At 37.8% G+C, this 288358-nt stretch overlaps 8 protein-coding genes across 11 annotated transcripts; 3 read left to right on the forward strand and 5 right to left on the reverse strand.

The window, feature by feature from the left end:
* Positions 1 to 8603: 8603 nt before the first annotated feature.
* On the reverse strand, positions 8604 to 42928 carry LOC139138935 (receptor-type tyrosine-protein phosphatase S-like). Its single transcript, XM_070707558.1, has 29 exons — positions 42752 to 42928; positions 39743 to 40054; positions 38344 to 38595; positions 36213 to 36347; positions 30649 to 30795; positions 30185 to 30319; positions 27175 to 27330; positions 23095 to 23373; positions 22392 to 22721; positions 21852 to 21922; positions 21212 to 21464; positions 20457 to 20686; positions 20056 to 20125; positions 19569 to 19675; positions 19058 to 19250; positions 17993 to 18122; positions 17151 to 17400; positions 16663 to 16708; positions 15902 to 16016; positions 15342 to 15445; positions 14882 to 15060; positions 14343 to 14489; positions 14067 to 14166; positions 11999 to 12078; positions 11483 to 11617; positions 11073 to 11180; positions 10649 to 10797; positions 10416 to 10551; positions 8604 to 10195 (listed from the first exon to the last, which is right to left on the reverse strand). Exons 1-29 carry the CDS (start codon positions 42801 to 42803, stop codon positions 10115 to 10117), a joined length of 4482 nt encoding a protein of 1493 aa, XP_070563659.1. The 5' UTR covers positions 42804 to 42928; the 3' UTR covers positions 8604 to 10114.
* A 19665-nt stretch (positions 42929 to 62593) lies between these two features.
* LOC139138929 (short transient receptor potential channel 4-like) lies at positions 62594 to 78152 on the forward strand. The gene is made up of 15 exons (XM_070707549.1): positions 62594 to 62698; positions 66697 to 66944; positions 67416 to 67531; positions 67969 to 68100; positions 68415 to 68738; positions 69298 to 69531; positions 70253 to 70446; positions 70986 to 71176; positions 71582 to 71721; positions 72357 to 73684; positions 74023 to 74218; positions 74741 to 74920; positions 75880 to 75921; positions 76439 to 76554; positions 77029 to 78152. Exons 2-15 carry the CDS (start codon positions 66740 to 66742, stop codon positions 77939 to 77941), a joined length of 4311 nt encoding a protein of 1436 aa, XP_070563650.1. The 5' UTR covers positions 62594 to 62698; positions 66697 to 66739; the 3' UTR covers positions 77942 to 78152.
* A 9288-nt stretch (positions 78153 to 87440) lies between these two features.
* On the reverse strand, positions 87441 to 116826 carry LOC139138936 (structural maintenance of chromosomes protein 2-like). The gene is made up of 24 exons (XM_070707559.1): positions 116545 to 116826; positions 115033 to 115182; positions 114405 to 114527; positions 114070 to 114108; positions 113067 to 113177; positions 112341 to 112556; positions 111535 to 111747; positions 110535 to 110724; positions 107950 to 108125; positions 107326 to 107444; positions 106759 to 106897; positions 105754 to 105900; positions 104933 to 105055; positions 104032 to 104113; positions 103477 to 103612; positions 102831 to 102955; positions 99528 to 99721; positions 96964 to 97107; positions 96480 to 96674; positions 95761 to 95961; positions 95050 to 95175; positions 94535 to 94686; positions 93358 to 93505; positions 87441 to 89113 (listed from the first exon to the last, which is right to left on the reverse strand). Exons 1-24 carry the CDS (start codon positions 116710 to 116712, stop codon positions 88874 to 88876), a joined length of 3657 nt encoding a protein of 1218 aa, XP_070563660.1. The 5' UTR covers positions 116713 to 116826; the 3' UTR covers positions 87441 to 88873.
* LOC139138938 (zinc finger protein 862-like) lies at positions 90429 to 92858 on the reverse strand. The gene has a single exon (XM_070707561.1). It carries the CDS (start codon positions 92747 to 92749, stop codon positions 90578 to 90580), a length of 2172 nt encoding a protein of 723 aa, XP_070563662.1. The 5' UTR covers positions 92750 to 92858; the 3' UTR covers positions 90429 to 90577.
* A 44-nt stretch (positions 116827 to 116870) lies between the features above and the next one.
* On the forward strand, positions 116871 to 125254 carry LOC139138939 (2-(3-amino-3-carboxypropyl)histidine synthase subunit 2-like). 3 transcript variants are annotated; one of them, XM_070707562.1, is made up of 7 exons: positions 116871 to 117002; positions 117732 to 117934; positions 118512 to 118624; positions 119019 to 119239; positions 119885 to 120574; positions 121118 to 121306; positions 122782 to 125254. In XM_070707562.1, the coding sequence occupies exons 2-7, from the start codon at positions 117773 to 117775 to the stop codon at positions 122916 to 122918; spliced, it is 1512 nt and encodes a 503-aa protein (XP_070563663.1). In that variant the 5' UTR covers positions 116871 to 117002; positions 117732 to 117772; the 3' UTR covers positions 122919 to 125254. The 3 variants fall into 3 exon arrangements, with proteins under 3 accessions (XP_070563663.1, XP_070563664.1, XP_070563665.1); XM_070707563.1 differs by having other exon boundaries at positions 116874 to 117002; positions 119885 to 120571; positions 121115 to 121306; positions 122782 to 123092; XM_070707564.1 differs by lacking the exons at positions 116871 to 117002; positions 117732 to 117934 and adding an exon at positions 117986 to 118011.
* Positions 125255 to 125700: 446 nt separating this feature from the next.
* On the reverse strand, positions 125701 to 158561 carry LOC139138937 (uncharacterized). The gene is made up of 14 exons (XM_070707560.1): positions 158431 to 158561; positions 152962 to 153111; positions 151115 to 151208; positions 148858 to 149007; positions 145837 to 146013; positions 144290 to 144418; positions 143732 to 143894; positions 138512 to 138630; positions 136741 to 137061; positions 134941 to 135261; positions 134120 to 134380; positions 131328 to 131474; positions 130507 to 130665; positions 125701 to 130048 (listed from the first exon to the last, which is right to left on the reverse strand). Exons 2-14 carry the CDS (start codon positions 153100 to 153102, stop codon positions 129657 to 129659), a joined length of 2574 nt encoding a protein of 857 aa, XP_070563661.1. The 5' UTR covers positions 153103 to 153111; positions 158431 to 158561; the 3' UTR covers positions 125701 to 129656.
* A 5283-nt stretch (positions 158562 to 163844) lies between these two features.
* On the reverse strand, positions 163845 to 201503 carry LOC139138940 (uncharacterized). 2 transcript variants are annotated; one of them, XM_070707565.1, is made up of 14 exons: positions 201430 to 201503; positions 189679 to 189828; positions 183306 to 183399; positions 182568 to 182717; positions 180307 to 180483; positions 176981 to 177109; positions 176430 to 176592; positions 175627 to 175745; positions 173937 to 174257; positions 172335 to 172655; positions 171525 to 171785; positions 169440 to 169586; positions 168589 to 168747; positions 163845 to 168118 (listed from the first exon to the last, which is right to left on the reverse strand). In XM_070707565.1, the coding sequence occupies exons 1-14, from the start codon at positions 201439 to 201441 to the stop codon at positions 167727 to 167729; spliced, it is 2595 nt and encodes an 864-aa protein (XP_070563666.1). In that variant the 5' UTR covers positions 201442 to 201503; the 3' UTR covers positions 163845 to 167726. The 2 variants fall into 2 exon arrangements, with proteins under 2 accessions (XP_070563666.1, XP_070563667.1); XM_070707566.1 differs by lacking the exon at positions 201430 to 201503 and adding an exon at positions 196181 to 196367.
* LOC139138942 (uncharacterized) lies at positions 197793 to 216876 on the forward strand. Its single transcript, XM_070707567.1, has 14 exons — positions 197793 to 197944; positions 202856 to 202986; positions 204426 to 204534; positions 204924 to 205115; positions 205914 to 206111; positions 206848 to 206976; positions 207304 to 207469; positions 208473 to 208591; positions 210383 to 210715; positions 211666 to 211989; positions 212631 to 212897; positions 213270 to 213422; positions 214675 to 214833; positions 215409 to 216876. The coding sequence occupies exons 2-14, from the start codon at positions 202861 to 202863 to the stop codon at positions 215765 to 215767; spliced, it is 2634 nt and encodes an 877-aa protein (XP_070563668.1). The 5' UTR covers positions 197793 to 197944; positions 202856 to 202860; the 3' UTR covers positions 215768 to 216876.
* The last annotated feature ends 71482 nt before the right edge of the window (positions 216877 to 288358 follow it).

Genomic DNA, 288358 nt, shown 5'->3' on the forward strand with positions numbered 1-288358 from the left:
GCACATACTGATCCGACAGAGATCTAATTTTGGTGTAGAGAGCATTTAGTTGTGCGAAGTAAGGGTTCATTTGCATATTTAATGAACGTTGTAATTAGTGATATTACTCCAAAATTACAGCATTAAATTTGATCTTATAAATATCCAATTGTACTGAGAAGCATTTAGCAGTGTCAAGTTAATAATTAGCTCATTTGCATATTTCATGAAGTCTTATAATTAGTCATATAACTCCGAAATAACTGCATCAAATGTGATGAAAACTGCTGCACATACTGTTACGACAGATATCTAACTGTGTTGTAAAGCATTTAGTAGTGTAAAGTTAATTAAGGGTTCATTTGCATATTTAATAAACTTTGTAATTAGGTATATAACTCTGAAATTTCAGCACCAAAATTTTGTGAAACGTGCTACAGATATTGATTTGATAAATATTTAATTGTGCTATGAATCATTGAACAGTGTCAAGTTAATTTAGGGTTTATTTGCATATTTAATGAACTTTGTAATTAGTGACATTACTCTAAAATTACAGCATTAAATTAAATAAAACGTGCTACAAATGTTGATCTGATGGATATCTAATTGTCCCATAAAGCATTGAGCAGTGCCAAGTTAATTAACAGCTCATTTGCATATTAAATAAAGTTTTATAATTAGTGATTAAACTCTGAGAGTACTGTGCGAAGTTGAAAAAAAAATCTGCTACATATAGTGATAACATATATCTCATTGTTCTGTGAAGCGTACTACTAATAATGAATCTGTTGTAAAACACGTGAGCATATTCAGTTCATATCTTTTTTGATATGCAGTCCCGAGTGATACTGACTCAGAAAGGGGACCAAGACTGTGTTAGCGTTAACGGAAGCAAATGGCTCTCGATACACAATTGTTAATTTGTCCTTTTAGTACAGTTTCTCTTTTGAGCAATGGCTGCCATCCTGAAAGGCGGTGAAGTAAAGGGAAATGACCAAACGAGTCGACACTTCATCAGTATATTTGATGTTTGAATGCGACGGTGAACATATCGCAATAAACAGCCGGCTCCTCACTATGAAAAGTCTGCGGCCGTCAATAATATGTAGTTTTATTGCTCATAAAACTGGAAGATTAAGATCGATTGACATATTATTGTTTTCATATTTCTGAGAAGAAACTGTCGTTTGAAGGTGCAACCTTTGAAAGCTAGTGAAACAATCCTGACACAGACATAAGGATGCCATGTACTACATAATGATATTTGATAACATCAACCATTTCTTGCCCATAAAAACTATACAATAGTGAGGTGAAACGATAGAGTCGTACCTGGCTGTCTGGATACCGTAATTATCGTCACAATGTGCGAAGGGGGTTGTGTAACTTTCGTCAGATAGATTTAAAATGTCACCATAGAGAACGCTATTTTCACTAAGATAAAATTTACACCTCATTGAAAGTTACTGTCAATTTTCTCATGGAAACTTCAAACAATATTTGAAAATACCTCTCAGGGAAACATAATTATGAATTTCCAATTTGCGCAAAAGATGGCTCACTGTGGGAGATCATATCCACATAAGTTCAGTCGGGAGATTTCTTACAGAGCTGCGGGCTGTCTTGCCACATTTATGACATCAGCAATATCAACGCATACTATACTTGAAAATACGCGCTCACACATAGCACAAAGGCAGAGAAGTTTGAGAATGGGTAGTGTAATGGCGTGTCGGATATATTTTAATTTTCTCTTTATATCATTTATGTAGCCATGCATCACCATCGTGAATATTTAACCTTTGTTTGGATTTTATAGAGCTGATTCCCTCTGTGTTTCTTCATCTTTGATCTTGAAAAAATTAAAAATAGAATGTTTAAATATGATGATAATAAATTTCTATACTCTAGGATAGGAATATTATAAGTTTAAGCAGTTCCAACATCGAGGTTCGCCTGAATGTTGTATTTCAGAAGAACATTTCCGTTTCCGGTTGTTTTTCATATAACGATCATAGCACTTTTCTTCAGGTTCATGTTTTGTTACTTTAGGAATTTGAATGTACAGTTATATGTGAATTAAATCAGGAATTGTTTAAATGTGATACTTAAAGCCTTTCTGTACGACTGTAAGTGATACAATGAAATATGAATATTGAAGTCTGTCAAAAGGAGGTCCCAGTATTGTAACATTTAGTTGTTAGGGGAAAGTAACTGCAGTATTATGTAACATCCCTAAAGAATCTACAACATTTACTTTATTGTCAGAAGATGGGTATTTCGCTGGAATGAGGAGTTCAGAGTAAATAAAACCCGATTGGAATTTATTTGGGATAATTGGATGTTCCTTTTTTCAAATTTTTCAAAAGTGTTAGGTGCTCTGTAGCTGAATGTTGCAATACTACAAATTATTCATAAAAACAAGTGTATAACTTAAAAAGAAAAGCTGATTAGCTTACTTTTGCAGATTAAACCGACATTATTTCACCGTCCAATTATCACAAATTAGTTCCAATCGTGTCGTAATTTTATCTGACTGCAAACATGCAAACAAGACTCACTCTGCTTCTCAGCCTTAGGCTCCAAGCAAGACTACCATTTCTGCCGCTCTACGTCGCATGCACTTTAACAACACCCACCTCCTCCCCTTACCACTGCAGTTGACCATGGCTTTTTTGCGTGTTTGGGCCACCCCACCACAAGATTGGAACAAGATTAAATGAGTTACCTATGTAGGTCAATTCTTTAACAGACTGTTAATTGGCTCGGTTTGCACATGTGTGTTTCACAGTCATGAGCATGTTAATCATTGAACGAAAAATATTTTGTGAGACACTGTTTCAACCAATTTTGTAACCTACTTGATGTAGTTCACCAGTGCAACTGTATCGCAAGTATCAGCAGATTATCTATTGTAAGGGCACACGTTTTGTGCTATACTTTGTTCGTCACCAATTTGGTGGCCTGCATAATGTATTTCACAGTTACAGTTTTTCATCAAACGGTCACCCTTTTTATGGCACCTTTTTGACCCACGAAGACATGAGTTGGATATTCTTTATTTTCATCAGTGTTTTCAGCTGGCCAGGACATTGCATTGCAACCAGTGATGTAGGTCTTGGCCAGGGGTTTCACACTATTTTATCATACCTTTACCAATAAATAGTTGCACTGCACGTTTCCGAAATTTTTTCTCAAACAAAAAATCGCTCAGTGAACTATAGCCAGAAACATAACATTTGCTGTAATACACGTATAATGGGTCTGTTTATTAAAAGAGGTAACTAAACCACTAAAGTATTATCCTTGGATTTTTTTGATAATGAAACTTGGTCGCCACGTTTTACGAACCATGCTTTGATCACAAAGAATCCTTGTGTGGGAAAATCCTTGCGCTGATCCTTGTTGTCGGTGGCGCTGTTTGAAGAATGTGTATCATCAAATCATCTAGTTTGCTAGCAGGGTTTCTTATGAACAAGCAGTCATGGCAAATTCCTTTCCAGCTGCAAATATTACATGAAACATCACAACAAGCCGAATCAGCAGTTTGACACGGTCACTATTACTAACAACACTACATAATCACCATCACCACATCTTTATCATCATCATCATCATCATCATCGTCATCATCATCATCATCATCATCATCATCATCATCATCATCATCATCGTCATCAGCATCATAACCACCACTACCACTGTCATCATCATCATCATCATCATCATCATCATCATCATCATCATCATCATAATCATCATCATCATCATCATCATCATCATCATCATCATCATCATCTTCATGGATCACAAACATCCAAGAAGCACCATATTTCTGTATTTGTATTTGAAGGTGAGATTTTTCAAACCTTGCATTAAGATAGACCCTACTTAAGTTGATGGATATCTGACAGAATCAGATTTTGATGCAAACAGGATGTTAAATATGACTCAAACGTTAAGATAGACATAATTGTATAAGAAAATCTTTACTGCGTAGTTTAAGCAGCGATACAAACAGACTGGTATTTAACCCACTCCATGGCATTAGAGTTTATATTTAGCCCTCCTTGCATCACAATATGCGGTTGACCCTCCGTACGAATAAATCGTCAGATGTGTATCTGTTACACCTGTTATTAACCTTCTCCTGAGAGGGGATATAGTAAAATCCTTTTATTTGTAATTTCGGCCTCGTGCTACATCATTTTGTAACCACTTTAATTAAAAAGCGGATCCTCGAGAGTATAATGCGCAGAGGGTGACTTGGTAATGATAAAATGTCTGGGTGTAAGACCTGATTATCCCGTCTACATAAAATTTCCTGCACGCAATGCAGTTGCTCGATAATTATTGGCATCAATCAAATTTATTCCTATGTAAAACAGACAAACACAAAAAATCAAACGAAGGCATGAGAATGTTTCTGTTTATTTGTCAAATATATCGAAGCTAAAGGTAAGTTGGTTAAATTTGCATACAGTCACTTGTAGCAAATATTTTGCGATTTATTGTATACCGTCGATGCTTTCGACATCTGACCATCTAAGGACGTAAAGAATAATTCCAGAAATTGCATATACCTTAGTTTGATGGAAATCATGACGACACTGGTGAATGAAAACGTTTAAGACCGAGTTTCTAACCGAGACCATATTTCATACAATTAGACATATATTTCCCTGAAAGTGTTCGGTGCTTTTGCTATGGATCAACATGTCATTTGGATAGACCTTTCACTACATATATTTACCTTTACCCGCAAAACCAGTTAAAGAGAACGATAAATGACCAAGTCAATATATATGCATTTAGTTCCTCTGATTGTATAATAAGCTATTTATTTTATTTATAAGTACGTAATGTTTATTTCCCGTCAGAAGGATAGCATTGACGATAAAACCGAATATTAATTTCTTTAGGAATGAATGTTAAAATCATAATTATATTATATCATGCTACCATGCGCCATTCTGATTGGACGAGAGCTCATTCCACCGATGCTAAATACTGTTTTAGCACTGATAGCAGTGGTTAAAACGGGCCCCTAAACCAGAATTTTCGAAAATTTCCCACTCGCTGCATTTGAACGTACCCATCTAAACCATAGACCCTCGCAAAAAACCGAAACAGTCCGCTTTGTTTCAAAGAAAGAATACAGAATTTGATACACAGATAGAGTGTGGGTCTGTATTCACCTCTTGGTGAAAATAAGTTGGGATTGATGATAAACTACATCTCTGAACCAGCACACTTGAGTGTGATGTAGACGAATTATTGCATTGAGGCGACAGCGCACCGTGCACTTTTCTTGATATTGCGGGAATCGAGACGTACGGTGGCCCAAAACTACCTGTTCTCCGCATTCAAAGTCTGCGTCGCATTCAATTGTTTTTCTCTCACATATGTCTCCGCATTCAAAGTCTGCGTCGCATTCAATTGTTTTTCTCTCACATATGTCTCCGCATTCAAAGTCTGCGTCGCAATCAAATGTTTTTCTCTCACATAAGCTTATGTCTCCGCGTTCAAAGTCTGCGTCGCAATCAAATGTTTTTCTCTCACATAGTCTCCGCATTCAAAGTCTGCGTCGCATTCAATGTTTTTTCTCTCACATATGTCTCCGCATTCAAAGTCTGCGTCGCAATCAAATGTTTTTCTCTCACATAAGCTTATGTCTCCGCATTCAAAGTCTGCGTCGCAATCAAATGTTTTTCTCTCACATATGTCTCCGCATTCAAAGTCTGCGTCGCAATCAAATGTTTTTCTCTCACATATGTCTCCGCATTCAAAGTCTGCGTCGCAATCAAATGTTTTTCTCTCACATATGTCTCCGCATTCCAAGTCTGCGTCGCATTCAATTGTTTTTCTCTCACATATGTCTCCGAGGTATGCCTCAGTGTACGTTATTCCGCGAAGCATAATTTCTATCGAACAGCGCTCTCAGACGGTCGCTATTGACAACGACGAACATTGTATCAAGTTATTTTCAATAGATTATCGATCGAAAATTGTTTGGACGCCGCTTGTGCCGGGCGCTCGTGTGTTGAGGTCACGTCATAAACATTTCCACAATAACCCATATATTGACTTATGCACTTAAATATCAACATTGAAGGTATCCGTTGGTTTCCTGTACTGAAATTAAATCGACGACAATTTTTTTAGTTTTGGTGATACTTTTACGTACGTTTCGGCACATTTTGGCGCACCTCGGCGTAGTTTGGCGCCATTGTGAACGGGGGGGGACTACACGCGAGTGAGCGAGACAACAATGTATCAATTTCGGACAAAAGGATATCGATCGATAACGTTCACTGCACGATTACAGTGGAGACTCTACGCCCGTTCGCCTCTGTTCTGTGTTATTCTTGCAGTTTACTGGGATTTTCATAGTTAATATTCGCCAAAATTTGGTATAAATTACAACAACCTGACTGGTATTTGGTCTGTATAATTTAAGAGACGCTAACCGATTAAATTTTACGATGTGTCTACTCTGCTCGATTTCCCATAGAAAACAATTGCGTTTAATGTACTGAACAGACCGTACAACTATCGCTCGTTCAAATTTCTCAATTCTGAACCAATTATAGTGAAAAGTGGCACGGTGTTTCCTTGATATATATACAAAATTGCTGTCGTTTTAGTTTTTTGAATTTCTCGACGAAACTTGTTTTAGTTGCATTTTATTTTTCCGATCGCTGAATTTTTGCTCTTGCCCTCAATAAAATGGCGATCTTACAGCGTTTGCATATGCAGAATCAGGGTCTAATATTGACCCATTTTAATCGGTTAGCGTCTCTTAAATTATACAGACCAAATACCAGTCAGGTTGTTGTAATTTATACCAAATTTTGGCGAATATTAACTATGAAAATCCCAGTAAACTGCAAGAATAACACAGAACAGAGGCGAACGGGCGTAGAGTCTCCACTGTAATCGTGCAGTGAACGTTATCGATCGATATCCTTTTGTCCGAAATTGATACATTGTTGTCTCGCTCACTCGCGTGTAGTCCCCCGTTCACAATGGCGCCAAACTACGCCGAGGTGCGCCAAAATGTGCCGAAAACGTACGTAAAAGTATCACCAAAACTAAAAAAATTGTCGTCGATTTAATTTCAGTACAGGAAACCAACGGATACCTTCAATGTTGATATTTAAGTGTATAAGTCAATATATGGGTTATTGTGGAAATGTTTATGACGTGACCTCAACACACGAGCGCCCGGCACAAGCGGCGTCCAAACAAATTTTCGATCGATAATCTATTGAAAATAACTTGATACAATGTTCGTCGTTGTCAATAGCGACCGTCTGAGAGCGCTGTTCGATAGAAATTATGCTTCGCGGAATAACGTACACTGAGGCATACCTCGGAGACATATGTGAGAGAAAAACAATTGAATGCGACGCAGACTTGGAATGCGGAGACATATGTGAGAGAAAAACATTTGATTGCGACGCAGACTTTGAATGCGGAGACATATGTGAGAGAAAAACATTTGATTGCGACGCAGACTTTGAATGCGGAGACATATGTGAGAGAAAAACATTTGATTGCGACGCAGACTTTGAATGCGGAGACATAGTATGTGAGAGAAAAACATTTGATTGCGACGCAGACTTTGAATGCGGAGACATATGTGAGAGAAAAACATTTGAATGCGACGCAGACTTTGAATGCGGAGACATATGTGAGAGAAAAACATTTGATTGCGACGCAGACTTTGAATGCGGAGACATATGTGAGAGAAAAACATTTGATTGCGACGCAGACTTTGAATGCGGAGACAATATGTGAGAGAAAAACATTTGATTGCGACGCAGACTTTGAATGCGGAGACATATGTGAGAGAAAAACAATTGAATGCGACGCAGACTTTGAATGCGGAGACATATGTGAGAGAAAAACATTTGATTGCGACGCAGACTTTGAATGCGGAGACATAAGTTATGTGAGAGAAAAACATTTGATTGCGACGCAGACTTTGAATGCGGAGACATATGTGTGAGAAAAACAATTGAATGCGACGCAGACTTTGAATGCGGAGACATATGTGGAGAAAAACAATGAATGCGACGCAGACTTTGAATGCGGAGAATATGGAGAAACAATTGAATGCGACGCACCGTTGAATGCGGAGAACAGGTAGTTTTGGGCCACCGTAGAGACGTTATATATCCTACCGCTCTTTAAAATGAAGCTAGTATTCGTTCACACACTGATAAATTGACACTTCCTCACAGTAACGGTATGTCAGATATTCTTTACCAAAGTTTGGGCTGCAACAGACCAGGGTGTCCTAACGATGTAGACCAAGAAGTTCAAAATAACAATGGGACGACTCCTGGCGACTGCGACAAAATTTGACATCAAATGCTACGAACAATATCAGCGTCCAGCTCTCGCTGCATCGGGCAACACACACTGTACAACTGTTCATCACAATTGCAGTCATCGTACATCTGGATTATTTCAAAACTGCATGTTTTCTGGTACGTCCGAATTATCCATCAAATACATCCTGTAACTTCACTGTACCACCTCTGAATGTCGCGACGGTCGAGGTATACCGTATACGCGTAAGCGGTACAGAATGAGACAAATCTATTTTTAGTAGGCCTATGCCAAAAAAAAACCAGGACTATTGTTCATATGTAAATTTACGAAAAAATTGTTACTTTTTCTTTTGATTTGAACTCTTGACCTGTTTTCTGTGTCTGCAGCAGGTATTTTTATGATAGTCTTCGCGTTGCATGCGAATAAAATGCAATGTTGATGAACGTATGCGTATTTATCGTACGATACTGTGTGCGTGTACGTATCCCAATATAAAAATGCTCGGTCTCGGGCGCAGAATTTCCGATGATCGATCTCTCACACGTCCATTTTCTGTATTTGGGGCTTAATGTGACGAAAATAGTCAAACAAGACAACAAGACACATAAGTTGATATAATATAATAGCAATAACCCCCTTCGCAGGAGGGTATACACTCGATTTTGGTACAATATGCTCCATATAGCACTCGCCTATCGGCTCGTACTATATGTCGCGCATTGTACCAAAATCTCGTGTATACCCTCCTGCGGCGTGGGTTATTGCTTAATTATCTCAATGTCAAGGTTAATGCACTACTACTAAATCGAAATTGAAGTTACTTCGAATATATCGTGGCGTTGGAAATATCAAACGAATAGCTATGCCAGAGAGGGCGCTGTCGAACAAACAATATATGGTATGCCTTGCATACCTCTAACTGTCGCATGTACTTTATACGTCCAGTGAGCGTTCAAAGACTCAATGATGTTTGACAAATTCTAATCTTTGATGGTGAACTGATTTCTCTGACACTGCATTACAATGTCTATTCTACGTGTTTTACTAATCTGTTTATAGCAGGAGCTCTGAATTGAAATAAAAATCTGAAACTATAGCACATTTTCGTATTACGACTCCTTTGTTAATCATAATTACATTTTCGTTTTCATATTCAAAATCGCTTATTGCTATACTTCGTATAATAGTGAGTAAGCACGGCACTGTAATATAGGGACACTTCTTTGATACTCTCGACAAATGTCTTTATCAAATTGTCCTTCTGTGAGATAAATACAATACCAGATTATAGAGCAGGAAGATTGACTTTTCGATTCAGTCATTGTAGTCCTCAAGCAAGTTTAATTCAAAGTACCGTATTACAATCTCAAGATTAAAATATCAATATACGTATTTTGAATATGCAAGATTTAATTAACTCCTATGATTCAAAGCTAATTTATGAAAATATCTTCGTTTATTATAAAATTCAACAAGATTGTGAACCAAAACTGTTCATGTTCAACCAATTAATCCTTGAGCATAAATTTAATGGTTAAAGTCTTGTTCGAAATTGTAAACTAACATATATTGTATGCATCTAAAATAACGTTGCATTTATAGAGAGTTTCAATCCACGGAAAACAGTCGTAATGACTTAATTCAGTCAAGAGACCCCAACTTAGCCTACATGAGCATCAAATTGGCAAAATTATAATATGGTAATTTTTTCTGTGCCTAAACTATCCATGGTAAAAAACCGAAATGACACAGTAATCAAAATAGAATGAAGAAGTATATCTTCAAACCATCAGGTCTTGAGATTATAGTAGGACGGAATGTTGGTCTCACAATACAGTTTCATCACCTCATAACAAAGTCGATATTGCTCCTGTAAAAATAAAGACATGAAGGTATAAAAAAGTCGCTTTTAATAAGGTTGCACAACATTACACTAGAAAATATATGCAACGAAGACATCACGCTGTATCATTTATGTATATAGTTTATTGCGGTCTCTTTTCTTTTCAGTAACATTCTTTTCGTTTTTCAGGTATATTGACACATAACGTAAATGACAGTTTTATAGTTAATTATACCGTCTTACTTACCAAAGTTTCAACCATACGGGGTCGGTTATTTCTCAGAGACCTCACAGCGTTGAAAATATCCACCACTTGATCTGCTTTGACTTGTTCACAGGCGTAGAGAGTGGCACAGAAGACACCACTTTGGTCGATGCCATTACTGAGAAGAGAGTTGCGGAAGTCTCTTTAATTCGTATCACTTTTCGAAAAATGCAATTACACAAACGAACTCAAACTATAGTTATTTTACTACTCACAGGCAATGCACGGTGATTGGCTCCGTTTCGATCTTTATTTCTTCGATCTTTGTTATCAGCTCTATGATTTTCTTCGGAAGATTTCCACTGGCACTATCACGTCGCCATCCATGAATTTGGAAGTGATGTATCACAAATGATTCCTTTCCCTATTCACATTGAGAATGAAAAACGGGAAAATGTCAAAAATACTTTAAATATTCTTTACTAAGTTTCAACCTCTAAGAAATTAACGTCAATGAACGAGATTTATCGTATAATTACCTTTACTGCGTAACATTGTATATACAATGCACTTTGAGAGTGTACCCAAACGTGTTGTATAAATGACGTACATATTTGAAAGTAGGGTTATTGGAATTTCAAAACCACAAAGAATTATGTCATACAACGAAGAATTACCTTACATAATATTCAAACTTACCATGGATAGGGTCAATTTTCTTTCAGTGATGCTTCCTTCTACTTCGATGCTCACTAATTTCAAGTCAATTGATCCGAATCGTCTTACGTCATGCGTTGGCGGCAAATACTAGTGAGGATCAACAGGAAACAAAACAAAAAAAATTTCCATTGCAAGGTGCTCATGATGAAAGTCTGTACAACACGGTATGATACCAACATAGTCTCCTCTGCCATGCTCGCTTTGGACTCGAAAAACTCCCGACGAAAAGAACTTAGAAAATACTTTCAATTTTCTCGACAGTTACCGAACTTAGCTTAACAATCAGCAAGTCGTGAAATTTCGTCTATGTTATTCATGTTCTGTTGCTACAAGAAGTCCCCTTTTCGTGCATGTTAGAATTGACTAAATCCAATAAAGGCACCACTCACAGAGTCATTTCCACCCTCGTCGTTGAGCATGACAATAACACGTGATTTGTGGTCGTAGATCATTCTCCAGAAATCAACCTCAGTGTGATGCAAGGGCATCTGGGTTATTATGAACGCATGTTTCGTTTTGAAAGACTGCAAATGAAAATAAATAAATAAATGAACGAATAAAATTTAATCTTTAAATAAATTAGTGCATGCATGCATGCATGAATAAATAATGTATTTATTTATTCATTCAATAATAATAAGAAGAACAACAACAACAACAAAAAACAACAACAACAACAACTATAGTAATAATAATAATAATAATAATATACATGGTTGATACTATTTTGTATTTTCATTTCTGTTAAAAAAATATTATCTGTTTTACTAATCGTATTGCTTAATTAATGCTTATAAGAGTGTAAGAAACGATGATTGTTGATGGTACCTGCAAAAGAAAAAGTTTGAAAATTCCTGCAGTGGTTGTTAGGTAATCACTGTAAGGTTTTGCTGTATAATACTCACATCTACGAAACTTGCGTTAATGTAGCCTGTTGCATCACCATCTTGCATTACACTTGATAGCTTGGGACGATATTTATCGACTGCAATATTTATCAAAATCATTCATATAAGTATGATAATTATCGTACTTGTCCCGTTTTTTTTCGGTCGCTCTCCGGACACAAATATGATATTTACAAAGTAACAGACAAAGTTATTTTATAACCTTGTATTATTTAGAGTTTCGGGTTTGTTTAGACGTCATAGTAAGAAATGCGTAAAATGTAAATTCATTTGTATCATATAATACGCCTTAACACATTTATACGTTAATCGGATTGCTTTCCAGTAATAAAATGTGTTAAATAACCAAATTTACTTGGAATGACTAACTAACAGTAAATAGATATCTTGAGCCACAATTCATGTAATTTCGTTATTGGAAAGGTGACATATTTTTGCGCCATAACTATTTTCCATCGCAGATGACAATGCTTTATTCGTTCACAATGCGAGAACGCGTGGACAGTACATATCAAGTTAACTTATCAAGTTAACAGTTATCGAAACTGTTACGTGGCTCAGTAAAAATTAAAAACTGTTAATCGGTAATTTGCGCCTTTGATTATATTAGCATGAAAATATGATGCACATGACCGTAAGTTGACAAATCGCGACTGGGATTTTATGAGGTGTACTACAAAATGAAAGGAAGAACAAAGTTGCATGACATGAGGGAGTTGCACCTAACACAGCGTATTTTGCTCAATAATCATTTTTTTGCAAATGTTTATAGTTTTTAATGAATTTGTTTGCCCAAGAGTAAAGTATTGGTTTGGTTCACCTTTTAGCTTGTCAAGCAGGCGTAAATGACGTTATAAAGAAGAGTTAATTTATGATAATGTATGAAATCACCCGATTTCCTGGCTTCTTTCTTCTCCAAATTTCAAGTTTTCAAAAGAATTTACCTCCACTCTGGCTGGGTCAAATTTTCCGAATTTTTCACATTATGTTTTTCAAATGCTATATGAAAAACGACTATTTTTGGCAATAAAATTCTTATATTTTGAATAAGAGGCATTTTAATGTTGCCAATCCTGATTTTCATCGCTTTTATTTGAGTGTCAGTCTTTTAACCCATGCCATTTTAGAATGAGGATACATAATGCATATTAGAATAGTCGTTTTTTTTTCTACATATACTCTTCTTTCAAGTGAAGTATTACATTTCAGAAAACTGCATCAAGTTTTTGACTTAACATAATTTTCATCATTAATACCAAAATTGAGTTTTTTTCCCCCAAATATACACCCACTTCATCCTTCGAGTAAACAACTGCTACCATACTAAACTTTAGGCTCTCTGATTTTTGAAAATATATAGTATGAGGGGGTTGCCTTGTCATCTTTGATGAGAAATATTTCTTTGAAAAAAGCTGTGGTGGCAACATGCAGCTCCACCATAAGTATACAAGATACACTAGTGCAATTGTACAGCATAGTCCGTGATCAAGACCAGGTGTGTGCGGGCTAAACAAAAAAATTCAACATCCTCCAGCCATGCACACATCTTTGCATGGTGTCAACTATCGTTCGCCCAGTTAAAGCGATGAAATTTGTTTCTTCGCTTCGATAAAGTGTGTATGTGCGATGTATGATAGTGAGCATGCGTGCGTGAGTGCTTCACGAACTCTACAACGTGTTGAGCGGTCTCAGTCAGAAAAATGTAACAACTTAGCCGGCTATTGAACCACTCTTTTTTGGGAGTGGAGATTCAGCCGAGCGGTTCTCTCTGTGGCCTTTCAGCTAGGCGACTGATGCCGTATGTTGTGGGTTCGAACCCAATTGAAAACTAGCCGTATTGAAACTACTTTTTGCAAAGCATTAAAATTTAGATCATATATCCACATCCTAAATACACGTGTGAAAGTTTCGCAACATACAACACTCTAATTTTACGGACATATCCCATTTTCACTAGGGATAACAACCTCTTATACAACGTGGCCTTTGGCAATTTGTATTCATTTTATCCATTTTTGTAAAAAGCTCTGGCATAAAGATGTAAATATTAATTTGTGTAACATACAAGGTAGAACGTCCCTTGATCTATTTTTCTCCCTATTTTCAGGGAGTCGCCCGTCTTGACATTCTTCTGGTCTGGGTTTGTAGCTGCTTTCATTCAGTTTCTGTAAATAGGAACACAATCGAATTTTTATTTGTATTGCCAAAGGTAAATGATATCTGGAAGCACACCTTTTAGGATTAATTTCCTGAAGCACATCACAATCACAACAACTGTACAGAGAAATCGAAGCATGGAAATTTCGCAGTAATTTGAAACATTATTAATGAGTGAACTTACCTGCCATTCCAATTCAAGGCGTGATTTATTGTGATCTACATCTTTCTTCATAAGGTCATTTAAGACCCCAGAAATATCTAAAACCGGAATAGTCGTATCGGGATTCACTGCTTCGAGATCCAAAGACGAATAAATACTGTCACTTTGCTGTGAAAAGATAAGGTGGTTGTCACTTAGTCTGTTGTGTACTGTCTATTTAGTCTACTGCATAACGTGAGCAGGTGAGTAATACAACAATTCAAATTAATTCAGAAATAATTTAAAACTTTGTGGTCATGTAATCGACCATGATTCTTGACCAAGAGCTGACTACCCAGTGCTCCTTAAGGCTTTATCAGTGTTTGCTAGTTAGTGGCAGATTATGAACGTTATCAATATACCAGCACAGCGATAATATTAAAATGCTTGCTTTACAAGTTGAAGCAAATCGATGAATGGGCAAAGATTTAAAGGATGACGAAATCATTTTTAAAAACTTTAATCTGACAACAATCAGAGGCAGAGAAAGGAATAGATGTATCGTAGATATGTACGCTTACTGTTTCTAGCACATCACAGTACACGTTGTTTCCCCCTGACTTCTTAACATGTCCTGGTTTTGGTTTTACAGCCGGTTTTGTCACTGAGGTTGCAGACTGAATGACTGCGTACTCATCGCCTTTACCGTGCATTTTTCGTTTTGCTTGATGCTCCGTGTCTGTGAACTTTGATGGAGGAGCTTGTATAAAATAAACAAGCAAAAAATAAAAAGACATTGATATTGAACATAAGGCATTCATTACGAAAAACATTTAGCTTTTGTATATGAACATCCAGACCAGATAAAATCAACTACTTAACCTCGTGACAGTAGGCACTGTTCATATTTGATAGGGACATTTCTTCTTTAGCATGAAAAAAGATTGTAGATTCGAAGATGCGTTATATGGGATATAACATAACTGTTTTACGGTATAAAGCCATGTTCACAAAGGACGCACAAGTTAAAAATATAATAACCTTGTTCTATCCCAAAAGTCCTATTTCCCGTTTTGATTTGGCCGTCTTCAGTAAGTTCAAATTCGTCGTGATCTTTGTTCTTCTTTCTTCGTCTTGATTGAATCCTACATCAGAAATTAATGTCGGTTAATTTGTTCGGAACATGGCTGGGCGACAACATGTACGGTTGCTTGTCTCTGTCAATTTAAAGAAATGAGCGATGTAGTTCGACAAAGAGAGATTTCTGGACAGTATGTGTGAAGAAGTGATCGACCTTTTTTATGAATGGTCTTCAATATCAAAGGTACAACTAAAACAACAAAGTCAGCATGTCAGACCACATCTTTACATATCTATCAGTAGACTTGTTAACTAAAATCATCGACGCAGGAGACGAAATAGTTTGGCTTTTGAAAACATACATACATACAAGATTGACGCGGGAGCACAAAAGGAAAAGATTGTTATCACTTATAGTTTGATAAGAAAGTTACACGGTTTCTCTTTCTCGTGTCAAACTTAAATTTCTTCTTCCCATCTTAAGTTTTCGATTTCAAAAGCCAAACTATCTTGCTACTTACCATTTAAAAGCGACCACTAAACAACCAATTATCAATATGAACAAGACCACAGCCAGAAAACCACCCAAAATGTATGAAGCACTTTTAAAGTTGTCAGAAGATGTTGTTGTCTCGGCTACAAATGAAGACAAATTTTACTAAGAAGTTAATATTTATTTACACATAGTGTGGACGTACATACGTACGTACGTGTATATATAATCATAAATGCATACAGAGGTACATGGATGTACATACGTAAATCTACAAAATCTACCTATACCTACCTACGTACATACATTTATAGATACATGCAGAGATACATAGATACATAGATATATATAATCATACATACAGAGATACATAGATGTACATAAGTAAATCTACATATGCCTACCTACCTATACCTACCTACCTACCTACGTTCATGCGTTCATAGATAGATACATACTAGATAAATAGACAGATACATAGATACATACATAGATACATAGATACATACATAGATAGATATATAGAAACACAGATACATAGATACATAGATACATACATCCATCCATCCATACATACATACATACATACATACATACATACATACATACATACATACATACATACATACATACATACATACAATGGTAAAGCAAGACAGGCAGACAGAGAGACAAATAATGAACCTACTTTATCTAAATAGCCATTTAAATGAGAACTTTTTGGTGTCCTTAAACTATTTTTTTCGATTTATTAGTAACGATTAACAAATTTTTCTTGCAATACATTACCTAAAAATGACAATGAAGGCTGTTCATCTAGGTAACACACAATCTCCTGTAATAAGGACAAATAAGATTTAGCAATCAACTCTTGGTTTTTGTCTTGCCACTTTCTAATATCTTTCTTCCATAAATTTGACCTTGTTGTATTTGTTGTATGTGAACTGTTTATTGTATGCATCGCGGTATTTTAGTTGTCATCGGCTTTGTTAATCTAACTTAGGCAAATTGATTTTAAATGCTTGGTTTCTATGAAAGTTATTATATTATTGTATGAAGGATAGTATTAATTTGATGGGATTAACCTTCATTCCCTAGTAACTTAGTCTTTTCCTATCCACTGTTGCCAATTTCATGGCTTTTCACTATTCAACAAAAGGAGCCTTTGCATTAAATTTCAAAACAACTTCCAAATTTAATTCTTAAACTAATACGATAATACTGATAATTAGTATGTTCTCATGGGAACAGAACGAAGATTACGTTAAATATCTTACCCCTGTATAGGAAGTCGCTAGACCATAATATATGTTGTATCGTCTTCCACGTTCTAAAGGAGCGTTGAAGTAATCACCATAGAGACCGCCACTTCCGATGCCGAAAATTCTGGGCATATTACCAATAGCGAACAAGGCGGTTATATAGGTTTCAGCACTATTGTTGTAGCTCTTTAATATACTGGTGTCAATTTCTCTTCGTCTCCTTGTACTTACACTTTCATCATACTCTACCACAACAATGAAATCTCTGAAAACATATAATTGTCCCACAAAATCGATAAAAACAGTTTGATTATTAAGTATTGTGAAGCTCATGTATGTATGTATGTATGTATGTATGTATGTATGTATGTATGTATGTATGTATGTATGTATGATTATATATATCTATGTATCTATGTATCTATGTATCTATGTATCTATGTATGTAGGTAGGTAGGTAGGTAGGTAGGTAGGTAGGTAGGTAGGTAGGTGGGTAGGTAGGTAGATAGGTTTACACATGCATTTACAAATGCAGACATATAATCAACCTGCACAAAACCGTGATACAATTGTATAGACATGTGAATGTATGTATTTATTGATGTATTAATATGTTTGTAATTTCAGAGCAGTTTTACAAAGGAACTATGTGTTTCTAAATGTGTTTATTGGATTATGAATGTATGGTAAAATGATGCTTTGTTTTTTGTCATTAAAGTGTTAGCCCTCATAATTTCATTCCACTTCGAACCTGTCACGGTCACACGACCGTGATTCTGTCAACTGATGTTCCCCTTAATTCACTCCTCAATAATCTACGCAAAAGTATTTGTAAACCTTTATACTTAAATACTCACAAAAGTTCACTGTCCTTTGATATTCTGGCATCCGGTGCAAATGCAGGCAACCTTACCAATACAAGTGTGTCTGACTGAGCGATGGGTTTACTCAAGTCTTCGTTCATGGGGAGTGTTTTCGAGATGTCAACTAGAAAGACAAATCGAAGCCTGTTTGTAAGCGCACAGCAAACCAATGTGAACGCACTCCTATACAAGTTTTGAACACGCACGACGTCAGTGAAGATGCAACATGCATCATAAAGTATTATCTTCTCGGAATCATAATAAGGCAAAATGCGTAAGATTTTGATTATTATTGTGCGACCTAATTAATGTGATGCATATCCAAGAATGAACCATCTATTTCCATGCAGACCACTTTTCTATTTACAATTTTTCTTTAGATCTAAAGCCAATAACTTTGGCTGCTCACTAAATTTTTTGTTCACTAAATGCAGAAAGTAAATATTCGATGTTTCCCACCCATATGAAAGCTGTGTTCTCTTTACACAGTTTACCGGACGGGACATGTAAAGAAAGGTTTTATGGTGATATTGTTATCTGATAGTTTGACACTTAGGTCCCGTTTATTTAAAACCTATAATAGATGACTCCTGGTTAAGTTAGAGTGAAAATGTGATGCAGATGAATAAGACTTGCATCGCTTGTCTGTTTTTAAGTACAAACTCTCCTACAGTTAGGAGACCTTGGTTGTTCAACTTTTTTCCACAATCAGCAAGTAATGCATATTCAACTACGTTGAAAACAAAAATATGACATTATACTAACTTTAATTGGAAACCATGTATAGCTTAAGGGTAAATTAAAAAAAAAATATGATTTATTGGCACCTGCGCATTGAATTATGCGCTGTAAACACCACAAACACACTAAACCTCGTTGATTATCAGATATTACGAAAAATAATCTGAATGGTAAAAAACTTCCAAGTAAATAAGTTCTGAGAAACCTCTTTGTGTGTCAGTGCATCTAATCCATGGTAAAAATAAACTTTTTTTATTATTTTGCAGTTCGCGAAAAGTACTCTTAATGCAATTGGCATATTATAGTCATATACGATACCTTCGAATGTTGTGCCTGTGAGAAGTGTTCTTGGCTCTCCAAACCCAACCAATGTACTTGCATTAACCAATATTTCATATTTAGTTCCTGGCTGTAAATTTACAAGCTCGTGGGTCTTAACTGTTCCAACATGTATTGCACCAGAGTCCATCTTCATTTCCATGAATACTGACCCTAATGCTCCGTATGATATCTAAATTAATAAATAAATGATACGCACATGAACGGAAACGCCCTGTTGTTAAAATGCGAAACGAAAATTTGAAACAGTGTCGGTAAATATGAATCTAAACTTGGCGACAGTAATAATGGTATTATTTTTTACATCGGCTGAACCCTTCTAAGACTGCTGTTGTATTTCGTCGAAGAGAAATTGCATGACAAATGATGGCAAATACGAGATACAATAAATTAAGCTATTCCAAAATGCATTTGTTGTAAAACCGAAGACATTAGTGACTGTCTAAAGGTACATATAACAAGGGAAAATGAATTTATCAAATAAACATACTCCATATCCTATAATATCACCACTGAATATCACAGGGTCTGTCCACATCAATTTGATACTTCTTGTTGTCACTTCCTTGACGTTGAGAGATCCTAGCATTCCCGGAACTGCAAGACAACAAGCAATGAGTACAGTCCTTTGTTTGTTTTTGCAGATGACTTGTTGGAAAGACTTCATTCATAAAGCAATTTTTCAGACAAAGCTTATTATACGTTTCGAGATACACATTATACTTAAGAAGTGGTGCCAGTAATCAAAAGTTTCCCCACGCTTCCCACGTTCTTACCTCTATTGTTTGATCACTTATGCACGCACGCTAACTGCAGACTTAAACTTGCTATGTTATGTTCGTCGAGTAGTCAAGTATTTTACAACTGACTCTGAATTTCTCGACTTTATGAAGTTTATCCAGGTTCAGAGCATTGCAATATCCATTAGGAAAATGTAAGAAATCTTTTGCAGAAATGATAAACATGTAGTTTCTTACTTGTCACCATTGTTTGCGCGCTTGCGGCATCGCTTGGGGGTCCCAATCCCGCCCTTGTCGCGGCTTTTACCTACAGATGACATTGTGACGGTAAAATTAGCAACACTCCATTTTGTCCACAAAAACCCTGTTCAGTTCACAAAAGGTGTTTTCACTTTGTTGTTCTCCCAAAAGACAAACTTTTACAATATAGTTCGTCATCGAGGTATCTTTTAAAGTTGTGTGACATTTGCTTGCTGGAAAATAACAGAAGTTGAATAAATGAGATCCTGCTCTTACACGAAACAGGGTTCTAGTAAGTACTGGTAGTCTTCGAAATGAACAATAGTTGTTGATCTACCTGCAACGTTCTACTTAAGTTTTTAAGTCAGTATAGTGAGTGTCAAATTTGTACGATATACCTCCACTGAGTACATGACATCATATTTCAGTTCGCTGATTAGGAATGTGTTAACATCCTTTAGGTTTGCTGCGAAGATATCCACTTTTCTTGTTCTTAAAGGTTCGTCTGCTTCCCAGTGACTTATTTCATATCTATTGACGACTCCATTCGTTGGATGAGGTATGGCCCACTCTACTTCCATCGTAAAATACTTTGGCTTTAATATCACATACCTTGGTTTCGATGGTACTTTGAAAGAGCAGAATTTTATGTGATTGCTTTTATTACACTTCATGTACTACCCAGTATTTTTATAACATGTGGCGACTTTGTCCAGTAGGATTAGGGAGAAAGGAAGAAAACATGATATTTCATGTCTTGTAATTCTTGAAGATTTACATTATTGTCTTGCAGGAAGAGTTTTCAATGTCCAAACTGATATATGACAAGTTTTTAACCAACTGATAGGATTTCATAAACGCAAACGATGTTAATTATTACATCTATAACAAAATGATAGTAGCTCACTATTTCAACAGATATGGTGGACATGGATTTGTAAAGAAGAGTTTGCACGCAGATGGCTTGTTCGTGTTTGATAACATGCATCGCGGGCGTCGGTATGTCTGCATTGATTCCATAGCAGAACTACGTGGGGAATTACATTTTGGACACGCGTATGTACTCATACATATCAACGGAGGGTCTGAACAAGTTTCACCACGCTGAGGTGTCTACATGGTCAAGAAAGTCAGTGATAATTGCATATCTTACCGCCTTCAGCTGTTCTGGTGATGAGTGGTATACTCCAGGGACTTTGCTCATCTTTATTATGGAACGAAATAATAATTTCATACTCTGTGTAAGACTCTAAACCATCGATGACAAGAAAACTCGTAGATCCCCCTGGTCCAGATTTTTCCATAAAACTGTCTTCAGAATATGATCTCCTGTATTTCGCTGAAACGTTCTCTATGTAGCCATTAGTGTTATCATGGTTACATTTTATGCTTGACGGTGACGGTACCTATGTGAACATAGAAGGTAAAAATGACACTTCAGACTTATCGAGTTAGATTAAGGTGAAGGTCAAAGTGACGTTCAAGTAGAAATGGTACCTGATATCCTTTTTGTTACAATTGCCATGGTTCTGTCGTGCTTTGTTTGCAAATATAACAACATTAGGACAATCTTGAGGTCTGCATATCTTCCTGTTACTGAATTGCCTTTGTTTTTTCTATACTGTGTAACATTGTCCACTGTCTTCTTTGAAACCATTTTGTAAGGGAAAATAATATTCTACAAGTTTCCCCACAATGTTATCTTTGATCTTCCTAAATTCCAAGTCCGTGGATTTTGGAGACATTCTTAATCAGAATAAATGCTTTGCATTTGCTTGTATAATTTCACTAACCTCAATTTCAATCTCAATTTCGTTTGGATGTGTCGATGATGAAGATTTGATTCCAGGTGCTTCGGTGGGTACTGTAAATTAAAGCATTTATAGTCGAGATTATAAAGCATTTATAGTAGAGATTTTAGGAATCCCTATGGTGTCAGCAAAATCACTTTAACTTTTTTAGCATAGATTTCATTTCAACCTTGTTAAGTTTGGTATATAGTTCACCAACCGAATACCATTAAGAAAATTCAAAATTTAACAATAAGCCTCTTCAACACACGTTCAATGTAAGAACCTCCAAAAAGTCAGTTCAGAGGGAAAGCCTCTAATATTATTTTTTACGAAATGAATTTTGCACCGATGAATAGAAAGACAAGTGGTGTAAACAACTTCTGCTCAGCGTTTAATGTTTCTTCCCATCCATTTCCATCATTCTAGTGACACGCAACAAACAAGAACAGTATCATTGTAAAGGTGTGACTACATCATTCTGCATATTCACTTTAAAACTGGCATAGCTGATCGGATAAGACTATTCTATCCACCACATACCGTCACATAATGTAGTAGCTGAGGTAAAGATCTCTTTGCTACCCTCTCCTCTTGGTCCTGGTCTCTTGACAGTCACTGTGAAATCATAACTAGTTGACCAGTCTAAACCAGCAATAACTGAGTTGTAAGTCACCCGATCTTGGTCTTTAACAACAATGCTACGATGGAAATCCCAGTTATCAGAATCGGATTGTTTGTAATAAACTTTGTAAGCTTCCACGGGTCCATCTCCAATGTCATCTTCAACAGTCCATCGTCGCCATGTTACAGTGGCCTGAGTTGCTTCAACTTCGATTTGTGGGGCTTTAAGTTGGTCTAATCTAGGCAAGGCTGCAGAATTATGCTTATAATTATGGTCAGTAAAAGTCAGTAAGGTGAGACGCGTATTGTCACCTTATTCTAAATTGAACAAAATATTGGAGATTTCTCCTCACACTATATTACAACAAGCAGTAAATATCAGTATATGTTATGATACAAAACAAATTATTCTCCCGGACATAGACAAATATCATTTTGACAGCACATTGACTGTCACTGTGGCTACAGAAACAATGCATTACCCTTCCGGCCTGTGTATAAATGCACCAGTTTGCTATTTCCCGAGGCCATAGGCTAAATTTCCTTCTCCATTTTCTTAAAGCATCGTCAAACGGGCAACAATGAACAAGTCAATTGGAGATACACGAATACCGTTACGTACCATAAAAACTAAAATTGTTAAATTGTAATGACACTCCACTAGAGACATCACATGTGAACGACATCCCACCAGCGACAATTATACTGCTGAAGTTACCCACAAAGAGATATTTTCGATCGATCAGATATGACGTCAAAGAAAACTGCAATCCACTCTGGTCCAATAGAGCTACATCAGATGAGTCTATGACTGGATTCCCACTGACTACACAGATTATAGATGATGGTTCACCAGGATTGACTTTTGTGTTGTACATCAATCTAATCTTGGCATTTCCATCTATGTAATAAATAGAAAACAATAATGGTAAGGACCTACACATTAAAATATGTTGGTAAAATGCTTAATATCACAGCGTGCACTCAATGGTCATGAGAGGTGTGGCAATGATTAAGACTGTGTATGACCAGAACTTTATTGCTGCAATGATGAAAGGCAGTATGTTTCTATTGATACAAAGTCTCGAGGGATAATAAACATGAGCACCTTATTCCATTTGGAGGCCTGATTGATGACGAAATCTCTTCGAAAACAAAGATTCACATATTCGAGTGAGCGCTCGCCCGGTGAAAAGTCACAATGTATTGCTATGATGTGTAGATTATAGGACATTTACAGCAGTCAACGTCAACGTCAAGGTTAATGCACCGGGTTGTCATCGGCAACAGTAAAATAGTGGTCTTCGGCAACAGTAAATTAATTAATTCAATCATGAAACTCTTAGTCTCCCACTAGAATCTACAAAAGCACAGGCATTCCGTAGTAAAACATTATGTTTGTTGCATTGAGCCTTGTTACTTTCTATCTCATCGAGGTTCAATTGACTTTGACTGGTTTTGACTGTGATACCTTCGCCAGGTGACCAGGTGCCGTACGTTATGAGTTTGAATCCGATCGAAAATCTAATGAATTTTCTACCCCGGGTTGATAGCTCTGCTGATGGACAGAATTGTCCCCAGGGCTGTCTTGCGCCCTCTTAGGCGATGTCTTGAATTGCTCTGATAAAGTTTGTGTGCGCTGTGTGATAGCGAGTATATGAGTGCGATTGCTTCATGCACTCTAGAGCGTTTTGGAGGGGTCGAAGTCAGAATAATTGTAACAAGTTTAGCTCGATTATTTAATTATTGTTTTTAAGGGTTAAGATTTGGTAAAGCGGTTTTGACTGTGATGTCTTCGCTACGTGACTAGGTCCACATCCGACCGAAAATCTATTGAATTGATTCAGTAAGTGAATCCGTTCAGATTGTGTCAGGCTGGAATCAGCTAAGTGGGTTAAGATAACGGCTAGAATACTCTAACGAAACGATTTTTCTTGATTTTATCTTCAGTGTCCTATGTGTTTACAATTGTCATGGTAACCGATTTCTTGCTTGATATGCCAAAACCATTCGCCATTAAAACGCCAGGCGTTAATCGGGTTCGTTTATCACAAAAATACTGTAACATTCTATTGGAATATTTATGCGCATGCAAAACCCTAACAGGAATTATCATTTCTCTCCCTGGGGGAATTATCACATCGACAGATGTTCGTACATCAGATTGTAACTTAACGCTATTTCCAGTAAAATCAATCACAGTTCTATAAAGCTTTAGAAAATCTTAGCCCGATATAAACTCATAGGTAAGAGTATCAACTAAGTTAACTTTCAACTCTACATGCTTCCCTCTGACGAAAGCAGGTACATTCCTAAATCCGACAACATTCAATTTTCATTTCCCTGCCGTTTATACTAAACTATATCTTGATTTCTAAATCGGATATCTCTGTAAAGCAGGAATTAAATCTAACGATCGCAAAGCAGTCACGGTAATATGAGCCCCTGAATCAATCAGAGAATGTGTGTCTGGGGGACTTCCGACAAATGTAACATATTCTACGAGTCAAACGATCTCAACAATTTCTAAGACAATTGGTAGCTTTGTTATAAATATATGGACAACGATCACACCGTATTTGTTTGTCGTAATGTTATTCTTTTTTCTTCCATAATTCGGTACTTTCTTCAGCTGTTTCATGTTCCTCAGTCGTAAGGTTATTTCGACACGATTGTTATTTAAAGCTAGATCTGATGTCATACATTTCTTTCTCTTGTCCGCTTAACTGTCTGCAGATTTCTTTAATCTTCTCGGTCGACTCTTTTGGTTCCCCATGGAGTCCGTTGACTAATTTGGCTTTGTGAGCATGTTCATCAGCGACTGCAAAGGTGGTTGGTTTCTTTCCTGCGACGAGTGCTTGTAACGGAGGTCTATGTCCATTCACAAAGACGGTCAATGTTTCTTTGTTGGTCTTCGGGCTTTCTCTGCCTTTACATGTAACAGTAATGTGTACTGCTCTACTGTCTTACAAGGTAGTTGCTTCAGTTTCTATAGCACAAAGTCGTAGAGTCACATGGGACCACACTTATCAAAGCGCTTCAGGAAAGTCTCTTTCAAAATTTCCATGTCACCCCGTTGATAATCAGGTAAATTCAGGAACCGTCTCTCAGCTTCATCAGATAAGTAGAGGCTAAAAGCCCTCGAGTGCTTTTTTCATCCGACCATCTTCAAAAGTCAGCAAGGTCTGTGTAGCGCTGCAACCAGCGTCGGGCATTGTCACTTTCCCGACCTGGTCCCAAACTGTCATTGTTTTCCGAGACTGTTTCTTTGATTTCTGCCAACTTGTCCTATACATACTGTTGCCATTGAACCAGATTTTAACTTCCTCTCAGAGATGGATTCATCGTTTGGTAAGTACTACCGCCTGATGTTGCATTTTCCAACAGAGACCTTGCTGTGTATGTTCGGACTCTCCACCATGTATTACAGTTCACAATGTTTTCCGTCAGAACATTGTTTTGTGAGAGGTCGTTTGGACACATGAACAGAGTAGAGGCTCTAAGTCTTCAAAGTTATCAACCGTTTATTTCATACATGTTGAAGTTACATGTCGCCAGGGATAGAGGTAGCTAGCCCTCCCTCTCCCATGCCCATGCTCCTCCTGATAGTATTGAACTATTGTTTTTATACAACACGTAAAAGGAGGGGTTTCGATCACACACTAGATATGAACTCAAGATACATTAATACACCAAATCAAAAGAACTGACAGAGCTCTTGATCTTCAATTTACATGACAGAAATAAACTTTAAATTCACTGTTACTTGTTGCAAACCCATCACGTAAAACTCTCATGTTCCTTCATTAGGTGTTATTTCTTTTCATAATCTAACATCATTCAAACATATTGCGTCCAGACTCCAAAAACATCCACGTAAATAGTATGTAACGTCTTTGTGCATTTGCCGCCAATATGGTGTGTATCTGGCTTGTCTGTAAATTAATTCATTATTAATTATAATATTTTCATTATTTAATAAATATTTTACTGTTGGCGATGACCACCTGGTACATTAACCTTTATGTGAAATAAACTACCTTTGTCATAATCAAGTTATGATATTGATCAATTAAGAAACAGTGAAGAAACAGACAAAATGACACAGTAACTGTCTGTAAATTATCGACAAATCTTATTTTCAGCTACCTCACAACAAGGTGCAAATACAGCACTACCAACTGTGTTACCAAAATAGCCTAGACACAGTAGGACTAGGTTGAAATCGGACGTAATGTTAATAAGCTTTCAATGAATATCATCGTCCGTATTCATAGAATTTCGAGTATTAAAGCTCTCGCGAGCATTATCAGCTAAGTGTTGAATAGGCATGTTGTCCTTCATGTAAATATTTTATCGAGACATACACTGGGCGAAATACTTGATATACAACAATATATACACATAATACATGTGTCAAATACAGTAAGTAGATACGTATGCTAATAAAATGCATTAGTAAAGAGTACACTTGGTGTGCAAAGATCTACATTACGTATACTCTTAATCTGCATAGATATAAGCTACACATATCAACGTATTGAAATGTTGCATATACAAAAATATACGTAACATATACAATTAATATTGTGTTTAATATACGTAAATATGCGTAAATATACGGAACGTATATCAAGCACTTTGTCCAGTGTTACCTTTTCATTGATTACAAAAGTCAAAGTGAACTATATCAGCGCCTCACCTTGTTGACAGTCAGGTATGTCTATGTCAATCCATCCTGGGGCACATTCTCCATTGGAACACAGACCAGTTGCTTTATTGCACGCAGCATTATTTTTGCAGTGACAATCATAGTTGCACAGCTCACCGTAAAAACCATCGGGACACGAATTAGGGACTGAAATAAACACAACAGTGACATATTGACAAACCATTAACGAAACATGGTCAGAGCTCTGACTTTCTGATTGACTCGACTATCGTACTGTACATATAATCGATGATAAAAATAAACTTCTTAATATTTACAACAGTATCTATCAAAGACTATATTCTAAGCGGCCAGTAACTCGATGAAAGTAGGGCGAAATAGTATTTTGCCTTAATGGTAATAAAAACACACTTCGGTCCACATCAATTTCACAGGCTATCTGATAAAACATGGCACATGTGTTTTAAAATGTAGGTGAAAATGAATGTCTTTTTTATGCAAAGCAAATATATGCGAAACCTCTTGATTGGTGTCCAACACGTTTGATACATTGACCCGAATTAAATATATTATATATCCATTGCTTAATACACATTTTAAGCTAATGTTTCGCTTGTAAACGATCGAAGTAGCATGCTGAATCTTTAAAATCCATGTGCCCTACGATGAATGCCATCAGCTAATATCCGTTATGACACATCAAGAAATTTTTATGTTGTATATATCTACATGAAGACAAAATCAAGAGAGTAGCTGAATGCCCACCTGTTAAACTTATACTAAGATTTGTTTCATCCTAGTTATGGTTTTTAAACTTTCTATTTTTTAACGCGACACAGCACAATAAACTGGGCGGGTATGAATCATGTCTTCCAACACGATGGGAACTAATTTGGAAGAATAGAATCTTTTATTGTTTGAATTTGTTATGTAGGTCATTTTACTCCACTTATGACCCGAGTTTAATTAGTCATGTTTTGAACCTTCTTGAATTTCAATTAGTCATGAGTGAAGATATTTTTTGGAACATTAATTAGCATATCAATAGAAATTCTAGATTGTCCTCTTATTCTCTTATATAACCATTTAAGTATAGGATAAATACTGGGGCGGCGCAGTTTTCAGTCAGACATTTGGGATCGTGTCACCTGCGTGTTACTTCAAGACTTTGGAAACTCCAGCAGTATTATTTCAAGATTTTCAAGACCTTCACAGCCTCGCTGGATTTATTCTGTGAACTTTGTGCAACCTCAAGCCTGCAAGCAAGCCAAAGGACTGTTCGCTTGTCTCAGTGTCTGACTCAACTCTTGAGCTTTGTGCCGTCCCAGATGAGATAAGTAACCTGTAAACTTTTACAATTTGTTCTTTATCCCTTGACTTAGTGATTAGTTTTATTTTTTGTATTAAATTTTATTTCAAAGAAATTCGCTGACTTCACCGTGTTTTTCCTCATGTAACGGGTCGAACATCATGAGTCGTTTGACAACATTTCGCTAGCTTTTACCAAACTACCGTATATTGTGAACTCAGTAAATTTTCGTCATGGCAGAATTCAAGCGAGACAAATTCATGGAGGACCCTGATCGGGACACATTTGATTCCCTAAGAAAAGACGACCTCATTGCCCTGGTCATTTCCTTAAAGAAGAAGTTAAAAGATCCATGTGCAAGAAGGAAATGCAGTACAATATTGTAAAACATTTAGTTAGGCAAATTTGAGGAATCCACCTTGAATGATTATATGCGTGAATTCACCATACACTGAGAAAGTTTGTCAAGATCATGCGAAGTTTACGGCAACTTATTCTGATTGAGGAGTTTAAAAGGTGTATTCGAGGTGACATTATCAATGAACAAAAGGCAGGTACATTGGAGGTTGCTGCTCGTTTGGCCGATGATTATTCATTTACCCATAAAACTTCATTGGTCAGCAAACCATCCCAGTCATTTCAATACCAAAACAGTGCAGGGAAATTTAAGTCGTCCTTTTCATCCAAGAATTTTTAAAAGAGAGTAGAAAATCAAATGACAAGAGTTCATAGAGTTCAAGTTACGTTCCTACATCATCAGATCGCAAGTCTTAATCCCCTTCTGGCAAACGATTTGGTGCACTTTCTTGTCACTATGTAAGAAAGACGGCCATTTAATGTCAGATTGTCTCAAATTGAAAAGAAAACGTGAAGGTCAGAGTGGTCAAAGTGGATCGAAGATCTCTGGCTTTATTTCTTTATCATCTCAATTAAAGTCTAATAATGTGTTTAACACAGTTTCTTAGGTTGGTAAAGCCAACCATTACAATACCTGTAAAAGTGGAGTAGTGTGAGCATGACGATTTGAAAGGGTAACAATCCTGGCAGCAATGTTTTGTATGTATTTGATACGCCGAATTGAATAATGGGGTATACCTTACAGCAAAGAATTACACATGTCCATACGGGAGGTTCAGAAGTAGTCCTGTACACATATTTACGGATGAGGGCAATGCAACGAGCGTGAAACATAGTGGACTGACAGATCAAGGCGACGAGGGTTCTCATAGCAAGATATGAATCAAGAAAAACACCCAGGGACGTTGCATTAACTTAGCTGGAATCAATGCATGACCTTCATGACCTCGCTGGATTTTATTCCGTGGACTTTGTGCAACCTCAAGCCTGCAAGCAAGCCAAAGGACTGTTCACTATATCTCAGTGTCTGACTCAACTTTGGAACTTTATGCCGTCCCAGCTGTGATAAGTAACCTGTAAACTTTTACAGTTTGTACTTTATCCCTTGACTTAGTGATTAGTTTTATTTTTTGTATTAAATTTTTTTTAAAGAAATTCACTGACTTCACCGTGTTTTTTCTCACATAACAAATTTTTAAAACGATTAAGGTGCCCCATAGCTGAAAATTTCAATATTAAAAATGACCAATTAAAAGAAGTAAATTGCAAATAAAAAGAAAAAAGTGATAAAGCATAAATTTGCCGATTAAACCAACATAACTACATCATCCTTTTCTCCCAAATTAGTTTCAAACGTGTTATGTCAAAACTTACTGTTACACTTCGATCCACTCCATCCTGAATCACACTCTGGATCCCCATAATTACATTCGCCTGTTTCTCCATTACATCCATTTGTACAATGGCATGTCTGTGAGCATCCAGGACCATACCTTCGGTCAGAACAGTCTGTAACAAAGGATAACTAATCATACAATCTGCTTAGACGAAACTTCATTTTAATCAAGTTACATTATCACATAACTTCAGCCTTAACGTTGAAACTAAGCTCATTCTACAATGATTTTCTATATTTTATTGGTAAAGAAATAAAAAACTATGTCTTTGTTTCATTTTATTGCTTGAGTTGGTTTTACGCACAAGATGTTACAAGATTGTACAAGATGTTAGTACATGCCCTTTCCCGGAATCTGCAAATTGTATGATAATTATTATTGACGTTCTTACTGTGCTAATTATTCTGTAAAGTTGAGCAAAGCGTAGCAATCATAGCTCACCATCTGTGCAGTCCAGGCCTCCATACGATGTACTGCAAGAACAACCGTAGGGGTCAGCTAGGCAATACATTGTACTACGACATGCATCCGGATTGGCAGACGAACAAACCCGGTCACATTCCATTCCGTAGGTGTTCCTTCCACAACCTTAAAGGCACAAGTATTACGGTGACTGGCGTAACAATACCAGTATGAATCCCTGTCGTTTACTTAAGTAAAACCTGAAGCAGAATACGGCTATTAGTCCCCACGGACGAAGTCCGGGGGGACTTATAGCCATTCCGGAAGTACCTATCACAGCTTTCAGACAACCTCCAAATCTTAGAAAAATTCTCGTAAGAGCAGACCTCAAAAAACTACCTCATCAGCCCACAACAGGTGAAACTAAACGCTGCGGCAAGTGCAATCAATGCCAATTCATTACAGAAACAAACACAATCACCAGCTCCACAACAGGTAAAACCCACAACATCATCGGTAAAATCTCATGCAACACCCGTAATCTCATTTACATTATTACCTGCCAAAAATGTTCAAAACAATACATTGGGGAGACGAAAAGGGAACTCAAAAGACGAATATACGAACACATATACACAATCCGCAGTCGTAAACCCACCCCAGTCTCAGAACATTTCAATCAACTCGACCACAGTCCATCACACTTCCAAGCTACTGGTTTACACAAAGTTCACACCACACAACACCCGAAAAAGAAGAATATGTGAACAAAATACATTGTAGAAATTGACACACTCACACCCAAGGGCATTAACCAAAGAGAAGGATAAAGCTACTTTCCCGCGTTTCAACTTCCCCTTTTCCAACCACTTAGGGGAACCCTTAGTTCAGACCTTTTTTTCCGTCTTAGGAGTCCCTTCACCATGAACTTGCTCATTCCGACCCTCCACTTCAGCTGGTACAGTTCCACTCTCCGCACCCAGGTCAGTTTCATTCCATTGTACCTTTGTTTCAACCACCATTCTTGTTTCAAAAGGCTTATTGATCTTTAATTTTTAGTCATAGCGCTTTTCACTGTTTTTTATCACTACTGATTTTTAATTTCGTTCCTTACAACTGTAGTTGTGCTGTTTCACTCACTGTAATTCCAGTTTTTCACAAGTATTGTAATTCTCAATTTATTTCGTTTTTACTCTCAGTTTACTTTTTATCAGCCCGATTTTTACTTCTGTTTGTGCTCATTTTTATTTGTCAGCTTTTGCCCTGAAGAAGGCAACTTGTGTGTTGCCGAAACGTCGGTATTTTAAATAAAGATCATTAGAAGACAAGGAGTACTGGTTGAACGCCTTCTTTATTAATTTATCTATGCCATGATCCTGGTGTGTTCCCGCACTCTACGTGTTGCTTCTATGGTTGTAGTTGGACTGACTCTTTTTAGAACACTGGACTTATAGATTGGGTCATGTCCGTGCGTGCGTCCGTCCGTCCGTCCGTTCATGCAGATATCTCAGACATGCTCTGGTCAATTTCTTTCAAACTTTGCACAAAAATAGTACCCTACCTCATACAGATGCACGTCGATTTGTTTCACAATGCGATCAAATTTGGCCGTGTTAGAGGACTTTTTAGTTTACACCTCCATAGACTCCCATGTATGAGGCAGTCTCCATAGACTCCCATGTATAAGGCAGTCTCCATAGACTCCCATGTATAAGGCAATCTCCATAGACTCCCATGCATAAGGCAGTCTCTATAGACTCCCATGTATAAGGCCAAGAAAAATAAAAATTTAGTTTCTCGTCCTATTCATATTGAAAAAATATGCAGTGACACAGTTTTTAGTCCCCACAAATAAAGTCCAGGGGGCTTATAGATTGGGTCATGTCCGTCCGTGAGTCCATCTGTTCACACAGATATCTCAGACACTTTGACAAAATGTCATGTGACCTTGGTGACCTTTGACCCCAAATATACATATTTGTCCATAACTCAGTAACCACAAGTGCTAAACCTTTCATATATGGTATGATGGGACACCTTATGACGCCACATATTGTACCTCATTAATTATGTGCATATCTAATTTTGAGCGACCCAATAGAGCTAGAGGTCTGATGTGTGGTATATAGGGATAACTTAGCAATACAATTTTTTTGGCTAAATGTCACATGACCTTGGTGACCTTTGACCTCAAATATACACAGGGTTCGTACGCTCCTGGAAAGTCCTGGAAAGTCCTGGAATTTAAAACCACTCCTGGAAAGTCCTGGAAACTCCTGGAAAATCAAAATTTACTCCTGGAAACTCCTGGAAAATCGCTAGTTACGATCGCACACCGTCGAGAACGGCCAGATCGTAAAGGCGAATGTCAAACAGTATAATTGTCGAACGTCAAAATCGTAAAATGCGAAAAGTTGTTTTGCGACAGGTGGGGAGCCCTCCTGAGACAAAATTTGGAAAGCATAGTAGTGTGTCTTATAATGTCGTAAAGGGGTACTCTTGCACTAGTGTGGGCGAGACCATGTTGTGTATGCTATTATCCATGGTTTTGCACGCACGTACAGTGACATCGAAGTAGGCATGAGTTGGACCGTGTTGAAATTTTAAGTTTGTTCGGGTCATCAGTCACAGTAATGCCTCCTGGAAAGTGTTTATTCAGCGATCATTGTTGAAACAGCCCGAGTACAAAGGATGGCTGGAGCGGGCACAAGATAAATTCGCAGCAAGATGCAAACTCAATGAAAAGACTTTTGTTGTATCGAAAAGCTCTGCGTATGATGCTCCGTGTTCCCTTGGCTCGCCATTCGGTACATTGATGCGAGATATCGCCGGCCTTTGGGCCCTTGACCGTGCATCGCCAGCAAACTAATGGTTTTGGACGTCATGCGAACAATTCTTTTTTGCAGTCTGTGAGTGGTTGAGTTATTCGGGTAGGCATACGGTAGATTGGATCGAGTTGATTTCAGCCGAAAGTAGTTAGAAAAATAGTTTTTCGTGTGCGGTCCAAATTGGGACCGCATGTCTATGGACCTTAGTAGGGCTGTAGTGGGAGGCTTCATAACGCCAGGAACACACAGCATTGTACGCGGGGCTATGAAAAGCCATGCTAAAGGAGCAAACATCGAGCTCTGGTAGGAAAAAAACAGGTGCAAGTAAATCACAAATTAATGATTTCTTTGCCCGATCTTCATCAAATGTAAAGTCATCGACTAATTCTAAGCCTTCCCCGAGTTTATCTTTCCTGACACCACACTCACAACTCACAACTCTCAGTCGTCAGTGAAGTTATTCAAGATGTCGTCACCATCAAAACCTGTCAACTCGTCATTGACTGCATTTGTCAGCAAAATGATGTCTTATGGGCTGAAGTTTTGTGAACAATGAAAACTTTAGAAAAAACTAGTGTATGATGCTTATTAAATTGCAAGCTTTATCGTGCAAACACTCCTGGAAAACGGCATTTATCAACCACAATACTCCTGGAATATGGCAAAAATCTCCTGGAAAGTCCTGGAATTTTGATTTACTTGAAGTGTATGAACCCCGATACATATTTGTCCGTAACTAAGTTCCAACAATTGCTACACCCTTCATATTTGGTATGATTTGAAACCTTATGACGCCTCATATTGTACCTTATTAATTATGTGCATATCTAATTTTGAGGAAGCCAATAGAGCTGGATGTCTGATTTTTGGTATATAGGGATAACTTAACAATTCAATTTTTTTGACAACATGTCACGTGACCTTGGTGACCTTTGACCTCAAATATACATATTTGTCCATAACTCAGTAACCACAAGTGCTACACCCTTCATATTTGGTATGATGGGACACCTTATGACGCCACATATTGTGCCTCATTACTTATACGCATATCTAATTTTGAGCGAGCCAATAGAACTAGTGGTCTGATTTTTGGTTTATAGGGATAACTTAGCAATACAATTATTTTGACAACATGTCACGTGACCTCAATGACCTTTGACCTCAAATATACATATTTGTCCATAACTCAGTAACCACAAGTGCTACACCCTTCATATTTGGTATGATGGGACACCTTATGACACCACATATTGTACCTCATTACTTATACGCATATCTAATTTTGAGCGAGCCAATAGAACTAGTGGTCTGATTTTTGGTTTATAGGGATAACTTAGCAATACAATTATTTTGACATGTCACGTGACCTCAATGATCTTTGACCTCAAATATACATATTTGTCCGTAACTCAGTAACCACAAGTGCTACACCCTTCATATTTGGTATGATGGGATACCTTATGACGCCACATATTGTACCTCATTAATTATGCACATATCTAATTCTGATCAAGCCAATAGAGCTGGATGTCTTATTTTTGGTATATAGGGATAACTATAGGATAAAATCTTTTTGACAAAATGTCATGTGACTCGATAACCTTTTACCTAAAGTATACGTTATGTCAATAAATAAGTAACCACAAGTGCTACGTCCTTTATATTTAGTAGGATGGGAGACCTTTAGACAACACACGCTTTACCTTATTAATTACGCACATATCTAATTCTGGGCAAGCCAATAGAGCTAGAGGTCTGAATTTTGGCATAAAGGGATTAATTAGCGATACATTTTTTTTTTTTAAATGTCATGTGACCTTGATGACCTTTGACCTTTATTATAGATATATATGCATAACCTTTGCTGAAACTGATAAAGAAACAACTTCCAAACAAAGACATTACACTTTGTTAAGCTGTCTGCAACCCCCTTCTGTATCACAGTGATTTTAATCTAGACCCACTTTTTCAACAGGACTCTCCTCTCAAAGTATCAAAGTACCCTTGAACAAGTGGGGACTATGTCATTGACAATGGCTTGTTGTAGGTATTTCATAACGTACTGTTCTGCTTTGACAAGGTTATTAAACAATGAAAATAAAACCAATTTAACTAACTGGAACGATTAGGTCTGGGTGTAAACTTTATGAGCACTTCAGGCAGAATTGATTGAATACCAACACTTTCACGACTTTTCAGCCACTGAAATATATATGCCATTTTACTTGACGGTTTATATCAATGCACACGCCGTTTCGAACGATATTGTGCTAAAGACCCGTCAAATAATCAGCGAACGACGTCGAACCGTAATGCAAGGTTAATCAAAAGATCGCCGAAAAATGAGGTACAAGAAGTCTTTCCGATATCTATTTTATCTAAACTGAAGGAAAGCGATATTAACTTGACAATGTCGATAAAGAATTGTAAAGCCTCTGAATGAATGATTATAAAGCACACGTTCTTCTGGCGATAAGCAGACGTATGGTAGACGAGCAGCATTTAAGCACGACATTTTGACACGTGCGGGATTAAGTAGATTACTATGGACATTTCGGTGCATATACAAGTATCCTAAAATGGTGAAACCTAGAATGAGAATCCTCGAGCAGAGCTGAGGACATAACGCTGAACCAATTTTATTACACTGAAAAATTTCAGTTTCTCAATTGCTATTAGAACTGTCGGTCATTCTTTACAAACAGAACATATCAAGTGCTAACTTGCTTTGATGATAGTACATGTATCTTTGACAGATGTTAAACCACTCACCAGTTTGACATTGTGATCCCATAAATCCAGGTGGACAGATACACTCACCAGTGTCTGAGCTGCATATTCCTCCATTGTAACACGTTTGACAGGCAGACAGACATTCTGGGAAATGCCATTTTCCGTTTGGACAATCTGGATCAACGGAAAATTCCTTAAACTTTTAACAGTTTTCCTTGCGGAAGCAAATGCAGCATGATATATTTTTTTTTCTATAGCAATAAGAGTCAGCTTAAGGAAAACCATTTATGGTGAAATTACAAGTTTTTGACTGATTTTGAAAACAATCACGTGGAGAAAACTTATATAAATGTGCGCTCCCTCTACCACTGGTCTAGAAACGCCAATGATTTAAGGTTTGAATCACCCGTACCACAAGGACAAGACTTAATATTGAATGGTCTCTGATTTTTTCATTTTCTTTATTCATCATCGATAAGTGAACTCCCTAAAATTGGATAATTTGTGATTTCTTATTTTTAAAATGTTATTTAAATGTTCTTAGTCCGAATAGGGAGAAACTATTAAACTCTCTCATTTCCCGTGTGATTTCACATTCTTTGTATAGATGAGTGCAACAAAATAACTTTGTTACCCTTACGTAAGTGTGGTAGACAAAAAGTTTGAACCATTCAAAGTTTGAAATCTATTGACGTAAAAAGATTTCCAGTTTTACGAAATATTATGCTAACAACATGGAAAACGGGGAAATGTTGTGATTCGACAATTAAAAATGACATGTAAATAACATGCCTTGCATTCTCTAGGTTTGTTATTGTTGTTTATAAATATCAAGCCTTTCTGCAAAGAAACAAGCCGTGTCTCAAGACCGGTGATGGAGGGACCCCAATAAAGGGCTTTGAACACTACAGATGGGCGAAATTTAATTCATAATTCACCTGCTTGAACGTGTATGGTAAAAGGAAAGTAATAATGTAAACATCAAAATATTTCCATACAACTGTATTTGTAATTGATATTATAGTACCAAATGGCGAGAGAGTGCAAGCACGCCGTACTCGGGGTCACTGCACAAAGACTTGCAGTGTATTCTACTATCCATCGCACACTCTAGGCGCTCACGCGGGGACAGCAGATGTACACCACAAGCGCTCGCACTCACTCTAGCAGCACATTATTACATATGTGACTTAATAAAATGGGAAGGAATTACAAGAAACATGTATTGCGATCTGAAGATATACAGACTTTCAGAACTGTAATGTTCTTCTCGTTACTATAATCGATTATCTTCGTCTATCTGTCAAATCTTCAATGCAAATTTCTCTCGCGTCTTGCTTACAGACGACAGTTTTGTTTCTTTACAATTGCCACTTGTTTACAGACAAAACAGTTCCAGTCACAAAGTATATTCATTACCATAGAGTTATCGCATATTATATTACCGTTCCATGTCCGTCGCATTTTAATTGGTCAAGCTAAACCATGTGACCGACCACAAATACGCAATAATGGTTTGTTTATGTACCCGTGAAGATGAATAATATCGTAAACATCATAACTTTTGAGCTAAAACGTAAATTGTAATTTGTATAAAGATCATAATCAATCACAAAATAAAATGGAACACTTGTTGGCCAATTTTAGACACTTTTTGAAAAACTATCCGGATTTGCAAAAGTTTTGCAGCGCGCACTACTCGCTGACATGTTCTGAGGCCCATTTGTCGTTCGCGTGGGAAATTTTTCGTAAATTTTGTCGGTTTTTGGAGTTCGTTGATAATAAAATGGAAATAACAGACTCCGCGCTGACCATTAACGTTTATTTATGGGCGCGGGCTCGAGGAAAGCCAAATATAACGGGCTCGGCAAGCCTCGCCGGTTAATTTTTGGCTTTCCCCTCGCCCTGGCCCATAAATACATGTTAATGATCAGCGCGTCGCCCGTTATTTCTATAATATTTTCGGTATTTGTACTAGTGTTACGCGTGCTCGGATGTAAATAAAGTGTGATAAAGACGTAATAATTTAGAGAATATCCCTAATATTTTCTTAAAGATATGATGTGCTCCTGTACTATTATATTCATGACTTACAGCGATGCTCGTAACTGGCCTGTGACCGTAAGGTTTTCATACTGCCTGTACTTCGAATTCTATGTAACTATTTTACCTCTCACGATGAGTCTCATAAATCCATGCTTTCCTTGACTTCGTTGTGTTTCACTGCTGTAACATTCATAAATTCCTGCGTCACTGGTCTTTGCAAATGATATCGTAATACTTCTCTGACCATTCCATTGCGGTTTCTCAACCCCGTTATGTCTCCATTTTAATAAGGCTTCTGATATTGATGTCGTCATTGTCAGTGTTACATCATGTCCCCAACTCACTGTCTTGGTTGGACTCTCTGGTTTTACATCGGCTGAGAAAAGAAAAAAAACCCATTTATTTGCAATGGAAAGACAGATGTCTAAATGTCCTCTGTTTCTTATTGCTCTCTTCAACTGGCTGTTATAGACACAGATATCATATCTTGTAGTTATAGCGACCATTCTGCAATTATACTTTCCATAGGAGATAGTCGTAAAAACCTTGGGCGTTCTTATTGGAAGTTACCGTTTTTAATCTAACAATTCCCCGATGGTTAATAAGGTCAGAATCCCCGTAAATTATACATTTTCTGAAAGAAGATATAGGGGAAAATTTTGGTAAACACAGGGTCACCATTGTTTACATAACTATCACGTGACAGGTGATTTGCATAACCTTTCAAAAATCTGTTTCCCTAAGTTTTGTCTCAATACTTCAAAATATCTGACTCAAACTTGCTGGAATGTAAGCTGTCACAACACTCTTTCAAATTATGTCTCAGATTTTTATATCTTGCTTAGTGTTTTTGGAGCACAATTTTAAAGAAATCAGCTGGGGTTAAATTCACCGCTCTGGAAGTTTTTCTAGCATAAAAATTGTTTAAGAAGGTTTAAAAAATTCTGAGACACACTTTGGAAGATCATTAGGACAGCTTGCAATCACGCAAATTTTAGTCACATATCTCAAAGCATTGAAACAAAACATGGGGAAAACCGATTTTTGAAATTTTATGCAAATTACCTGTCACGTGATAGTTATGTAAACAATGGTGACACTATGGTAATCAAAATATTCCCCCATATCTAGGCTTTTCGAAAATATACAATTTACGGGGGTATGAGCTCATTAACCGCTAGAGATTGTTGGCTTAAAAAGGTCAATTTCTTGTCTTGGAACCTTAATATATTTGAATATCTTGCTCCACAGAAGGAAGACGAGGAGTTCGATCAAAAGGTGCATACGTGACAACGGCATGGGAAGCCTTTTCTGTTGATTGATGACGAAGGACAGAGATACAAATATTGAATGATTTATAGTGGCTTTAAACAGTACAATTCAAACACATGACTGTTCAACCTCAAACGGGAAATAACGTTGACAGAGGAACATTATGATGAAGTTCATTAGTGAAAATATTTTTCAGGATAATTTTGAAGAGTGAGGTTAAAACGAAATATGTTTTTCAAATGCGATCTTACCCTCATCAACCACCAACACAGTTTGTAGTCTCTCAGTTTCACCCGTGTTAGCATTGGCATCACAGTAGTATACGCCTGGTCTGCCAGCACCGTTAGGTAAAAAAAGTCTTCTTGCGTAGACATCGTAGCTTTCATACCGATACCCTGAAGGGAGTTCCGATCCTGTACCTGTGTCAAGGATCCTGCCAAAGGAGAAACTTGTACCCACAGTTGATATGGAGTCACCAGCTGAGTATCCACCGATGAAATAATCAGCAGAATTCAAACTAGGTACTGCCTTTCCATTGTAAAATGTGATATCTAATCGAGATTCTGTGGAAAGAAACCGCAATCATCAATATAATCATGTTACTCTTAAGATTATACGCACTGCCATAATCTGCTATGAGTACCGTCATTATGATACGCATTTTTGATAAGTGATGTACATCTCAATTGTCATATTAACTGAGTGTTCTCATCATTTCAAAACGTTTTATTATTTGTTCCTTTGAGGAATAGTAGTAGGCTAACATTTTGTTGTCGTCGTGTCATTTTTCAATTTTTTGTCTATTAAATCATAAATTGTTACCGTAGCAACCAGCCTTTCACATGAAATTTGCTGTGAAAATGAATGAAAACGTCAGATAAACCAGGATCATAACTATTTATGTGGTTTGTACTCTGTCATTTATGCTGAATGACTTACAACATCAAAAAGCGAAGAAATATGGAAGAATGTGAAATTCGCTTTATCGAGATTACTAAATATTTGACTTAAGGGTATAAGTTTGCTTTACTGGAGCGCAGGACTTCTTTGTCTAGATTTGTCCTCGTCATTGTGGTAGCACCATTGCACAAATGCAAGATCAAGAATTTGTTGTCATCGTGTAGTTACTTTTCAGTGTCATGTAATTTAAATCACAGGTCGTTACCATAGCAACCAATCGTAAATGAAATTTGCTGTAAAATAAAAAATATAAGTAAATCAAGTCTTACGCTGACTATTAAGTTCAGATCACGTGTTTCTAGATCACCAGAATGAGTATAGACGAAGATGCTTAAATACGTTCAATCTTCCAGTAATGCCGCCGGGAAAAATGATGGTATCCATCTAGCTCACTACTGGCCTCAATTATTGCGCTGTTCTATTCAAATATGTGTCACTTCCACCTACTGACATGCTCCTAGATACTTGCATTACAGCCGCTTGACATTTCACCCTCGTCTTTTGTTTGGCTTTGTTGGCTAGCATTTTTACACAAAGAAACATGTCTGAACTGCTCTATGTACGTGTTTCGAATTTGGCCCCAGGACAATGCACCTTTAACCTAATGTCTTGTGTGGATGTGCAACGACCATCTACAATTCTGCGAATGTCTCCAGGTCATGCAAAGTATTGTAGATGTCAGTATACAAAGACATCAGGGTACAATTCAAATATAACAAGGTCTAAGTCAGTATCTTCTTTCCCAACCAGATAAGGAAAGCAGGTATCGCTATCACTCTGACGCGACACCGCGACACAGTTGAGTAATTACAAGAATAAGGGCTTGAAATGGTTTCAAGTTTTAAAATTTGGTAACCCTATGTACTAGAAAATAATCATCCATCTGCATTATTCCTTTGGTAGATGCTTTTCATTTATTTCCTGGTGCCAACCTTAAGGGTAGGAATCGAAAATGTTTTGCAGTCGCGCTTAAGAGCTCTCAAACATTTGCAGAAGTGAATATACGAGTACCAGGCGGTACGGGTTCTCATCTCTTTGCATAACATCTGCGCATGAGCAACAGATTTACTTAGCAGCCCTTGGGCCATAAGGCTCAATGGAGAACGTTTTGTATAACGAATGCAGTTCCGTGATGTCGTTGTTCACGTTATTAGGAATACATTGTTAGAAGTTTACTGGGCGAGTTTTAATCATAGTGATGTCTATTTCCCCATAAAAGGACGAAAAGATGTATTTTCACCAAGTGTCATCCTCGGTTTCACTCTGATCTTAATCTTGAAATAGTCTTTCAAAAATACCATTGACTTACTTTTACCTTGAACACGATTGGAACTTATTTGGGATAATTGGATCTTTACATTTAACAAATTTCTCAAAAGCGTTAGGTGCCCTATAGCTGAATGTTGCAATATTATAAAGTACTCATAAAAACAAGTGTGTAACTTAAAAGAAAAGTAGATGAGCTTACGTTTGCAGAATTAATCGACATTACTTCACTATCCAATTATCTCAAACTAGTTCCAATCGTGTTCTTGTCACATGAGGGATGACAGATATACAAGTTTACTATAAAGAGCTATTAAGTCATTTCAATAAGCCTCTTTTGTATTTGTAAATGAAACAAAACTCTTTCGAGAATTCCCCATATGTAACTAAAGGAGGCGCCGTCCTCTTCGATTTCACTAGGTATAGGAACGCCATGTAAATTGAAAACACTATGATTTGTCAAGGGTCATTTGCAAAAAAAATCGAGTAGACAAGGTCTACACAGATTGAGTCGTACAAACAAAATAAATCTTCAGAAATCAGCCTTGGTACAACACGGAATCAACGAAATTAGGTCGAATGGAACTTGGAGGTTACAGAAACCCACTAATGTTACAAATTCGTTGAAATCGATTTCCGTGCAAAAAGAATGCAAATGCAATTGAGTTCGTTATGCATGTATAACTGTTGAGGCGTGAACATTGGAGTAATAGTATGACTGAAAATATCAATGCACAACGATTCCCCCTTCTTTATGTTTAATACCAATGACTATTTGTACTCAAACAGTTACTGGTACCAGCAGTGTTAAGTATCCGCCAAAGACTGGTCATCTGCTACTTGTCAAATATAAATGCGTCCATTGTAGTCACCATTTAGCCTTAGAGTGTTAGTGCGGGTTGGAGAGAAAACCGTATTCCAATATGGCTGCTCAATGTACAATCGTTCAGGTCTCTTAAGCGCTGATCAAATGTTCTTAGGAAAAAACAACTAGTGCAGAAGAGTAAGCTTATACGTAAATATATACAACTTACCCGTAATACTGAAAGGTAAAAGAAAGGTGACCAAAGTCAGTAGGACAAACATTTCTGTTCGTGAAGGCTAACCCGACGTCAATCTGCCAATTGAGTTCGCTAGTGTCTGCAATTGTTGCGCAGTTCCAGTGAAGAATGTTGCGCAGTTCCAGTGAAGAATGTGTCCCTTCCAGAAATAAATAGAAACACTGACCCTATTGACATGACCATACCTATTTGCATCACAACAGTCTTATATTTCATGCTCGTCTTTGTTGGACTTTGTTGGCTGGAACACAGGGTCCTCGAGCTCCGATGGTGATGATGATTAAACATTTAAAAATGAAGAAAAATGTCAATATATTTGGACTCAGTAAAGTTGTTGTTGTCGTTATTGTTGTTGTTGTTGTTGTTGTTGTAGTTGATAGTATTTGCAGAAAAGGACAGATTATGCGCTGCAAAATTCAATACAGCCTCACTGTACACATGGAGGTAAGCTATCTCCATGCTATACACATGCGCTGCAAAATTCAATACAGCGATATTGATGATGATGATGATTAAATATTTAAAGCGGAGAAAAATAAAATATATTAGACTCTGTAAATTTCTTGTTGTTGTTGTTTTATTATTGTTTTTGTTGTTGATAGTATTTGCAGAAAAGAACAAAGTATGCGCTGCGAAATTCAATACAGCCTTTACTATACTGTGCGCTGCAAAATTCAATACAGCCTAACTATACATGGCGTTGCAGCCTAACTATACTATGCGTTGCAAATTCAATACAGCCTAACATTACCCAAGGGTTGTCACTTCATTGCCACACACTTTTTTCAATCGCCAAATAAGCACCTAGCAAGCATCGAAATCGGTAAAATTCGACGTAGGTCAAAGCACATTATAGTCTATTAGTCCTTCTGAATCATACTCAGACATTTTTACCTCTTACCGATGAAAAGTCGACAAATCGGCAGGTTTTTCAATGCATCTCGTCGTCTCTTGATTCCAGATTTAAAATACCCCGCGAAAGATTTAGTCACGTGGGCGCATTTCAAATCGAACCAATAGCAGAGCCCGTACTGAACGAATGGGCCCGACGTGAAAACCCGGCAGTAACGTAAGTTTCTCACGTCTTTGGAAAGAACGTTCTCTTGCTATGGGTGAACTGGAACTGTTAAAGTTACCAGAATTTCATACGCAGACGCACGCAGACAGTGTCACCCACAGGGACGCGTTATTTTCCCAGCTGTGTCATGCACACGCTGGAACCTCTTGCGAATTTGGGTACTATGAATAGTTGTACACACACTCGTACTCATAAGAAATCCAAGGGTGGACACTGAACTAGACCGTTTGGGAAAATCTACATTGTAACGGGTTATATGCCAACAAAACCAATAGTTATGGCTATTTCTTATGTCAAATAAATCATTTTCCTGGTAACATTACCAAATAGTGCGTTTGTCATTTGAAACGGAGTGTAATTTCGCTGCTTGAACGAAGGGAAAACTGCTTTGTATGCAAATTACATGTCGCGATGTCACAATAGATTTCTCGAGAGCTAATTGGCTATAAAGTGCCGGCTTTCCTATGACGTAAGTATGTGCAAATACAAACATTGCAAACGACGTCCCAGTGTTTCAACCCGGAAGTATGGATCTCGCACAGTTTTCGACTGTTTCGTGGCATTAAAGTAAGACATATGCGTACAACTAATTAAACCTAGTGCCTGTCTAACAATATGTGAAGTGTGGAATATCTTTTGGGTCATTTTTTTCATATTTCAGTGATTTTTACTAAGGTTCGAGCGCGAGTCGTACATGGTAACGTACAGACCGTACGCGTTCCGATGAACCACGCGCCACCTGTCCAATGACAGTTTCCGTTTGAAATGATTGACGTACAGAGCAGTTTTCTTTCAGGTGTCCGGTTTGTGTCCACCCTTGGTGTTTTACTACCCTTTTCAGTAATAGAGCGCGAAGCCACTGCAGTCAACTGCAATAAAACTGCTCACACTAATTAGTTTCAGCTGTAGCCAGCTGGCAAAGTCGACAACATTGTATGTCCTATGCAGACAGTTTGTCTGGGGAAGTTGAAATGAAAAAGATTTGTACATGGACGAGTGCATGGTAATGTTACATTGTATCTTAATCTTGAACAGAGGGTGCCAATCGTTATCTCTTATTTACAACTCGAGCCTCAGACAGAGCTAGTTTTGCCTTTGTACAAGCAGACTTTTTGGTCTTCATCAAGTAGCCTTGTTCAACACCAAAGTGGCCACGGCTACAGCTGAAACTAATTAGTGTGAGCAGTTTTATTGCAGTTCACTGCAGAGGCTTTGCGCTCTATTACTGCAAATGGTTGTATATAGGAACAGTGGCAAAGCACTTAATCTTGAAAATACTATTTTTATAATCAGACGGAATATAAATTTCATTAATAATTGATATGTTATTGTGAACAAGCAAACACGGAAAACAAATGTTGTAAAAGATCGAGTCAAAATGTTCGAAAATGGGTACTCATAGTACCAACATTCGTTATTCGAAAGATAACGCGTCCCTGTGGTGTCACCGACGTGACTAAATCTTCCGCGGGGTATTTTAAATCTGGAATCAAGAGACGACGAGATGCATTGAAAAACCTGCCGATTTGTCGACTTTTCATCGGTAAGAGGTAAAAATGTCTGAGTATGATTGAGAAGGACAGTGCTTTGACCCTACGTCGAATTTTACCGATTTCGATGCTTGCTAGGTGCATTTTGGCGATTGAAAAAAAGTGTGTGGCAATGAAGTGACAACCCCGGGTAATGTTAGGTTGTATTGAATTTGCAACGCACATGTATAGTTAGGCTGTATTGAATTTGCAACGCACAGTATAGTTAGGCTGCAACGCACATGTATAGTTAGGCTGTATTGAATTTGCAACGCATAGTATAGTTAGGCTGCAACGCACATGTATAGTTAGGCTGTATTGAATTTGCAACGCTCATGTATAGTTAGGCTGCAACGCACATGTATAGTTAGGCTGTATTGAATTTGCAACGCTCATGTATAGTTAGGCTGCAACGCACATGTATAGTTAGGCTGTATTGAATTGGCAACGCATAGTATAGTTAGGCTGCAACGCACATGTATAGTTAGGCTGTATTGAATTTTGCAGCGCATGTGTATAGCATGGAGGTAGCTTACCTCCATGTGTACAGTGAGGCTGTATTGAATTTTGCAGCGCATAATTTGTCCTTTTCTGCGAATACTATCAACTACAACAACAACAACAATAATAACAACAACAACAACAACAACAACAACAACAATAACTTTACTGAGTCCAAATATATTTTTATTTTTCTTCATTTTTAAATGTTTAATCATCATCATCATCGGAGCTCGAGGACCCTTTGGCTAGAATTCATTTAAATGAGTTGCGCTATGTGCTGCACTCGAATTGCGCTCCTGAGTTTTATTGCTATTAGTGTCTTTTTTGCATTTCGCTGGACTTTGTCTGGTGTTGAGCCGTTTTATGAAGATCTCAACACCACTCCCCTGCATCTACAAAGATCTCCATCTCTCCCGTTTTTGAGCTCCTTTGGATTTAGGTTTTCTTGTTTCGTCAACACTGAAGCCTTCACCAGTACCAGAGTCATGCCTGCAACAGTGTACAACGCTACCGCCTTGATGAACATTGGGAGGAATGTTATTAACAATGCTGCATCATTAAGACTGAATGCTAATTTATGGAACAAGCTGAAGGATTTGAATATCTGCAAGATTGCAAATGCCAAGAGAGGTTGCACTGCAGGAAGACAAAAGCAACGTTACATAAAAGCTATAATAACACCGCTTCACCTGTTGAAGCCTTCTACATCAACCAATCACAGTGCCCTAAACAATTATCACAACCTAGTTACTATTCCCAGACTCGCAACCAATAAACCACCCTTTGTCAACACCTGTCCGTCAGCTACTACAACTACCTTGAAGGGAAAACTTCACAAAAGTGTGAGCAACTCATCTTCCATCGAACGACCGTCTTTGAAAAAAGTTACCATCTACACAAAAGCCGATTCGTTGTTCGTTTAGGAACTGCCGCTCGATGTCCGATAAATCAACTGCTTTTAGCGAATACTGGCTAGAGTGTCATCTTGATGTTCTTTTGTTGGCGGAAACTTGGCTTCGCGGTGATGCCAGTGATACCATAGGGCATTCAGTAGTCATTAATTTAATGATAATAAAGAAATATGAAAATTATTATTATTATTATTATTATTATTATTATTATTATTATTATTATTACAAGTTTTGGGGCTATAGGTATTATATAGAAATCTAATAACAGTTCATTGAAGCTGTGGGAATTCTGAAAAAGAGGTGTCCAAATGAAGGCCCATCGTGGCAGTCGTGGGCGCGCACAAAGCAAGGCACAGCGACTTTAAGGTAGCAGTAAAGGCCATTTTTGCACCAATTCTTTTCTCAGAGTTAATGTCAAGTTTCAAGTGTTAGAATCAAGATATTTAGTTCAAATTTTCAGGATACCTCCCTTAGTTAATACTTTCTCCAAAGAATATAAAAATTGTATATTTTGTAGACATGATTTTGAAATATGACACCAATCAAAATTAAAATTTAATTTTTCATAGTTTTTTTACATATTTTTTAATTTAATAATAATTGGATAGTATTAATATTACCAAATTAGTTATAAATATGTTGACACTATTAATTGTAAGATTTGTACGGCAGGATTTGTAAATAAAATTTGTTTTTATGATTTTACATGGGTTTACATATCAAAAAATTATTAAAAATTCTTTCAAATTTCAAAATGTGATTTTTCAAAAAGGACTTCAAATATAGAAAAATTGTGCCATACAAATCTTATCTGTAACCTTGTTAATAGGCTGTAAAAATTCCATGTCCATATCTCATTTTAAAGGTTGGATTAAATTGGTATAAAATTATGTAGGAAAACTGTTATTCTGTCAAAAATGTTGAAAACAAGCCATATTTGCACCCCTCTTTTGAAGTCACAGAGCAGTCTTTTTGGTTAATCTCACTTTTGACACCTCTTTGACACTCAAAGAATCTAAAAATGCATTTACAATAGCAGTCACGCATTCTGAATGCAAGCACTGCCTTGTCAAACTTTCCTGAAAAACAGTAAAAATGACTTTCCCTTTTCAAACATTTTTTTAAAAGCTAGGGGACCTCTACCATAGTTAATACACTAAGGACTCCCCAACTTCCTCTTATTTGGTCAGTTTTTCAGAAGTTTCAACGGGCTATAACTCTGCAATGCCTATGACCCCAAATGTCTAGTTTTTTTTATTCCACAGAGAATGTTGACTACTTTTATGTTTTAATAGTTTTATTGAAGTTTATAACTGACGCTCTAGCCTTTACCGCCACCTTAATGCCTGTGTATTTGCTGCAAATATACCTTCACGCATGCGCACTCGTTTGCCAGTGTAGTCTGCCAATATGAGCATGCGCAATGAGTTTACCTGCGCGTGAATGTGTAGTCAGTACACTACCTCTCATGCTATAATCTTATCGTCGAGCTTTGCATGTTGACAGAAACTGGAATTACTGCAGAGAATACTTTTCAGGACATCACAAGTGAGTCCCTAAGGTCACAAGTTGGACGTTTAGGAAATCCTTTCAGATAGTTCACGCCGCCTGTGGCCATTTTGTGGAGTATAAGCTTATACGTACCTGGAGTGATGGTATGCGATGGAATTTTGCGTTTCACGTCATTCAATCATTCAGATGGAAATCCTGGCCTTCTCCTTACTTTGAAAAAATCAGAGTGACAGACTTTGGAATGCTAACTCTTGTATAACAATGACGTAATTTAATGAGAAGACATTTGTATTCGAGCTCGGCAACATTTTTTGATTTGAGAACTCTCATCATGGCGGATTCACTGAAACAGTGAGTATTCAACAACTTTTTCCTATGTCCATGTAGCACTTGTGCAAAAATAAGCGAGTCCACAGGCCTTTGGCGAATCAATAAATGCGTTTTTCACCAAGCTGAAAGGTTGAAAGATGCGTCCGTCACTTTGGGACGAGCTAGATAAATGCAGTCAAACCCAGCTGGGCATAGAAATTTGCCATAGTATGACTTTGTTCTGGAGATGACCGGCCGTGCGGTGGAACTTTGCAACAAAGTTTCCATATCTGAACTGACGTACTTGAATGACAGGCACAGGAAACGATGGCCAATAAAAACGCATTCTCGTTGCATTTTGATAATAATGTATCAATCACAATGACACGGAAATTATGCCTCAAGGGCCATGGTCTATTTTTAGCCCTGCTACAGTATGTCTCAGTGCTGAAAAGGCCATATTGTTGTCATGTTGTCATGGCGACTTTTAAAATTTGCATACAACTGTGAGAGTGAAACAGGTTGTTTATAGGTCACAAAACTTTTGAGTCCCACTGTCGTCCACGTCCGTTACACCTGTTTCCTTGGGCATTAAAGGTGTGCAAGTATACACATCAAAAGACTAGAAAATTCACTTCATGGGCAGAACCTTGTAAAATAGCCCTTTCTTGTCTGGTTAACGAAAAAAGATACCCCTGATCTAAAATATGCATGGGCTACCAGCCAGTGTCACCGGCTACCAACTTCAGAATATGGTTGCCCAAGTAGACTACCAGGGAAAAAAGTTAACTTCGAGCCCTGGGCAATATTAAACATGAAACATTTAACATGTAATATTTCCCCTTGTCTTGGCTTGCTTGGTTTAAAAAAATGTTTAAAGGTATACAGGGACCATGTTCAAACTTAGCCATCGCTACCATGGAAAGGGGAGATCAAGCTAATCATCAGAATCATACAGTTTATGGGGTCACGCCAGGTCACACAAAAAATAATGCACCATTTCATGGCCATAATGTTACTTTAGTTAAACAATCAGAAATAATTTGTGTTCATTATTCTTCCTGGAATGAGGCAAAGAAATCAAAATAAATTATTATAAAATGTACATTATTATACTTCGTTAATTATAACTCCATGAAATAAATAAGTACCGGTGAACTATGTTTTAAATAAAACAAAAAAATGTGTGCTGCTGTTACTGCTTGTGATAAATGGTACATTGGGTGATAAGGAGGATTGGGTTCGGATACTAGTAGAATTAATTTCAGCACATAAAATTAATTTGAAGGAATAAACTTAATTCAATAAATACATAATAAGTTAGTAATATACAATATAACACTTATTTGGGATGAGTGCATGAAACACAATTAAAAATGCTTGAAAAATTATTTCTGGTCTATGTAAAATGAATTCTAACACACTAAAATTAACGGAAAACATAATTTTGACCAAAATGGCGCCAATATACGTTATCTTTATTATTCTTTCTAGAATGAAGGCAAAGAAATTACAATTATTATTATTATTACTATTATTATTATTATAGAACAAATGTTAAAAGTTGTTACTTTGCAATCCATAAAATAAATAAATACTAGTGAATTATCTTTTAACATAGACCCTCTCGAGGGTCTATGGTTTCAAATAAAACAACTGTGGTAACCGAAATGGTTACTATGGCAACATAAAATAAAAATGAACATGGAGTTCATGCTGTTATAAATACACTTTGGAGAGCATTTGCATAGTAACTGAGATTACTTTTAAAGGACTTAGAAAAAACATTGAAATTTAAAAACGCAAATAGGTTACTATGGGACACGGGACAGTAAAAATGGATATCATATTTTGTCTTTTTAACCCGAAATAACCCTTTGGTATAATATTTCTTTTGATTACTGGCTTTTACACTGGATATTTGGTCTTACTAACCCAAAATATCCCTTTGATATAACACATTCTGTTGATTCCTGGATTTTAGGTGGAATCTTTGAAAAACTGGTTAATTTTTACTCCTGAATGGTTGCCATGGAAACATCTCACATTAAAATGAGTTTGAATTTGTTTTGGTGTGCTAACCAGAAAAACCCTTATTATCAATTTTTACATCAATCAATAGTTCTTTAATAGGAATTAGATAAAAAGTAACATTTTCAATCCCAGAATAGTTACCAAGGCAACTCAAAACATTAAAATAAGTATGGTGTTTGTGTTCTCTGACCCGAACTCCCCCCGCTAGATTATTTTCATATCAATCAAAGTAACTTTTCATTGGATATTAGAAAAACTGAAATTTTAAACCTCTAAAAGATTACCATGGAAACATGGGACAGTGAAATCGATATCATATTTGGTCTTTTCGACCCAAAATACCCTTAAAAGGAAATTTTCACGGAAATTGAACCTATTATTATTCGCGTTATTATTTCTATATAATACTTATATTAATTATTATTATTATTATTATTATTGTACTTGGGCCTCAGCCCAAGTACATTTGTTTTCATTCCGTGGGAAAAAACTCTGTAAGGTATAACCATTTCTGGCTGAGACCAGGAAGGGCAAAATGTCTTGGCTTCATCTTTCTTAGCATAATAAATGGCGTAATGATGTTAACTGAATGGAAGTGCTGCTCTCAGCCAGTCTTGAATAAGTGAGATGTGAATATTAATGCTTCTCTATCTGAGTTTTTGCCACAAAATCTTCTGAATATAATCAAAATGTGCATCGAAATGCAACAATTAATGCACCCTCCGTTTCCTAGGCGATGGCACGACCCTTGCTACACCCACTGGACGAGCCAAAGTGGGAGGAGTAATTTCAGTTTGGTCGAACAAGAGGGCTCGAGACCAGAATTTAACATTGAAACTTGAAACATGTTTAATCGCTGACAAGATGTGGACTAGTGTTAATCAAAGTAAAAATGTGAAAAGGAAAGGTTTTATATCCCGGACACAATGAAAAACATTACGACTGGAAACTGTACCCCCGGTTGAGAATAGTAATGCCCAAAGCGATGGAGAACACTTATCCTTGAGCTGAGAAAACCAGACCATCATTTCGATTCGAGAAGCTCGTTCAAATAGCTAGGTACACCCATAAAGGGGTGGTTTCGAGTTTTGAGGGCAAATTTCGCCTCCTTCATATAGAAATCGTACGTTTGTTTTTCCAGGAGAACACACCATTTGACACAAAATTTGCATGTAAAGGGGTCGCCAGTAAGCACGTGGTCAAATCTGGCATAAGAAACAATATGAAATGTTGCGTAAAGCCAGTCCAAAATAAACTGATTTGAACTTTTGTGTTTTGTAATTTATACCACTGCAGTAACATTACCTTTTTTTGACAACACAACACAATGTAATACGTTTTGAAACTGAATACTCCAACGTATTCTGTGTCTCCTTTGCTAAAAAATACGGTATGCCGATTACCATGTAAGGAGATAATGACGTCAAGACAGATTTGTAATGCGTTTGGTCATGGATGGTGCACGAAGTTTTGTCAAGGTAGCTTGTGTATTTATTTCCTAAATGGGAGAGATTAGGGTCGATCTAAACGAAGGCTGAAGAATTTTATGATACTCTAAGCGAGCTGAACTCTAACGCAAATGTGTTGGATAATTTGGAGGATGTCTAGAATGATTTCGTCTCATTAAGATTATTTGGCGGTCAGTATTGAATTTCAACTGCGTCACAAGTTTGCGAAATGAGTATTCCGTCGAACGGTCAACGAACGATATTTTAGAAATCTTGAGACATGGCACATCGCATTTTTATTTTAGTATTTTATATTTTACAAAAGATTAAGAAGCAATGATTTTGTCGAAAATTCTGAAAAAAATATAGGAAGATTTGATCGCGAATACATTTTCACTTGGGGTCAACTAGCCCTGCGTACGATGCTGTGTGTTCCGCTACAGCTAATCGCCCTGCTCACCACATCCCTGCAAAGACCCGCACGTAGGGTTGGTGACTTCAAATCCATTTTGGGACTTGACGTAAAAAGCCAAATTACTGCCGAAATTCAGCGTTCTTGGGCCCAAGTCGTATCCCAGCCTACCTCAGCTACTCGATCGCTTCCAAAAATGACAGTCTTTTATTCACTTCTCGTAAATAACCGTCGATGTCGGCAACTCTCTCGCTAGCCCTGCGTACGATGCTGTGTGTTAGCTGTAGCACATAGCATCGTATGCAGGGCTAGGGGTCAACATGGGGTCGCAGCCATGTTGCCTCAAAACTTATTTCTGTCTGCACTCAAAACTCAAAAATGTCGGATATGAACCTGAAAAATCGATGCAATTTTGTCAAACTTCGGCGAAATTTCAGCCTATAGACAAAATTTCATCTAGGTAAGGTAAATTTACTGAAATTTGATCGACAAATAATCCTGAGCTTGAACGTGACAGCTCGCCTTCTCCGGGAAGTCAAGTATGCAGCTGCCCATACACAGTTGCCCATATGGCCAGGTTTATGAGATTGTTTTCAAGCGACGGCGGCAGACCGTACGGGGCTCTGGATATGAACCTACCGCCGGTGTAGCTGTAATAACTGTTGCGTTGTTTTTAGTGCCCACGGACGAAGTCCTGGGGGAGTTATAGGTTTGGTCATGTCAGTCCGTCCGTCCATCCGTTCACGCAGATATCTCAGACATGCCCTGGTCAATTTCTTTCAAACTTTGCACAAGAATAGTACCCAACCCCATACAGATGCACGTCGATTTGTTTCACAATGCGATCGAATTTGGTCGTGTTAGAGGACTTTTTAGTTTACACCTCCATAGACTCCCATGTATAAGGCAGTTCTCCATAGACTCCCATGTATAAGGCCAAGAAATATAAAATTTAGTTTCTCATCGTATTCATATTGCCTAAAGGATGCAGTGACACAGTTTTTTGTCCCCACGGATAAAGTCCAGGGGGCTTATAGATTTGGTCATATCCGTCCGTGAGTCCATCAGTGAGTCCATCGGTTCATGCAGATATCTCAGACATTTTGACAAAATATCATGTGACCTTTGTGACCTTTGACCTCAAATATACATTATTGTCCATAACTCAGTAACCATAAGTGCTAACCTTTCATATTTGGTATGATGGGACACCTTATGACGCAACATATTGTACGCCATTAATTATGCCCATATCTAATTTTGAGCGAGCCAATAGAGCTAGAGGTCTGATTTTTGGTATATAGGGATAAGTTATCAATATAATTTGTTTGAAAAAAACGTCACGTGACCTCAATGACCTTTGACCTCAAATATACATATTTGTCCACAACTCAGTAACCACAAGTGCTACACCCTTCATATTTGGTATGATAGGACACCTTATGACACCATATATTGTACCTCATTAATTATGCGCATATCTTATTTTGAGCGAGCCAATAGAGCTAGAGGTCTGATTTTTGGTATATAGGAATAACTTAGCAATACAATTATTATGACAAAATGTGACGTGACCTCAATGACCTTTGACCTCAAATATATATATTTGTCCACAACTCAGTAACCACAAGTGCTACATCCTTCATATTTGGTATGATGAGACACCTTATGACACCACATATTGTACCTCATTAATTATGCGCATATCTAATTCTGAGCAAGCCAATAGAGCTGGATGTCTGATTTTTGGTATATAGGGATAACTTAGCAGTACAATTATTATGACAAAATGTGACGTGACCTCAATGACCTTTGACCTTAAATATATATATTTGTCCACAACTCAGTAACCACAAGTGCTACACCCTTCATATTTGGTATGATGGGACACCTTATGACACCACATATTGTACCTCATTAATTATGCGCATATCTAATTCTGAGCAAGCCAATAGAGCTGGATGTCCGATTTTTGGTATATAGGGATAACTATAGGGTAGAAATCTAAATATGCCCATCTAAATATTAGACATCTACCATCGAGAACAAAAGAAATTTGCTGTAATTTGAATATTTAAGGAGTTTAAGCAATTTCCACTATAAATAAAGAACCCCTGCCTCAAACTCCACAAAAGTTGCTAGACATATTTTGCCATTGTCATGCCATTGCTTCGTTTAATAACCAGTTAATCAAATGCCTAATTGACAGGAGGAAATTCAAGACCATATTTGAATAGTAGTATATATTGTCCTCAAAATTACTCTATCACGGCCCAAGTACTCATTGCCTTCAGCAATACTGCCTTGTTATTATTGTACTTGGGCCTCAGCCCAAGTACATTTGTTTTCATTCCGTGGGAAAAAACACTGTAAGGTATAACCATTTCTGGCTGAGACCAGGGAGGGCAAAATGTCTTGGCTTCATCTTTCTTGGCATAATAAATGGCGTAATGATGTTAACTGAATGGAAGTGCTGCTCTCAGCCAGTCTTGAATAAGTGAGATGTGAATATAAATGCTTCTCTATCTGAGTTTTTGCCACAAAATCTTCTGAATATAATCAAAATGTGCATCGAAATGCAACAATTAATGCACCCTCCGTTTCCTAGGCGATGGCACGACCCTTGCTACACCCACTGGACGAGCCAAAGTGGGAGGGGTAATTTCGGTTTGGTCGAACAGGAGGGCTCGAGACCAGAATTTAACATTTAAACTTGAAACATGTTTAATCACTGACAAGATGTGGATTAGTGTTAATCAAAGAGAAAGTTTGAAAAGGAAAGGTTTTATATCCCGGACACAATGAAAAACATGACGACTGGAAAACTGTACCCCCGGTTGAGAATAGTAATGCCCACCTGCGATGGAGAACACTTATCCTTGAGCTGAGAAAACCAGACCATCATTTCGAAATAGAGCTGCAGATTCGAGAAGCTCGTTAAAAATAGCTAGGTACACCCCGTAAAGGGGTGGTTTCGAGTTTTGAGGGCAAATTTCGCCTCCTTCATTTAGAAATCGTACGTTTGTTTTTCCAGGGGAACACATCATTTGACACAAAATTTGCATGAAAAGGGGTCGCCAGTAAGCACGTGGTCAAATCTGGCATAAGAAACAATATGAAATGTTGGGTAAAGCTAGTCCAAAATAAACTGATTTGAACTTTTGTGTTTTGTAATTTATACCACTGCAGTAACATGACTTTTTTTTGACAACATCACACAATGTAATACGTTTTGAAACTGAATACTCCGACGTATTCTGTGTCCCCTTTGCTAAAAAATACGGTATGCCGATTACCATGTAAGGAGATGATGACGTCAAGACAGATTTGTAGTGCGTTTGGTCTTGGATGGTGCACGAAGTTTTGTCGAGGTAGCTTGTGTATTTATTTCCTAAATGGGAGATATTAGGGTCGATCTAAAAGAAGGCCGAAAAATGTTATGATACTCTAAGCGAGCTGAACTCCAATGCGAATGGTTGGATAATTTGGAGGATGTCTAGACTGATCTCGTCTCATTAAGATACTTGGCGGTCAGTATTGAATTTCAACTGCGTCACAAGTTTACGTCGAACGGTCAACGAACGATATTTTAGAAATCTGGAGACATGGCACATCGCAGTTTTATTTTAGTATTTTATATTTTACAAAAGATGTAAGAAGCAATGATTTTGTTGAAAATTCTGAAAAAAATATAGGAAGATTTGATCGCGAACACATTTTCACTTGGGGGTCAACTAGCCCTGCGTACGATGCTGTGTGTTCCGCTACAGCTAACCGCCCCGCTCACCACAGCCCTGCAAAGACCCGTACGTTGGGTCGGTGACTTCAAATCCATTTTGGGACTTGACGTAAAAAGCCAAATTACTGCCGAAATTCAGCGTTCTTGGCCCAAGTCGTATCCCAGCCTACCTCAGCTACTCGATTGCTTCCAAAAATGACAGTCTTTTATTCACTTCTCGTAAATAACCGTCGATGTCGGCAACTCTCTCGCTGGCCCTGCGTACGATGCTGTGTGTTACTTGTAGCACATAGCATCGTACGCAGGGCTAGGGGTCAACATGGGGTCGCAGCCATGTTGCCTCAAAACTTATTTCTGTCTGCACTCAAAACTCAAAATGTCGCATATGAACCTGAAAAATCGATGTAATTTTGTCAAACTTCGGCGAAATTTCAGCCTATAGACAAAATTTCATCTAGGTAAGGTAAATTTATTGAAATTTGATCGACAAATAATCCTGAGCTTGAACGTGACAGCTCGCCTTCTCCAGGAAGTCATGCATCCGGCCAGCTGCCCATATGGCCGGGTGCATGAGATTGTTTTCAAGCGACGGCGGCAGACCGTACGGGGCTCTGGATATGAACCTACCGCCGGTGTAGCTGTAATAACTGTTGCGTTGTTTTTAATCACCACGGACGAAGTCCGAGGGGACTTATAGGTTTGGTCATGTCCGTCCGTCCGTCCGTCCGTTCACGCCTAGTACCCAACCCCATACAGATGCACGTCGATTTGTTTCACAATGCTATCAAATTTGGCCGTGTTAGAGGACTTTTTAGTTTACACCTCCATAGACTCCAATGTATAAGGCAGTTCTCCATAGACTCGCATGTATGATGCCAAGAAAAATAAAAATTTAGTTTCTCATTGTATTCATATTGCCTAAAGGATGCAGTGACACAGTTTTTTTTTGTCCCCACGGATAAAGTCCAGGGGGCTTATAGATTGGCTCATATCCGTCCGTGAGTCCATCAGTGAGTCCATCGGTTCACGCAGATATCTCAGACATTTTGACAAAATATCATGTGACCTTGGTGACCTTTGACCTGAAATATACATTATTGTCCATAACTCAGTAACCACAAGTGCTAAACCTTTCATATTTGGTATGAAAGGACACCTTATGACGCCAATATTGTACCCCATTAATTATGTGCATATCTAATTATGAGCGAGCCAATAGAGCAAGAGGTCTGATTTCTGGTACTAGTATATAGGGATAAGTTAACAATATAATTTGTTTGACAAAACTTCACGTGACCTCAATGACCTTTGACCTCAAATATACATATTTGTCCACAACTCAGTAACCACAAGTGCTACACCCTTCATATTTGGTATGAAAGGACACCTTATGACACCATATATTGTACCTCATTAATTATGTGCATATCTAATTCTGAGCAAGCCAATAGAGCTGGATGTCCGATTTTTGGTATATAGGGATAACTATAGGGTAGAAATCTAAATATGCCCATCTAAATATTAGACATCTACCATCGAGAACAAAAGAAATTTGCTGTAATTTGAATATTTAAGGAGTTTAAGCAATTCCCGCTATAAATAAAGAACCCCTGCCTCAAACTCCACAAAAGTTGCTAGACATATTTTGCCGTTGTCATGCCATTGCTTCGTTAATAACCAGTTAATCAAATGCCTCATTGACAGGAGGAAATTCAAGACCATATTTGAATAGTAGTATATATTGTCCTCAAAATTACTCTATCACGGCCCAAGTACTCATTGCCTTCAGCAATACTGCGTTGTTATTGTTATTATTATTATTATTACTGTTGTTGTTGTTGTTGTTGTTGTTATAGAGAAATATGGATATATGAAAATTATCAAAGAAATATGAAAATTATTATTATTGTTGTTGTTGTTTTTGTTGTTGTTGTTGTTGTTGTTGTTGTTATTATTTTCATCATTATCATCATCATCATCATAATCATCATCATTATGAAGCACCATTGGCAATGTTTAACTCCTACCAAAGTTCTCCACCCTGGCGAAAAGTTCTCTATCTACATACACTCAAGGGTTGCAACTTGCTCCATTCTCTAATCCGTATAAGTCAACTTTACTTGCCAAAAATATTACCAAATCAATATTTAAGTTTAAGTTAGCCTTTAGTTAATCTTTTTATGTATTTTTTGGACGATGTAAGTTTATCAGATAAGTTGATGTGCGAAGTGTCGTTTTTGTTGATTTTTGAATTTTTCCCCTTGTAAGCTTATATTTTTCTTTAAGCTGTGAACTTTTCTCATTTTACTTGTGTCTTTTACATTTTAAATAGCAGTGTAATTTTTATAGCGTCTTTGGTTACTTTTTATCACAGTGGATATAGACGCTTTATAAATAGATTATTTATTATTATTATTATTATTATTAGTTTTTTTCTTTCAAACGAATAATATGTAAACTTCTCAATCGACTTGATTCAAAGTTGCATCAAATACTGTATGAATCCTTCATGTTAGGAGGTACCCTTTTGAAATAGATTATTCGATACAATTGTTCTAACCTAATAAAACTCCACTAAATTACCTAATTCCCTTGTTTTATATTAAGTTGTGGATGGCTAGCATATGCTAGGTTCACACCCACACCCATTGCCGGCTCTGGACCTATGGAGTGAAAATTACCTTGATCTCTGCATTTTGATCTTTTCTGAATCTCCCGCTCCTCAGCCACTTATCGATCTTTGAACTCAAAACAGTCAAAAAGGTTGACATCGGTAACAGAAATTGTTCATTATGTTCTTGTTCTCCATCATTGTTTATGCTCGAGACGAACGACGATAGGGTCGCAGCTAGGCTTACATGAGGCAGATACCGGGGCAGAGAGTATAAATATTGCGCCATCAAGCTAGTACGCCGCTCTGTCCTCAAGAAGATATTTCATGACTTAAGTGGTTCCAAATTAAAATTAACGCTCTGATTTCGTCGTTTGACTGATTCGTGTCATGGATTGGCATGGTCATGACACATGACAAAGTGAGACTCACAGCAAAATCTCACTCTAGGCCAAATGTTAGGGCCCAAAATAATCGTATAAACACCACAAATTTGACCCGGTCGCTAATTTGTCTTGACTTCGAACCTACACCTTATACCTGACATAATTAGGCCGACCTAGCGCCGACACAGTGCGTTCACATTGTATTTTTAAACCAGGGCTAACTCAGAGGCGACCTTAACTCTATAGTGTGAACGTAACATTTATGACACTCCACGAGATTTTGACAGGAAGAGACATTGTATTCTGAAAATCGAATCAAAATTTGAGTGCATGATGTTGCCTTTCATGAAATGGCGGACTAGCACAAAGTTCAAGTGACGTCAAAAGTATATATTATCTCCTAATCAGTTAAATACCCCTTACATCCTGAAAATTAGGCATTAAATACCAGTTGAAAAGTTCAAATGACGCAAAAATACCTTGCTAATCTCTTGATCGTATATACTTTACATCCTGAAAATCAGCGTTGGTCAACAGTTGACCTACATTGATACTGGCTCATACAGGGGACAAGGCTGTGTTAGTGTCAACGGAAGCGAATGGATCTCGACTCAACAATTCTAGTTTGTCTTTTGAGCAAACACTGCCATTCTGAAAGACGGTGAAGCAAAGGCAAAATAGCAAACAAGTCGACACTTCGTCAGTATATTTGCTGTTCGAATACTACAGCGGTCAAATATATTGCAATGAAAAGCAGGTTCCTAACTTTATGAAACGTCTGCGGCCGTCAATGCAGTTTTCAGAACTCCAAGATTAAGAGCGATTGCCGAAAGTTATTTTCATATGTCTGTAAAGAAAGGATGCAGAGTTTGAAAGCGAGTGACACATACCCGACACAGACATGACGATACCATGTACTGCATAGTATTATCTGATAACGTCAATCGTTTCTTGCCCATAGAATAATACAATTGTGAGCTGAAACGGCGGAATCGTACATTGATTTCTGGATACCATAATTATTGTCAACAAGTGTGAAAGGGATTGTGTAACTTTCATCAAGTAGTTTTAAAATTTCACCATAAAGAACGTTATTTTCAGCGACACAACGCATTGAAAATTCCATCTGATTTGCTCATGGAAAGTTTAACTGATTTATGTTATTCATTTAGTAAGATTTATCCAACGTAAACTGCAAAAAAGGGTCTATATAGGATTGGGTGAGCAAACAGGTGTAAAACACCTATACAAAGTCAGTCCCCCATAACACACTCCTCAACGAGTAAAAGGAAAAGCTGACATAAAATATACAACAATTATAGAAACAAAGTCGCTGCTTTCTGGATTCTTTCTAATTTAACTATATTTCGTTTAGAATGCGCCACCCAAACAACACTCCCATACTCCAGGTGGCCACGAATTAGTGAACAATAAAGAGCTCTAATAGTTTTTGCGTCACGCTTATAACCACAAGTACGCTTTACCATACCAAGAAGACTTCACGCAAATGCTATCGATATGGCTGTTCCAGTATAGGTCGGATGTAAGATCAACATCTAGATCACAGTATTACTTGACAGACTCTAAACGTTTGCCATTCATAACATACTCAAAGTTGAAAGGGTTTCTGGATCTTGTAAACCTGAGAACATTACACTTTGTTGTATTGAAAGACATGCCCCATTTGACACTCCAATGGTATAGAGCATGACTGTCACCTCGGAGTTCAACACAATGTTGCTGAGATTTGATAGCACGAATACATTTGGAAACATCAGCAATGAGAGATAAAGTAGTCTGACTAGATACACAGATTGACATGTCATTGACATATGACAAAAATAAAAACAGTCCCAAAATAGATCCCTGTGGAATTGCTTAAGGAACAGGCAACTAGTCTTAGTATTCTCCCTCAACCATACCAGTACTTTTTTTCTATGTGACGAGTATTCTGATATCCAGTTTAATAGCATGCCATTGAAATCAATCAATTGAAATTTATGCAACAATTTATCGTGAGGTATTTTGTCGAAAGCCTTGGAGAAGTCAAGATAGAGCATGTCCAGTTGCCCCCCACCCCCACCCCCCCGTCTAACACTTCACCTATATCATGACCATCCTGCGCACATTACAAGCTGTGTACAACATGATTTTCTTAACAGACATGCGCGAGTGTGCACCCAAATTTGCAACCCACCCCAAAAACACCGGCCTTCCCCTGTAATTTCTGTCCAGTCCCTGCACAATGGCAGTGATTCAGACTGTAGTGATATATACAAAAAGTGACAGTGATAGTCTTACAGACACGTTCTGGTAGAGTGTGCACAACTTAGAATTCAGGATATCATATTAATGAAAGTAAGTTTGAATTGTATGATTTCCGAATTTTCACATCCACTGAGCATCCCAAAAATGTATGACTGCCTTAGTAATCAGTCTAAAGCTCCATTAGCTGTGACTTTGGGCTATTTTATAGTATTTTTTGTTCTGTGTATCAACTGCAGTGTCTTGTTCAAATCCTTGAGGTATGATGAAATGCAATATTAATACATCATGTATTTTTACAGTCAGCATTGTTATTGTTGAAAATTGAATTCAAGTCCGGACTAGAATTCATTTTTCGACGAAAACAATAGTCATTGTTGACAAGCAGAATACTTGGCATACTAACATGCTATAGGGAGTTGGACAGGAAACAGCATTTGATACACAGAACAAGAAAACTAAAGTACGACCAAACGTTACGGCAAATGTGCCTTAGTATCTTTACTTGTAATATAACAAAGTCAGCATTTCAAGAAGGTTATACACACATTTCAAACTTTTGAGTTTTGAGGGAGGAGGGTCACATTTTAATAAGGGCATCAGGGGGAGGGTAACATTTTACAGTTTCCTCCGGCCTGCCCCAATAATAATTGAAGGCTTCCTAATCTCACGATTTCACGTCACGCATCCGTGACATCGCAAAGTTTTATCTTGAACCGATAAGAAGGAAACGTAGGAACGCATAGATGACCAAATTAATGAGTCCTGAATGGTTGAACTGCAAATAGTGTATGGTTTGAAAACGATAAATTAGCTGTCAAATGACAGTTTACTTAGTTCTGGTATCTGTGGGGCATCTCTCTGTAGTTAGTAATGTCGGTGTGTACCAGCGTTCATCATGGAACTGACAGTAACACAGATTCTAACTTACATGACCCCCTCCTGATAAACATTGACCCATCCCCCATCATCAAGCTAGAGCCGGCACAGGATCACACCCTATCGACTCTTGTATCAAGAATCTGCCACCCCCAGCATTAAACAAGTTTAAAAGTCGGCTCTTTACAAGACCATGCCATTCCACCAGCGGGGTCATCGAATAACGGAGATCTCAGAGGTATAGGCTATGGTAGAGAGCGGTATGAATCAATTGCCTTGCCTTTTAAAGGAACTTCATCACCTGTAAGTAGACCACCATATGTATCCCTTAATTCTTGATTTATTCTCTCTAGTGTAGATCAGTGTATCTCTTGCAACATACTACATGTGTACACATTATGCTTTTTAAGACATGATATTTTTGTTCTGAGAGTATCCATAGTCTGGCTACTCAAAGAAATGAGTCAATTCGAGGTGGATAATATTTGACCACGGCGACCTCGACGTCTTCTTTCGATGGAATGAAGACATACGACTAGTTTGTTTGGTACATCTTGTTCAAAACGCCCCACCGTTTTACAGAACACTTATTCTATTTTTTATATTACTTTATTTCGGCCTTCATACCTTTCCATATTATATGTCATAATAGAAAAAGTACATATATATACTGATCACATGGGAAAAATCGACAGTTGCTCATAATTACAATCCATATAAGTTGACTGACAATAAGAAATATGCCTTTATCAACGTTTTTTTCAAGTCAAACAGTACATAGTATCATGCACCTTTCGTATAATTATGTTTTCACTTGTTGAAATTCGTGTTTTTAAATCATAGATTTGATTTCTGAGCACAGCATCAAAACAACCGATCCTATTACCCACAACCTGTCATAATCCAACAGTATGCAGGCTGTTTTCTTGTAGCCAACTTTAAGATTTTCAGGGTGCTGCGTAACGATTATTTTGAGCAGCATGACAATCAAAATATGAACATAAAATATTACTTTGATCTCTTCACAAAACTTGTTAACTTTGAAGTGCGTCGTCAGCCTTCGTTGTAGATCCTATTTGATACTGCACAACATTTTATTCGCCACCTTATACGCACGCCGAAGCCGTTGGAACAGGAAATGGCCAATGGTAATTCGCTACTACACAAAATATATTTCGCTCGCATAATATATGGAGTGTGAGAACAGATCGCTTCAACACTGGCGTTCTCACACTACCGGCATACAGGGGACGTTAGAAACATCAGCGACAGACACAACTAACAGAACACATTCAACGGCTGGGAAATCATAGATCTACGGACACTTATGACTCACGAAAGTTGCACAACAATATACCATCAGGTCCATCGATAGACTACGTCAAAAATTATCATTTGTGAGTGAGAACCAAATAAACATGAAGAAAAGACTATGTCGTGGGTATCCTGAAATTTCTTTTGAGTTATTTTCAGAAATATTTTTTAATCGAATGATAACCATGGTAACAGGATGAGACATTCACGCTGAAGGGGCAATGTTGGTTTGTCTTTGATACTCGGTCCACATATGACTCGAAACATTTCATCGACAACAGACATGTTCCTTTTCTCGATACTTGCTCATTGACAGAATAACTGTTGATGCACGAGAATAATTGAATATTCAGAAGTCATCTTGGCCGCTTATCCATATACAATGACGATAATTATTATAAACGTAGAAAATACGTGGGTCAAAGTATTATATGCAATCCTTTTGCTTAAAACCTAATACTATATACGGCATTGATAAGTCTTGCTAAATGAAGTTGACACAAGACGTTCAACAATTTGATGGAGTTAATTGGAAACAAATTGTTTCGAAATAATGACATATCTAATACAATGCGAAACCAGATGTGAACTGAATGTGCTCACGTGTTTAACAACAGGTTCATTAATAGTAGTACACAGAACAATCAGATATCTGTTATATCATTATTCTCACAGTACTGTCAGAGTTAAATCAATAATTAAAAAACTTTATTTAATATGCAAATGAGCTGTTTATTAACTTGACACTGCTCAATGTTTCATAGCACAATTAGATATCTATCAGATCAACATATGTAGCACGTTTCATCAAATTTAATGCTGTAATTTTTGAGTAATATCACTAATTACAAAGTTCATTAAATATGCAAATGAACCCTTAATTAACTTGACACTGCTCAATGTTTCATAGCACAATTAGATATTTATCAGATCAATATCTGTAGCAGGTTTCATCAAATTTGGTGCCGTACTTTCAGAGTTATATACCTAATTACAAAGTTCATTAAATATGTAAATGAACCCTTCATTAACTTCACACTACTAAATGATTTACAACACAGTCAGATATCTGTCGGATCAGTATCTGCAGCAGATTTCATTAAATTTGGCTAATTTACTTCGGAGTTATATGACTAATTACAACACTTCATAAAATATGCAAATGAGCTATTTATTAACTTGACATTGCCCAATGCTGCTTAGCACAATCAGATATTTATCAGATCAATATCTGTAGCAGGTTTCCCCAAATTTGATGCCGTAATTTCAGAATTATGTCACTAATTACAAAAGTTCATTTAATATGCAAAGGAGTAGATAATTGACATGACACTTACAGTGTCATCATAATGTTCTGAGATTGTCATCTGTGAAAAGTTTCATGAAATTTTGTGCAGTATTTCTTGGTATATGTCGACACTGTCATTATTGTCTCCATTGGGAAACCATTATATGAAAAAAAAGATATGTCATAACTTCATTAATATGCAAGCCACACTAACCAAAATCTAACCAGTTCTTGCAATTCAGCATATGGTACCTGTCTACCAAATCTGACTTGAATCTGTTCAGGCGTTTTTGAGTTGTCGTGTAAACAGACAGACAGACAGACAGACAGACAGACAGACACAGACACACTCACACACACGAACAAACAGATAGACATTGCTATGACATTATCTCACGTGTGTGAAAACCTCATGGACATTTTTGAATTATTTGGAATGAACCTTGATTTGTACAAACTATTTCCGACAGAGCTGATGGTCAATTATTTCATAGACATCGTTCAGCGGGGCTGTAGACGTCTACCCCTCCCGGCCGTGCTGCTACGATGAACTACCAGCTAAAAGGTGATGCTTAAAACTGCGGGTCTGTGTGGTTTTCTCCAAAACTTACCGTTGCTCGCTAGTAAAGGCGACTGCGACTTGCGGGCCCAGACTCTTTTCTCCCTCAGGTACCGGTAAATTTGAACCTGGCACACTTGACCAACACCCTACAACCAGAAAGAGCGTTAGCTCTGGATCAGATCTCCATAAGTACTTTGACTCGTCGATGCACTTTGTAGGTCATTTCGGCTGATAATTTCTAGCCTGAATCGTATGTATTGAAAAGGTCAGCACTGTGTGCAACCTGAGCTTCAATGGCGAAACGCCATCTCTGTCGATGACGCAGCAAATTCTCAGAGATCTACCAATGTTAGATATTTTTGCGACCGCGTGTTCTTCACCTGTTTCTTTGTCTGTGTAGATTATTACTAACACCACACACTCCGGTATTGGAAAGTTTACATGTAAAGGTTTTTGAAACTTTCTTAAACCTCTATACGTCACTGTGCATTTATTTTATTGGGCGTGGAGATTTTTGGGGGCAATCGTAACGGGGTTAAAGGCCGCTTTAGAGCATTTCTGAAGACGTAGAACACACATCCTCTTAAATGTACACTATCACCTGCTCCAATTTTGCCACAGTTACCATGGAAAGAGAAAATCTAACCAATCACAGATTTTAAGCGGGTGGCCGCTTTTTAAAAACAGCGCCCTCACATGGGCATTTTGAATACCAATGAACGCCTCTTTGACCATATATGGGCAAATTTAGATTACAGGTGACTGTATACCTTTAATCTCGAAAGTGACCTCAAATGACAGTGAGGCGGATACGACGCAAACTCAACGCGCTTGTACCCCAGGTTCACTGATTAGCAGAACCAGCTATGGTTTATTCCATATAATGTAGTAAATACAAATTATGACACCGATGTCGTTCTTTCCTATCTTAAAACAGGGTGGACAGGATATATTTTTGACTATCGTTTCAGTGCATTTCAAGTTCCCGATTCAAGTGACTTATGAAGTAAAAGAAATTGAAAAAAATTCATCATGAGAGGGTTATATTGTCCATATATCTTTTAACCATAGAGATTCGTGTCTAAGTATGTAATACAATCGTTGCTTGAAGATAAATAATCGGCAGTTTCTCTCCAGGTAAGCTTGACGTCCTCATCCGTGTGAGATTAAATGAGAGAAGATGTCGTCCAAAGGCGGAAGTCGCAAACGCAAAGCGGAAACAACGCTAGAGAAATACTTCCTGATGGCAGCAGAGAAGGGGGATGTTCAATTGATGGAAGAGACTATAGAACTTCAGATGCAAGTCGATGGAGACATTAATTTGAATTTTACAAACAAGAACGGTAAATGTGCTTTACAGCTTGCCATAGAACATGGCCACAAAGGTAATGCAGTTTTGAATATACTAGTATGTCTTCGTTAACTTCAGATGTCACTTTTCACGTCGTGTCCTCTGATATAATGTTATCTTCTTGTCTATGCTAGCAAATGATGAATTTGTCTTGCCTTGAGGTTTCTCTGTGTATCCAATTTTATGTCTACTGGGTGTGCTGTAGCCAAAACGCGAATTTGAAAGCAAGTGGACTAATGACAAGCTCAATTTATGAATGCACTGTCCCCAAATAAACTATGGACTTTAGGGACTATGACATTTTCGCGTGACAAGGAAACTCAAAGTTAACAGCTTTAGGTAGAGTCACTATCAACATTTTTTCCTTCTTATTATTAAGCACAGAGTTTAGTGAAGATCTTTTGAATAGGTTAACTATCAAATTGCTCTTTTTTAGCGAGGTTTCAAGAACTTCAATGCTATGTACAAGTAAGTCGTGTATAAAAGTTTTACATCTTGTCTTCAGCAATAATTGATCTGCTGTTAGAACACGATGTGGATATGGATGATTGCCTACTGTACGCAATTGACAACGATTTCCTTGAGGCCGTGGAGACGATACTTAAGGACGCAATGAAAAAGGTATGAGTACTATAACCGATCGAGAAGGCTCATGAAGTCATTCTGGCGTTATATTTACGGTTTGAAAGGGATTTTACTGTTTTACGTTTAGACCACTCTAGGCTTAAACGTGAATCACAACGTAAAGTATATGACACTGTAAATGTTGATGGAGCCAGATTTTATAACATACATGTCAATGGTCCATAAACACAGAATTCCTAGGATGGGTGAAGATATCGTACAAGAATACTTCCTTTATATCCTCTCATTAAGCAGAGAGAGAGAGAGAGAGAGAGAGAGAGAGAGAGAGAGAGAGAGAGAGAGAGAGTATAGACGGTTCCTCAGCAGCAAGTCTGTAGTACCATTTTCATCATGTTATTATTATGTGGCATTGTCTCAACATGCTGTATCAGAAAAGTCATGATAAGGTTTCCCGGTCTTCTGTAACATTTCAGGAACGTGACTTAGATGATCGTGGTTACCCAAAAATTGTCAACAAATCCGTCGACCGTGAAAATGAAGATTTCCAAAATGACATGTGTCCACTGGTACTGGCAGCTCACCGTAATCACTATGAAATTATACAGGTCAGACTTTTCTCTAACTGGATATTATAATATATATATATATATATATATATATATATATATATATATATATATATATATATATATATATATATATATATATATATATAAACTATAAGTTGACGATTAATTATCGTCTCAAAGTAATAAATCAATCATTAATTGATATTTCAAATTATTTATAAACACTGACACGTTGGTGATAATCTTCACCTCGTATGAAGCTTTCGAATTCTCATTTTAGAAATGAAAGTTATATGTGCTTCTATACCAATATTTTAAAATGATTATTTTTATTTCCATATCGTGTGAAGACGCTTTTAAATTACGGAGCATGTGACATCACTCTGAATGAGAGGGAATTCGAGTCTGACGACATGGAATGGCAAACTGAAAAACACACGGTGGAACGGTCACTTGGTCTGCTAAACTTCTACGAAGCAATCAGCAGTCCTGCCTACATCTCTATCACTGAACTTAACAAATCTAGTAAGGCGAAGAGGCCCGATGAAAGCATAAAGATCAGAGAAGATAATAATCTAATTCGTGAAAGCCTGGAAGAAACGGAAACTTCTTTTTCGGAAAACGTAACGGTTAACTTAGAGGGTGTCTGTGATCCGTTTGGAAGAGCCTTTGAGGTATGTGCAACGTGCAAAATATTGATACGCAAGAGCTGAAGTTTAACCACCTGACAAGTTAGGCAGCTAGATAACTAGCTACACAGACAGAACATGGCCGGTCAAATCGATAATTAAGCGTATACTGATTTCTCTAATTGATGCGGAAGAGCTGGCAGCCAAAAACAAAATAAAGGGTCCACACGCAAGAGACTAGAAGACAGAAAATTTAAAGGAGGCGGCACACAGAGAGACTCGATGAATAAACAGACAGACTTGATAGAAAGATAAATAGAAAGCTAGATCATTAACAGGTAGACATGCACAGATAGACTCTAGATAGACTATAGATAGATAGATAGATAGATAGATAGATAGATAGATAGATAGATAGATAGATAGATAGATAGATAGATAGATCGATCGATAGATCGACCGATCGATAGACAGACAGACAGACAGACAGACAGACAGATCGATAGACAGACAGACAGACAGACGGATGGATGGATGGATGGATGGATGGATGGATGGCAGGGTATTTTCATGACTTATGCACGTTTCTTGAATGTTTTACCAGCTTTCATCCACTTTGAAAGACATGAGCGAGAAAGAATATGAATTCAGCAAAGAATACTTACAGCTGTCGGAACAGTGTGAACAATTTGCCGCGGATCTCCTTGGACAGACACGAGATACCAAGAAAGAGTTGCGTACAATTCTGGCACATGATTCTAAATGGAAGACAGAAGACGTTGTCAGTGGAGATCGTCCTTCAAAAATCATATACGCTGTTGAAAAGGAACAGAAAAGGGTATGTATTGGAGTCACCTGACAGATTATTCCTGTAATGATGATTGTTATGTGCTAGAGTACTCTTTTAATATCTGCTTGTTGGAGACCTACCTGAAAATAAAAATTAAAACATGTCACAGCTATGGGTTTGTCCACCTATCATGCTTAAATGATGAAGGTTTTAACTTGTTCTATGATACAATAAGTGCCGAGAGCCGTGAAAAGGACGGCGGGACTTCATTCAGTGACTTTTAGTTTCAAAACATCAAGTCAGAAACTTACACTTACCAATTCTCAAAACTTGATGTGCATACTAGAGAAAATGAAACTTTAGTGCTAAAACATGACGTCTCCCTCTATGTATCTGTTTTTCCAAACAAGACGACAAATCTACGAACCCATAAGATCCCGAGCTGGAAGACTGATATTTGAGGGTTGTCACCAAATTACGTACCCCAAAGTTCCTAGTTGTGGTGTATACGAGCATTCTGCAAACCTTCAACACTCGAACAAAACTCAATAACGTCATTCAAATGTGATTTGTGTTTATCTATATCGATTAATTCAAAATGGCCGCCAGGTAAATTTCAGCTGAAAGATTATTCAGCTCTGATACTGCTTTCCTCACTTTCTAGTAAATTGTCTCATTCACTCTCGTTAGCCCGATCTTCCTTCTTTCGTTCAGTGTAGCTTCTTTGTTTATCTCATACTCCCATTACAGTTTTTTTTTCTCTTCGCAGTTCGTCGCCCATCCTCACTGCCAGCAAGAGTTGATCACTCGTTGGTATGGAAACGGTTCTCTGAAACACTGGCGAGACAAGTCTACGTCTCGTAACATCTTGATATCCCTGGCCATCATGCTCTGCTTCCCGGTACTCAGCCTTGTGTATTTTTTGGCGCCTTATGGAAAAGTGAAGAAGTTCATGCGAACCCCGTGAGTTCCTTGTATTAATTACAGTTGTACTTCTAAGAGATGTTAAACTTGTCATGGTAGTCGCCTTCAGTACGGATGGTAGGAAAGAGTATGCGGGCTGATTCAATCGAATTGGTCACCAACGGTTAAAGGGAGGGGGGTCATCGGAACTGCGCTCAAATGTCGTATGGCACCCGTACGACTAATGCAAACACTATATCCAAAATACTTTGTGATTGATGACAGACAGAATATGTTTGTTGTAATTTACATCATCAAATTTAAATGTTGCAACTCTGCTGACTTGATGCATCCCGATATCGTGCATGGAATACATTGTTTGTAAACAAGAAAGTCACATAAGCGCAGTTCTGATGACCGCTTCCCTTTAATTTACTCGTGGGGAATGCAAATTTATATTATTGCCTGAATACAGGGGTTTATGTGCCCGAGAGTAGGTGACAATTTGCCCGACGGCAGGAGAGCAAATTGTCACCAGCTCTCCTGCACCTTACACTGCTTTCACCAAAGGCTCCTTTTATTCTAATGCTTTTTTCCAGATACGTCAAGTTTTTGATGCACACATCATCATACCTGTTTTTCCTGATGTTCCTGTTCATGTCGACCGTAGACTTCAGTACGCTTGGCATCGGTAACTACATCCAGCGTTTAGTCACCCAGCAAATGGAAAATCAACAGCGTGGGCCGCCATTCTCCGCGCTTGAGAAGTTGATTTTTGTGTGGATTGTTGGTAAGCATGGTATTATAAATATTTCCCTCAGTCGCCATCATCTGGTGTCAGCCTAAATTATCTTACACTGGCAACCAACAAAACTGTTCGGCCAAAAAGGTCTTCGCTAAAGACTGCCTTGATTATATCGATATCCGCCTTGAGAAAAGAGACTGTACATGTGATGATACCGAAAGGTAAAATGTACACAAAGTGTGCAAATTAGGTACCTATTCACAGGATGTAACACGCTATAGGAATTTCTTTGATTTAAGTATGTTAGTATGTAATTACATGACGAGAACAGAGTCGTATATGTGTAATTACTTTAGGAACTCTGGGTAGGGTCACAGATTTCCAGGTTTCTACATCGCGACAAGGCTTGTTTCCAACACCATTTCTGCATGTCTTTCTTTGTCATGTTAGCAATGACTTGGAGGGAGATCAAGGAAGTCTGGAATGAAGGAATGACTACTTACATAAACGACCCTTGGAACTGGATTGATTGGGTGCAGTTGTGTCTGTATTGGTTCTGGGTAGGACTGAGAGTATGGGCTTACATAGAGGTAACCTTTTACTCTTACTTTTGGTAGAAATGGCTAAAATTATAAAAAAAAAACTTGCGACATGTAATAACGTCCTCTGTTACTTTCTTTCGAAATATACAATATTATTCATCAGGTGAATTAACCGATACGTCATGTACGTATTAACAAACGCAGCTATTGTAAAATGTTTTAAAAACCGCTTGATTTATATAACGTTCTGGTATAATTATCTTAGGCCTACTCTCACTTACATAATGCATTACATAGCAAGATATGTATCAAATGTGCTGATTATTTTTAACAGTGGACATTTTTCGATGATTTTTTTACAACTGACCATAACATTGCAGTTTAGTTTTGTTGTTTCCACTATTCCCGATAACGCTTTTTAAATCATTTGATATTTTGTTACCTTGACCATGTGCTAAAGTTTATTGGCGTGTTTTGTTTTTCATGGGCATCCTGTTATCATTCTTTGCCATTTGGATAGCATTTAGAAAGACATACAATACAAAGCATATCACGGTCATACGTGTATTAAATCATTTACAATCGCAGTCTTTTATGAAATTAAATGAGATAAGGGAGTGTTATCACTGTGTGGTAGATCATAAGAAAAAGCAACGAATGTAGACAAGTATATTATTTTTCAGGTCGCGTTAGAGCGGAACGAACACGTCGTCAACGATACCATACCGGCAACTACTCATTCCAGTTACACGAATAGTTACATACTGACCGATACTCGGCGATTCAACGAAGACGGCGATATTATTTCAGTAAACGATGACCTAAATATGCCGATTAAAGACAATTTTACAATACCAGAATATGAAGAGAGAAGTTCACAGAATTCTACTGCCTTGCTGTCGACTGGCAAGGACCAAAATGTTACAAGCAGCGGTAATTCCATGACATTATCAGGCAAAACTGAAACACATAGACATCCTCCAAGTCATGCATCTCAACGCTCTACGATAATTCCGCAGGAAATTGTTAATCGTACACCTTCACATGAATCTCTGCCACTTCAGGTAACCCCTCTGGAACCACTACCACCACGACGGGTGAATCGACCCATACAACCAAAGATGACCCCTCCATCGCCACCCGGGCGTAATCCCCCAACGCCACCGGGAGGTAATCCTCCCACACCACCGGTGGGTGGTCCACCAACAGGGCCTGGGGGTGGTCCGCCAACAGGCCCTCCATGGGGAAATCCCCCGCATACAACCACCGAAAGGCCAACAACACCTCATACAAACCCCACTACGAAAGTAACGACAGAACACATAGAAACACCTCACCCTACGACGAAATTTACGACAGAACAAGTCCCCACAGAAGTAACGATGCCAGGGTATACTCCGCTTAATAATGCCTCTCTTGTAGTCAAGGGAATTCTAGATCACGTGTCTGACGAACACGATGACACCCGCACACATGCCGAAGAATTAGCATATAATGTGACAGGCTTTGTACTGAGAAACATTTCCCAGATCTTACAAGAAATCGAGTTTCCATCAGAGTGCGAAGAATCGCTTGCAAACGTCTCCCAGACAATCGATGCCCTCGCCAGCGAAATATATTACTGGCTTCCAACGCCTCGGCCAACCCTCCCTGATGACTTGGAACCTACCGACCCCGCCTACGATGACGTATCGTACTCGTCTCCAAGGAGTGAGTGGGACTCATCGGAGCCAACGCTGCTGGCGGACTGTGTCCTGGCATGTGCGACGGTCATCAGTGTCATCAGATTTCTACGTGTGATGGTGATAAACGAACACGTTGGTCCGATGCAGATATCTTTCAGCAAGATGATTGCTGACGTAATCCTCTTTCTCATGATGTTCAGTGTGCTGTGGGTTGCATTTGCACTCGGCATGACTCAAATCTACTGGTCTTACGCCGCTGACGAGGAGATCACGTGTTTAAAGGAAGGTGGTTCACAGAGTGACTGTAGCAAGCAGCCATATGGAACGTAAGAAACCGTTTTTGAAATATTGGGATTGAGAGGAATGGGAAATTTGAGTACATGTATGTATGTATGTATGTATGTATGTATGTATGTATGTATGTATGTATGTATGTATGTATCTATCTATCTAAGCTTATCTATCTATCTATCTATCTATCTATCTATCTATCTTATCTATCTATCTATCTATCTATCTATCTATCTATCTATCTATCTATCTATCTATCTATCTATCTTATCTATCTATCTATCTATCTATCTATCTATCAATCTGTGCAACACCATAATGTTTCTTGCTGCGTCTACGATCAATTAACTAGTATCTTATTTTCTACTTTCAGCCTACTCAATTCCATGGCGACGTTATTCTGGTCACTGTTCAGTCTTGTCGATCTCGATACTCTGGAAGTGGAGCCCGACCACTCGTCAACCGAATTCTTCGGGGAATTGCTCTTTGCGCTCTTCCAGCTGACCGCGGTCATAATATTACTGAACCTGCTTATTGCTTTCATGGGTTCCACATACGAGGCTGTTTCGGTATGTAAGAGTTTTATTCAGGAATCTATTTGAAACTCCATACCCATCGGTTGCCAGCAAGACTCTTGTCAAAACTACGGACCGATTTTATTAATTCGAATATTTAGTTCATGAAACTACATCTGTCATTGTCATTGTCCCTTGAAGCGTCATTAGCCACAAAATATGGCAAAATTGGGCAATGCAGTTATCAATATATGAATAAGAGTTCCTAAGATATCGATGATTACACAATATTCAAGAGACTACGAGACGACGTTTACGAAAAATGTTTGACTTCAATTATACTTAAACCTTTGTAAAGCAGGGTGGAGAACAGTTCCGTAAAGGTTTTGGGAGCAGGCCATTTTGCCCTGGCAGTTGTTTGCCCCTCGCGTTACACCGAAACGAATGCATGTTTATTTCTTCATAATTTGAATATTTGATACGAGCATTTTCTGTTTTGTTTTTGATTTTTTTTTCTAATTGGAAGTCGTTCTGATCATGGCCTTTTTGAACCTCGCTTTAAATTAACTGTAACAGGATAATGCTGACGTGGAATGGAAGTTTTATCGCTCTCAGATGTGGATGGCGTATTTCAGACGAGGGGCGACTCTACCGGCGCCGTTCAATGTTATCCCAAGTCCCAAGACCATCGCCAAGTTTTTCCGCTCTGTATACTACAACATCATCTGTCGTAAGCAAGGCGCAGAGCGGAAAAACGTAAGTCAGTATGCTATCAACCATGGTTCCAATTTCCACCCTCAGTAAATCATTGTGGAGTATAGTGATAGATTTACAACCATTTGCAGTAATAGAGCGCAAAGCCTCTGCAGTGAACTGCAATAAAACTGCTCACACTAATTAGTTTCAGCTGTAGCCGTGGCCACTTTGGTGTTGAACAAGGCTACTTGATGAAGACCAAAAAGTCTGCTTGTACAAAGGCAAAACTAGCTCTGTCTGAGGCTCGAGTTGTAAATAAGAGATAACGATTGGCACCCTCTGTTCAAGATTAAGATACAATGTAACATTACCATGCACTCGTCCATGTACAAATCTTTTTCATTTCAACTTCCCCAGACAAACTGTCTGCATAGGACATACAATGTTGTCGACTTGCCAGCTGGCTACAGCTGAAACTAATTAGTGTGAGCAGTTTTATTGCAGTTGACTGCAGTGGCTTCGCGCTCTATTACTGAAAAGGGTAGTAGTTTGCTGTCAAGAGGAAGGCATCAGATATGTCTTCAGATGAAACTCATTGACATGAATGGGATAAGTGTGGCACTATGGCACAAAACAAAACGTCTGATTAATGAATGCCATTGAATGGTCGATTATTATGTCTATACTTCTTATAGTTTGTGGCTTTTGATATATTTCCCATTATATTTGTTCTATTTGTAATGTACACCTTTTTCGATACTCCTGAAATCATGTTGATATGCCCTATGTTCAATCGACTCACACTGTGTGTACTGTCCATTCCAGTCCTGACTAGAATTCATTTGACAATAACACTGCAAATCGTGCATAATGTATGACTGTAGCAGGGCTATTAAATCCTATAAATTTCACAACCTTTTAGGTAGGAGAACAATAGAGTGTATCTGTTATGGAGAACATAAATGTGATGATAAAATCAACATATATTGAAATATCTACTTTTTATACTTTGTTCGCAGAAACACAAAGCAATAATAAATGCGAAACATGAAGATTACATGGCGAGTATTCCTTGTATTTTTGAATCATTATCTATGTCATGACAGCATACACAATAAACCAGCACGTAACACAAATGCGTACGTATCTATCTATCTATCTATGTAAATCTCTCTCTCTCTCTCTCTCTCTCTCTCTCTCTCTCTCTCTCTCCTCTCTCTCTCTCTCTCTTACTTTGGATTAAAAATGGCAAACACCTTCATTGATTCAAAGCACTAGTCATATAAAAAATCGTGTTAACGTGTATGCTCAGTGAAAGCTCACCATCTTCGCGCACACCAGGACATATCTAACTACAGTACCGATTCCTGGTTCTCGTATAAGCTTTTGCAGACACTGTTGACTTTTCACATGTGCCATTCCTTTTTTTGTGCTTATGAGTTTGTTCCGAGAAAAGAAAAGTCACAGAGAGACCTATGCCTTTAACTTACGAAAGCACATCATCGTTCCTGTATGGCTGAGTAAGGTATACTGTGTATATGTCTGTCTGTAATGCTGATGCATACTCTTTCTTCACAGAGGGTATGCCGTGCTCTAGTGCAACGCTATTTCACAGCATCCAGAACAACCCGTGAGGATCAATCCGTTTCCCCTGGTGATTTGATGGTCGTCAAACAAGATATCTCAACATTTAGGTGAGGATACACCACTGACTGCTTTCGCTACCGATGACAGTGTATTGAAATGGGGCGGGAGCAAATGAATAAGATGACATAGCACAATTTTATTATCGTCCAAACACAACGACTGAAGATGACTCGCACAAATTGACTCTCGCACGTTTGATTCATTTCCTCTCTCGAAGATTGGCAATGGTGAATTGCGCAATGTATTGATCGTTCAGATGGTGTGTCCACCCACAGTATAATCAAACAAAATGTAAAATTTACTACAAAAAGAAGGTGATTCACAAAATCATCGGTTTAGATGTTTTTTTATCTTGCATTGTGTGTGGCCAACAATTCCAGCATTTACATAGGTAATAAGAGGCAGGCATGTGGACAGGCGGATACGGGTCTCGACGATATAAACATAAATATTCATTTTATGGCATCGAAACTTTACACTTATTCATGAATATTAAAATAATTACGATTTCATCGTTCTAGATTTGAAACGTATGGGATGATGCAGAAGCTCGAGGGCGCTATACGCCGGAGCTACGAAGAAACCGAAAGAGTGTATGAGCATGTCCAGATGCTGGAACGCGCTGTCATGGCCAGCAAGCTTGAGGACAACGAACTAATGAAGGCACTCCAACAACAGTTGTTACAATCCACCGATCAAAGCAAGGAAAAGTTCCTGGGCCTCGAAAGACAGTTCTCCGAGACCCAGGGGCGTCTCCTCCGGAGCCAAGCAGGGGCTACAAGAAGCAGCATGGGCAGCAATTTGTTCAGACAACTTGGCAAGGAGTTAGGAGAGAGGGTGATGAAAAATAAGCATGAAAATTCCATACCTATCCAACAATCTCTGCCTCAAATTAAAGAAGACGGTACTTCCAAAAAGATGGTCGAAATCGCGGTTCAGACTGACGAGCGTGGAATCGCGCAACCGTCGCCCGTGACCTCGGAAAATGAAAAAATAAAGGATGGTTACCAAGGCAATGGAGAAGTCGGTGTCATCAATCACGGGTTCGAGCATGACCATGGTGACGAAGTGGAGATTAAATCACAAGCAGAAATGATTACCCACGCCATCGAAGTTAATGTAGACACAAAGAGACCACAGAATGAAGAAGATGTCGGGGACTCTAGCCAATCAGAACGGGATGCTGGTGCCGATGCCACTATGCACCAACAAGGTACACTTCCGAGACAACCGAGCCTCGAAACTCGCCTACTTTCTCCGACGTACGCTCGCTCGGAAAGACCCGAAAGTCGTCGAGTGAAAAAGATAATAGAGGCGATTGATCTCGTGAAAGATCCGGCCGCCATAGTTCAGGGCGAAGATAAGGACAGGGATACTAGAGAAAGCATATTCGACGCGAAAGGAGGTCTGCGCATCAGTGGTGGTGAATATTAGTGCGGTATTTCACAGAGCAAATTACTATGTAAATCATGCGATATTATCCTGTTGAACAAATTAATCTCATTTCGGTAAATCCAAGCAAGCCAACCAGATTCATTCACCGATGACAGAGTTGAATTGCAATCGAGATATCCGGAATTTTCTAAAATTGAGTACATGTACAAGAATTTTGAACTTTTTGATGATATGAAAATACCAAAATCGACTTCGTACACTCGCCGTGCACAGTTCTTTATAGCCAATGTCGCATATGTTATTATGGGTTCATCACTTGTCTACGCGTGTCCTATAGTCGATGTACAGAAGTTTTAAAGAATCGTGTTCTAGCTCACACTCTTCGGACGATTGTTGTAAAGCTGTGCAAGGTGGAATTTTGTTTGACGTCAGCTCGCTCCTATAGGTTTATCTGGAAACTCTCGAAAACAAGCACTGCCAGTTGTGTAAATGACGTCAAACCGGGTCATATGACTTGATATGTCTGTTCGTCTCCTCGTCTGCTATGCTCACGTGGTAAACAAACCAATACGTATTGTCGATAGATTTATTAAATTATTTAAAAGATGGTAGCAGAGGTTTACCAACAATCAGTGATAATGCAGTGGCAATACCAAGAGCATGCAAAAATGATGGGTAATTTAAATCTGAACAAAAACATCTGCGGAATGAACCGCTTGAGTGAAATCTGTGATTAAAATTTGAGGATCAGGACTTTCAAGGATGGATATTAGGCCTAACTGCTTTCAAATTAATTACATTTTACCCTATTTGCATATATAATTAGTTTGTTTAGTAAACCGCCCCTGCTCGTAGGTTATGACGTCAAACAAAACTCAAACTTTGTGCAGCCTAATCGCGATTGTTCATGACGAGTTTTCGTTATCGACTGGTGCTGTGTTTTGTAGTTCTTTCTAAGCGTAAGCTTTCGTGACAAACAGCTGTCAAGAGGAGAGTTGACTGATTTATTGCCTTGAATCTTCGCATGTATTAGGTGCATCATTCACTGTTTATAAAACCCGGCTGTTCAGGATGCTCTTCGAACTTGTGCAAATGTCAAATGGTATCAACGACTTAAGCTGCGTTCACAAATAACGATTAGGGGGGGGGGGGGGCTGGAGGAATCTCGATTGAAATCTTATTTTTTTCAGATCCCCCCCTAAGTACCCTAAAAACTTTTCAAATGCCCCCCTCTATATGGTCAAAATTTTTCAAGTCCCCCCCCCCATCATAGGCCCGCATATTTGTAAAGGATTTTTTGCGCAGAAAAAATAAACATCTATTGCGCCGTTCTGCTCACAGGTGTTCAACACTACCTGTATAAACACAGTATAGTCATATTCCCAAGGCAAGTTCTTTAAATGCATCAGTGAATTTTTTTAGATTTATTGGTCTAAAAGCCAACTTGAGTTAATCCAACTCTGGCCAGGTCAATTGCTCCTGTTGAAGAGCACACAAAATGCAATCATGAGAGAGTAGGAAAATTGTGAATTCTGGCTAATTGCGGTATTGCAAGTGACCTACCAAAAATTGTTTCAAAACTACAAGACATATGAATTGGATGCTACTCAAAATTGACAGTACCCGAAGGTTAAAATATTCCATCAAATAAATGTTTTAATCTCTGAAATTTTGGGTGTGATAATTGCAAATTTGGTTAAAAAATAAATAGTTCCATTTGGTCACATATTTTTTCTTTTAGTCTTTACTATTCAAAGTTTTACTTCTGTATCATTATATAATAAGAGTGTGAAAATTTAGAAAATCAAGCATGGTGACCCCATCTTTTTTCTTTAATATTTGATTATTCTCATATGCCAGAATTCAAACATTTTTATGTTTTCTTCCATGTTGTTTGCTCTCTGGTCTGATCTTGTGTACAAGTGAGTTTCACTGTCATGAGTGTCATTTGACCAAAACTCTTCTTCAACTACCATGTACATCAGAGTCAGAGCTGTCTCTGTCACTGTTCAGGTATGCAGTGACAGTGACACTGCAGTAGCAGAGTAGTATCTGATAGTGACACTACCCGTAGGCAGTGGCTGTATTAACTTTGATAATTTTGGCAATATTTTTGTTCAGTTTTACAACTGCGCTCTTGTTCTACTCCCTACAGCATGTTCAAGTGAATTGTCCAGTATTCAGCTTGCTATCATAGCCTATGTATGTGTACCATGCACTTGTATCACTGACAACTGACTGTCAGTCTGGACTCCAATTAAATTATGACCAAATACATATTTTATATTTATATATACAGGCTTTATCAACAAACTAAATATTGTGTGTTTGAGCATGCTGTAGGGAGATAGCAAGAAACTGTAGTTGTTATATTGCATAGAAATATTGCAGAAATCATTAACAGTTGCAGCTTCTGCCCTGTAACGAGGCTCAAGTTTGTTTTTTATGACAAATCACACGTTTAGATTTTTTGAGATAGTCATGAAATGTGACAAAATGGTTATAGATTTTGTTAAATTATAACTAACATTACAACATTTTGATGACAATAAAAAATGGTATTCATTTTTCATTGAATTACCTACAAAAACTTGGAATTGGAAAATGTAAAACTCAAAAGGGACCCAAAAATTTTCAAGTCCCCCCCTACAGGTAGAGCAAAATGTTCATGTCCCCCCCCTCCACTACCCCCAAAATTTTCGAATCCCCCTCCCCCCTGAATTCCTCCAGCCCCCCCCCCCCAACCGTTTTTTGTGAACGCAGCCTTATTTACCAAAGAAACATGATAAGACAAGCTTTACAAGTATTTTAATTAACATGCTTGGCCTTTTGCTCAAATGTCAGCTCCAACAAACTCCCGAGAGACTGTTTTCGGAAAAAACACTGTGTCATTCGAATATTATTCAGAAAATATCTTCTGTACAGTCAGTAGTTTGTCAATATTTTCGACTTCATCGCCGGTTTCAGCCATTTTCTTTAGTGCAAGCTTCGCTGTGCGTCCTTAAATCAGAACACAAAGATGTTCAAGTGCAAGTGTTACCGACTCGAAAAAGATACAATCTCAAATGCTTAAAATGGTAGATTTTGCCGCATTAGTGAAGGAATTGAAAAAAAGCAAACGCGAACATAGTACTTGCACCCTTTTGTCAAGTAACATACGTGCACGAAAGTGCATCAATTTAGGCCTTTTAAAAAACTCAACTAGTTCTCTTGTCTATTTTGTGCCAATATTTCAGAATACTGTAAGACCAAGCCTCTACCTTTATTAACGGTCGATGCACGAAATCGTCAAATCTAAATACAAAATGCATGTTGGACCAGTTTAATGGTTTCATTTCAACGCGTTCTGAACAATAAGATGAAAACTGACAAAGAAAATGTCACATGCAATCCAAAGTATTTAGTCTAGATAAACCACGTCCAACTTTATCGCTGTTTAAACCTGCTGTCGGAACCTGGCAGTCAGTGTTGATTGTATCTGTTATCAATAACGATCATCCATGGTTACGCACACTTTGTACTTATTTTTCAAATTAAACCAGTTTTCAGGACATGTCAGAAAAAGGTCATACGAAGTTTGTGAGTTTTGATAACTCTTATCGTATTAAAATTCCAATGACACAATTAAGTGATAATTTACTTCAATTAGTTTTTGATAAGGGATGGTCTCTGGTTGACCTCAGATGCTTCATCGGGTCATTTGACATCCGAATCTGATAAGTTAAAAAGTTTTAAATGTAATGTTTTTGGTGAAATTATGGTGGATTCTTACAGAGTAGTTTTGATCTGAAGAATTTAATTGATAATGATTCAATATCATACTGTACTTCAAAGCGTGAGTGTATTGGGTGCGTTACATGCGAAGCAAAGAATTGTATAGCAAATTTCATGAACATGTGACGGTGAGTGCTGCCTCAGGTGACAGCTATTGCTCGTGATTGGTCGCACGTGGGTAAAGATTAGCTGTAATATATGATAAGATTTCGACAGCCGGCCTAGTGAGAGACCAGCATGTAAAAAAATTATCCACAGAGTGAAAAATACAGCTCCTTTCCTTTTTCAAAAGATGACTGGATAGTAGTGAAGGCTGAAAGTCAAGAAAACGTAACACGCACTGCCTTGCCTTGCCCGAACGAAAATGACACAGTCCCGCTCAGACCACATGACGCATCACTGCATAGTAGTCACACGATTTTCAGCGAATCGTGACACGTTCTTGATACAGACAACACAGACGACCATCTTCCAGATATTTCGTTGATTCGGTTCTCTTGTAAACCGGTTTTCGGACACAGGGCTGTTTAACTCAAACTCTGTCGCCAGACCAGAAATGACAGCTGATCATTATCTGTCTGCGATCAACTTTAGACAGCAATGGTGACGTCAATTGCCAATAACCGGTGACTTGTACTATCTTCTTTCATTCATAATGACAAATTATAAGAGTATCCTAACGAGGAGAGAATTGAAACACACATGTGACCCCCATTAATGTTAAAGTATATTGGTTTGTCTCAAATGAAGTTAGTATTGTTGAATTTGTTATCAGAACCGATCATTTTCTGACTACACTTTGCACCTGTTATCATTCAAATTAAGTCGTTTGTCAGGAAATGTCATCACGTAGGAAGTCTCCATAACACGTGACTTTGCAAAAGCGCCATGATTCAATAATCATTCATTTTAATTGGTGACAAAGCTCAAGATTTTCTTATCATGTTGATTAGACGTGAATGTAACTGTTGCTTATGGCAAGGTTTGCACCCAAACTGCTCTGCAAATGTTACTTTGACGGGATATTTCTGATTGAGTGGACCTCTTATTGTATAGAGCTGGCATGAAAGAGTCATCAGCCACTTTTTCACATTCAGAATTCAAAACGACCCATGCACATGTACACCCCACGGTGATTACATATGAAATAGCGAATGTGAACCAGATTCTGTTAATTCATTTTGCAAGAAACTTTGGAAAGTCTTGATTTATGACGAGCCATTTCAATAATAATTTCGCACGTACAAAAGACCAAGCTGTTAGACTCTACAGCTTGCAATGAAGTTGTTACCCTTCAACACATCGTGCCAGGGTATACTTACATCTTCATGGTAAAGTTGTTGGTGTCTGGTACAAAATACTACAAAAATCACTTGTTAAACCACTTTTCTCCTCCATTTTCAAATTTTACCTTGTATTATTTTACTATTGTATCATTTTACTGAAAATCGAAGGCAATACCAATTTGGAGCGGAAGGAGTTTGTTCGTGTCGCTTTATAAGGATGCTAATAATAATAATAATAATAATATATATATATATATATATATATATATATATATATATATATATATATATATATATATATATATATTGAGTCCTTCCGATATTTGTCTACTTATTGATTTGTCGGTATGAATATCCCATTCGCCTGGACTCTCGATCATCATCCGTCAGGCCACCATCCTATATCATGTGATGTAAGTCGTAGAATCAAAGTGGTCCACAGGGTCAGATTGGAGCAAGTTTACGGTAGAACGTAGAGGTCATGTGGTTGTGGACAATCTATTGTCAAATATCTTCCTGTGCATGATGATACCATATCCAAGTGGGGGGGGGGGGTAGAATGCTCCTCGGGGACTGAAATCGGACTCTTAAATTTTTACAATTCTTTTCTGATCTACCACTTGTGGGGGTTCATTTTAAAGTTTTTTGAGTAAGAAAAAATTTTCACTGTCTTAGTTTTTCGAAAATCGAAAATTTTATTTTTCCCATAGAATTAACACTGGGATGGCGGCCATTTTGAACTTCAAATATCGGAAATTTGTTTCTCAGGTGCCAAAATTTGCACGTTGACCCCTGATATGTATTATTGATTTTGTGTGAGAAGGGTTAAAAGTTTCATAGAGGACAGATTGAGCAAAAGTTTAAATATTTCTCTTTAGAGCCGCATACTACCTTAATAAGTTTGATATGCATTTATAGCCTGCATGGTCAATGAATGCGACTCACCTCCAGTGTTTAAACAGATTATGAGCCTATAAAAGACTTCAGATCATAATCATTGGGCACCTCTCACAATTTTTTCCGAGGAATAATTAATTGGGGTCATTTCGGGCAAATGAAAATGGTCAAACCAGAGTCGGTACTGTTGCCCGTTTAATGTATAGCACGGTATGTTGCTATCGATCATCATCGGTATGAGAAACTGTCGTGCGCCTCGAATGCAAATCTTGATCCGATGACTTGTTTTGCCGTGGATTAGTATGTATAAACCGACAGATATAGTGATGTCAGTAATACCTAATACTTTTGGGGGGGGGGTGTTCCCACTCTAGCAATAATACATAACACAATTGTCGCCTTTCAATTAAAATTTTTGCCAGGGGGTCAATGACAGGAAGTAGACGATACTGTTTGTGCGCTCAATCTGTTATTACATTACAAAAGGTATGGACGTTACCTTGAAATATTCTGTCAACGTGATCGATTAAACATAATGCTTGTGATCAACTTTATTCAGACACTGAGAAAGCGAAACAAACATTTCGATGAAAACAAGAATATCATTCAATGACGTTATTACATCTCTCACATGCCATACAACACTAAGGTACAGTGCTGTGATATCCATTTAACACACATCGTACACTATCAAGCTTATTCGACTCAATAGTTTTAAGACTTAAATTCATGATATGGAGAAACACTGACAAACACTATTTGTCGCTACAGTTGTCTTGTAATCTGTTTCTCAGCTGAGGCTAGGCTTTTATACTCCAACTGAGTGACCAGATTGGAGAATGAGCGCTGCATCAGGATCAACGCCATCATGATCACTAATTTTCCGATATACCTTTGGACAATACTGGAGATATCAGGTACGATCTGTTAGCTCACCTGACTTTACTATTTACAGTACATGCGCAAGCCTTTGAATTTGGAATTCTATCCATGGCAGCAGGTAAAACGTGACGCCTGTGGGTGGTACGATGTAACACATGAAAGCATAATTACATGGTGTGCAGATATATTTTGTATGGCAAGTCAGAGTAACATGTTCCTGTAGTATTCAATGACACCCTCTGACACTCTGATCAACATTAGCATCGCAATTCTGTCAATCATGGATAAAAACGTAAGCAGCCGTGAGGCTTTGTAGCTAAACAAGTCATTGAAAATGACATAGTCCCCACTTGTAATAGGAGTATTAGTCTTGATGGGGCAGGGAAATGTGGTCATTAAGAAGTATCACTGGAGTGTATATGTTGAGATCTATGGGCACATAGGTCTATGTCGTTGTTCCCAATTTGAAACACATGAGGCATGTCTAAGTTATGGTTCTAAATCGGGGAAAAAAGATCAGACCTCTAGCTGTATTGGCCAGCTAAGAAATACATATGCGCATAATAATGAGGTACAAGTGTGACATCTTAAGGTCTAATATCCTATCAGAATTGGAGGGTATAGAACTTTTGGTTACTGAGTTATGCAGATATATATGTATAATCAAGGTCAAAGGTCATAAGGTCACATGACATTTTGAAAAAAAATTGTATTGTTAATTAATCCCTACCAGCCAAAAATCACACCTCTAGCTCTATTCGCTTGCCCAGAATTAGATGTGTGCATAATTAAGAGGTAAAGCGTGTGTTGTCATAAGGTCTCCCACCCTACTGAATATAAAGGGCATAGCACTTGTGGTTACGTATTTATCGACATAAACGTATTTTTCAGGTCAAAGGTCATCGAGGTCACATGACATTTTGTCAAAAACTTTCTATCCTATAGTTATCCTTATATACCAAAAATCAGACATCCAGCTCTATGGGCTTGTTCAGAATTAGATATACGCATAATTAATGCGGTACAGCATGAAGCATCATAAGGTCTCCCATCATACCATATATGAAGGGTGTAGCACTAGTGGTTACTGAGTTATGGACAAATATATATATTTGAGGTCAAAGGTCACCAAGGTCACGTGACATTTTGTCAAAAAAATTGTATTGCTAAGTTATCCCTATATACCAAAAATCAGACATCCAGCTCTATGGGCTTGTTCAGAATTAGATATACGCATAATTAATGCGGTACAGCATGAAGCATCATAAGGTCTCCCATCATACCATATATGAAGGGTGTAGCACTAGTGGTTACTGAGTTATGGACAAATATATATATTTGAGGTCAAAGGTCACCGAGGTCACGTGACATTTTGTCAAAAAAATTGTATTGCTAAGTTATCCCTATATACCAAAAATCAGACCTCTAGCTCTATTGACTCGCTCAAAATTAGATATGCACATAATTAATGAGGTACAATATGTGGCGTCATAAGCTGTCCCATCATACCATATATGAAGGGTGTAGCACTTGTGGTTACTGAGTTATGGACAAATATGTATATTTGAGGTCAAAGGTCACCGAGGTCACGTGACTTTTTGTCAAAAAATTGTATTGCTAAGTTATCCCTATATACCAAAAATCAGACCTCTAGCTTTATTGGCTCGCTCAAAATTAGATATGCGCATAATTAATGAGGTACAATATGTGGCGTCATAAGCTGTCCCATCATACTATATATGAAGGGTGTAGCACTTGTGGTTACTGAGTTATGGACAAATATATATATTTGAGGTCAAAGGTCACCGAGGTCACGTGACATTTTGTCAAAAAAATTGTATTGCTAAGTTATCCCTATATACCAAAAATCAGACCTCTAGCTCTATTGGCTCGCTCAAAATTAGATATGCGCATAATTAATGAGGTACAATATGTGGCGTCATAAGCTGTCCCATCATACCATATATGAAGGGTGTAGCACTTGTGGTTACTGAGTTATGGACAAATATATATATTTGAGGTCAAAGGTCACCAAGGTCACGTTACATTTTGTCAAAATATCTGAGATATCTGCGTGAACGGATGGACTCATGGACGGACATGACCCAATCTATAAGCCCCCTGGACTTCATCCGTGGGGACTAAAAACTGTGTCACTGCATCCTTTTTGCAATATGAATACGATGAGAAACTAAATTTTTATTTTTCTTGGCCTTATACATGGGAGTCTATGGACTGCCTTATACATGGGAGTCTATGGACTGCCTTATACATGGGAGTCTATGGACTGCCTTATACATGGGAGTCTATGGACTGCCTTATACATGGGAGTCTATGGAGACTGCCTTATACATGGGAGTCTATGGAGGTGAAAACTAAAAAGTCCTCTAACACGGCCAAATTTGATCGCATTGTGAAACAAATCGACGTGCATCTGTATGGGGTAGGGTACTATCCTTGTGCAAAGTTTGAAAGAAATTGACCTGGGCATGTCTGAGATATCTGCGTGAACGGACGGACGGACGCACGGACATGACCAAACCTATAAGTCCCCCCGGACGGTGTCCGTGGGGACTAAAAAACAAAGTTACGTATACAACAGTGCAGAAACTGTGAGGGCGCTACTCTACGTGACGGAACACTCATTTCTGCACATCCACTCAATATGCACTGACAGCACAAGTGGACTAGACAAAACCTCATTTTTATCATACAGTTTTGTTTTATTCTGTACAAAAAAAACAACGAACACAACAAAGGAAGAATACAGACTGGAAGATGATAGATTATAAAAGAGGATAAATATTACGTGCAAGCTCAGACTATTTTACAGCAAGTTAACCGGACTACTATACAATGTCCAATTTCCATGACCCCAACATGACCTTGTACACTGTACTGATGTAATGGCCGTGTGTCAGAATTCAAAACGTACCGGCAAATGTAAACTTTGCTAGACTGTGAGTGACAGCTGAAACTGAGTGCAGAGTTCAGTGAATATGATCGGTTCTTGCAGTCTTCAATCAAACTGGTGGATTCATTCAACATGCCAGGATGTGAGATCAAGTGAAGGTCATAACAATGACAGTGCAAGCAAAATCGTAAGAGGGACACAGATATTCTACAGGAAAAGAGTATTCTCATATCTGTAGAAAACTGATATTCTCAAGAAATATAACAAAAATATCATGAAGATCACAAGGTCGTAGAAACACAGATCAGGCAAGTGTTAACCACATGGTTGATAACTTTCCACGCAAATTTGATGTAGCATACATATTGCAGGGGATCCTATATACTGTGTTTTCCATCATGGTCTGCACTTTTCCATGGATTTTGTTGGTACCACCAAATAACGGACACCCGACTGTATCGAGAACTAAATGTCATACAATTTTCCTTTGGATATGCGGCCCATTGTTCAAGAATTCCAATTTTTAATTTGCAAAAAACATGATTGACAGCTTTGTGTACTACTTCATTATAAATAATGGAGATCAAATTAAAAGATTTGAAACAACAAATTACTCTTATGGCTTTGTGAAATTGAGCTGGACCCACAACTGTTCCATTATTGAGCATGATACGTAGACTTCCTGTATTTCATTAATGTAAAAGCAGGAAGGGAATTCCATAAAAACTATGAAACAGTACTTCCAAACTTTTTAACGCGTTTTGGAAAACAATGTACAGGCTTATCAAATTTCATATCAAAATACCGTCAAAAATTGTAAGAGACTGATATATATATATAGGGAAAGTTGAATCAACAATTTATAATCATTATGTTAATACAGTAACTTCCTTGAAAATACAAAAAAATATTAAAAATAGAAAGTTTACAATATCTCTTCTGTAGGTAACAACACTCTGGAAATTGTTTTTGGTTTTTGCTCGATGTCTGGTACCATTCCTTACATCACGTTAGCAGTGCATACCTTTTTCCAATTCATGTAGCATTCTATGTATAAATTTTGGCAGTGATTTATAAAACACTTAAAACTTTCCGACAATTGAGGACCATCCTCCCCTACTTAACACGTCCGGCGCCCTGATGAACAATGGAGAAACGCAGTGTCTTTTCAAATGCTTTGAGAAAAAGGGGAGAACAAGGTGTTGTGCTGGCTTGGTTCTATTGACTCTTCACAGTTAGAGGAGCGCTGTCTATCCTCGCCTTCTTGTTTGTTTTCTTTCCTTTTTCTTTGCTTCCCTTGCCGGTGGATGAACTGGACGTGCTGCTGCCACTACCAGCTGGCCCTCTGGATGATGACTGGACGTAGCGCGTCACCGTGGAGACTCCGTCAACAAACTTTGTCTTGAAGAGTACGTTGGCGTTGTTGAACATACCGTCTTTCAGGGACACCACAATAAACTGTAGAGGTGTAAATAAGCAATAGATTTAGCAAAGCGTCGATTGTATGTACACAGTGCATGTCATAGAAATTCTTATGAAATTGAACTACTATGTACAGGCTTATCAAATTTCATATCAAAATACAGTCATAAATTGTAAGATTCTGATATATATATATATATATATGTATGTGTGTGTGTGTGTGTGTGTGTGTGTGTGTGTGTGTGTAGTCAAATCAACAACTGATTGATTGTCAATTCAAATAGTTTAGTGAGCACATAACATCCATAAAGGCTGAAAAGTGATTAAAGAATGCAGAAAAATAATTTACTGATAAAAGGAGGAGAAGAAGTGGTTTGGTAAAGAATTCTGGTGACACAATTAGAATTTTGTACTATCCATCTATACATATGCAAAAAAGTTACCTGTATACTGAACAGGTACAAAAGCTTTTTACTGTCATTACTTTTCTGCCAACTTCTCAGACACCATAGAGTACACATAGATGTACAAGTTTGACATTCTTACTCACTAAGTTTGAGTTGTAACTAAATACAAAGATCTAGGTTCAAGCATTGCTTCCTATGTTAAAGGGACAAAGTCGGCCATTTTTAATGAATTTTGTTTGATACGAGATACGTACTACTTATATTGTTTGACATGTTGAAAGATACTTATTCGGTGAACATACATATATTCGACCCCAGTTTTAGAAAAATTACCTGACACCATCGCGAAAATGAATCAATGGTCATGACCATTAATTCATTTTTGCAATGGTTTCATGTATCTTATCTAAAACCAGAGTCAAATATATGCATGGTCACCCATTCATTCAGTACCTTTCAACATGTCCAGGGCTCGAAATTCGTTTTTTTTCTTGGTAGCCCGCATGGGCTACTAGTATCAAAATTTGGTAGCCCCAGGGGAAAGACTGGTAGCCCAAATGTGTACATTGCTAATTAATAACATGTTTTAGTGTGGACATATCAGTGCTTGAATAAAATATTACCAATAAATATTATTTATGTAATGAGTATTGACTCTTCACTCTTTTACATGATTTTGTTTATTGGAAAACGAAGATTGTTAGAACAAAGTCTGTCATTCAGATAGCATGTGTTACACTATGGGAGGTAGAAAAAATTACTCCAGAAAGATTTTACACAATATGAATTTGGCCCAGTTTATCCATTGTCATATCAGAAATTGCAGAAGTAACAAAGTTTGATGAATGCAGAGTTTGAAAGTTTTAGAACATCTGGTTCAATACAACAATAAAGCTCAACGTCAACGAGTCAAAGATAGCTGCATGTAGTCCGGTTCCCTGCCCCATTTCTGCCGATGGCTGTGCTGTCGTGGAGACGAGACGGAGGCAGGGTCATGACCTTTCAATGTGTTTACACACTCGTGATATACCGTGCCTGTCGATGTCCGATACGCGACTGCTGAAAGGATTTCAGTTCGGGGACGTAAACAGTACTAATGATCGTCATGACCGGCGTCTTCATTCACATTTCTAGGCCCGTATGGCTCTATGTAAGGACGACGTGTGTATTGTCCTCCTTCATACCACATTTCAATCGGCCGCCTTGCGTCAAACTCGCCCATACGAGGCCCATCGAGGACGACCCTCATCAGATGACTCATGGTTTCCGTATTTAGAGCGGCCCTCCAATCAGATTTTATGCGACCCATCAACGAAAAGCCTCGCTCGCATTCTGACGTATGGATCGGTATCAACAGGGTGATTTTCACAAGCCATAAAATACTGCGATACTCATGCAGATTTTGGCGGAGAATTCTCTGCCATACGTCAAGATACCGAAGTTGGGGATTTTCAGCCGTGATATCCCTGACCACCGATTTCAACCCGGTCCACTCAAGCAGGACATCGTGTTCGTCAAAATGCTCCTGTCGCTGTAGTAAGACCAGGAAATGACGCGTGAGGATGGTGATCTGTTCTCGCCCGTAATTTTGTAAATCATCGCGTGGCCAATTTGATGGGTCAAAAACTCGCATGGCAGAAAGTATGGGGTCGTCGTCAAACGATCTAAACCTATCATTTATCTGTCTAATGCAAGCACTGATCAAATCCGCTTTCGAGGTCTCGTCGGCATTGCGACCATGATCATCAGTTAATTGAATATCACCTCGGAAAATGCCATCGACAGTACTTTCATGAAAATGACGCTCACTCTGACCCGGTTCGCGGGCAAGTAACTGCAAGTTGTCGACTGCCTGAGAAAGTCCATATTTAACTGATTCGATCGAAGTATCATTTCTCTGGAACAGTAATGAAAGGCGGCTCAAAACTCGGTATATGTCTAATAAGACAAATACACGTTCCATGAATTTAAACTGCGTCAATTTCTGCAAAAATCCTCGAGCTTTACTTTTAGAGTCATTGGTGTGATCGCTTCCTGGCGTCACGATATCCTGCATATGCATCGTCATCGGCAACCAATCACGATCTAGGGCTTCAAGGGCGCGCTTATGGTGTTCAATCCACCGCGTACCGAGAACGTTGCCCGGTTTTAACACAGTTACTCCCGTAGCATTTCCTGACTCCCGGAGTGCTGCATAATTGCGAGGGGAGTTCGTATAAAATTTGAAAATGTTGATTAGAAAATCTTCTATGTTTCGATACATGGCAAACTCCTTTAAAGCCGATTTCAAACACAACTCCAATCGGTGAGCTGTACAATGGACATTTACTAGATGTTGAACGTCTTGACGAACGCGTGTTGTTACACCTCCTCGTGCCCCGATCATTACAGAAGCGCCATCTGATGCCATCCCGACGAGGTTTTGTTTCCATTGATTAGGTTCGATGGTCAGTTCAGCACAAAAAGCTCTGTCTATGGCATTGATTATTGACTCCGCATTACCCCGTGGCATCGGCTGCAAGCTTAGAAACTTGGTGACTGGGCGACCATCGCGAAGTATGCGTACATACACTATCTCCTCCTCGACAGTCGATCTGTCCGTAGATGAATCGTTGAGCACAGAGTAAAGCTTACTTTCGGTTATTTCCTTCACTAAATCCTCGCGAAGTGCTTCGGCCATGAAAGAGATGAAATAAGCTGCTTGCTTGTCATTTCTATATGAATTGCCAACTTTGACACGGTTCTGTTCTTGTAATGCCAACAAACCGGCGAAATCACTGAATGGCTTTTCATTTTTCGCTATGTAGTATGCAGTATTGAAGAGCACAGTCAATCGTTCGTACTGCAGTTTGTCCATATTCATTACCGATGTAACAATGGGACGTGGGACGGCGCTACTTTCGATTATTTTTCTGTCTACTGATGCTCTGTGGGGCTTACTCGACTCGTGTTTTCTCAATGAATCGATCCGAAAATTAATGCATCCAGTTCCGGTAAAGGCCGACGTTCCAGATGGACATATTTTACAAAACATAGCTCGTTTACTTTTGTCATATCGAAGCCACGATTCCCTGCCTTGAAGCCATGAAGTTTGAAAGGTTCGCTCACGTCCAGTTTTTACCTTCTTAGACGGCGATGGCTGATCATCCTGTGATGTCGACGGCACTGCAGCTTGTTTGTTTTCCTCATCTTGTGCATCAAATTTCGAATGAGTACTGCCACTGGTATCATTTTGATTTTTTCGGAAATAATTCAGAAGGCTCATGGTTTCAAGTTGAACTGAATCGTTCTTGAGTTGACCAGCAAGTCAGTGCGTACGTGTGTAAAATGAATAAAGCTCAAAATAATCAGTCGCACTATATCGGTACATTTGAAAAAATGTTACAATGTTTGTTACACAAAAAACTATACAAATTCCAGAAATGACAGTCAACACCTGCAATTCGGATGATTTTACAATCCAGTGCACCTTGACTGGCAGCTTCGTGTGACTATCACGTGCATGGACAATAACATGAACGTAAAATGTAGCTACATGTTAGGTAAAAGGCTGTCATAGTTTCATTCAAAACTTGGTAGCCCGGTCGGGCTACCACTCACGTCACCTTGGTAGCCTGGGGGCAAAGTTGGTAGTCTGTGGACGCGGGCTACCGGGATTTCGAGCCCTGATGTCAAACAATTAAGTAGTATCTCGTACATTGTATCAAACAAAATTCATGAAAAATGGCCAACTTCGTCCCTTTAATGCTAAACTTTGCCAGATATAATTTCATCGTGTATGCAAAGTAGGAGTTCTACCATAAGACCAAAATGTGCTTGATTGATATTACCTATGGAAAATGCTTGGTGTGAAGACAGATGTAATTTTCATACCTGTGAATGTTTGAAGTGAGTGCGCAGCATCTGTCCTATGTTTTGGGTGTGTGAGAGATCCAAGGCGGCGTCCACTTCATCCAGGATGTATAATGGTGCAGGTTTGAAGAGTAACAGAGACAGAATCAATGACAGTGCGACAAGTGACCTGAAAGAGAAAACATAGTAAGGATAGGTTTAATAGCAGGACTTTCTGTTTTGGTTTTTTTTTAAGTGAGATACTGTACAAACTGACAAGCTATTTACAAGTTTTGGCTGGCTGTTCTTTCTGAAATGAATTTACTGATCCATGGGAGGAAGTGCAACTTTTGTGCACCGGAATTCCCTAAATTTCCTGGCACATAAGTCTATAACAATTTCACTATCATTGTCAATGCTTAGCCATTCTGGTCAATGAGGAAAAACACAGTTAATTCACCAAAAAGTTTCAAGTATTGTTTAAACTTGCCAATATGGTTTCAGATACACCTTCAAGTTCTATTTGGTACCCTCTAGCGATTGTATGGACAGTACACCACATGCTGAAACAACGTTTTCTCTCGACTGTGCAATTGTGCAAATTGCGCATTTCACGCCACTTTATGCCCTTTAAAAGTTACTGACAGCGCAAAAATCGCGCACAAAACACAGCAAGAAAATACTCCCATATGATGGTGACCTAAACGCATAGTAAAGTGTTTCTGCCCCTAAATGTAAAGTCTCCCTCCTAATTTTGATGAATGGGGCAGAAATTGCCCCTTCAGTGAACATGCAGAGAAAACACTGCTGAAAATAACAGCCTTGTATGAACTTTAGACTGCTACTACACATTGTGCAGGGTCTAGGAACAAATTCTTTACTGTGGCGGAACATTGGAAGTCAAGCCACTATGCCACTACCACTGTACAATAATGCAAGCAGGAATTAAGTGGCCCGTTTGATTTGTGACAGGGCTATGGTTGTCACCATAACACTTGTGCATGTACAATTGTCTTATATCTAAAATACGAAAACTACCTTTGATTGCAGTGTCGTTAACAGTACATGTACGTGTATGGTAATATGAGCTTTGGTAGGAGATTGCACACAATTACTACGATAACTTTGAAATGTGCCTTGAATGGATTTTCATCAATGTCTACAAGAATGAGTTGACAGGTAGAAAACATGAAAACTACATATTGTTTGAGTTACTTACCGTTGTCCACCGCTAAGTTCAGTCAGCGATTCCTTCCATACATCACCAAAGGCAACTTTAACTTCAAGGCCATCTAGGACACTCTGACCTTCAGGTGGTGCTAGTTTGGCGTTAGTGCCAGGCAACAGGGTGGAAAAGATGGAGCCAAAATCCTATAGACACACAAAACATAGCAGTCTTGCTTTTAATATGCAAAACCCAAAATCCAAATGATATTAGGTAACGACAATATTATACCCATTAAACAGCATGGAAATTCAAGTATTTTTGTCTGCATGCAACTTATGGCCTTTTTTCATTTGTATTAGCATCACATTTCTGTTCATTGTTTTACTCTGGACCGAGTGCCCCTACTAACCCTTCCACCATCACACTTTGGTAACATCCTATTCTTTTCACAGAGATGGGTGGATCCACATGATGGAAATAGGGGCCAGAGGATGAAACTGGACGGGACAGGATTTTACTACTTAGATTTGAATTGATTTACACGGGTAGTTGTGCCCCACACAGACCTTGTTGACTTGCTCCCATGCTTTACGTAGAGCCTGACTTTTCTTCTCGTCTAACTCTATGATCGTTGCCAGGATCTTCTTCTTGTCATTCTCCACAATCTGTTTCTTCTTCATCAGGTCATTGTACTGCAATGAAAAAAAGATGTGTTTGATATCAACAGATCATTGTTTACAAGGAGTTCACAGAATGGGTTAGCTGTCTGCAAACATTCAAAGCAATGCCAACTATGAAGGCCAGGGTCCTCATTCTGACATCTACATCTGTATAATTCATGAGCAATTACTTTGTCTGGCTGCATATTCCTACATGGCAAAAAGTCCATGAGCAGAAAGGAAAGAAACCCATACTGCAATGTCTGACTTCATCTGCATGGACTCGGTGTACTCTTGTCAGCAGTCTTGGTGATATAAATGAGACAAATGTATTCACTGAGCATTAGTATTGTCAACAAAGTGACTGTCAACTTACGATGAAATGAATTTTTTTGATGCGGGCAAGCAATGTCACCTATCACATCATACATTATGATTTGATTCACATGTGGTTGATGTATCAATCCTTTGCCAGCATGCCAAATACATACAAGAAGAGAGAGACGATGATTTTTCAGACAGGAAATAATTACTAACATATATAAATTCACATATGAAACAACCCTTCTTGTTCTTGGTTATACAGAGTTCAAGATTATCATCAGCATCACCACTCACCTTTTCCTCAGCTTTACTCAGCATGTTCATGGCCCTCTGGTTGACATTCTTGGCCAGCTTGTCTCTGGTTTCCTGCAGTTTCTGAAGTCGACGTCCGGCTTCCTTGGGGTCATTGGCCTTGAAGTCATAGGCCGTGTTGGGCTGACCAAAGAACTGCCTTTCAACTGCTATCCATTCGTACTTCTCAAGCATGTGTTCAACCTGTTGAGTTATAAGACAAGGCCATAAATTCATTTAAATAACAAGTTTTCATTCCAGCTTTGTGAAGGGTCTTTGATAAAATACAACTGTTTGTTCCAAATATTTCTTTACTATAAATGCTAAAAGTTCCGGAAGATAACCCAGTGAAACTCATCCTAGGATGGTTAAATATCACAATTATACTGTAATGTGCATGCAGGAAGAATCAACAATGCTAATTACAGGTTATTATAGGTTTTGTTGTGATGTCCAAAATGCATGACAGACACGTACTTCAAATGTACTGTATGCTACCTCAGAATTGTAAGTTTTTGAGTCAATTTTCACAGACGGAAATGTACCACTATACAAAACCATTTCTCACTGGCAGTTCTACTGCATGGCTCAAGTCAGTCAGTCAATACAGTAGTTACACTACTCTACAGTTCTCTGCCCCAGCATTGGCCATAGGTAACCCGTGACGTGAGTAACGGACCCGTGACGTGAGTAACGGAAAATGAGATTTGTTCAAAACTCGCCATTCTTGCAGCATCCTTGCTGTCTTTGTTGTGCTTGGCAATCTTGTGTTCAGTTTCTTTCATCTGAAGTTGCGTCTCATTGTCCTCATCTTTCAGGGTCTGCAGCTCAGTCGCCTTGTCATTGATTGCTTTATCACATTCCTTCAGTTTCTCTCTCTGTTTGTTAAGTTCTGCCTGGGCTGCTTTCACTGCTTGCTGTTGATAAAATGTTGGGGGAGGGAGAGAGAGAGAGAGAGAGAGAGAGAAGGAGAGAGAGAGAGAGAGAGAGAGAGAGAGAGAGAGAGAGAGAGAGAGCATTTCAGTATGATTCTGTCAGGCGATAGGAAAGTCAAATGAATCATCCAATGCAGGAAATATTCCTTTGGGCCACACTCTCTACATGAGCATGTACATGATACTGTAAGGCACCTGACACGCTTTGGCTGGGAATGAGAGAATCATCTACCGGTAGTCTAAATTGTGTGTTGCAATACATGCAACTCACCTGATTTTCTGCAGCAGCCTCTGACAGCTGTTGGACTTGTTGCTCATAGCCAGCAATGGCCTCATCCACGGCTTTCATCTGGTCTTCATAGTTTGTCAGTTCCCGTGTTAGCTCTTCAGCTTCCAACTTCAGGGCATCTACTTCCTGTGCAAACAAAAAAAAATTCACTTACAAATAAGAGCCCTACAGAAGTTTTATGTTGTACATAGTGTAACAAAGGTAATAGTTAAAGGGACATTATTTGTATCTTTTGACCTTATATTGTTGCAAACGAGAAGTTGATAATGTAGTTCGACTTATTGAAAGATGTCTATAGAACGGTTGACCATAGACAACTTCTATCCCGTTTGCGTACACTGTATAGAAAAACCTTGGGTCAGAGGTTAATGGTGGGCTACCGTTGACCTGCGATCAGACCACACTGCTAACTGCTATCTGGGCCGCTGTAAGCATCCGCGTGTAAAAAAATAAACCATACGAAGTGAAAGTCGAGAGCGCAGTGTAACAGTTTCGGGATTCCCATGCCGTTTGCTTAGTTACATTTTGACGGTCAGTTTTTCATGGAGATCTTGACGGCCAATCCTGCTCTTAGATACACCATTCTTTGCTGCTACAGAGCACATTTTTGTAATGGGCATTTCAAATGCCTACAAGCTGCAAGAAGCCGAAGACTCGGACAAGGCCTATTTTTCATCTCGTTTGTACCTTCATATGTAGACTTGCCCATAGCCTGTGGGCATAGAAATGTCAAAACAGAGTACAATGAAGGGATAAACTTCAGTAGACAGTCACGTCATTGTCGAGGTAATCGCGAAATTGAAGTATATACAACAGAGGGGCCTCTACTGTCTATGATTGAAGCTGCTTTGGCGACTGACACGTATACACTATGTACATTGTTGGGTGAAAGCTAGCTCTGCAAGGCAGGGTTGTGCCAAATCGCTGGCAGCACCTCAGTTGCGGCGTGCAGTTTCTCCACCAAAAACAACCCATTTTTAATCCCAAACTCGCACTGAGTTTCGTTTTCGAGCACACCCGCCTCGCCTGGGTACACGATTAGCCCTGCGTACAGGTCTTTGTGTTCCCGGCGTTATACGGCGAGGAGGCCGTATGACGCCGGGAACACACAGACCTGTATGCAGGGCTAGGTACACAATGTGCTCAGCTGCACTTCTAAACTTACGCAAAACCCACTTTTGGGGGTAGTGGGTCGGAGGCACGGCACGGAGGCCGTAAGCGACGTATAGGGTCTAGGCAACTGTCATTGTGATGTACTCACTTTTGGTTCGTAATGCGATTCAACTGATACAAATAATTACACGATGCACAGAGAATTACAACAGTCAAAGAGATCTTGTGTATCAAGAGGTGACTCCAATCGCGAGCAGTATCGATCGACTGTACAGTGCCTGCTTGGCGTGGTGTCACGATGTCACAAATGCTACACCGTGCACTGTTCAGTCCGAGTGCGATGTTTCCAAGTTCAACAAGTGATCATGTCGTGTTTGTAAAAAGATCCAACGTAATGGCAAGAAAATGCCCTAAAAATCTTAAAAGTTGACGAAGATTTGCTAACGATCAAATGCACAGAAAATGCACTACTCTGTACCTGTTTCACTTTCACCACAGCAATCTGACATCGTTTTAGTTTTACCATTGACCCAGTTCATGCAGTTGCGTTTATGGTTTTATTTGTTTCACAGTCCGTGTCATCGATACTAAAATCAAACTCACAAGCAAATGCCCTGTTTATTTCACTATTTGACAGTAGTTTGTGAGACGTGCATTTGTTTATGCGCCGTGAGCTCATCGATATGCCTTGTGCTAAAGTTACTGTGTAGGTGACGGCCGCTAAGCGTTCTAGCTGTACTTTGATAGTTGACGTATGGGTAGTAATATTGGTCATGTGCTGCACTGGGGTTCAATAATGGCGGCTGATTCAAATCGCGCGGACGCCCTTACAAACATTGAACCTTGCCGTAAAGAGCAAAAAGGTGGTTTTACATATCCTTGAAGCCGTCCATAGTCACAATTTAGGTCTCCTATTGATTTGACCGGGGATTTCAGTCATCGAAAAAATGGAAAAAAAAAATGAAAAGATACAAATAATGTCCCTTTAATTGTGAGATTCCATGAAACTCTCATTGCGTCATAAAATTAAGAAACATGTCTGGTCTGTGCCTTGTTTAATCTACTGTACGATAATATGGAAATACATCTGAAATTGAGATTAATGGTTTATGAAAGCCTGGCTTTTCACATTCTTTGCTACATAATAAATACATGTATAAACATCCTGAAAATGCACAGTTAAAAAAAGTATATAAGTTATGGGGACTCTGCTTTTTCCACAGCAACAGATTGTCCTGATACCCAAGAACACAATCCCTTCAGGCTGGTCACCACACAATCTTCATTTACCTTGTTCTAGATGTTCACAATGATTAAATCACCTTTTCAATGATTGCACATCTCACTATAACATCACAGAATTTTCAGTGGAGTCCAAGGACATCCAGCATGCACAGTCAAACACATTGTATAATGCAAGGTCGGGTACAAACCTGTTGTTTCTCTTTCATCCGTTTGGTGGATTCCTCAGCTTTCTTCTTCGCTTTCTTCAGCTGATCTTCCGCCGCCTTCAGCTCCTTCTCTCTCACTGACTTGGCATCTTTGATCTTTGCTTCAAGGTTCTTCACCTTCTCTGCCATCTTCTTCTCCGTGTCTTTGGCTTCCTTCATGATCGTCTCTTGTTCATCTGAAATTTCAGTCATGTGGAGAAGTTTGTGAGGAGATCAGAAACAGTATGCAGAAATTCAGTCTGATGTGAACTTTTAGAAATATAAAATAACTTCAAATGTCCATACAGCTTGGCTATAACTACCATTTTAATTGTAGGGTATATTGGCTTGATAGAGGGAGGACTGTTCCCACTCTCTCTTTACAAGATGTCACTCATAATGATTAAAGTTAGGATTGCCAGGCAGTCGCACTTCAGTTAATTTTGTTTATCGATAATTCATCTTCCTAAATATTTGATTTTTTACAATCATGCAAGTTTAAAACTCATTAACTGTAACTTTCCAGTTATTTTCACATATTTTCTGTATGTAAAGTATTGTTTATAATCCAAAGACTAATGTTGAAATGTCCAGTGTCAACATTGTATCACAGCCTAAGTATGTGTACAACGTGTTCATTTTTAGCCGGATGCCGGCCAAATTGACCGGCTACTTTCGTATTTTGGCCGGCTACTTTTCAGCACTGTTTCGCTCTCTGGCCCGGAAATTCTGGTTTTGATAACAATAATTAGATTTTTTTGGTGGTCTTGCAAGCCGCAGATAATATTTCAGAAGTGCCGATGTGGCTATATGTAGTCTAGCAATTTACGCGGTGAACTTGTTGCTATCACTGTAGTACCGCGATCAGCGAACGTGTTGTACTGTACACCGTGACTGGGAATCGCTCTCGAGGTCAACCTCGCTCGCCCGATCACAGCCCGAATTATTCCGACGTTCACATCGGGTATAGCCGAAAATTGGACTAACATACAATTACGTTATGCCCGCGAATAGCCGACCATTTCCGAATGAAGCCGACTTTTGTTTCGCTCAACGCGGAAGAGAAAGTCGACGCTTGAGAGCTTTGGTTTTCTGCGTAAGAGTAGGGCCTAGCCTGATGGGTTTGGTAGGTTTTTGATCAAATCTAAAGCGACCACAAGTTACTGAGTCTCATTTTTCATACTTTCGAAACGCCACGTCAATCTATCCATGGTCGATCACGATGTCAAGTCAAGTCGATCGACATCGCGTTTTGTGGAGGGGCCGTGTGGTTGTGTGCATCGCGGAAGAGAAAGTCGACGCTTGAAAACTTTGATTTTCTGACTTTGTCTGTTGGTTTTGGGAGGTTTAGATCAAATCTTAAAAACAAAATATTACTTGGTCTCACTTTTCGTACTTTTGAAACGCTAGTCGATCACAGTGTCAAATTTCAGGTCGACCGATATCGCGTCGTGTGTACTGTGTTACAATTGACTACCGGTGCTTTGTACACACACGGAGTACAGGCTGGCGTTCAGTGTCGTTAGTTTGAGGTTTTATCAAACATGAACACTGAAATTTAGCTCTCTTTTTCAATTATATTCAACATCAGCAAAAAAATCAATAATCAGCTCGCGGATTCGTTTTATTGTGAAATTAGTACAGTGAATTAAAATCACTGAAAATTGTGTTCCTATAATTCATTGAATTGAATAAACTCTTTGATTTTACTGTATCTTCAATCAAGTTTATTTAAATCAGTAAAACACTCTGTACAGCCAGGCTGGTCAGGATTCTAGCGGATCGTTATCTGGGTTATGAAAACCCTAGGCCCCATTCTATGATGTATTTCAAAATGTTTGTTCAAGTCATGAGCTAAACATAATTCTACACAACAGTCTGGTGAAATTTTGCTATTATCCTTGTTAACTGAATGCAGTTGACAGGCCCGAGTGATATCAAATTAATTTTTCTGACTTTTTAAAACTTTATCCCTTGAAAACATGTTGTAATTGGCAATGATAATGATTATTCTGTATTCTGAAATGGTCTTTAATACTGTACAAGAATGCATAAAATTACTCCAAAATGTCTTCAAAATTTAAAAATTTCTTGCCATTGCTCAGAAATGTCTTCAAATTTAAAAATAATCCTTAACACTCTCATGCTGAAATGGTCTTTCATACAGTACAATAATGCATGAAATTACTCCAAAATGTCTTCAAATTTTAAAAATTTCTTGCACACAGGGAGGGGACCCCTCCCTTATACCCTCCCCCCTGTGTGTATGTTGGAATAGCCTTTTATACACTGTATAAGAATGCATGAAATTGCTCAGAACTGTCTCTCCCCCCCCCCCCCCCCCCCCCCCCCCCCGCCCAGGGAACCTGGTTGCACACAGAAGCTAACCGCCTACTTTTCTGAATTTTCCGCCTACTTCAAAAATTTTGAGAACCCTGTGTGTATAACATCTGTCGTGCTGGCAATGCTAACAATTTGAATATCAACATACATGTACTTATAGAAGCAACATGGGAAATCATACCTGTTTAAACTACAGTAAATATTCTCAAAAGTTAAAGCTACATGTATTTTCCCTTTAACCCTTTCAGACCTAAACCCCTATATATAGGGGTAGCTCTGGTAAGTTACCAGAAAGTCAGGCCTGAAAAGGTTGTGTTTCTATAACTTATACATGTAGTTATCAGTCACTCAGTGCTGCATTGAATTCTGTCAATGATGCTTGAATAGCTATGAATCATTGTATTAAAGCTGGTAAAGGTTCCTCATAAAAATAGATACATCTAATAGTTGAGCAATTGGTTACAACATGTTGTGTTACAAATTTTTGCTGAGATTTAGGAACCCCTGTAAAACTGGCGAGTGACTGCATTGATACGTGTAGCAAAGGGAACCCTGGTATGATTTCATGGCTTTATTTGGTCAACTGAAACAATACAAAAGCAATTTAGTACACTTTTTTTAGATTAAATATATACCGGTACAAGTATATTTCAAGATATCCAGGGCATCCAAGCAATTGATATGTGCAAGTACAGAACAATGTATAAAACAGCTACTTTTCAAAGGTAAAAGAAACCTACCATTTCTATCTTGGTAAATGGTTTGGAAACCCTGGTAACATTTTTGTGATTTCTGAAAGACTGTCTACATTTAATGGGGAACCACAGTAAAATTACAAAGAGATTTGGGGAAAATTTCATATCTTTCACAACAACACTGCAGTGTATGCATATATGTGCCATGTGAACTTGTACATCATCCCTGTTTAAAATATTTTGTACAACCACATAAAGAGTGACTTGCCAATTCCTTGTTGAAGTGTGTTGATTTCTTCTAACTGCTGATGATGTGTACTCTGTTTGAGACGGGCTTCCAACAGACTGACCTCATGGGCTTTCAAATCATACTGAGTCTTCACTTGCTGGTACCTGAAAGGTGAGTGTGAATTTTGTGATTTTCGGGATGAAAAATGTTAAAATAATATGTCTACTGGTACATGAAGGGTTGGTTTTTGTGAGATAATGCCAGTCATCCTGGATAAGTCTTTTTTGTGACACAGATGAATGTCTTAATGAAATCACAACAGAAATACCATGTGCTGAAAAAAATACGCAAAAGATAGTGGCTGCTGAACGTCATTTAGCAATCCATTATAAACCAAACTACATGTATATAGCACAACTTTATTGTTTCACATTCATTGGTTAAAGTGGACGTTTCCATGAGGAAGAGTGGCAGGGAATGTTTGCGTGTATTTGAGATGGCTTATGACACTGACCCTGAAGTTACTGTACCTGTCAGTTTCACCAGAACATTGACTTTTGTACATTTCAAGGACATTCAAGAGATTTGAGTAAACTGTACTTCACATCTCTATGTACAATTTTTTGTGGCAAGTGTGCGTATATCCAGAACAGTGTGAAATGTAACTTTTCTGATGCTGACTTACTTCTCAGCATCTTTCTTTATAGAGTCCAGTTCTTTAATGATGGCTGCTAATTCCTGCTCCTTCTGGTTCAGCTGGTCTTTGGCTTCTTTCAGTTTGTTGAGCGTTGCTAGGACTGGTGCTGATTTTGTACTGGCACCTTGACAAACAAACCAAAACAACACAGGATCGTGATTTTCTCCACTATTCTCAATCCTGTTCAAGGGTATTTGGACTCATAAATTTTGGTGACCCCCTCCCCAAGCAGTCATACACAAAAACACCAATTTCATAGTGAATAATACAATGCAAACTTTAGCACTTTTCTAACTCTGAACAAAACATAAACTATGCACTATCTATGCATGCCAATTTTTGGTGTTCACTTTTCAGAAGCAGTTCTACAGGGAATCTGAGATGAGTAATAAAGCCTTACTTGTGTACAACACCCTACATGTATTTCCTATTACATTTTCACAGCTTTCCCAAAGTACAGTATAGCAAAGAATAGTTAGAGTTTAAGAATTTATTTTTCCAAACATTTATCCAAAAGTGCATCTTGAGTAAAAGTGTACTGACCTCCAGAGAGTACACCAGATGGATCATACTGATCTCCTCCAAGGGTCACAGTCCGGGTCATGACCTTTGGGTCAAAGCACACCTGCAAGTCAAATGAAACGGGAAAATACAGTTTTTCAATACAGTCTTGGCAGAAGCAAAGATTTGTTCTTTAATAGGCCAAACGCGGAATTCAAATCGACCACGGTACAAACAAAGCCATGTGCGCAAACGCGCACAGACGTACGTGTATTTCCATACGCGTTCAGTACACATGTGGGTTTGTTTGTACAGGCATCACATGATTATTTGGGCGTACTGAGTATGTAGAAGGGCATACGCATCGCGTCCTTTTTATTCCGGAGTAGAACCATTAATGATTCACATGCCTGGTGTTTCAGCCGATAGACGGAGAAAATATATAATGTACACAATATATGGGAAGGAATCAATGCAGCGTGATGGAGACAAAACCTTCAATTCAAATCAATGTGCCTAGGCTTGCTGGGAAAGTCTCTAAGATAAGTAGGCCTGGGAGATTACATGATACAGTAGCTGTACAAAACCAACCTATCAGTACAAGCACATACAAACACATACGGAAATGCACATACATGTATGGAAATACACATATTTCTATGCATGTTTGTACAGGTGATTTTGTTTGTACCGTGTTCCATTTGAATTCCAGGTTTAACCCACTGAGCACACAGTCCAAACATACTTCTTATGGGTGGCATTGACGAGTTCTGTCAGACACAAATGAATGTAGGCTGATTTTGGCAAAATTAACTCAAAGACTTTACAAATGTTAGTACCTGGGCATAACGTTTGAAAAAGTGTTGCCACACTCAACATACAAATTAACTAACATGGCAGAGTAGACACATACTGGTATATCGGTACATTGTACAGCACATACCTTCTTTGCATTCTGCAGACCATCACACACCAGTGTTGTACCAAATGAATATTCCATAGCCGCCTTTACTTCCTTGTCATAGTCAATCAAAGACAGAGCAGTGTTCACATTTTCTTTACCAACCTGTGGCAAAAGGACAAAAACATATCAATCCTCTGAGTGCTAGCTCTAATAACAGCAGTCCTATACAGCAAAAACTATTACAGCTAACTCGAGTTTCTCAGATATTAGTTCAACAAAACTATTGAGAGGGCATAAGGTTTTCACCTGATCATATTGCAATAGTTGAGCAGCAACCAATCCTACATCTTCCAGGATGACAAAATATACCTGTAACCCGTTGCACATTCACATGTAAACTTTGAATCATGAGAAATTAAAATTCTCTGAAGTTCTTATTATTACTCTAGAAACACAACACAATAAACATTTCTTAGTTTTCTTTGAATGTTACTTTTATCAATATCCTACATATCATTCCAAAATATTGAAGTGGTTCTTTTGACAGCCCTTCCATTTATAACTTGGTTACAAAGGTAGCATCAATTAGATTTGACCACTGCAATTAATTGTAATTCTTCTGGGATTTTGATTTGATGATAACCAAGACTTTTTTTTTCCAACCTTCCCTTCAAACTTCTAAAAACCCCTTTCCCTCATAGACAAAAACATTTCTGGAAATGGAAATGTTAACCCTGACAATGATACCAACAGAATAATTTGGTAAATATAATATTGCTCCATAAGCTGGCTCTGTGATTGCCAAAATATTGGAACCAAGTGATTGCTGCTGTACTGACTTGCTTGACAATCCAACTTACCAACGATTCAGCTCTCTTCACAACATCTGGCGAAATGGTCTTGGAAGTGATCTTATTGAGGGGTATGAATGTGTAACGTCTCTTCAACTGTCCCTTCTGTAGCAGTTTCTTGACGGTTACCTCATTATCAACCACAACATTGTACAACTGAAAGTACAAGTGTATGTAAGAGATGTCAGTCAATTAAGTCACAACACACAATCTGGAGGTGACTGATGTATGTCACTCAATACACGTTTCAAGGAATAACAGACTCAACTATATGCTTCAAGTCTTGACAAGTTGACCTGTATGCATGAGTACTGTAAGTTAACCCTTTGAGTGCCAAAGTTGATTTTTGTTGCCTTTATACAATATAACACCAACAATTTCTTTCAGATCTAGATTTTCTGATTTATCATAAAATTTTGGTCAAAAAGTGTAGCCCATGAAAAGTTATGTTCATTTAATCCAAAATCATGAAAAACTTTCAGAAAAATTCTTAGCAATTGGTAAAATGTTGGCCTGATATTTTTGGAGAAAAATTACAGTGCTCAAAGGGTTAATATTAGCCTTGTCAGACCATTAATGATTTTTAATAGTTGTGATATGGAAACGAAACATTATTTAATTGAATGATCTCACCAAATTTAACAAAACAAACTTTGCATAACCAAGATCAGACCAGCAGTCCCATGATACCATTTTTTTTAACTAGCAAAACAATTTTCCAATAGTTTACTCTTTATCTGCCAAAGAAAAAAATTCTTGGGAGTCAAACAAGTGTTTTGTGATAAAAAAGCAAAAGATTTATCCAAGAGATATTCATGATTGAAAATCACCTCTTTTTGTGTGAAGCAGTGGCAGCAGAAAAGTTTGAAGAGTACCTGATATGGTTACTATACTCTCTAGTCAGAATACATCAATGTTTACCGGTACGCATGAAGTATGTATGCACATACAATTATGATAGAAGTTAAGAATTTGAAATGCTCGTTCAACAATGCTGTAATGTTGTATTCTTACTTTGCCACCAGCAGCGGCTTCCAAGGCAGCTGCCGTGTTGATGTCCTTGACATTGATCAGCTGGGCAACCAGACCTTTCACTTTACTGCGGTCAAAGTTCTTCTCAGGATCCTTGTACTCAAACTGCAGGTTGGGGTATCTTAGACGGAGCAAATGAAAGGAAAATTAAATTGACAGTGTACAGTGTAACCAAATTCCTACATGCACACAAGTACTGTAAAGTAGACTAGCTTTGCTCAGAACACTCAGAACTGGCAAACATTCAACACTATATTGTGTGAGAAAGTTGGTTGCATTGAAATTGGACAATTATTTATATAAAGAAATGAGAATGGATAAAGATTAGAAATGCCTATAAAAATATCATATTTTGACATTCATAGTTTCAGTACCAAATTTTGATAATATGCTATACACTTTGGCAAGAAATAAAGAATTTTCGTAATAAAGGACACATTTTGGTAATGAAATGAAGAATTTGGCAAACAATATTTTTATGCAAGAGTTGGATTTGGACCGTGGTTTGTGTATATAGAGGGGGTATGAAAGGCTTTGCAGACAACTCACTTTGCTTCCAGCGTATCCACTTGGTTTCTGAGCTTTGACACTTCTTCTGTCAGTTGTTTCCTTCTGTTTGCCAGTTCCTTGTCTTTTCCTTCTTCAAAATTCAGCTTCTTCATTTCAGCCTGGCAGTCAAACAACATCAAATGGAGTTCAAACAACAGACAAGAATTTTCTGTTGATACTTATTGCATTTTCTGCATATTCTGTTGAGATGTTCACCATTTGGAGTTTGGAGTTGACAAAAATAATTCAGACAACAACTTTGCCATGAAAGTTAAGTTTTTAAGATAGGGACAATGTTTACTCTGACATAATATATTTTGATATAGTGATGCCAGTCCATCATGCATGATTTAATCTCAATACACTGACATTTATGGTCTCTGCTCATTTTGTTGCCTGTTAAATTCATAGAGTGACAAACTTGGGTTACGGCTCTGGTACCTTGTATATAAACCACATAAGAGAATTCAATGAAATATTGCTTTCCCTAGAAAAGTAATTACTCAACACTTTTTCATCTGAGGTTCATAAATGTGACAAGGGCAAAGACAAAGGTAAAGTAAATTGTAGAATAGACACCAGTTTCAGTTGACTAAGCACAGAAACAGATAAGATTGTTATCACCTCTAGTTTTTCTTTATTCTTCTGCACTGCTTGAAATGCACTCTGGTCTTTTTGATATTCTTTTTCAGTTTTCTTCAGCTCAGCCTGTTTCTTCTTGATGTCCGTCTGAGACACCTTCAGTTTCATCTGGGCTTGTTTCGTTTGTGTCTCGGCTTCACAGATCAGATTCTTGGCATCTGAAATTCAACATAACAGCAGTTCCAGGAATTGAAAAAAACATCATGGCACTACTAAATTGGCAATGAATGACGTTCGTTTAAAGTAACTTTTCATGCCTGCTGTCTTGAGAAGATTTATTTTAAGTGGGGATGGAAGGGGTGTGGAGCAACTTCTGAAACGCAGTAAGCCATCATGTCATGCAGTGTTGCACTATGATAAATAGAGGAGAGCAGAGCAGTGCAGAGGGATGTTTGAAAAGAGCTGTGACTGAAACAGAGACCTAACTCTAATTGTATGAGGAGAACACAAATCTAAACAACCATTTGTTTTTCTACTTTTGGTAAATTTTGTTGGATTTTCATGTAGTAACCCATACATTTGTTTACACTTTGTGCACTCTCCACATATACTCCATGGTCACTTCAGTGCATTTACAGGTACAGGCACTGAAGTGAATGCATATGAACAGGATATGCAAAATCCGCAGTTCTTTGAAGGTGCTTGATTGCTTTCAGAGCCACACTGAAATCAAGTGAAATATTGGCATTACTATGATTGTCTGTCCTCACTGCAGCTGTCAACGTAGAATGCATTGAGATTGCAATGAAAGTACAGTAGAGGTAGGTCCTTTTTTGCATGTTGACCTCATGGGGCATAATACAAAGCCACTTTTGCAGCAGTGTTCTCCCTAGGCCCTTCAAGCATCACGTCTCCGTGACGCTTGCCTTGATTGCCATGACGCTTGCTACAATGCCATGACGCTTCAGATTTTTCCCGACACCCTTGATTGACAGCCCCACTTGACAGCTCAGTGTATTCATTGGCATGGGACATCTGCCGAAACTAGCCTTATCAACATCGTTTTCAGTCCTGAATAGACTTTTTCATGTCGATTGACGGGTTTACATTAATCAATTGACACGTACATAGGTGTTGAAAAACACCGGACGAGCAGCACATCGGTGTGGCCGTGACTTTGATCTTGTTGGTTGAGCGCCGTGTTAATGGCCGTTTATCGTGGGAGAATTACAGTGACGTCGACGCCGTGAAAATGCTGGTGGTCAAGCTATCGGTCAAAATAGCGACCCTCAAAAAAGGTTTATAAGGCGTCTATACTGATTACGGTTTGTCTACATGAAATCTCCATGGCAGCATTGCGAATGTAAATTTGTATTTTAATTATTTTTCTGTTCTTGTTGTTGAGACAAACGGTGAAAGTATCAGAGCAAGCAAACGGTAGAGTTCGTGGGCTGCAACGTTCCGTTTACGTCATATTACGCTACGCTGACTTGACCTAGTTTCGCGATGTTGGGGTCACTGTCATTTTACAAGTTTTTTTTTGGCTAATTCCGCAATCGTTCTTTTGCATTATTGTCATCTTTTTTTTTATTTCGCACAAAGTTTTTAAAAAACATGAGTTTGGATTAACTTTTTGGTCGCGAAATGATGTCTACTGTGCCATGTGACGTAAACAGGTCGGGCGATTTCCAAGATGGCGGTCGATGTGTGGGCTTTGAGCGTTTCGCGCTGTTTTCAAGTTCAGGTCTCGTTTCAGGTTCGCTAAGGAGGCAAGTTATTAAAACGACAGGCGTTTCATGATTTTGGTGACGATCATCCGTACGTATGAATTTTCTGTTATGGTAAACCGTAACAGTTCCTCTATTCATTGGGACCGTGACTGTAACGTGTTATATGTGCTCAAAAACTCGCTGGGGTACACAGCCCTGATTGTGTGGCTTCGTTGCTCTGTATAATTTCGTAAACAAGTGACGCAATGTTTTATCGCAAATGTTTCTCCATGCAAGGAGAGTACGAGTTGAATTTTTACAACTGAAGTTGGACTGTTGTATGAATTTATTTCAGTTCATGGTGCCCCTGATATGTATGTTCATGCAGCAGTGTGTAAGTGAAATAAAAGGCATACTAAATGACTACAATTTGCAGTGACTGTTTTTATGTGTGTATGTATTTAAATATATTTTAACCCTTTTCCTGCCAGACAGTAATAACTGTATCACATCCCCATCAGCCAAGTCAGTAAAAAGCGGTATTGAGCCAAAACATGACGTATTTTCACCCACTTGGCTTGGTATGTTATAGCATCTTTTGTCCAAAAAAAATCAACTTTACAGTATTATGTTTTCAACAGCCTTCAAATGTACAGTATTATGTTAAAATACATCATATTGAATATGTTGTGTTTCATTAATTGTAACCATCTTGACCTGGTGGTAAAATATGGACTTGGCAGGAAAAGGGTTAATGTATGCATATTAATTATGTAAATGTTATGCACATTTCCGACATGCTTGCCCTTGATCCTAGGGAGAACACTTTTGCAGGAATGTGGGGGCCTTTTTTTCAGTGTCAAACATAGGCAGAATAGATAAGCATATAACTGCACTACCAGATCTGTCATCACTCACCCATCAGCTGATCTGCTAGAGTTTTATCTTCACCATCATCATTACTTGAGAGACCAGCTGACACTGCGTGGAAGTGTTTCTGGGCTGCGGTCACTGCCTCTGCATCCTCTTTGCTGTTATCTTGCAACTTGGTGAAACTACTGTTGATTTTCTCGACTTCCTTTTCCTTGGATTTGAGAGCAGCTTGGTCCTACAATGAATGTGTATATTTAAAATGTCTTTGTCATCATTATTTTTTTATTTTCAACAAAGAGAATCCAATGCTGAACATGCCAAATTTTTCTATATCCACTCTTTTTTCCTTAAAAGAGACTACAGGTGTCTGCTTCAATTGTACAGTTGAGAGAGAGACATATGAACTGGCAATTACATTAAAATACATGTATATAGTATTCAAACAAGGTCTGTATGAAAATATTTCAAAAGTTCAAGATGATTTGATATATGCAATGCCAGTTGGTAGTAACACCATGTGAAATTTTTAATTTTACGCTAAATATTGTGAGCTTTTGAAACTCGATTTTTTTTTCAAGTACATCTGGAGGTATCTTTGAAAGAAAGAAAGAGGAGTTTCAGAAAACTGGACTTTGTTAGAAACAGCTTTAATTAATGATTCTTTTACTTAAAGGGTATTACAGACTAAATCACGTATATTAGACTGAAGTCAGTTGAAAGTATAAATCACATGAGTTAGACTGAACTGAGTTGAAAGTATGGTAAATCTTCCACAGACGGTAAATCTTCAAAATGTTTCAGCTGGTTTGATGTGTCATACATTCAATGCAAATCAGTGCAAATTTATTTTTTCAAAATATCAACAATGAAAATGGTAGCTGTTCTGAGCCGGAATTTCTTGTAGTTTTTTGAGACGTCATGAACATAAATGAGACATTCAACAGAATACAACTCGTTGCAAATGATTGGAAGTTTACATGTCTCAATTGCCCAGTGCAACCGAAGTAAAGTTTCACAAATCAGAACTTGAAAATAGATGACCTACCTCCTTGTAGTTCTTCTCAAGATCTTTCTTCTTTTTCTTCTCGGTTTTCAGAGACTCTTTCTTGTGGTCCAGTGCAGCCTGTGCCTTGGCGTCTTTCTTCTGCACCTCTGTTAGCTCTGCTTCCAGCTTGTCCATGGCACCCCCTGCTTCAGCATCCCTCTTCTTTTCCAGCTCCCGGATGGCTGTTGTCAACTCGACAATTTTATCATCAATCTGGCCAAAATTTAAATTCATAAATGTCCGTACATAAGATTGGCAATCTAAAAGTTTATAGTTCACCATCTATGTATAGTCTATAGGAACCAGCTTTTATGAACACAACAACAATAGAGAAATTTATTTGGTAAACTCAAAAGTCATAAAAATTTTTGGGAACTTCCCATTTGTCCTCTTTCTCTGAGTACTTGAGGTTCAATTTTCCTCTTTTGTAGCAGTGACTGCATGGTTGAAAAGGCCGCTCACTGTTATCAATATGCTAAAAATATTTTGGGTCAACTGAGTTATATTTAGCAAATCAAGACTTGTGAATTCATTTAGCAAAAGTTTCAAGGGGTCACTTTGATACTTCCAGGACTTCCTCCATTTATGTGTCCTGTAAAATTCTAGAACTTTCCAGGAGTGTATTGCCCACTGGGCTTTGTTGATTAATTTAAACACCACCAGAGCCGGTGGAAATTTTCACGCTCCTTATTGACAGAACATTGTCAACCACCTATCTTTTACTGGCAACCCTTTGAAGATCATTACTACTATGGTGGCAGTGAGTGCTACATGTATCACAGAAGGTACAGCAAAAATTACGTTACCTCTTTCAGTTTATCTCTGAGTTTGTTCATGGCCTGGGCCATATGTTCCATCTCTTCTGCAGACTGCTTGCTGGTCTCGTCTGCACACAGGAACTGGTAAGCAATGTGCAGCTTGCTCAGGTGATCCAGTTCTCGCTGCACTTTCTGGAATTCCAAGTATGAGGAGCGCTCGTCCTTCAGTTTCTTCAGAGTAGGAGTGATCTCTTCTGCCAGAATCTGAGCAATGAATCAGAACAAAAGAAATAGAAGTGATAAGATACGCGGGATGTTAAAGTTGTGAGTTTGAAAGATAAAAGTCCATTATTTTGGATGACATATTTCTGATATTATGAAGCTCTAGCTATATTGCGTAAATAACGAGGAAATTTTTTGTGTTTTCTAATTTTTCAGAAAAACTCTGACAAATTTGCCTTTGATCCTCAAAGTTGTTCAATTTCATGCATAAATCTACATCACGCTGGTACATTTAAATGTACTGCGTGAGACGAGTACTACAGTAGTACTGTGATGATTGAAATTTACATACATGTAGTATATGCTCTGCACTGACATGTCACTGACTTTATATTTACACTATCAGCTAACATAAAGGTCCATGCTCATTCACTTATCCACCCATCCATCCTTATTTTTCTGCATACCAAGTATGGATTGGCCCATCCCATTTTCAAAGGATGGCAATATACCAAAGTCTGGTAGTATATTGGTTAAACCTGTTGGACTCACATTGTTTATTTCTTTCAATTTGAAGTCTTTCTTCTCTATTGTCTTTTGCGCCGATGCTTTCTTCTGTTCATACATACTTGTACCGGCAGCTTCCTCAATCATGGCTAGAATCTGAAATGAACAGGCAGACGATAATGACTTTACATGATATGTTCCTCTTGATTCTAACACGCCTGTGTGGTAGGTGTATACATGTATGTCAGTATATATCTCTCTGTGTATGTGTCCCTTATCCTGCAAAGTTCATACATGTATGTCATCACCAGCTCAAGTTGGTTAAAAGCAGTGAGGCGTAACGTGTCCCATATGAGATATTTTAAGAAAGACTTAACATTTGAAGGCCCCTAAATACAGAGATACTGTAAACATGATTTCTACTGGCTAAATCTGCTATAAAATATCATGCCAAGTACATGCAGGTGATACTGCCCGATAGGATAAGGGATATACCTGAAATTCATTTACATGTGCTATCTTAGATATCTCTTTTGTGTTGACTGCGTCTAGCATGCATCAGCTTGCCTTAGTGGAGTGATCGAAATACTCATTTGTTTCATTAACATGTAGATGATGTTCCACTTTTTCTTACAAAACCACATGTACTGTATACCATTATGGTAAGTTTGTCAAGCTGAACTCACACACACTCTACATGTCAGACAGTTTGTATAGTCCCATTTCGCAAATAAACTTTTTGAGACTGTTTTCATACGGACATAAAGTCTGCATGTACTCTTGTTTGACTGATTTTCACAATGCACAAAGAACGTTAACGTATCTTTTCAGCATTCTTTCAAGTGACATCATGATAATAAAGCATACATTTTGTACACAAGTACATGTACTAGACAATACATGTAGGTCTTGTCCACTCCAGTACTGATTATTACTGATTATTATTACTGAAAATACCATACAAGAAAAATTGGTGTAACAAAACAGGCAAAGAGATGAGCTAGTACTCTATAGTATGGATTCAGAAGAAGAACGCATTGGCACTCACCTCAGGAGGTTTCATATTTAACACTTTTGTAATCCGACCCTGTGGAACAGAAAAGTATGAATGAGGGCCCATTATGAGGAGACAATGCCATGTAAGGCTTGCATCTGAGTCGAAGCAGTCCAATCTATTATTTTGCTGATTTTTGCAAGTTCTATCAATGGCAATCCGCATTTCTCTTTTCAACAACAGAAACGCATACAATGGATGTATTCTGTGCAGAACTGTGGCAGAATGCAGTATTAAAATTTCATCGCTTGGGAAATACTCAAAATGTCTATATATGATAATGAAAGTACTGTACATGTCGTCGGATTAAAAACGGTACGATGGCTTACCTGCATTATGAGGAAATGTGGATTGTTGATGTTGAGCTGAACAGATCTGAATAGATCCTGTACTCTTGCATTCTGTGCATTGCTACCATTGATAAGGTACTTGTTACGTCCACCAATGACAACCTGAAAGAAGATGCCAAGTTGAGGATAAGTTCATGGTTGTATGGAGCTTATGTTATGATATCATTTTTCATCTCTTTTCAAAGAAGACACTGAAAAGAACCCTAATCCTGAAACCATGTGTTGATAAATAAGAGAAAATAAAAGAACATAAGTCTTCAATTACGAGTGATGTGTGAGAAAATGAATGCCCTCAGGAGCTGTACTGTCTCTGGCAAGTTTTCCACACTGTAGCTACTAGTTTATTCAGCTGGTACCTACATGTAAAGTGTTGACTTGTCTGCTTGAGGACACTAACGCTGGGCCAGAGATCTCATTTTGGCTTCTCACTCATGGGCCACGTATATCTGAAAATGTTTTTCCGTCACCTCCCCAGGTGTGTAGGTAATCTATCAAAAGTAAGTTTAACAACATGCATCGAGAGGACAATAAATGAAACATTGTGGTCTACCAGACATTCCCATGTACATGTAGGGTATAGAGCTTAAAAATAAAGTTGGCTACCAACCTGTCTCGTAACGGTAATTTCATCATATCCGTCATAGCCAACAGGGCTCTGTTTCTTGTCAACATTGTCAAAGGTGATGGTCACTGTTGCCTTGGTTATGCCTGACTGTCCACCTTTGTATACTAGCTCCTGCAGATTACTGGCACGCACCTGTTGGTGTTCAGAAAAACAAACAGGTAAATACTCAGTGATCTGAATGTACAAATTTATTCCCTAACAATGGGCGAGGACTCTTCAAAATAATAACAGTCACCAGTTTTCTCTGTGGAGGCTCTAGTGCAGGGCAGAAACAAAGAGACCTGTACATGTACGCAGGCCAATAGTCAACCCATTTCTCTGTTCATAGTATGCATGAGTTTACTTCACTCTGAGAGTAAAATTTATTAGACTAGATAGAACCTCAGCAAGGTCACCTGAAAGAAATGATGAAACAGCTAATAGTAAAATGCTATTCAAATGACAAGGATAAAATTTTAAGTATAATCAGTCTTTTTAGTATGTACATGTAAGAGATGAATACACCAAGCGTTCCAAATTAGGTATTTGATTAGTACTGTATAAACACCATGATTTGTTGAGGCTCTTGACATCTCTCAAAATATGAGAAAATCAGGGTCAAAACTACTGTAGTTTTCATGTTTTATCAATACTTCTAAAAAAACTGAGAGGTACTGAACACTAGGTAATTTGTGAAATCAAATTGGATTTTCGAGAGGATCATTTGATCTGGTGTTCTTGTATTGCCAATCTGGGGGCGGGGAGGGGGCTATCTATCCGAAATTAGAATGTACATCTGATAATTATTGAAAGGAATAAATAAACTTTAAAGTCGTGCACTAATTTTACATGAAAGAGTAAAATGGAAAGACTGGACTTGTGTCGACTGTCATAACATGTGCATTACACTATTACAGTGAAATGCACACTGTTTTGAAACCCTGCACTTTCCAATGCAGTATGCAATGAAGTTGCAGCTCGAGGTTTTGCCTGGGTATGTGGGTCGGACAGCAAACTTCGACCAATATACCCAGACAAATCCTCTAGCTACACTACGAATAGTTAGCCCTACATACGATGCTGTGTGTTCCCACCTCCGGTGAGAGGCCGTATACTATATACGGTATGACGCCAGGAACACACAGCATCGTACGCAGGTTACCAGGCAAAACTTCGAGCACAGCAGCCATAGCCGATGGCAAAATCATACATGTAAAAGAGGTTAGTGCATATATAATGGAGCTCTGTGTATGGTACCGAAAAGGAGTCGAGTCACAGACGTTCGTGTGGAGGGGTTGTGGTCTACTACCTCCATGGTCTTAGTATAGCCGGGGCCCGGCCCGGGCGGCGTAATGAAAACAAATTTAATTAAAATGTTCATGTTGATCTTGATGTACTATAGCAATTTCAAGTGGTGAACATCTTCAAAAAATTTCAACGTTTTATACAAATGTAAACCGTCTTTTCATTAAAATGCTTCGGCTAACTAGGAGAATCGTACGGATCTCATCCTACCTGTTGTAAATTGGTGATACCCAGAAGAAAACAAATCGAATCCAAAATGTTAGATTTTCCACTGCCATTCAATCCTGTGATCGCATTGAACAGCGGGTCGAAACCCTTGACTTCTGTCCTTTGGGCGTAAGATTTGAAGCCATCGATGACAATTTCTTTGATCCACATGGCTGAAATTGAGGTAAGGCCGGCAAAATTACGAAAAACTGCACAGTTCGGGAAAACTACTGAGCAGCTCTAAGCCGAAGTGCGGAGAAAATTGAAAATGGCGCCGAAGTAACGGTTGACAAGAACTAGGCATGCGCATGCAATCCCATGATGCATCGCTGTAACAATATGTCTGCGCCCATTACGGAAATAGGGCTTGTCACGTATTCATTCAATAAATGACATATGGAAAGCGAGTGTACCATCACAGTGCACAGTGTTGCGTCAGAGAATTACTTCAAGCACACCAGGTTGGTAATTTGTTCCCCTATTATGCCATACTTCAAGATTTTATGAAGCATTTCACAAGTTGACCTCCGTACCACCGAACAACACGAGTCATACCTTATGCGGTCGAAGCGCTTTCATCATGGATGTAAAAAGTAGAACTATTTTTACATCCATGCTTTCATGGAGGTAGAAGGAGATGCACTTTCCCAAGGTTCCCACTGTTTCAGACCCCAAACATTTTGGAGTCTGAAATGGGAGCTAAGATAAAGGCTACTATCGTAAGTCCTAGAATTATTTTGATAAGGGTCAGAACATCAATAAGTGTGAGCAGAGCAGAGTATTACACACTTACCACTGGTAATATACCACCTCTATTCCACCTGTCTAACACACTCTATCGCATGAGGCAAAGGGGACAGATCAGATTAGTTATTTCAGTCTGTACCGCTTCAATAACTATTCATCAGTTCAAGTGGTAATTCTAGTGAATGTTAGCAAGGTCTTTAAATTAATTTACCACTTGCTTCCTAATTTTTCTAGGGGACACTCAAGAGAAATATTGTAGCTACTGAAATTTTAAGGTGAATGGCTATACATGTAAAAAGTATCAAATAAGGAACATCAATTTCAAATTTTACCAAGATCATGATTGCAATAATAATCAATGTACATGTATTGTACCAGCTCTGTTTTAGCCCAAGCTTCCTGCAAAATAAGTGACTACTATTTTATTTAACTTTTTTCATCAGTATGGAAGTCTATTAACCCTCTGTGCTGATAATTCTTGAAGATGACAAGCAGTGGTGTTGCATTCAGTACTGATGCTACTGATGCCATACAAAGAACAGTAGTGACTGTCAACTCGGAGGAGAAGAAAGACAAAGATGAATTACTAAGGATATACGAAGTACAAAGATGTGTTGATTACATCAATACAAACAAATATGAAAAGGTAATTAGAATGTGTTTTGAGAAATGATAACAGGTAAAAATAATAAAAGCTTGTTCAGGCTGTGATCTACCAGTTTGGTTAGTCAGAAAAATTCATTTTCACCAACTACATGTACAGTATACAATGCATATTTTCACAAAAACAAGCAGCAATTGCCAAAATTCCTAAAGAAACACTTTATTTTGAGACCCTTTGTTGTGATTTGTTTTTCATTTGTTGTCATATTTCAATCTGCTTTTTATGTCTACAGATTTTGAAAAATGTTAACTGTAGGTCAACTTCTTAATTGCTGTCTTTAGAATAACAAGGAGCATGGTTACTCTATCCATGGTTACTCTATCCTGTCTTTAGCGTAGGGTAACTGTGTTTAATTACCAATATATTATGTATTAGAGGAATCAGGAGGATACAGGAGCTGTTTCACAAAAACACTTCCGAATTACAAGTTCATTCATCTGTGTTCACCGCTGTGTTATACTTTTTCATATCCTTGAAGAAATTTATTTCCAAAATAAACTCTCACATCAACATAAAGTCAAAGTATTCATTGCACACTTTGATGCATATTTACCACTAGGTGGCGCTACAGTTTCCTGACTCAATGCTAGTGGATTCAGTTGCTGTGGAAAATGAACTCAGCAGACAGACCAGTGCCAAGTTTGTAGTTCTTGGTGATACATCATATGGAAGGTATGAAAGATACAATTTTCAATAATAAATATATGTACGTGTAGTATCTCTCTCTCTCTCTCTCTCTCTCTCTCTCTCTCTCTCTCTCTCTCTCTCTCTCTCTCTCTCTCTCTCTCTCTCTCTCTTATCACATCACATAAATTATCAATAATTGCTAAGGCCTTAACCACCATGGTTTGGCACTGATGCCATTGTTATTAATGGTGAATGTTGACCTGTTTACAGGGAAATGGGGTGAATAGGTGAACACTATATACAGTGTATTGGAACATGATGTTGGTATTTATCAAGAAAGTTACAGTTTGTAGAGCTTTGACCAAAGTATTGAATAAAATGTAATGAAAACATTTCTCATGTGTTTCTTCATTTCCACTGTTTTTTTTTTCATTCTTAGTTGCTGTGTCGATGAAGTTGCTGCCCAGCATGTGAATGCTGATAGCATCATCCACTTTGGAAGGACTTGCCTCAGTCCAACACGCCGCCTACCTGTCCTGTTTGTCTTTGGCCAGCAGGACATTGATGTGGAGCACTGTTTTTCCAGTTTTAAAGAACTGTTTCCAGACTCAATGAGTCATGTTGTCGTCCTGTATGATGTGGTCTATGCGCATTCCATTAGTGAGTACTCGATTAGTTATGTGCAATACTTTGCATAGAATTTGGCCTCCAAGGGTCCCATATGAAAAATCCTCCCTGTTGTTGACCACATCAAATGGCAAACAGATTCAGCCAAAGTGAGCACAGTCATTGAAGGATAGCAGTTTACACACCCATATTTGTTGAGCTGTTTATAATTAAAATGCACATAATACATTTTAAGCCTTTCTAGCTGATCGACAAAATAATATATATTTGTACATTATTGTTCCAAAAGTCAAAACCTCCTTTACCTCTCCCATGGTCCAATAAGGCACACCTTCAGCAATCATGTGATGCCATTTGATTGATATAATAATCAATATATACTGTATGTACATGTATCTACATGTTTAAACATTACGACATTTTGGATGAGAACTTCTTTCTGTCAATGCACACATATAATCCATTTTTCGAGGGAATTGTACTGATCAGCACTTTAAGACAACTCTCTAATGCAGTCAGTTTGTTACTCTACAGCGTGAAAAGACAGGTCACTTTGAGTGGCTTGCTTTACAACTTTTTGACTTTGCAGCTTTGGAAGGCAAGGTCACTTTTGGTGGCTAGCTTTTCAATTCACTTCTTTGTTCTCATAACACTGTGTTTTGTATCCTCTCCTCCTAGCTGCACTTTCAGAGAAACTGTGTCAAATGTATCCGAACGTTGTCATCTCGAGTTTAGAATACCCAAATTCTGTGGACATGAAAACTTCCAAGGAATATGGTGCCAGTCAATCAGCATCTCTTAGCAATCATACAGACTTGAAAACAATCATAAAATTTGGAAGAAGATTTACTTTGCATTCGGACAAGTCCATGGCTGACTTCAGTATGTTCTACATTGGAGGAGAGAGCCTCACACTAACAAACCTCATGATGACCTTTAACCGCTGCCAGTTTTGCAGTTATGACCCTGGCGCCAGGAGAGGTCGCCAGGAAACCGTCAACATCAACAAGTCGCTGATGAAGAGGTATTATTTAATTGAGAAAGCGAAGGATGCACATGTTGTAGGCATCGTAGCCGGAACACTTGGCGTGGCCAACTACTTGGACGTGATTTCCAGACTAAAGGAAATGATTAAACTGGCAGGGAAGAAGAGTTATATGTTTGTCATGGGAAAGATTAATGTACCTAAGATGGCAAATTTCATGGAAGTGGATGTGTTTGTCCTGGTGGCGTGCCCTGAAAACAGTCTGCTGGATTCCTCAGAGTATTACAAGCCGATTGTTACTCCTTTTGAAATGGAACTCGCCTGCAATCAGGCCAGAGAATGGACGGGGGAATATGAAACTGATTTTAGACAAATACTGCCTGGTGAGTGAACTATGCATCAAAATCAGAGTTAATTCATAAAGTGCTTTTGATGTCAAGTATATCTACGATGTCAAGTATATCTACACTACACTTGCATAGTATGGACCTAAATATGCCACAGAGGGTGTCATGACTAATGTTGAGACACCTCCATGAATGTGCCCTGTATTTGCTATGCGGCTTTGCCTTCAGTTGCATTCAACAAACTACAGTATGAAAGATACTGCGGAAGCAGTAGTCCTTTCAGAAGCTTGCTCTATCATTATGGACTTGTAAGATGTTTAAGTTGACTTAAAAGAATGTGTGTATAAGTATGAGAAAGGAATGTTATACAAATGTGAGCATTTTCTGGTCAATGGTTATTAATGCCATCGACTCAACAGACTTGCTTCAGTTGAAAAATAATATTGCATATCAGAAACACTGGTATTCATTATTGTAAAATCATCATGATCACTTCACCTCGATATGTTGACTTTCCTGGGAAGTGAAACTTTTTAAATTCTACTGTAACTGAAAATCTTTTCTGATTTTCATCACAAGGGGGCAGTACTTATGTAGACTTGCCATCATCTGAGACATCAATGGGGTTGAAGACTGACATATCCTTGATAACTGGTGGTGTGCGTCGACTAGGAAGAGAGGAGGAGGAGGTGAATGATGCAGCTAACTCAAGCGCTGTTGTCAAACGTGATGATGTTTTGACCGTCTCTACTGTGCATCATTCTGGAGGTAGCATATCTTTTCAACTTCTTTGTGGTTAAATTGGAGTTTCTTTAATCCTATCTGAGGCGGAGTACATGTACATGTACTAACAGTAGGCCAATGTACATCTAGCTGCTTAACATTGTGATTATTTCTGCGATATTGAATTCTTTGCTCATATTGACAAACTACTTCGATAAGTAATTCTCCAGCCACAATGAATACTACTGAAGATTATTGGTTAATCCATTAGTTTATTTAAATTTCAGAAAGTTCTGTACCCACATCTGTGGCTCAGGCTATTTTGATTTTCTCCCTAGCATTCCAGCACTTTCAGAAAATAGAATCCTACATACAAAATAACCATTAGAAGTAAATGTACATTCTGTACACTTCCAACTTCACATATTTTAATTTTTAAATTCAGACACTTTATACACTGTATCACTTCTCTTAGATCTTTTCATAAACTGTGTAAAATTTCTTAAAAATTCATATAGACATGGAGTAATACAAGGGCAGTGATTACTATACAGTATGACTATTGTTTAAGCAATAAAGCACACCCAGTGATGGTATACCACGAGATTTTGACCAGTTCACGACATATATGCACGAGCAATAGCGAAGTGAACTGGTCAAAATCGAGTGGTATACCATTGCTGGGTGTGATTTATTGCTATTATATCATAACAGTATATTGAAATTCTGGCATGGAACGTCAAAAACGGGTTTTTGCTCAAGCTGAGAGCTTGCGCATATGCCAGCCATGGTATATCGCCAATATACCACGGTTCTTTTCGCGTCTCGACCAATCAGATCGCTGCATTTGCGCCATCAATATACTGGTATGATTTAGAATATATTATCCAGTGTAGATCTTTTCCGTATCAATTCAAACAAAATATGTATTTGCTCCACATTGTCACAGTAGTATATTTAAGCTGAACATGTATAGAAAAAATGTCAAATTCTAGGAAAGTGAGGATTCCCTACATGTGTACATGTATACTTGTACCTGAGTGAGCATCATTGACCAGGAACTTCAACTGGTAACCAGACTTCTTACACTGCCCTGATGAATATATACGTGTCTTTGTTCAAGATATGTTCAGGATGGTTGGTAAAGGAGTACAGCTGAATACTTTCAGTCTTGTTTCAATTGGAGCCAATGTCTTGAGACTCTCTAACCATGCAGTAGGCAGCTTTTGCCAAAATATATCATACATCATTACCTGGGTAATCACCTAGACCTAGAAAACTTGGTGGGAAAACTGGCCAAAATGACTGCCCTCGATTTTAATTCTGATCATTGTTTGCTTTAAATATGTGTTTTCCTTTCAGTTTCTGCAAGTTTGACATGGTTTGGAAACACAGCAAAGTAGAGAGTTTTTCACCTACAATTTAACATATGAAAAGTAGTAAGAATCAAAAGAGAGTAATTCTATAATAACAAAGCAAAGTGTTCTTATCCTTTCTATTTCTCATTTTCTCCTCAACAGCTGAGTATTTAGCTTCCCGCTCATGGAGTGGACTTGAACAGAGACTTGGAGAAACTCCAGTATCAGATGCTGTAGAAGGTCAGAGGGGAATTGCAGCTGGCTATGCTAATGAACCAAAAGCAGAGACAAAGCAGTGACCTTTGAACTTTGACACCTGGTGCTATACTTTGAATAGTCATTGCCTTTCATTGAGGTTCACTGAATACTTAAAGATCAGATGATATATTTACGTTTTACCCAGGGAAGCCAAGTTTTCCAGCTTCTCCGACATACCTCAGATAGTGGTGGAAAGATTGCCCAGTACTTGTCTATCTGACCCTAGCACTGGTATGATATTTTCATACCCAAAGACATCTCTGAAATACACAATAATCAAGAATTTCTGGTCGAAACACACAATTCCAAAACATTTAGAGCTATGTAACTTTTACTTGGAACCACTCCAACAACAATGTACCTCAAAAGATGAAACATTGTGAGGGACCATCCCAGATTGTCTCGTATACATGTAGCAAACAGTTCACTCACCTACCTCTCAATGAAACTGAAAATTAATGGGATTTTTGTCATCAGGTAGTCCATCCCAGATTGTCTCATATATGATTGGGAGTTTAGTTGTTAGGTAGAGAGTTAACAGTAACAGTTTAAAAATAGCTATCGAATAGCGCTTGCCTGTAACAAGATGATGCAAAGTGATTGATGTTACAATGTAACTGGTCAATTTGGAATGATGTAATTGAGTGAGAGTGAAAACTCGGCAGCAGAGTACTTCTGTTTATGTTGGTACTTTGAAATAAAATCACTCCGAGACAAGAGTAAAAGTAAGGTTAATGACTTTTAAATGGTCTTCTCTTCCTTGAACAAAAATTTGCTTTTTTAAATCCTATGTAACAATTTGAGACTGTCACCAAGGATTTTTTTTGTTCTGGGTAATTCAGCAGTCAAACAGTCCTATACTTTTGAACGTTGATACATGTACTGTTGCATTTGAGTGATGTCATGTTATGAAAGGAAAAGATTCAAGTCCATGCTAATATAATGTCAGAAACAAAGAGACAATTTCACAAAAATCTATGCACATGGTACATCAAATGTGCATGCTGGATATTAATTTGTAATCATGAATATAAAGTACATGTACCAAAGCATTTGCAGTACTGCCAGGGCTCAATATCAACTTTTTTCCCGACATGCCCCTGTGTGTATTACAGTGTACTACAACATCCACCTGCTTCCCAGTACATGCACTGTGAGTTTGTGAATAATTAATAAAAAATCATCCTCTCCAATTTCCAATGCAAGCTCCTCTCTTTGGAGTTCTGTACCATATGACATTTTTGGTTCTATGGTATCTTTTACCATCCTTGAACCAAAGTTAATCTGCAGGGCCACAGGTTGATGCGTATCGAACTGCCCTGTTCAACGGATAGTATGTCTCATCATCAATGAATTTGTTTTAATTTTCGATAAAACATGAGAGTTTTTCCAGTCTAAATGACCAAAAGCAGAATGATTTGGCTTGTTCAGGCAAAGATCATAACAATATTCTGTATACTATTAACATGCAAAGTTTGCGAATTTATCTTGCAGTCTACCTGCACCAAGGTAGCATGGGCATACGTGATCCAGCATGCTCCCATTTCAATCCTGTGATGCAAGGGTATTATTATATGTATGATCACTTGAATAGCATTTACAAGGTCAGGAAAGGTAGTGACATTGTCTCCCAGGGAGGAACAGTCAGGAAATGAGATCACAGGAATTAAAACAACAGAATACTTCTGATACATGTACCAGTGAGGGCCGAAAGATGAGAAAAAGTTCTAACAACTCAGTGATTTCCTAACGTTTTCCATGTAATATGCACTATATAAGGACCTATGATGACAAACTTCAATCTGTAATGTAATGGCACAGTCATTGTGTGTGAGTTATGAATATGCTAAGGCTGTGTGTACTCCATGATTACATGTATGAACATCTACTTGATTGCAGCCTTATCGTTTCTCATAACTTGTCTAGGTTTCTGTGCTTCCCTTTGTAGTCTGAATTTACATCTTGGTCATAGTTAATTGTAGGAGGGACCCACTCTCAAAACCTCCCGTGGCAGCGTGTTGTCGGCCGGGGAGACTATACAGGCACTGTACAGTAGGAGTAAATCACATCTTATCTAAAACAAAATGTACATGAATCAGTACTTTGCTGTAATGTATTTGACAAAGACAAGTGATTTGTATTTTGAGTTTGTGTCAAGCAGTAGCCGTGTGTGACAGTAGTGTACTAGTTGTATAATTGTGGAAGGTAGACTTCCTCGCACAAGTTACATTCTCATGTCACTGAATATTTGCCATTTTCTCACCAAAGACATCGGAAATATCAGTATTTACACCTGATTGATAATCAGTATACTTATCATCATACATGACGCACATCGTGAAGCTGGAGTTCATTAAAATGTTTCTTTTTATTGGAATTTTGCCACAATGTCAATAGCGTCTTAAAGATCAGATGAGGAATTTTTATCAGGCTGTATTAGCTGTCAATATTTTTTCTCTTAGATCGGAGGTATTTGACTCGATATCACAGTTAAACTTTCCTACCTCAGTTTGATGCGGTTGTTACATTGAAATCCGATCTAGTGTAATTGATGCAATGATGGTATCTTGTCATTAGCACCTGAAAATCTTAAATTTACATAACTTGCAATTGCTAACAGATCCGATAGCAGTGATATAGAAGAATTCATATTTGATAATCAAAAACTCGTCAGTCCACTGTGAAACAGAGTGCCCTCTGGTACAATTTATGTGCCTCGGAGACAGATATTCAGACTTTCAAACTTACAACTTTTCTGATCTACCACTTGTGGGGGCTCATTTGAAAGCTCTTGGAGAGAGAAAAACTCACCAGCTTAGTTTTACGAAAATCAAAAATTTTATTTTTCCTCCAGAGAGTTAACATAGGGATGGTGGTCATTTTGAATTTCAAATATCGGTAAATCTTGAGTAATTTGTTTCTCTAGTACTAAAATTTGCACAGTGACCCCTGATTTTTATTCTCGATTTTGAAAGAGAACGGCAGAAAAATACCTTTAGTAAAGTTTGAGCACAAGTTTAAGTCTTTCACTTTCGAGGCGCATACTACCTTAAATGTTGCACAGATGAGGTAAATGGAATACACAACATCATTAAATGGAATTCATATAATATTACACATTAGATCAATCTACGATATAATAAGAATGAAATACAATCTCTGTGTAAAGGAAGTATGGGATAATCTACTTATTTATATTGCATGAAGAAATTTAAATTCGATTTCAATAACATACTGCTCTAAGATAAAGTGTGCTTAACAATACACCAGCTATTTCTTAGAGTTGTATTCTCTAAGTGAAATTTTATTCTTTTTCAGTAATTCTTGTCAAAGCCCCTCTCAGATTTAACATTTGTTGATATATGGAAGTGATATAGTTTTGCATAATAGGAGTGCAAACTATACATGCACAACCAAGTGTATCAATTGTGTTAAAGAAAAGTTACCCTGTAATTGATGCTAGTGCATCATAATTTTTTCAAATATGAAATTTTTAAATTATGTAATTCTACCAGGTATTCGAAATGATACTCTTAGTATAGCAGAACGAAGTTACAAATGCCAATGGGCTTATACAATATGACAAAATAAAGGTTGAATTTATCGAATTCTATCTGCTATCTAAAAGGACAATCTTAATATTGACAGAGCAATGTTAGAGATACAGGCCGTTTCATACAACATGACTTCAAAAAAGTTAATACGGTCAAAGAATCTGATATGAGGTTGAATCTGCCCATCAGGCAGCAACATATAAATTCTCTTTTAAGTTTTGGCCGAAAATGACTAAAAATAATAAAATGCAAAACACAAATATGAGAGACACAAGCTGATGGTACAAATACATAAAAAGGACATTATATTTATCGAAAAATACCATTAGGAATATCCAGCCCATGGATGAAAGTGCCCGGACAAACTTCATAGGAGCAGAAGACATTCCGGCTCAAATGAGAACAATAGCAGATGTAGAATTGGATGAGTTCATCCAGATATGAACCACCCAATACAGGCCAGGGTAATGATATGGAACATTTGCACGGGTTTGAAAGCGCTTTGTCTCACAGCATTAAAATCAAATTGAATGCTTGAAATAACGACGTCCATGATGATCGACATCAAGAAATGATTAATTGAGTGTACATTCATCGAAAATCCCTCTATTTGATTACAAAAGGCCCGTGTACATTTTACTTGTTAAATTTAATTGAAAAAGCAATTTTGAACATTTACATTGAACAAAATCCGGTAGAGCAAGAGAGTGCCTCTCAAATTGACAGCAAGGAGACTCAAACAAGCACTGCAATGAAAGATATTGTCTTCTTTTCTAATTCCATAATGAAAACACAAGGTTTGCATTGAATGGGAGAAAGTAATAAAGCAGTAAAGGTAACAATGGGTAAATGAGATCTACAGCTATGAAGAACCTCTCAAATATTTCGATATTTCGGAGAACTTTTCCTCTCTCGAAAAGCCTGATTGCATTCATGCTGATGCCTACCATATATGCAGAAGGGAACATTTAATGAACCTGCTACATACGAGTTGAAGAATTACATAATTTTCTGTATCGAGAAAAGTGTGGTAATTTATGACTGGTCCTCGTTAATCCTATTTCATGGCAAATTATAATGAAACAATATTACTAGCGACAATTTCTTACACTTTACAGTAACCCTGAAGTGACCAGGTCCACAAAGTAAATGTTGTGCAAGGTAAACCATGTTTGGAATCATTTTTTACACGCCAACTTGAAAACTGAGTTTGCATAGTGACTTATTTTATCACAATAGATATAAGCTTACTGTCAACTGCAATCAGTAAAACAATAGTTTACTAAGATTTATCACCTAGCAAGTTTAAATATCTGTGAATTACACTTAGAAGATATAAAAAGACCAAACTCTTAACTCAGATATACAGATATACATGTACATTGCATGTATGTATGTGTCGTGTTGCATATAACCCATGATTGTGAAGTGTCCAGAATACAGATTTCACTAAAATTGTTTGCTATAATCGCTGACTGCAATATATATAAAGTTTAGCTCCATATTTACGCAGATAGCTGTGTCGTACTTATGTCATTATGTGTCTTTGTGTGTCTGCATGTTGCGCGATATCTCAAGAACGTCCGATTGGATGGAATCTTGTATGTAATTTTGCATTTTTATATCAGCTAATTACCTATTTGTATATTTAACAAACTTTTCTGATGTGAAATATGTATCTCACTTGGCTTGATTAGAGTTGACAAGACTTGCTATGTACATTTAAGATACTACGATATAACATTAATGTAAGCTAATTAGCAATTTTAGATCGGTTAATACTAGATTTGCATCTCTAAACGAACTTTTCTAATCGGGCATATTTAAGTTGAAACATCCAACCTTAGCTGATGAAAGTTACTGTGCGTATTGATGAGACGATACTGTAGTAGTGAAAGACATTTTGAATTTTACAAAAAGCGAGTTCGTGATTTTCATATTTGATGAACTTCCCCAATTAAGAACATTAAACTGGAAGGACTTGACCGAAGTTCATAAAACTCGCCTTGGGGACATTAAACTGGATGAACATGACCAAAGATGATAAACTCGCTAAGTACATTGATTTTACAATGATGTAACGGAAGTGAACAACATTTAATATTTCATGTAAGCCATTCAGTAATTTACATATTTCATGAACTTTCCCGATTAGGGATATTTAACCGGAAGGACTTAATAAAAGTGGATAAAAGTGCTAATGAACGATAATACGATTATATGATAGTAGTAAAAGTATTTTACAATTATTTCAAGTCAGCTAATTGGAAATTTTCATGTTTAATTATCTTTCACACTCTAGCGTGTAAAAATTGAAGGACTTGACCATAAGCAATCAAACTTGCTATATAAGTGATGATACAATGATATATGGCTGCGGTGAAAGAAGTTTAGCATTTTCATTCAGCTGATTTCCAATTTGTATATTTAACAATATTTTCAGTTTAAGCTACACACGATTAATATTACTCGTAATTTTGATCACTACAATTTAACGAAGTTGCAAACTCGTAATATCAAGGAAAAGTGTTAGTTTACAGACAACTGCAACGTACACTGAAACAAGGGAGAATTTTTATAGTTCATAACCTGTACTTATTGTAGCACTGGGCAAGCGCAAAACCGGCTACTAATTGGCTTGACAACTCGTTGTAAGGCTTTGACATTTGATCACTTAGTCTACATCTTTGAATTTAGCGAGAAAACGGACACACGTACACTAGTCTTATTGGAAGACTTCCCATTTGAAAGATACAAAACCTGCTCTCGTTTATCCATAGCGATAACCACCGGTGACTCATAGGATGTGGCTACCAATCCTCTCGGGGAATGAGATGCTTGTACCACAATCAAAACATTATTGCATGAATCACCTTATGCATTCTCAAGCCCGTAAAATATACGGAGAGAACTTGGTTTATAATTTGACACAGCCTTGGTTGTAAGCGGTCGCTGGTACCGTATCCTCGGCCTTTGGCTTCCTAAGCTGCTCACTTCGCCAACCTAATCTATTCCTTGAAACAACAGTGCGTATGCTGTTTTGGTTTAGATTTAATATAAAGACAGCCTCCTAGATATGTGTTTCGTGGTTACTTGGCCGTAGGCGGCTGCAGGTGCTATTTCTGCCTTTGGCGTCCTAAGCTCATCACTTTGCCAACCTAATCTATTCCTTAAAACAAAAGTGCGCATGCTGTTTTTGTTTACTTTTAATATAAAGACGATCTCCTAGATTTGTGTTTCGTCGTTACCATTATCTCTGTTCATGTCCACCAGCATGACAGGTTTTCTAGCTTTGCGGGCCTCGTTGGGTTTTCTCGGTCGTTTCCTGGGCATCGCGTATTTCATGTTGTCCCAGAACTTGTCTTTGTTCTCATCCTCTCGAGGCCAAGCGATGTAAGAAATTTCACTCAGAAGGCTTTTCAAGTTTGCATCCATATCCTCCACTCTTGAGATGTCTTTGAACATGATGGGGATCAATTTGGTCTTCTTTTTCATCATTTCTTCCTGGGCTTTCAAGAATTCAAAACGGCACCACTCACTCTCGACAAAACTGGGCGAGAGAACCAATATAGTACGGCGGCTTGCAACAACTGCGTTGATGATATTGGTCATGATGTCTATGAACGGGAAGAGAAAAGTCGCTGTATAAGTCACCATGGAAATCGAAGTAATATCTATTTGTAAAACATAACGCATAGTATAGTAAATAAGAACAATCACGCCGACGCACGCTTTACAATGCTGAATAGATTCGAACGGGAATTTTTACTCATCCTGAATGAAGATAGACTGACGTTTAACACATGTTACCACTACAGTTGGTCTATATTACTGTAGTATCCCACCACATACATATTTAATGCTAAAAGACAGTAATATTACACTTATACAACATACACAAAGTACTCTCCCTCCATTCTTCCCTCCCTCACCCCCTCTCATATACAATTCAGTATTGGCATGGACATAAACCCTCGGGCCGCTTTACTTCACCAGAGGGATGGCAACTGATGCTGCAGAACAAGTGGGTGCAATGGGATACCGATGACCGTGCGACACGACTGATCATCATTACCTGTTCCAGGAATGAAATTTCTGTGATGTTCACATATGATATATTGGTCGTCTTTCTCCAGTTCGGGTATAAGAACTTTACGGACAAAGTCTTCGTCTGCCGAGTCGTCTTCTCCTTGCCCACTGCAGTAGGATACAAAGGCATCGTATGTCTTGTCATCTGGAACAGACGAGGATAACAAACGATGATTTGCAGAGTCAGTCGCAATATTTTGATGTTTGCTGGTATCGCAAGTAATGAGACTGTTTTATAGCCTCAAAGATGACGGGAGAAACATGCAATACAAGATTATTTCATGATAAAAGGTGAAGATGACTTTAAAACGTAAATCCTTTTTTGTGATTCCATACGCCAAAAATGGTTTCGAATATGTGCGCTTTACTCACTGCAAAATAGAAAATAGGAGCATATGACACTCGAAAGCCAAGAATACAATGAAAAAGTTATCCACAAACGCTGCACCAGAGTGGAAAGGTGGAAACAGTTTTGTTTGTTTGATTTTTTGAATAGTGCATGGTTAAATGAGTTTCAAGTATTTTGTGTTTTTTGCAAGATAAATTTCTTTTTTCTACTCTCAAAACAATGTCTAAATGCCTATTCTTCAACCTGTCATCGTTACTATGTCTGTAATATCAAATGTTAATGTTGTTAACAACTGAATTTAAGTCCGGATGAGACTAAATTTGATGACAAAAACATTGTATATAATAAACAACAAGTTGTGTCTGCAAGGCCAATATTTTGACTTTCAATGTACTTTGCGGAGAAAAAGAAAGTCATGTACTTATTTCTAGAACAGTGATCATGAAAATACTGCTTACCATTCTCCTCATAGCCACCAAAGTGCCAAAGCAACCAGCGTTGTATTCTGTATCGGTAACGGTATGTCAGTGCCGGTGCTATTAGGACGAGCAATAAACCAAACGATCCACACAAGACGATTGCCAAAATCCACTTCTTGTTCAGACCTGTCGCATAAAGAATTTTAAAGTAAACGTACATACAATGCAATACAAAGATTTCCGAGGCTAAGTTAGTCAAGATAACAGCGGCCCTTACAATCAAACTAGACTGATGTTACACCCGATTGAAGTTCCTTTCATGGACCAATATGCTAGTGTCATATAGGCAAATTGGGGAAGGGGGTTATTGAGTGTCTTTATACGTACACTCTTGGGTAGAACGTTTGACCAAAACAGACAGCAAGGTACACAGAAATACTTAAAGAAATACTGTATTAGCTGAGTAACACACAAGTTACATGGTATAGTTTTTATAACCAGGACAGTCTAACAATAGTCTTTGGGTCACGGTCGTCAGAGGTCTCTGAAAGGTCTCTCTCAGGTATCAAACCAACCTCCGTCTAAAAACTAAAATGCACAGCTTATATCGAGTGAAATTTGCATATCGTGTTCTGTCATGACTTTGGCTCAAGATGTGTTGGCAAAATCAAAGAGGAGGAATGTCGCTCAAATCTAAGTACAATGTCAAAGAAGGTGGAACGATCTGTCAGTACAGAACGTGGAGGTCATGACCCGACGTCCGGTCATTGCTAGTTGTTAAAACAAAACATCTCTAAACGGAAGATAAACGGTAACCTCAAGATCCGGAAAATAACCAAGTAAGATTGTTCTCTCTCAAAAGTCAAATATTCGTTAAATATTCGTCAAATATTCATAAGACTAAAATGTTAAACTATCGTTGGAAGACAGTACACTATGTTCGAGATAAAAAAAAGCACACAGAGATACTGAGATTAAGAATCGCATAACGATCTCTAGGAATAGATTACAAGAATGGGCAAGAAATACCGAGAAAATATCGAACTGTGAAATGAGATGCACGTAAGTCATCAACTGAGCTCACAACGATGTCAAACAACTAAAATAAGTTTTTTGTACGCTTTTGATTGACATTGAACGGATAATTCCGTGACGTTATTCGTTCTGTTCAATCAAGGCATCACAAGAGCTCATTCCCTCAATTCAAATTTCCAGCCATATTTAATTCGTTATATACACGCCTTTGACAACGTGCATGATGGCAAAACTAGGTAACATCGAACACCCATCTCAACCATATGACCTACATTGATCTAATAACTATCCCAAAATTATTTTCCTTGGCTGCTAAAACTTTTACTTTGAATATTTGTTTCGGTTTATAAAACTGAGTTATCCGACACAATTACGGTACTGCAGTAAAGTACCTGATGTTCCTAGTCGGCGTTGCCTTCAATGGTTTTGAGTTATGTTATTTGGTGAGAAATGTGTATTTTTAAAGAAATTTCATCTTGTAAATTCGTGTTATGTTGTCCGCACTGTAAGTCTTTTCATATCGCTAACACACTTTTATGCAGCACCGTAACTCGTACAAATTTACACAGCAGGTCTCGTTTTCTTGACGGAAATGGAATAAGCCTGATTCTGTTTTATCATTTAGGGAACCTTCAGTAATTACAGGGGGGTGGGCCGGGGAAATTTCGCGCACACCTGTACCGTAAAATATGACCCTCCCCCTATCCTCCTGTCCAAAATGTGACCCTCCTCCTTGTCCTACATTCTTAAACTTGACTCCCCCCCCCCAACCACTGCGGTATTCTCCCCAGGAATAACTAAAACAGTATCAGCTAATTTACATAACAATTGGTTCAATTGTTATGTTAGGGACAAATTACAGAGCGGAGGGCTGGTGATTTTGGAGGGACAGTCGCAATTTATCATGCAAGAATTTTTGAAGAGATATGGTATTTCATAAATTTTAGGAAGGGTCACCATATTTAGTGCAACTATAAGAAGGCAAGATGTGGCTGATTTAGTGCTTCATCCAAAAATATCAATTCATAATAATAGGAGTCTATCAGGCAAATTATTGATAATTTACCCCCACAAAACATGCTATATCTGTATATTATATATGTTTGATAATGTATTTAAATTTTCTTTGCTTGAATAGGGAAGTAAAATGTGCATTTGTGTACAAGAAATTGATTTCTGAATTTCATCTAAAAAGTTGGTTCACTTTCCATGGTGTCTATGATGAAATTATGAATAGTTTTTTCCAAAACAAAAATAGCTAAATCTTTGCATTTGTGTACTCTTGATTCTTGATATTAATGTTCTTGATTAGACAAGAGTGGTAACAAGTCTATGGTTGTGTAAGAAATTTGATTTTGGAATTTCACTGAAATGTTGATTCACTAATTATAGCGGTCAATGATGAAACTATGAATAATTTTTTTTCAACACAAAATTAGATAAATCTGTGCATTTATATATGCTTAATTATTCACATTATTGTTCTTGATTAGACTAGAATGGTTACAAGTCCATGGTTGTGTAAGAAATTTGATTTTGGAATTTCACCGAAATGTCAATTCACGATGCATTGTGGTCTATAATGTGTACGTATTTTGTTGGTGATTTCCTATTCAGGAAATATCACATGGACAATCAAAGTTTTGGCCATAAAATCAGTTTCTGTCAAAAGTGACCCTACACCCAAGATAGGCTTATAAAAAGTGACCCTACCCCTTGAACTGTTTTCTAAAAAGTGACCCCCCCCATTCCCCCGGCCCAATCCCCCTGTAATTACTTAAGGCTCCCTTACTTACCAGTCCCAACGCTCACTGCAGCCGTGTCATGACCATCCCCAATGTCGTTTGTTGCAATACAAGTCACTGTTAGGTCTGAATCTCGCGCCTTGACCTTTCTACGGGTTAGCTTGGCCCCATGTTCCTGGGTGGCTGGTATACCATCAACTTCCCAATGATAAGTGACGTTGTCTGGGTTTGCGTCCACGTTACAATTGAAAACGACGTCATCGCCTTCATTTGGAGACAGGGGTTCGTAAGTGACGTAAACACGTGGTTTGTCTGCCGGATTGAATGGACATTGTTACGTCTTAGACAGATAGAAAGACAAATCGTAAAATAGAGAAATGAATAGATACATGCAAACATAGATAGATAGACATACATGAAGGTGGGTAGTAGGTTGGTTGGTGGGTGATTACACAGGTAGAAGGCTAAAAGAAAGTAAACAGGAAGAAAGAAAGAAAAAAGATAGCTAACTGGTAATTTTATTTTTTTTTAGAGACACGGTACTATATGTAGGCTATCAAATAAACATCAGTAAAGTATCAACCATAATAAAGGCCTTTAAAAGGGAATTATACGAATGAGGATATGCATTTTTTTCGCCTGGCAAGAGAAGACTATGCCAACTTTCCCAAAGAATTCCACAAACTTCTTTTCTTGTTTTGAATAGTTTTGATAATACTATAGGGAAGAAGATATATTTGGAACAAATTTTGCACTTCTAGATTTTTTGTCCGTTTTTTGCTTCCCTTTTTCAGAAACGCAAAAGTGTATCCCTTATTTTAGATTAGGTACACCCGTGATGTAAATCTTCGGAGGCGAGGGGGCGCGCTTACATTTCACGTCTTCAAGTGTCACTGCTGTAGTTTCCTGGTATCTGACGACATCGCTCCGTGCCTCACAGGTAATAATTCCATTGACGTATTCGTGGCTCAAAACAATAGTCAGGACACTGACGGTATTCATGCGATTTCTAGTACCAACTTCCAGCCTGGTTGTGATGTTTTCAGACACCATTTCGTCATTAATGTACCAATATATATTTGCTGGTGGTTTACCGTTGTTCGCTCGGCATGTAATAGTCTCAGGAGTATTTAAGAGGAAAGTCAAACTGGGGAAGTCGTACGCTTCTTCGATGAACGGCTTTTCGGCTTTTTCTACATCGAGAGAAATGTTAGTGTAGCCACGAGGCAAATGCATGTAAACGGTAATCGTAAAGTATTCTCTCAAAAGGGGTACGATCAACATACATACATACATACATACATACATACATACATACATACATACATACATACATATGGTATTCTATTGTAACATATCAATGTCAGAAGTACGCAAATGCTCGTTCTAGTTGGCGAGATTTCACACAGCCTGTGGTAAAATAGTAGTTAGCAGTGCTAGAACAGGCCCCTCTGCTAACTGACGTTAGCATGCCTTTACACAAAAAGAAAAATCAGTGTTTTTTAATAATTGAATGCATTGAGATAATTAGAGTAGCTGGAAAAAAGTTTTGACAATTGCTTTCAGAAGTTATCGATCATTTTCCTGAAAATTAAAAATTTACTCAGACGTCCTTTTTGCGCACACCATGTCCACATTATTTAGCAGCTAATAGCACTTGTCTTGAAACACAGACATAAACACAGAGAGGCATAATAAACACCTATTGCCCGGTCATTAGGGCTACAGCGCCCGTCTATTACCCCGAGGGGGCGTGTGTTACCAGAAACGCAACGCTATTACCCGAGGCCATAGGCCGAGGGTATGGCGATGTGTTTCTGGTAACACACGGCCACGAGGGGTAATAGACGGGCGCTATAGCCCGAATAAAGACCAGGCTATAGGTGTTTTATAACACACCACATGCTCATGTTGTATTGTTATATAGTTTTTAATGTGTTTAATATTTTGCACCGCAACAATCCATTGTGACAAGTTTACTGGGCGATGTTTCCACAGCGGTTTCAATTGTACGTGGTACCACTTTCTTTCAAAAAATATCCTAAGCATTCCTAGCGACATCCTTAGTTGCACTTAAATCTTTTCATCAATGAGCTGTTCAAGTTCCTACGCTGTTAGAATGTTGGAAAATGTTGGAAAATCTGATTTAGAGAATGTGCCGTCACCTATCCCGGACGCACATCACGTTCTAGTCACCCGCCATTGTTGCAAAGCTGCAGACGACACTACGGGCATTTTTCCAAATTTGGTCAGGACAATCAAAACATTTTCAAAAAATACCCTCTGACGTCACTTTTGTCGATCAGATGGGGACTAGACGTATCTATTTTCTCGTCACGTGACGTATTCTGGCGAATCGCGACACGGAATAAGCATGTGGCGTGTTATAATATAAGATAATTTAACTTTTGGTTTTACCTTTACATAATAGAAACAAGTGATTTTATGAAGAAACGTATTTTCTGATCTCGATGTGGGTATTACACCCAGCTTTAACGAAAGAGAAAAAGGAAACTAACTCATGAATAGCCACGCATAGCCATGCGATAGGTGTAGCCTTGAAATATTAGTGAACAAAACCGATCAATCGAGAAGTTAATCAGTCAAAGGACCTATTGGGGAAGGCTGAAGTAAGTCCCGGCCAGCTTTCGCATAATCTTAAAAGTATTTACCTAACACCGTCAACTGCGCAAAATTAGAAGTAATGGCCGCTTGATTGAATCCCGGCCCAACTTCACAGTGATATTCGCGATCATCGCCGGTGTTCACTCTAGTGATGTTTAGATTGTATATTCCCTTCTCGTAATCGCTGTCAACACTAAAGCGCGCCTGTCCCCATTCGGCAATAATGTCGTCTGCAATGGCCACTAATGTGTCGGTATCGGCGTACCAACGAAGTTCTCCCATTCTATTGGCTACTGCACACCTGAAGGTTGCGTCACTTCCTGCAATAACTGTTATGTCCGCTGGCTCTTCGACGAAACTTTGCTGATCTACAGAGATACCAAAAGGTTAAGTTTGATGAGAAACTCGACCACCTTGCTTTTGTGAAGTTTAAAAGTAAGAATGTAGTTCAGTCAGTGACTGGTCCTTACCACTCTCACAATGTGCAAATACTTGTCGGAATATCACGTTCGTCATTCAACAAGCACTACACTTGTACCTCGCATGTTATAACGTTGATGGAATTCTCAGATTCAATTATTTCGATTTGGATACTTAACAATTTAAGATTAGTTAAATTAATTCTGTCGGAATCGAAAGATAGGACACATCATCACAACGTAATTAAGGTAGTATTTGGTTCGAGACGTTTCCTGAAGGAAACGTTCTCTTTTGAAATCAAGAATATACAAATTTTGGGTCACATTGAGAATTTGGCCATTTCCGTGTTAATTCTATGGGAAAATCATATTTTCGATTAAACAAAGTAAGAAGGCGGGACATTTATTAACGCCGAACTCTTCAAAATGAGCTCACAAAAGTGGTGTACAAGAAAAGCGTTGTAAACATTTGAGAGTCTTTCTGTCCTCGAGGCGCGTAGTACCTTTAAGCGGCGTTCTTTGCAAAATCGTTTTCCATTCCATAGTGTCAAATTGACCTCTTACGTCCTTGTATTTATTGTTTGTAGCAATTTGAGATGTATTACTTGATGACTAATCCTATGGTGGCACTCTCAGGGCAAACGTGTACCCTTGCGTGTTCCAAAAACCACGGAAAGGGGGGGGGGGGGGCGTTCTTTGTTCATTATCAAGGTCTGTGAAAACAAGAAAAGGGGTATTTTTCCGAAAGCTGCTCGTCGAAACATCCCTTTCAATCCTGATAAATGTTTTTCATAGATGTACAGCCATGCCAGGGATAAATAGAAAATGAGATTATTTTAAAGAATGGCGTCGTCGTAGACAATATTTTCAACAAAAATTGTCAGGCAGCTTCAGACTGTAATGACGATCAGCTGGTACAGAAGACAACACTCGACTGCATTTTTGTGTTAAAACAACCTCATTGCACTGACATGGCAGTTAATGTGTTTTGAAATTATGTCTTCAAATTCCTCTCCTGTAGATCTCGTACCATACTGGTATGGTTGAACGATATGCCATACCATTCAAACCATCATTAAGGGGCGTTTTTGGTCTAAGTATCTCCCATATCTCTCAAAATAAGAGTGTCTCTTTCGTCGAAAATTCCTCATAAGGGGTGCTTTAAGATGATGCGGAACAGCATGAGTACCCAACTGTCATGTCACAGTGCCGCCGCCAGGATACTACCTAGCGTATTACAAAAGTAGACATGTTGATATATTTTAGTAAGATTGGCAATAGCCTTCATTATTGAGTGTTTTATTGCAGCTGTTAAAGATACTTCAACAAGAAGTTAGTCTGCGTAATCTTTTTAATCTGATCACGTACATTGCAGCACAAAAACGACTGACGGACATACCTGATGATGTCAAATTGATGGTTGAACTCAACGTTAGGCTATCTAATGTCTCAGCCGAGCATATGTACATACCATCATCGTAGTTATGCACATGTGAGATTTCTAGTGTGAGCACGTTGCTATAAAGAAAGAAAAAAAAACAGACAGGCAGACAGACAGGCGGATAGACGGACAGAGAGAGACAGACAGAGAGACAGACAGAGAGCCACACGGTCAGACAGACAGAAAACAATACATGGATCAATATTGTTAATTGCAAGTCCCAATAATACATAGGTTTAAAGTCATATACGCCTTTACGCCCGCGTTGGTTTGGAGACTATACCATGCATGTTGACCCACCATAGCTGTGCCGTCGGGACGATGTGTCAATTGCGATGTTGCGAAGTACATTTAATAGGCGAGCGGCAGACTCACCTATTTTTCACACTTAATGTACCCACCTTACATACGGCCACATCATACGTCATTTGAAAGCTTATTATCTCTACTTCAAGAAAATTGACGATGTGGAGCTGCCAAGTAGGGCCAAACCCCCCTAATTTGCATAATTCACAAGGGTATCCAATTTACATAAATGCGGTATAAAATTAGAAATTTCATTGTTAACTACTCTAAACATACTTTTAAACTATCGAGTGATATATCAAATAAGATGAATTTGCATGTAGAATACATCTTTGATATCCAAACAGATATTTAAATTTATTTCACTGAAATATTTCCATATCTATTGTGAAAAAATTATTTTCCCCTTTTGAATAACAATATTTTAAAAATTTTAATACATACAGCAACATCATACAGCCACATCATACGTCATTTGAAAGCTTATTATCTTTTCTTTATGAAAATTGACAATATTGAGCTGTCAAGTAGGGCCTAGCCCCTAATTTGCATAATTCACAAGGGTATCCAATTTACATAAATGCGGTATAAAATTAGAAATTTCATTGTTAACTACTCTAAACATACTTTTAAACTATCGAGTGATATATCAAATAAGAGGAATTTGCATGTAGAATACATCTTTGATATCCAAACAGATATTTAAATTGATTTCACTGAAATATTTTCATATTTATATTGAAAAAATATTTTCCCCTTTTGAATAACAATATTTTAAAAATATTAATACATACAGCCACATCATACAGCCACATCATACGTCATTTGAAAGTTTATTATCTGTACTTCAAGAAAATTGACAATGTTGAGCTGTCAAGTACGGCAGTAGCTCCTAATTTGCATAATTCACATGGGTACGCAAATTACAGAAATGTGATATAAAATTAGGAATTTATTAACTACTCTAAGCATACTTTAAACTATCGAGTGATATATCAAATGAAAGGTATTTGCATGTAGAATACAAAATAGATACCCAAAGAGATATTAAAATGATTTTATTGAATTTTTTTCATAATTATATCGAAAGATATATTTTCCCCTTTTGAATAATGATATTTTAATAATTTTAACACATACAACTACATCATACAGCCACATTATACGTCACTTGAAAGCCTATTACCTCTGCTTCACGAAGATATACGATATGCAGCTGCAAAATAGAGCCGTAATTCTTTAATTTGCATAATGCACACGGGTACCTAATTTGGATGAGTCCGATATAAAATTATAAAAATCCATTGTTATGTACTCTTCACTTGCTTTTAAACTATCGAGCGATACATCAAATGAAAGGTATTGGCATGTTAAATAGAACTATGAATTCCAAACACGTATCTAAAATATTCTTATTCAATATTTTTATTTAAATCGCGAATATCTTGACTTATCTTTAATATTCGTAAAATTGTGCAGTAAATAAGAATAATGCCCACTTTATGCAAAATAAGAATACAATATATACAAAATAAGAATAATTCAGCAACACACAGAACAAATATCGCTCTGACTTAGATTCTGAGACAATGTATGATTTTCATTGGAACCCAACACGAGCTTAATAAATTCATATCAAACATAAAAAACGCATTCTACTCTGAAATTTTCGAAAACTCTTCTCAAAAAATCATATCTTTAGACCTCATTATCTGTGAAGGTCATCGATGCAACAAATTAAAATTCTCGACTTAAGAACACACACACAAAACCAACAGATACCAGATTCCAGTGGATGCAATCAAACGGCAACATTCAAGGAAATGTTAAAGACGAAACATTACGATACATTAGAACAATTATGCCACAACAATACGATACAAAATACAAGATTTTTCGAGATAAAAGTAATGAGGTAAAAATAAAAAGTAAAAGTAATTCTAGATCTTGTTTAATTATTACTAACTTTAGAACAATCCGATGACATTTAATTGTTATTCGATTTTCATTGAATTGCCTTCGAAACCTTGGAATCGCAAAAAGTAAAAGGGAACCAAAACATTTTCAGGTTCCCTATAGGCAGATTAACTTTCAAGTGCTCCTCTACTATCCCTCAAAATGTCGATTCCACCCCGAATTCCTCCGCCCCTCACCACCATTATTTATGAACGTAGCCTAATCACATACATATGAAACAGAAATATAAGCGTTACACCTATGCCAAACAAAACCTACAACAGCTCGATCTTCGATTCACATGAGCATCCACAAACACAACCAGACCGAAACGGTAGACATTCTAGCTTCCTCACTTGAACAAACTTTAGACCACAACGTGGTCAATTAGAGTACACATTTCACCAACCGAAAATGAATTTTAAGCGACTGATGAAGACAACTCTATTCTCGAAAGGTAGCATCAAAGGATCGCAGTGTCACGGTAGTCTTTCCACTCCAGTGCGGGTTCAGGGCAGGATACGTAGATTAGGGGTACGTCTCGCCATGGCAAATCAACACTTTACACAAAACAGCCAAACATAACATACACAAAATTCAAACAACTATAAGATATGAACGATGTGTGGAGTTTGCTTTTTCTTATCACATGTCACCAGTTGTGTCTGCTGTCAAATTAATCTTCCATGCACAAGGCAGCTATAACTGTGGCAACCCTTTTATTCATTGCAAAACTGTTTAAGAAGAGGATGATGAATTTGCAGAATTACTAGATGTACTTGAAATGCATGATACTGTATCGCCATGAATGACTTGGATCATGGATCATGCCATAACTTTGACTACAGCTTACTCTCACACATTGTTTCGGCTACATAGTTACTTTTTAACAACTACAATAGTGTCGTTCATGGGGATCTTTGTTTATGTTTAGAGTTAATAGTAATTGATGATATTTTCTTAACACATCTTTACGAAAAAATGTCGGCGTTCAAATCATTAACCATATATGTTAAATATATATATATATATATATATATATATATATATATATATATATATATATATATATATATATATATATATATATATTAGTGCTGTTGCATTGGTTACAACATTACAAGAAAATGTTTGTTTACTTGAGTAACATTAAAAGGTTTTCATATGCTGTGAATGGGTTTATACTCCAAACAAAGGGCATGTTTGGAGAAACACTCTCTGACCTATAAAAAATAGACATCGGTATCGGAAAATAATGCAGACAAGAAGAGCTTTTCAAATGTTTTGAAACATACATTAAACAAACAAAAATATTCATCTTCAGACCTCATTTCAGCTGTTTGTTCTTCGTGTTCTATGCACTTTTTGCACATCATAATGCATGTGGTTGCATTAATATTGCTGTTAAAATTTTTAAAATACCGTTATTCAAAAGGGGAAATAACGTTTTTCACTACAAATATGAAAATATTTCAGTAAAACCACTTTGTATATCTCTTTGGATGTCAATTTTGTTTTTTACATGCAAATACTTTTCATTTGATATATCACTCGATAGTTCAGAAGTATGTTTAGAATAGTTAATGAATTTTCTAATTTTATATTGCATTTATGCAAATTGCTTACCTGTGTAAGTTGTGCAAATTTAGGGATAAGGCCTCACTTGATAGTTCAACATTGTCAATTTTCTTGAATTAGAGATAATAAACCTTGAAATGACATATGATGTGGCTCTATGATGTGGCTGTGTGTGATGAAATATTTATAACATTGTTGTTCATAAGGGGAAAATATTTTTTCAATATTAATTGGAAAATATTTCAGTGAAACCAATTTAAATATCTCTTTCGATATCCATTTCGTATTCTACATGCAAATCCTTTTCATTTGATATATCACTCAATAGTTTAAAAGGACGTTTAGAGTAGTGAACAATGAATTTCTAATTATACATTGCATTCATGGAAATTTGATACATTTGTAAATTATGCAAATTAGGGGCTACGGCCGTACTTGACAGTTCAACATTGTCAATTTTCTTGTAGTAGAGATAATAAGCTTTGCTATGATGTATGATGTAGCTGTATGTTGTAGCTGTATATGTTAAAATTTTTAAAATAATATTATTCAAGAGAGGAAAATATCATTTTCAATATAAATATGAAAATATTTCAGTGAAATCAATTTAAATATGTCTTTTGATATCAAAGTTGTATTCTTCATGCAACTACCTTTCATTTGATATATCACTCGATAGTTAAAAAGTATATTTACAGTAGTTAACAGTGAATTTTCTAATTTTATATCGCACTTATGCAAATTGGGTACCCGTGTGAATTATGCAAATTAGGGGGTATGGCCCTAATTGGCAGCTCCACATCGTCAATATTCTTGAAGTAGAGATAATAAGCTTTCAAATGACGTATGATGTGGCCGTATGTAAGTTGGGTACATTAAACTCTAAAAATAAGGCCCTTTTTGTGGATTCGCCGCTCGCCTATAAGCCATGGCATATCTACCTTCATCTTTGACCTGACTAACATAGCAATTTACACGTATGTCTAGAGTGAATACAACATGTAGCTCTGGATTGAACCTGTACAGTGCATTTCTCTTCAATTTAGGTTCTCCTCAGTACCGTAGTTGTCCTGCAGGGGAGTTTAAATTTGTAGGTGTATAGATGCGACTAAAGCAAAACTTTGAAAACGATAAAATAGAAAGTCGTTAATTCTGACGTGACGTGCTTCCGTTCCCTATTTTAATTTATCGATTATAAATATATTGCTCACCGCGTTTGTATCCGAATAGACATACATCTGATCGCTGGGCAATAGAAATTTATCATATATTTTGACGACAGGCGTTCTGCATAGAAAGTCTAATATAAATTCCAGTCAGAATCTCATCCACACTTACCTATCTCGTCGAAGGCTGTATCTTTCCATTTCCTTCACAATTCTACCATTCTTAGACCATCCCATGGTGCTCGTGATCATACCGTATGTTATGCACGTAAGAGCAACATTCCCGGTATAGAGCACTGTCTCCGGTGATTGGCTTGTCTCAAGAATGGGATTCACTGTTTTAAAGCAATACGAATAGAAACTTCATTAGGTCGTAACGGATAGCCTCGACCTCGACATCTAGGGTGATTCCTTACGATTATGGCGAAAACGCTGCGATCTGATTGGTCGAGAGGTAAAACCTACACAGTGCAATATTCGTGATATAGTACGCTTGCAGTCTGTCGGGAGCCGGAGAGGACCCCAAAATAACAGTGAAGCAAACACAGACACACATAAACAAGGAGGAAGAGCTCCCTGTGAAATAACTTGCTTGACGTAGCCTTAATCAAGAGTAACATGAATATTATTATCAGCGTAATATATTACTGTAAACAATGTAATTTGACATAAAAACGAATCATCGAATGGTTTTAAACAAAATTTAACCAAAGCGGTCTACTTTACATACCGACATCGCAGTTTTCTCCGGTCCAACCTTTCTGACAGTAACAAGCCCCGTTGAAGTCGTGACATAAAGCATCATTCAAGCAGTGGCAATTCCTGCTACATTCATTGCCGTATTTGTCTGGGGGACATCCTACACGAGAGGAAACTCATGAATGGTATACGATAAATATTCTCATGCGATAAGGGAGCGTTCAGTTATTATGGCTGGCGGGGGCCGGCAAATTCTTCCTGTGCATCAGTCAAAGTAATTGAAGCCCTCTACCCATTGTCCCAAAAATTGATGACCCCCTTTTAAGTTGTCAAAAAATGCATAACACCCCCCACCCCATTGATTGATTGAGTTGTATTGATCCAGTTTTGACTGATAACACTGGTCATTGCCAGTGCAAATATACTATATAACATCAGTGAAAAAGATATATTTTCCAAGATTCTGATTTTATACTTATTTTAAGAGTTTTAATACAAAAAGATATATTTCTGTATATCTTCTTTTATTGCATATTGACTTATAAACAAAGCCGTTCACATTTTTCATAAGTATTCCAGTCTTTGTGTTTACTTATCCAGATAAGTTTTGTACATATTTTCCCCTGAAAGCTGGTCAGATATCAACAGTTGTGCTATACAACAACACAAGAGGAACCTTTCAATGTATGCCAGTTTTCAGTTTAAACATATGGCTCGCACCTAATCATTGCCTTAACTCGGCCGAAGGCTGATGGGAATTTATCATTGCCCTCAACGAGCTCAATTTCCAAGATGACAAGCCTGTATAGATTTGTCATGGCAAGATGTTTATGTGACAGATAATACATATACTTTTATTCAGATTTACTGTGAAATGACTTACAGAGAATCATTTGTATTTCCCAGAATATTTGTGTACACTGAAACTGCTTTTTGACGGGATGGATACTTACAAAAATCAAGTGACCCCCTCTGTGCTGTTTGGAAATACATGACCCCATTTTGCAATTTTCAAATTTAAGGTGACCCCTGGATTTTGCCAGCCCACCCCCGGTCGTGATAACTGAACGCTCCCCAAAGACTATTTATTTCATGGACAAACTTGTGTGAAGTAGACCATGTTTGGAGTGAGAAACGACTCACAACATTTCTTTCAACTAAAAAATGTAACAGCTTGACATACATACATTCATACATACATACGTACATACGTACGTACATACATACATACATACATACATACATACATACATACATACATACATACATACAAACATACATACAAAAACGTTTAGGCCTATGCCAACACCATTTGAACTAATTTGGGATAATTGGATTTTCATGTTTTTCAAATTTCTCAAAAGTGTTAGTTGCCGTATAGCTGAATGTTGCAAAATTGCAAATTACTCATAAAAACAAGTGTTGAACCTAAAAAGAAAGTAGATGAGGTTATGTTTGTACATTAAATCGACAATACTTCACCATCCGATTATCCCCAATTAGTTCCAATCGTGTTTGCGATACGAGGCGGGAAATGGAGGAAATTTGAATATAAATATCGGCAGTACATATTCTTACCCGGCATATCTATTACGATCTCAAAATCTGCATGACTGTAAAGGGCGCCAAAATACTCAGGAGTGCAGAAAATCAGGAGTTTGCCGAGATACGAGAAACTTGGAAACTGAAGTTTAATCACTAGCCCTTTCTTCAACCACTGCCTTGGAATAGGATGATCTAAATCGTCCGGGTTGACTGTAAACATAGAATGGACAGAAAAACGTGTCATGCCGACGTAAGGAATAATTGTAACTGTCATCGATTCTTTGGAGTTTATGGTCGTATGAGACTTTTACGAAATTCCTTGATATGCATCGCGGCTAACGGCTGTCTTCTGGAAAGAGAGGAAAGTTACATCCAAAAAGTACGGAGTGGTTTAACGTCAGGCATATAAACATTCAAGAAAGGCCGAGTATACGGATACAACACAGGGCTCGAAATTTAGCGGTAGTCCCGCGTCCACACACAGCCAACTTTTCTCTTGGGCTACCAAAATCCATGGAATGGTAGCCCACACGGACTACCAAAGCCTGAGACCTGAAATTCAGTCACTACTGGGCATGCCATGCCCGGTCGGTCAGTTTTGGATGCAGTAAAACCAAGGTAGACTCTGAAAGGCCAGACTATGACTTTGTTATACTAATTAATGAGACGACCAGTCGTGCGGTTGAACTTCGCAACAAAGTTTCAATATCTGAACTGAAGTACTTGAATGACAGGCGCAGGAAATGATGGCCAACGAAAACGCATTTTCGTTGTATTTTGATCATAATGTATCAATTACAATTACATGGAAATTATGATTCCTCCCTACAGAAAGGCCCATGCTTTGCTTTTAGCCCTGCTAAAGTATGTCTCAGTGCCGAGAAGGTCGTGTCGTTGTCATGGCGACTATCAAAATTTGCATACAACTCTGAGAGTAAAACGGGTTGTCAATAGGTCACCAAACTTTTGAGTATCACTATCGTCCATTATACCTGTTTCCTTGGGTATTAAAGGTGTGAAATATTCACATTAAATGACTAGAAAATTCATTTTATGGGCAGAATATAGAAAAATAGCATTTTCTTGTCTTGGTATCCCCGAATTAAAAATATGCATGGGCCATTGGACAGAAATGGATTCAAATTCAAGTCCAATTCAGAAAATTGTAGCCCAAGTAGACTACTACGGAAAAGAATTAATTTCGAGCCCTGCAACACCTCTTAGCACTTGGCATCTTCAGGAAAGTAAAAGCTTTGTTATTTCTCTAGCATTGCCAATATAATGAAACATCCTATGAAAGCACATATGCATCCGGATTTAAACAATGAAGCAAAGGCAAACCACACGTCTTATCTGTTGCTGTCATGAGCCCAAAATATGAACATTTTAATATATTAGATATCAGCTTCAAGACTGAAACTAGTGACTCGGTCAATAGATACAGCCCCCACGTGAAGCGTTGTGATAGGTCAGTTGCAAAATGATAGTTTTGACGACAAACAAACACTTTTATGGCTCGTCTCATTGGCAAAACTGGCAGTGTGCAGAGACTTGGAATGTTATAGCTGATTGGTAGATAATCCATACGTACAGCAACCTAATTAGTGAAACTTGGACATTCTCAACCTGATCGGCTGTTTGAAAATAGTTCAATGACAAACTGGTTTCAGTTAACCAATTGGGGTTTTATAAGAAAGACCGGTAACCACAAGAGGCTTCCCTTTATTACAAGGAAAAAGTGAGACGAAGTACACACCTGTGCGAAACAGCAGCGATGTTTGCAACAATAACATCTCTGAACAAGCTGTAAAATTATGTGACAAGTAAATTAATTCTGACAAATCAGTTTCATGTTTGAATCCTAAAATTCGTTTGTTTATTTATGTAGTTTAAATTTGATCTTCGATTAACAACTAGTTTTGCCCGATGATCATGTTCACTTCAAAAAACCTAAGCAAGGATAGAATTCAAAGTAAGAAAATAAATAAAAAGGCGATGCCAGATAAATCAAGTCTATCTAGATCTGACGGGAAACTAAAAAGGGTCTGTTAACCTTTAAAAATGTGTATTAAGGGACGGAAACGTTAAAATTGTCTTTCGAATGTTTAATTGTGATATACTTCCAATACTTATTCACTGGATTGGAAATCTTGGGCTTTCATTTAGGCAGTGATGTAGCAAAAGTCCAAATTTAATTTAAAACTACCTACTTCAGGTTATTTACATAAAATGTAATGCTGCAGTCTTGGATGAACTTAAATACTATGTATTAAATACAATTATCTAAGAATCCTTTGATATCGCTCGCAGTAACCCATATAGTCTTATGCGTCCGGGAATTTGGCCATGTGGCCTACATTAATGAATAAATAGGTTAACTAAAAAACATGACAAATCAACAACAGCATTCTCATCTTCATCATCATCAACAAAAACAACAAAATCAACAACAACAACAACAACAACAGCAAAGTAAGTTTCAAAACCACATGCATAAAAAAGATAAGACTGTTAAAGCTACGCACATAGTAATAATAATTAACGCAAGATATTTTTTCGTTGAGATATATTTCTAAATGGGTATTGTGAAATAACGTTACAGCTGAAGGATGTTCTAGGATAGGTTTTGAAAATATGGTATTTATGTAAGAACTAAGGATTTTAAAAAAGAACACTGACTCTAAAAGTTGCCTACTCTCGAATGCTAGTAGACCGAAAGAACACCGTAAAGGTCACCCTTTGAGTGGCAAAAAAAACCAACGCGAGCAAGGGTATGCAATAGAAATTATCAAAGCTCTCTTAAATCTCTCTAATTTATGTTCCCGAAGAGTATAATATGGTCGAAGAAATCACAAAGTGAAAGGTATTTCACATAGCTGGCATGATGACAAAAGAACAGTGCAGTGTTTTCAGATAGTCACTGTTTATGATAGTGTTAAATTGTTTGCACGTCCGCTATATGAAACGAGGCTTTTCACATGCCCTAGTAACAATTTGCAAAAGTGCATATTGTCTGGTTATTATAATTATCTAAACAAGATCAGCAATACGAACCTACAGTTCGGTCAGCTACATCACCAACTCTGATCAACGTTACGGACATTGGGATTGGTCGATAGGTTTGACAAACCACGTCGGCAGCATGTTGACTAATGAAAATCGAATAGAGCGTCCAATCGGAGTGTGCATAAACAGCCAAAGAACCTATTGAATAAACGATAACATGTTTTGCACTCTTGGTGATCATAAATGTGATTTAAACGTTTGATTAAATTTCACACATTACTGTTTCCTTTTTGATAAGCTGGTGATTCATCCTTTTCTTTACGATTCACGATAAAGTCGATTGCTTTAAACTATTTCCAAAAGTTTTGATAACGATTTAAGACTAGTATCAGTGTTATCGAAAACCACAGGTTATCGTAATGTTGCTTGGATAGTCGTTCGAGGCGGGCGGCCGCAGGTCGTCGTTTACTTGGAAAAAATAGAAAGGTCAGACACCGATTTCAGACAAGCAGCCTACAAGAAACAAAAGAAACAATCTGGCGTCAAATAAATGATCACAAATACCTTCAAATGTTTATTGCTCCAGTATGGCCGGCCTAGAAACGTTACATGTGCCGAAATTTGGCGATATTCACTTCCTGGGGATTCCGCACACTTGCCCTGTATCCGCCATACTGACTTAATTGGACTTCGCATTAAATTGTGGGTAAGGTAGTTCGAATTCAGTATGGCGGATACAGGGCAAGTGTGCAGAATCCCCAGGAAGTGAATATTGCCGAATTTCGGCACATGTAACGTTTCTACGCCGGTCATTCTGGAGCAATAAACATTTGAAGGTATTTGTGATAGTCGGGGATCATTTATTTGACGCCAAATTGTTTCTTTTGTTTCTTGTAGGCTGCTTGTCTGAAATCGGTGTCTGACCTTTCTATTTTTTCCAAGTAAACGACGACCTGCGGCCGCCCGCCTCGAACGACTATCCAAGCAACATTACGATAACCTGTGTCGAAAACTAATTGCTTTTCACATTAGTCAAGTTCAAGGACCTTTGTCGAATTCCATTTAGACGACTACTAAGATTAATAAAATAAACTGAGTTTACACACTACTCGCTCACTATTGCTAAGCATTTGATAGCGGTCCTATTTGTCTTAAGAAATTGAATAAAGTTGCAATTATATATATATATATATATATATATATATATATATATATATATATATATATATATATATATATATATTATATACATTATACATATATACATATATATATATATATATATATATATATATATATAATATATATATATATATATATATATATATATATATATATATATGTATACTGAGAATCTAGGAACTTGTAGTTGTCACTCTACAGGCTGTTTCATGCGCTAAGCAATCATCAGGAGTGAGGATTTAGCAGGAATGGGACTGTTTATATTGTGTTGCAGGTGGGTATGCATATTCAAATCAGCGGTTGCGGCCAATGGCAGGTCAGTTATCAATAAGGAGGAATTTTCTGCGGTGTCTGCATTTTGAGAGGAACTCTGCTCGTTTGTTAAGTTCTGTGCTATTTACTCTCAAAATTCATATAGAAACTCAAAGACTACAACAGAAACTACGATATCAAACGGTCAATTATCGACAGAGCTCCCCAATTCAAATAAAACCAAACGCTGCAACCTTCGCATAACAGAAAAACTCCATATAATTTATTCAGACAGCAAATCAACCCTTAACAGACGAGCAGAATTCCTCTCAAAATGCAGACACCGCAGCAAATTCCTCTCATTAAATAACTGACCTGCCATTGGCCGCAACCGCTTATTTGAATATACATACTCACCTGCAACACAATGTAAACTGTCCCATTCCCGCCAAATCCTCAATCCTGATGATTGCTTAGCGCATGAAACAGCCTGTAGAGTGACAACTACAGGTTCCTAGATTCTCAGTATTATCGCCCTGCAGAAATGCAATGTTGAGCCCAATACTTTGCATGCATTGACAAGCAATCCATTTTTCGTATATATATATATATATATATATATATATATATATATATATATATATATATATATATATATATATATATATATATATATATATATATATATATATATATATATATATATATATATATATATATATATATATATGAATTCAACACAACCGATGTATGATAATGGGTATCACCGTCTTTGGATATGATAAGTCGCACTATTTTCACCTATTTCATTGTGGGACAAACTTCAGCTACGCTGAAACTAAAAATTGCCAACACTGCGAATCAAGCTTACACTTATCTTCGACGAAAACTCTTGTTTCGAATCCCACCAGTAACAGTTGAGAGGCAGGTGGTTCCTTTATGTTAACTGATACAACATCTTGGCCCTGTAATTCAAAGTTGCAGTCATGCGTAATTTCGAACACAACTTCTGGAGTAGTAACCAGGGTGTTCTCTTTATTTGCAAAAACGATGGTAGAAAGAGTGGGAAGGTAAGTTTATTTGACAAAACAAAATTATGTAACGCCTGCGGGCATGAGTGACCGTGAGAGCACCTCTTTACGATGTATCTTCGATCCATGCACATAATTTTCAGTTCTCGTATGTCCGATCAATAAAGCACGCTGATTGTCAGCACACTTGGCGGAATATACTAGTGATTGGATTGTGCCTAATACACGGAAATAAGGCATCCTGAAAGAATCAAGGAAAGACAACACCACTGATGAACACCTTTTGAACAGACCGCTTTCATGCAGTGCGGCACGAGACTTGATAGGGTATTGTCGCGAAAATACCGTGGCCGAAAGAGACACTTTCCCTCTTTAGATTTCCTTTTTCAGATTTGACCTTATTATTTTTCATGAATTTTACTGCAGTTATCATTCGAGTTACCATTCAGCTGTCGACTGCTTACCATTTAGCAGAGGTTTGAAGAAAGTAGGCACTGTAAATTACTCATTATTACATTATTTTTTTAATAACAAGTTCTACGAGACCTTCCTTCCCTTAATATTAGGTCTACATATACAGTATTAGGTCAAAATGGTCGAGTGGAAAAATACCCACTATTTTTCAGGTATAGTAGGGTTATGATGGCTAGTCATATCCCTAGCACTTGTATTCCAAGAAGATCATAATATTGACTAAAAGGAAGTATTTTACCCATTATAGGCAACCAAAGTATTAGCCAGATTAGTACCTTTAACAGCGCAGATCAAAAACAAAATGTTCGGGACCGAAACTATGAAATGAGAAAGCAATCTTTGATGAAGAACTCAAAACAGTTACGAAAAACTATTATCATGAATATCCAACCAAGATGGCGTTTGTAAAGCCTCGTTTTTAGGTATTTAATGTTGAATTTTGAATTTTGAATTTTGAATTATGAATTGCAAAGAACTCTCTCGGCGATCGGACAAACCAGATATTCGACTGCCTCCATCATTGGTGTAGCTGTGCACTGAGAACAATCATGTGTTTGCACAACTCATTAAAGTCGGAACACTCTGTTAACACATTAAATACCATGATTTGTGCCTTCATATAAATCTTTCCGGAAGTTCACCTAATTTTTACTCATTTCTTTACCAAGTCGCCAGGTTTGGGTTGCAATTGGCGAGGGCGCTTTGAACAGTGTATGTTTATATAGACGCCACGATACAACTTACGTGGCAGTGTGATTATGTTGGGTTTCGTGTGTCAACAAAGCTTGTATTCCTGCCTGTTGACTCCATGGAATATCAACACTCGCTTGATCTCGTCATGCTGCTAGTTGTCCATTCTGCTATCACGTTTTATGGCTCGACTAAAGGTATACTATCACCTGTTCCAATTTTCCCACAGTTACCATGGAAAGAGAAAATCTGACGAATCACAGATTTTAAGCGGGTGGCCGCTTTTTAAAAACAGCGCCCTAACATGTTCATTTGTAATACCAAGGAATTCCCCTTTGACCATACTTGGCCATATTTAGATTACAGGTGACTGTATAACTTTAAAGTGTACGATAAGAACACTGACTTGGTATTGTGATTAGGTATTGTGATAACATGTATCATTTGAATTTTTATGCAATACAAAGGGAACGGAACGCCCTTCCTTCATTCGAACTCTCACTGAGATTGACAAGTGACTTACCAATGTATTTGTATCGGTGGAACCTTCATAATTCGTTCTGTTTCTATAACATGACCAGTCGAAGTACCTGGAAGTCGCTTCATCGATGGCGTAACAAGTAATGCCTACTATCATGAATAATAATTTCACAATGTCAACCATATTCGGATGCTATCGGAACAAACACATGATAAACCGTGTGAATAAAATAATGCACTGTATACAGTGATTGATTCAATAGGTATATTGATATTTGCGGATCATGTCATGAAGAAATGTCTCAAGCTTGCGTCCGTTGCCTTACAACTTGGCTCTGAATCAATCAATGGAAATCAATTCATCAGTTTTTCATGTTTACTAGTTTCAAGGTGGAAACGTTCTCACGGGGAAAATTTTACCACATGAATTGTAATAAACGACCACCCGCTCCTGTAATGTTATGCACTTTGTGCAGGTGGATGACCTGTATGCCTGTAACCCAAGGTAAAATTCCACAGCAAAACAACAGCAACATCCTTCTGAGGCGAAAAGCAAGGGACGTGTTCCTAGAAGAGGACCCCTGGAAGATCTCAAGGCAGGAAATTGTATTGAAGGGATGTACTTCAGATGCCAGGTCATTTAGTATTTAGGTCATGGCAGTAAAGCCAGTAAAAAAGTCTCTTTGTAGCAACAGGTAAAATGACGGCCCATAACATTGTGACATTGTGACATTGCGCAGTTTCGCACGTTTGAATGGCGGCCTTTCGTAACTGTGCCTTCAAATGACAAATGTTTTTTACTTTGACCGGTTAATAAATAAAACTACCTATGGCGTCATCTCTTATACAAGAGAAAAAATGTATGCAACCGTCTTCGTCCTAACTAATTGGTGTTTTTGAAAGACAAGTTTAGCATTTGTGACCGTGCACATCCATCGTGGCAGGCAATTTGCACATTCCAATTTGTTATCTTCAATTGGACATATATTCGACGTTGGTGGAATGAATGTGATATTTGTTACTTTTTTGCAAAACAAAAATCGGACATCAAACTCAGTTTTTAAAGGCGCGTACTACCATAGTAAATTATCCGTTGCAATACCCCATCGCTCGCGCGCCCCGACTCTCTCTCTCTCTCTCTCTCTCTCTCTCTCTCTCTCTCTCTCTCTTCTCTCTCTCTCCTCTCTCTCTCTCTCTCTCTCTCTCTCTCCAGTCGGTGTCTCTCTCATATCGCTGTTTCGATCTTTCCGCTTACCCTCCCTCAACACCCTTCAACAAGTCTCACTTCGTTTACCACATATTTTCAAACCAAACCAAATCAAATCATATCATATTATATCATATCAAATCAAAGACTCTATTAACCATTTAATCTCAAAATATAATGAAAACGACCCCTTGAGTACACAGAGTCCCACAATCATTGATATATATTCAACACTACAGACAGTGGACAACACGGTAATACAAAATTGATCTACAAACCGAACTTGTAAAACAAATGAATTTAAATTTAGTGAATCCAGAGTTTAAATAGATATAGCTGATAAAATAAAGAACCTTTTCAAGGCATTTGTCCTTGCAAGGAGAACCGTGTCATATCAAATACAAATTTGATTAAAACAACAATTGCGTTGTCATGCCTAAGTTAATTTGTGTGCACAAAAGGAAATGTGTTAAGACATGAAACATCCTTGGGGAAAGCCCATGTTTACAGTATTAAATGATTCCTTGAGAAAATTACCTTGCACTCTGTGGCCAATATTTTGGTGATATTTCCGGGTTGATCAACCCCATCATGATCAGCAACAGTGCCAACCGTCAGTATGTTAGACCACAGAGACTCATTGTCGCAATATTATTAGGTATTTAATTTTGATAGCCTTTTCTCTCTGTGGACAAACGGTGAACTGGCCAACAAAAGCGACTTTGTAGTTTATGCTTTTGAATACGTGCCTACATATAGTTATTCTGTTTTTAAAAGGATCCTTTATCTTGCTTAACCAGTTGGCTGTGATTGTCAGTATTGGTCACAGTAGGAAGTTTGTTGCCGCCCTCACGTGCACCAAACTGTGTGATTTACCGGATACCTAATTTTATCACACTAGGAAACTGAGATGCAATCCATTTGCCTGCCCTATCCGAAACTAGAAATGAATGGAAACTGCGTGGATCAAAAGATATATTGTAGGTGTTTTAATGGTGGTTGTGAAGACCTTATACTACTTATATAAATCATTTGCTCAAGCTTTCCGATCGGGAACTTTACACCATTCTCTGAAATAATGACGAATGAAATCAGGGGTCACCACGATGCGAATTTGACGAACATATCACCTTATAATATCTAAAAATATTTGAAACTCAAACAAAGGCGGCTTACACTCGAGGTGTTAAATCTTCTAGGGACCTAACTTTTCGAATTTCACAACAACAAGACGATGGAAGCTCCTCTTACTTCAATGGCTTCTAATGATTCAACGTAAGCACCAGACCTGCAAGCCATTGTAAATATTTGAATGACCTAGTCGGAGTGTCAAATCCGGAGGTGCACAACTTTCAGACTGTACCTTGTATAATTACTCACACAAAGGGTGATGTACGGCAACTCTGTCATGTAATCATTGACTGTAGAGTTGGAAAGGTGGGTATACATTGTTATCGTTGGAAATGAATTCTAGTCCTGACTCAGCTTCATTTATCAACATTTAAAACCTTTTCCCTGCCAGACAGTATCACTTCCCCATCAGCCAACTCAGTGAAAAGCATTTCCACCCGTTTGGTTTGGTCTGTTCAATAAGCTTTAGTCCAGATAAAAATCATGTTTACAGTATAAACAGGGGCCTTTAAATGTCAACTGTCTGTTAAAATGCACCAAATGGGACATATTGTGCTTCACTAGTTTTGACCAACTCGACCTGATGATGAAATATGAACTTGACAGGAAAAAGGTTTTAACATTTCCCGTTACTCCAATCATGGACAGTGAAGCGGCTGTGTTGAAAGGTTGATCACTCGGCACTTCGGTAGATAATTTTGAGAGAAGAAAGGCATTTACTGGTACAGCAATTGCAACACTTAGGTCAAATACGGAAGTTACCGTTTGGCTTTGAATAACAAACGCCTCAGAAAGTACGACGCAAAATTGGCAAATTATCAAAGTGAAATGAGGATAAAAAGATTGACATGAAATATTTCCACTTCGCTTCACTTCTAAACTCTATTAGCTGTAAATTTTAATGTATCTTCCGGTATTTTTTTTTGTTTTTAGAATGCAGATTCTTGTTCTTACCCTCCAAATACGTCGACATGCTCAGCGTTCAACTTTTCAAACAGCCTGGATTTGTGCAGAGGCAAATGTCATAACTAAATATTTTAAATCTTTGAAAGGATTGCATTCGTAGGCATCAAACTTGCATAATTGGATACAACCTAGACTTGTCCCAGTCTCGATCCCAGGTACGGAAAACATACCTTTATTCATTCATTCATTCATTCATTCATTCCTTCATTCATTCATTCATTCATTCATTCATTCATTCATTCATTCATTCATTCATTCATTCATTCATTCATAACCATGTAATCAGGGAATGAACAGAAATTACAGGGTGGGCCGGTGTTTATTTTGGAGGTGGGTCGCTATTTTTCGTCCAAGAATTTCGAAGGATTATGAAATTTCTTACGGAGGAGGCTTATCATTTTTGCGAAACTATCGCAACTATAAGGAGGCAAGATGTGCCCGATTCAGCGTTTCTCCCAAAAGTATGATGTCATAGTACGGTACAATCTATTAGGCAAACTATTAACAATTTCCCTTACAAAACAAGATATGCCTGGACATTTACATGTGTTTAATAATTTTTGTAAAGTACTTTGCTTCTGCAAAATTAAATGTGGACGGGGTACAGGAAATTTGTTTTTTTTTGATTCCATCAAAAATATTGATTCACTATACATGGTAGAGTATGTGAAAACTATGAACTTCTTTCCAATAATATAAACTAGCAATGTCTGTGCATTTATAGACGTTCGAAAATTGATATATAAACGTACTTATTAGACTTGAGTGGTTACGAGTACGTCTGAGTATAAGAAATTTAAATTTGGATTTCACCGAAAACGTCGATACACTATACATGTAGGCATATAAGAAAACTATGAATATTTTTTTCCAATGCAAAACTAGGCCGATATGTGTATTTACAGACGCTTGATTATTGTTATTAATGTACTTAATTAGACAAGGGTGCACATTGTTACAAGTGTATGTGTGTGCAAGAAATTTTAACTCGGAATTTCACCGAAATGTTCATTCATTATACTTTGTAGTCTATGAGGAAACTGTGAATTTTTTTTTCACAATACAAAACTAACTAATCTCTGCTTTTATAAATGTTTGGCAATTGATATAAATATACGTCATGAAAATGGGGTTTTTGAAGGAGCCGATGTGAAAAATAAACATGATATTGGAATTTCACCAAAGTGATTATTTGTAAAGGTTAAACAGATTCTTTGAAAGTTCAAGGGACAAAGTCGCCCATTTTTCATGAATTTTGTTTGATACAAGATACTATTTATATTGTTGGACATTTTGAAAGATACTGAATGAATGGGTGGCCATGCATATATTCAACCACAGTATTAGACAAATTAAATGAAACCATCGCGAGAATGAATTAATGGTCATGACCATTAATTCATTCTGGCGGTTGTTTCATGTATCGTGTCTAAAACCGGGGTCGAATATATGCATGGTCACCCATTCATTCAGTATGTTTAAACATGTCAAACAATATAAATAGTATCTTATATCAAACAAAATTCATGAAAAATGGCGACTTTGTCCCTTTAAAAGGTCAAATGAAAATTATATGTGAAGCAAGATTTTATTGATACGGACCATGACACGCAGGGAGAGGGTCACAGCTGTTTTTCGAAAAAAAATCAAAAAGGTCTCTTTTTCTTGCAAAGTTTTTAAAGGGTCACTATTTTTTCGCGCAACGTCGTTTTGAAAAACACCGACCCCCCCCCCCCCGCCGCCAATGTAGTTTCTGTCCCTAAGACATGTACATGTATAAGTGCAGTCATTTCTGCTGCAACTGAGAGACTCTACATTTGTGTTCAGTGTATACTCAAACGACTACGATGGTCGTCTGAGGTAATGTATTGGAGGAAAAGAAACGAGGAAGTCATTAATGGGAAAATAATGGGTGGTGAAATGGCTCAGATGCAAAAACTTTGTGCATCGATGTTTGTGTCCCATGCATCAAAATAAGGGGGCAGACTTGATATTTTAGGGCGCAGTGTTGGGTTACCCTCATGATGTATGGACGTCTTTGCCTGCTGTGATTTGTGCGTGATTTCCGTGCAGTAACTTTATCATAGGAGACAATAACTCGAAATGCGCAATTTGCGCAATTTCGCAGTCGAGAGAAAACCCTGAATTCACCCATTACAGATCATCGATCCCGTTACAGAAAACACGGTCGTGCGACTTGCTACCTACCTGAGTGTTTTGAGAAAAGTGTGGCAACAGATTTCTTCTACCGAACGTCACAGACCAGAATCCACAGTGATACCCTAATGACGCAAGCTTTCAGACAGCTCTAGCTCTCACTGTTACTACTAGTTCACAAGGCTGGAATTCCGGGTCACGCACGTAATCTATATGCATTAGGAGCCGTCGTCAAAAAAGTAATGCAGATCATTTGGACCTCGCCATCGGTTACGGAAAACGGCGAGAAGCAACTGATAGTTCCCCATTGCCATACCTTTCTGATGGCATTGTCGTGAAACTTAATTTTGAGCTAACTTTTTGTACAGCAGAGCAGAGAACTTTAGCTCCAAGGTCAATAAGTCGGAGCTATATAATTCTATAGATCTATTCGGATCCCAATTCAGATTTGTGCAAACTGTCGCACTTGGGGATATGTGTACTTCATCTGTGAAAGCGTAGTCACAATTTTTTGATGAGGTGTTTGAAGGTCCAGATTGTACATTCGGATTTTATTCAGATTATAAGCTTATCGTGAGTTTTTGGAGAATACCATGGGCGGTCTTAAACTCTTCAATTCTGGCGGCCTAATCATGTTAATATTTTTCAATTCATATGATCTAATTGTGTTATTCTTTTCAATGCTATGAGAAAATAAAAAAGACAGTGATGACACGTTCAGCAAATAATGCACATTTCACTGACATCCTCCGAAAAAGAAATTCTTCTCGTAGACCTCAAAGGTCACTATTTTCGATGTAATTGTGACAAATTCAGCATAATATAAACACGATTGAAAATAATTTGGGATAATTGGATCTTCATATTTTCCAAATTTCTCAAAAGTGTTTGGTGCCATAGAGATGAATGTTGAAATATTACAAATTACTCATAAAAAACAAGTGTGTAACTTAAAAAGAAAAGCAGATTAGCTTACATTTGCAGGTTAAAACGACCTTACTTCTCCATCCACCTATCCTAAATTAGTTCCAATCGTGTTTATACAAGATACCAAAGCATTTATGCCTTTAACCAACTTTCCTTACTCATCCAATTTGGCGTCCTCGAGTAGTGGACTCCTCGACCTCTCACTATATCCTGCTTTTACCTTGATATAATTAATGTTTGGGGCGTAATCATTGCGAACAAGAACAACTTATTCGATGAAAGTTCAGAATTTGTCTCAAAATGTCGCCACATAAATAAACTTTAATTGATGGACTGCATCTAGAAAATGGAGCATATTCAACACATACAAACACTCCCCACACCTGGGTGCCAAACTTTATATGTACATGTATGCCGGGAGTATGGATTCCTCAGTTGTCTGATGATCGCATAGAGCGTGAAACTCACTGAGTCACGACTCAGTGACTTTTTCACTCCAATCTATCCTGAAATATTATATATATATATATATATATATATATATATATATATATATATATATATATATATATATATATATATATATATATATATATATATAAATATTTCAGGATAGATTGGAGTGAAAGAGAATGTCTGTGTGTAAGGCTACGAATTCTTTCACTTCTGTCTGAAGATTGCAGGATGCAACATAAGTAATATATATTATTACTTTGTACTTAAAGTAATTTGTACTTGAAGTATTATATATATATATATATATATATATATATATATATATATATATATATATATATATATATATATATATATATATATATATATATATATATATATTATTTCGGATACATTGCCGTAAATCACTTTGCAGACCGCCCCTCACAGTACATTGAAATATTAGCGTCCTTGATTCTGATGACTCCAGGATTTCCTTGTTACATGTTTATAAAACGCTCTTGCTTTTATTCGAATTACTTCCTGGTGTAGTGCAGACTATACTTCTACGAAAGCCAAATCTGCGTCGCTAAATGACAATATCAAGGGAATGTTAGTATGAACCGGTTAGTATTGTTACTGTGAAAACACACTATCGTTACTATTTAATTTCCCGATCGGCCTTTGTCGGTTGCATTGAAAAGATTAGGAAATGTTACACTCTTCACCCATTAGCTAGGAAGTCTACTAAATAAATCGATTATCGGCTCGATCAATCGATTTATGCCCGCAGCTGTGAGCAATAAAAAATCGATAACCCCCCCCCCCCTTTTTAAGATGACAAAGATGTCATGACACCCCCCTCCAAAAAAACCAATTGCTTGTGTAAAGCTGCACACACAAATACCTCTGGAGGGGTGCGATAGAATAAAAAAATATTCCAAGATTTTTTCAAATTACCCCACTAACAAACTCACAATGTGTTAACATTCAAATCTCCCATTCTGACTTGCTATAATTTTGAAATACCCCAAAGGGATTGGACAGAAATTACAGATGGTTCGCAATTTTTATGCACATGCATTTTTGAAGGGTCATGAAATTTTGTGCATGTCTTTTTTGCGCAGCTATTAGAAGGCAGAATGTAGCTAATTTGGTTCGTCCTAAAATGTCAAATCATAATACATTTGAGTGTATTGTATGATATTATATATTTATTATTTTGTTATTTTTCCATAAAAAAATCTCTACCTAGACCTATAGGCTACATATTTGATTATTCATGTAAACGTACTTTGCTTACAGTGGAAGGTAAAAAGTGCATGTGTGTACAAAAATTTGATATTTGGATTTAATTGATAATGTTGATTCACTATACTGGTAGTCTATGAGAAAACTATATCATTCTTTCTCAATACAACATAGTAATATCTATGCATTTATAATCTTTACGGCCCTGATACGGCTTTTTCGGCCCGAGGTCGTACGGCGGAAGGGCCCGAGCGTGCGAGGGCCCGTACGCCGTACGACCAGGGGCCGCAAAAGCCGTGTCAGGGCCGTAAAGGTTTTATCATATACCTTATGGAATGATAAATATGTAGTTTACATAATATTCAACATTGTTTAGGAGATAAAAATGCGTGCGATATCAAAAATTCATCGCCATTTGTGTCAGTTTTTCATAAATACGATGGCCGCTTCCCGTCGCGGACTGACATACATAGGCCTAATGACGTCATTTGTTTACCTGCAGAATTCTAGAACGCGCAAACCAATATGCGTACTATTACGTGACCAACAGAGATCAAGGCTGAAATCGAGGTGTAAGAAGGACAAAAACGGGATGTCAATTCATTGTAATTTATAGTGAACAGGCACGCACTTAGTATACACAGGATTTCACTAGAATTTAGAAATAAAAGCCGATGTTACCGGCGCGGCTCCACTGTCGCCACGCGCAACTACGATCTGAGCGAGCAGACGTTTTCCAAATCTCGCGCTGGCTTTGTGTACGAATGGAACGTTTGTGGATAGCAACGCGCCTAGTAACCAGAATCGAGATAGTTCAGAAATGCACGCGATTGCCCATATTTGGGCACCGGACAGGGGCGTGATACCTAAAAAATGCACGGATCTGAGGGCGCTTTCTCCCATAAACACGATTGGAACTAATTTGGGAAATTGGATGAGAGTAATTATTACGAAAATGTAACGAAATCGAAATTTTTACAGCTGAAATTTTACAAAATGATAGAATAGTGTAAAATTTGAAATATTGTTCTCATCGGACAAAACAACGAAAACACAACGATTATTGCATACCTCTTTCATCGGATCCATTTTTATGAAAATAAGTTCATTTTTGTGTAAATGTACTGAAGAAACGAGGCAAAATGCTTAAAATTTCTCTAATTGACGAATTTTGAGTCAGGGCACTTTTGAAATGCCCCTGACTTTTTCATGAATTTAAGGCTTCATAAACATAAAATTGAGTCAGGGCACATTTTAAAAGACCCTGACTGACTTGACTGTAAATCAATCGAAAAGCTTCATTTTGGTCGAGGAAAAAATGACAAAATTATTACTAGTGTTTCAGTAATGAAGAAACTACAGACAAACTCTCTATATTTCATCCAAATGTGAATATTGTCATATGTTTTGAACAAAATTGCATTAGATACTATCATGCACTGATTCTTACTCATAAGATTTCAACAGCATCGCAAATTGTGTATAAAATTTTAAAGATGGTAAGCAAATATGGTGTAAAATTAGAGAAATTTCTAAAATTCTTGAGAAATTCTGCCAATCCAATTATCCCAATTTAGTTCCAATCGTGTTCATAGCTTTACACAGGTACGCGAATGTAGGTATATGATAATTGACGTTTTTATAATTGACGTAAATGTATTTGATTTGCATGGGGCGGTTGCAACTCGTATGTGTAGGCCTACAAGGACTTCGATTTTGGAATTTCACCGATAATGTTCATCCGCTATACATTGGAGTCTATGATAAAACTGATATTTTTTCCAATGAAAAACTTGCTATACTTGTGCATATATAGACGTCGGATAATTAACATAATTGTACTTGATTAGTATATGATGGTTACAAGTACACATTTACCAAAAGCAGGATGATTTGGCTTGTTTAGGCAAATATCCTAACAATATTCTGTATTACTATCAACATGCAAAGTTTGCGAGTTTATCTTGCAGTCTACCTGCGCCAAGGTAGCATGGGCATGCGTGTTCCAGCATGCTCCCAAGTATTTCATGCCATTGATATAAGTGTATTATTATATGTATGATCACTTGAATAGCATTTACACAGTCAGAAAAGGTAGTGACATTATCTCTTAAAGGGAAGAGTTAAGAAAGGAGATTACAGTAATTAAACAACAGAATACCTCTGATATCTGTGAGGGCTGAAAGATGAGAAAAACTTTTTAACAACTCGGTGTTTTCCTAACAACAATGTTTTCTATGTGATATGTGCTATATAAGGACCAATGATGACAAAGTTGAATCTGTAATGTTATAGAATCTAATAAACACAGTCATTGTGTTGGAGTTATAAATATGCTAAGGCTGTCCGTAATCCATGATTATGAACATCTACTGGATTGCAGCCTTATCGTTTCTCATCACAACTTGTCTAGGTTTCTGTGCTTCCCTTTGTAGTCTGAATTTACATCTTGGTCATCGTTAATTTGAGGAGGAACCCACTCTCAAAACCTCGCCCTTGGCAGCGTGGTGTTGGCCGGGGAGACTATACCGGGCTGGCGTAGCCACAGGCACAGTAGGAGTAAATTAAATCTTATCTAAACCAAACGTACATGAATCAGTACTTTGTTGTAATTTATTTGACAAAAGACAAGTAATTGATTTTTGAGAGTAAGTGTTAAGCAGTGGCCGTGCGTGACAGTGAGTAGTGTACTGGTATTATTGTGGAAGGTAGACTTCATCACACAAGTTACATTCTCATGTCACTGAATATTTGCAATTCTCTCATCAAAGACATCGAAAATATCAGTATTTACACCTGATTGATAATCACTTTACTTATCATCATACATGACGCACATCCTGAAGCTGGAATTCATTAAAATTTTTGTTTTTATTTGAATTTTGCCAGAAAGTCAACCACGTCTTGAAGATCAGATAAGAAATGTTAATCAGGCTCTATACTGTCAATCTTTTTTCACTTTGATTGGAGGTATTTCACTCCACATTAAGACTTTCATACGTCAGTTTGATAAGGTTGTTAAATTTAAATCCAATCCCAGTGTAATTGATACAATGATGATATCTGTACACAGCACTTAAAAATCCTAAATTTACTTGCAATTGTTAACAGATCCGATAGCAGTGATATAGAAGAATTCATATTTCATAATCAAAAACTCGTCAGTACACTGTGAAACAGAGTGCCCTCAGGTAGAATTTAAGGTAGTATGCGCCTCGAAAGTGAAAGACTTAAGCTTTTGCTTAACCTTTCCTGAATGAAACTTTGAACCATACTCGTACCAAATCAGCAAGCAAAGTTTGGAACTAGCGAAACAAATTACCCAACATTTTGTGATATTTGAAAAACAAAATTTCCGCCATTCCTGTGTTAACTTAATGGGGGGAAAATTAAATTTTGGATTTTTGAAGAACTAAGCCGGTGAAAGTTTTTCTTTCGGCAAGACCTTTAAATTGAGCCGTCATAAGTGATAGATCAGAAAAGAATTGTAGGAATTTGAGAATCCGACTGTCTGTCTGTGTACCCAAGGCGCGTTCCACCTTAAGTGTCACACAATCGAGGTACATTCAATACACAATATAAGTAAATGAAATTCATTTAATATTACATATTAGATCGATCCACAATATAAAGAATGACATACAATCTCTGTGTAAAGGAAGTATGGGATAATCCACTATTTTATACTGCATGAAGTTATTTGAATTCAATTTCAAGAACATTGCTCTACGATAACATGTGCTTAACGATACACCAGCCATTTCTTGGAGTTGTATTCTCTATAAAATATTTTATTCTATTTCAGTAATTCTTGCCACAGCCTCACTCAGCTGTAAAATTTGTCCATATATGGAAGTGATACATTTTTTCATAATATTACTGCAAACTATATATGCGCGACCAACTGTATCAATTGTGTTAAAGAAAGGTAACCCTGTAGTTGATGCTTGTGCATCGTAATTTTTTTTAAGATGAAATTTTTCAATTTATGTAATTCTATCAGGTATTCAAAATGATACACTTAAAATTGACAAAGAGAAGTTACAAATGCCAATGGGCTTATACAATATAACAAAAGGAAGGTTGAATTAATCTAATTCTATTTGCTTTTTAAAGGGACAATCTTAATATTGACAGAGCAAAAAGTTAGAAATACTGGCCGTTTCATACAATGGGGTCAAAGAACCTGAAAATTGTATATGAGGTTGAATCTGCCCATCAGCCAGCAACATATAGATCCTCTTTTCAGTTTTGGCCGAAAATGACTAAAAATAATAAAATGCAAAACAAATATTAGAGACAAAATCTGATGGTACAAATGCATAAAAAGACACCATATTTATCAAAAATACCATTAGGAATAACCAGACCCTGCATGAAAGTGCTCAGACAAACTTTATAGGAGCAGAAGATATTCTGGCTAAAATAAGAACAATAGTAGATGTGGAATTAGATGAGTTAATCCAGATATGAACCACCCAATACAGGCAATAGTAATGATATGGAGCATTTGTACGGGTTTGAAAGCGCTTTGTCCCACAGCATTAAAATCAAAATGAAGGATTAAAATAACAACGTTCATGATGATGAAAAGCCCGGTATACATTTTACTTGTTAAATGTACTTGAAAAAGCAATTTTGAACATTTACATTGAAAAAAAATCAGGTAGAGCAAGAGAGTGCCTCGCAAATTGACAGCTAGGAGACTCAAACAAGCATAGCAACGGAAGATATTGTCTTCTTTTCTAATTCCATAATGAAAATACAAGGTTTGCCATGAATGGGAGAAAGTAATACAGCAGTAGAGATGACAATGGGTAAATGAGATCTACAGCTATGAAGAACCTCTCAAATATTTCGATATTTCTGAGAACTTTGACTCTCTCGAAAAGCTTTTGAATTTTAAATCACGGTAAATGTTATGTGCTTTGTTTCTCTTAGATTAGTTCAAAACTTTGCGTGGTGACCACAGATTTTTACTCTTGTTTTGGTCCTGGTCCCTCTATGGAGGGACCTATAATTTGGCAAGAGAATGGCCGAAAATTCTAACGAGGGAAGTTTGAGAAGAAGTATGTCTTTTACTTTCAAAGCGCATACTATCTTTAAAAACTTTCCCAATACCGGGATTTACAGGATCCTAGTTGGCCAAACTTACTATGTAGCATGATGTAATTTTGGATTTTTATATCAGCTAATTACCTATTTGCATATTTAAAAACTTTTCTGGTGTGAAATATGTATCTCACTTTTCTTGATCAGAGTTGACGAGACTTGCTATGTACATTTAAGATAATACGTTATAACATTAATGTAAGCTATTTAGCAATTTTAGATTGGTTAATTACTGATTTGCGTCTGTAAACTAACTTTTCTAATTAGGCATATTTAAGTTGAAACATCCAACCTAAGCTGATGAAAGTTACTATGCGTATTGATGAGACGATACTGTAGTAGTCAAAGACAGTTTGAATTTTACAAAGGTAGCTCGTGATTTTCATATTTGATGAACTTCCCTAATTGCGGACATTAAACCGGAAGGACTTGACCAAAGTTGATAAAACTCACTAATTACATTGATTTTACAATGAATAACGGAAGTGAACGACATTTAATATTCCATTTAAGTTATTCAGTAATTTACATATTTCATAAACTTTCTCAATTAGGGATATTTAACTGGAAGGACTTAACAAAAATGGATAAAAGTGCTAATGAATGATAATACGATTATTTGGTACGTAGTACAAGTATTTTACAATTTCACGTCAGCTAATTGGAAATTTGCATATTCAATTAACCATCACGGTCTAGCATGCATGTAAACCTTGAAGGGCTTGACCAAAAGCAATCGAACTTGCTATATAAGTGATGATACAATGATGTATGACTGTAGTGAAAGAAGTTTAACATTTTCATTCAGCTAATTTCCAATTTGTATATTTAACAATATTTTCAGTTTAAGCTACACACGATGAATATTACTCGTAACGTAGATCACAACAATTTAACGAAGTTGCAAACTCGTAGCAATAATATCAAGGAAAAGTGTTAGTTTACAGACAACTGCAACATACACTGAAACGGGATAATTTTCATAGTTCATAACTGGTAATTATTGTTGTACTTGGCAAGCGCAAAACCGGCAACTAATTGGCTTGACAACTCGTTGTGAGGCTTCTGACATTTGATCACTTTAGTCTACATCTTTGAATTTAGTGAGAAAACGGACACACATACACTTGTCTTATCGGAAGACTTCCCATTTGAAAGATACAAAACCTGCGCTCGTTTATCAATAGAGGTAACATCCGTGACTCATAGGATGTGGCTACCAATCCTCTTTGGGAATGGGATGCTTGTACCACAATAAAAACAGATTGTTGCATGAATCGCCTTACGCATCTTCAAGCCCGCAGAATATACGGAGAAAACTTAGTTTTTACTTTGACACAGCTTTAGCTGTAAGCGGTTGCTGATACCGTTTCGGCCTTTGGCTTTCTAAGCTGCTCACTTCACCAACCTAACCTATTCCTTGAAACAACAGTGCGCATGCTGTTTCCATTTAGATTTAATATTAAGACAGCCTCCTAGATTTGTTTTTCGAGGTTAGGGTGGCCGCCGGTGCTATTTCGGCCTTTGGCTTCCTAAGCTTCTCACTTCGCCAACCTAATCTGATTCCATGAAACAAAAGTACGCATGCTGTTTTTGTTTAGATTTAATATCAAGACGACCTCCTAGATTTGTGTTTCGTCGTTACCATGATCTCTGTTCATGTCCACCAGCATGACAGGTTTTCTAGCTTTGCGGGCCTCGTTGGGTTTTCTCGGTCGTTTCCTGGGCATCGCGTATTTCATGTTGTCCCAGAACTTGTCTTTGTTCTCATCCTCTCGAGGCCAAGCGATGTAAGAAATTTCACTCAGAAGGCTTTTCAAGTTTGCATCCGTGTCCTCCACTCTTGAGATGTCTTTAAACATGATGGGGATCAATTTGGTCTTCTTTTTCATCATTTCTTCTTGGGCTTTCAAGAATTCAAAGCGGCACCACTCACTCTCGACGAAACTGGGCGAGAGAACCAATATAGTACGGCGGCTTGCAATAACTGCGTTGATGATATTGGTCATGATGTCTGTGAACGGGAAGAGAAAAGTCGCTGTGTGAGTCACCATGGAAATCGAAGTAATATCTATTTGTAAAACATAACGCATAGTATAGTAAATAAAAACAACCACGCCGGCGTACGCTTTACAACGCTTTATAGATTCGAAAGGGAATTTTTACTCAATCATCCTGAATGAAGATAGACTGACGGGTTGCTCATGTTTCCACTACAGTTGGTCTATTTGACTGTAGTATCCCACCACATACAAATTTGGTTCTGAAGACATTCATAGTGATACTTTACTTACACAACATACACAAAGGCTCTCTCACTCCATTCTTCCCTCCCTAATCCCCTACTTATACACGATTCAGTATTGACATGGACATAAACCCGTAGGCCACTTTACTTCACCAGAGGGACGGTAGCTGATGCTGCCGAACAAGTGAGGAAAAACGGGATACTGATGACCGTACGACACGACTGATCATCATTACCTGTTCCAGGAACGAAATTTCTGTGATGTTCACATATGATATATTGGTCGTCTTTCTCCAGTTCGGGTATAAGAACTTTACGGACAAAGTCTTCGTCTGCCGAGTCGTCTTCTCCTTGCCCACTGCAGTAGGATACGAAGGCATCGTATGTCTTATCATCTGGAACAGACGAGGAGAACAAACGATGATTTGCAGAGTCAGTCGCAATATTTTGATGTTTGCTTGTATCGCCAGTAATGAGACTGTTTTATAACCTCAAAGATGACTGGAGAGACATGCAATACAGGATTATTTCATGATAAAAGGTGAAGATGACTTTAAAACGTAAATCCTGTTTGTGATTCCGTACGGCAAAAATGGTTTCGAATATGTGCGCTTTACTCACTGAAAATAGAAAATAGGAGCACATGACACTCGAAAGCCAAGAATACAATAAAATAGTTATCTTGGCAAACACTGCACCAGTGTGGAAAGGTGGAAACAGTTTTGTTTGTTTGATTTTTTGCATAGTTAAATGAGTTTCAACTATTTTGCTTTTTTTGCAAAATAGTTTTTTTTCTACTCTCAAAACCATGTCTAAATGCCTATACTTCAACCTGTCATTGTAGTCTATACCATGTCTGTAATGTCAAGTGCTAACGTTGTTAACAACTGAATTTAAATCTGGACGAGACTAAATTTGATGACAAAAACATTGTATATAATAAACAACAAGTTGTCTGCAAGGCCAATATTTTGACTTTAAATGTACTTCGCGGAGGAAAAGAATGACATGTACTTTTTTCTAGAACAGTGATCATGAAAATATTATCAACAGTTACAGCTATTGTCCCTTAAAGCGCACTGCTTACCATTCTCCTCATAGCCACCAAAGTGCCAAAGCAACCAGCGTTGTATTCTGTATCGGTAACGATATGTCAGTGCCGGTGCTATTAGGACGAGCAATAAACCAAACGATCCACACAAGACGATTGCCAAAATCCACTTCTTACTTAGACCTGTCGCATAAAGAATTTTAAAGTAAACGTACATACAATACAATACAAAGATTTCCGAGGCTAAGTTAGTCAACATACCAGCGGCCCTTACATTCAAACTAGACTGATGTTACACCCGGTTGAAGTTCGTTTCATGGACCAACATGCTATTGTCACATAGCCGAATGGGGAGAGAGCTATTTGGTGTCTTGATACGTTCACTCTTGGGTAGAACGTTTGACCAAAACAGACAGCAACAGGTACACAGAAATACTTTAAGAAATACTGTATTAGCTGAGTAACACACAAGTTACATGGTATAGTTTCTGTAACCAGGACAATCTAACAATAGTCTTTGGGTCACGGTCGTCAGTGGTCTCTCAAAGGTATCTCTCATGTCTCAAAGCAGCCTCACTCTAAAAACTAAAATGCACAGCTGATATCAAGTGAAAATTTGCATATGAAGTTCTGTCATGACTTTGCATAATTAACTAAAGATGAGTAGGCAAAAGAAGGTGGAACGATCTGTCAGTACAGAACGTGGAGGTCAAGACCTGACGTCCGGTCATTGATAGTTGTTAAAACGAAACATCTCTAAACGGAAGATAAACGGTTACCTCAAGATTAGGAAAATAAACAAGTGAGATTGTTCTAACTTCACGACTTTTTGTGTAAGGTTACTGAGCGGATGAAAAAAACAAGACTCTGTTCCAAAATAGAGTTTATTTCTAAAACTTCGACGTTTCGAATCTTCATCAGGAATCTAAAAAACAACAAAATTACAGTAAATATGGGACTAGTAAAAACGAAAAAGAGCAACACTGGCGTAAAACCATTTAAAAACTATTCGAAAAACTCTCAGTTTTTCGAATAGTTTTTAAATGGTTTTACGCCAGTGTTGCTCTTTTTCGTTTTTACTAGTCCCATATTTACTGTAATTTTGTTGTTTTTTAGATTCCTGATGAAGATTCCCTGTGTGGAATCGAAACGTCGAAGTTTTAGAAATAAACTCTATTTTGGAACAGAGTCTTGTTTTTTCATCCGCTCAATACTACTCTCAAGACCAAGTTTCATTGCCACCTAGTACCTGCTACTGTAGTTGGACTGACACCAGTTCTAAAAAACAAACTCATCTAAGGTTACTGCCAAAGTCAATGTCACTCGTCAAATATTCAAAAGATTAAAGTATTAAACTATTGCTGGAAGACAGTACACTATGTTCGAGATAACAATAACACAAAGATGCTGAGATTCAGAATGGGATAACGACCTCTAGGAATGGATTACAAGAATGGGCAAGAAATACGGAGAAAATATCAAACTGTGAAATGAGATGGACGTAAGTCATCAACCGAGTTCACAACGATGTCAAACAACTAAAATAAGTTTGTTTCTTTGTACGCTTTTGATTTACACTAAATGGATAATTCCGTAACGTTATTCGTTTTGTTCAACCAAGGCATCACAAGAGCTCATTCCCTCAAATCAAATTTTCACCATATTTACTAATCATTCGTTCTATACATTTCTTTGACACCAGACGCCAGATGGCAAAAACTAGGTAACGTCGTGCACCCATCTAAGCCATATGACCCACATTGCTCTAAATATTCAAATGTCCCCAAATTATTTTCCTTGGCAGCTAAAATATTTACTCTGAATATTTTTTTCTGTTTAGAAAACTGAGTCACCTTACATAATTACCATACTGCAGTAAAGTACCTGATGTGCCTAGTAGGCGTTGCCTTCAATGGTTTTGAGTTACGTTATTTGGTGACAAATGTGTAATTATTAAGAACTTTCATCTTGTAAATTCGTGTTATGTTGTCCACGCTGTAAGTCTTTTCATATCGCTAACACACTTTCATGCAGCACCGTAACTCGTACAAATTTACACAGCAGGTCTCGTTTTCTTGACGGAAATGGAAGAAGCCTGATTCTGTTTTATCATTTACTTACCAGTCCCTACGTTCACTGTAGCCGTGTCACGACCATCCCCAATGTCGTTTGTTGCAATACAAGTCACTGTTAGGTCTGAATCTCGCGCCTTGACCTTTCTACGGGTTAGCTTGGCCCCATGTTCCTGGGTGGCCGGTGTACCATCAACTTCCCAATGATAAGTGACGTTGTCTGGGTTTGCGTCCACGTTACAAGTGAAAACGACGTCATCGCCTTCAGTTGGAGACAGGGGTTCGTAAGTGACGTCAACACGTGGTTTGTCTGCCGGATTAAAATGGATGTTGTCATGTATTAGACGGATAGACAGACATATTGTAAAATAGAGAGATGAATAGATAGATGCAAACATAGATAGATAGACATACATGTAGGTGAGTAGTAGGTTGGTTGGTAGGTGATTACACAGGTATAGAAAGCTAAAAGAAAGAAAACAGGAAGAAAGAAAGGAAAAAGATAGCCAACTGGTAATGAAGATCAAATGAAGATTAGTCAAGTATCAATCATAATAAAGGCTTTATTTTAGGAATGAGGATAATGCGTTTTTTCACCTGCAACAACTTTGGATATTATTTCTGGCATGAGAAGACTATGCCAACTTTCTCAAAGAATTCCATAAACTTCTTTTCTATTTTTTTAATCTGACATGTGAATAGCTTTGATAATACTACAGGAGAGGATAAATATTTGGGACAAATTTTGCACTTCTAGATTTTTGTCCGTTTTTTGCTTCCCTTTTTCAGAGGAATAGTGTATCCCTTATTTTAGATTAGGTCCACCCTTGCTGTAAATCTCCGGGGAGGGGGCGCTTACATTTCACGTCTTCAAGTGTCACTGCTGTAGTTTCCTGGTATCTGACTACATCGCTCCGTGCCTCACAGGTAATAATTCCATTGACGTATTCGTGACTCAGTACAACAGTCAGGACACTGACGGTATTCATGCGATTTCTAGTACCAACTTCCAGCCTGGTTGTGATGTTTTCAGACACCATTTCGTCATTAATGTACCAGTATATATTTGCTGGTGGTTTACCGTTGTTCGCTCGGCATGTAATAGTCTCAGGAGTATTTACCAGGAAAGTCAAACTGGGGAAGTCGTATGCTTCTTCGATGAACGGCTTTTCGGCTTTTTCTACATGGAGAGAAATGTTAGTGTAGCCACTAGGCAAATGCATGTAAACGGTAAACGTAAAGAAGTCTCTCAAAAGGGGTACGATCAACATACATACATACATACATACATACATACATACATACATACATACATACATACATACATACATACATACATACATACATACATACATACATACTTACATACATACATACATACAGACAGACAGACAGACAGACAGACAGACAGACAGACATACATACATACATACATACATACATACATACATACATACATACATACATACATACATACATACATACATACATACTTACATGCATGCATGCATACATGCATGCATGCATGCATGCATGCATACATACATACATACATACATACATACATACATACATACATACATACTTACATACATTCTTACATACATACATACAGACAGACAGACAGACAGACAGACAGACAGACATACATACATACATACATACATACATACATACATGCATACATACATACTTACATACATAAGACAGACAGACAGACAGACAGACAGACATACATACATACATACATACATACATACATACATACATACATACATACATACATACATATGATATTCTATTCTAACATATCAATGTGTGTAGTACGCAAATGCCTTGCTCTATTTCGGCGAGTGCTCACACAGCCTGTGGTAAAATAGTAGTTAGCAGTGTTAGAACAGGCCCCTAAGCTAGTGAGGTTAACATGCCTTCACACAAAAGGAAATATCAGAGTTTTTATTTAAAAAATGCATTCAGATAATTAGAATAACAGGAAAAAGTTTAGAGACTTGCTTTCAGAAGATATCGATCCTAATAATAAAAATCTACTCAGATGCGCACTGAGTCTCCAAGTCCACATTATTTTGCAGCTATACATGTCTTAAAACACAGACATCTAGAAATGCTACTGCCAAAGCGAGATTGTGCATAATTTAACTTCACTTTCGTGGTTTATCTTTAAATAACAGAAACAAGTGATTTTGTGAAGAAACGTGTTTTCTGATCTCGATGTTGGTATTACACCCAGCTTTAACGAAAGAGAAAAAGGAAACTTACTCATGAATAGCCACGCATCGATCATGCGATAGGTGTAGCCTTGGAATATTAGCGATTGAATCGACTGGATTAATATCATAATCGAACAAAACCGATCAATCGAGAAGTTAATCAGTCAAAGGACCTATTGGGGAAGGCTGACGTAAGTGCCGGCCAGCACTCGCACAATCTTAAAAGTACTTACCTAACACCGTCAACTGAGCAAAGCTAGAAGTAATGGCACCTTGATCGAATCCTGGCCCAACTTCACAGTGATATTCGCGATCATCGCCGGTGTTCACTCTAGTGATGTTTAGATTGTATATTCCCTTCTCGTAATCGCTGTCAACACTAAAGCGCGCCTGTCCCCAATCGGCGATTATGTCGTCTCCAATGGCCACTAATGTTTCGGCATCGGCGTACCACCGAAGTTCTCCCACTCTATTGGCTACTGCACACCTGAAGGTTGCGTCACTTCCTGCAATAACTGTTATGTCTGCTGGCTCTTCAACGAAACTTTGCTGATCTACAGAGATACCAAAAGGTTTGATGAGAAACTCGACCGCCTTGCTTTTGTGAAGTTTAAAAATAAGTATCTGTAGTTCAGTCAGTGACTGGTCCTTACCACTCTCACAATGTGCAAATACTTGTCGGAATATCATTCGTTCGTCATACAACAAGCACTACACTTGTACCTCGCATGTTATAACGTTGATGGAATTCTCAGATTCAATTATTTCGATTTGGATACTTAACAATTTAAGATTAGTTAAATTAATTCTGTCTGAATCGTAGGACACATCGTGATGGTAGTATTTGGTTCGAAACGTTAACTTTCCCAAGAAGAAACGTTCTTTTTTGAAATCAAGAATAGAAATTTTGGGGCACAATGAGAATTTTGCCATTCAACTCTACAGGAAATCATATTTTCGATTTAAAAAAAAGAAGGTGGGACCTTCATTAACGCCGAACTCTTCAAAATGAGCTCACAAAAGTGGTATAGAGGAAAAGCGTTGTAAACATTTGAGAGTCTTCTTTCCCTCAAGCGCGTAGAACCTTTGAGCCTCGTCCCTTGCAAAATCGTTTTCAATTCCGTAGTGTCAAATTGACCTCTATTTCCTTGAACTTATTGCTTTTAGAAGTTTTAGATGTATTACTTGGTGACTAATCCTATGGTGGCACTCTAAGGGTAAACGTGTACCCGTGCGTGTTCCAAAAACCACGGAAAAAGGGGGGGGGGGCGTTCTTTGTACATTATTAAGGTCTGTGAAACAAGAAAAGGGGTATTTTTCCGAAAGCTGCTGGATGAAACGTCCCTTTCAATCCTGATAAATGTGTTCTTAGATGTACAGCCATGCTAGGCCTAAATAGAAAATGAGATTGTTTTAAACAGTGGCATAATCGTAGACAATATTTTGAACAAAAATTGTCAAGTAGCTTCAGACTGCAATGAAGATCAGCTGGTACAGACGACAACACTTGACTTTATTTTGTGTTAAAACAACCTCATTGCATTGACATGGCAGTTACTGTGTTTTGAAATTACTCCTCTCCTACATCTTCTAAATGAAGGGGCGTTTTTGGTCTAATTTTCTCCCATATCTCTCAAAATAAGAGTGTCTTTATCGTCGAAAATTCCTGACAAGGGGTGCTTTGAGATGATGCGGAACAGCATGGGTACCCAACCGTCCTGTCATAGTAGTGCCGCCGCCGGGTTGGCTACCTAGTGTATTACGAAAGTAGACATGTTGATATATTTTAGTAAGATCGGTAATAGCCTTCATTATTGAGTGTTTTATTGCAGCTGTTGAAGATACTTCAACAAGAAGTTAGTCTGCGTAATCTTTGAATCTGATCACGTACGTTGCAGTACAAAAAAAGACTGACGGACATACCTGATGATGTCAAATTGATGGTTGAACTCAACGTTTGCCCATCTAATGTCTCAGCCGAGCATATGTATATACCATCATCGTAGTGATGCACATGTGAGATTTCTAGTGTGAGAACGTTGCTGAAGAAAGAAAAAAGACAGACAGAGAGGCGGATAGACGGACAGAGAGACAAAGAGACAGACAGACAGACAGACAGACGGTCAGACAGACAGAAAAACAATACATGGATCAATATTGTTAATCGCAAGTCCCAATAGTACATAGCTTTAAAGTCATATACGCCTTAACGCCTTTACGCCCGCGTTGGTTTTGGAGACTATACCATGCATGTTGACCCACCATAGCTGTGCCGTCGGGACGATGTGTCAATTGTGATGCTCCGTAGTACATTTACGCCATGGCATATCTACCTTCATCTTTGACCTGACAAACATAGCAATTCACACGCATGTCTAGAGTGAATAAAACAGGCAGTTCTGGATTGAACCTGAACGGTGCATTTCTCGTCAATTCAGGTCCTCCCCAGTACCTGCAGGGGAGTTTATATAAAAATTGTAGCTGTATAGATGCGACTGAAGCAAAACTTCGAAAACGATAAAATAGATACTCTTTAATTCTGATGTGACATGATTCCGTTTCCTTATTTTAATTTATAGATTGTTGATATATTGCGCACCACGTTTGTATCCGAATAGACATACATCTGATCGCTGGGCAATAGAAATTTATCATATAGTTTGGCGACTGGCATTCTGCATAGACAATGTAATATAAATTCCAGTCAGAATCTCATCCACACTTACCTATCTCGTCGAAGGGTGTATCTTTCCATTTCCTTCACAGTTCTGCCATTCTTATACCATCCCATGGTGCTCGTGATCATACCGTATGTTATGCACGTAAGAGCAACATTCCCGGTATAAAGCACTGTCTCCGGTGATTGGCTTGTCTCAAGAACGGGATTTACTGTTTTAAAGCAATACGAATAGAAGCCTCATTATGTCGTAAAGGATAACGTCGACCTCGACATGTAGGATAATTTCCTACGAGTACCTTGATGGCGAAAACGATGCGATCTGATTGGTCGAGAAGTAAAACTTACAGTGCTATATTCGTGATACACTGCGCTTGCAGTCTGTTGCGAGAGGACCCGAAAATAACAGTAAAACAAACACAGACACACATAAACAAGGAGGAAGAGTTCCCTATGAAGTAACTAGCTTGACGTAGCCTCAATCGAGAGTTACATGAATATTATTATCAGCGTAATATATTACTGTTAACAATGCAATTCGACATAAAAACGAACCATCGAATGGTTTCAAACAAATTTAAACAAAGCGGCTACACATACCGACATCGCAGTTTTCTCCGGTCCAACCTTTCTGACAGTAACAAGCCCCGTTGAAGTCGTGACATAAAGCACCATTCGAGCAGTGGCAATTCCTGCTACATTCATTGCCGTATTTGTCTGGGGGACATCCTGCATGAGATGAAACTCATCATGAATGGTATATGATAAATATTCTCATGCGATAAGGGAGCGTTCAGTTTTTATGGCTGGCGGTGGGCCGGCAAATTCTTCCTGTGCATCAGTCACAATGAGTGAAGCCCCCTACCCATTGTCCCAAAATATTGATGACCCCCTTTTAAGATGACAAAAATTTCATGACATCCCCTTGCTTGAGTAAGGGTTGATCCAATTTTGAATATAACACTGGCCATTACCAGTGAATAGATACTATATAAAATCAGTGAAAAAGAGAAGTTTTCCAAGATTCTGCTCTTCTTCCAGAATACTGTATACTGTGCCTTGGAAAGTTCTAAAGTTCTTCATCACTTGTGCTGCTACTAATTTCATGGATTACAACATCATCCTCCTCTTCCTCGGCAAAATGCTCTGAGTTCAATATGGCAGTGTCACTGTCACTATATGTATTTTGAACAGTTTCCAAATAATTTACGATCATTCTCTGAGTTTCCACGTGTTTCCGTTCCCTCTTGAGTACATCACAGGAAACTGCTTTGATTTTGTCTCCTTTATTCCCTTTGCTTGACAAATTTTGACGAATTAAGTATTTGTTCGGACTGCCCCCCAGTCGCATGGCATGTCTTGGCAGCGGTTACTTATTGGTGTGCACGTGGGCCATCGCATTCACGACCCAACGATCTATGCGATGGCCTACTTCTTAAGGTAATATGCACCTCGAAAGTGAAAGACTTAGCTTTTGCTCAAGCTTTCCTCAAGGAATCTTTCAATCATTCTCTTTCAAAATCAAGAATGAAAATAGGGGGTCAATGTGCACATTTGGTACTAGAGAAACAAATTTACTCAAGATTTACCGATATTCGAAATTCAAAATGGCCGCCATCCCTGTGTTAACTCTATAGAGAAAAATACAAATTTTCGAAATTCGAAAAACTAATCCAGTGAAAAGTTTTCTTTCACCAAGCGCTTTAAAATGAACCCCCACATGTGGTATATCAGAAGAGAATTGTAAAAGTTTGAGAGTCCGAATATCTGTCCCCGAGGTGCGTTCTACCTTAATGTGATCAGTCAGCTGTTCTGTTTTAATATTTATATGCCCACAAACTTGGAGCAAGTCCAGCATTTGTTCAGTTCTTGTACATACAGTGTACATATCGTGTACTTCTCAACACTACAGCAACCAAGGAGGCTCATTAAATCACTTTCAATGCTTTAATTTAAACTTTGATTTTGACTTTGGATTTCCTTCGCATTTTGATTTTAATTTCTATTTTGAGTTTGGTTTTGATTTTGATTATTTCTCTTGAGTGAAAATTGACTTTAAGTGACCTTTTCATTTTGATTTTCGTTTTTTAAAGTTACAATCATATTCATTCTTGAAAATTAAATTAATTTTCATTTCGATTTTGATTTTGCTTTTGATTTTATCTCTCGAATAAAAATTGACTTTAGATTTCCTTTACGTTTTCATTTTTCATTTTCATTCTTCAAAATGAAATTAATTTTCATTTCGAGTTTTAATTTGCTTTTGATTTTAGCTCTCGAATGAAAATTGATTTTAGATTTCCTTTACGTTTTGATTTTTGTTTTAAAGTAAAAATCATTTTCATTCTTGAAAATGAAATTAATTTTCATTTCGAGTTTGATTTTTTTTTATTTTATCTCTCGAATGAAAATTGACATTAGATTTCCTTTACGTTTTGATTTTCGTTTTAAAGAAAGAATTATTTTCATTCTTGAAAATGGAATTCATTTACATTTGTAGCTTTATTTCGGTTTTGATTTTTTCTCTCGAATGAAAATTGAATCTAAATTTCCTTTACGTTTTGGATGTACATTTTCATTCCTAAATATGAAATTAATTTTCATTTCGAGTTTGATTTTGCCTTTGATGTTATCTCTCGAATGGAAATTAAATAAGCTTTCCTTTCCGTTTTTCATTTTTCATTTTCATTCTAAAAATTAAAATTAATTTTCATTTCGAGTTTGATTTTGCTTTTGATTGTATCTGGCGAACGAAAATAGACTTTAGATTTCCTTTACGTTTTGATTTTCGTTTTTAAAGTAAGAATCATTTTAAATCTTCAAAATGAAATTAATTTTCATTTCGAGTTTGAATTTTTCTTTTGATTTTGTCTCTCGAATGAAAATTGACTTTAGATTTCCTTTACTTTTCGATTTGCTTTTTTAAGTTAGAATCATTTTCATTTTGCAAAATTAAATTCATTGAACCAAAACCTAGTACCTACATGACCATTTCCGTCATTCTTTCTTTAACCACACATACTAGAATTTCTGCTGATGTACGTTTACTGGCCTATGTTGATTGAAACTCTGTAACGTTCAACCACATTTCCACCGGGCCTCACTTCCAAGGGAAATGTGCATTTTTTCATTTTTTTCAGAAGAAAATGTTGTATTTGAAATTCCCTCATATCACCAAAACTGCCAGGATATAAGGTCATGAAGGGGTAAAATGGCCACTTTATAGGCCAAGGTATCAACCGTTCCTAGGGTAAGGAGAAGCAAAGTAAACTACAGTAAAAGTGCTTGATCAAGGATATGCTCCCTGTAGTGGAATACTCTGCCAGGTTTCAGTTTAAACATATAGTTTGCACGTAATCATTGCCTTACCTTGGCCGAAGGCTGATGGGAATTGTTTATTGCCCCAAGCGAGCTCAATTTACGAGAAGACGAGCCTGTATAGAGTTGCCAAGGCAAGATGTTAATGAGACATATAATACATATACTTTTATACAGATTTACGGTGAAATGACTTCAGAGAATGAAATCATACAGAGAATCATTTTTATTTCCCAGAATATTTGTGTACACTGAAACTGCTTTTGACGGGGTGGATATTTATGAAAATCAAGTGACCCCGTCTGTGTTGTTTAGAAATACAGGACCTCCCTTGCAGTTTTCAAATTTAAGATGACCCCCGGATTGACCGGCCCACGCCCGTTCGTAATAACTGAACGCTCCCTAAAGACTATTTATTTCATGGACAAACCTGTACGAAGAAGACCTAGTACCTTGACATACATACGTACATACATACAGACAGACAGACAGACAGACACACACACACACACACAGACAGACACACAGACAGACACACAGACAGACTCACAGACAAGGCGGAAAATGGAGGAAATTTGAATATAAATATCGGCAGTACATATTCTTACCCGGCATATCTATTACGATCTCAAAATCTGCATGATCGTAAAGGGCGCCAAAATACTCAGGAGTGCAGACCATCAGGAGTTTGCCGAGATACGAGAAACTTGGAAACTTAAGTTCAATCACTAGCCCTCTCTGCAACCAATGCCTTGGAATAGGATGATCCAAATCGTCCGGATTAACTGTAAACATAGAATGAACAGAAAAACATGTCGTGTCGACGTAACGAATCATTGTTACTGTCATCGATTCTTTGGATTTATGGTCGTATGAGACTTTTACGAAATTCCTTGATATGCATCGCGGCTAACGGCTGTCTTCTGAAAAGAGAAAACGTTACAACCAAAACGTACACAGTTGTTTAACGTTAAGCATATAAACATCCAAGAAAAGGACGAGTATAGGGATACAACAGCACTTGGCATTTTCAGGAATGTAAAACCTTTGTTTGTGCTTTAGCATTGCCAATAGAATGAAGCATCCTATGAAAGCACATTGGCATCCAAGTTTAAGACTGAAGCAAAGGCAGGCCACATGTCAAAGCTGTTGCTGTCATGAGCCCGAAATATGGGCATTTTAATATACTAGATACCAGCTTCATGACTGAAACTTATGACTCTATCACTAAATACAGCCTCCAAGTGATGTGTTGTGATAGGTCAATTGTAAAATGATAGTTTTGACGATAAACAAGGACTTTTATAGCTCGTCTCATCGGTAAGACTGGCACTGTGCAGAGGTTTGAAATGTTATATCTGATAAGAAGATAATCCTTATTAACACCAACTTAAGGAGTAAAACTTGGAACATTCTCAACTTGATTGGCTGTTTGAAAATAGTCAGTAATAAATGAGTTTCAGTCAACCATTTGGTGTTTTCGAAGAAAGACCAGTAACCACAGAGGCTTCCGGGCCTTCATTAAAAGGAAAAAAATGAGACGAACTACACACGTGTGCGAAACAGCAGCGATATTTGCAACAATAACATCTCTGAACAAGCTGTAAAATTATCAGACAAGTACATTAATTCTGACAAATGTGTTTCATGTTTGATGCCTTAAATTCGTTTGTTTATTTATGAATTTCAAATTTGATCTTCCATTAACAAATATTTTGCCCGACGAGCATGTTCACTTCAAAAAGACTCAAACAATAAAACAATTCAAACCAAGAAAATAAATAACGCAATGCAAGGTAAATGAAGAAGACCTATAGACCTGATGGAAACTAAGAAGGGTCTGTTTAATCTTTAAAGATATGTATTACGGAATTTCACCACGAAAACGTTCGTATAGCTTTTCGAATGTTTAATTGTGATATACGTCCAATACATATTCACTGGATGGAAAATCTATGGCGTTCGTGTAGGAAGTGATGTAGAAAAAGTCCGCATTTCATTTTAAAACTATCTACTTTAGATTATTTACATAACATGTAATGCCGCAGTCTTAGATGAATCCTTCGATATCACTCGCAGTAACCTATATAGTCTTATGCGTCTGGGAATTTAGCCTTGTTGCCTACATTACTGAATAAATACGTTAACTAAAAACCCTATAGACAAATAAACAACAGCAATAGCATTCTCATCACCATCATCATCATCATCACCACCACCACCACCACCACGACCATAATCATCATCAACAACAACAACAAAGTAAGTCCCAAAACCACATGCATACAAAAAGATGAGATTGTTAAAGCGGTCAATGATACGCACGCTATACGACATAGTAATAATAATTATTGCAACTTAATTTTTTCGTTAAATATATTTCTGAATGGGTATTGCGAAATAACGTTACAGCTGAAGGATTTTTTAGAATAGGTTTTATAAATATGGTATTTATGTAAGAAAAAAGGGTTTCAAAAAAAACCCCCAAGTTGCCTACTCTCGAGTGCTAGTATACCGAAAGAACACCATAAAAGTCACCCTTTGAGTGGCAAAAAAAGCGAACGCGAGCAAGGGTATGCAATAGAATTTATCAAAGCTCTCTTCAATCTCTCCAATATGTGTGTCCAGAGAACTGAATATGGACGGAGAGATGACAAAGTGAAAAGTATTTCATACAGCTGGCATGATAACAAATTAAAAAAACAGTGTTTTTTATCGTCCAGATAGTCATAAGACTGTTCATGATAGTGTTACATTGTTTGAATGTCCGCTATATAAAATGAACCTTTTCACAAGCTTGAGTAACAATTCACAACAATGCATCTAATAAGGTTAGTATAACTATCAAGAAAAGATCAGCAATACTAACCTACAGTTCGGTCATTACCATCACCAACTCTGATCAACGTTACGTCCATTGTGATTGGTCGATAGGTTTGACAAACCACGTCGGCGGCATGATGATCGATGAAATGCGGAATAGGCGTCCAATCGGAGTGTAAATAAACAGCCAAAGAACCTATTTAATAAATAAAAACATGTGCTCTTGGCTGATCATAAATGTGATTTAAATGTTTTATTAAATGTCACACATTTCTGTTCCTTTTTGATAAGCTGGTGATTCATCCTTTTCTTTACGATTCACTATAAAGTCGATTGCTTTAAACTATTACCAAATGTTCCGATAACGATTTAAGACTATCAGTATTATCGAAAACATCAAAACTCTCAGCAAATTTTCTCTCAGCATTTCTTTACACACTTAGTCTACTCACTCACTATTGCTAAAAGAACGATTGCGAACTCCATCTAACTAACCAAGACAGATCAATTGGACTTTGATAGCGGTCCTATTTGGCTTAGGAAATAGAATATATATATATATATATATATATATATATATATATATATATATATATATATATATATATATATATATATAATTGCAACTTTGTTGAGCTATGGAGAAAAGTATAGTATCGTGTAAAAAAACAGTGCCTTACAGTCAACACTATCGTTGCGTCGCATTCTTTCCATCTATTTCATTGTGGGACAAACCTCAGCTACATTGAAACTTAAAATTGCCAGTCCTGTGAATCAAACTTACACTTATCTTCGACGAAGACTCTTGTTTCGAATCCCACCAGTAACAGTTCAGAGTTAGGTGGTTCCGTTATGTCAATCGATACAACATCTTGGCCCTATAATTCAAAGCAGCAGTCTTAAGTAATTGAGAACACAGCTTCTTTGGAGTAGTAACCATGGTGTTCTCTTTATTTGCACAACCAAAAGTACAGAGAGTGCGAAGGTAAGTTTAATTGACAGAACAAAATTTTGTAACGCCTGCGGGCACGAGTGACCGTGAGGGCACCTGAATGTTAAATAATTTAGCCCATTCGTGTCAAATGGAAAAGCAAATACTTCTAATTAATCGAGTTTGATACTCACATGTAAATGTTACAAGTAAAACGCCTGTGTATACATACAAGCCAAACTGGGGTCTGACTGTCCAATTTAGCAATGAGTAAATACTCTTTAACAGTTTTTCTTTCACTAACCGTTAACATTTGTGTTTAGTTTTGGCAGTAATTCCGGATCCTCCACATTAAAAACAGTAGATAATTACCCATAGGCGAGATTAGCGTGGTCAGCAAACAGAAGGGGCTAAAAAGTTACCGTTTAGGCTTGTCCGTGTCAATATTTTAAAGTGAATATTCAATATATGTCATAGAGAATCAAGTTCGTGCTTGCTTCTCCCTGTGCTCACGTGCGCGTGTTTAAAGAGGCACTCCCCACTTGGTAACATATTTAAAACACATTTTTTAAATGCAAACGGTCGGTATTTGACGTGGCGACTGCTCGCGGATCGCGAGATATCGATAAAAACATGTCATTTCCAGAGCGTATTTTTCACATCCCGAAGTTTTACGATCGTTTCTGATTTTGACCCGAAATCCCCCGAAGGTTTGTTGATGTGCTGATTGACGATATTCTAGGGAGTCTACAATAAGTCCGAACGATGCAATTAATTTACTTTCCACTACAAAGACTTTAGATACAGCATTTTGCCTGTACCTCAGGTAGATTTTTTCAAACTTCTCCTTAGTTTTGTCGGTTTTATTATTTTGAATCGGTTGTATTATATTTTTAATCAATACCACATAAACATCAGTCTTTACGAGTCAAATATTAGCCGCCTCTGATGACTACATTTTGTCCTCTGCCACACAGTACGCCGCGCACGTGGTATGCGCGCTTGGCATGCGTCTATGCATACCACGCGGCGGCCGCTATGTATCAACCGCACGTAACTGTGCTAGTCACCTATGCGAATTCTGGTGGAATCAAAAAAAATATTTTTCGTTTATACGCCAAGTCAGTCAGACTCAGCTTTCTCCCACGGGCCATGACCAACGCCAGCGGTACTGTGGCGTACAGCAGCGTCAGCGTAGACTCTTACTCCATAGCTTAGTTGACAATGGCCCCATTGCCGAATGTTCGATGTTCGGAAGCTGAATTTAGGTGGGCCACCGGAATTCAAACTTTTACTTTTTTAGAGACATGTTTTTATCGATATCTCGCGATTCACGCTCAGTCGCCACGTCAAATATCGACCGTTGGCATTAAAAAAATGTGCTTTAAAAATGTTACCAAGTGGGAGTGCCACTTTAAGAGCTATGGAGAAAAGAATAATACCGTTTAAGTAAGAGTGTGCGAGATTGATGTATAGTCGCACGCACGAGTGGAATCGACGATGAAAGGGAGATTTGCAAGAGTACGTGGAAGGGACCGTCAATAAATTAAACACGTGCATAGAAAACCAAACTCATGGCATTTGACCTCAAACCAACTCCTCCTCCCTTCAACGGAAGAACTTTTCAAAGTGCAAAAATCCGATGACGATATTTCGAGTTCAATTTCCCCAAAAATGATAAATCACCGTATCAGGTTGAACAATTAAACTGTTCAAAACACAAGTCATCGTTGATGACACAGTCCCCACTTGTTCATGAGTAATTAAATTAGAAGTCTTCTTTATTAAGTAGTTCTGTGATTAAAAATACTGCAATACAGATGGGGCTGAATGGCCGGGAATGAGTTCCATGGTGGTGAAAACATAAAACCAACGTAGGCTGCCATCCTAATTGCAAAAGACCATTAAATGAGCAAGTTGGTAACTAATTGACAGGATGTTGCCAAACATTTTTGAATCGTATCATAACACTGACAGATTATCACCTGTCCCATATTTCATGAAGTTTGATGCAGTGCTTCCGGACATTCGTCCTAAACAACAAATTCATGTAAATGCAAATTAGCAATTAATTTAAACAATTCTGCTATGTGTCATTGAACAGTACTTACAACACTATGCCAAGTCTCATCAAATTTGATGCAGTATTTGTGGACATATCACTCTAATTAGGAAAGTTCATTATACATATGTTATTACAAATTCATTAACATGACACTGATAAATGTCTTTATTCACTGTTAAAGCAATGTTAGCCTAACATCTGTACCAAGTTTCATGAAATTTGATGCACCATTTTTGACACATTAGCCTAATTACGAAAATTCAATAATTGACATGATACTGATACATGTCATGAAACAAATTGATGTGCATATGTATGACAAAGGTCAATGTCCTTGTACCAACTTTGGATAATATTGGTGCAAATATGTCTGAATTATGGCTCTGTACATAAAAAAACATGTCAAAATGGCCACCAGGCAGCCATTTTGCATTGGATTGTGACACCAATAGACATGCATACTTATGATGTAGGTCAATGTCCTTGTACCAACTTTGAATAAAATCGATGGAGACGTGCCTGAGTTATGGCTCTGGACATAAAAAAATGAAACAAAATGGCCACCACACGGCTATATTGAATCATATCGTGAAACAAAACCATCTGCATATGTATGACATAGGTCAATGTCCTTGTACCAACTTTGAATAAAATCGGTTGAGACTTGCCAGAGTTATGGCTATGGACAAGTAAAAAATGAAACAAAATGGCCGCAATGCGGCCATATTGGATCATATCATGAAACAAATCGACATACATATGTACGACATAAGTCAATGTCCTTGTACCAACTCGGAATAAAATCAGTTGATACATGTCTGAGATATGGCCACGGACATAAAAAATTCGTAACAAAATGGCAGCCAAGCGGCCATATTGAATCGTATCGTGAAATAAATCCATGTGCATATGTATGACATAAGTCAATGTCCTTGTACCTTAAACTTTGAATAAAATCGGTCGAAACTTGCCTGAGTTATGGCTCAGGACATGAAAACATTGTAACAAAATGGCCGCCATGTGGCCATATTTGATCATATTGTAAAACAAATTGTGCGTATGTATGATATAAGGGGTAATCCTTGTACCAAGTTTGAATGAAATCACTCAAGGCATCTCTGAGATATCTGTGTGAACGGACGGACGGACGCACGGATATGACCAAACCTATAAGTCCCCCCCCCCCCCGGACGGTGTCCATGGGAACTAAAAAGCCAGCCTGAAAAGCTGAAAGGCGATTCGGTATCGTGCATTTACTCAGTTTTCAGGCCGTAATTTTGGCAAAATATTCGAAACTGCACACCGTAAATCTGAAAACATCTAAACCCCGTACCTCCTGAACGCCTGGACATGTTTGGTAAACGACATGGTGTGCACAAGCTACTGCAGTGAGTGATTGTTAGTCTTATATAGCTTTAACGCGTGATGTTGGTAAAAAGGCAAACAAAAACACGACATGCACATCCCGTGTCTATTACATTTTTCTACTCCGACTCTCTAAATAAAGAATCCTACGTCGTAATGAAATCTACATTCAATTTGGTAAAAGACAGTTTACATGGAAATTAAATCAAAGTCAAATTTTCGATATGGGTGTTGTGTTGCTATATGCACGTTTTCTCATTTCCTGTAAAAACTCCGCTCAGAAGTCAGAAGTCAAGAAAGGGATAGTGACTTAACGATGTGTCTTCGATACATGCACATAAATTTTCAGTTCAAGTCTGTCCGATCTCATCGTGTCTTTAAATTCACTCGTCATCAATAAAGCACGCTGATTTTCAGCACACTTGGCGGAATATACTAGTGATTTGATTGTGCCTAATACACGGAAAACATCCTGAAAGACTCGAGGAAAGACAACACCATAGATGAACATCTTTTGAACAGACCGCTTCCATGCAGTGCGACTCGAGACTTTATCATCGTTGTACCATGGTATTGTCCCGAAAATGCCGTGGCCGAAAGCGACATTTCCCCTTTTGAGATTTCCTTCTTCAGATTTAACCTCATTATTTTTCATGAATTTTACTGCAGTCATCATTCGAGTTACCATTCAGCTGTCGACCGCTCACCGTTTTGTAGAAATTTGAAGCAGGCACTGTAAATTACTCGTTATTACATTATTTATTTGTTTAATAACAAGTTCTACGAAAACCGTCCTTCCCTGAATATGAGGTCTACATATACAATATTATGTCAAAACGGTCGAGTAAAAATACCTACATTGACTATTGTCCCGGTAGGGTTATGATGGCTCGTCATATCCCTAGCACTTGTATTCCAAGAAGATCATAACATTGACTAAAATGAAGTATTTTACACATTATGGGCAACCAAAGTATTAGCTAGATTAGTACCTTTAAACAGCCAAGCTCACAAAAGAATGTTAGGGCCAGAAACTATGAAATCAGAATACAATCTTTGATGACGAACTCAAAACAGTTACGAAACACTAACCATATCCTACCAAGATGGCGCTTGTCAAGCCTCGTTTTTAAGTATTTAATGTTGATTTTTCAATTCTGAATTTTGAATTGTGAATTTCGAAGAATTCTCTCGGCAGTCGTATATACAAGACATTCGACTGCCTCAATCATAAGTGTAGCTGTGCACTGAAAACAGTCAAATGTTTGCACAGCTCATTAAAGTCGGAACACTGTAAACACATTGAATACCATGATTTGCGCGTCGATAAATATCTTTCGGGCATTTCACCTACTTTTTGCACATTTCTTTGCCAGCGTGGGTTTCTATAGACGCCACAGCACAACCTGCGTAGAGGTGGTTAAGCATGCGCGGCAGTATGATTACGTTGCGTTTTGTGTGTCAACAACGATTGAATTCCTGTCCGGACGAAATTCATTTTCACTCGTTTTATAAGCTCACGTGTTCACACACGTGAGCTTATGTCCTAGCAATGTCTGTTTGTCTGTCTGTCTGTTTACACGATAACTGAAAAATATCTGAACGGATTCAAGTCAGATTTGGTAGACAGGTAACATATGCTACTTGCAAGAACTGATTAGATTTTGGTTAGTGTCGCTTGCATGTTAATGAAGTTATAAATTTTTTTTTCATATAATGGCTTCCTGTGGAGACGGTAATGACAGTGAACTTTGTAATTAGTGATATAACTCTAAAATTATGGCATCAAATATGGTAAAGCCTGCTACACATATAATGATCTGATAAATATCTGGTTGTTGCGTGAAGCACTGAGCAGTGTCAGGTTAAATAAGGGTTCATTTGCATATTTAATGAACTTCGTTATTAGTGATATTACTCTGAAATGAGAGTATTAAATTTGATGAAACGTGGTTTAGATGTTGATCTCAAAGACGTCTAATTGTCCAATGAAGCATTGAGCAGTGTCAAGTTATTAAACAACTCATTTGCATATTAAATGAAGTTTTGTAATTAGTGATTTAACTCCGAAAGTACTGTGCTAAAATTGATGAAACCTGCCATAGATAATGATCTGACAGATATCTGACTGTTCTCTGAAGCGTACTACTATGTAATGAACCTGTTGTAAACCACGTGAGCACATTCAGTTCACATCTGGTTAGGCCAAAGTAATTAAATTCTTTGTTTTGCGTTCCCACCCGCGTAGGTTTTTAAGGTTTCCATGAAAAACACACACAATGTATTTGAATAGTAAATTTTAGGACATGACCGCTTAGCTTTTCTGAACTAAAATTTTGTCACAATTTTTTATTTGCTGCTATCAAATTACATTGTGTTAATTTTCTTATGTGTGTTTTTCAGCCGCTTAGACGCGTACCTTTTTCCATTTAGAGTGGACGCAAAACAAAGAATTCAATTACTTTGGCCTTATACATTGTTTACGATTGTGAGCAAGACTTGGAATGCATACTGTGCGATTGAAAATAATTTACCATCTACTTTTATAAATTCAAGATGCCACCCTGGTCATCGACTGCATGGACCATCAACCATGCTTGATCTCGTCACGAGTCGCAAATAGTCCATTCTGCCATCGCCTTTTATGGTTCAATTAAAGTGTCCGAAAAGGACAATGGCTGGTTATCGTGATTGGGTATCGTTATAACATGTATCATTTGAATTTTCATGCAATACTAAGGCAACGGCAAGTCCTCCTTTTAAACCCTCATCATTGAAGATTGACAAGTGACTTACCAATGTATATATATCGGTGGAGCTTTCATCAGCCGTTCTGTTTCTATAACATGACCAATCGAAGTCCCTTGAAGACGCTTCATTAATGGTGTAACAAGTGATGGCTACAATCATGAATAATAATTTCACAATGTCAGCCATATTGGAATGCTGTCGGAAAAAAAAACAAGTGGCAAATCGTGTGAATAAAATCATACACTGCATGCATTGATTTAGTCAATAGGTATACTAGTATCCATGGATCATGTCATGAAGAAATGTCTCAAGCCTGCACCCACTGCCTTATAACTTAGCTCTGAATAAATCAATGGAAATCAATTCATCAGTTTTTCATGTTCACTAGTTTAAAGGCGGAAACGTTCTCACGGGGAAAATTTTACCACATGAATTGTAATAAACGACCACCTCCTCCTGTAATGTTATGCACTTTGTGCAGGTGGATGACCTGTATGCCTGTTACATTACCATAACGTTTATGTATGATATACTCGTACAGAGCAGCCCAAGGTGAAATCCCACACCAAACAACAGCAGCACCCTTCTAAGGCGAAAAGCGAGGAACGTGTCTTTAGAAGAGGACTCCTAGATGATCTCAAAGCAGGAAATTATATTGGAGGGATGTACTTCAGGTGCCCGGTCCTTTGGTATTTAGGTTATGGCAATAAAGCCAGTAAAATATCTCTTCGTTGCCACAGGCAAGACAAATATTATTGACTTTGACCAGTTAATATTAAAATTTTACCTGTGGCGTCGTCTCTTATAAGACGAAAATGTATACGACCGTATTCGTGCTGACTTACTGGTATGTTTAAGAGACAAGTTTAGCATTCCTGACCGTGCACAACAATCGTGGCAGGCAATTGGCACATTCCGATTTATCATCTTCTGAATTGGACATATACTTGACGTTGGTGGAATGAATGTGATGTTTGTTACTTTTGCAAAAACAAATCGGACATCAAGCTCTGAGTCTGTATTTGAACGCGCGACTACTATAGTAGATCATCCGTGGTAATACCTATCGCCCGCTCTCTCTCTCTCTCTCTCTCTCTCTCTCTCTCTCTCTCTCTCTCTCTCTCTCTCTCTCTCATATCGCTGTTTCGATCTTTCCTCTTACCCTACCTCCACTCCCTTCATCAAGTCTCAATTTGTTCACCACTTATTTTCAAACCAAATCAAATCAAATCAAATCAAATCAAATCAAATCAAAATATCAAATCAAATAAATCAAATCAAAATATCAAATCAAATACTCTATTTTCCTTTAATCAAAAAATATAAAGAAAGTGATCCTTTGAGTACACTAAGTCCCACAATCATTGACATGTAATCAACATAACAGACAGTGTACAACACGGTAATACTAAATTGATCTACAAAATGGACTTGTAAAAAACTGAATTTAAATTGACAGAATCAAGAGTTTAAAATAGATATAGCTGATGGAATAAAGGACTTTTTCAAGGATTTTTTCCTTGCAAGGGGAACCGTGTAATATTATCTGCAAATTTGATTAAATAAGTTAATTCGTGTGCATAGCGAAAGGGACAGGTGTTTAGACATGAAATATCCCTTAGGAACGCCCATGTTTAACGGTAATTATTCATTGGGAAAATGACCTTGCACGCTGTGGAAGGTTATAACAGCAAGTGACGGCATTTGGTTGCGGATATAAGACCTCTGGGGTGAAAATTAGCATATTTGGCGGGAAATAATCACTGAACAAAGTAACCAAGTATCCGAGCGCACCGTTTGTAACCTCATATCCATGTTTGTAACCTCATATCAAGTGCACAGTGTCGTTATTTAGGACCATAGTTGGAACGAGGGTTCAGGAGATATAAAGGAGATATAAAGGTTTTAGAAAGCGTGCGTGCACAGTTGACTCCATACAATACGGTAACGCAACGCATTGATATTGCGATTACATATCAAATTTAAATTTACTTGAAAAAACGTTCAAAAAATGTTTAAAAACGTTCGAAAAAACGTTCAAAAGAGCTTTAAAAATGATGTTGTTGTTACATCGCCGTCGCTGTTTACACAAACTCTTAATTTGTGGATTCATCAAGCTTCAATCTCCACTTCTAAAGCCCTATTGTTCGATATTATGGCGCGTTGAGCTTTCAAGCTGGAGTTCGAAATTTGGCTAGCTCAAAAATGTCACGCAGCGCAGGCCTTTTTTTGAGAATATAAACCCCGGCTCCAGCCAATCAGATTGCCGGATTCAAACTAAGCATATTATAATTGGTGATATTTCCGGGTTGATCAACCCCCATCATGATCAAATACTGTGCCAGCCGTCAGTCTGTGAGACCACAGGGACTCGTCGTCACACTATTATTAGGTGTTTTTGTGAACCTTTTCTCCACGTGGACAATTCTGAAAAAAACAAACAAACAAACGGTGGACTGACCGACAAGAGCGACTCTGTATTTTACACTTGTGAAGACGTGACAAGTGTCTATATATGTTTTGAAAAGGATCTTGTTCAAACAGTTAATTGCTGTGATTGTCAGTTATACCACAGGGATAGAGGGACTGTGGTTATAATACAGCAGGAAGTTTGTTCCCACCCAATGATTTACCGGATACCTAATTTTATAACACATGGAAACTAAGATGCATTCCATATGCCTGCCCTATTAACAAGCATGTTGTATGGTGGTTTTATGTTGGTTATGAACATCATATGCCACTTCCATAAATCATTTGCTCAAGCTTTCCGCTCGTGAACTCTACACCATTCTCTTCAATAATGACGAGTAAAATCAGAGGTCGCCACTATGGGCAGATTTGACAAACATGTCACCTTATACTTGACGATATTTAAACCTCAAAAGTGGGCGGTTTAAGCTTGAGGTGTTAAATCTTCTGGGTATCTAACTTTTCGAATTTCACAACAACAAGACGATGAAAGCTCCTCTTTAATACTTCACTGGCTTTAAATAATTCAACGTAAGCACCAGACCAGCAAGCCATTGTAAATATTTGAATGCCCTAGTCAGGGCGCCCATCCCCGAGGCGCACTCTTTTCAGATTGTACCTTGTATAGTTACTCACACAAAGGGTGATATACAGCACCTCTGTAATGTAACCATCGACTGTAGAGTTTGGGAGGGGGGATTTATACATTGTTATCGTTAACTTGTGAATTCTAGTCCACGGTGACACTCAGTTTCAATTATCAACAATTAATCCGTTACACAAATCATGAACAGTGAAGCGGCTGTGTTGAAAGGTTGATCACTCGGCACTTCGATATATAATTTTGAAAGCAGGAAGGCATTTGTACTAGTACAGCGATTGCAAAAATTAGGTCAAATACGGAAGTTACTGTTTGTCTTTTTAATAACAAACGCCTCAGAAACTACGACGCAAAATTGGCAAATTATCAAAGTGAAATGAGGGTCAAAATATTCCACTTGGCTTCCCTCCTAAAGTCTACTAGCTGTAAATTTTAATGTATCTTCCTGTATTTTGTTTTGTTTTTAGAATGCAGATTCTTGTTCTTATCCTCGAAATACGTCGACATGTTCAGCGTTCAACTTTTCAATCAGCCTGGATTTGTGCAAAGGCCAGTGCCATCGTGCATAACTGTATCTTTGAAATCTTTGAAAGGAGCGCATTCGTAGACCAAACTTGCCTGATTAGATACAACCTAGACTTGCCTCAGAGTACGGAAAAACAAACCATTTATCATCCACGACCATTCAAACAGGGAGTAGACAGAAATTACATTGGGTGGGCCGTGTTTTTTGGGGGGTCGGTCGCTATTTTTCGCGCAAGCATTTCTGAATGGTCATGAAATTTCACGTATGCCTTTAGGGGAGCGTTATCATTTTTTTAAACAACTATCGCGACTATAAGATGCAAGATGTGCCCGACACAGTGCTTCTCCAAAAAATATCAAATCATAATTATAATAATACATTAAAATCTATTGGGCAAGCTATTAACAATTTCCCCCACAAAACAAGATATATCTGTAAATTTACATATGTTTGATATTTTTTATAAATATACTTTTGCTTGAAGTGGGAGGTAAAAAGTACATGTGGACGGTGTACACGAAATTTGATTTTTGCTAATGGTTTGCTAATTATCGTAAATGTAGTTCATTAGACTTTGGTGGTTACAAGTGCATATGGGTAAAAGAAATATGAATTGGAATTTTACCAAAAATGTTGATACACTGTTCATGTAAGCCTATGAGAAAACTATGAATAATTTTCTTAGGCTAGTTACGAGTACTTACGTATGTGTGGGCAAGAAATTTTATTTCAGATTTCACCGAAATGTCGATTCATTATACATTGTAGTCTATGGGAAAACCATGAATAAGTTTTTACAATAATAGCTAAATCTGTGCTTTTATAAATGTTTGACAAATGATATAAATGTACGTGATGAGAATGGGGTGTCTGAAAGAGCAGATGTGAACGACAAACATGATATTGGAATTTCACCCAAGTGATCATCTGTAAAGGTTAAAAAGATTTTTGAAAGTTCATAAGTCAAATGAGAAATTATGTGTCAATTAAGATATTATTGATATGGACTGTGACACACAAGGGGAAGGTCACTCTTATTCTTGCAAACGCTTTTGAAGGGTCACTATTTTTTGCGCAGCGTAATCATTAGAAAAAAAACACCGGCCCTCCCCCATGTAATTTCTGTCCAGTCCCTAAGACATGTACAGTCATTTCTGCAGCAACTGAGAGGCTCTACATTAAGGGAGCGTTCAGTTTATGGCCAGTGGTGGGCCGAATCAGTCAAAATAAGTGAACCCCCTACCCATTGCACCAAAAAAATTGATGACCCCTTTAAGATGACAAAAAATTCATGACCCCACCCCCATTGCTTAAGTAAAGCTGCACACACAAACATCTCTGGAGGGGGATCGAATCCAAAAAAAGATTCTCAGATATTTTCAAATGACTCCCCTTACAAACTGACAAGGTGTTATTTGAGCATTTTCTCCCTCTGACTTGCTATAATTTTGAAATTACCCCTTAAAGGGATTGTACAGAAATTACAGGTGGAGCGCAATATTTTTGCACAAGCGTTTGTGTACAAAATTTTGATATTTGGATTTAATTGATAATCATCTGTTGATAATGTTGATTCACTATACATAGTAGTCTATGAGAAAACTATGTAATACTTTTTAATACAAAACTAGCAAAATCTATGCATTTTTAGACATTTGATAAATGATATAAATGTACTTAGTTGGAATAGAGTTGTTGGAACTAGTATGTGTACAAAAAATTTGACTTTGGAATTTCACCAAAAATGTTCAGCCACTATACATGGGAGTCTATGATAAAATTGTGAATAATTTTTTTCCGATGAAAATCGTGCTATACTTGTGCATATACAGACGTTGGATAATTAACATAATTGTACTTGATTAGAATATGATGGATAAAGGTGCATTTCACTGAAAATGTTCATCCACTATACATGGGAGTCTATGAGGAAACTATGAATATTTTTTCCCTATACAAAACTAATTAAATCTGTGTATTTATAGACGTTTGATAATTCATTTTAATGTACTTAATTAGACTAGACTGGTTGCAAGTGGATGTGTGTGCCAGAAATTCGATATTGGAATTTATCAAAATGTTGATTCACTATACATGGTAGTCTATAAGAAAATTATGAATATTTTTTTAAAATGCTAAACTAACTAAATATGTGCTTTTATAGATGTTTGACCATTGATGCAAATGTACTTGATTTGAAAGTTCAGATGTGAAAAGAATTATGACATTGGAATTTCACCTAAAAGTATAATTTCACTTTTCATGGTACTAGTAGTCTACAGGTAACTGTTAAATATTTTCCCTGTCAAAACTTGCTGTATCTCCAATATGTAAGTAATAGGAATTGTTCATTGCCCTCAGTGAGCTTCATTTACAATAAGACGAGCCTCGGAGTTGCCAAGGCAAGATGTTTATGTGACAGATAATTATACAGTCGTTCAGAATTACAGTTAATGACTCAGAGAATATATCATGACCAGGACATTTCTGAATACTGAAACTGCTTTTTGACGGGACGGATACTTATGAAATAAAGTGATCCCCCTCTGTGCCGTTTGAAAAATACATGACCCCCCCCCTCCTTTTGCAGTTTTCAAATTTCAGGTGACCCCTCCCCCGGACTTTGCCTGCCCAGCCCCAGCCGTAATAACTGAACGCTCCCTTATATTCCGTGTATGCTCAGACGACCATTGGAGTAACAGAAACGAGGAAATCAATAACAAGAAAGTAATGGGTGGTGAAATGGCTTCGATGCAAACACTCGACGGACTTAAAAAGGGGACCTATCCTGATAAGTTTACGTTTGAAATGCGAGGCTTGGGTCACTGTTTGTCAAAGTCAACAACGAATGAAGTGAACGAAAGTATAATTCAACCACTACAGATCACTACCAAAGTCCCGACGACTATCCCGTTACTGAAAACTCGGTCATGCGACTTGCTACATACCTGAGTTTTTGAGAAGAGTGTAATGACAGATCTGAACGTCACAGACCAGAATCCACAGTGATACCCTATTGACGCAGTCAGACAGAGCTAGCTCTCACTGTAACTAGTTCGCAAGGGCTGGCTTTCAGCCACTGTGGGAGCGAGCTTCGGGTCTCGCCGGTAATCTGAATGCATTAGGGGTCGTCGTCAAAAAAGTCATGCAGGTCATTTTGGACCTCGTTCTCGGTTACAGATAATTACGAGAAGCAACTCATAGTTCTTCATTTTCATTCCTGTCTGATGGCACTGCTGTGACACTTAATTTCGAGCTAACGTTTCGTCCAGCATAGCAAAGAAATTTAGGTGCAAAATCAACGAAGTCGGGGTTATCAAATAGGTGTCCGTCTGGCGGCGCTCATAGTCAGTCACAAGCTGTGCGTCCATCCTAGTCTCGAAAAAATGCACTAGGTTCCACAGATCTACTAGGATCCTGATTCAGATTTGTGTAAAATGTCGCACTTGGGGATATGTCTACTTTGAAACAGTAGTCACGATTTTTGATGAGATATTTGAAGGTCTTCGAATGGGTATATTCGAAGATGGTGTTCGGTATGTGTACATTCTGATTTTATTCAGATTATGTCGTGAGTTTTTGATAAATATTAACTATGGGCGGTCAAAAAGTTTTCAAATCTGGCGGCCAAATGATTTTTATATTTTTCAAATCATATAATCTAAAGTATAAAAAAAGTGATGAAACATTTGGCAAATAATGCAATTTATACTGACAGCCTCCGAAAAAAATTTTCTTTTCTCGTAGACCTCACAAGTCACTATTTTCGCTGTCATTTTTGCCAAATGCAGATCCTTTCCCCATATTTAACAAATTCACCCGTTGATAACAGATATGAAAACATTCATCCATTTATCCTACTTCCCTGAGTTATGGAATGGGGCGCTCTCGAGTGATGGACGTTTATTCCTGATACACTGCCATAAACCACTTTGCAGACCGCCCCTCACAGTATATTGAAAGGTTAGCGTCCTTGAATCTCATGACACCACGGCTCTCTTGTTCCACGTTTATAGACATATTGATTGCCCTTGTTTTCATTCAAGTTACTTCCTGGTGTAACGCAGACTATACCTCCACAGAAGCCTGGTCTTCGTCGCTTAATGCCGATATCAAGGGAAAATTAGCATGACTATGAACCTATTAGTATTGCTAACAGGTCGCTTTGAAATGATTATAGGAATATGAAATGTTACTCTCTTCACCGACTCTCTTACCCGTAGCCCTGCGTGGCATGGCTGTGTGTAATTTAACCGGCAATAATACAACACACATACACACACCACAGCGCTGCCACGCAAAGCTACCCTACCCAGCTATTCAAAACCGGCCTTTGCTTTCATGTCCTTTTGCAGTTCTAATATCGAAAGTGGGTAAGTAAGACTCATAATATTCAACATTAGTCCACAGTGGAAAAATCTATGATTTGTCTTGAAATAGTAGGTCCACGGAGGCCGAGGGAGGATCTTCTACCTTCCATGGTAGGCACAACATGTTACACGACTTGCTCAGTGTCGTCTTGCGGCGCGAGTCAGCAGGCGTTGTATCCTGCGGTACACCACTTTCTTCCTGGTTGTTTAGGATCATTGTAATGCAGTTCACAGTATTGCAAGCACTGATTTCAAGCTAGTGTTTTCAGTAAGACGTTTCCAAGGGATTGTCGCCTCTGCTCCATGCTTGCAAAGACAAGCTTTACTGCTTGAGATATTCGGGTGAGTATTTTCGCAATGCGCTATAATCATGCTACAGTACAGCTAATGTGATTATGTTTCGATTATCAACCACCGTATGATTGATAATAATGTTGATATTTTTGTGTAATACAGCCGCGTTCGTGTATGTCTTCATGCTTTGCTGTTGCCAGACTCGTACAAATTATAGCGACTACAACATTTGTTTGAGAAAGCCATGTTTGTGACGGTTGCATACGGCTTTTGGATTGTAAAAGTTAATGAGGCTATGTGAACAGAAGCAGGCAGCCATGTGTGCGCGCGTGCTTGCTTGTTGATTTGGTCACGCGTTGAGTCATCATAATTGCGCCCTGAAAATACGGACAACGCCCACACCCGGAAGAGGAAATTACAGCATTTTGAGACGTAATAGCTGAAAAGCACGCCCTAACTGTAACGAAATTCGATAACGTTCGATAGTTTTGGGGAGACATTTTGAAAACATTCGAATTTTCACAACTTTCGAAACGTTCTCCCTGGTTTGCACCTGCAGGCAGTCGAAAATGCAATTCTGCCGTAGATGTAAAACTAAGAACTATTTGGCGGACATTCTACATGTAATTTGCTAAAACAGAAGGAATTGTGGTAGTTTTTCCCTAAGCACTATAACTATTATTGTAACTAATACTAGTACAAGCACTAGTAGGGGCACCAGTACCGGTGATTACGCTACTGAATTAAGGCAGTACGCGTTTCCGAAATTGAAAGATGTCAACTTTTGTTCAAACCTTTCGTATGGCAACTTTAAAACTCTCCCTTTCGAAATCAAGAATTAAAAAATCAGTAGTCATCGTGCAGAAGTTGATACTTCAAAATTAACCAATGTTAACGGACTCTTGAAATTAAAAAAATGCCCGCCATCCCAGTGTTAACTCTATGGGAAAATTAAAATGTTCGATTTTTTAAAAGCCAGTGGAAACTTTACTTGGTTACCTCATTAGGTTCAAAATGAACCCCCACGAGTGATAGACGAAAATAGTACCGTAAAAGTTTAGGTGTCCGAATGTCTGTCCCCCAGGTGCATTATACATTTATGCTTGCAACAGGAAAGCTGCCGTTGTGCTGCCATCGACCGTCCAAACTGTATTGATGGCCACAGACCCTTTCGATCCATCGTGATCGGCACGGTGGCGTAATAAATCGAAAGTTTAACACGAGTGATTGGGAGAACATCGACACGACATCATGCCAGTTTCAACATTAACACAGTCAATTTCTTGCGAACGGGAATGCTCTTCTACGCTTGTCCACGAAAATATCTTGTTTATCTAGAAACGCCATTGAGTTATACTTTAACTACTTACCCGCCAGACCGGCTTTGGGCAATTACGAAGAACGACGGTCAAACTGACATTGGCCTTTTAGACAGCAGTGTTAAATTTAATTGAACACACAGATTATCACAAGAATAATAATAAAACCTTACTTTAAATTATAGCACAAATATTTATTAATATTTACGTCGAACACTTTCTAGTTTGTCTGATCACAAGTACACTTTGTTAATACTGTTCCAAACAACTGCGGCATTTCCTAGTTTAGTTCTGATAGAAGCGCCTTGTAACCCATAAGCATGGCGTCCACAGACAAATCTGTCCCAACCTTTCCTTTTAGTACGCAAAGTACTCTTCTATCATCGGCAACAATGGATCTAACATGCGTTGTAGACGTTAAATTGCATACTACGCCTTCTTTCGAGTTATGATTAATTTTCAGTAGAACGAGCTGTATGTGTATACCGCTGTAAGGTCAATGTCGAACAGTACATGGCCTTTATTAGTACAGTGAGCGTGGCTTTCGTATGTAACAGTCACTGGCCAAACGACTTGACGAAATATCACAAATTTTTCCTCAACCCTGACGAACCCTTGACCAAAATGGCGTGAGAAGTGTACCGCCAGGCAGTCATGTTTAATACTGAACTCTCTCCTTGCTGCACACTCCTGTTCCATTCTGTAAAGTCCTTGTTTCCAAAGCCTTCATTTCCGGGTGGAAAAGTGCTCTGGGACACCATTATTGTCTGAGAGGTGTTGATAAGCTCGACAGTATTTTTGTGTGGTACACATTTTCCTGTCGATAGTTAGTATTACCGACTCTTCCAAACAAGGCAGATACCGTCTGTTCAATTCACCACACGGAAACGGCACTACGACTGGCCAAACGACTTGACGAAATATCACAAATTTTTCCTCAACCCTGACGAACCCTTGACCAAAATGGCGTGAGAAGTGTACCGCCAGGCAGTCATGTTTAATACTGAACTCTCTCCTTGCTGCACACTCCTGTTCCATTCTGTAAAGTCCTTGTTTCCAAAGCCTTCATTTCCGGGTGGAAAAGTGCACTAGCCTTGTCCTCAGTTTGACCCTCGACCGAGTTTACCCTATCCATTGAAAGCACTGATGGCATTTTATACAACACTTACACTTTATAAACTGCTTTTGATAGTTGGAGGACAGAAACATCGAACACCGGTATAAGCTTATATTTTTTCAAAGTTTGGCATCGCTGCAAATCTAAACAACATTGGCTTGAGGGAGATTTGTGTGACACGACAAATGCCATTTTTAACTTCACTCTGTTGAAACAGTCGATATTAACAGGATATTGTCGCGTGTTGAATGAATGTCTTCACTTCAGCTTCCATTATGCGCTACTTAGGGGACTTTGCGGTTCCGTGGTTGCGGTTTGTGCTGGTCAACTCTTAATTTCCCTCTCCTTACCACGTTAAATTTATACACGTAGAAGTTTTCGAAGCTGCGGGTTTTGGGTTTGTGAATTGTTTTGCAGCCGAGCTGGTGTGGGTATGTCTCTTCACTCGGTCAAATGTCACGAGGTGAAAAGAAAACAGGCTCATTAAACTCTCAGGCTCATTTTGCTGCACTTCGTGGATTGCTGTGTTACCAATAAACTCTGTTGGCATGTTTGGAAGTAATATATCTTTAAATACAGGAACTTTACAGGTTTGATTCAGTTCTCTTTTTAACGAGAAGAAGTTAAATTTTGCGAAAAGAAGGTAGGCTCTATGATGAAACGATCATTTAAGGAAGACGTATACAAATAGTAGATTTGTTTCAAATTTGAAACTAATTTGGGATAATTGGATCTTCATATTTTTCAAATTTCTAAAAATTGTTAGGTGCCCTATAGCTGAATGTCGCAATATTACAAATTACTTATCAAACGAGTGAGTAACTTAAAATGAAAAGCAGATGAGCTTACATGTGCAGATTAAATCGCTATTACTTCACCATCCAATTATCCCAAATTAGTAACTGCGCAGTCATGCATCAGCGACCGATGAGAAACTCATAACACGCATTTGGGCAACCCTCGCTCAGCTAGGAGTGTCCACCCTTTAATGTAAACAAATAAGATGAATTGAAACATGTATTGACTTTTCCGGGTATCTACGGTCACGCATACACACATATAGGCCTACATACCAACTTGTATACATTAATACTCACATGTATTCTCATCCAACAAGAACATCCTCAGATAGTCCAGGTGAAAGTGTGAACTTGTTTGGTGTCATACACCTCGATTTACCTCTCGAAGTGACTCGGATGCTATGGGAACGAGCGCCCTCACAACCTGACATGCACTATTTTTAAGAGCGCGGCCTATTCCGGATCTAGTTACTTTACAAAGTCCACATTTAAACAAAACACGTAGTCCACAAATTGTCGTTTGCACCTTCAATGTTTTATGATATTTTCTGCAGGAGAAATAACGCAACACTGTATTTGGTGCTCTCAGGACAAATAAAAAACTATTTGAGTTTCCGAGTTATCAATTTTTGTGTGTTTTTTATGGCACACTGAAATAAAGAATAAACAATAAAAATGTGCACGAACGACCTTTCCTATTTCTTGAGGACTTATGTGCTGAGACCGCCATTAGCTCTGATAGAGCCACTTCCTTCTTTCTGCCATACAACAATAATTGTATAAGTGATGGTCCTGGCTTTTTTGCCCTCCAACATTAATACTGTTAACTGTAACTTTTGATGTATTTGCCAGTATTTTCACTCGGTTTATAGAATGCAATTTCTTGATTCTTACGTCCGAAATCATGTCAAAATATGTAGTCTCTATAACTTGTCAATGTTGCCTGTGTGCATGTAGTGTCCAAGGTATAGATAGGTATGTCATTGAACGATAAGGCGTAGGAAAAATTGCGCGTTTCCGTATCTCAGCTTATCAACTGATCATGATATCTGTATGAGTACGAAATGCGCACTCTCTCTCTCTCTCTCTCTCTCTCTCTCTCTCTCTCTCTCTCTCTCTCTCTCTCTCTCTCTCTCTCTCTCTCTTTCTTTTTCTGGGACTGCCACGGATAAGTGGTTACTGCGAAATCAATCGAGAAAATTCAATAAAGCATTCGTATGATTATATGTAATATTTTAGTGTAATATTTATTGAAAGAAACTGGCATGACGGTTTTTGATAACAGTATGTAATTGTTTGAGTCTGTTTACCTCGGTACGGACACTACTACAGTGACAGTGTTTGCGATAAAGTTAATTCAGAACCAAATTTGATCGAAGGCCAAATGCTATCGGTAGCAATTTTCTCACAGTCGCAGGTGTTAGCTGTGATCTTGGTTACAGGGGACTGTAAATTTGATTGAAAGTTGACCCAATAAATCTTGAACTGCTACTTTAGAGTCAAAGGATTGCCCTTCGGCCTGTTATCTGATGTGTCATACTAGTAAAACTAATGGCTAGTGTTCGTATTCTCATTTTATTTTTTTATTTTGAAATACTAACAAGTTGCAAGTTTGATTGCATCAGGCTTTCTCTTCGTAACCGATTTTTTTTTCTAGTTTTCGTTGATATTTGAACGTCCTGCACTTTGTTACTTACCGTTGATTTCATTTCTTTGTGTCTAGACACGATGTTCTGTCGCCGCCACGCGGTTCTTATTTTGGTGTGGTGCCTGCACACTGCACATACATCTGCAGCCTTCGATGCATCGTGTCATAAAGACCTGACAGGCGGTATGTCGTCAGCAGGGGGACAGGTAAAGAATAATTAAGTATGCATGCATATAATGCATGCATATGTGATAATCAATCAACGTATGTATGTATGTATGTATGTATGTATGTATGTATGTATGTATGTATGTATGTATGTATGTATACAGGCACATCTATCGCCTATGCAGTTCTTGTTGGAACAAACATGGATTGAATTTGAAAATAATGCATTCACAAAGAAGAGTTTTATGATTTGGCATTCAGCTCCCTCAGCGAAACTGTGTATCGTATCATTGTCTCTTTCTACTAAGGAGGTATTTTAGGTCGCACCATGGTGAATTTCGTGTCGTTAGTTCAAAGCAATTGTCGGTTTCATATGCTCCGAATAACAACAAAAAATGTCACAGAGATTAGAGTCAACTACAAGAAAGTGTTCGTGAAATACTGTCTTACTGTCATATGAAACTGGAAGTGATAGATGTATCTAAATTATTAAGTGTTTCAGATAAAAACAACATCAAATAAAATCGTTTGTCATTTCAAATTACATTGCGAGTTTCTTTCACCGCTCCTGCCTTCTCCCCATTAAGAGTACTTACTAATTATTTAAAACTTCCATTTTTGAATTTGGAATTTTGAATTTGGCTCCTCATTCGCTCAATACGCATAAGCTTACTGTAGTGCATTGGGCGAATGTGGAACCTGCCTTCAAGTTCTCTCAAGGTGGATGACCTCGTCGACGTGTATACACCAGATGCCAAAAGCACAGAGCCTTTCACAGTTGCTTCTGCGGGGTCCCAAAAACCTAGTGGATGATTGTTAGAATTTAGCCAGCCCGCTGCAAGCCTTTCGGTAATCGCCCTCGATCGTGCGCGTCATGATATAGAGTTTCAAATCTGGAGAAAAGTTCTTGTGAAATCTAATAAAATAGCCACAGGCCTGTGTCACATGCATATGTACATACCATACATACATACATACATACATACATACATACATACATACATACATACATACATACATACATACATACATACATACATACATACATCATACATACACACTTACATACATATACATACATACATATATACATACATACATACATACATACATACATACATATATATATATATATATATATATATATATATATATATATATATATATATATATATATATATATATATATGTATATTTATTGCTTGTGTATTTGATTAGTGCTTATAGGTATTTGCTCTATTTATGTCACACAGGAATCTTCTCTGATCGATATTCACTCCTACTCACTTATTCCCCACGAACAGTTGAAGTACCCAGAAACAGCCAACGAGAGTGAATATATATGCACTTTCCATTTAATAAATAGTTTGTAGTCGATATTGTTAAATTAATTGTATGTACCTTAGAGGTTGAGAAACTTCATTGCTTGTGTATTTGATTAGTGCTTATAGGTATTTGCTCTATTTATGTCACACAGGAATCCTCTCTGATCGATATTCACTCCTACTCACTTATTCCCCACGAACAGTTGATGTACCCAGAAACAGCCAACGAAAGTGAATATATGTTATTTCCAGCAGATGATTGTAAGTTTCATTTTCCTTCTAAAACATGTCGGTCAACGTTTTTATAAAGCGTTTGTTGCAACTATGGGCATGTTTGTTTGATACCTTAATCCACCAACAATAGTTTAAACTGTCTTTCTATTTGTCTGTGGTTAATCATACAAGAAGGCATGATGTGACATAACCATTGTTTTGTATTCATATTCGTTTTCGAATATTATTTTTTCGAATATAGAAGAATTGGAAATGTAAATAGGAAACCAAGCAACCAGTTATATACAGTAGAAAGCAAAATTTACACTCATCGTTCCATTGCAATTTTAGCCCTTTGTGTTTATTTGCAATAGTAACGTGAACACAATAGTCAGGAAGTGGTAAAGTAACGTATTAACCCTTGTTCCTATTGACAGGCAAACTGGATGTATATCTCTGGTCGAAAGCCGTTTTCACGTTTTATTTCATTGATCCGCACGATCTCCGAATGAACTGTAAAGCACGTGGGAGCAGCATTTTTGGAAATGCGGAGCGCCAGACATCATTCTCCTCCACCGAAGAAGATATCCTAGTGCAGACTTCTATCATACGACCTGGCACTCCAAGAGGTAAGTCGTCGCTACGTTTGTCTCTTACTCCGTCAAATTTCGGGGTAGCCATGAAATCAAGAGTGTGATTCCGAGGATTATTGTTTAAGGGTATACTGTCACCTGTTCCAATTTTGCCACAGTTACCATGGAAAGAGAAAATCTAATCAATCACAGATTTTAGCGGGAGGCCGCTTTTTTAAAAACAGCGCCCTCACATGGTTTTTTTTGAATACCAAGGAACGCCCCTTTGACCATATATGCGCATATTTAGATTACAGGTGACTGTATACCTTTAACTTTTGGATGATATATTGAGATTATCAGCTTATATGACCATTGTTACTGTTCAAAGTAATTGTGTCATCATACTGGATATATTTGCTTTATTTTGTTTTTTTCCTTTTCAATTGAAACGGTGCACTCAGGTATGTAAAACTACATTGATTACATAAATGTATACGCTATATGATAATTTATCATGAATAATTACGTGAAGGGTAACTTTATTGGGTTTGTAAGGGAACAGAATGAGCTCGCTTTAATCATTGTACTGCTAAAAATATGAGTCAATTTTCATCAGGAAAATTGGAAAAGTCAATCAAATGAGCAATCAGTTTTAAAAGATTATTGCACATTTACACATTTCTAACGATACACCATTCACGATTTATGAATATTCACTCTGATTTATAATAAAACCGTTTGTCGTACCCTAACAATACCCATTACCCTTATTTTTTAATACTGTATTATGTCGCGCATTACGAATTAGAAATAAATTGCTAATATACTCACGGCCTGCATTTCAACATTTAGACTATGGAGACCTGGTCCCTGTGCCAAGCGAACACCAGCTTCCCACCTCATGGAGACAAAAGGGTGGAGGAATATTTCGTATGACTTTTCCACACTTTATAGGGGTGCCTCAAATCCGAATCAAGTGCGAAACGTCATACGTACATTACGAAGTCTCCACTGACATGTACGCTCCTGTCGTTACTATGTTTCCTAAAGGTAAGCAAATGTTTCAACAGGTTGAGGATGAGACATACGTGCGTGGTACTTCGTGCTGCTATTTGAACTTTACGCAATTGTAACGCTCAAGAAGAAATAAAGTTAACTTTGTTGAGAGCTTATCAGTCTTTACAAGTACGCCTATTCTTCCTATTGTGGTAGTTCAACCTCATATTTTTTTGTCTGTCCTGTAGACTTTCATTTCGTATGACCGAATCTTGCCCTGTGGATCAATATTTCCTTCATACACTGACTTTACCCTTCTGTCACTGGGCGTCACATCCTCATTGTCCGCTATGTATAGAATATGCAGCTGTATACACAGGAAACACCATCATCAGCCTCTTTGCGATGGCATATTGTCCACGTTTCACCACCGTTTCGCCTTTAAACTGTCATACTGTCAATTGTTATTTGTATTGTTGATGGGCATGGCAGCTAACTGCTGTATACATTTGTTAGAATACTGTGCAATGATATAGATATATTTGAAATAGAGTTAGCTCTGTAGATGAAAGCTACTTATTCTAGAGTTCGTATATCCTTGTGCTATCTGAATTTATCATGTAACGAACTGATCTATCACACAGCTAAACCGAAGACAAAGAAAACTACAACAACAAACATGAAGACAAAAAGCACACAGACGATTTGTTACAAAGTCCACGGTTACGTCTTTTACTGTGTAACTCTTTCTTTTTACGGTTTTTTTTGTTTTTTTTTTTTTCTACGAAAGGTTGCCCTCCAGGTAAATTTGGCGGGAAATGTGAGAACGACTGTAACTGTCAAAATGGCGCCACATGCCATAGTTTCAACGGCGATTGCCTTTGCGCCAAGGGTTGGCGCGGACCAAACTGTATCACGTGTAAGTGTATCTATCTATACGATCATCACAATTCAATTCTGGTATTCATCTGAGATTCGAGGGTAGTTCGCCAGCTTCACTATGTTTAATATTCTAACTTCTACTGAATTTTGAAAGCGAAAGCTGTTCATCAGCACTATCTGGAAACAAATGACCTGATAAAACTTCAAGCAGTCGAAAAATAAAGGACCATCGATGTCAAAAGTTGCAGGGCAGCAACATATGTTGTTCTGCATTTTCTCCTCCCTATTTTCTGACCATATTCCTCAACAGATTGAACGATCAATCCCTTATAACTTTTGGTTTTTTATGTTGTTGTATTTTTAGTGAACCCGATAATCGAAATAGACCAGAGTCCAATCCCTGCTTTCGCGAACGACACGTTGACTCTTTCTTGTAAAGTCTATGGTGTTACTGTCGTGTACATTGGATGGTATAAAGGGAGCACCCTTCTTACAGAAAAGGCTGTTGCTTCACCTAGTCAGTTTGAAGGGTGAGTTATGCTAATATGTTTTCGGTTTACCGTTACGGTATCGGTAAGTTAGGCGTATGCTTTGACATGAATTACGCCGTCGCCCAATTCATCTTGAAGTAGAACTTTCTATAAAGCAAAACAACACCCTCCTCCTGGCTGCGTATAGTACTCTCAGAGTCTGCTCACTGCGATCCATAGCCCTGCCAATCCATTGATTTTGTTGTATTTGGGAGGCAGGGATAGGGATCGCAGACAGGGTGTGTGATTTGTAAATATATGCTCACTAAAGATAGGGGCATTTCAATTTTTTGCGAGGGAAACTACGTCTAAATTACATTTTAATGAGATTATCTTCTCACAAGGAGTATTTGTCGATATCATATCCATGCCATACTTCTCTTTCCGAGCATTCCCTTCGCTGGTATTACATGTACTCTCAAAATTATTTAGAACGCTTCAACTGAGAAAAATGGTTTCCTTTCAACCAAAGTTGCGCCATGAGATTTTCTACCCCATCCACTCCAATCCCACCGCCACGTGGGTGCAGTAATAGATTACTGCAACAGTTATTCCATTTTGTTCACCGTTTACAAAACACTTTCTCATCCTTTTGCATACTTCATTGGTATGAATGGAAGGTACTGAGTTCTATGCATCAAGCCTGTCAATTTTGCCGATGCTGTAATGTGAATCATTTAGATTGGCATCTACTCTGAACTCTTTTTTGAGCGGACACTATCGTGAGGATATTTTTTGAACATACCCAAGAACTAAAAGAGACATGGGTCTAATAGTGATGCTTCAACGACCAGAAATAATTCACAGACTATTGTTTTTGCGTCATGTTTCAAAGGTACGAAAGAAGCTGATCAAATAGGCCTACAGACTATCTTCTCTCAAACGTACATAAATTCGGTTTGTGCCACTCCTAAAATTGTTAGAAGAGTGATGTAAATGAGATGATGCACTTTGATCTGTCCTTAAGAAACAATTGTACCGCGTTTTTACATCCCTTCCACAGGGCATCCTTGATATATAAGGAAGATGGCGTTTCTACGGACGGAAGCGGTATCTACAGGTGTACGGTACGCGATGACCTGGGCGTCTTTCGTTCAAGTCGTAAAACCGTCAGCATTGCAGGTAGATACAACCTGTCGTTTGTGTGTGGTGGTGTTGTTGTGAAAAACGTAAACTGATTTCTCTATTGAGAATTCCCAGTGGATTTTACATGTAATTGACCAGAAGAAGAAGAACAGTAACGTGGCTCCGAAAAAAGAGGAGGTCGGCCGGGACAAATGTTTGTGTATCGCATGTTCGCCATGACCAAAAGGTCACGAAATGATAAATTCGCATTTTACTTTTGAGAGCGTGGAAAAGGTTTGGGGTCAGAAGATTTCTAGTAAGCACACAATATTGTCTTTAGCCCGACAAGTCAAAATATCTCAAGAACAGTTTATCGGATCTAAATCAAATCCAGGTCATATAGATGCTGTTTGAGAATGGCAAGAGCTTATGGTGAGCGTAGCTTGTATATTTTATGCTCGTTTGCATAATTAATGATTTTAGAAAAAAAAGTCATACATTGAGAACAGCTGCACAGAATTAGATGAGGTTTGCTACAAATGTTGATTACACAAGGATTTGTTCGTATGAATGACATAAAGAGGTGACATGAAAGTTAATTGCTAATTTGCATATTTGATGAATTTCCTAATTAAGGATACATATCTAAATTGACTAGATCAAAATTGACGAAACTTGGTATGTATACTGAAGATACTATGATTTAACATTAATGAAAGTGACTAGCATTTTTACTTCAGTCAATTCCTAATTTTCATATTTAATAAACTTTCCTAAGTAGGGAAATCTATCTAAATTAATTAGATCAAAATTGACGAAACTTGGTATGTATTGAAGACAGTATGATTTTACATTATTGAAAGTCATTGAGCATTTTACTTAGCGAATTCCTAATTTAAATTAATGAAAATTGTTTAGCATTTTTCCATCAGCATATTTAACTAACTTTCCCAATTAGTGATATAAGACTGGAAAGTTTGTGAAAAGGTTTATGAAACTTTCTATGTACATTGGTGAGATAATTATTTCGCATTTGTGAAATATATTTTGCATTTTTATTTCAGCTAATTTATAATTTGCATATCTAATGGGCTTTCAGAGTTCGGCATATAATTAAAGGACATGACCAAAGGAAATTTTGAAAGTCATTGAGCATTATTACTTTCATAATAATTTGCATATCTAATGGGCTTTCAGAGTTCGGCATATAGTTGAACGACTTGACCACACTTGCCATATAAAGTGGTGGTACAATGACAGCAGTCAAAGACATTGAGTATTTTTATTTCAGCTAATTACCTATCGGTATTTATATACTTAATGACCTTTGGAATCAGTCTGTGGTGAATATTGTCCATGTTGTTGATCTTAACACTTTCAATGAAACATGTGGCAAAAGTTTAAATTTATAGACAACTGCAACATATCTACTGAAACACGTGAGCATTATCAGTCATATTTGGTTGCTCTTAGAAACTAAAGGACCAAGAGCTCGGTCCCCTATTGTGAGGTGGTCAAATAAGTGCCTGGTAGTTTCGATTGACTAATAAGTCCGAGTTGAGGCTTTGAAAAATGTGTATGAAAATAAAGGGGGGGGAGATGACTTGTGACTTGTGAATGGAAGTTTATAATCGGCACACCATGGCCAATATTGATATAGTCTTGTGTACTGTAATCCATAATCTTGAGCAAGTGCATGTAATATCGAACAAGCGGCAGTGACAAAGGCGTAAAATGTATCAGAAAAAAGTCGCCCCAAACAGTTTGGTGACAAAGATGTATGTTACCTGTAATGCAATGTTACCTGTAATGCAAGCTTTGAACCATGGATTTTCATTATCTCAACAGAAAGGCAGAAAATCGTCGCTTCACCTCAGAACCAGGTCGCCCAATCGGGCAGCGACGTCGTCCTGACGTGTATCACCAGAAACCGAGTCGGTAGCGTGGCGTGGTTTAAGAAGGGCAAACGTCTGTGGTTCGCGGGCAATGTCAGTGACTCTGTCGACGTTCCCGTTTACATAAGCGACCGATACGCCGTTGACATGGATGCCGATGGCGATAAATTCAATTTGAACATTTCGAGCGTGCAGATCGAAGACGAAGGCACGTATTACTGTGAACTCGGTCCGACTCAGCATCAAGACAAGGTTCGCAGTTATTCCGCCGAAGTAAGGGTACTAGGTGAGGTTATTTTCCTGTTCGTATTCATGGAAAATTGTTGTGTTTGCATTTTTGTGTTATTAGGAATGACAAGTAGCCAACACAATATCAGTTATATATCTCCGTTCAGGGGCTACCTCAGTTTGCATATTTGATGTAATAGGTATGTGACAGGTGAGTGGTATAGGAGAAAATAGCACATGCGCATCAGAATTAAGAGATGTTGCCGGTTGAACCATCAGTTTATGAGCTGATCTAACAGCCTTCTTAACCTATTATTTGAGAGAACAAATATCTTACAATGTTCGAAAGTCAATAGCTTTAAGTAAGCTGAAACTTTTGATATATTTTCAATTGTGTGTGACTGTGTTCTGATTGTAAAATACAGTTTTCTACTCCCAAAATCACGTTGAAATAAATTTTTCATTTGACTTCTCAACACAGCCGATATATGTCACAGTTAGTATTGAAGACCGAATTTGAGTCAGGGCTAGAATTCTTTTGACAATAATTACATTGCATATTTTACACAAAGAGTCGTATTGCATGGCAGATACTTTTCGTTTCAATGTACGTAATAGAAAAGAAGAAATTTTAAATTTTAAGAAATGAAATAAAATCGAAATTAACAGCTATTACGGCAACTAATATATGTGTTCATTTGAGCTTATTGGCAAAAAGTTGTTGATTTCAATTATATTGATAGAATTTAGACGTGAACGTCTTATTTTCTGTAACACGTTTATTTTAGCCGTGGTGGTGCAGAAAACAAAATTTGTTTCATTAAGAACAGGGTCGCCTATAGGGCCTGAGAGTATATTACGTGTGCTCATGTTGTTTCTTTAGTTTCCAATATTTTATAAATGTCTTCTACCCCAGAAATAAGAAATCCCTTGCACTCACTGCAACGAAACGAAACTGCTTTGATGAACGAAAATGATTGGATACCGTTTATTTTCTCCCTGAATCAGAGCCACCCAGAGAAGTTCGCATCGACGGAGCCGGCGGCTTCCATAATCGGACCATAAAAGAACTGGTGCCTATGAGTGTGAAGTGCGAAACACTCGACGCCAATCCCCCAGCGTCTATCCTGTGGTATCTGGATGGCGAGCAAATCCGAGAGAATGTGAGAAGCGAGATTGAAGCAAGTCCCAGGCGAGGACTGTTCCACACCAAAAGCCGAATCACAATCACACCTACCTATCACAATGAAGGGTCAAACTTGACTTGTCAAGCGAGAAGTGACGCTGTGGCGCACATCAGTGATGCAAACATTCAGCTAAATAACATATTGCGTGAGTATCTGGCATATGGAACCTTGAGGTTTTAGATAGGAAATCTTCTCTTAATCTTAATCTTCTATTAATTATAAGACTTACGAAATTCGTGTTGTTATTTATAGCAAAAACAAGTAAATTCGGGGTTCGTTTTGTCATAACATATTGTACGATATGATATGATATGATATGATATGATATGATATGATATGATATGATATGATATGATATGATATGATATGATATGATATGATATGATATGATATGATATGATATGACGTAATGTCGTCTGAGTATTATGTGATGGAGAATGAGTTGACATAAATACACATGACATGACAGGAAAGGATAGTATAGAATAGGATAATTATAGTCGGGCATACCTTTGTATGAACTACAGGTAACCATACATACAACCTCGCATGTATACACATAGTATATGCATACACAACTTACATATGCACGCTTACACAGTATATGTATGACATACAGTGTATGTATGACGCATGTGCACTTTTATATTAGAGGCTTACTTTGCTAAGTCATATTGCTCGTCGTTATTGCATTGTAAAAAAAATTGAGTCACTTTGAGCCTTGATCACAGGTCTAGATAATGTGCAGAGAAAGAACAATTTCGGATGTTATTCTTTTCTCGACAGATGCGCCTGTTATCTCAATGGTTATGCGGCCAGAGAAGGCCATAGAGGGTGAAGACATTACCATAGATTGTAACGTCGATGCAAATCCTATGCAATACAAGGTCGAGTGGAAAGGAGTGGAGAGGATACCTCACGAAGCCAATTACGTTAAAAAGCAAATTACTTTTCAAAATGTGAAAATTCAATTCGACGACACTAAGGTCACATGTTTGGCGTATAACGAATTGGGAGTTCGAGAAAACTATGTTGCTTTAAGAGTGCGCCCAGGTAAGGTTAACTCTGTTTAAGCTATTATATACGATATAGTTAGCCCATATGATATGATATGATATGATATGATATGATATGATATGATATATATATATATATATATATATATATATATATATATATATATATATATATATATATATATACGTATATAGAGAGAGACACAGAGAGGTTTTATAGGGTATATATAATATATTGTATGAATTTATCATTTATGTTATATATGTATATATATATATATATATATATATATATATATATATATATATATATATATATATGAATTTATGTTATACATAGACAGATTCTATTATACTTTCCTGAGTGCAAACTCAATATAATGTACTTTCTTCAACCTTCAATTTCCAGACGATAGAAGTCGGTTACTGACGATCACTCTGTCAACGCTGTTTGCTGTTTTAGCATTGGTTATTATTCTCTCCCCCTTGACGTACAGATATAGGAGAGAAATTCGAATCATGAAGCATCGCTTGTGCTGGTCATGCACATCAATAGACGATGGTATGTTGACTGTTCCTGTATATATTAAGTATGCTTTAACCAAAACTCTGAACGTTTCCAACGTTTTCTTCGTCTACTATACTGTATGTCTACATTAAAATCGATTTGTAGAATCAGATAGCTAGAATAGACACGGTTGGAACTAATCTCGGAGAATTGGATCTTTTAATTTTTCAAATTTTATCAAAAGAGTTAGGTGCCCTATAGCTGAAAGTGGTAATATTACAAATTACTCATAAAAGCAAGTGTATTTCAAGAACTGATAAGCAGATGAGCTTACATTTGCAGAATAAACCAACATTAATACACTATCCAATTATCCCTTATTAGTTCCAGTCGTGTTAGATAGATAGATAGATTGATAGATGGATAGATAGATAGCCAGGTAGATAGTACCAATTTCATAGACTTGAATGGAGAAATGCTTGCAAAAACCACCATGAGGTAGTCATTTTCTTGAAATTCGGTATGCTGCTTTATAGGAGAAACTAAATTTAAAAATATGACATCACTGGACCACGCCACGACATATAATAGTGAGATAATCAGCTTAACAAAACCTGCGAAAAATGCTATCTCGGCAGCTGTTCTTACGGTTTTTGATAGAAAGTATCGTTTCGCAAATTTATGGCCTTGTCAGCATCCCTTGTGTCTGTGCAACGATGTGAAAGGTATCGGTAGGACTATGATTTCGATATCTACACTGACAGGAAATAAGAAATTTTCCATCCAAATCGGTTGTCTACTTTTTATAAAAAGCTGGAATTTATTATACATATGCTGTTCGACGAATCTTAAAAAAGCTATGGGGCACCTCACACTTTTGAGAAATTTGAACAATATGAAGATCCTATTGTCGCAATTACTTCCAATCGTGCTAACGGGAACATCAGATTTTCTCATCATATTTTTATCTTCCCACTGTTACTTAAAACATTTACGATCATAAAGAAAACGACAGCAATTTGTATTGGAGAGTTCTCTATCCTGAAGCCTTGTCGATCTTTCAGGAAGTGTGTAGTTTGACATACCACATCAGACTGGACTCTCTTAGCATTGAAAATACCGATACCTTTAAGGCCGTAGAAACACTATTGGAAGCAAATATAACACCCAAAAGCAAAAAACATGCAAAGCAAGACAGAACAAAGCACAAAGCCAAACGAAACATGAAAAGCTTCGAAACGTTAGCAAGTGACAAGCGATACGTGTGACCATAGTCACGATATATTTTGTTGGGATATATTTGCAGAGGATTGGCGATACGATGCCTTTGTCTGCTATTACAGTGGCGACAATGTCGACTCGTCACCTGAGGAAACCCTTGTCATCAAGCAGATGTTACCCAAACTAGAAAAACAGAACAAATATAAACTGTGTATTCATAGCAGGGACTTCCCTCCTGGAGCTGGTATGTATCATTGCCTGCCAACGCTGATAGTAAGGCAAGCATACAATGTTGACAACGATAGTATTGTAATGTGTGACTACGACACATAACACCACGCTATGCTTACTTTGCAGCAAACGAATAAAATACAACCCAACAAGGTTATCTGGCCATAGTAATCGCATATTGTTAATGTGTATCAATGCCTGTAACACAACTTAGATCAAGGGCCGGGTATAAACGACATAATTCTATAAGATGGCCAACAGTTTTTCTTTGTCTGGGTGACCTGGGACAGTTAGACGCTCAACATTGAACATTTGTGCTTCCTTTCCAAAGTCGTATCCCATACAAGCAAGCATTCAGTACCCAATTTGTTGTCAATATCATGATGATTTTTGGCATCTATATTGGCTAGTTATGAAAAGAAGAATATAAGCTTCACTTTGCCAGACTTTTGCTTAGGTATATCGTTTTAAACAAATCGAGAATGATACCGTCATTAGCATGGCATGTGTCCTATTTGGAAACATGGGCTGCAGGGTGAAAAGTGAATATTGTTAACAACATCCATCATTTTCATTTGTCTATTCCAGCGATCATGGACAACATCTTAAATGCTATTCAGAACAGCAGTCGGACAATCCTTGTGCTGAGTCAATCGTTCGTGCAGAGTGAATGGTGTCGCTTTGAATACGAGAAAGCACAGGCGGAAATGCTGAGAATCGGCACCAAGATCATACCCATCATGTTCGAAGACATTACTCGACTGGACGACATTGATCCATCACTGAAGAGTCTGTTGAACGTGGTGACCTACCTGAAATGGCCCGGCGAAGCTGGAAGCAACGAAGAGAAGGATAAATTCTGGCAGAGCTTGATCGAGACAATGCCAAAGAAGGTTAAACGTGGCGAAGCAAACGACGACATCATTGAACTTGACATCGACGTCTGAAATGTGACACACTACATAATTGTGTAGTGGTTTCAGGAATTTACTGCGATATTCTCGTCTGCCATGACAACATAATATTGTTGAAAATGTTTAAACCGAACCCTGACCTTGTATTCGATTAGCATCGAAAAATAAGCTTGACTACAGAAATTTACGGATAGAACTATTTCCATTGTTCCGTAGAATCATTCAAAGAATCCGCAAAAAATGTTAGTGTTGTGGGTCGATGAATAAAAGTAACTCGCAGTTCAGAAATGTCAGTGCAAATGCACATTTTGGCAGTCTTTCAGTTTAGCTAGAACTGGCTCCCCATTAAAAGAAAAATATTAGGTGATGGTGGGGGCTTGTACATTTCAGTTGTTGACAAAGCTTCCTACATCAGACAAGAGATTTTTATGATAAATAAATTCGTGATGTGATTTTTGGCGTGAGTTACTCGTTGTTATCTAAATAAATCATTTTTCTTTAGGTTGTCCATTGACTAAACATAACAGATTTCTCTTTGCTAAATCATTCCAGGCCAAATTACTGTAACTTTTGACAATATTTAATACCTGCAGAATGTTGTATACCCAATATGTTACTTGTTTCAGTGCTGTGTTATATGTGTCAAATATATCAGCTCTTACTAATAATTGCATGTCAATCCCGATCTGAAATTAATCGTCAACAATGACAGTTCACATTTCATACACCAGCTGATACACGCATGCTGCCTTGACAAGTAAAGTGAATGCCGGACAATATCAATATGCCGGAGTGCATCGAGAAACTGAAGAACTACGATGTGAACAACTACGACGATTGAGATCGTGTGATCGCTGTGATGGAATTTCATTGTGCATGGAGGCAGTTGTCATCATAATTGCTATTCTTTTATTTACATTATATTAATGCTCTTGAGACACGTGTGATATCCAACACAAAGTCGTGACAAAAGTAGAATATTTTTTTATTCACCAGTTAACATTTGTTCGAGTGAGTGCACTCTGTCGTGTGACACAATATTATTTTTCTTGAGCTGATATTTTATATTTCAAGAAGCTCCGTCTGTCATTTAAATTTGTATTGCTAGCAATAAAGTAACATTTTGTTTGATAAATATCGTATACTGGTTCCGTCGTCTGGTTTTTCTCGGCAGCACTTTACTGGCTGTTGGCCATCGCGTTCATCCCATCATCCGACATCTACGCAACAGCCTATCACGACAGTTTGCAGAATTTTATTACTTCAATTCATTCAATTCACTCTTTTTTGATAAGTATACTCATACGTAGAGTATGTCTATAAATATCGCTGCATGCGCCCCTCACTTCCCTTTTGCACATGTAAACACTTACCTTTGCCACCCAAACTCGCTATCGAGATTGTTAATGCCAAGTAAACAAAGCAGGCTTTCGCTGATATACACACTGTCCCGTCATGAGACTCCTGGGTCTAATACTATACTTGGGTACACAGCTAAAGACTGACACACTTGTGGCAGGATTTGACTGTGACAGGTCCATCACATGTGTGCAGCATATGACATGGCAGGTATACTGCATGTTTGTCTCATCAGACCTGCAGTACACCTGGCAGCGCAGGTATGCAGCATGTCTGATGAGACAAACATGCAGCATACCTGCTCTGCCAGGTATGCTGCATGTCTGATGAAACAAACATGCAGCATACCTGGCAGAGCAGGTATGCTGCATGTCTGATGAGACAAACATGCAGCATACCTGCTCTGCCAGGTATGCTGCATGTCTGATGAGACAAACATGCAGCATACCTGCTTGGTCATATATGGTGAACTTTTGTTTCATCATTGCAGCATACTTGATTGTGTTTTTTACAGTGGTAAACCCAAGAAAAAAATTGGCGTATCTTTTTAGTGTCTCATATTATAAATGACATGAATGTTTTCTAAATAAATAATAAATAGATATCACGGCTTTATGTGTGCATGTGTGTTTGATTTGTTTGAAAATAACACAAACAAAGTATACCATTTTTACGCCTACATTTTTAATTGAACATCCACAATCATTAACAATAAAATGCAAAAGAGTATATGAAACAGACTATATTTAGCAGAGTTATGTCTGAGAATTGTAATCCAAAGAACTGTTGTTCAATTCATCGTCTTCTTCGTATACTTTTGCACTGTGTCATTTTGTAGGACTACTTGCGGATCAAGTTTCCAACAGTTTCATACCAGGTTTGATAAGAAGACCAGAACTCTTTCCTTTCAAATTGTTCTTCTCTTTGAAATAATCTCTGAGTGAAAAAGAATACACACACACACACACACACACACACACACACACACACATACACACACGCACATCTATACATATATATACATATATACATAATGTATACATATATATGTGTGTGTGTGTATTTATTTATTGAGCTAATTACATTCCTTCCTTCAAACAAATACTGTGAATAGCTTGTAACCCTTTTACGATTATTTTGACAGTTGATAAACTGTACAACTGTAACTGAGCAAAACTCACAAGAGTGACAAGCAATTGAAGATGTATCATTCTTATTTTCATTTTGGGTGGAGCTGCATGTTGCCAACACAGTTTTTTCAAAGCAATATTTCTCATCAAAGATGACAAGGAAACTCCCTCATACAATACATTTTTAAAAAGCAGAGACTCTAAAGTTTAGTATGGTAGCAGTAGTTTAAAAGGATGAAGTGGTTGTATATTTGGGGTAAAAAACCTAAATTTTGGTATTAATGATAAAAAATAATTAAAGTCAAAAACTTGACGCTATTTTCACTTGTTCTAACATGGCAAGGATTTAAAGACTGGCATTAAAAAAATTGATTAAAATCATTATAAGCAAAATTAAAATGCTTCTTATTCAAAATGTAAGAACAAACAAAATATTCGGTTTGTTACATAGCATTTAAAAAATATAATGTGAAAATTTCAGAAAATTTGACCCAGCCAGAGTGGAGTTAAATTGTTTGGAAATTTCGAAATTGGGAGGAAAAAGAAGCCAGGAAATCGGGTGATTTGCATACATTAGCATAAATTAAAACTACTTTATCACGCAACTTTCGTGTGCTACACAAGATACAGGGTGAACCCAACCAATATTTTAACCTTGGGTTAACAAATTAATTAAACTTGAATAAATATTTACAAAAATGTGATTTGTGAACAAAATATGCTGTGTTTGGTGCAGCGCCCACTTTAGCGGACCTAGTTCAAACATGTGACTAGCTGCCGGGGTTGCCTTACAACATGATACGACATAATTCAATAACGCACAACACAAATCAAGAAAATTAGTTCTATAGATGCACAGAAAACACTACATAAGCTTATACCAGTTCTGTAAACACTTCAAAGAACAATAAAACAACTTGTGAATGCTTCACTCTAGCGTAGACAAATCAATAACAGGCGGTATACTTGAAAAGCTTTGGAGCTTTGAGTCAAATTAACTGAGGGTGACACACCGAGATGCGTAAAAGGGCAAGTTTCCAATCTGCTTTACCTCTGAACAAATTAACTGAGCTTAACTTTCAAAGGCGAACAACAGACTGATAAAGTTTTTACAGTCACTGTCAACACATGACTGCCGCTTTAAGGTAGAATGCGCCTCGGGGAGAGATATTCCGGCTCTCAGATTTTATCAATGCTCTTCATATCTGCACTTGTAGGGATTCATTTTGAAGCTCTTTGTGAAAGAAAAGTTTTAACCGTCTTTGTTTTGCGAAAATAGAAAATTTTATTTTTCCCATTGAGTTAACACAGAGATTGCGGCCATTTTGAATTTCAAAAAATCGGGAAATCTTATGTAGTTTTCCTCTCTCGTACCAAATTTTGCACGGTGACCCCTGATTTTTGTTCTTGCTTTGGTAAGAAAATAGTTGAAAATTTCATTGAGAAAAGTATAAACAAAATTTTAAGTATTTCACTTTGGAAGCGCATACTACCTTAACAATGGCTTTTATTGAACATGAACATCGCAACGCTTGCGTATGACTAGTTGACGTCAACCATAATAAGATGAGCGGGTCCCTGGTCATCTCTGCCTCTGCCAGGTCGTTTCCTGGGCATCGAATACTTCAGATTCTCCCAGAACTTAGCCGTGTTTCTTTGTTCCCCCGGCCAGGAGATGAATGAAATCTCCCTCAACAGACTTCTTAGGTTTGCGTCTATGTCGTCAACCGTCAAGACATCTTTGAACATGATTGGGATGATCTTAGCTTTCCTCTTGAACATTTCCTCCTGGGCTTTCAAGAACTCGTAACGACACCAGTCGTTCTCTGCGAAGGCAGGCGACAGAATAAGTATTATGCGCCGGCTGGTCTCAATGGCTCTGATGGTGTTTGTGAAAATATCTGCAACACGAAGCAACGAACGACACGTGTAGTCGATGCAACAATGAAATGAAATAAAAACATGATTGCCAATGCTATGATCGGGCACATTTTATGACGTCGCCTCATTACCTGGTATTGGTGGTATCTTAATATTTAATATCCCAAAATTCCACTGGTTTGCTTGAAAATAAGTTACTGTGGCAATTTATTATGATATGCAGTCAAATTCACTGGCTGTTCATTTTTAACCACACAAGTGGGGGCCCTAGCAACGAAACAGCATGATATAATTGGGTCGGAAACAGGTTTACAAGGATTTCACACTCAAAGCAGTGTGCATATTCTTACAGAGCTTAAACTTTTACCACAGATGACCATGTCGCATTTTCAAAAACATATTTTCGTGTCATATCAAGCTGAGATGCATTAACGTAAGGGAACCTGATAAACCTATAGACACATTGTTCGGAAACGTCGTGTAGATTATATATCTAGCTCTTTCTCGTTGCTTTATATTCAAGCATAGTCATCCTGAAAGTTAAATTATTGGCCTCTCTCGGTATTACCAGTATAATAAATATGTTTTTTTAATCGTTAAATTTGACAAAAGAGTTGGTGGTTGTCACACAAGCTCTATTACAGAGCCACCACTTCTTGGCGAATGTGGTATTTATGATTATTACCTACTCCCGGCATGAAATTTCGAAGGCGTTCGCATATGGTGAATTGCCCGTTTCTCTCCAATTCTGGCACTAGGACGTCCACGACGAATCTCTCGTCCTCTGTGTCCACTTCTTCGTCCTTGCCGCCATGATAAGATACGTATGCGTCGAATCGTTTGCCGTCTACGGAAACACAGAAAAATATGCGAAAATCTGAGGGAAAGGACGCTAACATTCGTTCTACAGGATATTTCATGAAAGACCACCAAATTTATTGTATTCTTTGTCGAGCCAAATTGCTAAACACGTGCATGTAGATTAATGAATGTTTTTTTCTTATAGAAGTTTTAGACCACACAAAACCTGTGTGGTTCTGATCACATGATTTCCTAGGTACTGAGGCTCTCACGGATTAACATTGTTTACATTATTTCACGTGCTGCTTTCATTAAATTTTCACTTCCGCATTAATTCAAAACTTCAGATTTTGGGTCGGCGGGCAAATGTTAGGGTAGGTCGGATAAACGAAACCACACGATTCCTCTATATTACAACGTCTATGTCTCTTTCCTGAGGAAATGAAAAACGGACAAGAGAAAAGAAGTCGGAACTGAAAAAATAAACATTGACGACGTTACGTCGAACCATTCTGTATTCCCTCGCTTACTCGGACTGCAAACTTTGCCGGCCGAGGACGCTTGCTCTGAAATTATGATATGCAACAGAGATCTCTTCAACACAGCAAGTCACCAAAAGTCAAAAGTGCAAACCGTTTTCTTCGTATCCTCCAAAGTGCCAAAGCAACTGTCGCTGTATTCTGTGGCGATAATGATATGTAAATAATGGCGCCAACGCGACCAATATTAGTCCGACTGTGCACGAGATACCGATTACCATGTTCAGATAGATGTTTTGGGCTGTCACAAATCAAAAGTATAGGAATAATAAACGAAATAGTTCAGGTTTGCATATCGGAACAATTATTGTGATTGCTATCACAGTTGTCGCTGCTTGGGTCTAAGTCTTGAAATGGACGTGTACAGATTTTTACAAAAGCAAAACAAGCAACTTAGGTTCTTGTAAAGGCGAGTCTCTCAATGCAGATAGATCTGACGAACAATACTCCTTGCATTAGAACAGTGCTTCAACTTCTCTGAAATAAGACTTACCACTGTCAATAATAATGATTGTCCCGCCAGTCCCATGACCGATCTCATTTCTTGCCAAACAGGTCACTTCGAGGGGCTTACTTCGCCATTTCACTCGAAAGAGCTTTAGCGAGCTGCCATTTTCCTGTACAAACAGCGTAGGATCCACTTCCCATCGATAAGTGACATTGTTCGGGTTAGCGTCCACGCCGCAGAAGACGTCAATATCGTCGCCATCTTTTGGGTTTCTTGGTCGATGTGTCACATCAACTCGCGGTCTATCTGTCGGATTTAAACATAACAATGAATATTTGATTTATTCTTTTATAAGAAAGGCTTGATCTGAAAAGATTGGCAATGATATATAAAGGCCGAGGGAGGGGAAAGTAAACAGACAGACAGACAGACAGGCAGACAGGCAGGCAGACAGACAGACAATCAACTTACATTTGATATCTACAAGCTTGACCGACGTAATCTCGTAATAGCCGAGAATATCGTTATGCGATTCACATGTGATGTTGCCCCCAATATCTCTGTGGCTCAACAGCATAGTCAGGGTACTGACAGTATTTAGACGATTTTTAGTACCGACTTCAAGCCTGGTCGTGATGTTTTCAGTCACCCATTCGCCATTCTTATACCAAGAAATACTGGCCGGGGGTTTGCCGTTGTTCGCACGACATGTTGCCGTTATCGGCGAACCGGCAAGAAAACCCAGACTTGGAAAATCATAAGCCTCTTCGATGAATGGATGTTGAGCCGCTTCTGCAAACAAGCAAAACGGAATTTTCGTTGGAACATGAAATTATCGTTGATCCAAATGGAGGTCACGTGACTGGGGAATAATGGTTACTGAAATCGTAGCACAACTCTGAGACATGATGAACAAGTGTGTCCTCTGAAAAAAGAGGCAAATGGGAACGAGTACCGAGTATGTACCTAGATGTGTTTTGTAAAAGCAAAGCCTTTCCCTGGCAGTGTAGTCTATTGTAGTGCAAAAAAATTAAATAACACTCATTAACATAATACAAATTGCAGGCTTAGTAGCTTGTATTACTCTACAAGATTTACTCCAAAATATATGTATGTCATCCACTTGCCTAGAACTGTTAACTGAGCAAAGTTCGAAGTGATAGCTTTTTGATACAATCCTGGTCCGACCTCGCAGTAATATTCACGATCATCGTCGACTGTGACGTTATGTATGTTCAGCTTGTATAAACCAATCGAATAATCGCTTTCGATACAGTAGCGCCCCTTCACTGACCAATCAACGATCTCATCTCCAACCGATAACAGCGTGTCTGTGCCGGCATACCAACTGAGGTCACCAATCCGATAGGACACCACACATTTGAGCATCACGTCACTTCCTGCTTTGACTAATAAGTCATGTGGCTCTTCCGCAAATTTTTGATGATCTTTGTTTAACAGATGAAAACAAAAATTGTGAACTCTCACATTGAGTCAATGAGATGTAAGTATTCGAGACTACGAATCAAATAAATATAAAGTATACTTGAGTACACATACAAATATATATATATATATATATATATATATATATATATATATATATATATATATATATATATATATATATATATATATATATATATGTGTGTGAAGGTTTACATTACAAATAATGCCCCTCAAGATGGCTTCCTTCACTTGCCATTTAACATGTTTGTATAAAAGGGAGATTAGCTGTACGTTTTGGCCAATGATGTATGTTTTGTCCTGTGTATCGACCGCAGTTTCTTGTTCTACTCCCCACAGAATGCTAGAATATCAAAATTCTGTTTAGCAAATACCCTGTGTATGCATGTGTAAAGACAGTAATCATTGTTATTGATATCAAATGGATTCAAGTCCGGACTTGAATACAATTTTCATAAAAATGCTGACTGTACGCATATGGCTGTGCTAGACTTTTCGTCACGCTTCGGGGAGTTAAACAAGAAACTGAAGTGAATACACTAAACAAAACCAGCCAAAAATTAGCCCAACATCGTAGCTTAAAATTGACAACAAAACACGTATTTCATATCAATCAGAGACAGTTTTGTTTCGAGTCCCCTATAAGTATCCAAATTCCTTCAAGTGCCTCCAAGATACCCCTGATATTTTCAGGTCCTCCCCTCGTCAATTCTCCCGCCCAGAGGTGTTTGTGAATGCAGCCTTAGTTCTACGTGGCGACCACTGTACGTATAAGTAGTTTCAAGTTTACGAGCCAACCCGACACAGTTAGCTACTGTTATTATCCAGCTATATGTAGGCCTATATGACAATGATCTTAATGTTTATTTCTGCTTCTTTCTTAGAATTCACTGATATAGGCCGTGGGAGTTTAACATCGTTTCTTACCTGTGGATGCAAGACTGACTGAAGCGTTGAACCAGTTACCGTCAACATTCTCGGCAGAACACTCGTACAACCCATCATCGTCTCGCTGAACACGTGATATTGAAAGCTCTAGAATATTACTGAGGAAGAAAAAAAATAAACAAATATGGTAAAACTTTTCAAACGAAGTAGTTAACCCTTTCTGCTCGTTTACCCTTCTTCTCGAATGGGCGGTTGCGGAGGAATGTCACAGCCGACCCTCTGCGACGGCTATAACATGAAGTTCTGACCAGTCAAAATTACAAAGGGATATTTTTAAGACTGGGAGCTCATTCGTGTTTTTTTAAATTTTGCTACATTGTGAATTTTGTAATTACTCTTATGTTTCATCCAAGGTAGATCACTGTATTTTCGCCATCAATATACCAGTATTATAAATGAATATAACACCCTCCTCAGAAGTGACAACCAATCACATCTCTCAATTTATTTATTTCGAATACAAGAGCCACCAGAATGACTCAAGAACGGTCTAAGCCGCAGCACCAAGAACAAGTCGTTTTGCCAGAAGCAGGATACTTCTTTTGCTATCGCAGTAGAAGCCATAGCAATTCTCATTTTTGCTGTCCTCATTCTGATAAGTAACTTTTTGAACATTGCTGTGCTAAGTAAAAGCAACGTTTCATCGGTCGAAAGTCGTTGTTTCATGATTTCCCTCGCAGCTACCAATTCCGTGATCAGGTTCCTGTGCTCAACAGCAGTAGCTACATGGTTTTACTCGAGCAAACCTCTCCTTGGATCTGTTGTTCCAGTTTTCATGTTCGATGCCGATTTTTACGTACACACACACACACACACACACACACACACACACACACACACACACACACATACATGCATACATACATACATACATACATACATACATACATACATACATACATACATACATACATACATACATACATACATACATACATACATACATACATACATACATACATACTTATTGATAAACACATAATACAGCCTTCAGGCCATCTTACCCGTCGCGACAGATATAAAGTCTCTCCGTGTAGTTAATTAAATTCCCATTCTTCTTCCACAACATAGTATCTGGGGTCATTCCATATGCAGTGCATGTAAAAGTGACATTTCCGGTATGAACTACAGTCGTTTGTGATTGAAGGATCTCAAGTTGGGGGTCGTCTATCGGTTTTGAAAATGAATGTTTAAACACGGGCTGGAATTAGTATTTTATGCACATGAATATATTTTTAGAGAAGTAAGATTTCGAAGCAAGCAGGAAAGTGCCTTTTAGAAAGAGAATTATATACGGGAACAAGATACTTAACCTAAAAAGAAGATATGAGGAATAGGTTTGAGAGAGTTTTGTGACCAAAATCAACATTTACACTGAACTTAACCCGGCAAGGTTATTCGATTGGTGATGTTACAACACTATATAACGCATGGTATCCACGAACTTCAAGAAAGAATAGAGACAGCAATTTTATCTATGTGTGTGAGATGGCAACATTCAAAGCCTCTGCCTTTGCTGTCTCCGTTTCTGTGTTTGTCTCTTTACCTGTTTCCTTCGATCACTTCCCTCCCCTCATAAAGCCCTAACATTGCTCCCTGTCCGTCTCTCTCTCTCCCTCTCTCTCTCTCTCTCTCTCTCTCTCTCTCTCTCTCTCTCTCTCTCTCTCTCTCTCTCTCTTTTAACGCCGAAAATATTGTGTAGGTTGAGAATTTGAATCCAAATCCAATAAAAAGATTTTTGAATACTCACTAATTCTACAGTCTATTCCAGTCCAACCCTTTGGACAATAGCACGCGCCATTGAATTGGTGACATAAACCACCGTGGGCGCATTTACACTCACTAGAGCAATTTCCGCCATATTTATTTTCAGGGCACCCTAGAAAAAGAAAACAGTTGAAACCGAACGATGCTGCTTACACACATTCGGACACAGCGCATAATGCCCACTTTGTCTTTGCCCTATAGCAGTATCAGGCGTATCGGGAGGTTGTGCACCTATAGTAAAGGTAAATTAATGACGCTTTGATATACTCGACTTCGATGGAAAAGAATAAAATTCCTTCTCTTCAATCAGAACCATACTAGACTTGATTTTCGAGAATTTGTGAAGCTTTTGTGTGTGTTTTATATATGTGTGTGTGTGTGTATATATATATATATATATATATATATATATATATATATATATATATATATATATATATATATATATATATATATATATATATACATAAAAAAATTATATATATATATATATATATATATATATATATATATATATATATATATATATATATATATATATATATATATATATATTACTGTTTAGCTTGTTTAAAACTTCCATGCTTTCCCTCGAGGAAACCTTGTCATAAAATATTACCTGTCATTTTCACGATGAATTCAAAGTCGACGGTAAATGCAAAGCCGAAGTAAACCGGCACGCAGGCAAATATAAGACCATTGGTAAAAGTGAAGTCTTTGAAGTGAAAACCGACGAGTAGACCGTAAATTAACCACTCTTCTGGTAAAGGATGTTTCAAGTCTTCTGGATTAACTGAAAACACACACATGTAGAAATAGTGTCAAGGACTGAAACATTAAGTTATTTCTTATAAGTGTGTCATTGCTGTCATCGGTAATAAGATACTATACATTAAGGGGAGGGATCAGAACTACGCACAAAGGTCGTATGGGATCCATATAAGTGGAGCGATGTAAACATTGTATCCCAGGAACGTTGGCGATCGATGAAAGTTAAAACACGTTACACTGTTTGAAGACAACAAAGTAGTTACAAGTACAGGCGCAGTTCTAACGACCCCCACCTTTCAGTTTATTCGTGTGGTGTATGGAATGACAAATAGTATTACAAAAGATTAGTTTCAGTCTATAACTTGCAGAGTTGGTACAAACAGTATTGCCTGAGAGTTTTTAAGGGTGCGCTGCACCCAACACAGCGTTTTTTGACCCAAAATCACTTTTTTGCAAATATTCATTCCATTTTAATTAATTTGTTAACCCAAGAAGAAAATATTGGTTGGGTTCATTCTTTTAGCTTGTAAAGCAGTCGTAAGTTACGGAATACAGAAGTTTTAATTTATGCAAATGTATGCAAATCACCGATTTTCAATCTTCTCTTTTCTCCCAATTTCAATATTTCCAAAAGATTCAACTCCACCCTGGCTGGGTCAAATTTTCTGAAATTTTCTCAATATGTTCTTTAAATGTTATATAACAAAACGACTATTTTGTTTGGCAATGAAGTTCTTACATTTTGAATAGGAGGCATCTAATCATGATTTTAATCACCATTTTAAGTATCAATTTTTCAACCAATGCCATTTTAGAATGAGAATGGATAACGCAAAATAAAATAGTCGTTTTTTCTACATATAAGCTTCTGTCAAGTGCTATATTACATTTCAAAAAATAGTGTCAAATTTTTGACTTAAATTAATTTTTATAATTAATACCAAAATTGAAGGTTTTTACCCCAAATATACCCCAACTTCATCCTTTGAGTGAATTGTTGCTACCATATTAAGCTATAGTATGAGGGTGTTTCCTTGTCACTGATGAGAAATATTCCTTTTAAAAAACTGTGTTGGGAACATGCAGCTCCACCTTAATCCAAACTTTGAAGCTTTAAATCGGTGTCCCGTTTTCCTTTCAAATGATGCCAAGGTCGACATAGTTGCAATAGACATGTAAGCACTCAATAATGCGCCTCGGGGACAGATATTGGACTCTGCAAACTTTTAAATTATTCTTTTGGCCTACCACTTGTAGGCACTCATTTTGAAGCTGATTAAGTAAATATATTTTTCATCGGCTTGGTTAATCGGGAATTTTATTTTCCCCGCAGAGATAACACAAGGATAGAGTCCATTTTTAATTTCAAATTACCGCAAATATCGGGACATTTTTTGGTCTTGTACAAAAATTTGCACGGTGACCCCGATTTTATTTTTGGTTTTGAAAGAGAATGGTTTAAAGTTCGCTTAAGGGAAAGTTCGAGCAAACATTTTAATCTAGATAATATCATAGTATCTGAGGTCATTACATATTCAGTGCATGTAAAAGTGATATTTCCGGTATGAACTGCAGTCGTTTGTGATTGAAGGATCTCAAGTTGGGGGTCGTCTATCGGTTTTGAAAATGAATGTAGACACAGGCCGGAATAAGTATGTTATGCACCTGAATATATTTTTAGAGAAGTGTGATTTCGGAGCAAGAAGGAAAGTGCCATAGAAAGAGTATTATCGGGAACAAGATACTTAACCAAAAAACAAGACATGCACAGGTTTGAGCGAGTTTTGTGACCAACATCAACATTTACACTGAGCTTAACTCGGAAAGGTTATTCGTTTGGTGATATTACAACGCTGTATAACGTATGGTATCCATAAACTTCCAGAGAGAATAGAGACGGCAACTCTCAATTTCGAGCTACCTTAATAATTAATGATCATATGGTCGAGTTGCTTTTATTCATTGTTATGCATTTTTCAAAAATTCGACATTGCGTTTACCGGAATAAGTCTTCATTGTGTTTACCGGAACAAAATCAAAACCTAAAATGAAAAAGATAAACACCTACCGATGGTGATATCTCGCACATCACCAACTCTGATAAGATCCGTGTTTAATTTGTCAATGGCACCAGAGCCGTAATCATGACACCTCAACCTTACGTGATCATGTCCGTTGAAAATGGCATTCGAAGACCATTCACCATAGAAGTAGATATCAACACCGCCTGAAAGAAGCAGTTGTTATATTTGAAGTTACGTAAACCATCGACTTCTAGCATAAGAGTTAAATGACTTCAAAGCCACCCAGACATGGTTAGGTTAGTTTAACATTTTATCCAAGACACGTATTTCATTAATGACCGAGTATTTCAGCTTCATCAGCCATGAACGTCGTAACCTTTTCGTGACTAAGGTCAAACCATGGTGACAGAAGAATGACAATATCATTTACATGATAACGATGACAATGTTGCAATGACATGGTCTTCTGTTTCTATATGCAAATAATTAATCACGTGGTACTGGACATTCACCTATCAATTTATCTATTTATTTATTTATGTAGTTACTTTATTTAGTTTGTTACGTACTTATTTAGCGACCGACTTACTACACAGTAATTTTCAAGCAGGAGAAAATGTAACTTACTACAAATCACGAGAACCAATCAGCAAGAGGAAAGTCAAACTACAGGGGATCATTCCTTATGATACAGTTTTCTTAATTGAAGTTTTATAAACTGGTACATACTCTTGGACTATGTTCAATTGAATAGGTGGTATGTCTTGATATCAGATTTATAACGCAAGGGAACGTCATATTGTATCAAAGAGGACATCGTGACATATTATTATCACAAGGAATACAGCAAAGAATCGGCGGGTAAGAGTAACACAAGAGTGATGGTCTGACCTTCCAGACTTGTGGCATCGAGACACTACTTACAGTTTTCGCCGGTAAACACTAAGTAATCAAGGCTTAGGAGGGTGTAGTTCATCACACTGATCGGACCAAGAAAATTGAACGACACAAGTTTGTTACTCTGAAAATAAAACAAGTGCAATTACATTACCATTAACAATTAGACTCAGTGTCATACATGGATTCTCAGGTTTGTGGTGAAGGTACTGAATCAGGAGGTTTCGCAATATCTGCATTTCCTATATTTGAAAGGTACTCCTCAAGATTTTTTTTCGTCTTCTGGGGACAGATGTTTGGACAAACAAATTTTTAGAATTCTTTTTTATTTAGTCTACCACTCGTGGGGCTCATTTTAAAGTTCTTTGGGTAAAAGATATTTCACTGTCTTAGTTATTCGAAAATCATTGTGAATTTCAAATGATAAGTATGTTAGGCAGTTTGTTTCTTTAGTACCTACCAAGCATAATGACCCCTAATTTTTATTCATGATATGGCAAGTGAATGGCTGAAAGTTTTATCGAGTAAAGTTTGAGCCCAAGATTAACAGGGTCGTATACTATTTGTTACTTTGTAGGTGGCTATGGTCAAATCGTAGAACAGTTTTAATGCGACGCAACAACTGTTACATCTTTACGAAAAGTTTTGATGATTATTTATTCCACTGCAATAACAATGGTCTTCATTTCTAAAGCGGACAACTTTATAGACACCATCACCCGAGATGTAGCTATACCCATATCTTAATGTAAGTCCCAGCTGGGTTTTTGTGTCGCCGTATCTTGTGTCTCGTCTTTGTGCTATATTGCCGAAGTAATGGGTTACTTTGGGAAATTTAAAGTGTGGCTTGATAAAATAATCATCTAGTCAACAATACTAAAATAACTCTCGAAATGACCATACCGGCTCCGTACCTATCACAATTAATATTCATCGATGACGAAACCATATGAGAACACCACATTGGAAAAGAAGTGCCTAAAATACGTGCTAAACAAATAACAATTATAGAACACACAACCTTTGTTGTTCATACTACTGCAACTGTATAATTCTACGATTCGTCATTTGTCGGTGTTACAATAGACCCTCGAGAAACTAGAGGGTTATGGTGTTATGTCTAAGTTGGCTCTCAAATAACCTGGGCGTTTTACTTGTCAATTCCATGATTTGCTGTCAATATGGAGTAAACGGCCGCATAAGTGTATTAACCATGAAGATCTTCTAGAAATAAGTTATCTCCACAACTCAATCTGCGGTGCAATCAAGTCGTCTTATGACTGCACCACTTTGCAACAGCTCGGTACACAATTCTACAGACAGTCAAACGATCAGTCAGACAGAGACATACAGATGGTAGACAATGAGCCCCACATGTAGAAATATATGGACAGACACAGGGAGGGACAAACACACCATTATAGACAACACAAGAACGTCGATGCTAATCTCTATACTCCCATAGTTAAAAATATAAAATTTAAAGCATTTCAAGTAGCGAAAGTCATTGCCTTACATATCATGTTAGAGAGTTTTAAAAACTGTTAGGAGTTATTCCCCGATGTTGCTACAGCGAAAGTACAAAGCTAGAATTAATTTTAAAGTGCTAGGACTGTATGTCTTCTCTAATGAGATCATAATAATGTCATCAATCAAATTTTCTTGGAACATCATGCCGACACCCCTATGAGCCTTTGCACTGGTGTTTACTTGCCAAGGATGATGGCTGCATACCGTCCTTCAAACACGACACAAGTGCTCGAACGATTTACCATTACAATCCCATTGGACAAAGTTCCCAGCATTGGGAATCCCTCTTTAACCTTTTGCAGGTTTTAGACATAGTCCCGTATGCTTTCTATTGTCTTGTAAAAACCCAAATGGGATAAGTTTTTGGTCATAGGGATTCCTATGGAATATTTACCATCAGTTATAACTTGCTGGTGCGCTCGTTGTTGACTTTGTCAAAGTTAATCAGGTGATAATCTGGTGACAGCGTCCAAAGATTAGTAATTTACCCTTGCTTACTTTGGCAAATTTGGCACTCAAACTCATCAGATAAGAGAGAAGATTACTACCTTGCTTGCTTGGCGAATTAGGCAATCAAACTGGTCAGATAATAGATGCAGCATGCTGATAAAACGTTTACACAAGATTGTCAAGGGCAGTGCAAGACCAATACACCAAAGTTTGGTAGAATAAGAATAAACTTTATTAGCAATACAACAAAACACCTACCCAGCCCTGGGGACGGACACGTACGCAACTCCCTATGATTAAACACCTTGAACAGCTTAAACTCGTGAAAGAAAAGAGATAATAACATATAGGACATTTGGCAAAGTGTATATCAATCATTAAACAAACTTCTATGAATGCACATATATTGCTAGTATTATATTGGAAAATAATTGTTTATAATTCTCTCATAGACTACCATGTATAGTGAATCAACATTTTCGGTGAAATTCCAAAATCAAATTTCTTGCACACACATGCACTTGTAGCCACCCTAGTCTGATCATGTACATTAAAATGAATTATCACACGTCTATTATTACACAGATTTTAGCTAATTTTGTATTGGAAAATAATATTGATGAGTTCCTAATAAACTACAATGTATAATGAACCAAAATTTTGGTGGAATTGCCAAATCAAAATTTTTGCACAAACATGCACTTAAAACCATCCTAGTCTAATCCAGTACATATGAAAATGAATTATCAAACGTCTATAAATACACAGATTTAGCTAGTTTTGTATTTGAAAAAAATATCCATAGTTCTCTATTAGACTACCATGTACAGTGAGTCAAAATTTTCGGTGAGATTCCAAAATCAAATTTCACACATGCACGTTTTACGTCCAACTTCTAGTAAAGTAAGCTTACATTTACATATATCATGAAAAAATATATATGTATGTATGTACAGAATTAGCTTGTTTTGTGGCGGAAAAGTGTTAATAGTTTGCCTGATACACTCCGATGTATTAAGATTTGATATTTTTCGATAAAGCACTATATCAGCAACATCTTGCCTTCGTTTAGTTGCGCAAAATATGGTGACCCTCGCGCTAACATGCCAAGATTCCCCGGCACAAACGCTGTAGGTTCGAAGTCATTTCCATAATAAAAGATACCTTACTTGAGGTGTGAACTGACTGTCAATCGGTGACTGCTCTGCGGGTGGTCTCATATTCACAAACATTGTGATCTTTTGTTCTACTTCATCGGTAGTTTATTTTCTCTCTGCGGAGTCATAAGCCATTAATTCCGTAACGCGAAAATTTTCCACGTTCAGGGGATTAGCCCAGATACATGGTTTGTGCCGGCCAATCCCCTCATGAATGCATGAAATATCATGTCCCTTCAAAAATGCTTGAGTGATAAATTGCGACCCTCGCTCCCAAAACGCCAGCCCTCCCCCATGTAACTCCTTTCCCTTACATAACAATTGAACCAATTGTTATGTAAATAAGCTGATGCTGTTTCAGATATTCCTTGGGAGAATACTGCAGTGGTTTTGGGAGGGTCAAGTTTTAGAATGTTGGACAGGGGGAATGTCACACTTTAGACACAAGGATAATCGGGAGGATCACATCGTTACAAGTGTGCACTGAGTTCCTAGGGCCCACCCCTGTAATGACTGTAGGCTCCCTAAGCACCCATCATCTGTGTCTGTCAAATGAAGGAAGGGAGCAATTTTTACAGAGCCAGTCCTTTAGGGGGATAAGAATACATTTGACTTGTGGAAAGAACCTGCTTTCCCTGAAGTTTGTAAACGAGGGTTGATTTTATCCTAAGTTTGTCTAGAAGAATGCTTGTCTGACAAAATATCCTCAAACTTGCATCTTAGAGTACAGGGAAATTCTATCGCTGATCAGAAGCGGAGTGACAGCCCCAGAAAGGTGCCTTCACCTTATCGAGTGACTGCTATACACATATTGTGGTTGAGTTAACTTCTACTTCTCCGTACGTAATTAAGTTTGAAAACAATTATTTCCATTTATCGCTCATTTATGAGAGTCAATGTCGACCTACACTCGCAGTGGAACTAAAACCTTTCGACGACTTTGACAAAGCTCAGTGAATGAAATCTACTTAAAGGGAAACAGTCGTCGGAACAACGCCTGTGCGACTTTCTTGTTTACAATCAATGTATTTCGTGAACGATGTCTAGATGCACCTCATCATCATAGCTGCAACATTTAAATTATAAAATGTAGATTATGAAAGACACGTTTTAATTTCCATTAATCACCATCGTACCATGGATACAGTGTTTACATTGGTTGTATGGGTCCCATACGATCTTTGAGCGCAGTTCCGACGACTGTTTCCCTTTAATGACTGTGAAAAGTCTTACCGTCGATGACTGTCTATCGGAGCGTTCAGCGTCCTCCGTGTAATTTTGGTAACAAGCCCAATTAAATTCTTTGCAACAGATATCGCTGATACTGAGTTTTAATACGACTAAGACGAAAAATGATTGACGCATCGTTGAACCTACAATAAAAGAAAATAAAATGTATCGCCCTATGAGACGGAATGCGATTCTGGTAAAATCAATCAGTGAATTTATTTTGGTTCTTACTGGACGAAAGTACATGCCAAATCAAGCCGGCACAAACGTTGTAGGTTCACATCTCGCCTAATCCCCAAACGGCGGTGAAGAACCGCTGTTTGCCGGATTACAGCCAAAGGTAGACTTGGTTCAAGTCTGTGATTGGTGAATGTTTGCGTGGAGTGAACGCAACGATTTGTGTTTTATTTTCATGTGAAACGCGTGAGTGGAGTGGATGCGATGAGTTGGTGAACGCTATATATGGAAAGTTTCACCCGGAATCCTGCAGGAACTAACTAATTACTGCGCAGACTCAAAGGTAATCTATTATATCGCTAGGAAAAACCTGGTCAGGGCTCCCAACTTCGGAATAGGTTTAATTTGTACGAAATTGTAGTTTAATTTGTACGAAATAGTAGAGAAAAGAGAAACTATAATAAGTGATGTTATTTTTTTAAAATTCAAAGACTTGAACCAAGTCTAAGCAAAAGATGAAAACGAGTTGATCAACACAACGAACCTACCGGAGAGAAATTTTGTCACGTACACCCTGATAACGTAACAAAAGATGGTTACACTTGACAATGGCTATGTTGTTAAAACCTTGTCATGATTGACATGTTTAATGGGATGCGCGGCACTCGTCATAATAAATATGACGGTATAGTCTACGTGTGCCGACAAAGGGAAAAACGACACAACGATGAATGATACTCGTAAATGGATAAAATTCTGTGGCAAGCAAATTCCGCGACAAAAAAAACATTAAAAACTCCATACCAACTCTCTCCGTATTTCATCTATCGCATATAGTCTGCTTCTTGTGTGTTATGTTATGCCACGGTCCCTCCTTATGGAGGGACCGTGGTTATGCGTGGAGAATTACTTTGAACCACGGTCCCTCCACGTTAGTCAGTCGCTTGTTTTCCAATACACGCTGGTCGCCGGTCGGGCTGCAGTAAACACCGTGATACACGCCGGCCCGCCGGCCGGCTAACGTAATTTAGTAAACACGGTGTTTACTTCAGCAGGCCGGCCAGCGTGTTTCGGAAAACAAGCGACTGAGTACTTTATAATCATGCGATTATCATTACTTTATTATTTTGTAAATGTACGTTATTAATTGTCATGTGGCAGATTTTACACTGCGTCTCGCCATAAGCATTCCCCACACAAACAAAACATCGTACAGATTAATCTAAACTTCCCTGCACAAATCCGAAACTAAACAATCACTATTGTAACACAAACAATCTGATAGTAATGTAGGGATCCTATTTTACTCATGCCCGAAAAGAAACAAACACGAACGCAACACAAACTTTTGGATAGTAAGGTGGGGTGCCTCTTTCACGTTTTATAACACAAAATTGTGGTGTGCCATTCTTCAACGCATTACTGAACGCCGATACGCATAATTCTGTTAGCTACACTTAGCTGCGGTATGCAGCAGTCGCAGGAACTGTATACAAATGAAACAGCCATGTGTGAATCGAGCTGCTTCTGGGAAATTTTGTAACCTCGTACACAAGATATAAAAAAAGAGCCTTACATCGCATCGCAAATAAACTGTATCTAACGAGAGTTGTATCTGTTCACATGTTTAAGCATTTATATTTATCATTTAAGTCAGAAATAGCCCCATTAGAGACAGGAATCCAGCAAATTTGAGTGATTTCTTGACCTAAGAAATAAACCTCTTGAACGAGACTGTGCTTTAAAAGTCAAGGGGCATGAGTACCAACAGTAGCCAGACCAACCATTTCACACCTGATTAAGTGCACTATTGTTGTCATTTTAAAGTTACTCTGGCTGTTACCACTCCTCCTGTGCTAGTTTGTAAACACGCTTGTTTATTTACAAAACACAAGGTGTTTTTTGGATAGCAAACATTGTCTACACTTCTGTATTTTCCTTGTAATGAGTGTCTAGCAACAGAGTTTGTGCTGAGTGGTTTTCTCATGATAATAGCACATTCACACCTCTGAAGTGTGGCTAGTTTTAAATTGGTTATAAAGGCAAAATGCGCCCAAGGAACAGATATTACCCTCTCAAATTTTCCATACCTTCCTAATCTAACCTGGTGGAGCTGTTAAAGATCATGGTCCCCATAGAGTTAACACAGGGATGGCGGTCATTTTAAATTTCAAATATCCGTAAATGTTAGCTGAAATGTCTCTTTTTTTACCAAACTTTGAACGATGACCCCTGATTTTTATTTTAATTGGTAAGAGAATGGTTAAATTTTTCATTTAGGAAAATTTGGGCAAAAGCGTAAGTCGTTCACTTTCGAGGCGCCTACTACCTCAAGCAGTTTTTGCATTACGTCAAGCCAATCAAAGCTGCATTCGAATGCTTTTACAAATTAAAGCACGCAAATTGCACATTGTACACGCAAATTTCACACTTTTGCTCAGACTATCCAAGGAAAGTTGAAAGCATGCTCCTCCACAAAAGAATTTCTCATCACAACCGAAAATGAAATCTAGGGTCTCTGTGCAAAGTTCGGGATATGAGGAACAGAACTATGTGAAATTTGCCGAAAAGCGTTTTTATATGAATACTTACAAGTTTGAAGAAGATCCCGAGCCAAGATGTTGAACTCGAAGAAAGATTCTTGGTATGCGGGAGAACTTGGATGTGAACTTCAAAACGTTTTATTTCGGAACATACTCAAGACAATGTTCTCGGAATGAGCTGTACCGCCAGATCAACGAAGTCAGCACGAAAAATAATCTAAACTCTATGGCTGTGAGTGAGGTACCTGTTCTGTTAAAGGGAAATACTAGTATGGATTTTCATATAAATTTTGAGGTCTTGTCGATGACATAATGTTTACATTTCAGAATATAATCCAATGGTGCATAGGAGAACGTTGGTGTGAACAGGTATTTTGACGCTACGCCTAGACTGTGTCAATAGTTACGCATGGAGTCGCTGTTTTAGAAGTCTTTCGCCAGGTGTAATAAACGGGAGGATTTTCAATAAAGCGTCCCAGTATGTATAAGCCCATGACCATAAAAATGCCTTCAGTGACCGATTCTAAAAGTACCGCTTCGTGAGAAAGAGAGGAAATACTTCTGCCGCAAGGCGTTTCTTACACATCAGTCGGCCGCAATAAACAAGGGAGGACTTTATGGTTATCCGAAAACGGCGAATGGATTTTGCGATGTTGATTATTACCAACAACGCGTGCACACGTGGAGAAACTCTGTCAACATCAATTGTCGTCGACCTTTTGAAGATTGTAAATCACACACTCTACGAACGCCAACATTGGAACAGAACGAAAACAAACCAAGTTCGAGTGAACACGTCAGAACTGAATTTTGCATAAAGAACATTTATCACAAATGTCCGCATCTCTTCTACATAGTGCACTGACGCGAGCTGATATACCTCTGACGCGTACGTGACCTAAAAATTCAGATATTCCACATTGCACTCCGTCTCGTTTATCGCGTCGCACTTACTGGCCTAGTGCGGTGTTCTCAGTGGACACATTTTAATAGCTTTTTACTGGTACGATTGCTTTTTTGCGACCACTAATAATATATTCTTTAAATATAAAAACTTACTAAGGATAATCGCAACAAGCAAAGTCCTCTATAATAGGAAACCACGCCTCGATGACAATTGTATACGCTGCAATAAGATTGAAGTGCTTCGAACATTTATTCTCGGAATGTCCAAATGTGCAATTCGTCTTGGAGAAATTCCATGAATTGAGGTCTAATTAGTCAAGTCCAAAACTGATTTGAAAATTCTCTTCGTTCTTTCTCCGTTTGCGTGTTGTCTCTCTGTCTGTCTTTTTATTTGTCTGTCGCTAAATAGGCAAAAGTTGGAAACGACATACATTGAAGTTTCAAAAGCGTTTTAAACATGACCGTTAAACATGCGCGTATAACGGTCTCGACGAAATAGGAATATAAGGAAATAAAAGGTTAGATCTTTATTTCGTTTATTTTAAGTTAACTTAATATTGTTTATTACGTGACTTTTAGTACTCACGGACATCGACCGGGAGGACTTATAGGTTTCGTCATGTCCGTGCGTCCGAGTGTGTGTGTATCTGTCTATCCGCCCGTCCGTTCACGCAGATATCTAAGAGATGCCTGGAGCGATTTCATTCAAACTTGGCACAAATATTAGTCCCTATGTCATACATATGCCAATCTATTTGTCTCTAGCGAGCGGATCAAAATGGCTGCGCGACGACCGTTTTCTCTCCTGTTTTTGATGTCCATCCAGAGGGGCTCCAGGACCCGTTCATACAGATATCGCAGACATGCCGGATCCAATTCTTTTCAAACTTGATACAAGAATAATACACTATGGCATTCATATGCACGTCCATTTAATTTGGTTCGGCAAGCATAAGTACTGCTTATTTGCCTAATTAGTGATTTGAACTGTTTCTAGTGCGACTGGGCTAAAGTTGATAACACTTTTTACTGATGTTGGTTAGACAGAGTTCTAATAGGACACAATGACATATGCCAGTATTGTCTCAATTAATTGCTAATTTGCATATTTCGATTACTTTTTGTAATTAGGGTGATATGTCTTGAAATACAGTAACAAATGTAATGAAACATGGTACAAATCTTCAACATACAGTCCTTCTTTAGCGTACAAAGACTCTTATCAATATATTGATAATAAATAACTTATTTGCATATTTAATCATCTTTCCTAATTAGTGGGCAACGTCCAGAAATACTGCATTAAATTTTATGAAAGGTGGTACAGATCATGATCTGTCAGTACAGTAATACTGTGTGACAACATTAAGAAGGATCATGTCGATGTATTGCTAATTTGCATATTTGATGAACTCTCACAATTAGTGTAATATGTCTAGAAAATGCTGCATCGAATTTGATGCAGCATGATTTCTACATTTGACGAACTTTTATAATTCGTGTCAAGTAACTGCTCATTTCGATATTTAATGAATTTTCTTAATCAGGCTGATATGTCAAGATATAGTTCAACGAATTTCAGGAAACCTGGTACAGCTGTTGAGCTCGCATTACTTTTTCAGTGAATCAACATTTTTATCCTTGTCATGTTAATATTTTTTAATTTGCATAATAAATGAACTTGCCTAATTACAGTGAAATGTCCTGATATACTTAATCAAATTTGATGAAAAGTGATACAGATGTTGATCTGCCAATACAGTAATACTGTGAGAAGACATTAAGAAGTATCATGTTCATTTATTGGTAATTTGCATATTTTATGAACTCTAACAATAAGTGTGATATTTCTAGAAGTGCTGCATCAAATAAGATGAAACGTGTTACATATGTTGATCTTCTAGTAGTGTGATGACGTGCAATGATATGTAGCAGTATCATGTCAATTTACTGCTGATTTACACATTTAACGATTTTTTGTAATTAGGCTATGTCAAGAAATATTTCATCAAATTTCATGAAACTTGGTACAAATTCTGAGTTTACATGGCTTCAATAGTGAATAAAAGACGTTTATCAATGTCATGTTTATAAATTTTTAATTTGCATATTAGATAAACTTTCTCAATTAGCGTGATATGTCCAGAAAGACTGAATCAATTTTGATGAAACTTGGTACAAGTGTTGATCTCACAGTGCTGTAATACAATTCAGTGACACTTAGCGGTATGGTCTAACTTAATTGCTAATTTGCATACGTGATTTTTTGTTTTTTGGGTGGTTGTCCAGAAGCATTGCATAAAGTGATACGAAATGTGGTACAGGTGATATTCTGTCAGTGTAATAATAGGATGAAAAAAGTTTGGCAACATCCCGTCGATTAATTAGTGCTTCTTTAATGACCTTTTGTAATTACGGTGTAATCCAGGCTAATTTTACGTTTCCATAAGCATGGAACTCCTTCTCGGCCACAAAGCTCCATCTGTATCGCAATATTTTTAATCACAGCCTCAATTACAGTGGTTTGAGTTGACGCATTGGCATTCGACGAACTGGACACATGTCTAAATAGAGATGTTGCGAACACTGTCAGGTGCAATTATCAGCTAAGTGGTAACATTAGTCGATCATAAAGGAAACAACTGCAAAAGTTAAAACATTCAATGCGACTCAGGTTCAAAGGTCAATTTTAGCTATTTTTTTTTATTTCAAATTTCGAACCACTGACACGTGGTCTTTCTTTTGGGAAAGGTGTTGGTCACATCGTACCGGGAAATTCCTGAAAATGGCAAACTATCAGCTACACCGCGTGCCATTATTTCCCTTTTGTCTTAACGGTCGCGGATTACCGACCCCGATATCTTTGATAAACACGCAGAGATTATGTATAGGCTTGGCGGTATAGTGCGCATGCGCTAGCTTCAACGTTATGCTAAGTTATGCTCAGCGTTTTGAACTCCGCATGTATCAGTACGGCAAATACGTCGAGCAGACCAAAGCCGGCACTCGCGCTCCGTACCGTCGAAAAAGCAAGCGAGGTCCACAAAAGCGGACCTGAAAAAAGACGGCAAAGTGCGCAAAAGTTGGTTTAAATGTAAAACAGTCCGACTTTGGCTCATACTCCCTGCAATAACGATCAAGAATGCAGTGAAGAGTCAGATTTGGCCGAGGACGCAGACGATAACGGAGACGTGCTCAGTTCAACAACTATGAAAGTATTTGACACGCTGCTTTTCGAACATATGCTGATTACATACCCGAGTCCAAAAATTAGCCTGAGCGAGATGAGACTTCTGTTAGTTGCAATAATTTTATCACTCTTGCTGTACATGCTTGGTGTTAGTATCGTGTTCTTTTATATTTTTAAACTCGAAGTTTCATCTTTCTATCGTGCAGTCTTTTCGTGTCTGCTGAGAAACCTTGAACAACACCGTACCTGACATCACGCGACATTTATGTCAAGGAGTTTCCAAAGCGAGTGCTGGAATTCATACACACATAATGCAGATTCACAAGAGCAAGTTCACCGATCTGCTAATTTTTCGAAACGAAATGCAAATATTTTTTTTATTTCATACCTTTTCTTTCTTTAAATATAACCCAAAAATTAAATTACGTCAAACGTGAATTGCGAGGGTTCACAAATGATTCTTGTGTGCGTGTTGTCTAAACTTATCAATTACCCGCAGACTCCACAGCTGCTAGCTGGACCTCAACACTGAACGTAAAACAAACCCAGCTCAACTTCTAGAATTGCTGAAACTAGCAATTTTGCTGTATGAGGTCAGTCATCAAAAGTTTGACAACAAGTAAAAATCTCCGAAATAATAATGTGTGCGCTGGTATTGCGCAAGTCGAGTGACTCCACTGTAGACTAGTCGATACTCTGTCTCTCGGAACACGCTGTCGATGACAGCCTGCACTGTTCTACGCTACGGCGTGATTATTATTAGTTTGATAAATCGGTACAAGAACAGATACAAATAAAGTTTGAAAAAATAACACGAGTCAATCTCTCCCGTCGTAACGAAGGGCGACAAGTTTGCAGTGCGGTGCAAAAGCTAAGAAAATACAACAGACATTTTATGTTGTCAAGAGTTACATGTGTTCGTCTCATCTTGAGGTAGGAAAACTAGCAAGTGACGTCCCGTTTGCACAGTGTCGGCGCTAACATGAACTTGACAATCATTTTTCACAAAGAACATGCATAAATTGCCGATCGCAAGACAGGAAGTAGACAACTTGAGTCAAGAACAAGTGAATGCCCGATCGCGATCGCGCGACGACAGCACACAGGTCTCGATCAGATAGACTTTTTTACGCAAGTTTCGACGTCTTCGTCTTGACTGTGAACTCTGGTAACCAGATTGTAACCGTTGAGACAACAGTATACAGTTAATATGCTAGTTAAACGTTCCAAAAATGGATTAAATTGCTAATTACCCCTCTGTGTTTGTTGTGTAAATACCACCCACTGCTGGCACTAAGCATTTGCCAGTTCAGTGTATAATTTCTTTCTATTTTCACACGATCTGCAATCCTACACATATTAAAAATTCCCAAAACTGACTCTAAATATTTCAACTTAGTCCTGGTGTAAGAAAATTCGCAGAAAATAGTGCGCGAGTCGGACTTCTTGGTCACAATGTGTGACGCATAGGTCGTTTACACAAATCGTCGATTTTCTCAGTTCCGTTTTTGGCAGTGCGTACATTATTCAACTAAGTATAAGTCGGCAGCGCCTGGACAGATCAGCCTGATTTTTCACCTGTGGACAGTGGACGAATATATCTGAAAGAATGTGTCTCAGATTTCCGATAAAGGGCCTGGAAGTGAAGATATCCTGACAAACGTGAACAAAGGCCGATAACTTATGCAAAAAACGTCAAGTTGACACTTTGAAGGCGCATTGTGCGAAAACAAGAGCGGATTTCAAAAATCCTGGACTCTGTTTTTTGCCCAGTATACCCACCCGTCGATTGCCGTAAACAGATCACCAAGGCCGATTGGAGATTTGTACTTACACTTTATTGAGTACAAAAACTAAAAAACACGTGTTTTTGAGTAAAACAGCCGCACTGGTTTTGAAAAACTAACAAATTTTGTGAATTCTTCGATGACCAAACTGAAACAAGTATACATGTCGAGTGTGTGACCACGTCTTCTTTGTGAAAATGAGGATTGAAATAAGTGACAATGAACCTGAGTCGCTACCTTAAAACAATGTCTAGCAGGAGGTCAGACGCAATCAAAAGAACACCACCACACAAGTCAACGTACTTTCCGTGTAATATCACTTGCTTTTAGGTGTAGTTGTTTTGACTATGTCTGACCCCCTGCAGGACAATATTTCGACTTTGACAGAGTTGATTTCTCTGTGATCGACTTTAATTGCTGCTCAGCTGATAATTACACCTGACAGTGTTGGCAACACCTCAATTTAGACAGTAAATCTTAGCTTAGACAGTTAGTTAATCTTAGCCGCCGAGAGATATTCCTATGATGACAAGCCTTCCATATTGATTTCCTACACACATGAGTACCTGTTGAGCCTCCGAAACACCAACAATACTCCTGTTCCTGATATGAACATGGACATACAGGTAGACTGTTTTAATTCAAAACATACAGCAAGGAACTTCAAGAAAAAGAGGGGGTCAAGAGGAGGAATAAGGAACAGAATGAAGAGGAGAGGTTGTCGACTCCCTCTTCCAGCCATTACACTATCGAATGTGTGTTCTCTTCATAACAAAATGCATGAACTTTCAACGTTGTCAAAGTATGATCGCGACTACCGACGAAGCAGTTTATTCTGCTCCACAGAGGCTTGTTATCGGAAAAATGCCGACATCAACTTAGATGGATATACAACCATTCGATTTGATCGTGATGCCAAGAAAACGCATAAAAAGTCGGTGATGGCTTATGCATACTCGTCAAAAACAGCTGGGCAACAAATTTTACCATCAGAGAAACTATCAGTTCAAGGCACTTTGAAATTCTAACTGTGTCGTTCAGGCCATTCTATCTTCCCCGTGAGTATGGGCAGGTGACCGTGATACTGGTGTACGTGTCCGGTCCTGATAATAAGCTGGCAGCTGAACGTATAGCTGAAAGCTACAACAACGCAGTTGATAGGTCAGTCGATCAGCCGGTATTTTTTGCTTGGAGATTTTAACACCAGTGATATCACTAATTATTTGCCTAATTTACATGAATATGTATCGTGTCCAACGCGTATGGATAAGACCATATGGAAACGTGGCTAATGCATACACTGCAAAGTGCCGTCCGCCATTAGGAAGATTAGATCACAATGTTATACATCTGTTACCCAAGTACCGGCAAAAGCTGAAGAGGGAAGGTCCACGAATTCATAACTTTCGCCTTTGGATTCTTGATTCAATTGACCAATTGCAGGATTGCTTCGAAACCACAGACTGGGATGTTTTCTTTGATAGCTGTGGTCAGGATGCAGATTTACTGACACAATCTCGTCTTACATCAATTTTTGCGAGGACACTATAATTCCTGTCAAAACTGTGCATATTTATGCAAATAACAAACTGTGGATGAACAAAGACTTAAAACACTGTTTGAATAAGAAAAAATGTCATTCCTAAAAGGAGATAAAGTCAGCGTCAACAAATTTATGAAAAATTTCGAAGTAAAACTAGAGCTGCCAAACTTGAGTGTAAAAGTAAAATTGAAAACAAATTTACAAGTGGTAATGTCAGGAAGTGTGGCAAGGATTAAATGTAATGATGGGAAGGAAGCAACAGCAGCAGGGTATGCAATGTATTGATCCATTATGTTTGCCATTGAATTGAATGAATTTATGCACGTTTTGATGTTTCAGATTTTAGACAGGATAGTGATGAAATTTGCCATACTCTAATCCATGAGATTAACACAAGTCGTCAATTTGGCAGGAAAGATTGTTGGTATAAAACAACAGCAACTTTCAGTAATATATAACCAATCTTTGAAGAGGAAAGCCATTCAGATCCATCAGGATCAAACACATTCACTCAGCACAGAATTCAAAATTCAATAAAATTCAAAATCCTCCCGTCAGGTCGACGACTTAAGGTACCTTTTGCTCGTACAAGCTTGTACAAAAAGTCTTTTATACCTTCAGCTGTGGCAGTTTTAAACTCGGAATTTTACACATTATCGATTTTTTCCCTAGGATTGTGTATATATGTGTGTTTTTTATTGTAAGACAGGAGCTTTGTGGTGCCCAAAGAAATTTTCCATTTGTGTATGTTACATTAATGGACCAAAAGTATTTGAATATTGAATTGAATTGAATTGAAGTCTAGTTCCCGTAATGCCATTGCGTCAAAGCAAACCATTGTAATGAACAGGAATATTTCCTCGCTCTCGTAGGACTTGTAATCAAATTATCTATTAACAAGTGGGGACTGTGTCATCACCGATGTTTTGTCTTTTGTGTGCTTTGGTGGTTTCGAACATTCACAAAAGCCTGCCGCACACGAGAGACATTAACTGAGCAAAATTTCATTCGAGGCTGTTTGCTAAACCATTTTACTCTCGTGTGCGGGGCGATTTTTCGTGAGTTTTTTTTGTCTCTCGAGCCGTTGAGCAAAGTATTCAACATGTTTGATATATTTTGCCTCGCGAGGCACCTTGTGCGCCGGAGAAAGTTATTTTCCTCAGTTCTTTTTCACTAAAGCGCGCGTATGGAGATCATATAATAGTAACACGATTGGAAGTAATTTGGGATAATTGGATTTTCATGTTTTTCAAATTTCTCAAAAGTGTGGGGTGCCGTAAAGCTTAATGTTGCAATATTGCAAATTACTCATAAAAACAAGTTTATACTGTAAAAAAGAAAAGCAAATGAGATTACATTTGTAGATTAAATCGGCATTACTTCATTATCCAATTATCCAAAATTAGTTCAAATCTTGCAATTGTTTAGTGCAAAATGATCGCCTGTAGTCTGGCCCGCAGCATTGAAAACACAGTCGCTAGTGGTTCGATACATGGCAAAGGCCACTGAACGATATTAGAAAGAAAGACTAGCCTATTTTGTCTGCCATATATCTTTTGCCATGTTATCGAACTACAAACGACTCATTTGCAACAGACGTAACATGTTCACCTTTATAAACATGCAAGATGTATGCAAACTGTGTTTATTGCAGCTGAATAATATAAAAAGTAAAACTTCAAGGCATTTTCAGCCAATTTTTAACATGTTTGCACAAATAAAAATATAAAACGTTGATGAAAATATGCTTGATTCAATAATCAAGGGTCAACGGGAAATTTCATGCTTTGCACAATCTTTAGTCTCAGTCATTTCGATTGGTTTTAGTTTTGGAAACGATAAATCGGGGGAAATGTGCGATCTCAGCGCCGATTTTACTTCGGAATCCACGTTTTGTTTAGCGCTCGTTGGCAGCGCAGTTGCCACCGTTAAGTATACGTTGCCACGTTGTGTGACTATGTGACCGGATATACAAGTACGTAACTATGTGAATTAGCATATTACGAACATGGCTGCCCCTGGCCCTGTGAGGCGATCTGGGGTATCTCTCGAGGCCTTCAATCGCTTCACTTTTTAAGACACAGTACATTTTAATGTATTTCGCACGTAGGAAAATATTTCACGTACATGTTTCACGTTGAAAAAGCATACAAGTTTTATTTCACATTTATGTCTTTTTTTGGTCTTTTGTTGTCTCTGTATTTTGTGGTCTTTCTGTTCTCGATGAATGTAGTATGATTGCGTTCAAAATGTCAAAATGTTCAAAATGTCGCTTGACCGCACCGCCAACCGCACGTGTTAATGCACTGCACAGCTCGATACAGAGAAGTGTATCAATTTCAATTCAAAAATAAAATTGCGACAGTGTTTCTTTTGAAATTCATGATTGAACTCTTTCTTCCTCCACAATCATGCGACAGTAAATTCAGCTCCGCATTTTTCCCACACGCGCAAGTGGTCGTGGTTTAGAAAACAATAGAACAAATCCTTATGCCATTTTGACGCACACAAAACGATAAGCTATAATTGTCTCCCTCCCTAAACGAAGGAATTACGTTTGTCGTGCGTCAGCTTTTATTATCGACGGCCCCTCAATCAATTGTTGAACCGGTAGAAGACCTAGTGCCATAGATGATTTTGCTGCAGGGCAAATGTCCAGACAAAGAATGGAAGGAGTATTTGCAGCGACATAATATGAACGATTTACATGTTGCTGCTATTGTTATTGTGTTTGTCTGCATTTGCAGCATTTTGAAATTGAAAATAAAATGATATTAAGGGAGCCGTCATTATTTACGGCCTGGGGGTCGGAGGAATTTCATCGGAAACTCTGAAATTTCGAGTAACCCCTGCCAACCCTGATGAATTTGAGTAATCCCCTCTCTAACACAGAAATTTCGACTGACACCCCACTTTGAAAAGTTCAATAGCAAGACATGTATTTGTAAAATTTACAAAATACAGCAATAGTACATATCTTTCATATCCTGCTAGATTAACATTGTTTATCTCGTGATAGTTGAAAAAGGTGAAACCAACAAAATGAAATTCAAAATCACAATAAAATGTAGAAAGAAAAGCTCACGCTATAACCAATATCCAGCCATATAGTATTGTTTACTTTGGATGTGTATCATGACAAGGTTTTCACTAAGATATCTGACAGGGCAGAATTTGAAAGTTCAGGGGGAAAACATGCAGGAGGCTGACGGGCAAAGTGTCAGAGGAGATTGTACCCCTCTTGTGTGGAATTTGAGAAATTGATGTGTGCAACGATGCAGTCTGATACAATATGAGAGGTGATTTCAATTTGTATATTTATTGAGTAAAACTGTTAGAACACCCCAAGTGGAGATTGTGAGAGGGGGTGTCCCCCTTCTCGCGTTGAAAATTTTGAAAAAATTGATGTGTGAAATGGTGCAATCTGAGAGGTGTTTCCATTCATTTTGCACCAACAATTGAGTAACCCCTTTCTTTCTCTCCACACTTTGAGCAACCCCCTGGTAGCTTTCAATTTTTTGAGTGACTCTCTCACATTCCTCCGACCCCCAAAGGGCGTAAATAATGACGGCTCCCTAAAGGGGCCGAAGCTCTGACTTTTGATAGTAATTTCATCGTTTCTTAGTGTGCATCAACTTCAATTTCTTCTCAAGCATGTTCAAACACTCAATATTCAGCTTGAATATGAGTCAAGTATCTCTCAAGTGCATCTAAGTCTTAAATTCAGTTTGGCTGTGTTGGAGTAGTCATAAATAGAAGGTCGTGAAGTGTCCTTTCCTTTCTCTAAAAGCAACTAAACAGTGTTCCATCAAAGCGCTACCAAATGTAGTGTTTGTCATGTATCAGTCAAATTCAGTTACCAGAGTAAAGATTTGAACTTGTGTAGGTATTTTCGACCCCTCAAACGTCTGGTTTTCATCATTCTGCTTCTTGTGCTTTTATCCCGTGTCAGACTTTTTTATCATGTAAATCCTGTTCGTTGGTTTCAAGTTCATATTTTATCCGCACTACTGTAATGTTTGATTCCTACTGCGCAAGACTGCATATTTCAGCCTTTCGGCTATTTAAAGTAATATGCTATCCTTTTTTTCATTTGTTTCCTCTTACTCCGACAAAGGTTTACTGCCATAAACGTCTGGGTTTTTTTCATTCTGCTCCTTGTGCTTTTATACCGTGTCCGTCTTTTTGTCATGTAAATCCAATTCGTCGGTTTCAAGTTTATCTGTTATCCGCACTACTGTAGTGTTTTCAGTCCTTCCGTGCAAGACTGTATATTTCAGCCTTTCGGCTTCGTCAAGCTCAGTTCGCCGAAGTTCTACTGATAGGTAAATCGTAAACGGTCGAACAAACCAGAGGAGTGAGTGCAGATTTCGATCCGGATTCGAGATGAATAATTCAACGACGATTAACGGCACCTTGGTGGACGCTCTGCAAGACAAACCTATATTTCTCGTGTGGGTACCATTATTGACCGGTTCTATAGAAGTTATTCTATGCGTGACAGCTATTCTTGGAAATTTGCTATTTGTTACAGTGTTCTGTCTGCAGAAAAAGCTCAGAACGACCATAAACACTATGCTTGTCAACCTGAGCATCACAGACTTGATTTCACCGATACTGGTATCATCTGTGGCAAGTGATAGTTTCCTCAACCGTCGCTGGAGGTTTGATTCTTCCTTTTGCGTCATTCACAACATTCTCAATGTTACACTATTGCAGATATCGTTGTGGCTGACAACTTATATAGCTATAAACCGTTACATTTGTGTAGTTCACAACCAGAAGTACCGCCGTCTTTGCAGCAAAACAAAAACTGGCTTCGCTCTTGTATTCTGCTGGTGTTTTCCACCGACGATCGAAATTTACTTGGCTTCTAGACCAAATGCTTTCACCTATGGTGAAAGTCTTCTCCCATGTGTTCCAAACTTTCAAAGGCTGGTGGCAATTGGCGTATTTGCATTCCAATGCACAATCACGATCTACAGCTACTGTGCAATATTTGCATACATACGCCGTAGCAGAAAGCGGGTGCAGGCTCACAATATAGGCGACCAAATATCGACTAACAGCAAGACACCGAGTTCACAGGAAATTCGTACCATGAAAGTTCTGATGATCGTCTTCATATTACTGTTGTTCGGTTACTCACCCCTTCCTGTGAGCAATGGCATCCTTAGAATAATGGGAAGGCCAGCAAGACCAGACCTTATGTTGCTGTTGTACCCGGGCATACACATCGCTGGATCCATCAACCCGATACTCTACGGACTGAGTAACAAAAATATCAGAGACGAGTATAGACGGTTTCTCCAACAAAAGATAATGTTTTTCCTACCAAGCTGTGGCGTTAACAATAATGTAGTGGTGTTATAAATTTGCAAGACAACGAAAAAACGTCGTATGTCAAGCGAATTACTGGCAGTTAATGCACGACTGTTAAGAATGTGTAAATATAGTGGCAATATCAATTCTCTTATGCCGTTAATATTTCAGTGTCTAGAGTAACACGAATTGTTTTTAGTTATAATCATCAATCTAAGATGCCACTTGCGGTCCCAAAGTTGATATAGTTGTATATGACTGTGATTTTATTTTGAAAACTATCATGAATTAAATCAGAAATATTAAAGAGTCATTAAAACTTCGTTTCTGGAATTATCACATAATGTTCTTGCGCAATTGTCATTTTGTCTTTAAGTTATTCATTTTTAACAGTTACATGATGTTGCTGTTTCGTCATTCCGTCATCTCCTATACAGGATATGTTCATTTTTTTCAAAAACGTGGAGTAGTATAATTGCTATCGTCCGTTCTAAATCAAAATCGCCAGAGTGTACTAAGACTTTTCAAATTTGTATTCCATGCACGCAACATGGAGCTTAAACCGCCAAAGTTAATTTGCATTAAAGGAGTTGCAAAGAAAGTAATTTTATCTGACTTCAGTCGTTCATACAGCACCACCTGTGTTATAAGTCAAGAGATCATCCCTCATGCCGACCTCTTTTGCCTAAAACAGTCCTCCAAGCAAGTCTGCCATTTCTACCACTCTCCTTCATCTGAGCTTTAACGACACCCATCTCCTCCCCTTACAACCACAGTCGGCCATATATGGGTTTTTATGTATTAGGGCCCCATAAGATGTGGGGAAGATTAAAGGCGTTACCTATTTAGTTGAATTATTTTTAAACTGTAAATTGGTCACTCAATTTGTGGCCTACATCATGTATTTCACAGTTATGAGCACGTGTATCATTGTAAGGGAAAATGCGTTGTACGACATTTTACTGGTCACCAATAATGTGGCCAATTTTATGTATTTCACTAGTACAACTTTATAGCAGGTGTTAGGAGGTTATTTATTATAAGGGCACGTGTTTTGTGCTATAGTGTATTTGTCACCAATTTATTTTTCCTGAATGATGTATTTCACACTTACAGATTTTCATTAAATTGTGACCCATTTTGTGGCCCATTTAACCCATAAAGACATGAGTTGGGTATTCTTTCAGTGTTTGCAGATGGCCAGGGCACAGCATAGCCACCGGTGACGTTGGACCTTGGCGAGGGGATATGGCGTTTGCAGGGGATAAGGTTTTTTTTACTATAGTGTAATACGGAGGTTCTCGCCGTCGATAGGCATTTACGGTTCAGTTCTGCTAACTATTACATATTATTTCTTTCAAAAAAATCATGATATGATAATTTCTTAGATGTTGATGAGAAATAAAAATTCAATTGTACTCTCTTGCATCATTTCACAGCCTCTTTCTTCCTTTACCTTACGTTCTTTCAGTTTTCTGATGGGTATGATGATTTATTGGAACAACGACAAGTGCAATCTCACGGTGCCAATTAAATGGAAATGATTTTAGTGATGATCTAGGTCATGATAAAACTTGAGAAAACAATGTTATTTGAAACATGGGAGCAATCTGTTGCGTCATCCTGTGAAAACAAACGTATATTGATCATTTCCAACAAGTCAAACGATTGTGAAAAGTTTCGCAAAATTGTGAAAAAAAATTGTAAAAAATTGTTATATTTTAAAATTGTTTCCCTTGAACAAAGATGTTACCGTGCAATTTTGAAATTGTAATTTTGCAAACTGACTAATAGTGTTCGCCATTGTATTGACTTACTGTGGATGACTAGACAAAGGTGAAAGCAATACCATTGACATTTTCTTTGTAACATTATAGAAAATGAAGTGATGATGCTCGATCACTAAATTGTATGTCTTAGGTAACTGTCAGCAGACCAAGTTTTCTATTGGGTGTTCCCATTTTCCTTTCTAAGATACATTCCAAAGAAGTATTATAATGCCATGGATTCTATCTAGCGAACATTGCCCTATGAAAACAGTAAGCCTTCAAAACGTGCGGAACTTAGTTAGAATAAAAGTTAAACATTTGTCATTTTCTAGCCTTGTCATTTTTAGAAAAAATCCGTCTCATGACTTTCAATTGGTTTGCAGACGATCGAAGCGATGACGATGCATGATGATGTACTTATCACACAAACTCGGAAAATACTGTTGAGTTGACACTTTTAATTTTGGGGGGTATTTTTCTGTGTGCAGAAACAAAAATCTTGCCACTTAAATCTGGTGTGGTGACAACTTGCATGTAGCGAGTAAGGAGACATTTAACACGATTAGAACTAATTTGGGATAATTGGACGGTGAAGTGATGTCGATTTAATTGACAAATGAGATCTCATCTGTTTTTCTTTTATGTTACACACTTGTTTTATGAGTAATTTGCAATATTGCAACATTCATCTATATACCACCTAAAACTTTTGAGAAATTTGAAAAATATGGAAATCCGATTATCCCAAATTAGTTCCGATCGTGTTATTTGTAGAATTAGCAAGATAACGAAAACATTGCATTGACATTTTCCATATATTTCTGCAAGCTAATTGAAATCACACAGAAACATAGACAGACTGGAAACGCTTGCATGCCTTTTGTTCCATGGTCGTCTCGGTAGACTATTGGCTTTTCATATTAAAATGAGCTTCAAAGGTGTTAAACTTTTGGAGGCTTTGTTCGTGGTTGATAATTACACGAGATTATGCGAAAAATACGACGAGATGGCATCGTACTGCCAGTCGCGTAGCAACCATAGTTACTTTGTGAGCTATCAGGCCAGAAACACTGCTTCACGCCAATCAAAACATAACACGCCAGCAGTTTCATAAACATGTCCTTCCTTGACGCACGTGTAAAAGAGGGTATGACTGACCGTAAACCATTCAGTAAAACCAGACAGTATCGATAAAAGACTTTCACATTTGGTTCAAACACACTCATTATATATTCATAAAAATATGAGAGGAATTTTTAAAACGGTAAAACTCACTTTTCTGAAGCTCAAAACACTCCCGTTTTCGCCAGCACGTCAATTCCGCTCAGCACCACACGACAACAACAACACAAACTTTGCCGAACATACTTTCGCTTAACAATTGGCGAAAATCCGAAAATTACCGAAGGATGCATGGTCGGCACTCTTCGGAAAAGAGAGGCGAGAGCAACCTGAGGCGAGGCGAACATGGATGGGTTACGTAACCGCTTCACGTTGCCACTCTATCTATGTTTCTCTGTATTGAAATAGATAACGCTACACAACAGTTACGTACATTTTTTATGAAGATATCATCCAAATGATACAACGTACGTTGGCTGTTTCTTTTTAATAAATTGCATGTACAACATTCATAGAAATCGATATTGACTATGTGGCCATCAATAACTTAAATCAAATGGTAATTCGAGCAATCAATCGGCAGAGTAATATTCCATGTGCCTTCCAGCCCTATTATTAAGTCGTTCTGTCTACTGTTGAAGTCAGACAAATCTTAGTGAGAGGGTGGCTAAAAGTACGGTAAATTTTCGATCGGGTGTACGGCATCCGGTCACCTGGCGAAGGCACCATAGTCAAAACCGCTCGGCTAAATCCCCATCCTTAAAAAGAGTAGTTCAATAAACTACAAAGTGAGTCCCTATATAGACTCGATGACACCTCTTGCTAGCTAACGACACCTTTTGAGGCTCAACAAGAAAAGTACCATGAAGTATCACTGCATCCCGTAAGTCTTCTGACAAATCGTTCTTGGCCGACATTCTCCAAACATGTATGACTCTTGATTATCATATCATACACTGACGTCTATGTCCATACTGGGCGAGGCACTTACATGCATTGGTAAAATCACAGTCCCTCAACCGTGGCTGGAGGGACTGTTGGAACACACACTATACAGTGGTGACTTCTTTTCTTTCAAACCATGAAAAACGTCTCGTTTTCAACAGAAGTAGACAACGTTAAAATTATCAAAATATCATCGTAAATCTCCCTTAGATTTTGATATTATCATGGAAGAGTATGGAGGATGCCGGTCACCAGTAACAGCTACTCTAGAGTAAATTAAATTCTCAAGTTGTATCCTTTCAAAGTTTTGTCTTTACATACTGGGTGACCAGGTTTCAAAACTTTTTATTACAAAGATACTGCTATCAAGGATGTGTCATGCATTCAAAAATCTGAAATAAGTTAACATTTCGCCATGTTCGTCACGTTTTCTCACATCTTTTTTGTTATCTTATCTATAAGACGGAAGCCTTCTGCAATCTCGCTCAGGCAAGATTTTCTAGATACCTTCAATTCACTTGAACAGTTTGGCAAGGTTTAGTATAGAAATAGCCCTTAAGTAATTCTTGTGTAGACTACTAGCTAATGGTTTTCCAGGGTTATTCATATTTATACCTTTGACGTATCACTGACGTACGCCCTTTGAATCCGCATCAGGTTTATTATGACGCGTCCTTGCTTACTCGAATTGCCGGTTTCAATCCTTTGACGCTTTCCGACATGCTATAATGCACAAACATCGCATCGTTTATTGAAAACAGAATAGCTATTCAAGTGAACGTGTACATTAGGGGAGATGTTAATACAGACTTGGATAAATTTGTTAAGGTACAGCAGAAGTTTCATTTTATCCGGTTGAAAATCAATGTTTACACGGCAACAGTACCCATACACAGCAAAAAAGACATTTGCTCCTGTAACAAGCCCTGTATAGATCCTGACACAACCCTTTGGCATGCGTCAGCAAAGACGTCCCTGAGACAGGGGCCGATTTACAGGTCTGTTGCCAGTGCTGTTGTTATGCAGGTCATTTTACCCCACTTATGACCTGAGTTTAATTAGTCTAGAACATTCTCAAGGTCACTGTCATTCATTACCTTGAATTCAATTAGTCATTTTTGGAGCCTTCTGGAAATTCAATTAGTCGCATGTTTACTGTAGGTGAAGATCTTTTAGAACAGTAATTAGCATATCAATAGAAGTTTTAGATTATTCTTATATTCTCTTATATAACTATTGAAGTATAAATACTGGAACGACACAGTTTTCAGTCAGATATTTGGGATCGTGTCTCTGACGTGTTACTTCAAGACTTGGAAACTCAAGCGGGGTTAATGCCAAGACTTTTCAAGACCTTCACAGCAACGCTGGATTTATTCTATGGACTTTGTGCAACCTCAAGCCTACAAGCAAGCTAAAGGATTGCTCACTGTCTCAGTGTGGTGACTCAACTCCGGAGCTTTGTGCTGTCCCAGCCGAGATAAGTACATTGTAGTCTGTTAACTTTTTACAGTTTGTACTTTATCCATGACTTAGTGATTAGGTTTTTATGGGGTTTTTGTTGGGTTTTTTTTTCGTTTTTGTTTTTTTGGTAATAAATTTAATTTTAAACAAAGTCGCTGACTTCACTGTTTTTTCTCATGATCGCAACACTGTGATGACATGGTTATATATAGTGCTGTAGGCACAGTGACGTGACAAGGCCTGAAATTTCTGCCTTTCTCGTCACTGTATTTACAGGACTGTAAACAGCAACGAAACTACAGACCTGTAACAGGGCCAATAATTTTTAAATGTGCACACAATTATACCTGTATTCATTTCTTGCATAAAAAAATGCCCATTTTTCTGAAAATATATACCCCTGAAATCTAACAAGTTTTCAGACCTCTAAACAGACCCTATAAATTCAACACTGACACACCACTGTTTGTACACTAGTATTTTAGTCATGCGGTCACAGCACTGGATACACTCAGAAATTACATCACTGTAATACATTCCCTTAATACCAGGTCTGATACAGACCTATTCATACACTCATGATATCAGACCAATTTTACAGGTCCTGTAACAGAGGTTTATTTCTTAGGGACTGTTCCTGGAACAGATCACACCCTTTTACCCGCATGTACTGGAATCTGCCTGTAGTTTTCTTGCTTTTTAATTTCTTTCAAAGTTTCTTACTTTGAAATTTGAGCTGGCTCGACTACAGGCCATTCGTCTAGCACAACTACGTGTTACACAACATGTGGTGCTCTGTTCTTTATGCAAGTTGTTTACAAGTATATTCGTGAAGATATCATTAACACACCTGTATCCACTAGGGTCTTTTAGGAAACGTGGGCGAGATGCTACTTGTTTAATAGTGCAATAAACTTGCGGCACATCAGTAGTAAATAAATGCAGTGCCACACCCTGCTGCATCCTATCACATAACTTTGACATGATATCATGAAGTAACGCTATTAAAAAATAGATCTTTTTCAGTTTAATTGTCTGTTGAAATTAAGCTGTTTTTTTCAGAACCCTCAGAAAATGCAGAGTTAGCAATAGTAGTTTTGTTTTTCTCCAGTGATAATGATGGGAAAAATATGTCACTTGGAAATTTATCTCTAATGATTTAAACAAACTCCACAAGTTTGTTCTATGTTTTGTTAACAATGCTGCAGCTACTAACTTGTTCTTCACGGAGATCATTTATACCCCATGAAAGCGTTAGAAAACATCTCACCCAATGCATCTCTCATATTGGAAAAATAAAAACAGTTATGTAATGATTTTTGTCGATTTCTTTATTCGAGTCGTTATTGATACATTGTGTAGCACTTTTTTGTCAGACGTTTTTGTGTCGATATAGTTAATTGCAAGGCAGCGTATCCATGCATTAAAATATTATTTCTTGCGCTGTTGCAGCTTTTAAATCGTAGTATCCAAGAGAACTTCTTGTCTCTTCATCTGAACATTTTGGAGGTATGCTTGTCCTCTTTCCTTCGTTTCTGGCGATGCTTCTTTGAATTCTTAAGGTATCCTGTCCATATTTGAAATAGGTATCAAGATTTAATATTTGTCTTTTATCTTGTCCTTTCTGACAAGAGCAAGACTAAAAATGTGAATGGTTGAAAAGAGCATTTCGAAGAAAGCTACACCTGAACATACTGATTATGACTTTGCGTCTACGAAATCATGATACTGTCAGTGGCTGTGCTGTTGGTATGATTGCGATTATTTTTTTGAAGTTAACGGGAAAGATGATCCGAAGAAGCAACAGTGTCATCGTCGTACTTGAGAACGATGAATAATGAAAACACTTCCGAACAAACAAAACGTCTCAAGTAACATAATTGCCTCCTTGAAAGAAGAGAGAGTAGTTCAGAAATTCTCTTGTCATATTCGCGACCCTGAAGCTTACTGCTTCCATGGCAAAAAGGTTTGATAGTCGGATGTGTACTGAACATGTTCCAGCGTTTAAGGAGTATGTTGACCCCATGACAATGTATACCCCTCGAGGTGTCTAGTAATAGCTTTCGAAAATATCTCCCCTATTTATTCCTTATTTTGAAAAAAAAAATCATTCCTGAGAACTTCTTGTCTCTTCACCTGAATTTTTTTGGAAGGCCTGTTTGCTCTCTTTCCTTCGTTTTCTGGCAATGCTCCTTTCCTAAGGTATTCTGTCCTCAGTGGTTTGAAATACGTATCCAAATTAATACTAGTTTTTACCAAATTTAGAAAATTGCCCGGTCACGTGACCGTGGTGTCGTCTGTAGCTTTCAAACAATGGCGGGTGACTTAATGTGATGTGCGCACGGGATGAGCGTCGAGCCTCTCTCTAAAACACATAGATTTTCCATTCCAACAGCGTAGGAACTTGAGCAGTTCATCGACGAGAAAGATTCAAGTGCAACCAAGGATGTTGATAGGAATGCTTTGAGTATTTTTGGAAGAAAGTGTCATCATACTGTAACGGCTGTGGAAAGTGGATTGTTGAGGTGCAAAATATCAAAACACATTCAAAACTATAACAGTATGAGCATGGGGTGTGTTAAAAAACACCTATAACCTGGTCTTTATTCGGGCTACAGCGCCCGTTTATTACCCCTCATGGCCGTTTGTTACAAGAAACACATTGCTATACCCCTCGGTCTAAGCCTCGGGGAATAGCGATATATTTCTGCTAACACACGGGGCCCCTTGGGGTAATTAACGGGCACTATAGCCCTCATGGCCAGGTAATAGGTGATATATATATATATATATATATATATATATATATATATATATATATATATATATATATATATATATATATCTCTTAAAATTACAATATTCATTGAATATGCAAATATGCAGTGCAATCGTCGAAAACAGTCACGTGATCTTGAAATCGGTCGAACGTTTCCCTCCTGTAAAAAGGTAAAAAGATCCACAATAGTTGCACCAACTGCTGACTGACTACTCATGCGCCGGTTCAATATACGATGTGAGTTACTAAAGCGTACCCAACAAAATTCATGGGCGCCGCTATGTTTCTACTTCTTGAAAAGAAAAGATTCGAAATATGCAAGCTATTATATTTTAACCCCATTGATAAAATATCGCTGCCATTAGCCAGTAAATTTTGTTATCCACCTCGTAATTGATACAAATATTGTTACCGTCACACCTTAACAATAAAGGAGGAGAGAAAACTGTTAATCATATGAAGGAGGACTCATGCCAAGAATGCTGAGATGAAATCACATTAAAAAAGCGTCCTCTGTGTCAATAACGAGATGCAAATTGGCAGTTTTTAAACGGAAATGTTTTCAGCTTGCATTTGTAAATGCAGTAGTGTTGGACGTCAGGCAGTGCAGTTGCTATGGAAACGATCATGACGGCATAATACGTTCCTTATGGACCAAAATGTGTTACTATCATGGTAATTGCAACAGGTCATGGCCAAAAATTCCCATTTACGTCCAAATTTTTGACAAATTAAGTAGAAAATCGATACCTGCTTGGGTCTGACAAAGCGTGTATCAATGAATTGTGCGCATCAGTGGGTGACCTAGTAAGGAAGCCTTCAGGTATTATGGAAGGAGCAGGCCAGAGAAATTTGGAGAGGGTCACATTTTACAAACTTATTGTAGGAGGAGTGTCACATTGAACAAACTTAATCTGAGGAGGGCCACAATTTACATAGCTAAGTTCGCAATGAATGGACAGTCTAAATGAGTTGTGTAAAGAAACTGCAAAACAATACTGTCATGTATGGTGAATCAACATTTTCGATGAAATCCCAAAATCAAATTTCTTGTGCACATATGCACTTGTAATCACCCTATTTCAATGAACTACGATGATATCAATTATCCAATGCACGATTATTGCCAGTTTGGTACTGGAAACAAATTATTCTAAGTTTCCTCATGGATTCCCATATTTTGTGAAAAATGCGCAAAAATGGTGAAATTTCGTGACCCTTCAAAAATGCTTCCAAAAAACAATTGCGACCATCTGTAATTTCTGTCCCTTTGAGTAGGGGGTGGGTTCAAAATTATGGCACGTCAGGGTCCTGGGGATTCGAACGTATTGTGAGTTTGTTAGATGGGGGCATTTGAAACAATCTGACAACTTTTTGGATTCTCTCGCCCACCCTCTGCAGAGGTGTTTGTGTATGCAGCCTAGGATGGTATTTTGTCGACCGGCCATATTGTGGCGTTACGGACAACCCATCAGATTCACCACGATAAATTCAAAAGAAGATTTGAAAACGATGTATGAAAAGATGTAATAGTTTATGATGATACCAGGTACATGTAGTTGATGACAGCTAAAGTTGTCGAGGTTACATAATTTATTGCCATGATGTTTTTATCAGTGTCTGAAAAGTTTTAGATTAGCGCGCAAAGGAGAAAATGTACACTTTTATAGACTGCACACAGAATAGTGTCTTATTTATGGGCTTTGAGCACAACCTGATAAACCAACTAAAAGACTTCTGTAAAAGTTGAACGAATAAGCTTATGTATGTATTTAGTAATGTTGTATTTGGTTCTCTTAAAAGTATACAGCACATTGTGGGGAAGAAGAAGAAGAGTGATCAGAAAGTCAAGTCAATTTACGCATGCCCAAATGCATTTGAAATAAGTTATCAGAAGACAAAGAAAGAAAGACAAGGACAACTCAAAAAGATGAGAAAGAGGAACTAAGATATATTGCACCGTGGTTAACGGCTCGAGGCAATACTATACTGACATTTCGACGTGTTTTATATACAAAAAAAATTGCCGCGTCGAAATGGCAGATCAGATTTCTTTCATTTCCTCCGTCCTTGAAGCTTACACTGCGTTTATAGTAGCATACAGACCAAAGAGTTGCAAAGTTTCTTGTTTGTGATTTTCCTTCGGGCACACCATCTCTCAAAATACATTTTTAAAAGGATTGAAAAGACATTCAACATGGAAGCAATCCGTCAAGTAACACTGTCGATGTGTCTGCTGCCTGTTGGGCGCCACATGTGGTACTATATGTAACCTGCAATGATGAACTTGAAAAAAAGTGGAATAAGAGGGGTTAGTGCATATGCTCAGTATTACCTTCTCTATCAAGGACATGCCTCAGTACATCATTTTCATCAGCGTAAGTTAAGTTCGGGTCTTTTCTATGGGTAGTTATTACCCGATCCAATACAGTATAAAGCAAAAACAAATGTTATGTACACGATTCCAATTGAAAAGAAAGCATTGAGGTCGCAGCTTCAAAGTCTTTGGTATGTAAACGGTGACAATTATGACGGGTTAAGCAAATAACACAAAGTTTTTCTTCACGATTTGCAATGATGATAGGCAAGGTTACAAATGATTCGCACTCTCTTATTTCAAGATACGCGCCCTTGGCTATACGGCACACCATTATTGATCGAAACATCGCGCTCGCTTGATCAACTAACGTTACTGGGAGCTTTTAACCTTGAAAATGATAAGCCGGCAAATGCAAACGGGTTTGAAATAAAAGACACTTTTCGCTTTGATGCGATGTTTCAAATAATATAATAGGGATGCCTCTTTTACTCATTCGTCGACTTCTCTTTCGATTACAGTTCTGAATTATCAACTTTTTTGTCGTTTAATAATGTCTACAAGAATAAAAAATAAGCAAGATTTCTTCACCATACTCTCTTAAACCAGGTCCATTTGTGATAACAAACTAAGTTTGCAGGTCAACTATGTACATGAAATGACTTTGGCAAGTGTAAGAGTGTCAACATTTTCAGTAAAACGTTATCACTTAAAAACAAGAGCGACCTTTTCAAGTGTACATGCCATTATCTGTCATAACCGAAGAGTCTTTCGTTCACAGACAGACTTTTTGTTAAACCAAAATATCAATGAACAAAGAACATGTACTAATATCATTGAATGCCATTCTAGGCACAAGGCTCTGACATATCCTGGGAGTTTTGACTTCGTCTCCGAGGCGTTTTAGTCATGCTCATATTGATTTCGCGAAGGCATTCTTAGCATTTCCTGCTGTACAGGATCAAAGTCTACAAAGCTAGAGTGGGAGTGATTCATCGATTAAACCAACTTTCTCTCGCATGAATTAGTTTCTGTAGTCCTTTGAGATGCTACCTGATAAACACGTTCCCTTAAAAGATACAGATTCCTTTCTCTCGCATAAGGTCACATTGACATTGCTTAGTGGTTTGCTTTCCGTTGGAAGATAATAATGCTCAGAGGACAAAGTTGAGAATGTAACAAACTTTAAGTAGAAATATACCAACGAACCTTAACCCCGAAGTGTCCATACCTACCTGGAAATATACTTCATTGGTGATTCAGAAGTGTATGAAATGTTAAATAAAATATAAAGTCTATTATTTTAATTAATCAATTAGGCCCGTGTGCAAACGTTTCTTCATTATAAGCCAAATTTTGGATTTGCATGAATTGAAGCTGGAGTTATCTGAACCTAACACACACGATTATCAATGATAACGAGACTATTACACCCCGTAAGACTCAACGGTTAGGGGTCTGCTCTGCCAAGCATTTTCTTGATTGTGTAAGTTTGCATGAACAACGCAGAATAATTTAAAGTCTTAGGCGAGTAATCCATGTCTATACGATGAAGGAGAAGGTTAGTTAGTACAAGCTCCGAGTCAGGGCTTAGACATTTCTGCAAGTTAATCTAGTAACAGTGATGAAGTTAATTGTGTCGATGGTATTAAAAGACTTAACTCGAGGATTGGGCAATTTTCGCCTTTAAATATTCAAACCAGATGGACAGTCATGTTGTGGTTCTGTCTGTAGATTCTCCGCTGGATGACTGGATACCGTATTTTCTACCCTGGGTTGATAGCCTTGCGCTGGACAGAATTCTCCCCGAGGCTGTCTTCCGCCCAGTTTAAGCATAGACAGTCTTCCCCCTCAACTGTCTATGGTTTAAGCGATTACTCATTGCTTCGATAAAGTTTGTGAGTGATACGTGATAGTGAGTGTACGAGCGCGAGTGCTTCTGAACTGTACAACGTGTGGGGGGGGGGGGTCGCGGTCGGAAAATGTAACAACTAAGGTCGGTTATTGAGCCCCTCTTTTTTGAAAGTGGAGATTTCGCTGAGGCGTTCTGTCTGTGGCTTCTCCACTGGGTAACTGATTGAAAACACCGTATTGTCATGTAAACTGTGACTCAAATGATTTGTGGTGCTAATAAACTGGGAGAAAATGTAACACATAAGAAGGTTGTTCCGCTCTCCCTTTCCATGGGTACATAGAACAATAGGAATGCAGAGTGTTCACCATATGAAATTGTCAATATCGTTGTCATGTTGTTTGTACTGACCAATAACATATGTTGCTTGCGACCAAGCGTATTAGAGGAAGACAACAACGTGAGGAATTCAAGATTTTCAATATTAAACAAATTTGATCATAATTAGAAACTCTTATAATGGGAAAATCTTACACTATGACTTTGTTGAAATTTGATACATATGATTCAGAGTACATCAATTAATGTAACCTGTAAATTGATGGGCGACTGTGTCGTAATTATCATATTACTAGGAATACCTCTGAAAAAACGGCTTCATTATACTTTTCCCTTTTTTGTTTAGGAGGCCTTACCTAACTGCTGATCATGCAGTACATGTGAGAGGTCGGCTCTCCAAAGTCTCACTGAGAACACCTTTCCTGGCTCATTCCTCAACCACCAAACACTACTCAAGGGTATAAAACACAACCCAGACCGGCATCATTTATGGCACTGTGTATTTTGTACGGCGATTTGACGTCACCATTTTGTGGCTATACCACTTGTAAAATGATGCCCCCAGACGCTGAAGTACGAAATTGGAATTTCTACTGCCCAATAGAGGACCAAAATCGGCATTTTGGAGGTGGCGATTGAGCGCGGCACAAAAAGCTTCCCAAGATGGCCGCCCTTATACCACAGTACTGTTGAACTGCCGCATTGATTGTCGACCATGCTGTCTCTTATCCGTCTTCTGGTGATTGGGGGTGATGTAGAACGCAACCCTTGACCCCCTAGACTACGTTCCCATCCTGGTACAAAGGACGATATTGCTGGGATAAATCAAAAACCGAATAAAATACTCTTCGAGTCGGAATATGATGATCAAAAATTAGAGCTCCTGTAAAATAGAATGAACGATATAAAGATAAAATGGCAGAGCTGCGAGAAAACCTCCAAAGTCATTCAATGAAACTAGCTGACATGGAAACAAACAATGAAGTTGCTGCACTGGTGGGGTTAAATAGGCTCTAGATTAGCTACGAAAAAGACAATTTGCTAAGACGTGCCAATTATTAAAAGTACGGTAAATTTTCGATCGGGTGTACGGCATCCAATCACCTGGCGAAAACACCACAGTCAAAACCGCTTGGTTAAATCCCCATCCTTAAAAAGAGTGGTTCAATAACCGAGCTAAGTTGTTACAATTTTTCCGACTGCGGCCCTCCTCACGCTGTAGAGTTCATGAAACACTCGTACTTACACACTTGCTATCAAACAAATTATTTTTTATAACAATTTTTTACAATTTTTTTTCACAATTTTGCCAAACTTTATACAATCGTTTGTCTTCTTGGAAATGATCAATACACTTTTGTTTTGACAGGATAACGCACCAGATTGCTCCAATGTTGCAAATTACATTGTTTTCTAAAGTTTTATCATGACCTAGATCATCACTAAAATTGTTTCCATTTAATTGGCACCGTGAGATTGCACTTGTCGTTGTTCCAATAAATCATCATACCCATCAGAAAACTGAAAGAACGTAAGGTAAAGGAAGAAAGAGGCTGTGAAATGATGTAAGAAAGTACAATTGAATTTTCATTTCTCACTAATATATTATAATTTATAATATATTTTCTGAAAGAAATGAGCAATAGTTAGCAGAACTAAATCGTTAAAGCCAGTCAACGGCGAGAACCTCCGTATTACAGTACAGTAAAACAATTTATCCCCTGCAAACGCAATATCCCCTCGCCAAGGTCCAACGTCACGAGTGGCGATGCTGTGCCCTTACCAGCTGCAAACACTGATAGAATACCAAACTCATGTCTTTATGGGTAAAAATAGGCCACAGAATGGGTGACAATTTAATGAAAATCTGTAAGTGTGAACTACATCATGAGGTACAAAAAATTGGTTACAAATACATCACAGCACAAAACGTGTGCCCTTACAATAAACAACCTGCTTAAAACCTGCTATAAAGTTGTACTGGTGAAATACATCAAGTTGGCCACAAAATTGGTGACCAGTAAAATGTCGTACAACGTATTTTCCCTTACAATGATAAACGCGCTCATTATTGCTTAAATACATGAAGTGGGCCACAAATTGAGTGACCAATTTACAGTCTAAAAATAATTAAACTAAATAGGCAACGCCTTTAATCTTCCCCGCATCTTGTGGGGGCCCTAACACATAAAATCTAAATATGGCCAACTGTGGTTGTAAGGGGAGGAAATGGGTGTGGTTAAAGCTCAGATGAAGGAGAGTGGTAGAAATGGCAGTCTTGCTTGGAGGACTGTTTGGGGCGAAAGAGGATCAGCCTGAGGGATTATCTCTTGACTTATAACACAGGTGGTGCTGTATGAACGACTGCAATCAGATAAAATTACTTTCTTTGCAACTCCTTTTAATGCAAATTATTAACTTTGGCGGTTTAAGCTCCATGTTGGAATAATACTTTACCTTAAAGCGTGCATGGAATACAAATTTGAAAAGTCTTAGTACACTCTGGCGGTTTGGATTTAGAACGGACGATAGTTATTATAGTACTCCACGTTTTTGAAAAAAAAATGAACATATGCTAGAATAGAAGGGGACGGAATGACGAAATAGCAACATCGTGTAACTGTTAAAAATGTATCACTTAAATACAAAATGACAACGACGCAAGAAATGATTCAGGAAACGATGTTTTAATGAACGCTTTAATACTTCTGATGTAATTTATGGCAGTTTTCAAAATAAAATCACAGTCTTATACAACCAGACATGTAGTGTTAAATATATCTCTAGCTAAAACCTAAGACATTAAATTATATCAACTTTGAGACCGCAGGTGGTATCTTAGATAACTTGTAAAATGAAGACTAAAAACAATACGTTGGACTTTAGAGACTGAAATGTTGACAGCATAAGAGCAAGATATGACCATTATATGTACACATTATATTTCTTAAGAGTCGTGCATTAACTTCCGGTAATTCGCTTAAAACACGACGTTTTGTCGTTGTCTTGCAAATTTACAAAATTTATATCACTACTACATTATTGTTAACGCCACAGCTTGGTCGGCAAAAAGATTATCTTTTGTTGGAGAAACCGTCTATACTCGTCTCTGATATTTTTGTTACTCAGTCCGTAGAGTATCGGGTTGATGGATCCAGCGATGTGTATGCCCGGGTACAGCAGCAACATAAGGTCTGGTCTTGCTGGCCCTCCCATTATTATAAGGATGCCATTACTCACAGGAAGGGGTGAGTAACCGAACAACAGTAATATGAAGACGATCATCAGAACTTTCATGGTACGAATTTCCTGTGAACTCGGTGTCTTGCTGTTAGTCGATATTTGGTCACCCATATTGTGAGCCTGCACCCGCTTTCTGCTACGGCGTATGTATGCGAATATTGCACAGTAGCTGTAGATTGTGATTGTGCATTGAAATACTAATACGCCTAATGCCACCAGCCTATTAAAGTTTGGAATGCATGGGAGAATACTTTCACCATAGGTGAAAGCATTTGGTCTGGAAGCCAAGTAAGCTTCGATCGTTGGTGGAAAACACCAACAGAATACAAGAGCGAAGCCAGTTTTTGTTTTGCTGCAAAGATGGCGGTACTTCTCGTTGTGAACTACACAAATGTAACGATTTATAGCGATATAAGTTGTCAGCCACAACGATATCTGCAATAGTGTAACGTTGAGAATGTTGTGAATGACGCAAAAGGAAGAATCAAATCTCCAGCGACGGTTGAGGAAACTATCACTTGCCACAGATGATACCAGTATCGGCGAAATCAAGTCTGTGATGCTAAGGTTGAACAGCATCATGTTGATGGTCGTTCTGAGCTCCTTCTGTAGACAGAACACTGTAACAAACAGCAAATTTCCAAGAATAGCTGTCACGCATAGAATAACTTCTATAGAACCGGTCAATAATGGTACCCACACGAGAAATATAGGTTTGTCTTGCAGAGCGTCCACCAAGGTGCCGTTAATCGTCGTTGAATTATTCATCTCGAATCCGGATCGAAATCTGCACTCACTCCTCAGGTTTGTTCGACCGTTTACGATTTCAGTACCTTTCAGTAGAACTTCTGCGAACTGAGCTTGACGAAGCCGAAAAGCTGAAATATACAGTCTTGCACAGAAGGAGTGAAAACACTACAGTAGTGTGGATGACAGATAAACTTGAAACCGACGAATCGGATTTACATGACAAAAAAGAGAGACACGGTATAATAGCACAAATAGCAGAATGAAAAAACCAGACGTTTACGGCAGTAAACCTTCGTCGGTGTAAGAGGAAATAAATGAAAAAAGGATAGCATATTACTTTAAATAGCCGATAGGCTGAAATATGCAGTCTTGCGCAGAAGGAGTCAAACATACAGTAGTGTGGATAAAATATGAACTTGTAACCAATGAACAGGATTTATATGATAAAAACATCTGACACAAGAGGCAGAGTGATGAAAACCAGACGTTTTAGGGGTCGAAAATACCTACACAAGTTCAAATCTTTACTCTGATAACTGCATTTGACTGATACATGGCAAATTCAGGCAAAAATTCACTGTCTGGTGATTCTTCGCATCTCCCGCTGCCATTCCGCCAATGAACTGCATTGGATATGTGTACTTTCACTCCCATAATCCTTTGTACTTGAAGCCAAACCGAAACAGCCAAACTGAATTTACGACTGGACTTGAATTTAGTTGTCTACAATAATACAAAACATGCACTTGAGAGTTACTTGAATGATACTCAAGCTGAATATTGAGTGTTTGAACATGCTTGAGAAGAACTTGTAGTTGATACACACATTATCAAAAGTTACAGCTACGGTCCCTTTAGGGAGCCGTCATTATTTAAGGACTTGGAGGGTCGGAGGAATGTTAGGGGTCACTCAAAAGATTGAAAGCAACAGGGGGTCGCTCGAAATGTGGAGACAAAGAAGGGGGTTACTCAATTTTTGGTGCAAAATGACACACCAATTTTTCAAAATTTTCGATGCGAGAGGGGGGACCCCCCCCCCACTCGCACTCTCCCCCTTGGGGTGTTCTAACAGTTTTACTCAGTAAAAATACTAATGGAAATCACCTCTCATATTGTACTAGACTGCATCGTAGTACACATCAATTTCTCGAATTTTTCACAAAAGAAGGGTAAAACCTCCTCTGACACTTTGCCCGTCAGCCTCCTGCATGTTCTCCCCGGAACTTACAAATTCTGCCCTGTCAGGTATCTTAGTGAAAACCTTGTCATGATACACATCCAAAGTAAACAATACTATATGGTTGGATATTGGTTAAAGAGTGAGCTTTTCTTTCTACATTTATTGTGATTTTGAATTTCATTTCGTTGGTTTCACCTTCTTCAACCATCGCGAGATAATTAATGATAATCTAGCAGGATATGAAAGATCTGTACTATTGCTGTATTTTGTAAATTTTACAAATACATGTCTTGCTATGTAACTTTCAAAGTGGGGTGTTAATCAAAATTTCTGTGTTAGAGAGGGGGTTACTCAAAGTCATCAGGGTTGGCAGGGGGTTACTCGAAATTACAGAGTTTCCGATGAAATTCCTCCGACCCCCAAGCCGTAAATAATGACGGCTCCCTTAATATCATTTTATTTTCAGTTTCAAAATGCTACAGATGCAGACAAACACAATAACAGTAGCAGCAACATGTGAATCGCTCATATTATGTCGCTAGAAATACTTCTTCCATTCTTTGTCTGGACATTTTCCCAGCAGCAAAATCATCTATGGCACTAGAAATTAACGTTACGTTACGTTACGTTACGTTACGTTGGAAAGAACGTTCTCGCGCTATGGGTGAACTTCACTGTTAAAGTTACCAGATTTTCCTACGCAGACGCACGCAGACTGTGTCACCCATAGTCTTCCAAAGACGTGAGAAACTTACGTTACTTCCGGGTTTTCACGCTGGGCCCATTTAGCTCTGCTATCGGTTCGATTTGAAATGCGCCCACGTGACTTAATCGAACGCCGGGTCTTTTAAATCTGGAATGTAAGAGACGACAAGATGCGCTGAAAAACCTGCCGATTTGTCGACTTTTCATCAGTAAAAGGTAAAATTATTTGAGTATGATTGAGAAGGACTAATGTGCTTTGACCCTACGTCGAATTTTACCGCTTTCGATGCTTGCTAGGTGCATTTTTGGCGATTGAAAAAAAGTGTGTGGCAATGAAGTGACATCTCTTGGGTAAAGTTAGGCTGTATTGAATTTTGCAGCGCATGTGTATATAGTATAAAGACTGTATTGAATTTTGCAGCGCTTGTGTATAGCATGGAGGTAGCTTACCTCCATGTGTACAGTGAGGCTGTATTGAATTTTGCAGCGCATAATTTGTCCTTTTCTGCAAATACTATCAACAACAACAACAACAACAACAACAACAACAACTTTACTGAGTCCAAATATATTTTTATTTTCCTTCATTTTTAAATGTTTAATCATCATCATCGGAGCCTGAGGCCCCTATGAATTACTGCAGCACGACCGGCCAGCGTGTATCGGAAAACAAGCGACTGACTAACGTGGAGGGACCGTGATTCAAAGTAACTCTCTACGCATAGCCACGGTCCCTCCACAAGGAGGGTCCGTGGCATAACATAACACACAAGAAGCAGACTATATGCGATATATGAATTACGGAGAGAGTTGGTATGGAGTTGTTAATGTTTTTGTGTCGCGGAATTTGCTTGCCACAGAATTTTATCCATGTACGAGTATCATTCATCGTTGTGTCGTTTTTCCCTTTGTCGGCACTCGTAGAATATACCGTCATATTTATTGTGACGAGTGCCGCACATCCCATTAAACATGTCAATCATGACAAGGTTTTAACAACATAGCCATTGTCAAGTGTGACCATCTTTTGTTACGTTAACAGGGTGTACGTGATAAAGTTTCTCTTCGGGAGGTTCGTTGTATTGATCAACTCGTTCTCACCTTTGGCTGTAATCCGGCAAACAGCGGTTCTTCACCGCCGTTTGGCACCAACGTTTGTGCCGGCTCGGTTTGGCATGAACATACTTTCGTCCAGTAAGAACCAAAATAAATTCACTGATTGATTTTACAAGAATCACCGTCTGTCTCATTTTCTTTTATTTTAGGTTCAACGACGCGTCAATCATTTCTCGTCTCAGTCGTATTAAAAGTCATTATCAGCGATATCTGTTGCAAAAAATTTAATTGGGCTGTTACCAAAATTACACGGAGGACGCTGAACGCTCCGATAGACAGTCACCAGTGTAAGACTTTTCATAGTCATTAAAGGGATACAGTCGTCGGAACTGCGCTCAAAGATCGTATGGGACCCATACAACCAATGTAAACACTGTATCCATGGTACGATGGTGATTAATTGAAATTAAAACATGTCTGTCATAATCTACATCGTATAATTTAAATGTTGCAGCTATGATGATGAGGTGCATCTAGATATCGTTCACGAAATACATTCATTGTAAACAAGAAACTCGCACAAGCGTGGTTCCGACGACTGTTTCCCTTTAAGTAGATATTGTTCACTGACCTTTGTCAAAGTCGTCGAAAGGTTCTAGTTCCACTGCGAGTGTAGGTCGACAGTGACTCTCAGAAATGAGCGGTAAATGGCAATAATTGTTTTCAAACTGGATTACGTACGGAGAGGTAGAAGTTAACTCAACCACTATATGTGTATAGCAGTCTCTCGATAAGGTGAAGGCACCTTTCTGGGGCTGTCACTGAGCTTCAGCGATAGTATTTCCCTGTACTCTAAGATGCAAGTTTGAGGATATTTTGTCAGACAAGCATTCTTCTAGATAAACTTTGGATAAAATAAACCCTCGTTTACAAACTTCGGGGAAAGCAGGTTCTTTCTAGAAATATAAATTTTACTATAACCCAAACGGGATTCGAACCCCCACACACTCACGGCAACATCGCCTAGCTGCTAGGCCCCACACAAAACCAGTCGGCCACTGCTTCCAACCCAAAAGAGTTGGTCACAGAAACCGACTTAGATGTTGCAATTCTGTGCGCGACCGAACAACACGGTGTGCGTGGAGCAGACGACACACAGACACAGTACACAGTACACACACACACACACACACACACACACATATAGTAATCGGAAAAGCACGAAGCTTTATACTGAGCTATCAGACAGCCTCGGGGACAAGTAAATATCCACCAGCAGGACTGTCCACTCAGGTTAAAGAAATATAAATTTTTCTATAACCGAAACGGGATTCGAACCCCCACACACTCACGGCAACATCGCCTAGCTGCTAGGCCCCACACAAAACCAGTCGGCCACTGCTTCCAACCCAAAAGAGTTGGTCACAGAAAGAAGTCAAATGTATTCTTAAACCCCTAACGGACAAGCTCTGTAAAAATTGCTCCCTTCCTTCATTCGACAGACACAGGTGCCGGGTGCTTAGGGAGCCTTCAGTAATAACAGAGGGGTGGGCCCTATAGGAACTCGGTGCACACTTCGAAATATATGGTTCTCCCGATTATCCTTGTGTCTAAAGTGACACCCCCTGTCCAACATTCTAAAACTTGACCCTCCAAAGACCACTGCAATATTCTCCCTAGGAATATCTGAAACAATATCAGCTTATTTACATAACAATTGGTTCAATTGTTATATAAGTTAGGGAAAGAAATAACATGGGAAGGGCTGGCGTTTTGGGAGCGAGGGACGCAATTTATCACGCAAGCATTTTTGAAGGGACATGATATTTCCTGCATTTGCGGGAGGGTCACCATATTTTGCGCAACTATACGAAGGCAAGTTTTGGCTGATATAGTGCTTTATCCAAAAATATCTAAATTATCATACATGGGAGTCTATCAGGCAAATTATTGACAATTTTCCGCCACAAAACAAGCTATATCTGTACAGTCATACATATATATTTGATAATATATGTAAATGTACTTTGCTTGAAGTTGGACGTAAAACGTGCAAATGTGAAATTTGATTTTGGAATTTCACCGAAAATTTTGATTCACTGTACATCGTAGTGGATGAGAGAACTACGGATATTTTTTTTCCAAAAACAAAACAAAACAAGCTAATTCTGTGTATTTACAGACGTTTGATAATTCATTTTTAGCTCACATGTGTGAACACGTGGGCCAATGTCATAGCGATGTCTGTCTATCTGTCAGTGTGTGTGTGCGTGTGTGTGTCTGTCTGTCTGTCTGTCTGTCTGCCTGTTTACACGATAACTCAAAAACACCTGATTGGATTTAAGTCATATCGGTAGACAGGTATCATATGCCACTTGGAAGAAATGACTAGATTTTGGTTAGTGTTGCCTGCATATTAATGAAGTTATGCAATATCTTTTTTTCCGTACAATGGTTTCCCTATGGAGACTGTAATGACAGTGAAGACATATATCAAGAAATACTGCAAAAAATTTCATGATCTTTTCATAGATGACAATCTCAGAACATTACGATGATAAAAAAAACAGTGAGTGTCATGTCAATTATCTGCTCATTTGCATTTTTAATGAACTTTTGTTATTAGTGACATAACTCTAAATTCCTTCACCAAACGGGATGATACTTAAAACAAATATTGATCTGATATATATCTAATTATATTCAGAAGCATTGGGCAGTGTCAAGTTAATAAATAGCTCATTTGCATATTTTATGAAGTTTTCTAATAAGTCATATAACTCCGATATAACTGCACCAAATGTGATGAAATCTGCTTAAGATACTGATCCGACTAATATCTAAATGTGGTGTAAAGCATTTAGTAGTGTGAAGTTAATTAAGGGTTCATTTGCATATTCAATGAACCTTGTAATTAGGTATATATCTCTGAAATTACGGCACCCAAGTCAGTGAAATCGGGTAGAGATATTGTTCTGATAAATATCTAATTGTACTGAGAAGCATTTGGCAGTGTCAAACTAACAAATAGGTCATTCGCATATTTTATGAAGTTTGTAATTAGTCATATAACTCCAAAATAACTGCACCAAATGTGATGAAATCTGCTGCAGATACTGATCCGACAGATATCTAATTGTGGTGTTAGTTGTGTGGAGTTAATTAAGGGTTCATGTGCATATTTAATGAACTTTGTAATTAGTGATATTACTCCAAAATAACATCATTAAATTTGATGAAACTTGCTACAGATGTTGATCTGATAAATATCCAATTATACTGAGAAGCATTGAGCAGTGTCAAATTAATAAATAGCTCATTTGCATATTTCATGAAGTTTTATAATTAGTCATATAATTCCGAAATAACTGCATTAAATGTGGTGAAAACTGCTGCATATACTGATCCGACTGATATCTAAGTGTCTTGTAAAGCATTTAGTAGTGTAAAGTTAATTAAGGGTTCATTTGCATATTTAATAAACTTTTTAATTAGGTATATAACTCTGACATTACGGCACTAAATTTGGTGAAACGTGCTACAGATATTGATCTGATAAATATTTAATTGTGCTATGAAACATTAAACAGTGTCAAGTTAATTTAGGGCTCATTTGCATTTTAATGAACTTTGTAATTAGTTATATTACTCTAAAATTGCAGCATTAAATTTAATGAAACGTGCTACAAATGTTGATCTGATGGATATCTAATTGTTCCATAAAGCATTGGGCAGTGTCAAGTTAATAATTAGCTCATTTACATATTAAATAAAGTTTTGTAATCAGTGATTTAACTCTGAGAGTACTGTGCGTCATCTGGTTTGTTTCAGGTTGTACGCCTATTAATCCTCATTAAGGTAGTATGCGCCTCAAAAGTTTGCTCCAACTTTCCTTGAGGAATCTATGAATTATGCTCTTTCGAAATCAATAAAATTGGGGGTCACCATGCAAATTTTAGAACTAGAGAAACAAATTACAAAAGCTGTTTCCCGATATTTGAAATTCAAAATGGCCAACATCTCTGTATTAACTCTGTGGGAAAAATATCAAATTTTCGATTTTCAAAAAATCAAGATGGTTAAAATTTTTCTCACACTACGAGCTTACGATTAGCACCCACAAGTGGTGAATCAGAAAAAAAATTTTAAAGTTTGAGAGTCCGGATATCTGTCCCTGAGGCGCATTCTACCTTAAATTTGGTATCAGTCAAACTAGTGATATACATTTTGAATGACCTTCCGATTTTGACAATGCTTTTCACTGTTTGCACTTTTGAATCATTGATAAAACCAAATAAGCTACGAATTCTCAACCACACTAAAACCAATGACTTAGTTTGTTTACCCTATGAGAGTTTGCCAGAACAGAGCTAGTCGGCGAATTGTATGGAATAAAGCAAGGGTAAAATTCCCAAATGATGAATATTCATCACACGGTGTACACTTCGTCCACCAAACAGAGTCCAAAATTTTCGTTGACTATAAGCCATAACCAATTCTTCAGTAGTACGTTGTTCATCGCATGATGCTTGACTCTAATTGATTGACAGGATATGGCCACCTTACAATGCGACTTGAAACAAATTACGACGCATTCAATGTCGAGCGCGCGACATTTGTTGACATGGTAACTCTCAGAGTAAAAAACCAAAATGGCAGCCTCTCTCCGCTCCGCATGACGATGGAGCGCGATCGAAACGAGGAGAAATTAAAAGCAGATGGAACTTTTTGATCGGTAATGGTTGTATTGTCATATTATACCTTTAAAAAGTTACTCCCGTACGACTATTTTATACGGTCAAAGCTTGCTCTGCCGTAAGCATGAAGACTTTGAGCACGAAACACCGGGGATTTTAAATTAAAATTCGATAACTTATTTTAATTTTGCTGGTTGTCAATATTGTTTTTTTGGCGTGAATACCTGTCATATTTTTAGTTTCCATTAAAAGCTTGTATTGAGAAGTAAACTGAACAAGTAGGTTGGCTGCCCCTGTCAGTCAATTTCACTTCGAAAGTGTTGACGAAACAGGTTGTTTCATAAAATATGAAAACAGATTCTTGGCGAAATGGAAAGAATTCACGTGATGAATGTAGCCCAAAGTATTAAACTTTGAATTTTGCACTATAAAATTCAAAATATAAAATGCAAAATGCAAAATCCAGAATTCAAAATTCAAAATACAAAATGCTAAATTTAAATTTCAAAATGCTGAATTCAATACCTGGAAACGAGGCTTTACATACATAAAGGGTTTATAGGTAATGCTATTGAATTAAAGACCCACTACTTCCGACTGTTTTCAGTAATTTGTTCTGTGTATCAACTCAACAATAGTATAAAGACGTGTCCAGATTTAAGAATCTCAACATAGCCTGTTTATGACTAATGGCATTGTTATTGGGGGGGAATGAATTCAAGTGAGGACTAGAATTTATATCCAAGGAATGAAATGCTGAAAAATATAGCCCAAAGTTAGATATACCGGGTCTTTAAGTAACTGTATTGCATAAGGGCGTTTATTTATTTCGTGCAGTCATAGGGTGTAAGCAAAGTCTATTTTAACTTTAGTGGTCTATTCTGTGACGACAAAACACAAGAAACACGGTATTCGACTAGGTATGGCGTGTAAACATTCTCCTTGGGACATGATATTAACCAAATTTAAAAAATCAGGTTGAACTATTTAATATACTTTGGCTTTATTAAAAAGAGGTGCAAATTGAATGTGCTGTTGAATTAAATTTCGAGCTCGAAGTATTATTATATTTCATGAATTTTGCTGCCTTCATCATTAGTATTAAAGTTCATTTGTCGACCATTCACATTTTAGCAAGATTAGAAGAATGCAGGCAGTATAAGTTACTTGTTATAGCATTATTTGTTTGATTACAAGCTCTATGAAACTTTGGTTCCCTGAATATTAGGTTTACAGATCAAACATTAGCTACAAATGGTCAAGGGAAAATACCAATATTTTTCTGTAAGGTTACTAGGGCTTGTGGTATCCCTATCACTTGTATTCCAAGAAGATACTACAAGGAAGTATTTTGCCCATTACAGGCAACCCAAAAACCCTGTGAATTTGTTATCTTATCATCACAAAATAAACCATGCGGCTGTAATTATGTGGCCACCAGATTAAGACCTTTCACGGTTCAGATCACAAACAAATTCTTGAGAGCTCAAACCAGTTATGAAAATCTAGCAATCATAAATATCCAACCAAGATGGCGCCTGTCAAGCGAAGTGGAGGACATATGCTGCCTGCTGAACAATGGATTGTAGGGAAATTGGTAATTTTGGAAAAGGGAACCGCTGGTGAAATTGTCTCCATTTGAACCATAGACCATCGAGAAAAAGGAGGGTCTATATTTGAACACAAACACACGTGCGAGCGAGCGCGCCCGCCCGCACGTGTGTTTGTGTTCAAACTGGACTTTGACATGACTGACCAGACGCAAATCTAGTTTCTATGACCTAGTTATGCGTAATACAAGACGGGTTGAACGTGACTGCTTATTTTGCCGAAGTTTTCGTTTATTCATCGATATTTGTGGCCTCTGAGTAGTCACATAAGTCTCCATACTCCCTATAGTCATTTCTTTTTGTGTATGGATCTTTCGTGGTACTCACAGAGCGGCAGGCTACGCCGTTGCCTACGATGGCCGAGAGAATTCTTCAAAATGCAAAGTTTAAAATTTAATTGAAATTCACTGGCGAGAATCATCAAGACTGGCCGTTCATTGGCGAGAATCATAAAGATTCCGAAAGGCGAGTCTTGATGATTCTCGCCAGTGAATTTCAATTCTCGCTGTACTTAGTGAGAATTTCCATTCTCACCGGTGAGAATTTGTTCTCACACTTGATTCTCGCCAAGGAGTGCATTTCTCACCAATCTCCAGTGGAGATCAAATTTTCTCACCGACAGCGGTGAGAATAAGAACAGATCCTCACCGATTGCGAGAAAGCGTCAGTTTCTCGCTCTAGTCACGCACTTTTTCCCTATAGTGCCTGTACACGGAGGGAGGTATATACGGCTGCAGCAAAGCCGTTAACATCGGCAATAGTGTTGAGTTACATGCTTGCGTCCTCCTTTTACTATTGACTGAATTTCAGTTAATTTTGAGGTAAAACAAGGCAAAAGTTTCTAATCCTATTTAAAAACATATATAAACTCTCTCATCTATCATGTCTGTGTAGTGTTTTCTAAAAGCAAAGTATCGCTAAATTCAATTATTTATGTCTTGATTCAATATGTGACGTCATGACTCTGAATGGGTTAGATTGCTCTAGATATGAGTATTAATTTTAAAGAAAACTAAGTAATGTTCTTCAATCCAAAAATATTTCCATTCAGCGCTTGGAATATCGTGAAAGTAATTTTATTGCCTGTTAAGCACTCAATATTGGCTTAAATACGGCTAGTTTTCAATCGGGTTCGAACCCACGACATACGGCATCAGTCGCCTAGCGGAGAGGCCACAGAGAGAACCGCTCGGCTAAATCTCCACTCCCAAAAAAGAGTGGTTCAATAGCCGGCTAAGTTGTTACATTTTTCTGACTGAGACCGCTCCACACGTTGTAGAGTTCGTGAAGCACTCACGCACGCATGCTCACTATCATACATCGCACATACACACTTTATGGAAGCGAAGAAACGAATTCATCGCTTTTACTGGGCGAACGATAACCTCGGGGACAATTCTGTCCACCAGCAGAGTTACCAACCCAGGGTAGAAAATACGGCAACATATCCCAGCTGGTGACTTTTAGAAAATAATTGCTCAACGAGTATTGATATAACTCAAATGAATTATCATCAAACGCAGTGAAAAATACAGCAAAGAAATATGGCAACTTCAAGAGTTAGATTAGGTTTTTCGGAAATGTATTTTATGAAGATGATTTGAATTCAGTAAATTGTTACAAAAGTAACGGACAGTGTTCCCTAGGTTTTTCATTGACCCTAGAACTGGAGTCGATGTGCTCACCAATCCATGGGTATGTGTGGGGCATTGTATACATGCCGCCTGTTTCCTACTCCATGATGCCATGTTTGTCAAGAATTTTTTTGCCACTCCTGAAAATTTCAGATCGCCCTGTTTCAGTTGAACGGGACACAATAATCCCTTTTTGTGGACACCAGCAGGATACACCACAAAGGTACACGATGTGTCCATAATGAAGCTGACGGGCCATAGAAAATATACATCTAACATTGACAAACTATTTTGATTCATGACCCAAGCTACCCATCAGAGGAAAGGGAAACATTTTTCATTGAATTAAAAAGTACAATAATGACTTTGTTAACAATCTCAAACTAAAATGGTTTGGAAAAAAACTGCATCACCACCGTACATTATTTTTCCCAAATGCCAATTACAAGAAACAATTTTTTTTGTTTTTGACCTTACATAGAAAAAAATGAAAAAGACAAAAAATTCTGCATCGTTTCACCTCTTTTCAAAAATATTTCCAGGCTAAAAACAGATTTTTTGGACTTCTTATGGTCCTTGAGCTATATAAAACGGATTCGATGTTTTGTGCGAATATACCGTACACCTTAACACTAAATACGGTATCAGATATCGGGGTATCGAGCTTACCGTTAATAGCCGACTCATGATGGATTGATATGCCGGATTGAATTCAACTGAGGTTCAATCTTAAATTGCTGGTGCAACGACATGTTTTGCCATATTTTTCCGGGATCCAAAATTTTGAAGGACGTACGCTGTATCTTCAATAAACATCAAAATACAAGGCCAGTGACCGGTTACTTGCTGTCTTTCCTCTCTTGGCGATGGCACTGGTCATGGAAATTGTTCAATGTAGTTTCTCTTCAAGAATAAGACACGATTCATTGTTACAGCTGGAGAGCCGTTGCCAGATACAGTTTGCAATCCCCTGAAAATTTTAGTGAAGGAGCATATTTATTGTTTTGGTGGTTTACAGTGCTGAGAATTAACCTTTTCCTTAATCAATAATTGATGCAAATAACGTTGGTCGTATACCGTTCGCCGAGGTTTGTACAAATTGCTGTGAATAAAAACGTAGTCGGCAGTTCCCTGTTACATAACGTTTTACACTAATGACTACGCCATCTCTTCCGCCGGTTACTTTGTTACAGGGTATGTTTTATTTGTTTGCCAGGATTTTTCAGCTTGTTTGAAGGTTCTTTCGACAGCAAAAGAACCTGGAAAGGCGTATAGTTGACGTGCTGGTACAAAATGCCGGGAGACAGCGATTTTGTCGCTTTAGTTCTCGGTTGATGTTAGCTTGGAGTAGCTGTACAGATTGGCTCTGAAGGTCTTAGTGTCGCTGTATTTTTTGTAAGAACTGAACGTCACGCGATTTTCATGAATAGAAGCACGTACATCTTCAACGTCCCTGAAGGTGCACGTCGCATTCTGGTTAAAAACCGAGTTTGTGGCCATTTTAACGTCAGAACTTCAAAACTAAAATTCGAAAAGAGAATGAATAATAATTCAACACCACACTTACTAACATATGATGGAGGTGGTTGCACCTCCGGACAGGCAGAAAAGAATTAGGAGATAAAACAAGAAGAAACATTGGCGAATTCATGACGATAACACTTGAGATTGAACGACATCCTCGTTCTGATTTCATAACAATGTTTTTATCTCATACCTCCCTACATGCCCGAGAAGGTGACACCGGGAATAAGATTTACAGTGCAGAAGACCAGCTTCATGATAAAATTTACCCTTTTGTTCAAGTAACTTTGAATCATCATGGGATGAGTAGTACGCGTACAATAGAGTTAACCAGATATGAACTGAATATGCTCACGTGTTTTACAACAGGTTCATTAATAGTAGTACGCTTCACAGAACAATGAGATATATGTTATCACTATATGTAGCAGGTTTTTTTTTAACTTCGCACAGTACTCTCAGAGTTTAATCACTAAATTACAAAACTTTATTTAATATGCGAATGAGCTGTCGCTTAACTTGACACTGCTCAATGCTTTATGGGACAATTAGATATCCATCAGATCAACATTTGTAGCATGTTTTATTAAATTTAATGCTGTAATTTTAGAGTAATGTCACTTATTACAAAGTTCATTAAATATGCAAATAAACCCTACAATAACTTGATACTGTTCAATGATTCATAGCACAATTAAATATTTATCAAATCAATATCTGTAGCACGTTTCACCAAATTTTATTGCCGAAATTTCAGAGTTATAAACCTAATTACAAAGTTTATTAAATATGCAAATGAACCCTTAATTAACTTTATACTACTAAATGCTTTACAACACAGTTAGATATCTGTCGTATCAGTATGTGCAGCAGTGTTCATCACATTTGATGCAGTTATTTCGGAGTTATATGACTAATTATAAGACTTCATGGAATATGCAAATGAGCTAATTATTAACTTGACACTGCCCAATGCTTCTCAGTACAATTGGATATTTATCAGATCAACATCTGTAGCAAGTTTCATCAAATTTAATGCTTTAATTTTGGAGTAATATCACTAATAACAAAGTTCATTAAATATGCAAATGAACCCTTAATTAACTTCACACAACTTAATGTTCTACACCACAATAAGATATCTGTCGGGTCAGTATCTGCAGCAGATTTCATCACATTTGCTGCTGTTATTTTGTAGTTATATCACTAATTACTAAACTTCATAAAATATGCAACACGTGAGCTAAAAACCATAGACGCGTCTTAAATATTACAAAAGACGAAACTTTCGATAAGTTGACAATAGGACACGCTGTACGAGTTCTTCAGGTTAATATAATACAGCACTATATATATTTAAGAAGCGGCCAATATTCCTCTTAAAAAACCAATGGCGACTTTTCATCCATGTAAAATTCCTGTGTAAAAAACAACGTCTCAGTTATATATAAACCTAGCGCGCCCTCACGCTAATGGATATTTCAGCCTATCAGCTTTCAGGAGATGTTTCAATCAAGTCCTGCTAAGATATAAATCTTGCACTCCTTCATCCAAAAAGTACAACTGCAGTTCGTAAGACATGAGCAATTCAACGAGCACAAACGTTTCCTTCGAAGACACTTTTTCACGTGTCACGGCAATTCCACCTGGATGGATGTTAACACTGACAGGTGTCATCGAAGTGTCTCTCTCTGCGTCGGCGATTTTTGGAAATCTGATGTTTGTTACAGTGTTCTGTTTGCAGAAGAAGCTCAGAACGACCATCAACATGATGCTGTTTAACCTGAGCATCACAGACTTGATTTCGCCGATACTGGTATCATCTGTGGCAAGTGATAGTTTCCTTCACCGTCGCTGGAGATTTGGTTATCCTCTTTGCGTCTTTTACAGAGTGCTGCACCCAATATTGCTGCAGATATCTCTGTGGCTTACAACTTGCCTTGCAATAAACCGCTACATTTGTATAGTTCATCATGAGAAGTACCACCGATTCAGCACCAGAAAGACACTGTCCCTTGCCCTTGTGTTCAGCTGGTGTTTTCCAGTAGTAACTCAAGCTTATCTACACTCCCGACCAAATGCGTACAGATACGTCGAGGGCATCTTTCCGTGCGTTTCTAATGTCAGCGGGGCGTTCACAATTGCCTCCATGGCAGTTCAAATTCTACTCACCACCTACAGCTACCTTGCCGTATTTTTCTTCATACGTCGAAGCAGAATGCGGGTACAAGCTCACAATGCGGGCGAAGAAACCTCGACAAACAACAGCAAAACACCAAGTCTACAGGAAATTCGCACGCTGAAAGTTTTGGTAGTTGTGTTCATGTTGATTATCTTCGGGTACCTACCTGTACCACTTTCGAGTGTCATTGTTATGATGATGGGAAAGCCAGTGATACCTGGACTTCTTTTTTTGTTGTACCCACTGGTACACATCGGGGGATCCGTCAACCCGATACTCTACGGACTTAGTAACAAAAATATCAGAGACGCCTACAGACTGTTACTTACAGGAAAAATGATCTTCGGTCGATCGTACTTTTGCGTTGATGATGACTCACAAGTGTCAGCTACGTAAATTGAAAAAGATGCGTATGAAGCCTAGAATCATCAGATGAGGTGTGCGTCTGTGATAACATTTACATATCTAGTATAAAATGTATCTAATTTCATTCGTTATGTTGTTTTCGCTGTAAATACGTTAGGCTAGCGTCAAAAATTCAATGAGCTACTTTCACGTGACTGGTAAATTTCTCATGCTTTTCAATGGGCCGCCATGTTTTGAATTCCTATCGTTAATACTTTGCATTGCACTGTACGGAACTTATGGAACATTTTCATTTATTTTCTTTGAAAATTGTCATTTCTTGTACGTTATTCAATTTTAAAGCGTGTTGGTTTATCATTGAATTTCTCTTGTGCAATTATATTCCTATGATTATTTATGCTGTACATATTGTTTCTTACTAAAATTCACATTTACTAATATTTGTTATAGATAGTCGCAGAACATGTCATAGTTTACCTGTATAAATTACACCAGTGCGCACACTGAAGTAAAATGTTGGCATTCCTCAATACTGTTTTCTGAACTAGAAATTAAGTGGTAGATAGAATTAGAAGAAATGGGTATTCGCTCACGAAATTGTCTCCACAATATACCTACAAACTAAAATGGTCTGCTGATTGAGTTTTAGGACTTGAAAATTATTTATAAATAGTGTTGTGGTGGGTGAAACTACGTCATAGTGGAATGCATCAGCATAAAATATTACTCAACATCTTCATCGAAAATATCTCATGGCGCATTTTCATGGACAAACATAAAAGTGGTCTGTGCAGTCGGTCAAAATATGATCGCTAGATCGTTACCGCGCCATGCCTGTGTATGCTATTAGTCAAGATGATTTTTGGTTCGTTGCTCCGACATACAGAATTGGGAAGAGCAATCGAAATCCGTGTTTCATTGGAATACACTGTAGACAGTGAGAAATATAAACAAGATTTTCACCTATGTGCTTACATATCACTTCCTTTGTCAGCCTATGATGTTTCTCTATAGCAGTATCGCAGCAAAGTAAATTCTACATAAGTTTTTTTTACATCCCAGTAGTATGTTTCAGACAAATCCTCTTACCCTTCAATGGATATTCAAATACATAGAACTCACTACAGTTGGCGTTGAGGCGGTTGTTTTGTTTTAGTTATGCAAAGTACGTGAAACTGAAGTTTATCGCCAGAACTTTGTCTTGTAAATAGAAATAAAGACTTGTGCTAGCGTATATGTTAAATATCATGCACAAGTTAATGAGTAATCCAATTATAAAAATAATGTGAATTGTTTGTATTTAAATGGTCATAAGGGTTTCTCCGACGAAGGTCTGACGACCACCAAAGTAAAATGTAAATATATTTTGGTGTAGTATGTACTTGTAACGTAACGTTGTCATTTAATACTGAATTTAGGGCGAATCTTGGTGGCACTAAATTCAAACTTCTTTTATGAGCTGAGCTTGACAGTGAACTCAGATTTAATCAGAAATTTTTAGTAACGTTCGTTTCTTACTGCTTTACTGCAGATTTGAAACGCAAAAGATTACTTTTCAAGGACGACTCTGTTCTTAGCGACTTGGTGTGAAGTCGTTTTTAAGGTCGTAGATTAAATGAACAATGTAGCATTTCAGTTATTTTGGTGAGTCAGGAGATCGCATCTGCATGGTGTTACGTGGACCAATCCAAATGTGGCTGGCATTGTGACAAATTAGAAGGAATAGGCCCATCAGCTATGTCGTTTCTTGTAGTTTCCTATAGAACCAGTTGCCTTCAGAGGCAATTTATAATGATAGAGCGGTAGCGAGATGAAGAATAATTGATGAAAACCCTGTGATTTTCGTTTGCCTTTAGATCCTTCAATGGCGAAAACTCTGAAGAAACATTCCCGCCGGCATTACCATACCAACTATAAAATATCTTGGCGTCGACAATTAAGGGACTTCGAAAATCCACGCATTCTTCAAGGCTGTATATAAGTGTTGTGACTCCTAGCCATCCGATTTTGCTGGCATAGGTTAGTTAAAAGTTGGATAAGTGTCTCATACTCGGGCGCTTCTTGTATAAAAAGTTCTCCCCCTATGATTGAAGGCCTAACACCCGGGCTCTTCTGGTGTATTAGATCCTCCCCTTCGGTTAAATGTCCAGGCTGAAAACCGAGACATTTTATTGTGTGGGAGGATTCTACCGCTACTGATCACCAGGATATATGGCCTCCAGTTATATCATATCCATTGGATCAGCCCTTGTACATTAATGGAAATATAATACTGGTGGATAACGAGAGAAAACTTCAACAGAAAACATTTGCTGACACAGACAAGGAAGATAACAATCATGTCAGAAGACACGATGTGAAAAGTGTAACATCTAAGGTTAATTGAGATACACATCCTGGAACTATGTTAACTTTCTGGCCACCTTCTATCGCCAGCCGTAGAGCACATTTACCGTTCTTGTTTGTAAAATTCAAATTAAACACGATTAGAAATATTTTGGGATAATAGGATATTGTAGTAATATTGGTTTATTCAGTAAATTTAAGCTCATCTACTCTTCTGTTTTTGCAATTCACATATTTTTAAGGGTAATCTGTAATATTGTAACTTTCAGCTATAGGGTACCCGACACTTTTGATAAATTTGCACTATAAATAGATTTCTACCATTTCAAAATGACAGATCCTATTGTTTTCATTGAAATTGTCATTATTGTTTTGTCCATTCCCCAAGTTTTGGTAATTTGAGAAAATAGAGGGTCATGTCCAAGGTGGCCTTGAAAAATAGAGGGTCATGTTCAAGGTGGCCTTGAAAAATAGAGGGTCATGTCCAAGGTGGCCTTGAAAAATAGAGGGTCATGTTCAAGGTGGCCTTGAAAATATCAGGTAGTGTTGTCATGAACAATTTTTAGACATTTTCAACTTTTCAATTCCAAAATATCTTTTTAATACAAATATTTCACCAGCTACTTGAACTCCTTGTATTTCTTAAGTAGATAGAATAAAAAAATACAATTTTAACTATTTTACTTTGCCTTATTGAGGTACTAACTTCAAAAGTATGAAATACCTTAGTTTCCCGAACATCAACCACACAATGAAAATGACAGTTTAGCAAAATAGGAGAGTTTACAATGTACTATCAGCAGTCAAACAAAGTAGTGGTTAAAACTGTTGGAAAAATCGTAATTTGACAACCGTGAAATATCAAAAACAGGTAAAGGATCAAAATTTGTAAGATTCAAAACATTCTGCAGAATTATATGATAAGTACAGTTTGCAAAATTTTTGTTTATTTCACTGTATTTACATTTGCAAAAAAAGCAAATTTGACTAGATTTAGTAAAAAGCAGTTAACTTAACTTTGTTGCCAAGTAGATTGAACAAAATTAAGGAATTCACCTTAGTCTGTAGCAACAAATTATGGTCTGGTGCCTTATTTTTCAATAATTTTTGACAAACTTTTCAAAATCCTATAAACCCAAAATATTTCCAATCGTGTTATTAATATCTCCATCGACTTGCAACTGAAATTCTTTTGTCTCTTCCATCAATCAAAACATCCCCTTATGTGCTGCCATGACGAGTACTTCCGAGTTGAACTTATGTTTGGCAGAATCGCTGAATGAAAAACTTCGTATATCAAATATGGATAAGACAACGCCCTCTATGTAGGATGTTGATTTCTAAGTTCGCGTTCGTTTATGAGCCAAAAAAGTCGTGTTTACGCCGTGCTTATGTGAATACGCCCTCAACCTTTATCATTTGATCAACTCTTCGCCTGATCATTTGTTATTGAGGCAACGCTAAATTTTCTCCAGAAAGTTGTTACTTTTGAAGAAGTATGTGAACAGTGTTGGCTGTTAATAATATGAGCGTCAAAAGAGAGCATTATATGTATCTGCAAATATGCTCTTGAGAAAATTTCCATTATGTTCTTTGAATGTAAAGTGTAATCTTTTCAAAGCATATTGCTACCAATTATATGGTGGTAATCTGTGGGTTAATTATACTGCTGGTGTCTTGAAAAAAGTGAAAGTTGGTTACAATAATGCAGCTCGCATTTTTCTTGGCTATGAGAGGCGCAGTAGTGCAAGCTCTATGTTTGTTTCTAATAGGATTGATAGTTTTGATGCTCTTTTACGAAAGCAAATGTATAGTCTGATGAAAAGAATATCTTACAGTGAAAATACAATTGTAAGAATGGTTAATGATGTACTGTTTTACAGTTCTGACTTGCGTAACCTGTGGAGAAAGTCGATCTTTCATGGTTAGTGAATGAATTTATATTTGGATAGTATATCCAACACCATTTTTTTTTGTATCATAGTATCTGTATTTTCTTTGTGTAATTTATATGGACGAATGTTGTCCGAAATAAAATAATAATAATAATAATAAAATACTGTTTAACAACTGTTGACTTGTATCGCTTGTTGTATTAGTAACACTACGTGGAAATGTGTAATGATTGTTCCTTTAAGAAACCGTTGCTGATGTTACCGTACGCGACGAAGAGGAAAGCTAGTGCATTTATTCAAACACTTGACCAATGAACAGCAACGATTCAGGATTGCTGGATATTTTGTAGATACAGTATTTTGACATTGAATTCTGATCTGCATTCTGTTGTCATTTGGTTTGTTTTAGGTTTACGCCTATTGACCCTCATTGACGTAGTATGCGTCTCAAAAGTTTGCTCCAACTTTCCTCGAGGAATCTATGAATTATGCTCTTTCGAAGTCAAGAATAAAATTGGGGGTCACCATGCAAATTTTAGTACTGGAGAAACAAATTGCAAAAGTTTTTCCCGATATTTGAAATTCAAAATGGCCAACATCTCTGTGTTATTCTGTAGGAGAAATATCAAATTTTCGATTTTCAAAAAATCAAGACGGTTAAAATTTTTCTCACACTATACAATTAGCGCCCACAAGTGGTAGATCAGAAAAGAATTGTAAAAGTTTGAGAGTCCGGATATCTGTCCCTGAGGTGCATTCTACCTTAAATTTGGTATCAGTCAAACTAGTGATATACATTTTAAATGACCTTCCGATTTTGACAATGCTTTTCAAATTTACTGTTTGCACTTTTGAATCATTTAAGCTACGAATTCTCAACCACACTCATACCAACGAATTGTGAGAGTTTGCCAGAACAGAGCTAGTCGGCGAATTGTATGGAATAAAGCAAGGGTAAAATTCCCAAGTGATGAATATTCATCACACGGTGTACACTTCGTCCACCAAACAGAGTCCAAAATTGTCGTTGACTATAAGCCATAACCAATTCTTCAGTAGTACGTTGTTCATCGCATGATGCTTGACTCTGATTGATTGACAGGATATGGCCACCTTACAATGCGACTTGAAACAAATTACTACGCATTCAATGTCGAGCGCGCGACATCTGTTGACATAGTAACTCTCAGAGAAAAAAAAACAAATGGCAGTCTCTCTCCGCTCCCTATTACGATGGAACGCGATCGAAACGAGGAGAAATTAAAAGCAGATGAAACTTTTTGATCGGTAACGGTTGTATTATCATATTTTACCTTAAAAAAATTACTCCCGTACGACTATTTTATACGGTCAATACTTGCTATGCCGTCAGCATGCAGACTGTGAGCACGAAATACCGGGGATTTTAAATTAAAATTCGATAATTGATTTTAATTTTGCTGATTGTCAATATTGTTTTTTGACGTAAATACCTGTCAGGTATTTACGTCAAAAAGTTTTCCATTATACAAGCTTGTATTGAGAAGTAAACTGAAAAATAAGGTCGGCTGCCCCTATCAGTCAATTTCACTTCCAAAGTGTTGACGAAACAGGTTGTTTCATAAAATATGAAAACAAAAACTTGGCGAAATGGAAAGAATTCACGTAATGAATGTAGCCCAAAGTATTGAATTTTGAATGTTGCAGTATAAAATTCAAAATCCAAAATGCAAAATTTAAAATCCAGAATTCAAAGTTCAAACTACAAAATGCTAAATTCAAATTTTAAAATGCTTAATTCAATACTTGGAAACGAGGCTTTACATACTTAATACTCACTTGGTACTTAATACACATACCTTAGGTTATAGGTAATGACATTGAATTAAAGGCCCACTACTTCCGACTGTTTTCAGAAATTTGTTCTGTGTATCAACTCAACTATAGTATAAAGATGTGTCCAGATTTAAGAATCTCAACATAGCCTGTTTATCACTAATGGCATTGTTATTGGGGGGGGGGGGGAATGAATTCAAGTGAGGACTAGAATTTATATCCAAGGAATGAAATGCTGAAAAATATAGCCCTAAGTTAGATATACCGGGTCTTTAAGTAGCTATATTGCATAAGGGCGTTTATTTATTTCGTGCAGTCATAGGGTGTAAGCATAGTCTATTTTAACTTTGGTTGTCTATTTTGTGACTACAAAACACAAGAAACACGGTATTTGACTAGGTATGGCGTGTAAACATTCCCTTTGGTACATGATATTAACCAAATTTAAAAAATCAGGTTGAACTATTTAATATACTTTGGTTTTTTGGAAAAGAGGTGAAAATTGAATGTGCTGTTCAATTAAATTTCGAACTCTAAGTATTATCATATTTCATGAATTTTGCTGCATTCATCATTAGAGTTAAAGTTCATTTGTCGACCACTCACAATTTAGCAAGATTAGAAGAATGCAGGCAGTTAGAGCATTATTTGTTTAATTACAAGCTCTATGAAACCTTTGTTCCCTGAATATTAGCTTTACATATCTAATATTAGCTACAAAACGTCAAGGAAAAATACCAATATTTTTCTGTAAGGTTACTATGGCTTGTCGTCTTTCTATCACTTGTATTGCAAGAAGATACTACAGGGAAGTATTTTGCCCATTACAGGCAACCTAAAAACCCTGTGCATTTGTTACCTTATCATCACAAAATAAACCATGCGGCTGTAATTATGTGGCCGCCAGATTAATACCTTTCACGGTTCAGATCACAAGCAAATTCTTGAGAACTCAAACCAGTTATGAAAAACTAGCCATCATAAATATCCAACCAGGATGGCGCCTGTCAAGCCTCGTTTTTAGGTATTAAATTTTGAACTTTGCATTTTGAAGAATTCTCTCGGCCATCGTAGGCAAAGGCGTAGCCTGCCGCTCTGTGAGTACCACGAAAGAAAGGTCCATACACAAAAATAAATGACCATAGGGAGTATGGAGACTTATGTGAC

The sequence above is a fragment of the Ptychodera flava genome, chromosome 8 (genome assembly GCF_041260155.1).
Source record: "Ptychodera flava strain L36383 chromosome 8, AS_Pfla_20210202, whole genome shotgun sequence".
NCBI lineage: Eukaryota > Metazoa > Hemichordata > Enteropneusta > Ptychoderidae > Ptychodera > Ptychodera flava.

Excerpts from the sequence above, each read along its gene's own strand:
- LOC139138935 (XM_070707558.1), bottom strand. The coding sequence starts at position 42,803 with ATGTTTGTCCTACTGACTTTGGTCACCTTTCTTTTACCTTTCAGTATT. Across the intron at positions 19,251-19,568 it reads GTGATATTATAGGATATGGA|ATATCATACGGAGCATTAGG; the intron begins GTATGTTTATTT and ends TTATTAATTTAG. Across the intron at positions 10,552-10,648 it reads CCAATCACCGTGCATTGCCT|TAATGGCATCGACCAAAGTG; the intron begins GTGAGTAGTAAA and ends CTCTCTTCTCAG.
- LOC139138929 (XM_070707549.1), top strand. The coding sequence starts at position 66,740 with ATGTCGTCCAAAGGCGGAAGTCGCAAACGCAAAGCGGAAACAACGCTA. Across the intron at positions 66,945-67,415 it reads CATAGAACATGGCCACAAAG|CAATAATTGATCTGCTGTTA; the intron begins GTAATGCAGTTT and ends TCTTGTCTTCAG. Across the intron at positions 68,101-68,414 it reads ATCACTATGAAATTATACAG|ACGCTTTTAAATTACGGAGC; the intron begins GTCAGACTTTTC and ends TATCGTGTGAAG.
- LOC139138938 (XM_070707561.1), bottom strand. The coding sequence starts at position 92,749 with ATGAGCCTTCTGAATTATTTCCGAAAAAATCAAAATGATACCAGTGGC.
- LOC139138936 (XM_070707559.1), bottom strand. The coding sequence starts at position 116,712 with ATGTGGATCAAAGAAATTGTCATCGATGGCTTCAAATCTTACGCCCAA. Across the intron at positions 114,528-115,032 it reads AAATTACCGTTACGAGACAG|GTTGTCATTGGTGGACGTAA; the intron begins GTTGGTAGCCAA and ends ATCTTCTTTCAG. Across the intron at positions 89,114-93,357 it reads CTCACTTCAAACATTCACAG|TTTATTGTGGTGTCCCTGAA; the intron begins GTATGAAAATTA and ends ACACCTCTACAG.
- LOC139138939 (XM_070707562.1), top strand. The coding sequence starts at position 117,773 with ATGACAAGCAGTGGTGTTGCATTCAGTACTGATGCTACTGATGCCATA. Across the intron at positions 118,625-119,018 it reads GGTGATACATCATATGGAAG|TTGCTGTGTCGATGAAGTTG; the intron begins GTATGAAAGATA and ends TTTCATTCTTAG. Across the intron at positions 121,307-122,781 it reads TACTGTGCATCATTCTGGAG|CTGAGTATTTAGCTTCCCGC; the intron begins GTAGCATATCTT and ends TCTCCTCAACAG.
- LOC139138937 (XM_070707560.1), bottom strand. The coding sequence starts at position 153,102 with ATGGTTGACATTGTGAAATTATTATTCATGATAGTAGGCATTACTTGT. Across the intron at positions 135,262-136,740 it reads TGCGCAGTTGACGGTGTTAG|AAAAAGCCGAAAAGCCGTTC; the intron begins GTAAATACTTTT and ends CTCTCGATGTAG. Across the intron at positions 130,049-130,506 it reads AAATTTCATTCCTGGAACAG|ACATCATGACCAATATCATC; the intron begins GTAATGATGATC and ends TCCCGTTCATAG.
- LOC139138940 (XM_070707565.1), bottom strand. Across the intron at positions 183,400-189,678 it reads CCACCGATATATATACATTG|GGCCAAGATGTTGTATCGAT; the intron begins GTAAGTCACTTG and ends TTTGAATTATAG. Across the intron at positions 168,748-169,439 it reads TGGTGGCTATGAGGAGAATG|ATGATAAGACATACGATGCC; the intron begins GTAAGCAGTGCG and ends CGTCTGTTCCAG.
- LOC139138942 (XM_070707567.1), top strand. The coding sequence starts at position 202,861 with ATGTTCTGTCGCCGCCACGCGGTTCTTATTTTGGTGTGGTGCCTGCAC. Across the intron at positions 205,116-205,913 it reads ACGACCTGGCACTCCAAGAG|ACTATGGAGACCTGGTCCCT; the intron begins GTAAGTCGTCGC and ends TTCAACATTTAG. Across the intron at positions 210,716-211,665 it reads CGCCGAAGTAAGGGTACTAG|AGCCACCCAGAGAAGTTCGC; the intron begins GTGAGGTTATTT and ends TCCCTGAATCAG.